We start from the raw sequence: 207,229 nt of genomic DNA on the forward strand, positions 1-207,229 counted from the left end.
CCATACAGCCTTTTCTCATGTGCTTGCACCTTGAAATCACATAGAGTCGGATAATGTTGAAAAATTCATGATCGGAGTGAAGCTGTACAGCCCTTAATCACTTTTAATGCTGGTTTGCATACCTGTTATTCTAGGAGTGTTAGATGATCGCCAGCATTCTGCAGTGTGGATATATTGATTAGAATAACAAGGAAAAACACTGTATGGTATTTGGAGCTTTAGATTACTATATGGGTATTCTACACTAAAATAAGAAGCACATCTTCAATTAACATTTCCCTAAGTAACTTTGTGAAATATTGCAAAAATGCAGAACTTCTGCACACTTGCCTCAAACTCATTCTCCTAATCCCAAATGACAATAACAGCATCATATCCAGGAAGAAAGGAATCCTTCTTATTGCCGAGGCAACAGAGCCCTGCAGGTTTCTGGCACAGACATTTCACCACCTCCGGTATGGAGAAGCCCCTCTTTCGGGAAGAGGTCCAGAACAAAGGGAGTCCTGAAAACAAATCCAGTTGTGAATCACAGCATGGAAAGGTGGAGAAGAAAAGGAATGCCCTTGGAACATACAGACACTCTAACTAACCTACTCATTGGATTAAGAGAAACAGAGAAAAAGTGTGTTTTTCTTCTTGACCAATAGGAATAATAGAATCAGCATAACGACTTCAGCTTACAAAGTACATTTATAACAGCGTAGATGAGTGGGTTTGAATTCTACTTCTGAAAGCAAAGGAATGGGTTATGAAGATTAAAACAAAGAAAGATTTGGGGAGACATGATTAAAATTAAAATCTTAAAAACTGTTGGTCTGTATAACTTAAGTGAATCCTGCCCCTTATGTCATGAAACTTAAAGGTAAAATATTCCAACTGTAATTGAGTTAATACATTTGGAATGGATGAATTGATCAGTCAAAGCGTTTATATTGCAAGAGTAGTTTTCTGCATTTTAAAACCTGAATTGATACAATGGGTGTAGTATCAGAAGATGCCATGGGCAGGATTTTCAAAAGCTTGTAAATGATAACTCCAATGTTAATCAACAAATCATTTATGTAGCATTGATTTTGGCATTTTGAAGAGGCTGTTATGCCTATCTCATTATTAAATAGTCACGCTAACGTGATTTCTGAAATTATGTTGATTTACTGAATAATGTTAATATATTAACAAGCAGTGCTTCTTGTGACTATTTATTTTGTTTGCGTGGGAATTTAAAAGAAAATCTGTGTTAATTGTCATAATTTATCAATTGTTAATTTGCACTTAGAAAAGGAGGGTTTTAATTAATGAAAGATTATAACTCACAATTTAACAGACAGCGTCTGTGATGCCGACGATACAGAGTGAGTGTTCAGAACCAGGGTTAATTTCTTACATACTACCTAGATAATTCAATATTTGTTATACACTTGTCTTAACCGTTTGCAACCTTAAGATCAGAACACACTGCCCATCACAGGAAGGGGTGCATGAAGTACGGTGGTAATGGGCGAATCAATAGATGAAAAGTTAAGACTATGCAAAATATCTAAAATTTTGGCTAGAACTTAAGGCGACATGATCGTGAAAACCACAAATGACTGGATACATGCATGTATTCTCTCTATTAAACACATGCACACACACACGCACCTACCTACATACATACACACATGGTATTCCACTGGTTTTAATCTATTCAGTCTTGAACAAAGAAGACTTCTAAAAGGTATTATTGGTTGACTCAGGGGACTTTTTTGACCTGAAAAAAGAAACAAGGACCAGGGGTCACAGATGGAGATTAGATATAGGCACATTCAAAAGAGAAAATAGGAGGCACTTTTTTACATAGAGAATTGCAGGAGTTTGGAACCAACACTCCAGTAATGTCAAAGCTGACACCCTGGGATCCTTCAAGAAGCTGCTTGATGAGATTCTGGGATAGTTACTAACAACCAAACGAGCATGCTCTTATGCCATGCCTATATTTTTTTAAAACAATACCTGACAGACCCACATTGTTCTTTTTAACTATTAGATTAAATATGTACAGAATACTTAAAAACTGCTGCTACAAACATTATTCATTTATTATTAATAATGTTATCATTAAATTATACCAAATCATGTTTTTTATTTACAATAAAGATAACCTATACTGTGTCGCCCAAATGCTTATAAAGTCAGAAAAAACATATTTTCCCTTCGTCGTAAATAAAAACATGATTTAGTATAGTTTAATTATAACACTATTAATAGTAAACAAATCATGCAGCATGGTCCTAATAGCAGCTGTTAAGTATTCTGTAAATATTTTGTCTAATAGTTAAAAAGTGCAATATGGGGCTTGCTTTTGAAAGATATTGCTACGACATGAATGGAATATCTAATGTTGACATGGATTTTGCCGAACATATTTGTAATATTGTCAGACTCCCCCCACACTGTATGTACAGTGTACACTGTCACCTTCACACATCTGCATGTACATATTATAATATCTTCTTATAATACTGTAAGTGTTTGATGGCTGCTTTGAGTTTATTTATCTCAAAGGCAAGCAAACACTACAGAGAAAAAGCTTGATTAGAGGAATTCACCGAGCAATTAACTATAAACAAATTGTTTATTTGGTTGGGGAGTTCTATCGTAATTTTAAAAGCTTAATAAATGTATAATGAAGAGTTACATACATGGTATACATGTATAATAACATTAGATTAGGGATGTAACCCTGGTTCCCTAAAAGAGAAGACAACCACCGACGATACTTTTGGGATATGCCTACCACAGGTCAGGCATTTACTGAGCATTTTATGTCAGAGCTGCCGATAGGCCCCTTCAGGGAGTAATTTCCTCGGTCCCGCCTCCGGAAGGAACAAACAGTCACTCCATGGAGCTCACTTCCTCTTTTGCATCGAACCCGTGAAGGTGACAGATGTGACCTCGCAGGTTGGTGGTTGTCTTCTTTTTCAGGGAACCAAGGTTACATTTGTAACCAAACGTTTCCCTTCAATTCAAAGACAACAATAAAAAATACTTCTGGGAAAAGTATACCAAAGCTGTCATGAGCCGGCAGATGACGGACATCTGGAGACCGCAAAACCACAGTTAGCAGTGCGAGCGTGCAACCTCAAGGACCCTTGTGCCTAATGAAGGCATAGAGGGATCTACCACATTAATTCGGTAGAACCTAGTGAAAGTATGCAGAGTAGCCCAGCTAGCAGCAGTACATATGTCAGTCAATGAGGCACCTCTAAAGGAGACCCATGATTTAGCCACTCCTCTGGTAGAGTGAGCAACCACCTGCCAAGGTGGGGGTGGGCCGACATTAGTATATGCACCCAAAACCGTGTCCACAATCCGGTGAGACAGCCGCTGCTTTCAGGACCTGACCCAGCGTCCTTACACCATGACAGATGAAGAGCCGGTCAGATTGATGCAGAGCTCTCGTTCTGCCAACATAACAACTCAATGCCAAAACTGGGCAGAGGGAGTTTAGTCTCCGATCCTCCTCCAAAGAAAAAGGAGGGAGATGGAAAGCCTTTAGTTCCACTGACTGGTTTAAGTGGAAAGCCGAACCCAACTTACGGAGGAAAGTGGGGTTCTGATGTAATGATATTCCATATATTTCCATTGTCCCAAATGCGCATACAGGAACTGTGCACTGACAGAGCCTGTAGCTCACTGACCCACTTAGGAGAGGTGATGGCTACAAAAAGGCTGTCTTCAGAAAACAGGCCACCAGGAAATGAGAGCCTGAGGGCACCAGGTCAATGTAGCCGGAAGGCTCTGAGCCACACCTGAAGTGGCCGCATATGGAGTAATCCCAGCTGGTGGGCTGATGAAGCAGCGGCCATCAGACCCAGCAACTATTGACACGATACCCGAGGTACTATCGATCCTGCCTAGAACTCTGTTTTCGGAGACTCAGAGCAAGTGAGACTGAGGCCTCAGAGCCTGAGCGCAGGGAATACTCTGCGAGGGGCTCAAGTCAGATTGAGGAGGGGGAAGGCCAGGGCTCCCAGTGCCGTGGACAGCTCAACCGCTAGTTGGGTACGCTGCGTCTGTAAACTTGACGAGTCTCCTCTGTAAAAACCTGTGGATGGAACGCTGTATAAATCTCGCAGAACGTCTCATCTCCTAAGACAGAGGAGGCATTCTGCACGCCCAAGCACTGAATGCAGCGGAGGTGCTTGTCCTCTGAAGGAAGCTTTGCTTTGCAGGATGTGCAATCATGGAACTTAGACATGATTGTTGTCTCTAAGGACCCATGGGCACTGAAAACAGTGGAGGGTGTTAACCAGTGGAGCACTGGGGTACAAGGCACTGAAGCAACGAGGGCACCGAAGCGCTGAGGCACCAAAGCATCAAGGGTGACTAAACACTAGAGCACTCAGGTAGCAAGAGTACAGAGGCACCGAGGACACTAAGTGCAGGTAAGCTGTGAGGCACCAAGGCGCCAAATCACAGAGGGAGAGAGGGAACTGAGTGCACCAAGGCTTTGAGGATCCAGAAGGTGCCAAAGTACAGAGGAACGTCTGTAATTAAAGCACTGATGCACTGAAGTATCGGGAGCACCGAGTGCACCGAGGCTCTGAGGCCCTGAGGGCATTGAAGCACCAAAGGTCGACGAGAGCCAAGGACATCTCAGTCTTGAGTGCCGAGGCACAAGGGTGCTGAAGCACCAGAGGCACTGAGTGCACCAAGGATCTGAGGCTCCAAGGGCACCGAAGCACTGAGCGGCGGCAAGAATCAAGAGCATCTGGAGCACTGAGTGTGACACCGGGGCACCAGGGGTGACGAAGCACCGAGGGCACAGAGGGTCTGAAGTCCCGAGGGCGCTGAAGCACCGAGTGAAACCTAGCCTGAGTACTGGAGTACTGGGGTGCTGAAGCACAGAGGCACAGAGCATCTAAGCATTGACCCACCGAGGACACCAAGCACCAAGAGTGCAAGCACCGGGGGTACTGAGGACAGGTGTCTAACCAAGTGTAGTCAACACCATCTGGTGTAGTGCGTAGCATATGCCGGGGTGCATACACAGGCTTGAGTGGTTGTGGTCATCTTTGAATTGAAGTGGAACCAACAACTACAAATGCAAATGAAATATATTTATTTACAGCCTACAATTGTACACAGTAAAATACATACAAACATAGATGTCAACATAAGATAAGAAATTCCAACCAATATATATATTTCCATTTGGCTGCTGCTCGCAGGTGAGACAGCCGTCTTGCTGTAAGTTGTTTGAAAATCATTTGCTACTAAAGCTCTCGTTTGATACAATAACACTACAAGCTCGTGAGTTTGATACAATAACACCGTTTTTTAAAAATCCTGCCCCATTTCTTTCTCCCACTGCTACAGAATGATTCAGCGGAAGCAAAATTCAGGCAGACTACCAAGAAAGCGACATATGAACATAGAAAATGGATTGTCTTCATGATTTCCTGCTTCAGTGCATTTACCCATATAAAAAATAACACATTCCAATTTTTTTTCATCAAAATAATTTGATAAAGATGGCTTTATTACAATAGACAGTACAAAGCTGCATTCATTGCTGAAATTGAGCTATGAATGCACCAGGATAACCTGGAACTGTGTACAGGGCTGTATCTTCAGGTCTAGTTAATTATTGTACTGGTTTGTCAATGAGAATCAGAATGTTCTCCACAGCTGGCCTTTACCCTGTGTTCTTTACTGTCCTGCACTCAGGATCACTAAGTCTTTATATTAATTATTGCTTTACATTCAAGGGTTCACATAACTGGTACGCAGGTATGCATGTGATCTAAAAAAAAAAGCATACTTCCATGTTGCTTGTGAGACGCGAAGACCTATCACCACAAGATATAATTTGTTTTGGTAGCTGGATCATCTTCACTTACTGTAGGTATGTATCCTTCCCTGATAATAATAGACTGACTTATTTACTTCAATGCCAAAATCGGAAAATGTACAGAATCGTTGCCTTTCAGACTTAACAATAATAGTAAATGTTGTGAATTATTTAGGCCTACTTAAATACGCCACTGTTTTAGTTAGATAATTAAATGGCCTTTGCCTTTATATAAATTGTTACAGGAGACCTGCCAGATACCCATTAATATAATTCATTTTTCTCTGATTTTATGTTTGTGCCTCAAATCAAAATGTCCAAAAAAAAAAAAAAACGTGAATTGTGTGATTTCTTTAACGTTCTTCCTCTAAAGAAAGTTCAAACTGAAAAAAAAACTTGGGTTCAAAGAAACAAGCATTTTCTGAAACATGACTTAATCCTCAATCCAGGTCCGACATTACAATTTACATTACAATTTTCCATTTCTGGTTCATCAAAAAGACTTCAAGCACAGGTCTCCAATCGTTTTTTCTCTGGAAAAAGCAGAGAAAACCTTTCAATGGCCTAGTGAGACTGAAAAGGGATGGATCTGAACAATACACATAGTCCCTGCATGACAGACAAATCTTGCTGATAAAACAAGAGTTTACTACACAGGTACAAAAAACTTCAGTCATCCAGTATTAGAAAAACACAAAAGTGTGCTGAACATGTAAAAGTTGTTAAAGCTATGTAGGCTATAAATCTCAATCTGGAGAAAAAATCAAGTTGTCCACTCTTTCGATGGCAACAAGAAGCAAATGAAGATCAGTATGTAGCGCTTAAGAATATTTTTACTTGCATTTCATGAAGCCAAACATGCACATCCTAGTCGCAACTATGAAGAAGATATTGTACTTTTAAAGCTACTGGGTGTAAAAGTTGGAAGTGCTTATCACAGTGATATAAGGAGTGCACAGATTATTAATAACATTGCAGACTTTATTGTGAAGGAGCTGTGGCAGTCGGAGCGAGGAAAGGTGGAGTAAGGACTTTTTTCCAAATCCCTCCCAATGGCTACTAGATGCCTCATTCCTACTTTGGCACGTCTGGATCCCCTGGACAAAGCAGGCTCACTCTTTCTTCACTCCCAGAATGAACACTGGTAAGTACCTGCTGCAGATACCGTTACTAACTCCTTCTTCCTCTCCACTGCCTGCTACAAACTTGAAAATCTCCTTTTTCAGTTGTCTCTCTCTGACTAACAAATCTGTGCTTCTCAACGAACTTATAACTGATGCCATTCTTGATCTTCTCTGTCTAGCTGAAACCTAGCATTCTGTAAATGACATGCACTTGCTGCATCTAGCCACCCCAAAGGGCTATTCCCTCTTTAACAAACCTTGCCTCACTGTGCTCACTTTCTCAGTTCTTTCTTTGCTACGCCTTTTCTTTTGATCATCATGCCATCAATCTTCCCTTTCCCTCTTCCCTTCCCTCTTTACCGTCCACCGAAGAATAACTCTGCTTTTATTGCAGAGTTTTCAGAATTTCTCTCTCTCGTCTGCACTTCTAGTGACCCCCAGTGACCGACTTCAACATGCTTCTGAACTGTCTTGGGCTCTCTCAGTCTGTCAACGTCCCCATTTACACCAGAGGACACACCCTGGATCTGCTCATCATCAAGGGTCTTGACCCCTCAAATCTCTCAATCTCAGATATCTCTCTCACTATTTCTTAATCACTGCTAATATTAATCTTCCTACTCCTTCCTCTGCTACTGATACTGTTGTCTCCTTCAATCCCAAGAATCTGCTGAATCCTCTGAAACTCAGAATGAGTCTCTTCATCCCTTCTAACTGGTACTCTCTCGTCCTCAGTTGACAACGCGTGACCCTCTACAATGCCACTCATATAATCGACACTGTTGCCCCGCTTACAACCAGAACTGTCAAGAAAGATTGAAACTGAAACTTTGATTGCTTAAGTCTGTCTGCCGCAAGCTTGAGTGCCAGTGGAAGCCGTCTGGACTAACGGTTCACAGAGAGATCTGGACTGACCATCTCGGCAGCTACAAGCGTGTGCTCACCATTGCCAGAGTGAAGTACTTCTCTGAAGCCATAACTATGGGATACGGTAAACCCAATGTTCTCTTTAACCCTGTTCCATTTACCAAATCCTACATCCAGCCACAGACAGATCCATCTCCCGTTCATCCTCATCTCTTACCTGTCATGATTTCTCCTCTTTCTATTGAGGCAAAAACCCAGTTTACTACTTGACCACCTTGACTCTCCTCCGGTTGCCCTTTCTGCCCTCTCCTCTTTCTTTCCTCTCTCCATTGCTGATGTCTCTGGCTTACTCTTGAAATCAACTACTGCCACGTGCCCCCTGGACTCCTAGCCGACTAATCTTGTCCGTCTCTGTGCTTCTGATCTTGCTCCTTTCATTATGCACACTCTCAACCTGTCCCTGGACTCTGGCTCTGTTCCTGCTTCCCTTAAGCTTGCCCGAGTTATGCCAGTACTTAAAAAACCCTCACTCGACCCAGCTGACTTATTTAATTTCCATTCCATCTCCAATCTCCTTTTTCTCTCCAAAACTCTCGAAAGGGCTGTAGCCAGTCAGCTGATGAAACATCTCACGGATAACAATCTGCTTGAATCTCTACATTCTGGCTTCAGGCCATATCACAGTACTAAAACTGCTATGCTCCGGATTGTGAATGAGCTCCTGCTTAATGCAGATTTTGGTGCTCCCTCTGTGCTAGTCCTCCTTGACCTAACAGCCACTTTTAACACTATAGATCATGGCATTCTTCTTCACCACCTTTAGAAGTATGCTGGGATCTCTGGAACCTGTCTCTTCTGGATGTCCTCTTACTTATCCGGATGCATGCAGTCTGTTTTCTATAATGGATGCAGTGGTGTCCCCCAAGGATCTATTGTTGAGTCCATTCTCTTCAATATCTACAAGTTTTCCTTGGGCCAACTCATCCACCAACACAGACTCTTGTTTCACTCCTATGCTGTCGATACCCAGCTCTACTTAAAACTCAACCCTGGAAGCCCACCTGCCATGGTCCGGCTCTCAACTTGTATTCAAGGCATCAAGGCCTGGATGTCTGCCAATTTTCTTCAGCTAAACACTAGCAAATCTGAACTCCTTCAAGTAGGACCTAAAACTCAGCTTAAGAATCTCAATATAGCTGCCCTTAACCTCGGAAACTGTCTGCTGCTGCCTTCCCCCACAGTACAAAGCCTTTGTGTACTTCTTGACAGCAAACTCTCCTTTGATGCCCACATCTCCTCCATGGTCAAATCTACCTTCTACCATCTTTGAAACATCTCCAAAGTCTGTCCCTACCTTTTCCTTCCAGATGGGGGGGGACACTTTGTCATGCATTTGTCTCCTCTTGACATGACTACTGCAACTTTCTTTATGGTGGTCTCCCGGCACACACCATAAACCGACTGCAGCTAATTCAGAATGCCGCCGCCAAGATCCATACCAAATGTAAAAAACGTGAACACATTACCCCTCATCTTGCCCAGATGCACTGACTACCTGTAAAGTTCAGGATTAATTTCAAAACTCTCCTGCTCACCTACAATGCCCTTCATCACATAGGTCCTGAGTACCTCCTCAACCTACTGACCCGCTATGTCCCTGACTGCAAGCTGAGGTCCTCCGACTGTGGCCTGCTTGTTATCTCCAAACAAAAGTGCACCACACTGGGAGAACACTTTGACTTCATGGCTCTGACTGTTTGGAATTCTCCCCAGCTTTGGTGTGGGATGCTCCTACCATCACTCTCTTTAAATCAACTCTCAAGACACACTTGTTCTCTTTTGCTTTCTATGCTCTTTAAGCCTGATACAATGCCTATAGAAAATCTACACCCCCTTAAACTTTTTTCACATTTTGTTGTGTCAGTGCCTCAGACTTTCATGCATTTAAATGAGGATTTTTGTTCTACTTCTCTACACACCATACTCCACACTGTTAAGAGGGAAAAAGTTTTTATTGAGAAAAAAATATATATATTAAAATTACAAAACTGAAAAATCATAATTGGATAAGTCTCCATCCCCTCTGAGTTAATACTTGGTGGAAGCACCTTTGGCAGCAATTACAGCTATGAGTCTGTTGGGATAGGTCTCTACCAACTTTGCACACCTAGATTTGGCAATATTTGACCATTATTCTTTACAAAACTGTTCAAGCTCTGTCAAGTTTCTTGGACAGCAATCTTCAAGTCATGCCACAAATTTTTGATTGGATTTAGGTCGGGGCTCTGACTGGGCCACTCAAGGACATTTAACTTTTTGTTCCTTAGCCACTCCAGTGTAGCTCTGGCTGTGTGCTTTGGGTTGTTGTCATGCTGAAAGGTGAACTTCTGTCCCAGTTTCAGTTTTCTTGCAGAGGGCAGCAGGTTTTCCTCAAGGACTTCTCTGTACTTTGCTCCATTATTTTTCTCTTCTATCCTGACAAGTGCCCCAGTCCCTGCCGATGAGAAACATCCCCATAACATGATGCTGCCACCACCATGCTTCATAGTAAGGATGGTGTTCTTTGGGTGTTGCGCTGTGTTGGGTTTGAGTCCAACATAAAGCTTTGTATTTAGGCCAAAAAGTTCAATTTTAGTTTCGTCAGCTTTAACGTCCATTCTTCATGCCGATCTGAGCCCCATATAGATAGTTTATGGTAAATGTGCAGTTATTATTATTATTTTTTTGCATCTATACCTTATGAAATCTGTTGAATGCCCCTTGATTATAGGTGCAATAGTAAGTGTGTGTTTAGAAGCTTAACTCAGTATTAATAATTGATTTCAATTGGTGTGAAGTGATGGAAATTGTGTTCGAAATTTGTGTATGTACTGCAGGACTGCAGAACAGGTTAACGGATTTCAAGGTTTTTAGAAACAGTGCAGCTTGTTATCCTTACTGTTTTTCTAATTTGCTTAAATAGGCGTAACATGTTTTTTTTTTCTAATGTTTGCTCATCACGACACAATTTAAAGTAAGTAAATAAACGGATACACCCTTTTTTTTTTGTTTTGTTAACAGTGTAGCTTATACTATATATATATATATATATATAGTATATATATTAATATATATATATATATATATATACATCGTAGGGACATCACCAAAGCTCCCAGATAAAACACGACAATATGTTCAAGAGTCTTTTCTGCGTCCTCTTATTTTAAGCCAAATGTCGAGAATAGACACAGGCAGTTCTGGTTTACAAAAGTTTGTGTCCGTACCAACTATTTTTTCAACACAATGAATGAAACTAGGTACCAGACAGAGTAATGAAATCTATAATAATATATATATATATATATATATATATATATATATATATATATATATATATATTCAGGGATATGAAGCCACTGTGTCAGTTGCTATTTTGAGGGAATGGTTGTGTTTAAAGCAAGTAGGAAAACATCTGGCAACTTCTTCAGTGTATGATTTGGTAAATATTGTTATAACCAGGAATCCAGATTCCTACTTAAACATTCATCAACTATTGTTGTCTCTTACACTGCCATTAAACAGTGCTTCTTGTGAGCGGGGTTTTTCACATGTCAATATTTTAAAAAACAAACATAGATCCTGCCCACCAGCCTCACACATTTCTGCCCTGATGCACATTCATATGTGTAAGATGACCACTGAAACATTTGAACTCAAGCCTGCAATTGAATTACGAATGCAGTCAGAACCAAGCAGGCTCAATCAGAGCTCCAAGAAGAAGATCAGAGCAAAGCAAGCTTGGCATCTCAACTGTTCGAACTGACAGAGGAGGAGGTGAAGTTAGACAGCAACTTGGATGAAGATGTCTAATTTCAGTGAGTCCAAAACCATTTCTGTTGGTACTCATGTGAGAACCTAAAGAAAATAAATACATATGAACCCCTTTTTATATATTAATTAATCTCTATTGAAAATGGAAAGACAAATGTCAAAACCTTGAAATGGGACTAAAGCTAGATATCTCTGATATATGACAAATCAGCATTGTCTTTCTTTCAATTTTCAAGTAGTTTCATATATTATTTTTCAATAACTCTTTCAAACTGAACTAGTTTTCAAAACCATTAGCAGCCTGGAAATGAAAAGATGGGTTCGTTTAAAAAAAAAAAAAAGTAATGGATGATTGCACTTCTTCAGGTCTGTAGTGCAGGGTGAATGGTCCGAGACCACCGTATTGGTTTGGCCATCTTTTAGTGCAGACCAGAGCTTCTCCTGAAGGAGTCAGAAAAACACTCATTTAAACTTTAACCTCTGCAAGTCAATCCAAAGCCAACCCCAAGAAGATCAAGGAGCTGTTCTTGACCCCATCTTAACCCTGGAGGGAGGTGTAGGGATAATAATGAAAAAAACAAACAATGTTGGGTCACATCATGAACTAAGAGTACCCTGATCAAGTAAGAGTGCCCTGATCAATTAATTATTTTGCTAACTGATTAAAGTATTTTTTTAATCATTGTTTGTTCCTGGGAAGACTAAACTAATTTCTGGAGCGTTCTGTGAGAATACTGTAATACAACACTGAAGTGAAACTGATTTGATTATTGATGATGTAATGTCCAAAGACATTTTTTGTTGGCAGTGTGATGGGGGCCTAAAGAGAAACACTCTGAACCTACAAAAATAATAATAGTATCGAAACAAAATGTGAGACATTCTCTAGGCATAGTCTATTGTAATTTCCACTTAAGTGCAAGTTTAGGACTAGTTTGTTAATGTTTTTTAGTGAATCAGAGATGATTTGTTATCCTCTATTCAATTCTACATTTATGATAGAAGAATCGATTGCATACGTACAACATTTACAAGAAGATTACAGTATGTATCAGCCTTGCATTCCTATTTACTGGCTTGCATTGGTTCCTGTCCTCATTATACCTGACCTGATGCAGATTGTAAACATAGGAACACAGTTATGAATGAGAGGAGGCCAGTCAGCCGATAATGCTCATCCAATTCCTGATAGCTAATAGCTGATCTCAGAACTGCATCCAGACAGCTCTTTAGGGACTCAACAGCACAGCATTGGCAACTGCATTGAGCACACCCACCACTCTGAGAAACAGTGCCTTCTACACTGTGCTGAATCAACTTTTACGCAACTTCCAGATGTGGCCTCTGGCCTTGCTCTCTGGGCTGATGTCGAAATAGTGACTGAGGCTGACTTTGTTGACCCCTTATAGGATTTTGAAAACTTCTCAAATCACCCGCAATCCGTCTATTTTCTAGGCTAAACTGGTTCATCGCCCTTTACTGTACCTGTCCACTTAATTGATGCTTAAACCCCAGGATTATTTTGCTCCTCTTCTCTTTTTGTTATGAAGGCATTCTTGCTAGAGTTATTTTTGGATGTGACAAAAGCACTATTGGGTTCATGATTAGATTTATCATTTTGAACAGTGTTTATTTTGTTTTGGTTTTAAATTCTGAGGATGGCAATTATGTTACTGTTGTCTAAAAGACTACCTGGCAATGTGTGGAAATGTGAGAAGTGTTACCAGATTGTGCTGTGTGCGGATAGGGGGCCAGCACTTGAAGAGCGTGGCCCCTGGGGGGATGTGTTCAGCAGACAGGGTAAGATAGTGGTGAGTGGTTTCCACTGTCAGCGGGGCCCCAGCCTTGCATGCAGCTTTCAGGATATCAAGAGCTTTGGCAGAGGACAGGGGGACAATGTGGCACAGGACCGTAGAAGCTAGATTTGTAATGGCTCGCATCAATGACTCTACTCAAGTTGCAATTTTTCGTGACTCGACTTGACTCGAGTCACTGCCATCAAATGACTCGACTTGATTCGACTCCCTGCTCAAAAGACATGACTCTCTCAAGTAATGCAAAAAAGTCTCCATCTGACTCGAGTCATTGTCCTTAGGATAAAATCAATAACAAACTTATTTCATTTTCAATACATGCAGCCCCTCTCCAACACATGCAGTCATGATAATAACGTCACAAGCAGCAGGGATTCTGGCAATCTAAATGTGTAGGTGGGAAGCAAAGACAGATTTCTGATCATTTTCTGATCATAGACACGAAAAAACAAACATAGCACCGGTAACTGCCACTAATTTATACCAGTAGGCTTTTAGTTTTTTTCAACGGCTAACATGAGAATCTGAATTAATTAAAAACTCAGGCACAATGCAGCATCTTTATTATTTTCAAAATGTGTAGGGTGTCAATATTCAATATTTTAAAAAAAATCATTAAATAATGCCAGGGAAAATTAAACAACATGACAGAAAAGACAGCCTAGAGAAAGAAGACCATAGAAAATAAATTGTTACGTATCCGAGGGAATATGAAAAGTAGAAGAGGAACCTTGGCCACCCCAGTGCATAGTGCATAACAACGCAAGACGGAGACCCGAGCTGACTGGCTTAGCGGCAGTGGGGGCACTGCGTAAATTTCCTTTCATTTAGTTAATGTATCTGAAACAAAACTATAAGGGCGTGTCAGTGTTGAGAAGTGAGAAAATATTTAGCTATGTTCTTTGTTTTGTGGTATCATTCATTACTAAACACCCAACCCAACTGAGCACAGAGAAAGGGGTCTTTATACAGTGGCAAAATGTGTTCATAAATAGATCAAGGAATCAAATTCTAAAATGGAAAGATGAAAACAAAGCCATGGACTTTTAATGGTGAACATAAGTGGGGCAAGTATGACCACATTATGCGCATTCTAATTTTGCATTTTTAAGAGATTTTTTTTTATGTATAAGATTGATAATCTCTTATAAAACTAATCTGATTAAATCAAGATATCTTGAACTGTCAGAACTAATGACCCTAAGTGTCTCGAGCCAGATTGGTGATTCCATTCGAGCAGTTTCGTGACTCGAGCTTGGCATGTCAAAGACTCGACTCGACTCGAGTCTTTACTCCCCAGTGACTCGACTCGACTCGAGTCCCAATTTTGGTGACTTGTTACAACTCTGCTAGAAGCAGAACAAAAAAGTTATATTGCAAATATATGATACTTTGGACATAGAACAATGTTTATTAGAACTAAAAGTTAGTACATTGATTTAGCTTGTCTGGAATGTTAATCTAAAATTAATGGTTTATTAACGGAATAATCTTTTTAATGTATGTGGCAAAGTGATTTACAGTGTGCAGGTGGCCAGGCTCAAACAGATGACAAACAACCAAGTTCTCTGTCCAACAATCCTTTATTATTTTGTAATCCAGGTCATTTGGTGACTGTAAATAATAGTAACTGGCAATACATAACAATGTGTAGTGCACAGTTGAAACCATGGGGTTCAGTACTGAAATAATAAACAGAGTATTAATACACATAGAACACAAACATGATCACAAGTCCAGAGTGAGTGCTAATGTGCAAGTGGTGAAATACAGTTTATTAGTGAACAGTGGTACAGTGCTGTCCGGGTTGGTACTGGCCTTTAGCAACAGCTCCCGGTACGTGTTAGCTATCTAACAAGAACAAGCAAATACAATTAGAAACAACAAAACAAACAAACACAAAACACTCACGGTTATATCACAGTTCTTCAGTGGTTGAACAGTTTGCTTTGCCACATCCCCTTTTGTACCTTCAGCCACGCCCCCTTGGTTAGCAAGTGCAATTGCTTTTCCTCCAATCCGCATTTGCCACATCGCTGCCCGTCTGGGGCGATGACTTGGTGTATTGTGGCTCCACCCACTTTCTAGATGGCCAACTTCCACCTTTCCCTGGAATTAATTGCCAAACCATCCAGTCTGGGGCAGACTGTTTCCTTTACACAGCACCCTCACAGGTCAGAAGGGAGATTTATAACAAAGATTCATTCTTTCTGTTACAATGTACCTGTAATAATTTCAGCTATTTATAGTAACACAGGTATATATATATATATATATATATATATATATATATATATATATATATATATATATATATATATATATATATATATATAGCAGTGTTTAATATGTTTCCACGTATTTGCTCATAAATTCCTGGTTACTGGAATCACAGGTCACATCACCCACAGCAGACACAACCATTGTTTGTTGCTTGCAAAGGCTGTTTAGAGTTCCCTAAATCTTTTATTTTAGCTTCTTTGGAAATCTTTTCCATTCATGTTTGTTTTTGAGTCAAGTGATTTTAAACAACGCTGATTTCAACAGCCAGGAAATTAGAAGCAAAGCACAAAACAGTACTGATGATTTTTTTTTTTTGAGAAGCTTCTTTCTCAAAAATGAAAGTCTGATATTGTCTTAATGATTAAATTACATTTTGTAGTGTAAATACAGCTGTGTTTTAGGTACCATGCTAGTTGTAAAACAAACCTCAAGGGGGTCCCCATCATGAGGAAGGTTCGCAATAAGAGGTTTGTGTGTGGACAATGTAGTACTGGTGGGGATTGGGGGGTTTAGTCTTACTGGTACTGCAGTCACAGCTGGGAGACTCTTTGAATGACCTCCACCTCCATGCTGTCGGGTCAAGAATTCAGAAAGGCTGAGTATTCGCAGGGATCTGCAAGACAGACACATGGTGGTAATCCTTTGAGCACTGTATGGCAACTGATATTCAGGGCAGCTGGCAACACTTTACATTAAATGTCTCTAATTACTGTGTATTTACATAGTAGTTACTAATACTTACACATAATTACAATGTTATTATGCACAGTTACAATGTATTTAATATGTAATTATTTTGCATGATATAACCATGCACATGTATTTGGGCATTTCCACACTAGCAGGGAACACGTGTGTAATACCAAGTTTAAAAAATAAAGCTCATTATGTGATGTTCATCCCCCTCTTATCATATGCTCTAGAGTCTCAATGATATAGAATTATTAAAGGGAAGGTAACTTTCACGTTGCACAAATGATGCAGGCACTTGAAGTGCATGCTCCGTGCATGGTAATGCAGCAAATGAGGACGGACACAAGGCATGAAAAGAACCCAAAAAATTACAATTGTGTTACAATGTTGTGCATGACTTGTTATTTATTACCATTTTATTATAAAAAGTAAAATATGGGAGTCCCAGGTATTCCTTATGATGCTTTAATAAAAAATGTTGTTGCTTGCTCACCATTATCAGACACCTTTATCCAAGATGACTTTGTTAGGGTGTGCCAAGTGGCTGATGTTAATCATGGAGGATACACAAGCAAAAATTCAGTTAAAAGAAACAAATACTTTATTTGTGAACAAAAGTGAGCTTGTTCTTTCAACAAATAACTATTTGCATTGATTCTGGATCTGAAAAAACATTGGCAAATAACACAATCCTTCTATACCTAGGCTACCACAGAGGTCAGATACTAACCTCCAGCCCACCCAGAGCTCCTCATACTGACCTCTCATATACCTTATCTCAGGTATGTCCCTCCCCCAGCAAAGCCATTACTGGGCAAATACCCATAACACCGTGTAACAATTTTTTTTTTTTGTTCCTGGGTAGTAAGTGTTATTTCCTAATTGCTTATGCCTCAAAAGTATAGAAAATGGCTATTATTCTCCACAAACTTTGCTTTTGTCATCGGGACAGGTAAATTTCAAAATGTCACTATTTCCAATGAGAAAACGGGAGCTTTTGTGTCTTTTCGTTCACATAAAGTCAGAAAAAAACAACATATGAATCCAAATTAACATGTATTTATACTAAAGTAATACAAAAATGACTACAAAAGATTTAGAAGTGAGTAGTTTTTTGAGATTTACGATTATACTGTAAATTTCCTTCCAGTTTTCACACTGCCTCCCTTACGCATTTGTCGCGTGAATCTACTAATGTCATTTCCAGTCGGACTTTGGCACACTTAAACTCCTCGGTTAGAGCAGAGATTGGTAGCTGCAGTATTCATTTACTATAAAGTACCACTCTGCTGAGGCAGTGTGAAACTCCCAACCATTCCCTGACATATGAACTGATTAAAGCTTCCAGGAAACCTCTTACAGCAGTCTTGGCAGTAGACCAAACTGAAAGCACTAGAGTTTCAGTTTGCCTGGTAAAGGCCTGCTGTCTATGCTCTTCAACCCTTCCACTGCTTGTTGTCTAACTTCTCCCACACGAACTGTCCTTTAGATCCCCGTCGTACCATCTCCCTAGACTTTTCATTGGCTTGGGCACTGTTGGTATTGCCTCACCATTAATGTAGAACCTTTTATCTGCTACTTTGCCTTTAATTATAGAGATGCTCCTTGATTTAGTGGGCTTGAATTGCATTCGTGCCCATTCAGTGTTATAGGTTAATTTGTCCATTAACCGATTAGTGGAGGCTATGGTTGTCATGTCATCCATGTATGCTCAAATTGGCGGTAGTCACATTCCAGAAGCCAAGCGCTCTCCTCCCACTACCCATTTTGATGCCCTAATAATTGCTTCCATTGCCATGGTAAAAGCCAGTGGAGAAATGGTACATCCTGCAGATCTCTTAAGTAGACTTTCACTAAATCTATTATTGTCATCGTTACACTGAAAAAATCAAATACTGCCCAAAGAAGTTCATGTGGCGCTGAACCATATGCATTATCCAAATCCAGGAATGTCACATGGAGCTCCTTCCTCTCCTTTTTAGCTGATTGAATTTGTTGCCAGATTACAGTGATGTGTTCTAAGCATCCTGAGAAACCTGGAATGCTTGTTTTTTGTACTGAAGTGTCAATGAACCAGTTCTTTAATAGGTAGGTTGACAATCTCTGTGCAATAATGCTGAAGAATATCTTGCCTTCTACGTTTAATAGGGAAATAGAACGAAACTGATTGATGCTTGTTGAATCCTTTTCTTTTGGTATAAAGACTGCACACCTGCTCAGCCCCATGCTTTTGGTACAACCTTTTTTTCCTTGCCACTTTCATCAATTTCCACAGGATTCGTAGAACTCCAGAAGCACTCTTTTACACTCTGTATGGAACTCCAATAGGCCCTGGAGATGATGATGCCATTGCTTTTTTCACAGCTTGCTCTACTTCTTTCCACTTAGGTGCACAGTCCTCCATTTGGTATTTGGGTGGAATGATAGGTGGGAAGTCTGAAGGAATTGACATAGGTTCCTGCCTTTTTGAATCTGTATGTGTTTCCTCCAAATAGCTCTCTAGCTTAAACTTAGATGATTTTAGTGTGCCATTTTTCTCACTGGTGACTATCTTCTTTAGAAATTTGAATGGATCTTTAAAAGTCAGTTCTCGCACACTCTTTCTTTTTGTAGTGTTTCCGTAGGCGCTCAGCTCTGCGCAATGTTGCAAGCTTATCTTTTATGACACTTTGTAACAGATGGAGTTCCTCCAAAAAACACACTTACGATAATATTTTAAGTTTTCTAGATTAGAATAATCAATTGAATTAGACATAAATGTGACAATATTATTTTATAAACACCCTGTGCCATAATTTTTTGCCACGTTATGTTTGGATCACGTTTGAAAGGGATAGTATACACTTCCATGTCCAGATAACATTTCTTCAACTTCGTTTTCTCAGACAAAGTTATCTACACTAAAGCTCCAGTGTGTGTTTTATCTAATTGTGATATTTAATCTCAGAGAAATCAAGCTGCAACTCAAACATTTACAATAGTTTCCATTAGCATGGAAATGCCCATTTGCTATGTAACTGCTATGTAAATACATAGTAATTACATGGAACTCAATGTAAAGTGTTACCAGACAGACTTCCAAGTCAGCTCTGTTCTGCTGAAACACATGAGGTTGTTAGCAGTTTGTAAAGTAACCACATGCTGCCTTTTGCAATTACAATGTATATCTTATACAGGCAGTATAAATACAGGTACAGTGCTCCATTATTATAACTCTATAGTCCAGGGCCAGCCACAGTTATAAGACTGTGGTAGTTGTGTTCTGCCTTATAAGGAGAATGAAAGTGATAGTAGAATGGCATTATGAGACAAACTGGAGCCATGACAACACCATGACTATATAATAGTTGCTGTTCCTGGGATACAGATTCTCTCACTAGTGCTATGCTGGTAGTAAAATAAAAAGATGGAATCTTGTCAATCACTGTTGTTGCCTTGGGCTGCAATGCCTCTCTAAAGCTAGAGTAAAGTAACATTATATAAACAGAGGCTTATACATACATCTGTAAATATTAATTATAATATAATACATTTCCTAAATCAGATTTTTGCTCACCTTCATTCTCAATTCTCTGCTCCTCAAACTCTGTCTCAGTGTAAAACTGCAAGGAGGAGGTGAGGTTTTATATTTATACCAGCACTCGGTGTTTGCCCAACAAACCCATATAAACACACTATATATATATATATCAACTTTTAATATGGTGTGACAGGACTGACAATGGTCAGGCAAGCAACTAGTCACAAAACCAGATTCACAATATGTAGCAATAGGTTTTTATGTTGATTTTTAATTGGAAACTGAGGTTTTCTTAAGAACACACCAGCAATAAAGAATTCTAAGTAAAGGTGAAAAAATTTTATGAAAGAAAAGACTCATTAGTGCTTGCTAAATTGGTGAGTCACCCTTCCTTGAAGAAATATGCTATTCTCTGAAGATATCCATTGAATACAATTAACTGCTGTATCACTGTACTGACCATAAGAGGGAGCTCAAAGCACACTAAACTTCCTTCCGGGGCAGACATTCAAAAACAAACTTACCTTAACAGAGAAATAAATATTTATACCGGTAACACAAAATAAATCATGCTGCTGCACTGTACACATTGGTGTACAATGCGAATAAAAAATTATTTTAAATTGAAACTAATTATTTTAGGGTTTTTAAAATTGTATATTAATTATTATAATTTTTAACTTGGCCTACTTTGTAGCCTAGACAATTAACATACAATAGATCATGGTCCTATACAGATGCTCAGAATGAGCTGGAGGGGTTAGTGGCTCGTGTGTGCAATCTATTGCTCCCAACATGCTGGGAAAACCAGAAATGTCATAGAAATTAGTTTTCAAGGCTTGAAAGTACACCCTAACTTTAGTGAAAATGAGATACTTTGGTGTTCATCTCAAAAATGCGCTGAGCACAATTGGCAACGCACGAGAAAAAGCGGACTGGGAAATGCCAGCAGCAATTGCAACTGCAAATTGATGCAATTGTAAGTGTTACAATTGTTGGCAGCTTTAGTTCATCTCATTACAATATTTGTGGACTCTTATTTGTACTATCTCTTCCCCCTTTTTGGGAATTTATGCAGGAATGCCCTTAATTACATATTCATCTAAGGCTGAACCGCAAAGAAAAACTGCTGCCTCAAAGCATTCCCTAAAAAGTCACTAACAGCATTACGTATGTTTAGAACATTTCACCCTAGACCTCTGACTCGTTTGCAACTGGTTTGTGACTATTGCGACAGGTGCAACACTTTAATACATCTACCCCCAAGTGTTTAGTTAGAGCTCCTTGAGGGAGTTTTGGCTTTTGTTTTGTTTTTGCTGTTTGTTTATTTTGTTTGTTTTGGTTTCTCTGTGCACTATAAATAAAATGCACCATTGTTTTGGAAAACTAACTGAAGTCTCCAAGTACTTACTGGTGAAAAACCTGCACAACATACTGCAACTTTGTCACAAGGACATACAACAAATTGATGTTGGTATCTCTGATCATCTTGCTGTTTTGTCAAACATAGCCTTTTCCACAACCACCTTCTAAATCCAAATGACTAATCAAATTTCACTCTCTCAAAAATCTTGACCCAGATAGGCTCCCAGCTGCAATTCTTTCTACACCTTGTAGATAGTTGCAATGCGTCTGTGTCTTTCATCTTTGAGGACCTTGTAAATGTGTGCAATGAATCTGTGTCTTGCATCTCTGAGGATCTGGTTGATGTATGCAATGCGTCTATATTTTGCATCTCTGACTCTCAAGTTCATGTTAGTACCAGGGAGGTGTCTTTGTTTCTTTGGTTTACTAATGAACTTGGGCCTTTGAAAACAGTGGGTAGAAAACTGGCATATAAATCTACTGGGCTTCAAGCCAATTTTCATTCAGAAGGACATCAGAATAATAAGTAAAAAAACAACTCTAAATCTTGCAAGAGCTTCTTATTGGTCAAAAATGATTGTGGAGAGGAAAAATAATCCTCGACATCGTTTTTACCACTGATTTGGTAACTGCAGATACATTTGGCGACTGTAGATTATCTAAAGCTTTAACTAGCCTCTGTCTCTGGGATACTACCGAATTGTACTGGAGTCATGATATAATACTCCTTCCAATTAATTCAGTTTCACATTAATATGACCTATACCACATCTGATTGAGCAAATAATTCTAAAACATATATTTTAAGCTTATGAGTGACAGCCGGATGTGAACTTGCAACCTTCAGACGAGTGCACTGCCAGCTAGCTTAGGGGGGGGCAGGATTCCCTGTATGCTCCTCCATAAACTGACCCAGAGATGCTGTAACCAGAGTGGCACCTGTGCAGAGTGGATGTTCCTGGTTGTCTTGAATGGTCTTGAATGCCAAGGCTAGCAGAGTTGAAAGGTCATATTCTCACATGAGTTGAATGGATTGACAAACACAACAATAGAGCCAACACCGTACATAGAAAGTGAAATAGAAAAGGGAAATTAAAATGATTTTTAAATCTATTCTTTAAAATCATTCTTAGTAAGTTTTACATTTTTTAACTTGTGGAAGGGTAGCGGGACGGTCAAGGCTAGCAGACTCAGGAGGCAGAAGATTGCAGTTCAGCCCTTTCTCTGCGCACTTTTAAGCAAACAAAATAAATCAAACAAACTAAAATACTAAATAAAGTAGACAAGATAAAGCTATGCAGGTGCAGAGATAAAGAGCACACCCTGTCGCTCGCAGTTCTTTCTGAAATGTACTCACCCCAGAACAAAGGAACTTTCCAGGTCTAATTGACAATCAATCATGTCTTCCTCTCCCCTCTAATCAGGTCAGACTACCCAGTCCAGCCATATTCTCACATGGTTGGTTTGTCTGCCTGTTGGAGGGGAACCCGAACACCATGCAGGTATTCAAACCAAAATCCCTGCTTTTAAATTATACAAATATTTACAATAATTACAAATGCACAGACACAATATATTTACATTGTTATATGCAGCCTGCCTCTGATCTGCCACAGTATTTACTGTGAAGTAGTCCATCGCGTATCCGACCATTGCGTATCCCGTATTGGGACCACAGTAAGGGTGGATATGTAAAAAGGCGGATGAATGAATCCTGTTTTAAATACCATTATACACAGCTGTAACAACTATCATATTCAAATAATGATTGTTTTGATATTCAGCTTTTATTAGGGAGTTCCCCTAAATCCCTTGTTTAGAAAGATACAATGTGTTAGTGCTGTATACACTTGCATTGGTGTGTGGTAATTTATGCAGTAGATTAAATGCATATGTTTATGAAAAAATTAAAACTGCAAGTAGTGTCCATTTGCTCAAACAATATAAAAAAAATGAAAAGTAGAAAAGTACTTACATTACTGTGTTGGAGCAAAAAAGTCTTGAATGTAGGTTTGTTTGAAGGTTCATCTTTTAGCTGCCATTGCTATCAAAAACTTTTTAATACCAGTCACAGTACTCTTTCCAATTCCAAAATCTTGTGTTATTTTATCTCTTAACTCCCTTTTCCAGTAGCGAAAGTATTTCCAACTTTTTTCAATTGTAAGTTCACGGGCGGGAGCTAGGTCTGTGTGAAGAATATGGGTTAGTATTTAGAGGCTTATCCCAGAAGGAGTGATGATGGCCTGCGGGCCAGGAGTGCTTGTGATGATGGCCTGAGGGCCAGGATTGCTTGTTTTTAACTGTTAGTGACCTACGGGCCAGGGCAAAGGACGGGATCTGGACTTTATACCGCAAGAACCTCTTTCTGCAGAGGTTGGCCCCATGGGCCCCCGCAACCCCCTGAAAACATAAAAATCCTCTGACCCTGGGAGAATTCTTGGAGGTGCTGCCTCGTGGACCAGGCCATGCCCTCAGAGGACAGAAAGGTTCATAGCCTGGAAAGAAGGAAGGAAAGAGAATCTGTCTCCAGGAGCCGCCCTCAAAGAGGTGAGGCAAGTCCTCCAAGGCCAGGCACTGCAGTGAGCCTGCAGGGGTATCTGAAAGATAGAGAGTTTTGTTAGTATTTGGTTTTAGTATTTAAGAATTGTAGAAGACCATCGCTCTTACTGGTACAGTGAGAGAGAAGTGAGTCTCTGGGTGAGACAAGAGATAGCATATGAGCTGCAAAAGAACAGTGTGGCGGGTGGTCCCCTTTGACTTGTTGCAGTGAGGACCCGCTTTTTAACAAAGGCATGAGTAGCTGCGGCTGACTCGAGGCCAGGGAAGTGAGACTCACTATCCCCCCAAAAGGATGGACCACCGTCTCCCCGCAAGGACTACACCTGTGAAGACAAACAAAAGACAGCGTACCAATGCACAACAAAAAACAAAGAAGGACAAACAAGGACAAAGGGCTATGTGCAACCCTCCACTTGGTAGAGAGGAAAAAACCCCTTTGTTAGAAGGAAACCTCTGGTAGTCCTAACAGGAAGGGTGCCCCCACTCCAGGCATACTAGCTATTGATTGGTGAGCTGCTGAGATGTCTGTAGGAAGAGAATGAATGTAGGAGTAAACTGCTCATGACCGCGACCCATAGTTTTTATAAGGTGATGACTAACATTGGCTTTTGCTGCTGATGAGGCTGTGTCGAACCTGAACGATTGTAGGGTATAGAACTGGGGAGAGAGACCTGCTTTAGTTTCGGAGGACCTGGTAGATGGAGAGAGGGCTGATGACATATATTCTCTTGCAGATGAGAGTGGATTGGAGAGCGATGCATTTAGTTGAATATGAGATGATGGAACTGGGGAACCTCGAGAGGGATTGGAGCTGCTGAAGGGAACAGACTACCAAACATAGTGATCTTCATTATTTGACAGTGAAATTGAGGGGAAGCAATGTGGTGACGAGTAGCTGCTACAGACTGAGAAGCTGAAGCAAGGTTGAATTTTGGGATGTTGATAGTTGGAATTGAAGTTGAAGCAGGGGCTGGCTGGGTTGCTATGGCTATGGGGGGGGGGGGGGGGGGGGGGGGGCTGAAATGTTTGAGAGGAGCAGCAGCAGTTGATGTTCCTGCTGAAGTGACTTGGTGATCTGTATTGAAGATGAGCTGCTAGAACTTCATTCATCGATTGTTCCAGTGTTGCAGCAAGGTGTACCACAATCTGATGCCTAGAGAGATGAAATGCCGACCATCCTATGTGTTCCCGGGTGATTCTGCGAAATTCTAGTCAGGCCGATGGGAGTGGTATGCCTACTGAAGAGAACAGAGATCGTAGATTAAAGATTGCTTGAGCGAGGGGATCCGAAGGTGGGGATATAAGGAGAAAATTGTCTCCCCGCAGATCCCGAACAGGTGGTGGAGGGAGGGATAAATTTGCATGATTTAAAAGCATTTAAATTATCCACTTTTGAAAGCCAGATGCCGTGGCCTGCTGCTTTGATAGATTTAATAGTGTCAGAAGCTGCAATGTAATGAGCGAGAATTGATCATGGGGAATTAGGGCATTGAGACTGGAGTGGAACTACCTCTCGGGTGGAAATATCAATCATTAGACGCTTTCCCTGATATTTTGCGGGTCACTAATCCGATGGGCAATACTGATTAGGAACCAGAGTGGCCTAAATTACATTACTGTACATTGTATTTGCATACAAAGTTCCCGGCTGTCTGTATGTTAGAGTCTTGCACAATTTTAACTCAAACTTGAAATTCTTTTTATTTTTCATTTTATTTTTCACAAATTTATTTTTATTTAGTTTTATTACAGATACACATTAATAAAACAATTCAAACAGATTTGTCTATCAATAGTAGTATAGTATACATCGTGTAATACATACATATTTTTTATTAAACATTTTCCGATTTTTTATATTTTTACATAAAAAGACCTTGCACAGAAAGATAATATAGTTAAAATAACTTCTCATTAGCAGCAGTAATTGTAATGTACAGGCCACCACTCTTTAATTAACTGCTTATATACTGTAAATGGTGCCCGTGCCCTCTATAAAAATACAATAAGATAAAATAAAAAATATCTATTTACACTGTCCTACATTGTGATGCTGTCATAATAATTGCACATACAGCAATCTACCCTTTGAAAAAATTTATAGAAACTGTATTTCAATCCCATTGCACTGAAGCAGAGCTCCAGTATACAAAACAAGCTTGGGGTTTCTCAGTATCTAAACACTAAGCAAAGCAGATTCATTCAAAAGCCAAAACAGCATTTGCTCCAGTGCAAAGTTTATACCACTTGAAATAAAGAAATTAGTATACTAACACAAAATAAAGTAAACAATTCATATTTCCCGAAAAAGAATAAACAGCTAATGCTTAACGACAGGATCTTTCGACTCCCATTCCAGCCGACAGTTGCAAAATCTGCACATCATTTTGAATTCCCAAATGATTCTCTCCAAATTATTTATTTGCGCAAGTGCCATTTAGAGCTTCCGATTCCCTTCAGACCTTGTCTATTGTAACGGCTCAGCCTTTGTGCAAACCTCCCAATTTAGGATATAACATTGCACGTTAATGTATGGTTTTTTAAGAAACATTTTAAACTTCCAATACAATATACAAGTTTACAATGGTAGTTTTGCACAGCAATTTTCACATTACCAATGCCAACACTATGCACTTACAATCTACCCTTTGAGATCAAAGTTCCTTTTTTCAAGGGTGTCCTTTGGGAGTAAAGAGTCGTTACATGTTACACAAACAATCATATATCTTAATTAAAAACAGACATAAACTCTCTTAAGAATCAACTTCCTCTGCAAGAAGTATCAGGTAGTATTAGGTAATATAGAACATTGGATAATTAGCAACAATGTCATTTAGAATATACATGTTATAATGAATTTGGATAAAATTAAACAAAAGTGAATAATGAGCTCCTCACCGTTGATTTCAGCTCCCCACAGAACCAGGTATTTTATACTTGAGTAGTGGAATATCGGCTGTGAGAAAAGTTATCATACTGAACCATGCAGTAGCAGATACACCACGCTTCAGAATGTTAAGCAAGTTTAAACAGTATTTATTATGGGGGAGTAACGGTGAAGTGGTACAATTCAGGCCAATAGAAAGATAACAAAACAAAAAAGTCATAGCAACATCAAGGCAAGAAGATAAAAGAAGACAAAAGAAGATAAATGTATGAACAGGAAAACACGTTATCTTACACAAGCCCTGTAGGTCTGGCACATAAAGAGTAATTCTCATTTATTTCCTTTTCTATTTCCCTTACTATGTGAAGGTGTTTGCAATCATTCTGAGTGGTTCTGTGTTCTGTTACTCCAATATTTTTTCTCTAGATGTGCCTAAACCTGGCTTTGAACTTGAGCTATAGTTCCTAAACGCCAGCCCTGAACTGCCTTCCTCATTCCATTCAAATCATGTGACAGTGTGACCTTTCAGCCCCATCTAGTCTTCATGTATCTAGACAGACGGTAGTTTGGCCTGGTAGTTAAAAGTGCACAATTTGAAGGAGGTGTGGAAGGCAGTTCTGGTGCTGGCACTTAGGAGCAGAAGTTCAAAAGCAAATAAAGGCAGATTTAGAGAAACATGATAACTCAATTATTGAGCAAAAGAGCATTGTAAAAACAGAGGGACATTTAAAAAATACACTCATTTACATATGAAGGTAATTACTCTTTGATATTACAAAACCAGGAAGACACTTCTCGTTAGGTAATTTAATGACTCTTATTGTTTGTTACAGTACTACAGGTAGTTGTTTCTTTCACAAAAGAGTGTGCAATGTGCAGATTGGATACATCTGGCACAATATTATCACTTGTTTCATTTTGCAGTTGCCAATATGTAATGCCTGTAGTTTACAAAAGAACAGAACGGCACATTGCTGGCAGGAAGTGAGTGTACGGGGAAGCTGGTGCTGCAACTGGATGTGTTGTTGCCAGTCTATCCGATATGTATGTATGTCCATACACCTATCATAAATTAATGATAACCTAAACTAGATTCCGTAAGTCTGAGGATCTGGTGATGCTGCTGTGCTTCTTCGTATACAAAGTTTTTGTTCATCTTGACAGTAGGAATATCCGGCAATCTTGTATAATTGTCAACGATCTTGATAAGCCAAGTCGGAGTTTACACACCATAACCTTAGGCATATTGTAAACTATGACCGCATATGAGAATATCCCGCAGGCGCAGCCCGTACGGGACCCCTGTAATCTACAGCTATAAGTCGAAAGAAGTAATCAGGAAATGTTTGCTTAGCATACTTTCGAGGCTAGCTAATTTGATACGAATATACACGTGGCCATTCCCTGCTCGTTTTCCCATACGGTGACCCTGTATGTCGTGTGGTGGAGCTGCACTATGTAAAGAACTTACCTGAAAGAAACAACAAAGTGCGGGCCTCGAGTCACTGGGTGATGCAGGTCGAACGTGCACTTTTTTTCCGGCAAACTTTCTTTTTTAAGAGTTCGACCACGAATGATAGCCACTTGTCCCACTGATTCCATATTGATATGACCCCTGTTGCCCCATGTATATCTCAGGAATTGTTTGTAACTATGTACAAGCATCTAGTATTCTGATCGTACAATCGTCTGAACACCTTTTTTTTCCTTAACGGGACTCGTGTTTCCCCGAAAAGCCTACACTGTCCCAGAGAAAAAGGGTCCCTTCTCTTCAGGTGTTAAATTCGCTGTCAGTGTATGGGTGCTTACAGAGTCTCTTTTCGGTTTTAAATCTTCAGACTTTCTTTTCAAGTCTTCAAGAATTTGTCTATCTGAACTATAACAGTACATCATAGTCAAGTAAGTTTGTATGTATCTGGAATGATATTTTGTATATCAAGCAGCACCCTCATAAAAATGATAGTATATCGTGGGAGATATTTTGTAACTATGGATCGCATTTCTAGTAATTATTTATAATAGCTAAAGGGGCCTAATATCTGAAGTTGGGCCGATTTGCCTTCTAACGGCAATTTAGTTAAATCCACCCCCGAAACTCAACTGAGTGAGATTCAATGGTCTATTAATGGTAATTACCAATAATTTTTAGACACTTAGCCCTCAATAGAACTGTTTTCTGCATGACCAAAATAGTAGTACCGTCCCCCATCAGTGGGATCTTGAAAGACGGAATGTTACTTTCTGCCTCACACTGAATGGTACGGGTGATGGACATATATACTACCTGTAACTCGGTGGTTTAAGTACCCAAATTATGGGAATTAATTTTTTATTATAAACATAAATTTGTATTTTTATCTACAATTTCATGAAGTCCAAAGGTATTTACCAAAGCCCCTGAATTTTTTAAATACTTCATTGCTGTAACAGCTTTAAAATCGAATTAGCTAAATCGTTATTTCCCAATCTATGGTGCTTATACCACGATCTGGGTCGAATCATGGGGTGTTTTACATGTGAGGGACTCCCCGCCCGGTATAGAATTGAACTTTTAAAATACATTTTGTTTCAGTCACCAATGTATCTCGGTACATTATTTAAAGCATGGTAATTTCGTACCAATTGAAAATTACTTTAATGTTCCTACTGAATCCAGGGATTCGGCCCGAATACCTACTTTTTGAGCAGGGCTCAGATTCGGATGAATCTAGGATTCGGTACTTATGAATCCTAAGCCACTTGATTTATCTGAACTGAGGAATATTGGTGTCCACTGTGTGTAGAGTAACACATCCATTGGTTAGTAACCCTCCTAATGGTGTGAATTTTTTTTTTGTATTAATGTAAAAAAACAACAATACTCATTATGTGATGAGTAACGTTTTCTACTTTAGCATGCGGCCAGTTTTGAGGAAAGTAATGACGACTGCGTTATTCTGTCCTTACAAAAGTACTGGTCGACGACTTCACTTTGGATTTGAATTTTGGACGTTGCAGAAGGTTGATTGCTAAACTAAACCGTGTTAATCTCAAAACTCTCGTCCATTTGGCAAAGTCAAAATCCTGACCTACCGTTTTTGGACAGATCATGTAAAAAGTTTCAGTTTTGGTGAACCTTAGGCAAAAGGTTTTTTCCACCTACGCAAATACCTTTTTACAATGGAAATGCAAAAAAAAAAAAAAAAAAAAAAAAAAAAAAAAACACAAAACCAAAAACAGCAAGCACAAACACCAGCTTGCTTCCTCAGCTCCTTCCTCTCCCTAGTGGGAAGTTGAGGCCTCCTTTTATGTCAGGTGGCTGGGTGCTGATTGATCGTTTATTACTCTAATCAACCCCAGCCACCTGAACACAATAAACCCAGGCAGGTAGGGGAATTTAACCCCATAACTGCCAATTTATCAAGGGCAGAGCTCTGCTCTGCCACATGAACCTTATATAAACATGAACCAATATAAGGTTCTTCACAAAACACATTTTTCCAGTAGAAGGTTGTTTCTGATGGGTCTTTCGGACACCCAAACATGCCAATGCTGCTCAGGAGATGAGCTAGACAGCTATGTCCAAGCACTGCGGTACTGTCCAATAATAGAAACATTTTGCAAGAAGGTACTGCGTACTCTATCTTGTATCCTTGGCTGTGACATTCCTGCTTCACCTGCATGTTTACAATGTGACCTTTCAAGCTTTGATCTTCTTAAAAAAAAAAAAATCATCATCATCATCATATTCAGCCTTTTTCAATCCATTGCTAGATGAAGGCCTCCCCAAGATTGTTCCACAAAAGCCTGTCTGCTGCATCCCTCATCCATGTTGCTCCATGTGTTTCCTAATTTCATCTTGCCATCTTCCTGGAGGTCTTCTTCTTGGTCTCTTCATATCTCTTGGGATCCAGTCTAGTATCTTCTTGGTCCAGCGGTTGTCTGTTCTTCTTGCTGCATGTTCGGCCCACTGCTATTTTATTTTTTTTATTCTTATAATAACATTGCATACTTTTGTTTGTGATAGTTTTTATTTATTTATGTTAAAAATGATTTGTCTCTATTTCCTCAGTATTCATTACAAAGATATAGCTTTCAGCTAGTTTGTACGCTGTACTCAAGTGCATGCAGTAGACAGAAAAAAAATCACTCACGTAGGACCGGCAGTGCACTTTAGAAGTCACTACTCAAAGGGTTAAGATGATCCATTGTGCTAAATCCACCCCTGAATCCTGCTTGCTCGATTCAGGAGTCATCTTGAAGTCTGTTGGTGTATCTTGGTAAAAATGTTGTAGATTATAGAAAGTAAGCCAATAGATCTGTAGTTCTTGAGGTCTTCTTTATCTCCTTTCTCATGTAAAGCATCACCAATTGTTCCAGTCGTTTGGCACTTTCCTTTGCTTAATAGAATCTGTAAAAATATGCGACAGTATTTTTGTCTGTTCTTTACCTCCTTCTTTCATGATGTCAATTGTTATGATGTCTTCTCCCAGTGTCTTTCCTGTCTTCATATGTTTTGGTAGAACTTTTTCCGTGGGTTGCGTTTTTTCCATCTTGTCTTCATCATCTGCTACGTTGCTCTTTTCATCTTGACATAATTTTCTGTAAAAGTCTTCGACACTCTTCAAAATCTATTTGCGGTTCTTGATGACTGTCACCTCCTCTTGTTTGATTGCTAAAATCTTTTTCTTTCCATATGATTAGTCTTTGTTTTGCTTTCTTCATGTTTCGATTCTTTTCAATAGTTTTCTCTACCAACCTACAGTGTAACAAATCTATATCCTCAGTAATGTGTTTTCTTACTGCCTTGCAGAGCTCAATGTATTCAATCTTTGACTTCAGAGCTGCTGTTTGTTTAATGTCCCTTCTTTTTTCATGAGGTCTTTTGTCTCTTGCGTGATCTTCTGGCTGCATTTTGTACTCTGTGTTCTAGCAATGTTTTTTGTTGTTTCTGCAATTACTTGCGTCACTTCCTCATAGATTTTGTTTGCCTTGATTGCTTAATCTTTTTTGCAGACCTTGAAGAGCGCTGAATCTATTCTTCAGTTCCAGTTGAAACACCAGGCTTTGCTTCTGGAGCATTTCTACGTTGCTTGTGGTGAATTTCGTCATCAAGAGTTTTGCTCTCTCCAGTGCTATGTTTAGCTGTATTTTGCATCTTACAAGTCTGTCTTCACTTCCTGTTTTAAAATTGTTCAGTACTGAGAAATCTTGTACAGTGTGCTTCTTATTGGTGAGTATGTAGTCAATTTCATTCTTCACTCCTTTGGGTCCGAAGTTTGTTGTTGGTGCATATATTTGGATGACCTGAAGTTCATACTTCCTTAAAAGTTTTCTCTATCAGTCTTGCGGACCTCTGTGATGTGCTGTCAATCACTACTACATTATTCTTGATTCTCTTGTGGACAATGAATCATGTTCATCCATCTGTAGTGCCTCGGTAGAAGATGTCTAGTAGTCCTTCGTCTTTTCGCCATACTTCGCTTAGTCCTACGATGTCCCACTTGATTCTTCCAAGTTCTTATACTAACTCTTGAAGTCTTGCTTCACCTGAAAAAAATCTGCAGTTGTACGTGGTCAGGGTCAGTAAAATCGTAACCCGGTGATTCATAGCACCCTCTGCCTTCATGTCTAACCGGCCACTGCCTTGGTGAGCAGCAATCCAGCCTTCGGGGAATGAGGGACATGTTTTTGTGTGTGCTTTCATCATGGGGGGGTTGGACATAACTCACCACGTTAGCCAGCTAAGTGCGCCTTCCACTTTGTCTGAGTATGTTACTCAAGCTTTCACAGCATGGTTGAACCTACCAAAGTCAGGGGACCCCCCGCTATACTTTGTCTTGAGTACCCGTTTTCACCCTCCTGTCACTTTGAGGCAGTGGTAGTTGGACTTTAGGAGGGATATATATATATATATATATATATATATATATATATATATATATATATATATATATATATATATATATATAGTTCTTTGAAAAAGTATTCACACCCTTGAACATTTTTCACATTCTGCTGCCTAAAAAATAAAATTCAAAATGCATTAAAGTAAGAGTTTGTTTAATTGATCTACACAACATCATCTACACTTTCAACACGTGAAAGAACAACTATAGAAATATTCAAAATGTAATTAAAAATAAAAAAACAAAAATTCTTGATTGCATAAGTCTTCACACCCTTTGTCATAGAAAACGCAAATTAACTCAGGTACAAAAAATTGCCTTAGCAAGGCACATAATAAGTTAAATTGAGCCCATATGTGTCCAATCACAGTAGTTCAACTGATCTGAATACTCTTGGCTGAAGAATCAAGCTGTTTCTGTTGTATGAAGTGAATCTGAAGCAAATGGCAAAACATGCGAAACAAGGAGCTGCCAAAAGAACTCCGGGATAAAATGATTGAAAGGTACAGATTGGGGGAAGCCTATAAGAAACTTTCAATGTCTTTGAATATCCCTTGGGGCACTGTCAGGTCCATCATTGTAAAGTGGAAACAGTTTGGCACCACCAAGACACTGCCTCGATCAGGCCATCCCTCCAAAGTCAGTAGCCGTGGCTTAAGGAAACTGCTGAGGGAGGTCACTGTGAGGCGTAAGATTACTTTAAAAGAACTACAGAGGTCTCTGGCTGGGATTGGAGAAAATGTTGATTGTTCAACAAGAGTACTCCACAAACATGGCTGTATGGGAGGGTGGCAAGAAGGAAGCCACTGCTGAAAAAAAAGCCATATGATGTGATGCATAGCATTTGCAAAGAAACACTTAGGGGACATTACACGCATGTGGGAGAAGGTTTTGTGGTCTGATGAGACCAAAGTAGAACCTTTTGGTCTCAATGCTAAGCGATATCTATGGCGTAAACCAAACACGGCACATCACCCTGCTAACACCATCCCTACAGTAAAGCATTGTGGTGGCAGCATTATGTTTTGGGGATGCTTTGCAGCAGCAGGGACAGGGAGGCTTATGAAAATCGAAGGAAAGATGGATGGTGCAAAGTACAGGCAGCAGATCCTGGTGGAAAACCTGTTCCAGTCTACCAGAGACCTGGGACTGGGGAGAAGATTCACCTTGCAACAGAACAATGATCCTAAGCACAAAGCAAAAGCAACAATGGTACATCCCAGCATGTTTAGGGTCATGTATAAAAATGCTAGACAGGCCTGGTTGCCTATAATTATGGCTAGCATGGCTGCAAGAGGAGACCTCAGTTACTTTGAAAGAGGGGTGATTGTTGGGGAACGCTTGGCAGGAGCTTCCGTGACCAAGACAGCTTAACTTGTTGATGTTTCACAAGCAACAGTATCTAAGGTGATGTCAGCACGGAACTCCGAGGGAAAGACATCATCAGCAAAGGGCAACAGTGAGCGGAAAGCGCATACTCTAGGATTGTGATATCCGTGCATTAATTCGAAGTGCAAGGCAAAACAGGCGAGCAACTGCAGATCAATTGACTGCAAATTTCATCCTGGGGCGCAAGCAGCCAGTTTCATCAAAAACGGTCCACCGAGAACTCCACAGAGCGGGATACCATAGTCGGGTTGCAGTGCACAAACCGCTCATCACACCTGGCAATTAGTCCAGTGGTGCAAAGGGCACAGGCAATGGAATGGATTTGATATGGTCAGATGAATCATCCTTCACCATGTTCTCGACAAATGGATGAGTGCACGTGTTGTGCCAACATAAAGAACTCTACAGCCGAGTGTTTGGTTCCAACAGTGAAGGGTTCTGGTGGTTCCGTAATGTTGTGGGATGCATCTTCTTGCCATGGTTTGGGTGCACTCATTCCCTTAGAAGAGAAGGTCAATGCTAATCGCTACTTAATGGTGTTTAGTGATCATCTTCACCCAATGTTGCAGCATTCCTTTCCTGCCGGGGGGGGGGGTGTCTTCCAGGATGACAATGCCCCCATCCACAGAGGAGGTGTGGTCGCCCAATGGTTTGACGAGCATGACACTGATGTTATCCATATGTCATGGCCTTCTCAGTCACCAGATCTGAACCCAATCGAGCATTTATGGGATATTCTGGAACGACACCTGAGACAGCATTTTCCACCTCCATCAACCAGGCGTAAGTTGATTGAGTTTCTCATGGAAGATTGGTGCAGCATCCCTCCTACAGAATTCCAGAGGCTGGTAGACTCTATGCCACGGCGCATACAGGCCGTACTGGCTGCACATGGTGGCCCAACACCCTATTAAGTGGCTTTACATATATACTGTATATACGACTGTAAGAAAATCATGGGCCGTGCAATTGTTGCGGAAACCACAACTTTTAACACAAACCACAAACTTTTTATAGTTGTTGCAACTTTTAATGTGACTACAATTATTAATAATTTCTATTATTTATTAATAATTGTTACAAAAATCAACAAAGAAGTTTGAAATGTTTCGACAAGTTCTATTTCGAAGGTAGCAAAGTGCAGTATTAAAAATTTTGTTACAGAACCCACCAGATTAGTCAGCCAATGTTCTTTTAACAGTTTGACACCTTCGTGAAAAGTTATGCTTATTATGGGTGCATTCGTAAACTCAATCTCAGGGTGCCAGAGAGTACTTTGACCGTTTGTAAACTCCTGGAGTTCTCTGTGGTGTCGTTTGAAAACTTTTGTCTGCTGGGCTATCGGTTGTCTCAGGTAACAATGCAGTAAAGTTCATAATTCAATTATAATATAAACACACTAAAAGTACTTATTTAAAATTACCCCAGTGTACAAAAATTTTAAAATCCTAAAAAAAACAAGGACGATGATCGGTACTTCCAACCAAACACTGGAAGGGGTTTTAAATGTTGTTAGGCTTTGTCCTACATTTGAGTAATGTTTTATATATATATATAAAACAACAGAAAAAAGCTAGATGATGAAGGACTTAGTCTGAAATGTTCTGATAATTGATTTTATATTAATTATTCACATTTTTATGTACCTATAGTACTTTTTTATTCTTTATTTTGATTATTTTGGTACACAGCAGTTGTCCTTTTTTTTTTTTAAAGATCATTTATTCCAAAAACAAAGAATGCAACACAATTAAAATATCAAATCAATATGATGGTTATACAATCTGTGGCACATTGTTATTTTAGTTGTAATCTTCAATGAGACACAATTGTGCTGGTGACACTATTAGGCAGGGAGATCGGATTTGGCACTAATAGTGCCAAATATTACCAAGTGACATTATTTGGCAGCAACACCAGCAGAGGGGTAGAAGTCAAAAGTTTATCTAAAATGTGAGGAAAAACAATTTATTTTTAGTGTCCTTGGTATTTTTCATCAATAAACCCTTCAATGTTTACACAATCTCCTGGATTCTTAATACCTCAATGGTGGGCATTTGTATGCCAGATATTTGCATCTCCTGTCATATTTGCAAATATTTTATGTACTGACTCTTCACAGTTTTTGATAGTTTATCGACTTTTAATTTAGCATTGTTATGGTCTTAAAAGTCTATTTTATGCACATCAGCTTTCCACTATACAGTAATTCAGCACTTCTGCTACATCTGCTTTGATATACGATCATGACACCAGTAAATTAGAAGACAACTATTTTAATAATGGGCCCTAAACTTACATTTGTATATACATCTAGAGTACTACTTGTCCTTTTAAGATGATCAGGTGTATATGGAGGCACTCAGTCTCTCCATCACTATCTGACAGTGATTATTAAAAAGTGTCTTAAAAAGTGATTATTTAATTGTGGACTTATGTTAGCACAAGCTATTGAGATCAGAATCTGGCAGAATATGAAGGAATCTGTCTGTCTGTATGTCAGAATTTACATGTGATCAGCTATTTTTTCTTTGTGTTTTGTTGGCAATAAACAGCTGAGCACTAGATGGTGCTGACACTATTATGAAGACACTTAGGCTGATCTAGTCTACATTACAAATGTCTATGACAGGCAACTTTATATAATCTTTATTTTTTTTATATAGCGCTATTTATAGTGGACCACCATCACAAAGTGCTTTACAAGATATATAAACGTAATCGAGAAATCGCACTCAGAAAACAATTGCAACCATCATCAAAAGACGTGAGTACAAAAACCTAATTAAAAATGCAATGAGTAGCTTTATTTTATTGATTAGTTTTATTTTTTTACTGTCCACTTCTATTTTTTAAGTTGTTTGCAATCAATCAAAAAGTGGTCCTTCTTACAATCAATCAGTGTGTTGATTTTGTGTGCAAGGTGTTTTAGCTACGACTTCAATGTTGCTTTCTACAGACGTATGTTGTGTAGGCTACATCAGCCAAAGTGTCTTTATATTAGTAAGCACCAGCACCCTCCTACTACAGTGTATCTATCTAAGACAGGCAACTAGACCTAAAAATAGCTTCTCTACTCAGGTGAAGGTACCTTATCAGAATATATATATATATATATATATATATATATATATTATATATATATATATATATATATATATATATATAATTTAATTTTATATAATAAGACATCATAGAAAGTATAGGGACAGTAAAAAAAAATTTGAAGCTACTGTCCTACTTTCTATTTAATCAAAATCGTGTACATGAATTCCTGCTGAGATTGAAGCTCTCACAATGAACATATGTAAAAAAAAAAAAAAAAAAAAAAGCGTGTCACTTCATATAGGCAACAAACATGCATTTAACAGCACTTACGTATGTCCCCTCCCCCTTCACCCCACCCCCCCCCACCCCCCCCCCCCCGCGCCCCCCCCCCCCCCCCGCCCCCCCCCCCCCCCCCCCCCCCCCCCGCACCCCACCCCTCCCCCACCCCCCCCAACCCCCCCCCCCCCCACCCCCCCGCCCAACCCCCCCCACCCCACCCCCCCCCCCCACCCCCCCCCCCCCCCCCCCCACCACCCCCCCCCCCCCCCACCCCCCCACCCCCCCCCCCCCCCCCCCCCCCACACCCCCACCCCCCCCCCCCCCCCCCCCGACCCCCCCCCCCCCCCCACCCCCCCCACCCCCCCCCCCCCACCTCCCCCACCCCCCCCCCCCCCCCCCCCCCCCCCCCCGCCCCACGCACCCCCCCCCCCCCCCGCCCCCCCCCCCCCCCCCACCCCACCCCCCCCCCCCCCCCCACCACACAACACCCCCACAACCCCCCCCCCCCCCCCCAAACACACACCAGTAGTGTGTGCATCCCAGTCTCCCTTGATGCCCCCCCCCCCCCCCCCCCCCGCTGCATTGATGCTGCTGCTTCTCCCAGTGATGATGTCACTGCCTCGCTATAGCTCAGCATCCCTGCCTGAGTCAACCACCAGAGCCATTTTGCCTTTGGATTGGAGAACATAAAGGCAACTACGGAAGATCTCATCCCCCCAGCAATTCATTCTCAGCCAGACCAGAGAACACACCCAGTTACAAAAACTCAGCAAGGTACATTGTGGGTGTGCTGTCTGTCTGTCTGTGGGGGTTGCTGTCATTCCTGGCTTCTAATTCAGGAGCTCTCAATTACTCAGAAACTGTCAACCAAGAACAAGCAACAACATAGAGAGCAACATACAGGAGCTAAAGCAAAAAGCTGTTTGGTCATTATTTCACAGGCACAAAAAGGTAAGTATTTTGATCCTCATTTCAGAGGAGGTTTTTTGTTTGGGATGCGCAAGGGTGTTGCAGTTGTCTTGGGGTGTGTTTATGCATAAAAGGCAGTAAAACCTAAGGTAATGTATGTAAAATGATAAACAATGGGCAGAATGCATAAGTAACCTTTATCTTAACCCTGAGTTAACAAGCATTCATTGCAAAGTGCACTGTCATTGAGAATCAGGGAAAAACAACACTTGGCAAATTCAATTGTTTTGCTGTCAGTCTCTGGTTTAAAAATGTATATGTTAAGATACACTGTGTGTATAGCTATCTATCTATCTGTCTATACATGATTATTATTATTATTATTATTATTATTATTATTATTATTATTATTATCAGAAACCATACACATGTATCAGTTTTAATTACCTGAATATATACAGTGCTGTATTTTAAAAAATAATGTCATTACATTATTATAGAAATAATGTCATTACTATTTATGTATGTATTTTTTTAAACCCAGCATCTCTGATAAACAGAAGCATTGTTTGGTGCCTGAGTGAGTGTTGAATGATGCGGTTGCTATATTTAATTAAGCCCAATTCAAAATGGTGGTGGCATTTACATGACTAGAATGAGAGACCGGTGAAGGGGCGTCGTGATGTAAAACCACAGACTAGGGTTATTTTCTTAAATACAAACCGGGGTTATTTATTGTATTTATTTTTTGTTTCCGTGTAATTGTTTTAGATTAAAACGCAATCGCCACTTTAATTTTCTATTAGCAGTTGTTTTGTTACATTTACATTTGAGGTTTCAGTGTCCCCCACCCCCCTCAAAACAACTGGGTTTTACAAAGACTAGAAATACCCAGCCCTTTGGGGTTAATGCTCGAACTGGAAGTCAAACGCGAAATCCAATTTTAAAACGACGTCAGGTCATGCGACTTCACTGTAGCTGAATCAGTTGTTCATGTAGGAAACATATAGTGATCTACAATTTAAATACATAACTAGAAAATAAAATCGGAAGACAGGAAGGGTAACAAATACGAATAACCCATCAGAAATAATCACATACAGCTATGTCGTAATTTGACTGATGAAACTGGCCAGACGATTAAATTAGAACAAATTTAACCGCAGTGCAAATGTGGTCAGTTTACAAGTGGATTAAAATAAAGAAAGAAATAACACGAATGATTTTTGTAAGCCACTTTTTTTTTTTCTTTATTAGCTGTATTTTCTTACGCCCGTGTCAGATTAAATTCAACGTTACCTAATTTACCTGTTTCAATTCGACACCATCCCGTGCGTGCATTTGTTTTCTACACCAGGTGCCTCGCATAATAAGCCTCAACTGCGCGTGCTGCAGGAAGACCCACCCGTGAAACCAGACACCAAGTCAATAGGGAGTTAGAACTGGGAGGTGGGGAAGAATCCATTTGCATGCAGACAACACAAAATAAATTATTCTAAAAACACTGAACAAAATACACAAAACACATGGCTAGGCAGAGAAGAGAATGGATATGTATGAAGACCCACTTATTAAGACAGATGTACAAAGAGGAAGAGATGAATAATAATTTTAAAAAATAAATAAATAATACAGTGAAAGTCTGATACAACGTATTGCCTTGGGACCGTAAAAACAGATGTTATAACCGAGGTATGTAATAACCAGGTACATACACATACCTGTCAAATCAGCACAAAAATCAAAACCTAGTACAGTACTAATTGAAAAATGTACATATAAAGGTATATAGTATAAAGGGTTATTACAGAAGAAACAATATAAAACAATGTAACATGTAACCAGTACTGTACATTACTACTATACAGTATGTAACATTCTGTATTTTAATTATTTAATACAGTAATTCATTTTGCCTTGGATAAAGTTGGTCAGCTAAATGAATTATAAAAAATAACAAAAAATATGTAACTAACATATTGAATAATACGGTACTGTAATTAGTAAAATAATATAATACAGTACAGTAATAATAATAATAATAGTAATAATAATAAACATTACCATACAAACTGACAGTTCAGGTACAGTACAGCAGTAATCATTGCCTGTACGCTATTTTTGTCTTTTAGACCCTGGCCACATTAACGTTTTAGAACCGAGTTAAGGGTTCAAAACGTATTTAACAGTGCTTAAATCGATTTGCATCAACACTAAACATTGTTCATAACTGAGTTCAACAACCGAGTTTGAACTCGGTTGTCGGCACAACTGGGTTAGATAAACTGGTTTAACTGTAATCTGGACGTGAACCGTGTTCGAGTCTGGTTACACAGTATCCTCTGATATCCCCTTGTGCTTTGCTTTAGTAGGATTCCATAAGCCCTACTGCTTCTTTTTAAACTTGAGCTCTTTGACAACATAATTCTGACTGCTTTCGTCCCTTTAAGATTTCTCCAATAATGTACAGTTTGTCCTTAAGTGAAATTGACAATTGTTTTGTGCTGGCAATGATAATACTGCATAAATTACAGAGAGCAAGGTCAAGTTCAAACAGCAAGAGGTAGGCCTATGAATATGCAATATGTGCAGCACAGAGCACTGCGTGCCATCACCTTGAGTCATAATAACAAGATGTATGCATTATCTGAGTACGTACTAAAAGGAGAATTTAAACAGGATTTAATAACATGATTTTATTCAGTTCCATGATACTGGTTCTTTATATCAGTGTGTACATTATAGCCCAGGTACGTTGTAAATGGGTTTGTTTGTAATAAAAAAGGCATGAAAGGCATGACACACCCAGTTCAGCTAAACACACATATAAATTAAGATACAGTTTAAAATGTTCATTTTTCTATATTCCTTTTAAGTAAATAAATGACATAACTGTGCTATGCAGTATAAATTCTGATTCCAAGTGGATAGAGCATTTGAAAAATCAGGCTGAGCTGTTATTAATTACTTGTATTGTAAACGGTGCAATAAAATGGAAAATTATTCAGCAGAAATGATATACCTAATATTTACTAATATGTCACAGTTTTACAGAAAGAGTGCACATTCATGCCATGTATTTATTTGAGAGTACAGTATAAGTGAAATGGAGCAGAGAAAGAACAGGAGGGAGAGAGAAACCCTCACTTTCCCTCAGTGAATATGAAGTTGGTTTATTTGAAGGATATAGCACCACCACAACCCTGCACACAGTACTTAAATGTAAATAGCAGTGTTCTGGTGCCAAGCAGTATGATAGTGCTGTATTGTGCACAACCGTAACCTTTCCACTGGTGTGGGGGAAAGTTCAAGGTCTTGAGAAAAGGGAAATTAAAGTACACTGAATGAATCAAAATAGCTTTTATGTTATAGATACATTAAGTGGAGAGAAATCTATATCTGGTTTGAATTGCATTCCTCTGGTTCACCTGCACTTAGTTTCCTGACTGTCTCCAGCAGACATGTTTAAGTGTTAACATCGCTGGTCTGTAGCAAGTCTCCCGCACTAAAGGTATCAATATCAACAATCCAGGTGGGGCTCCTCAGTGCCTAATGTCATGGGGGACCTTGAGCCAAGAAAGTTTGGGAACCCCAGTCCCAGCTTAAAATATATAATGGGCTTGTGAAACAGCCATGCTGTCTTTTACAAATGTATGCTTACCAATTTCAAATAACTTTTCACTATTGTTCTATACCATAGTTATAGTACTGTATGCCATGCACAATTTGTGTATCACATGATAATTATTTTATTTTTATTTTTGTTTTCAGCACAAACGATACGATGTTCTAGATTTAAGAAATTACACCAAGTCTTGCAGAAGATAAGATGAAGCATCTAGATTACAGTGGTGGTAGTTTCTTCCACTACGTTTTTTCAGCTGTTTTTGACAGGAGCTAATATCAGTGACTTGACCTCAAGATCAGGCAGTGAATCCTCCTACCTGCTGTCACATAATCCAGGAATCATTCAATGACTGCCCACTTTGACTACCAGCTCCACTGCTGTCACTGAGTGTTAAAGCTTACTACCATGCGTGTGATGCACAGGGTCTTCAGAACCACACTCAAGAACTCCATTGAGAAATGGGCTCATCAGATATTTTGAAATCAACAGGACCACATACAGAGTTCACCAAATGGTGTTTGAATGAATAATACATGTTTTATAGCTGGTGTTTAAAAAAATAAATAATTTTTTTGACCTTATTATGCAAGCAGTCCATCAGGACCATCATATGTCTTGTGACATATACTGAATTGCAACCGGAATATCTCAGTATGTCTTGCATTGTGACATTAATCATCATTATACCCCCAGTTGTTTTCAATTTCAAAGTACCTCATAGCCATTATGTAATTGAAGAGACTGGGTATATCATTATTACTTTTATCAGAGATTTTGGATTTCTTTCCTCAGAACACCTGCATGTCTCTTTGTCACTAATCAGACTGCCCTCCTCCTCTTTGCTCCAGGTACTCGAAGGTTGCCCGGGCCATCGCTGGTCGTGAGCTCCCAGCGCGATGGCAGCAGCGTCGGTGAAGGTGGCAGTGAGGGTCCGCCCCTTCAATTCCAGGGAGATCAGCAAAGATTCCAAATGCATTATACAGATGACAGGCAACACTACCAGTGAGTACCTCTCCAGGGGCCTTCGTCTATCCCAGCACTGAGGGGACTTCTGCTGTTTTAACTAATTTATTGTGCTGTTAGTACATTTATTTGCATATTATATTTTCACTTGTTTATGAGCTTGGTAGACTTTCAATTCTCAAAAATCTATATCATATTTGTTATAACTATGTGTAGTTCCATTTGTTCAATATATTGCATTTGTTTTTATCTAATATCGAATTGTCAGCGCCTTTAATATTGTATGCTGACTGCAGTAGACTTATTTATTTTCTTTTATGGTATTGGTTTTTTGTTGGTCAGTGGCTCTGCACGCTTTTAGTAATTTGGTCTTTAATGTGACTTTTCTGTAAGTATTCTAGCTGTTCTACTTTTTATTTATTAATAGGTTGGATTCAAACAGAGCGGATTATATAATACAGTATATCTGGACTTTTAAATAGCCTTTGACAAAGTCCAGAAGGGATTTAGACCACCCACAGAACAGGGCAGAAACATTACAGAAAAAGCATTGTGTCGTTAGAGAGAGTCCTGTGAAGAGCAACTAGGCTAATCCCATGGCTGTAAGATGTGAGTTATGAAGACACTTTGAGTGAATGAAATCTGGAACAAAGAAGGGTTAGGGGGGAACCCAGAGACCACAGCTGGAAACGAATAATGACTTATTAGCTGATATGATTATCAGTGTTTTCACAAATGGTTCTTGTACAGACAACAATCACCAATAGGCTCCAATTATGTTGCATTACACTACCTGTCATTTTAAGGGGCATGTCTTTGGTTTATGCACTTTGTGATTTTATGTGCAATGTGTGTCACATCACCGAAGAGCACATACTCTCCTAATAGACACACACACTGCAATCTATCTGGCTTCTTTGCATGAGATTCTGAGGATAGTTGGGATTGCATGAAGGATGTGCTGACCCCACGTCAGCTTTGGTGGCCATTTCGACGTACATTTTAAAAGGTTTAGGTGGCAAAGTGGTTAATATTGTGCAGGTGCAGGTGGTCTAAGAACAAACAGACAATTGTAATCCAGGTGCAAAGGTTTGTTTTTATTTCTTTTATGTCCAGTGCCTGACTGCAAAACAAACAGTAAATAATAATGCTGGTAAGTAATGCAGTGGTGCATATTACTTACGTTGTAATCCCCAGGTTGGTTCCGAAATAGTATTCCCGTTATTGTATCCCCACATTAAACACAAAACACATACGCAAGTCTGTTAAGTGCGTGAATTAGTGACTGTGGTACTAATACAGTTTATTGTGATACGAGTGAAGTGCTGTTCCGGGTTTGTGCTGGCCTCTGACGACAGCTCCGGAATGTGTTAGCTGCCTAGTGATTACAAGCAACAAATAGAACAAAACAAACACTCATGATTGATTCACAAAAACACAGTTCCTTCCGGGTCACTTTACATTAACCAAAATGAAGGAACAGATTACGTCGCTTTGACCCCTGTTTATACCGTCACTCATGACCCCTTGGTAAACGATTAAAGCCACTCCTCCAATCCGCGGCTGCCACATCATTTCCCATCTTGGTCACTGATTTAGTGTACCAAAGCGCTGCCACTTTTCTAAATGACCGACTTCCTTTTAACCCTCGGAACTAAGTGTCAGGCCAAGTAGGCCAGAGTACTCTGTTCCCATTACATAGGGCCCTCACAGGTCAGGAGGGAGATTTACCACCAAGAATCATTGTCTTTCTGTCACACTTTATTAAACAGAGAAACCGATTGTGCTTGCTTTATAATTTAAAAATGAGCATTGTTAGATACTGTAGTGTACAAGAATCCTACAAAGCTAATTTGTATTTATATTAAACAGGGCTCCCCCTCTTTCCTGTTTAATCAGTGTTCTGCGTAAAGTAACAGCTCTCATTTGTGACATACTGTAATACTGAGTAGTCTCAGCTGTGTTTGTTATATTTGACTGATCCTCTCTGGCTGTGAGGAAATGATAAATGACTTTGTTGGGGTAGGATTGCAACCCTGTGGCTCCTTAGCTGTGTAAGGAGAAATATTTTCAATTATAAATGAAGCTTGTTAAATATTCACTATTTGGCCTAATTTAGATGTATTCTTTATCCACCCACCCCCTACACATCTCCTGCTTCTCAAGACTTAAGAGGAAATAATTATTTTAAATATTTTGTTTCTGCTGTTGTGTTCTTAATGTGTTGTGGTCTCTGAGTAAGTTAATGTGTTTGTACTGAAATGTACATTTATTCCCCAGACACTGCTGTTGTAAGTTTATTTAAAGTTCCTAATAGATAAGGCTCTATTTCTTGGTTATCACAGATTTCACGATTCCATCAAATGTAACAGTTGCTGTGGAATATGAAGTGTAATATGAAAGAATAATGTAAATATACATATTTTGGATCACTTAAAATGAAATACAGCAAAAGTTGCCTTATTGACACACTTCCTGTTACATAGTATTTAGGAACCTGGCAGCCTTGAACACACTTCATAAAGCGACTTGATTACATTAAGAATGTCTTCAATGAAAAAGACACCAGCTGTATCAAAGATTGGAAATATTTCTGCTAAAGATGTCCAGTACAAGAAGGGGACATTAAAACATGTCTGTTGTTATTTGTACATGTGTTTATGTTTTTATTTTGTTTGATAATTCACAGATGGTGCTGTAACAAATGTTTAATCGATAACATGTTGAAATACCTGAAATATTTTTAGACTGTCAAATGCTGTGAAATTAGCATTTTTTTACTGTGAAAAAAATACAGCCCTACTCATAGTTTATTGAGCAAACACAAGACACATAATTGACAGAAAGTGATTGTTTTGGATTGGAAAATATAATCTGTTATAATCATGTCTATCTTTAGGATTTATTTTTAACATAAGCATACATAAAAACAGTATTTTTTTGTCGTAATGTTTCTTTCTTACAACAGCGCATTCTAATCTTTTTCTTCTAAGTATTATTTACATAGAATAAATAGGCATTTGTTACTACTGACAATTACAGCAATATGCTCATTATATACTACAGCCCACCAATGGAGAACACTAGTATTAACATGTGTCTACTTCTAAGTTTTACCTTTACTTTTCTGCAGAAAAGTATTTTCTGTAAGGGCCAGGCCAACCAAGGCTGTTCTTTGCAAAGCATCAGTGAGTTTTGCAGTAGACGTATCACCTACCAAGCTAAGTCCTTGCATACTGACAAAGTCAAATCTGTTGTAAATTCTGAGAGGTGGTTGCATCAATAGGAAGACCAATTAGGATTTGTTGCCAAATCCATGATGATGTTGTCTAACCTTCCTTATTAGTTCTGAGGTTGTCCTTTGCTGGAAGGTCTTGGTGAAATCAATGCCCCCTCCCCCCTGCCCAAGTAGCTCTTGGAGAAACAGCAGGTCTGGTTTCCACCTTCTCAACCTCCTGGCAGCTGGGTATCTGGCTTGAAACCTGAGTCTCTAACATTTTTTTTTCTTCTTTAAAGATGCCATAACTCTTTAAAGTTGCTACAAATAACAATTTAACAGTTTTTCTTTTATTCTGTTACAATTTTTTTTAAATTTGCAATCAGTTTATTTATTTATATTAAATTTTAATTTTTTTTTAAATTTTTTATTTATATTAGTACTTTCAATGTTTTAAACATCCCACAGTAGCTGATGTTACTTCCAGAATGTCTTCCAGAGTTTCCTAGTCCTGTTACAGATGTACATGGCTACCACTAGCGTCCCAGTACTCAACTAAAAACATTTTTGGCTAGTAATTACAAGCAAGTAATTTGTATTGTAGATACAATAAAAAAACTCTGTTATTATTTGTAATATTATTTTGAAAAACTTGAACCTAATTTGAATACGTTTGAACTAATTTTGTCTTATACAGACACACCAATAGTTGTTTTGACGCATATTAATAACGTTTGTTAATACAGGCTAACTTCACTATAACCAACCCCCATGGGACCTGGAGAAATGTTCACTATATCAGGGTGTTCACTATAATAGGGTTTGGCATTTTTCTGTATCAGAATAATGACAAAATGGACATCAATATATTGTACTTTTATGAAGATTCCTTCACATTGCTCAACATTTAAATGGCAACCGCATTGCAAGACAGAGAGACATGGGAGTCGGAGTTGAAATGCCAGCACAGGCCCACAGGATTTATTAAACACAATAATAATAATAATAATAATAATAATAATAATAATAATAATATAAATTTATTTTTATATAGCACCTTTCATAATGGACCACCATCACAAAGAGCTTTACAGAGGTAGGCTGTGAACTGTGCATTATATGCAGAATCACTTACAATAGGACATTGATTTAACATCTCATCCACAGGATGGAGCACAAGGAGGTTAAGTGACTTGCTCAGGGTCACACAGTGAGTCAGTCAGTGGCAGAGGTGGGATTTGAACCAGTGACCTTCTGGTTACAAGCCCTGGACTTTAACCACTGGACCACACTGCCTCCTACACCCCCCCCCTCCAAACACAAAGTAAAAAAAAAAGTAATGTGATGTGTGACACTACCACTGTGATGGTGGCTACCACTTGCTCGAGCAAAAGGCAAAATAAATTTTGTGTACAAAAACTACAAATAAAACATTTTGTACGGTGTGGGTGAGCACTAGCGTTACGCAACGAGGCTTGCCACTCCAGGGTGAGGTCCTGCTACACCTGATTGAGGACCACTCACTGCTGCTGCCTTCCCCTCAAACAAGCCTAGCAGGAAGCAAGTCTCAATCGAGCGCCCGTCTGTAAACAATCATTTGATCAAACATAACAACTCCAAAAAGCACACAAAACAAACCTGTTTCCACATATAAATTACACCAACACTAATTTCCCCCTTTTCAGGGCAATCGTCCTGCTACAGGTATGTTTAAAAGAAAACAGTAAAAAAATGTACACTTACATGCTGAATGCACTACATGTTATTTCTTGAAAAAACTATCCAGTGTAGATTGCTCCTCACGCCCGTTGCTTGGTTGCAGTTTGTGTGAAGATGACAGACAGGCAACAATTATATTTGTCATGCATGATTCATACTACAATAGGTAATCTTTGAATTAAATTATTTTGAATTGATCAACCATGGTCTTTGTTTTCACTGAGAGAATAACACACTTGACATTGGAGAAATTTCATTGTCAGCTAATTTGCATTTAAAAAATCGGTTTTTGCTGTTGGGATCATTAAAAACTAGTGTTCGTTATAAGAAGGGTTCATTATAGTGAAGTTAGCCTGTATATTTTTATGGGGGGAGGTATGATTTGCCATGACATTGCCACTGGTTTGAAAGGTATTGTGAAATCGCATTGCGTCCGGTGTGTGGAGACCTTTACTCAAGTCATTTATAGAACATAAAGGGAAAACTATATACACATACTGGCATAATGATGATGATGATGATGATGATGATGATGATGATGGTGATGATGATGACACCTGTCAAAACGTTTCTACGTATAAGTTTTGTAATTACAACATTAGCACATCATGAGAATAAAGTGCTATAAGAACAGCTTGTTAGATTGATTGGGTTGGTAGAGGAGAGACCTCTAGAGAAAACATATAAAAGGGTTGTCTGACTCGATGAGGTGAGACGTGGCCTCCAAGACTGTGCACAGCATCCGAGGGTGGAATAGGTAGCGGATGCAAACCTGAAATGAAAGGACAGGAGAGTAGTTACCTTGGCTATTGGAGAGCTGCTGGCAGTGGGAGCAGAGAGCCTCCCTCAGGGAATCTGAAAAGAGGCAGAAAATAGAATGGTTAGTTAGGACATTGAGCACTGAACACATAGCAGGCCAAGTCCCAAGCAGATAATAGGAAGAACTGAGCTTCTGTTTGAGGTAAGGAATAGCGCATGAGCTGTGAAAGGATAGGTATGGCTGTGGGTCCCACAGACTTGTATGATGAGCACACCCCCTTATCAGAAGGCAGAGGTGGCATAGCCTGACCTGAAGTCAGAGCAGTGAGATCAGTTGCACCCCAAAAGAAGGACCCCCGGCTCCATAGAAGTTCCCCAAAACTGTGCGTCAAGCAAGAAGACCATGTACCAGCGCATAGGAAAAACACACAAAAAGGGGGTAGATAGATGTATGGATTATGTATATGTATAACTATACCTATATCTCTTGCAAAGAGATAGCCCCCACTCCAGGCAAGCTAGCAATACTTTGTTGAGCTATGGAAATGTCAGAAATGGAAGAGTTAATGTATAAGTCAACTGCTGAAGACCAGTGCCCCAATCTCTTAATGAGATGCTTGTTGATTCTCATCTTGGCTGCCGATGTTGCTGCCCCGATCCTAAAGTAGTGAGGGTTGTAGAACTGGGGCGGGAGGCATGCCTCGGAGATCAGGTAGGCCAGTTGGGAAGAGAAGCAATGTCTCGATACGACTGAATGGGAAGAATCCATGAACAGTGGGTCTGATGGGAGGAGGGGTTTTAGGAAGAAACTGCCAATCAGCGATAGTGACACTGGATCCCACTGATGTATGACTTCATTGTGCCTGGAGCCAGAAGGAGAGAGTCCCTTGCGTGTGTGATGAAAGCGAGGATCCAGTCTTGATTGAACAGAGTAGGAAGAATTTGGTTTTGAGCACAGAAGACTGAATGGCAGTTCCAGCCTGTGGTGTAAGTGCTCTTGTGGATGGACTGAGAGCTGAAGCCATGTAGTTTCTGGCAGATTGAAGGAGCTTGGATATAGTTTAGTTGAACTGAACACCAGGTGCTGGAATAACGGGACCTGCAATGTGACTGGAGCTGCTGTTTAGATCAGCTGGTGGAATCTGGTGATCTGGAAGTGAGATAAAGCATCAGCAGCATTATTATGAATGCCTGCGATGTGGTGTGCTTGAATAACGAAATTATAAGGTATTGAAATCCATATAAAGCAGCGGAGTAAGCTCATGATGAAAGGGGAGGATGAATGACCTTTGATGATAATATGCACTGTGGGTAGACACTGTGTAACAAAAAATATATATTTTTTTGTTCCTGGGTAGTAAGTGTTATTTCCTAATTGCTTATGTCTCAAAAGTATAGAAAATGGCTATTATTCCCCACAAACTTTGCTTTTGTGACCAGGACAGTGATATTTCAAAATATCACTATTTCCAATGGTAAAATGGGCAAATGTGTGTCTTTTCTTTCACATAAAGTCAGAAAAAAACAACATGAATCCAAATTAACATGTATTTATACTAAAGTAATACAAAGATGACTACAAAAGATTTAGAAGTGAGTAGTTTTTCGAGATTTACAATTATACTGTAAATACAGTATAATCCGTTTTTTTTTCTGACTTTATGTGAACGAAAAGACACACATTTGCCCATTTTCCCATTGGAAATAGTGATATTTTGAAATTGGTGCTGCACTGTTGAAATTATTTAATATTTTAATACGTTGATGTAAACTTCTATGCAAGATTGCTTTTTCTTCATATGAACAGCATCCCAGCATCACACCCCTCTATCCCCCACAGCTCAGCCCAGCTTACTTGCCCTATACATCAGCATTGATTTATTTCTATTGTGCTTGAGATCCCCATCCTCTTTCTTTCCGTCTCAGCCACAGCCAGTTTCTGCTCCCTTTTGCTGCTTCAGATAAGTTCTTCACTGTGCGACGCAACTCTTGGCCACTGAACCCGACATCTCTGAGAAACCGGGTTTTAGAGTGTGCCACAGATCTTCGACAACCCACCTCCACTGGGTAAACTCGGACTCTCCATCCTCGCTGTTCCGCTTCAGCAGCTAGTTGATCATACCGAAGTTTCTTCCTCTCATATGCCTCATCCACAGCATCCTCCCATGGCACTGTTAACTCTACCAGATGAACAAGGCGTGCTGATCCAGACCACAAGACAGTGTCTGGTTGAAGGTTAGTGGTGGCAATCTCAGGTGGAAAAATAAGCTGTTGACCAACATCTGCCAGCATCCTCCAGTCTCTAGCAGCTTCCAGTTGTCCTGGGCGAGGCTTGGTTTTAACACCTTTTCTTGGTGGTTGCTCTCCTGAATGGAGGAATGTGTATTTTGTGTGTAATGCTTTGATGGAACTGGTGGCAACTTATTGGTCAGGTTACGCTTGTCTTCCAGTACTAAGGCCAAGTACTACATTACCTGGTCATGGCCCCAAGTAAACTGTCCTTGGCTAAGACCCACCTTACATCCAGTCAAAATGTGCCTTAATATTGCAGGTGATGTGCCTTAATATTGCAGGTGATGAACACAAAGGACATGAGGGATCCTCACCCACCCAGAGGTTTAGGTTCTGTGCTGATGGGAGAACATCATATGTTGATCTGATGAGGAAACTGATCCTGCTCTGTTCCATTGTCCATAGGTCTTGCCAGCCGGTCTTGCGTTGTTCCACACTCTTCCGTTTCATCTATTCTCCCTGCTTGGCCTGGTAAACAGCTTTTACACACCTGATCCTCTCCTCCTGCTTTTGCACCTCGTTGATTACCAGCTTCCAACGTTGAGCTGGGGTTGCCTTGTGCCATGTAGAAGGAGCTGAACTGATACCAAGACCTCCTTCCATGCCGAACTTGCCCCATAATATCTCCAGTTTGAATGGCAGCCTTAGCATCTTCCACAGCTTTCTTTGCTGCGCATTTTCTTCCAGTTTTCAACACAGGTGCGGCCTCCCTTACACATTTGTCATGTGAATCTACTAATGTCATTTCCAGTCAGACTTTGGCGCATTTAAACTCCTCGGTTAGAGCAGAGATTGGTATTCCTTTACCATAAAGTCCCACTCCGCTGAGGCAGTGTGGAACTCCCAACCATTTCCTGATGTATGAACTGATTAAAGCTTCCATCTTCTCAACTGTTGTAAAGGAAACCTTGTATACAGCCAGTGGCCACAGCAGTCTTGGCAGCAGACCAAACTGAGCACCACAGTTTCAGTTTGCCCGGGAAAGCGCTGCTGTCTATGCTCTTCAACCCTTCCACTGCTTGTTGTCTAACTTCTCCCACACAAACTGTGTCCTTTAGATCCCTGTCGTACCAACTCCCTAGACTTTTCACTGGATTCTTGGACACTGCTGGTATTGCCTCACGGTTAATGTAGAACCTTCTATCTACTACTTTACCTTTAATTATAGAGATGCTCCTTGATTTAGTGGGCTTGAATTGCATTCGTGCCCATTCAATGTTAAATTAGCTATATAATAAGCTAACCAAGAGTGACTGTGTGTTTATGTTGAATGTAAAAAACGCAACAGCCATTTAAAGTGGTGATTTCAAACACAAAAGCCCAAGTTAGGAGAAGCAATTGGGGCAACCTTGTCAAGCTTCAAGCAAATCGGCACAGTTGGAAAGGTGCTGGGGCCCAACAGTCAAACAATTGTTGCTTCTAACTTGGCTTCCTTTTTTCATTGCTCCACTTTATCGTGCCACTTTACATTGAAATGCTCATTTCCTTATCAGCTGGGTTTAACCAGAATAAAGATGGTAAGACACATGTGCCAAAGAAAGTGCTCAACACAGACTGGAGTGTACAAGCACTACTACAGAGAAAAAGACAGACAGGAAATGGGAGAGACATCATCACAGGCGCAGACAAGTATGCTTTGGGAAGACACACGGACAACATGCAGGTAAGGCACAGGTTGATGAGGGCACACATGGACAGACATTTAGCCTGTGCATGCAAGAATACATGAAAGAGCATGAAGCCATATATATCCAACAATGAAGATGATGAGCAAGACCAATAATGGCAACAAGTGCAAGGGATAATGAGAATGCAAGGTAAGTGTATGGGATGTGACAGTTGATGGGGCAGGCATTATAGATCCAGGGCTGGGGTGTTGGAGCATTTTTTTCGTTGTGCATTGTCAATGTTTTTTGTTGCAGATGTGACTTTTTAGCTTATAAGGGAATGGTCACAATCCCTTTGAAGTTGTATAAAGAGCATTTCAATGTAAAGTGGAGTGATGAAAAAAAGAAGCCAAGTTAGAAGCAACAATTATGTGAATGTTGGGCCCCAGCACCATTCCAATTGTGCATATTTGCTTGTTGCTTGACAAGGTTGCCCCAATTGCTTCTCCTAACTTGGGCTTTTTTGTTTGATATCACCACTTTAACAGCTGTTGTGTTTTTCGAACCTGTTTTTTTTACATTGCCAAGTTTTGTTATAGATATCACTTCTTTTTTTTACTTCATCAAATAATGAATAAAGCGAGGGAAAGCTATTCGAGAATGTCTATGGTAAATAGACAGACAAGACAAGAGACTAATAAGTAGAGTAATATAAGAGAAATGAGAAAAGATTTGAAAGTAAAATAATGGTACTTTTGGACAGTATTGAAAGTGTACACATTTTATTATTTTAGTTGCAAATGTACATCCACGAGTGGTGAAAACAATATATCTATTTTGGTAGGTATTAATATATTGATGTTTATGAAAACTACAATGTTATGAATGGTTAAAAAGGTACATATGCATGTCAGTGCTAAAGGGCAGTATACTAACACATTTTTATACTGAAAAAAAAAACATTATTCTCCTTGTTCTAGAGGTGTTCTGAACTTAGGCCAATGTAAAGCATTTGTAAAGCATTAGATTTCTTCAAAAAGGCCATATCCATGTCCTTTGCCTTTCTTGGCCATGGTTTGACTTCAGTGAGTGCATAATTTGCATGCACCCATTTTCCAGTAGCACCTACAGCAAGAAGAGACACACACACAAAGAACACGCTGTCCAGTGGCCACGCCTCCATGCTCGAGCCACATTTCTGACTGAGGTCTCAGCTGTCAGTCTCACACGCGGGAACACCCAGAGTGTGAGCGTAGCTGAGCAAGCCAATTGTTTATGGAGTGGAGGAGCAGAATGTTGTAGTTCCTTGAGCGGACCTTTCCGGCCTTCTCTTTTACAGCACTGAGAAGAACTGAGCATGGTTTTATTTTTCTTAAATATATGTTCAGTCATGGATTTTGGACAAAATAGTTACTAAAAAAAGGTGACAAAGACAGATGCAGTCACTTTACAGTATTTTCCATCATGCCTGCGCGTGGTAACCATTCATTTTTCAGTTTCAAACCACAATTAGGCACTTATGTTTTGCTGACTTGAGAATTGCATTTTTTTGTAAAAAAAAAGCTTTTATTTTTCTTTGCTAGTCAATGTGATCGACGTGGCAGTTTATTAATTATGATTGATGTATCTACTATAGATACTAATGAGAACAAAACAAATACAAAAGAAAAACAAGGGAACTGCAGATTTTTTCAAGAAAGCTGGGAGTCTATAAATGGATTTTATATTTTTAAACACTGCAATAACAGTTCTGCTTGTGAAGCATCCACACTAAATTGACAGAACAGGTGATTTATTTGCACTGTGCAGAAACTTATTTTCCCATTGGTGCTTGAGCTCCACAACACTCTCGGAATCATAATAAAAGTGTGTTTTTAAAAAAGTAATTTCAGCTTTCAATCAGTTAAAATATGCTGACAATATTGTAAACAACATCTACAGACAGCGAGTCCCAAGCTTTAAATGTGTTACTGTTTTTTAGATAAGAACTTTATTATGAATATTGTTTTATTGTGTTTTAAGCAACATACTACGATAGTGTTCATTATGGTAATTGTTTGTTTATTAGTTTTAAAATATTTAGTAAAATGTGACCTATTGTTTGACCTTCGATCTTGCTATGGACATATTGTTTGATGTCCTGGACTTACCGGGGGGAAACCGGAAATATATTAATGTAGAAATCCATCCCAGTATTGGTTCATATTTAAGACATTTTTACTAAAAATGTGAATGAAGATTTCTAAAGTTGCGCAAAGTCATTTTTAATTTTAGAAGTAAATTAAAATGATATGTGGATATGTCGGATTTTGCCAATTTAGAAGCCTGGCATATAGTGCGTTATGGAGGGAAATGATCATTTCAGTTGTATTTAACTTGGTGTATATCGTGTTTTGAGGACAAAGGACATTGAACATCAGAAAGTAGGCACTGTGACGAATTAACCTGCTTTTAGCTCAGTTATGGTGTGAATGGCGTATATCGCGTGTTTGCATCATCTACACACACATACACACACACACACACACACACACACACACACACACACACAGCTCTGGAAAAAATTAAGAGACCACTGCAAATTTTTCTTAAATCAGCATCTCTACATGTATGGCAGCCATTCCATTCCAGTGTCTGTTGAATTCCAACACAGGCACACCTCATTCTACTGAATGAGGTACTGATTAGGGGATCACCTGAACCAAATCTTATTTAACAAGGAAAAGTATAAAAACCACTCCTGTGGTCATCACTATCCTCTTGCAATAGGACCAGCTGGATGGCAGTGCTAGTAGTACCCTCAAAAGTAATTGATTCATATGTTGTTTTTTTTCTGACTTTATGTGAACGAAAAGACACACATTTGCCCGTTTTCTCATTGGAAATAGTGATATTTTAAAATATCACTGTCCTGGTCACAAAAGCAAAGTTTGTGGGGAATAATAGCCATTTTCTATACTTTTGAGGCATAAGCAATTAGGAAATAACACTAACTACCCAGGAACCAAAAAAAAAAAAAAAACATTGTTACATGGTGAAATCAGGGTTATTCCACCAAATATTGATTTCTGAACTCTTCCTAAGTTAAAACATTAGTATTGTGTTGTTTAAAAATGAATATGAACTTATTTTCTTTGCATTATTCGAGGTCTGACAACACTGCATCTTTTTTGTTATTTTGACCAGTTGTCATTTTCTGCAAATAAATGCTCTAAATGACAATATTTTTATTTGGAATTTGGGAGAAATGTTGTCAGTAGTTTATAGAATAAAACAAAAATGTTCATTTTACCCAAACACATACCTATAAATAGTAAAACCAGAGAAACTGATAATTTTGCAGTGGTCTCTTAATTTTTTCCAGAGCTCTGTATATATATATTATATATATATATATATATATATATATATATATATATATATATATTCCTTTCGTGGAGCTGCATTTGTGCCATATAATAAAATGTGAGAAACGTCATCCATGTGTGTGTGTCCATCTGTCTGCAGTTATTGTTCTTATACAGTTCTACGGTTATGCACCATACAGCGCTGTGAACATGGTTTATATTTTCTGCACTCTTAAGGATAGTTCATACATTAGTACAGGGTGGTCCGTCAGCCCTGCCGACTCACTCATATGTGTTCATGGGTTGCTTTGAGCTCCCTATGAGATATTCGGATACAAATAAGCCCTGTATAAAGCTAATTTGATACGAATCATATGCAAAGTTTGAAATGTATGCATTTTTTCAGTACCAAACAATAATAATGAGAAAGCATCTTCAAATTCAATTAGATAACTTCTCTGAGCACTTTATGTCAGCTTTTTTCTTTGCTGGTCATAGCTGGGTATTTATTTATTTATTGATTTATATTTTACTTGGGTCAAGGTATGCGATTAATAAGGACAATTAAATGGTATTCCTTTCTGAATGTACAATACATCTTTTCATCTGCAATCGGCAACACAATATCAGGAGGTGCTAGTTTATTTACACACACACACACACACACACACACACATATATATATATATATATATATATATATATATATATTATATATATATATATAATCATATATATATAGACCTCTTATTAGTACCTTTCGTCTGGAGAAGGGAGAAAAGCAGAGATACTATGCCGGTGAACGGAATTGTCAAGAGCGGAGGATATTATTATGAGCGGTGAGCGGAATTGTCACCGCTTCGCTCCGCTCACATTCTCTGAACACAACACAGCTTGCGTTAAAATATATTGTCTTTAACACAGGATTTGCACATCACAGGAGAGTAGAAGTGAGTAAACTCTGTATCCCTTATATGAGAAGTGGGTAAATGATATATTGCCCAAATTCAAAGTGGGTAAACGCAGTTTACCTGCATATACCCTCGACTACACCACTGAGTAAAACTCCAAAGAAAAGTTTAAAGTACCTGGTATTGCCAGGCAGTCTCCCATCCTATACCAACCAGGTCCGGAGATGTACTTTGATTATAAAATAAAGATTTCGTAGCTGTGACACCCTTCCGATTAAATGTTTACAATTGTGAATTATAATATATCTTTTTTTGTTTTTTTGTATGTTACAACTACTCATTCATACAGTTTTTACTGGACCAATCTAGGTAAACAGCAGGTGTGTCCCCCACCTTGAGGGTGGAACTCACAACCTGCACGTGTCACGTGCACTGGTGCTAGGTGACCACTAATGTCCACACTTCTTACGAGTACAGAAGTGCTAATGTCTTTTTGTTGTATAACATAAATATCTTTATTTATTTATTTACTTTTACATAAAAACATATTTTTTGTATATACCAGACGTTGGTCTGCAGCACGTTTTCTTTTGCCAACAACAACAAAAAAGAATTATGGGATGCCCTATGGGGAGAAGATTTGCCTTAAATTTAAATTTGTTTAATTATTGAAACTTTTAAAATATTTTCAAAAAATGCTTACAGTATACATATTAAATGCTGAAGAAAGGTAAAAACGTGCATGCACCAATCAGCAGCTGCACTGAATAAATAAATAAATAAACAAATAAACAAATAAATAATAAATAAACACTTGAGGAGGAGGGGTGACGACTCAGGATGTCCTACATGGACAACGTACACCGAGATGTTTGTGTTTCTACAATCGTGACTAAAGGGCTGGCTTTGTTTTTTTGGCTAATTGATTAATTCCTTCAATCTACTTTTTCACTGAATTTCACGGTCTAAAAAAAGGTACCAGTATTTCCAGACATTTTACGATTAAACATATGTAATAAAGCACAAAAAATGGCATTGTCGTTGATCAATTTTCTCTAGAGTTGTTATACATCAATTTGTTCTTGAATATGTAAATGCTTACCTGATAACAGTAAATGCTAAGTTGTAGGTTATGTAGTTTTTTATGTCAATCTTTTAAGACATTCTATTTTCACCATCAGTGAATTCAACATCAAATAACAATAAAAAGAAAATACATCAGTACAATTACTGATGCAGCTGTGTGGTCTTTTTCATTAGACATTTTAAAGAAATTGTGCAGCTCGCTCAAATAGCAGAAGCATACTAAATTGTCTGCCAGTTCCCAAATGCAATGCAACAGCTAGAGCATCAATACCACAAACATTTGCTATATTAATGTGAGCCAGCTGCCAAATGAGGCTGTGCTTCACCAACACATATAATTTATCTATTTATACAAACCGAACTATACTATGTAGTCGTGACCTATGCTAGATTAAAGTTTTAAAGAGATACATCAGCACTCGGTTACGATCTAATCTCAAATTTCTTTAATCGTTGGTGGGCAGCATTTCAAATACCAACAGCAGTTAGAAACACTCCGTCGCGAGTTTATGGTTGTCGCAATGGAGCGACACTCGGACTGCATAATACAGCAATGGGCTGACATTCATACTGCATAATACAGCAATGAGCGACATATGCGTTAATAGCTGTCAAACGTGTTTTTTTATTTATTTCCAAAATAAATGAAAACAGCAATAGAAGTTACCAATAAAAAACATACTAAAACAGAAGATTATTTAAAATGCATACATAAAAAAATCACCATAAGTAAGAAATAACCCACAACAGGGTGTGTGGTAAGGCAATTCTTACTGCACGCCCTGGGTGCGTTGTGAGATTATTTGTATGCCTTTAACCACCTAGGAAATGCTTAAGAATTGTCTTACCACACACCCTGGAGTGGCCTATTTTGCTTATAAAATGTCTACACTTTTTTCTTGAAAATAATTACACAAAATAGTTTTAAGGAAAAAAAAGAAATATTATGTATCCTGTCCACTGAGTGGAAAAATAGTTACGGAAGACTGTTTGATTGTAACATATATTTTGTACTTTTTTTTTTATTTGCCATAAACATTACATTGAACATTGCCAATTATAGTAACATTTGAGATCAAATGGCATTTGTGAATTGAAAGCAGACTGATTTCCCACATCTGAGGGAGGATTCATGGAATAGCCAAACACTGCCCTTGACATGTTTTTATTTTATTGTGTAGGAATGATCCTACTCAGGCTTTGCGGTCTTCAAGAGAAGCTGACCAATAATTTATGAAGCTGTTTTCACACCAATGGCCGGTAACTGGCATAATTTCCCTAGATTGTAAACCAGCATTAGATGGTCGGTGGACTAAACGACTTCCGTGTCAGTTTGCACAGTGCTGCAGTCCTTCCCCTCCGCGGAGAGCACAATAGAATTCTATACTGAACCCGACCATGTTTAAAAGCCCAATGGTTGTGTCAGCATAGAGCAGGAGAGATTTTAATGTTGTTTAAAATATGTTTCTGAAATCAGAGGTTAGTGGTCAGATGTATCTGTTGTGTCTGGTTTAAACATTGCATATTCACGAGTCAATTTTATAAGGTGATATTTAATTTAATAAGTAAATGCCGCTGCTGTATATACTTGACTTGCGTGGTGATTTCGCAGATGGCTTTTGAATAGTGTTACTGCGACCGCTTGCCTCTGAGTTTTCTTTGTTCTGTTCTCTGACTAAATAAATACCACAATATATTTGCCAATTTTTGTGTAATTCTTAGTAACAGAGATGAAAAAACAGATTGTTTAGTGATTTAAATGCTGTTTCAGTTGTACGTTGACATTTTTACCTACAGAAACACTGTTTTGATCATTGTTACTATTAAGGTGTAGTAATATTAATAGATCAGGTAAGTAAGTTGGTCTATGATGTCATAGCCATGTGGTAAGACAATTATTACATAACGGTCATGTGATCTTGTTCAGCCAATCACAGTACATAATTTATCCATGCTATTTTATAAGCATACATATATGATAGGTGACCTCACCAGTGATACCTTGAGGTCATAGAAGAGAAATGAAAATACAAAAAACAGGGATACCAGCATAAAACAAACTTAGAAAATTAGGATATCCAGAGAGGTCCTTGCTTCTTGTAACAAATCAAACCTCACAGCTGGATCCAACAGCATCACCACACTGGCATATGTCCCTCCCCCTCTGGTAGTTCAAACTCTAAAAATTTAAATAACAATGTACTTAGCTTTTGGCAGGGAATCGAATCGCAGTCGCTTCCCCTGCTAGCAGTCAGCAGTCATCCTGGGACACTCTCTCTGCGGCTGTGGCGGTATGCTTGATTTCTTTGGCTTAATCCACTCACGCTCACTGCAAAGTCTCATCTGCTCTCTGTGGTTGCATTTCCCTTTCCTGCGCTCTCCTTTTTATAATTTTCTCTCTGTCTCACTTTCCTCTCTTTTCCTTACTTTTTCTCACTCTCGTCTGGTAAGCCAAAACACACAAATTATACATAAAAAACACCACAAATAATTCAAAATGAAACGTATAACCAAATCAATTGTGAAATAAACATGTGCAGATATTTTAAAGTGCAATAATATACAATTAAATAAATAATACAAGTGTGCCTAAAAATAAACAATTCACTACTAAAAGTGCACCCTGCAAATTTAAAAATTTTAAGCGATAAAAAAAGTATGTTTATACTATTCTTTCAGAAATTGAAATTCTCACGGTTTAAACTACATATTACACAGCAATGGGTGCATTTCGTGGAAATTATGAAATCTGTGATAACCATGATAAAATCCAGCCTTATTCATAACTAGGTTTGCTATTATTTGAGTTTAATTTTTTGCCAAATCGACGACTAATATCAATGTTTATTTAAGAAAGAATTTGATGGGGTTTTTTCAATCTTTATTTTTAATTTAAGCAGAGAATTAAAGACTTTATATCATTGAGAAACGTCTCATTTAGCGAAACCCCTTTATCACATTCAACATGCAACAAAACCATGGTTACCAACGTTCTAATTGAAATAACATTTGATCACAGTGGAGCTACCTTGTATCGATAAAGATCTTACACAAATAAAAAAAATGTCTCAAATAAACTGTAGAAAACATAGCATATAAAAGTGTATTACACAGACTTTTATAGCAGAAATTTACAAGTAAAAATAATATAATATGCACAGAACAAAACATTAGATAGTTGAACAGAACTAACTGGCAATTATTATTCGGAGTCTGAGCTCCCCCCTGCTTTAGTACAGCTGGACTCAGAGTCACTGGAGGCAAGGCAGACAGGCCCACTTCATCCTGCTTCGGTCAGGGTATTGTGCACAATATTCATTAAGTGTTTTCCTCTTACACCCCATTTTCAAATCAAACTAGTAACTGTCATCAAATACCTATAGCAACAGCTTACCTACACTGTAACCCACTAATCTCAAAGTAGGCACTTTGAATGACAGGTGCTGTAGTTGGCAAATGAAAGTGTATAGTCGGTGCGGGATTTGATGATTGACAGTCATTTAAACGAGTGAGGGCATTGTAGAACTGCTTCAGTCAATGAGATCTGTCAGAATAGGGTGAATGACAGTGACAGTGAAACATTCAGAGCGGAAAGGAGACAATTACACCGTGTAACAAATTATTATTATTTTTTTGGGTTCCTGGGTAACATTTCACCAATTTGTTTGGCACATACACAGGTTGACTTTGCTGATGCCACCTTTGGCTTTTGCGACCTTACCTCTGTTATCTCTGTGTCTTTTATACCCCAGTTCTCAAGGGCACCTGGTCTTGATTTCAGACCTCTGCTGCTAGGTGACCATAGATTCTTGCAGGAAGTGCTCATCATTTATTTAAGCCCGAAAGGGTAACAAAAGCCATTTCACACAGACAGAAGGATCTCATTGCAGGAGATTTACATGCATGCGTGCGTGCTTGTGTGTGTGTGTGTGTGTATGTTTGTGTTTGCGTGCCAATATCAAGATAATGGCAATATAATCCAGAGGGTTGAGTTTTGGTGGGAGAGAAACACATTTGCCGTAAATATTCTGCTCAAAACGAAACAAACTGATGAACATTGATTTTTTTTTTTTTATATTCTATGAAAAATGTAGCAACTTTGCATATTTCAAGCCATTTCTACTGATCAGATCTAATTGTGGTTAAATGTTTGGTTCTAAGCAAGTGAAACTCATAGATTCTATAGAGGAAGGGCATGAAGAAAGCAGAACTCCAGAAACAAAACAGGGCAGAGTGGCCTTCGGTTTTAGCACTAATATATTGTGTTGTTCTGTGTGTCGCTTATTGTGGAGAGACTGGCTTGAAAGATACTCCCTACAAGTGTGACTCTATAAGCTGGTTTCCCTGGGGTTTGTGGTGGGGACTAGAAGAGGGTGAGTCTGACAAGGCTCTGAAAGGCTCAACTTTGTAATGAATTTCACAGCCAAACCCCTGGGCCATTGTTTCTTTCAAAACCCAAAAGACAGCTAGATAAATAACATGACTGGCTGACTCTGCCAAGTTCTGAGTTGGACACCAAAGTCCTTTGCTGCCCACATAAAACATTTCCCTATTTTATTTTTTAATTACAATGCATACGGACACATTGAAAATGTTAAGTTACTTACCGTAACCCTCATTCCCTTAAAGAGAAAACCACCACCAACATACTTGTGGGATATGCCTGCCACAGGTTGGTATTCACTTAGCATTTCATATCAGAGCTGCTGATAGGCCCCTCTGTGAGGTGACATCCTTGGTTCCGCCTACTGAGGGATTAAACAGTCAACCCGCGGAGACCATTTTCTCTTTTGCATCGAACCTGTGAGGGCGACCGATGCGACCTCGCTGGTTGGTGGTCGTCTTCTCTTTCAGCGAACCAGGGTTATGGTAAGTAACCTAACGTTCCCTTTCAATTTGAAGACGAGCACCATCATACTTATGGGAATGTATATCAGAGCAGTCACGAGGCAGAAGTAACAGCAGCATATGAAGGACGCATCAGAACCGCATAACGCATGTGTTAGTGATGTGAGCTTGCAACCTCAAGGACCCGCATGCCTAATGAAGGCAGGGAAGGATCTCCCACATTAACCATTTGCGGTCCTATGTCGGACCAGGTCCTTTTTTTTCAATTTTCCTTTTCCAGTTCAATGCCGGACCCTGTCCGACATCATCAAAAAGAAGTAAAGAACAGGTCTCTAGACCTTTTTTCTCTGGAAAAAATAGAGAAAACCTTTCAATGGCCGAGTGAGACTGATAGGAGCCGAATGAAGCCAAAAAAAGGGGCATATCTGATAGCCCCATGCTCCACAGAGATAACATGGACATAAACAAAGGAAATAGCTGCTTCTGCATCCAGCACTCAAAGAATATCATAGACATTTGCAGAGCTTTTTGAGATGTTATAATAATAAAATAATGTCTTGGATCACATTATTGAGGAGTTTGGTGATAAAATGAGTGATAAGGAGAGGATTTCTCAATATGCATGTCTATAAAGAGGTATGTGAAAAATACAGCGAACAAGGTATGGGGCTTGGCTGGAGGTGCAGTAATAATGTAGTTTTGCCATACAATGCCTTTTAAACCTGTTTTACTCTGAAAAAATATATTTTAAACAGCTTGTGTAAAACAAACAACGCGTGTGAAAATAAATTGGACCTGACGCACCTGACAAGCGCTGAATAAATGGACTGCAAAGGGTTAAGGCGGTAGAACCTGGAGAAAGTATGCAGCATAGCCCAACTAGCTGCAGTACAAATTTTGGACAGCGAGACCCCTCTAAAGAGGGCCCAAGATGTAGCCAACCCTCTGCTACCCGCCAAGGGGGGTTCAAGCCGGCATTGTCATATGCAGTCGAGACAATCCAGTGTGACAGTCACCATGTGAAGCGGGATCTCCCCACGCTGACCTTATAGGAGCTGCCACAGGATCAAAAAACAGATTCTCCTGGGCCACCAGGGGGCCACTAGGAGAACTGTCGCCTTCTCCAACCAGACTTTCTCTAGGAAGGCCAGAAGTAGCGATATTGGCGGGAACGCGTAAAGGAGCGCCTTGGGCCACTCGTGGGCTAGGGCGTCAATGCTGAATGAACTGCCTAAACGGTGGAGGGAGTACCACAGGTGGCAGTGTGTCATCTCCACTGAGACAAAGAGATCAACCTGCACCTTCCCGAATCATTCCCAAATGCGCTCCACCACTTGAGCGTCCGACAGGTATACGTGCATTGCACTGGTGTCCAGCTAGAGCTCCAAGTACATTGTGTACTGTACCGGTGTAAGCCGACTCTTTGCATCGTTGATGGTGAGACCCAGCCTCACCAGATGCTGTCACAATCGCTGTGTGGGCCACTGCTCTCTCTCGTGACTGGGAACAAATCAACCAAACAATTGTCAAGGTAGTTCAAGTGCAAGGGAGCCAGGATAGCATCCACACACTTTGAAAATATATGAGGCGCTAAGGAGAGGCCAAACAACAGCACGGAAAACTTGTAAATGCTCCCCAGAAAGGCAAAGCTGAGGTACTTCCTGTGCGCGGGAAGAATGGGAATGTGGAAGTACGTGACCCATAAGTCCGCAGTGGTAGAATATCCTCCACTGCTGGCTCAAAGGTATGCCTCGGGGATATTGGCACATCTAACAGTGCCGCCTTATCCGCAATGGGGACCTTCGCCTATGACAGCCACAGCTGTCTACGAGCCACCACCAGGCTTGTCAGGCTCTAGCCTAGGGCTTGCTCTTGAAGGCTGGAGATCTGGAGCAGTGTGTCTGAAAGGAGGCGTAACTCGGAAACCAATGGTTCAGGGAGCAAGGCTTCCAGTAGTATGCCATCCATATAAGCAGTCAGGATACCCGCCATGTTCACAAGGCAGATCACCTGTGTTACCGCTGTATAAGCCCGGTTCAGGTCTCTGTGACCCTGCACTGCGGGTTTGAGCTGGTACTGGGGCAGTCAATGGCAGGGCTGAAGCTGCAGCCGGAGCAGCAGGTGCTTGCTGCTGCATCAATAACTGCAGGACCTGGGCCATTTGTGCCTTGCGGTCCATTATGTCCCTCACCTGCCTCAAGTGCTTAACCCGCTTCACTTGTGGGGATGGGGAGCGGCAACGAGAGGTTGACAACCGAGCCTATGCGCAGGCAATATCCTGCGAGTGGCTCCGGGACAATTGGGGGAGCAGGGTACCGGGGGCCCCCAGGGCCTCTGATGGCTTGTCCACAGGGGAGCACCCAGGGCTGAAAAGAGGCATGCATGACACCAAAGCACTGCGCACACATCCTCCTGGGGCATGTTTGCCCTGCAGGATGTGCAAGCATAGAACTATGACATGCTTGCCGTTACTTTTCAGTACCGCCGGGTGTTTAATACTTAGGCACCGCACAATGCGCCTGTACAGAGTGCAAGGCATGAGAGCGCTTAAGCACCACCTGCACTGAGGTACTGAAGCACCGAGGACATCGCTTGCACTAGGCTATCCGTACACGGGGAACAAAGCAGGAGTGTTCACCTAGCACTGCGGGCGCTATGCACACCGAGCACTGCGGGCGCTACGAGCACCGAGCTTACAGAGTGCATCGAGTATCACGTGCATCGAGTGCACCGAGTACCAAGGGCGCCATGCGCACCGAGGTACTAGATACTGTGTGTACTGAGCACCGTGTGCACCGAGTGTACCGAGTACCTTGCACACTGAGTATCGAGTTCACTGAGTGCCCCAAATACTGTGCTCACCTTGTGCACCGAGGCACCAAACTACCAAGGGAAGAGTGTGCACCAAGTTACTGAAGCTAAGGTAGCTGTGCCTACCCTAACCGCGTGTAGTCACACACCTGGTCAGCACGCAGTATACACCTGGGAGACACACATGCTGAAGGAAGAGTGAAAAAACAAACGGGGGAGAACACACTCTTTTTTTTTTTTTGAGGGCCCAACACCCCGGGGTGAATGGGCTGAGGCAGCCGGCTAGGTCTATTCAACAGTGGGGCACGTAGAACACAGCCCCAGTGGAGGAATTACACAGCTGACTGGCTGTTGGGTTTTTTTGTTGTTTTTTTTTAAAAGCACACAGCCAAAATTTAGAGCACAAACAAAGGTAAAGCGAGGTTGTGCGACAGGGTCAGCACACAGGTGGACACGCAACAACAACAGTTCCACAATAATATTTATTTTTATTTTTATTTCACCAAAACAACACAAACGCCAGCCGGCGAAATCACTCATCGGCAGGGATACAACAAAACCTAGCCCCGGCGGAGGAACGGTGTTCTCCATAAGATTGTAGGCTGAAAAGACACACACATGCACTTCTTAATCAGTACTGCACAGACAGTGCTTCACAAGCAACAGAGAGCATATACAGACAGCCTGCAGTAACACAAGTGAGGCAGCCTGTGAGGAAAGGAGAAGAAAAAAGCTAAGAGAGACGCAGATTCCACGAAAGCTGCAAGCCAGCTTTCAGCATGAATGCAAGGGAACTGCAGTTGACTCGGAAAAAACTCTTTTAAAAACACACTCAGTAGAAATACAGAAGCTTACTTTACCTTATGGTGCGATGTCAAAAGAGAAAATGGTCTCTGCGGGTTAACTGTTTAATACCTCAGTATGTGGGACTGAGGACGTCACTCCACCGAGGAGCCTATCGGCAGCTCTGATATAAAATGCAAAGTGAATACCTACCTATGGCAGGCATATCCCACAAGTATGTTGGTGGTCATCTTCGAATTGAAAGGAAACTTTATTTTCTTGTAATGCATGTCTTTGGAAGGGAGAATTTAGCTTACTTGAGGCAATAACACAATTTACAGATTAACTTTGAGTTGCAGATTTAAAGCATGTCATTGTGTTAACAACTTTAATAATATAATAACAAATTTGTATAACACCTTTCAAAGTGGCCCACCATCACAAAGCACTTTACAGAGGTAGGCATTATATGCAGAGTCACTTACAATAAGACATTGATTTAACATCTCAGCCGCAGGATGGAGCACATGGAAGTTAAGTGACTTACTCAGGGTCACACAGTGAATCAGTCAGTAGCACAGGTGAGATTTGAACTGGTGACCTTCTGCTTACAAACCCTAGACTTTAACCACTGGACCACACTGCCTCCTTGAAATGACTTCAAAAAAGCTGACGGGAGCTAATTTGCTGGAAATGGTACTTAAAAAGAAGAGAATTATGCTGCATATATAATATATACCTTATGCAACTTTGAATGTTTGAAAACTCTATAGTAATGTAAAGGCTGGTTAGTGGTTTATGAGACCCAGCCAGCAATTGTGCCAAACATCATACTGAACAATAACCTGTATGTAAATTAGCTTAAATTATAATTTCCTGTTTGTGTCATTAAAGTTTAGGTGCTTATTTTCTTAAATGTATTGTTGTGCATAATGGTTTACTATTAAAATAACACTGACATTAATCCATTGGAATAGGATATTGAAAACCTCCATTTTACTGTTAACCTCTCTGTGTAAAGCTTTAAATATATCTCTTGATTAGCTAAAGTGGTCAGGGCCCTTAGTGTTTGCATTGTATTTGAATGTTTCTTGATAGATTTTTAACCCAGTCCTGTCTTTGTTTTTCTTCCAGCCATTCTCAACCCCAAACAGCCTAAAGAGAACAAGAGCTTCAACTTTGATTATTCCTACTGGTCTCACACCTCTGTGAGTAACCTTTCATTTAATACTGCTTATTTACTACTGTGAACATTGCCTTTTATGTGTACTAGAAAGCCATTTTGATTCAACATCATTATTTATATATACTGAGCTTCAAAAGAAACTTATCACTTATATTTGGATAGCATTCACTAGATGTGATTTTAGAGCAGGTGCAGTGACTTTTTATTGTGCTGATTAACAGTTGGCATCACAAAGATGTTGCAATATGATTTGTCGATCTTGGGCAGGTGTTGTGACTCTTCATCTCCCAGTTCATGGCCTGTCATTGACAGAGTTTGTCTGGTTATACCATCTCGCCAGGTTTGAAATTACTGGCAATCCTCGTGCCTAAATACAAATATACATTTTAAACACTTGTGTTACATAGACCAGTTTATATCCCGTGTACCAATGACTATACACCAACATTTAACACACCACACGCAACATATAACAGATAATATACACAGGGGCGGGCACTTTGTCACATATACCCCCCACCTGTGCAAAGCACACATGGCCTCAATGGCCACCTTCCCCCTTAAAAGCCCAAAAGTCCAGCACAAAGTCCTGGGCCAGGACCGGAGGCTTCAAGGGGCCCACAGGTCGTAAGGCTGTCAGCAGCAATGCTGACAGCGGGGTGGCATACTCCTGCCAGGGTAGTCCTGGCAACGGAAAGGCTGCTTGGGGGGTGGTCCCCAGGCGATGCTGAGCGACTGGAAACCCCAGGCGATGCGGAGGCATCCTTGGGTGAAGCATGGCAGGCATCCTTAGGTGAAGCGTGGCAGGCATCCTTTTTTTTTCCCCCACAAAAACACCTCTCCTGGTCTGACGCTTTGAGGCGCTGTTATCCCACACAGGACACCACGTGTCACAAAGACGGCCGAATGGGTGACGTCAGAACCAGAAAGGAATGAACACAAAGACAGGTGATGTGAAACGATGATGGCGCTTGCTTGCACCGGTTTATTGCAAAATAAAAGGTTTAAACAAACAGAAAACAGGACACAGCACTTTACGCCAAAATAAATAGACACACAAAACGGACAATACTAGACAAACATGGTGAGCTGATAGACAGACTAACAAGCATCGTGCTGGTCCCACCAGCATGCAGTAGCAATTGATAATAAGCTCCTCCTCCTCTCTCTCCCGTTCCCTACTCACCGAACACCCATCCCCTAGTGGGTGAAAACATGCTGTTTTTATGCAGCTGTACCAAGACTCGATTGCTAATCAATCATTCAGTTGGAGTCTCGGTACAATTGCACTTGAATTAAGAAAGTGCAATTCCCCGTGCTCACATATTATTACTTTTTACTTGCACGTGAAGTGCTGTGAAATCCTCGTGCCTAAATACAAATATACATTTTAAACACTCGTGTTACACAGACCCGTTTATATCCTGTGTACCAATGACTGTACACCAACATTTAACACACAACACGCAACATTTAACAGATAATATACACAGTATGCTTACGGCATTGTTTATTTAGCTCTCCAGAAAGCTTTTGACAAAGTCCCGCATAAAAGATTAATTCTCAAACTGAATGCAGTAGGGATTCAAGGAAATACATGGATTAGGGAGTGGTTAATATGTAGAAAACAGAAAGTACTGATAGGAGAAACCTCAAAATGGAGTGAAGTAACCAGTGGAGTACCACAGGGATCAGAATTAGGTCCTGTGCTATTCCTAAGCTACATTAATGATTTAGATCCTGGTATAGTAAGCAAACTTGTTAAATTTGCAGACGACACAACAATAGGAGGAGTGGCATACACTGTTGCAGCAGCAAATGTCATTCAAAATGATCTAGACAAGATTCAGAACTGGGCAGACACATGGCAAATGACATTTAATAGAGAAAAGTGTAAGGTACTGCACGCAGGCAATACAAATGTGCATTATAAATGTCATATGGGAGATACTGAAATTGAAGAAGGAACCTATGAAAAAGACCTAGGAGTTTTTGTTGACTCAGAAATGTCTTCATCTAGACAATGTGGGGAAGCTATAAAAAAGGCCAACAAGATGCTCGGATACATTGTGAAAAGTGTTGAAATTAAATCAAGGGACGTAATGTTAAAACTGTACAATGCATTAGTAAGACCTCTTCTTGAATACTGTGTTCAGTTCTGATCACCTCGCTACAAAAAGGATATTGCTGCTCTAGAAAGAGTGCAAAGAAGAGTGACCAGAATTATTCTGGGTTTAAAAGGCATGTCATATATAGACAGACAAAAATAATTTCATCTATTCAGTCTTGAACAAAGAAGACTACGCAGTGACCTGATTCAAGCATTCAGAATTCTAAAAGGTATTGACAATGTCGACCCAAGGGACTTTTTTCGATCTGAAAAAAGAAACAAGGGCCAGGGGTCACAAATGGAGAATAGACAAGGGGCATTCAGAACAGAAAATAGAAGGCCCTTTTTTACACAGATAATTGTGAGGGTCTGGAACCAACTCCCCAGTAATGTTGATGAAACAGACACCCTGGGATCCTTCAAGAAGCTGCATGATGAGATTTTGGGATCAATAAGCTACTAACAACCAAACGAGCAAGATAGGCCTCCTCTCATTTGTAAACTTTCTTGTGTTCTTATGTTCTAAATAATTCAGGCAACCTTGACCCCCACTGCCTTTACAGTTCTGCCTATTTCCTTAGTGCTGGCCAAGGTTGCCCCAATTGTTTTTCCACTTTAAATGGCTGGGCACTTTTGGTAACCTGGCATTTTTTCACATTTTCAGTGTGTTTTTGTTTCAGATCGACACTGCGCTAAGCACGCATGACCAAAGTAAAATTTTATAGTTATTTAAAATTAATAATATAAAATAAAATGTTATTTAATTTTTACTTCTTTTATGTATACCTGTTTTGAGGGAGAATACAAGTTGAAAAGAAAAAAAAACCTCCTGGAGAGAAATATGCATGGATAAAACTTCCTGGGGTCTTCAATTTTTTTTTTTTTTGTGAGCGATTCGTGCGACTAGTTCATTTTAAAATATCAATAAATTTTTAATATAAATGATAATATACATATGCAGGGATGTCTGGTGTCTGCAAAAATCTGCAAAAAAATGGGAGAAAAAGAAGGTTACCGTACTTTGGTGACTTATTTCTCTTACTGTATGACAGGTATTAAAAATATGCACACAATTTTGAGCAACCTGTCCCGCAAGTGCTGGGCAATCCAAATATGACCCACTTACTATCGAAGCAGAATGACTGGGTATGACATTTTCTCTTCATTTTACCCAGTCATTTTTGTTTGGGACCCACGCGGTACCTCTGTATTGGATGTGAGGGTTGAAAATGGGACTACTGTTTTATGTATCACGAATTAAAAAGAAGCAGAGGAGAAAATAAAATACAGTGATAAAAGGTGAAGGGTACTGCAGCAGCTAAGCTCATGAGGTTACTTCCTTCCTACTTCCTCATCACAAAAAAGTTGCTGATATTAACTGATTTAATTGCAAACTTGACTTTTCTAAGCTTTATTTCTTGTTGCTGTTTCCCACACACAACAAAAAAACCAGAACTGGTTATTTTCTAAGGAAATCTCCTCTATACCCCAGTTTCATCACATGCTGTTTCCAATTTTTTGCTGCCATCTTGTGTTAGTTCAAAGTAAATATGGCTATATATTGTTTCCAAATGTTATTGTACACAAAGAAGTACAAGTAAAACACAATGGTTAATTTTTTTCAAAGTGTTACTCCAGTCTTTTATTAACTCCTATTTTTTTTTTTTATAAGGTAAAACACTTTTTTTTTTTTTTTTTTTTTTTTTACAAAACTAAGTTACATATTTCAAGTTTTATAAAGAAATCTCAATGTGTTTTATATCTCATTTTGACACATTAACATGATTTTCTTCTCCTTTAAAAAATTGATTTAATTAAAGAATTAAGGGGACGCTTTGAAAATAATGCCCATTATTGGGTAATGTTTTAAGATCTGTGTAACTGTGGTTCAGGGGGTGATGAGTGATAACTTGCTCTATTGTGTGTTTTACAGCCGGCAGATATAAACTATGCATCGCAGCAGCAGGTTTACAGAGACATTGGGGAGGAGATGTTGCAGCACGCCTTTGAGGGATACAATGTCTGCATCTTCGCCTACGGACAGACTGGAGCTGGCAAATCCTACACCATGATGGGCAGACAGGAAAAGGACCAACTGGGCATCATTCCATTGGTACTGCTTTGGAGATCTGGGGTTGGAAGGGAGGTCTAGGATTTGTACTGGGTAGTTGGACAGCACAAAGGAAGGACAGTGGTAAAGCTGTGGTCTCGGAGGCAGGGTGGCATTGGGAATTGTAGCAGAGGACTGATAGGAGGGCAGGGTTTGAGCTGAAGGGCAATGTGAGTACAGTACAGTGTCTAGAATAAAGACAGTGAAAGAGATGCCTACATGGTATTAGTTTGGCCTTGTGCATGTATAGAGTTAAAGCTCATGTCTCCAAATAATTCTAGTAAATCTTATCTAATATGTATTACTGCCGCTTCATAGATCTTACATTCTCCTATAAGAAAGAGGCACACATTGGCTTAAATGTGCATTTGATTTTTAGTGGGTTTTTTTGTTGCATTTGTACTGGTTTCCATGTTGTACTTCCTGTTGCAGGAATGCAGCTGACACACGTAAGTTGATTCTGCAAGCTTGAGTCCTGAGTTGGAAACTCTGAATGTATTGTTTGGTTAGACTCTTCCTGAGTGCATTTTTAAAAAATCTATATTTCTCCAGAAAAAAGAAACTTAAAAAAATGTTTGCCATATATTATCTTTAAAAGAGCTTACATGTGAGTACCAATCACTGCTTTTCATATCACTGTTTTCAATGGTAACTTTAGGAAGTTGACCAGAAGTACAGGATTGAAGTACCTGCAAGGAGTCAATAAATATTCTTCTCTAACACAGCTTCAAATAAATTACCATTAAAAAATTGAATTCACCTTTACCATAATATGTGCATTTTTCATATAGGTTTCATATAGGCCAACAAAAGTATAGCAATATATATAAGGTAAGATTTAGTGGAATTGTGTTACTAGCACCATGTGCTGTAGTTGACTTAGTATAGTACTTGGTTAAGAGACCGGGAAGCTTTGTGGTCAGTATTAAGAACTAAGAAGGGCTGTCAGAATGGTCTTGTACAGCAGATCACACTGATGACTGGTGATCTGATTTTTATACTGACGCTTGTTGAGCAGGCTGACACACTGTGGTAATATGAAATACAACAGAGGTGACGCTTGAAGTTCTGGGCTGGTCACTGCAAGAATTGAAGATGGAGAGACAGGAAACATCCCTGATGTCATCAGTAGAATCAGTAGAGTGCTGTAAAAGACAGGACTTTCTGTGTGTGGCAAGTGCCAGTCTTGCAGTGCCTTGGAGAGCCCGGATAATATCTTTATAAAAGGCATCATTGTTTGTCAGAGAAGTACATTATTTAGAAGTCACCTTGCTATAAAAAAGATATTGCTGCTGTAGAAAGAGTGCAAAGAAGAGCGACCAGAATTATTCCGGGCTTAAAAGGCATGTCATATGCAGACAGGCTAAAATAATTGAATCTGTTCAGTCTTGAACAAAGAAGACTACGTGGTGACCTAATTCAAGCATTCAAAATTCTAAAAGGTATTGACAGTATCGACCCAAGGGACTTTTTCAGCCTGAAAAAAGAAACAAGGACCAGGGGTCACAAATGGAGATTAGACAAAGGGGCATTCAGAACAGAAAATAGGAGGCACTTTTTTACACAGAGAATTGTGAGGGTCTGGAATCAACTCCCCAGTAATGTTGTTGAAGCTGACTCCCTGGGATCCTTCAAGAAGCTGCTTGATGAGATTTGGGGATCAATAAGCTACTAACAACCAAACGAGCAAGATGGGCCGAATGGCCTCCTCTCGTTTGTAAACTTTCTTATGTTCTTATGTTCTTAAGACGTCGCCATCTACTGTCCAATTGACAAAATGGCACTCGACATCTCAGTCTAGATTATTATTGTTTTTATATTTTTTGCAAACTACAAAATAAAACTGTTCATCCATTTTACCCCACCAAAAGCACAGAAGACTCAATTGAGAAACTCTGGTCAGTTCGTCAGCACATTGCTGCTAATGAAAACATATTAATACACCCAGAGTGACATGGGAGTTGCAGAACCTGAGCTTGGCCTCTCTACTCTGGAAACTCAAAAATACCAACAACAACTAACACAATATATTGTCTTTTTCCTAGATGTGTGAAGACCTATTCTCCAGAATCAATGATAGCAATATTGACAATAGCTTGTCCTATTCTGTGGAGGTGAGTTGAATGCCATTTGTTTTAATTCACAATGAGGAGCCATCAATGAGTTACATTAATGTAATATTTCCTGTTTATAACCTGTTTATAGCATTCATTACCAAACACAACTTTGAGACAACTCAAGTTCTTCAACGGGAGGGAAGAGGAGGAGGGCTGCCATGATAATATCCCCGTTTTTATTTAAATTAAAAAAAGAAAGGTTTGTGTGAACTCTGTGGAGTTCAAGAAGTTGCCCTGCCATAACGTAAAAAAAAAAAAAAAAAAAACATATATGCATTATAAAATAGATACACAGATAGAAAACTTAGCATGGTACAATTGTGCACACAGTGACTGCAGGGGATATATGTGGATTTGCTGGGTACACCCTATAAGTATGCACGGGGTTCCAATGTCTAATTCGACTGGCCTTAACCGCAATTAAAAAAGCTCCACTACTGAATTCAACCAGACCCGAACTCTCTGTAGAACCCTGAAACTGAGTTGTACTGTAATGTGTATCTAGGTGGGATGAGCTCTGTGTGAGTGTGCAGCTATGATGAGTATCTGTGTCGACTCCCAGGTGAGCTACATGGAGATCTACTGTGAGCGAGTACGTGACCTGCTGAATCCCAAGAACAAGGGCAACCTGCGAGTGCGAGAGCACCCCCTCATGGGCCCCTACGTGGAGGACCTGTCCAAACTGGCTGTGACCTCCTACAACGACATCCAGGACCTCATGGACTCTGGAAACAAGGCCAGGTAATGAGGGAGCTTTTACTAAATTCTTGACTATCTACACCATGGTCTTTGTTCCAACCCGGTTATAAATTGTTTAATTGAACCAATTAAACCTCCATCTAGACCCTGAAGTAGTTAATTATCTCATTTTCCCTGTTAAACCTGCAGTGGAATTGCCCTCCAGGACCGTGATTGGACACCGCTGATCTATATGGATTTCATTAATCAACCTCTTGTTTGGCTTCTCATTATGATACACTTTTCTAAAATTGGATTCTCTTTTCCCAGGACCGTGGCAGCCACCAACATGAACGAGACAAGCAGTCGCTCCCATGCTGTTTTCAACATAATTTTCACACAGAAAACACAGGATGCGGAATCTGACAACACCTCTGAGAAGGTACGGCTGATCTATGATACTGGAAAAAAAAATCCCAGAGTGCAGGTTGTTTTCCTTAAGGTGTATAACAGATGGAAGTTATGCCTTCCATGAAAGTTTTTATTGTACGTGTCCACAGCACTTGGACATTATACCCATTATAAAAGTTAATACAGTGAATTTAAATGGTAATTTTGCAGTTTTTCCATGCTTTTCTCATTGTTATACAACACATTTACTTGAGTTTACCATGGTTTACCATTGTCTATCATACGCTATACCTCTCTGTGCTTTACAGTTCATGCCTTACCATGCGTTCACAATGCTTTAGAACACTTTGCTGTGCTTTTACTATAAGAAACTTTTATAAGGGACCATAACAGTAGAGAAAGAAACCTCCAATTTGTTAGCTTGCCAAAAAATGGAAATGTAGGACTAAACACTGCACTGAACGGGAGAAATTAATTCTCATTGTTAAAGGGCTGTAACATTTCTTTGTTTATTGTTAGGTGAGCAAAATCAGCTTGGTTGATCTGGCGGGCAGCGAAAGGGCAGATTCCACAGGGGCCAAAGGGACCAGGTTAAAGGTATGTGTGAAATCACCTTTGCATTGTGGAGTCTTTCGGAGTATACAGTCTCTTACAAATGTGTGCATTCTTGTAACTTCTCCCGTCTCTGACCCAAACAGGAAGGTGCAAATATCAACAAATCTCTGACAACTCTGGGGAAGGTTATCTCAGCCTTGGCGGAAGTGAGTTTTATAAAGGTTTTATATTGAAGATATAGCTTATTTTTAAAATTTTGTAATGAATTCCAGTTGTATTAATGTTTTGTATTAAATAATTTTAATTGTTCTATTTTTACCATCTGGCTTTTTATGTTAGTTTTTCGAATTTTACAATCAAAACCAAATTTGTTGTCTCATGTTTTATTTCAATTTTATTACATTTTGTTTTAATATTCTTTTTTTCGTGATGCTCTTTGGGATCCGTGGGGTGAAAGGCGCTGTAGACATATGAACTGTAGTATATTATAGTACTGCCCTTTTATAAGGCAGCACTTTATACTGCGGTACAGATTATAAGGCAGTACGGTCATGGCTCCAATTGCCCCATAATGCCATTACACTAACACTAGTAGTCTCATTATAAGGTGAAACATAAATAGTACAGTCTTTTAACTATGGCTCCCGGCTACAGCGTTATAAAGGGGAAGCACTGTATGTGTGTGTGTGTGTGTGTTGTGTGTGTGTGTATATATATATATATATATATATATATATATATATATATATATATATATATATATATATATATATTGATATATATATATATATATACTTACGGGACACCTTTGTAAACTAACTATTTGCAGATCAGATGGCTTTTCCAGTGAATACAGTTCTTAAATAAAATAAATAAATAAAGTGAGTCCGCTTCAGTTTGGATATAGAGTAGGGAACTGTGATGATTTGTGTATAGTTATCTCATTTCTGTTAACCAGAAGATATGTTTCCTTTTCAAACACAGGTAGGGTAATGCTAGCTTCCTACTGCTCCTGTCAGAAGGTGGAGGAGATGTTTTACATACGTTAGAAAAGGAAGGGCTGCAGCAGATCACATTGCTTTGCTTATATAAGAGTAGTACAGCAGTTGGAAATGTCTTGTTGGAAATTGCTCTGTTATGAGCTTCGAACTCTTATCAGATGTGCAGGCAAACTAACTGCATTTCATGCTTCAATTAAGACCTCTGGTTTAATGTTGTGGAAGCAATGAAGATCTCCCCTTTAGAAACAGCTTTACAGTGTAATTGCAATAACTGATATAAGTTCAGTGCACACATTTAGAATAGTGTGATCTGCAACTTAAAACTGAGAACATTTACAAATGAGAGAAGCAATTCATTCCATCTGTGCTCGTTGGATTTCTACTGTAGTAACTTATTGACCTCGACTTTGTGAAGTAGGATCAACTGATTCTGCATCCGCAACATAACTAGGTTGCCCATTCCATGCATGGTTTATGATTTATTTAAAAACAATAGCATACACAATGTTTTGTGTGTAGTTTATGCATTAAGTTATTTTTAAAGAGATTGTTAGAGAAATGATTGTATTTGTATGTGTGTTTAGAGCATATCCATCCTCATGTTTGCTACAAATTAATATCTTAAAATATTGTTTCCTGTTTTCTTCTTTTTTGTAGGACTCAGGATCAAATAAGGTACTGCACAATTCAAATACCATTTCTATTGTTAATACAATCCATCAGAGAAGTCTTGTCCATGCTCTGCTTGTTTCTGTGAATTTTAGACAATACTAATGAGAAATGGATCTCGAAAGGTCTTGAAAACTCTTAGAATTGCTTGCTATTTGTTTTAACAAAAAGTTCTTAAAACTATGTAATCTTCCTATGGGACTTTTAAGTGCAGAGTTTTTAATAAACTTATCATGTTTAAAATGAATATCTAAATACATGTTTATTTAACAGAACAAGAAAAAGAAAAAGGCAGAAAACTTCGTCCCCTACAGAGACTCGGTATTGACTTGGCTACTGAGGGAAAACCTGGGTAAGAAATCTTTTTTTTTAATCTCCTTGCAAACAAAATTGCCATTGCGTCCTATGGGATATATTTGTCAAGGTCTACTCCAAAGTGCAATTACTATACATTTTGTTTGTGAAATTACAAAAAAAACCAGTTCATTTTACAAAACTAGCAACACAAACCCAAAAGATTAAACACAGAAGATGAATTCCCTACTAAAAATATAGGCCAAAGTGGTGGATTAAATCAAAAATTATTTTGTAACATTCAGACCAATCATGTGAGACTATGAACTTTCAACTATGTTCACTGTATTATTGAACAGTAGAGGCCAGCAGTTAAAAGATCAAAGACTCACAAGATTTATTCTCGAAAGTATAAGCAATCTGGATGCATCTCCAAGCAAGCTCAGAGCCAGGTACTAGAACAAATAAGAATAATAATCAAATCTCCATGTTGGACAGAACTCAAAATCACTCATAAAAAAGGTTATGGGAATATAAAAAGACATTTAAAATTGCTTTAACTTGCCTTTTAACTTTATTTTTGCCTTCCACTGTCAGGTGGAAACTCTCGTACTGCTATGGTGGCTGCGCTCAGCCCTGCTGATATCAACTACGATGAGACTCTCAGTACTCTCAGGTAGGGAGTCCAGTACAGCGCCAGGGCACCAGCCTCTGGTCGACCCTCACACATACATACAACAAACCAATCAGAGCAAAGAGACGCTGGTAACCCTCACACATACATACAGCAAACCAATCAGAACAGAGAGACGCTGGTCAACCCTCACACATACATACAGCAAACCAATCAGAACAGAGAGACGCTGGTCAACCCTCACACATACATACAGCAAACCTATCAGAGTTGAAAGACTCCCACAGAAACAATGAAATGTATACAGTACTTTCTGTTATTTTATTGTATATTTACTGTGGATTGGCCTCATCTCAGAGACAGAGGCAGATTATTGTCTTTATTGCCTTGTTGAGATTCTTTACTCCAAAACCCTACATATAAACTGCATGATACATGAAGGGTAACCTGCATGAAACCTGGATGTTCAATGGGCTTCAAGTGACTTGAAATAAGAATATTGATTATTTTGAATCACTTGCATCTGGCATGTAGCCATCTTTCAGACCGAGTTAGTTTCCTAGTAAATCATCTTTAAGTTGTTTTGGTTAAATCCCCTGAGCTGTTTGTCTATTGACATGTAAACTTATTTGAATTACACACCAATAAAGAGTGTAGGGAAGGGTTCTTATATAGTAAAGTGTAAAACACAACCTACTGTCAACATGGCCTAACCTTGAATTAACTGAATTTGTCAATTATCAAATCATGAAATGAAGAGGAAGCATTGCATTTCAGATATGAATAGCTTTGAAACTGACTTGAGTTCTTAGGGGTGTGCCGACTAACAAGTACAAATTAAAATTTGTAACAAGTATGGATATTTTTCTGAGTACAGGTAATCTTGCTATTATTCGTTATTTGGTGGAAAGGGGGATTTAAATGCATTGAATGAGCTCCTGGCTCCAATAGGGCAGTGATGAATATAATTTATCAAAACATACTTTTTTGAGTTGGTTTTGGATAACTTTTTCAAGGCTAATCCTTCAGTTTCTGCATGTGCTGAAGCGTATTTTTTTTTCAAAGATAAAAACTACTCGTGTATAGTTTATTTAAAGGTGTTTTTGTGTTGGATTGCAGGCATTCTTTGCTTTTTGGATCATTGTCTTTCAAGAACAGCCCTCGTGTGTGTCTACAAGCTTTATCCTGCTATATTTTCTTGCACACAAAGATTTTACTATACATCTGTTTTATCATACATCTTGAAATGCAAAGTATTCGTACATCATCTTGTAAGAAGACAGGTTTTCTTTATCTTAACACATTAAGGTTTCTTGTGCTGTTAATTTTATTTTCGTTTGCAACGTCTGCAAAGACCTCCTTTCCTTATTTTAGTTCAACTAAAATAATACAGTTGCATTAGAGAGACCACCTGGTGGTCTGAAGTTCTTGTAAGTAGTTCAATAATTCAAAACAATTGAACAACCTTTAAAAGAAACAAACCGAAAAATTATTTCACTTGTCTTGTGGACAGAAAAATATTCCCCCTCACCCCCTCATACTTAAAACTCATCATATTATTTATCTTTAAAAAAAATCATTTGAAACGTCCAAAAGTATAAGTAATGGGTCCTCTGCACACCCCTAATGGTATAATTTTTTTATTTTATTTTAGTTAGTCTACATATTTGTTTATTTCGTGTTTCCAGTTGTAAGTATGTTAAAATGCTATCATCCCTTGACTCACAGGTATGCAGATCGGGCCAAGCAGATCCGCTGTAACGCAGTGATTAACGAGGACCCCAACAACCGTCTGGTTCGAGAGCTAAAGGAGGAAGTGTCCAGACTGAAGGACCTGCTGTTATCACAAGGACTGGGAGACATTATAGCAAGTAAGGGACTGGCGGAGGGAGGGGGAGAGAGGACTTCTTGTTTTGCACACTGTTTTACATGCACTTCATTGTGCACATCTAATCCCTATACACACACACACACACAGATCAGCCACAATTATTGTTAACTTTATTATTATTAACTACAAACACCTGTTGTTAAAACACAATTATTCTACTGAAAATTAATATAAGCAAATCGTAGTCTGAAATTATGTTAGCAGTTTAATTGTCATCTTTTCTTTGAACTGTAATATACACACTGACAGTGACACACAAATGCACACAGGCAGTGCTCCACACATGTATACGATAGACACACATTCAGTGATTGTCTTTCCTTCCATGTTGATTATTCATCACAGTGTGCTTCCTATCAATTGTATTTCATAGTATGGTCCAAGCATAAGTTCATAAATGAGACTTATCACAACAGAAATAGTATCCTAGACACACAGCTTGACTGCATTACTCTGTCAACACAGACACATACATGCACAAAAATACTTGCTTGATGCACTTGTATCTGTTTACAAGTCATCTGGGGCAGGGGTGCATGTAAATGTGTTTGATTGTTTTTTTTCTCTGTCTCTTTCCCTCCCAGCGTTTCCAGGGAAGAGCAGCGAGACTGCCGGTTTGAAATGTGTGTATCTCAATAGCTCAATGCTTTACAGCTTCACTGGACATCGCAGGGCCCTACAGCATGAGGGGAGGGTGGGGATGGGTTGGGGAAATATAAAATAACATTAAGAAAGATATATTATAGATTGATATAGGTATCCTGTGGGGTTAGTTTACAAGGTGCATTAAATAATAGTCTGGTTTTATGAACTAATTTCCATTTATTATTTTGGAGATAATTAGGGCCCAGAGAAATTCACAGAAGCATTGTTCATCTGTAATTCACAGACTCAATCTAGGCTCTGGAATTAGCAACAAGCATTTCAGTGACATTCATAACAACCCACAGCTGTAAGATCAAAATTCCAGCTATGAGTAATATTAAAGAGTAGATCACCATGACTAGCATCCACTGTATACACATCTAAAACAAATGGACATACAGGTGCTATGTAACACTAGAATCAGATTTTAGCTCAAATATTTATTTGATACTGTTGGAAAACCGCTATTCTGCAGTCATATTTTGGACCCTGTAATGGAATCCATCTCTTCTTTCAATGTACAATCTTGTGGGCAAAATAAGTGTAAAAACGTCACCATTGTAAAATTTAAATAAGTGTTCCACAGGTCTGCAATGAAGTGGCAACCAAAATGTAGAAATGCAGATTTAGTTTGTATAAAATCCCCTAACTACAATCATAACCTCTCAGGCCACATCTCAGCACTCTTCTTGTTTACCCCTTGTCACATGGCCCTTGTTTCCTTAACCAGTCAAAAATGTGTGCAAGGGATCGATTACCATATGCTTATCAATTGATACATTTTAATTGCTGTCTCATAGTCTCACCAAAAATGCTTCTGTGTACCTGGGGGTTTACATCACTGGATCTGAAAATGTAGCCACTGAAATGAACTGGTGGTCGCACACATTTTTTTTCTAAATTAATTCCTGTACAATACATATCCTGTATTTCTTAACATACCGACTAATTAGTTAAGCACTGGAAAGCTGGATATCTAATGGAGGACATTACTTTAGCTCTAAAAGGCTTTCATAAAACCAGACAATGTACAGCAGTCTCATTATTGCACTGGGCCAACTTTAAAAGCTGTCAGAAACCTGCTACTCTCTGTCATGCTGTAGAGATACTCTGGTTGTGTTCTCAGAGATAGTGTGCCTTTGCTGGTGCTTGCTTTAGCTGGCTTCCACACTAACATGAAAGCAGGCTTTGAATGGCAGAAAAGTGCCACCATTTTTTTTGCAGATCATGTAAGATCAATTGCGAACAGAATATTCTTGCACCATATGTTTTAAAACACTGCTATTTTAATATTTAAAAAAAACAGTGAATTTAGGACAGAGGAATGGGAGGAACTGTAGTGAAAGGTTAGAACTGGGAGGCAGCTTGTAAAAACTGAAGACGCTGACAACCTTTAGGCAGGTTAAACTGGAAGGTAGAGTGGCCTAGTGGTTTAAACTGAACATCAGACTGGGCAGGTACAGTGAGCGGAAGGGTAATTGCTAGTTTCTTGCTGGATTCCAAGGTTTTGATAAACTCTGCACATATTTATTACAACTGGATGCATTTGATTACCAGTTTTGACTAGCTTAACACTTTACAGAGCATAGCATGTGGAGCCTTCTAGCTGCTGTTTTGTTTGTGTCTTGGCTTTTTAAATGACCTTTTTTTTGCAGGTAGAATTTGATTACAAAATAGTTTGTTGTTGAGGAGTTAACAAGCAGGCTTACCCCCTCTCGCAACCTAACCTCGAGACATCTGTCTAATTTCACTCTTGTGTTTCTGTTTTTAAGACTATAAAGAATAGACTCCTTTAAACTCTAAACGGGTACTTAATTTAATTTCCTTTTTTTTGCGAACATCTCTCTATCGCCTTGTTTTTTGGATTCATTTCGAACCACCTGTGTTTTTTTTCTTCTTTTTTTCTTCTCCTTCCTCCTCCTCCTCTACTCTGGTTTCTTCTGCTTCTCCCCTTCTTTCTCTTCTTCCCCCTCCTGCCCATCCTTCCTTCCTGGTTCCCTCCTTCTTATGACAGACATATCCGATTTCAAGATTAACAAAAATCACCAATCTGTCAATCAAAGGGGTGATCTTTCCACAGTGGCCAATGTGACGACAGGGATGAGCCCCTCTCCCTCTCTCTCCACCCTCTCCAGTCGGGCGGGATCCATCAATAGCCTCCATGACCGGATCATGTTCAGTCCTGGCAGCGAGGAGGCCATTGAGAGGCTCAAGGTGAGTCAAAGACAGGTCTTACTACAGTATAGGCTGGACAAAAAAACATAGCAACAGGATCCTATATGAAAAATGTACATTGACAAATGTTTAACTTCCACTGTGGGCCAGAGCCAGCCATGGCCAAAAGAAATGCGTTTCAATGTTTTTTTCAAATGTGTAGGCTCTTGTCCTTCATCAAAAGGTCACTGTGGAGTAGGCTCCCGAGTAGCGCATCCAGTAAACGCGCTCCATGTGGCATGCAGCATGTGCTGTATAGTCTGGGGATTGCAGGTTCAAGTCTAGGCTATGTCACAGCCAAACTGTGATGTGACCGTGGCCAGGAGTTCCTAGGGGATGGTGCACAATTCTCTGTGGATCCGCAGTGCAAAAAATGACAGATTGGCAGGAGCACAGTTCAGAGGGTTTGTGCTCTAGCCTCCGTTCCCCGAGTCGGCAGAGTGGTGAGCTGAGAATACAGATAATAATTGGGCAAGCTAAATTGGGGAGAAAGCCAGGGTTAAAAATTGGAGATGTCTAAATTTTTTATATATATATAAAGGTCATTGTGGGATAGTATTGTGCTTTGTTTAAAAAAAAAAGCCAGGATTGACAAGCAATTGACAGAACGTTCATCGCTATTTATATTTTCGCTGTACATACAAGTTTATTTTTTTTATTTGTCCTGGCACTGATGTGATGTTCGACTGAATTCATATTCGCCAAGGACTTGTATTTTCTCGAACATGCTCATATTCTGCACAGCGCCCATTTACTGTTTCTAGATTTCAAAGTCCAGCTTGTTAAAATAATTTTTGTTTCTTCATTGTTTTTTGGTCAAACCCTTCTTGACAGCCATTGCAGTAGTGAAAAAATCTTGAAATGGGGTAAATAAAAAATAAAACGTCTAGAAAAAAAATGTTAAAAAAAACTACATTAAAAAAAAAATCATGTCATAACTGGGATAGACTGCAGGTACGTTTTGGATGCAGTTTCGCTTTTTATTGCTCATTGACAGTGCAGATGGATGTATTAAACTGCCAACAAAGTGTTTAGCAGGGACTACGCATAGTAAGTTCCTGCTACAAACCACAATAGAATGCCCTGAGTGCTTAAAGTTAATGATGAATTCATTTTATAAGAAATAATTCTGGAATATGATTATGTATTAGAAAATTAACAATGAAAAAACCCAGCAAATTATATCAATGTATGTATTGGTAGCTGTGAGCATGTTGCATAAGGTATTCAGTGGGGTTAGTGTACAAAGGCATTCATAAATAAAGCAGTATGAAGTGCATAGTCTGCTGTTATGAAATAATTCCTGACTATTATTTTGGATATCATTTAGTCCTAGAGTCACATAGTCAACCTAGGGTTGGATGATATTGACATTTTCAGCTATTGATTATTGTCTGTAAATGATCATGATAATCGTGATTATTGGCCGAATAAATGAAATATTTTAAATTCTTGTAATTTTATCAAATTTATACTTGCGCAGCATGATAACTGCCAGTCTAAGTCACTGAGTTTAGGAGAAAAAAAAAATGTTTTTAAATTTCTAGTGGGTGCTCAGAACAAACGTGAGTATAAAACTACACCTATTGTAGGTGAATCTGCCATTAAGAGAATCAGAGTAGATTTTTTAAAAAGTTTTTCACATCACTACTTGTATGCAGACAATGTGTGCAAGGGATCGATTACCATATGCTTATCAATTGATACATTTGAATTGCCGTCTCACAGTCTCACCAAAAATGCTTCTGTGTACCAGGGTTTTACGAAACTAGATCTGAAAATGTAGCCACTGAAATGAACTGGTGGTCAACACACCTGTTCAGCACATATCCTGTATTTCTTAACATACTGACTAATTAGTTAAGCACTGGGAAGCTGGATATGTAATGGAGGTCATTACTTCAGTTCCAAAAGGCTTTCATAAAACCAGACAATGTGCGACAGTCTAGGTATTGATACAAACTTTTTTTTTTTTTTTTTTAAGATGAGACAGATTTCATGATGTAATCCTACAATTCAACAAACATTAAAGCATAACAATTCAGTGTTTGCTTAAATTAACTGTAGCAAACAAAATAATCCCATAAACATTAACTTCTTTCTTCTTCCATTAGCTACATATTTCTCAGATGTGCAGTTTTGAATACATTATATATTTTCACTGTAAGTCATGATTTCTGATAGGTTGAAGAAAGTTCTCTGTTTGTATACTTTATTCTTAGAATATCTATTACACATGCACTTCCTGGGTCATTTCATCTCAGCAGTGTCTTCTGGGTCATGTTACTCACTGAAAGCACAGTCAATAGGGGAAGCAGCTAGCTGGTTAATGATAGACAGAAGCAATTGAAGGGGACAATTTCATCCATCAAGGGAAATGACCAACGAAGTGCAACCTTAACATGTCTGAGCACCTCAAACATAGACGCAGGTTCCAAAAAGATCTGGGAAAAAAAATGGTTATCATTAAGAACTTTGGCTGCACAGAATGTAGGTATGACACAGGCAGAGGCAGTAGCAAAAGCCCATTTAAATTCACCATGGCACACGAATAGACACATAGATAAGCACTGTAGCTCAGTTGATGTATAAAGAAGTCATTTCTCCAAAACCAGACTGGCACCAATTGGGGTTCAGCTGTATTTTCTCTCTTTGATGTCAGTAGGATTCAATTAAGATATTCTTCTTTAATGACAGGAAACTGAGAAAATCATCGCTGAGCTCAACGAGACGTGGGAGGAGAAACTCCGCCGGACAGAAGCCATCAGGATGGAGAGGTAGTGATCACATCAACACAGACCTGTGTGCTTCCTATGTGGAGGAACGAAGAACACTGCTTTATTCAGCACAAACAAACCTGGAGGAAAAAAATAATTTACTTCTAGACTTGAAGAAAACTGTATAGTCAAAATCTTGTTATTCATTATAGATTTTGAATGTTGTTCCTTTTAATGCAAAAGAAATGACAGACTTTCCCCTGTCCAGTGAGTCTTGAATGATCAGAGAAGATGCAGTTTAAAGATGAGCTGTTGTTGTGATGTTTCCATATACCAATACACTGAGGCTTTAATCAGTTTCTCAAACATTTTTTAGCATCAGCAACATTGCTGCTTTTCACCTTTTTTCTGGTCTTTGTGGCTTCCTTTAATTAGGCATATGCAGCATATACTTTCTCAACAGTGCTTTCTGGAGCCTCTTTACGCATGTCATACTTACATGTTTACATGTCCACACAGTGGATGGGTTAGATCACGATGATCAACCATATGTTTATAGGACATTATTCACTCTGATGGTTGATTGACAGTTATTGGGGGGATGGGGGGGGGTATGTTGCTGACACAGTTATTAAGTTTTAACTGTGAAGAAAGCAATGCTAGAAAGTGTCTGCATATTTGGTCTCTTATTTTATTTCCCCAGAGAGGCTCTGCTTGCAGAGATGGGCGTGGCCATGCGTGAGGACGGAGGCACAGTGGGCGTGTTCTCACCAAAGAAGGTTAGGAATCAAACATTGAGAATGTAGCGTGTATAATGCCTGCACTTAATAATCAGGCACAACAGATGTGTAATAAGGAAAAAGAAGCTCCATCCCAGGGGCATGTTTACAGGTGGTAATCATTCAATTTGAAGCATTGTGTGGTTTGTATGCAAGTATATATGTGTCTATGTATGTACAAGTACATACTTTTATGTAAAAATGTTTTCTATATTGTGACGGATTGTCCCCTTGTCACTGGAGTCACCAGCCCCATCCTGTAGGAAAATAAAGCACTCACACAATTGCTTTCCATGAAACAGGACAGGGCCTGTGTGTTTATTTATTTCCAAACAAAATAAACCTAAAAAAAAGCTTAACTCCTCTCCGGAGCTCTAACTAAACTTTTCCCACTGACCTAACTAACCACCAGACAGCTAATCCATTTACCGGTCTCCAACCAAAGAACTCTTAATTTTAGCTTACAGCGTTTCCTTTGTTCAAACACCACACCCACACCCACGACCACACCCACACCCATACCAGCACCCACACCCACACCCACACCCACACCCACACCCATACCCATACCCATACCCACACCCACGACCACACCCATACCCACGACCACACCTACACCCATGACCCCATCCACACCCATGACCACACCCACACCCACGACCACACCCAAACTCTGTCTGCGACCCCCAACTACCAGAGCACACAAACTGTGGCCTTTTTATTCACCACCATGGTCATTCACAGCTGATTAGTGTTTTCTTAATTATCATTCATTAGCCCATAAATTATGCAATTTAGGAGGCCTTTACCAAGATGGCCTTCTGGTAACTTCAACTTTCCCAATATGAAGTGTTCTCTCCTAACTCCCCAGGTTCTAAAGCCCCAAGATATTATTCCTGCCCCATAATATTTACTTTAAAACAAACTTGATTAATTTTGGTTTCCCTTATCTAACACGGTTGTTGTTTATAACCCAACTTTTAGTTTTAATCCCAAACACGTTACGTTATTTAATTTCTTTGTTTACCATCCAGTTGATTTACGTTGTCTTTTCACATTTTGTTTGTTTTCTTTAACCAATCCCTCACAGTATATTTGACCTTATTTTCATTTTGTTTGTTTTTGTGTTGGAGCAAGTTAAAATCACTTTTGTTTATTTTTAAGCCAGCAGCAAGAAAACCTCAGCCAGTTTTTATCGATACAGTTGGGTTGTTTTCACCAAATGAGGTTGGTTGGTTTTGAACGGGTCTGAAATATGGCTTTTGTGTTAATCAGACTGCAGTGAGCTTCCATAGAGTTCCTATCTCTGCCCTCTTCTGTCTGAGACATAGGAACATGTTTTAATGTATTACCCAGTTACTGGCAGTATTACCAGATTGGTCATTTACTTAATCCACCAATTGGACCCTGGGCCTGGTATTGCTTAGGAAACTGCTAAGGAAACAACATGCTTCAGTAAATTTAGGTGATGTTGACTCAATAGGAACTACTCTTACATGGTGTTAGATGGCGTGCTAAACCATGTGTGTGTTTGTGTGTGTGTGTGTGTCTATATATATATATATATATATATATATATATATATATATATATATATATATATATATATATATATAATATATATATATATACACATACATTTTTAGAATGTCATTTTTCACAAACATTAACGTGACGAGGTGCTTACCACAAAGGAATAGATCATTAAATCTAATTGTCTCTGATACAGCTGGTAGAACTACACTTTTTAAAACAAATGGATACCAATAAAGATTTTAATGAGATGCTGAGTAGTTCACCTTATTGAACTGTTCAGAATGTAAAGGATCTGCAGGAGTGTGCTGCCAGACCGGTTTCTATATTGGGGACAAGTGGACACTACACCCAGCTGTATCAGAGACATACATATTTATACATACAGTGCCTATAGAAAGTCTACACCCCCTTTCAAAAGTTTCACATTTTGCTGCCTTATAGCCTGGAATTAAAATGCTTTAAGTATATATATTTTTTTTTCCATTTATCTACACATCCTACCCCACAACTTCCAAGTGAAAAGAATATTCTAGAAATTTATAGAAAATTAATAAAAAATAAAAACTGAAATAGCTTCGTGTCCACCCCCCTTGTAATAACAATCTGAAATTAGCTCAGGTGTAACCAATCACCTTCAAAATCACACGCCAAGTTAATTGGCCTCCACCTATGTTAAATTGTAGTGATTCACGTGATTTCAGGATAAATTCAGCAGTTCCTGTAGGTTCCCTCTGCTGGGTAGTGCATTTCTAAGCAAAGACTCAACCATGAGCACCAAGGAGCTTTCAAAAGAACTCCGGGACAAAGTTGTTGAAAGGCACAGATCAGGGGATGGGTATAAAAAAAAATATCAAAGGCCTTGAATATCCTTTGGAGCATGGTCAAAACGATTATTAAGAAGTGGAAGGTTATGGCACCACCAACAGAGACGTGGGAACAAATTTCAAACTGGGGGTGCTGAAAATGAAAGGGGGAGGGGAGGAGTTAAGCTTTTTTTTAGGTTTATTTTGAAAATGAAAGGGGGAACACCGCAATATTTAAATATAAACAAAATCGTAATTTTGTGTGCATTTCACCATCAAAATATGCACAGACCAAGTGAGTTTCATAAGAAACAGCGGCACAAAGTCTATAAGACAATAAGATAACGTATTAACTATGTTGCAAATCACATGTACTGTCCTTAGATGTCTTTAAAAAAAAAAACAAACAAATAAAATACATTAATCTTCGGCACTAAAATGCTTTCATTCAATTTGACACGTTTAATAGGTCTATTCACACATTATAAATTGTGCTGGTCTCTAACGTACCAGTGCTAATCGGGAAAGTTCCGCCTTTTGTACATTCTTTGTGTAGACGCTCTGGGAAACAAAGTTACAATTTTAATGGCAGTGCATGACTGCTTGGCATTTGGTAGCAACTGTTACTTATTAATATAGGGTTGGTAAATTTTTATATTTATTTATGTTCTCTGTAATCACCTTTTAAAGCTGTAGTTATCATTGTTTACCATGGGCTGGATTAAATCGAGCTCAAATACTTTGTAGCTCTACATTCCTTAATAAAAACTGGTGGCTTTCCTCTCACTGTGAGGAAGATGTAGTCACTACACTACACACCGCAGATTTCGTAAAATACTTAACAAATAGCAACATGTAGAATTAAGAAAGAAAAGACTTGAAGTATTAATTATCTTATGTATTAATTATCTTATTATTTTCTCCGCAGTCCGGATTCAAACCATTGACTCTCAGCACTAAAGGCAGACACGCTACAGTATCGCTAAGTCATTCATTGCACAGTAATTCTTTAGAGTGAAAGAAAGATTGAAGTAAATATCAGTGTAAATTGATTTATTTCGATTTAGTTTTTATTTGAATTGTTTTATCTCTTAGTAGTTTTGTCCCTCCCTGCTTTCCTTTTATATACATATTGCATTTCATTTTTACATTTTGGAACTCCCCCATTACATTCCAGTCAATTGCACAGTATTCAACTCAAAATGTAACAATGGTCATGGAAAAACTATTTTCTACTGGAAGCTAAAAATGAAAATGGCAGTTTGTCACGTCTGGCGAGAAACACAGTTATACATCCATTAAACAGTTGTAAGCTTGCCTTGTTAATATACCTTCCTTAATGATTGAACGTCTCTTCTGAGTTCTTACCGAAAACATAAAATGTCACTTTCTACTTGAATTCATACTAAAAAAATTCTCAAATTCCAAATACAGTACTAGTATGAGCCTACTAATGGAAATGATCGTGCCTCGCTGGTCATGGGCTGCTGCAGTCAGTTATAAAAGGGAACACGACAGAGAAGACAGCACCACTACAAATACAGTTTAGAGTATGATTTATTTGGTTTAATTTAATTTAAATAAGTGGCATACACAACGTGGACTGGTTCTTATAACTAAAAAGAAACGCAGGAAGGTTATGATTTGTTTATTGAGATATATATTGCCACACGTTAACAGTTAAATATCCTTTATTCTCGACTGTTTACATGTGGTTCTGGGAGTTACAGAGATTCATTTTCAATGTTTTGCCATCCCACATTGTTAAACACACAGTTATCGTAGCGAAACCAGCTGCTAGGTCAGGACACATTTGTAAGTAAACGCTGTCTTCGAATGACAGTGCTCGGTGCTGATAGGTTGTAACAGTGAATGTTGCCCTCGAATAGTGATGCTTGGTGCAAACTGGTTGAAACACTAAATGACGACACGCACACGGCAGTACTAATTGGTCTAAACGTTGATTCACGACTTTGCAGGCTGTGCAAATGCTCATTCATAAACTAAAGTTAACGAGAAAAGTTGCCGGTGCGGCCGCACCGCCACCGCACCCCTCCCTCGGCATGTGGGGTGCAGCCAAACCCCCACTTCCCACGAACCTGACCACCAATACCCTGCCGTCCCTCCAGACTGAATGACCGAGCAAAAGGAGACTGAGCAGAGAGGCTAACAAGAGGCCAATTGTAACTTTGCAAGAGCTACAGACTTTTATGGCCAAGACTGGCCAAAGTGTGCACGTGACAAAAATATCCCAATCCCGTTTGAAGTATACAAAAAGTTTTGTGGCCTGATGAAATAAAAATTGAACTTTTTTGGCCTAAATGCAAAGCGTTATGTTTGGTGCAAACCCAACACAGCGCATCACCCAAAGAACACCATCCCTAACGTGAAGCATGGTGGTGGCAACATCATGTTATGGGGATGTTTCTCTTCGGCAGGGACTGGGGCACTTGTCAGGATAGAAGGGAAAATAAATGGAGCAAAGTACAGAGAAGCCCTTGAGGAAAACCTGCTGCCCTCTGCAAGAAAGCTGAAACTGGGACAGAAGTTCACCTTTCAGCATGATAACAACTCAAAGCACACAGCCAAAGCTACACAGGAGTGGCTAAGGAACAAAAAGGTAAATGTCCTTTAGTGGCCCAGTCAGAGTGCTGACCTAAATCCAACCGAAAATTTATGGCATGACTTGAAGATCGCTGTCCATCAACGCTCCCCAAGGAACTTGACAGAGCTTGAACAGTTTTGTAAAGATGAATGGTCAAATATTGCCACTTCTAGGTGTGCAATGTCGGTAGAAACCTATCCCAACAGACTCACAGCTATCATTGCTGCCAGAGGTGCTTCCACCAAGTATTAACTCAGGGGGGTGGAGACTTATCCAATTATGATCTTACAGTTTTGTATTTTTAATATAACATTTTTTCTCAATAAAAACTTTTTTCCCCTTAACAGTGTGGAGTATGGTGTGTAGATAAGCAGAAAAAAATCCTCATTTAAATGCATGAAACTCTGAGGCACTGATACAACAAAATGTGAAAAAAGTTCAAGGGGGTGTAGACTTTCTACAGGTACTGTATATATTGCATTTAGCTTATAAAAAGTTCTTGATCATTATGAAGTATCATACATTCCTGGGGCAGACCCTTTTCAGAGAACACTTTGCTGTCTTCACTCAAGGTCTTCTTATGCATGCTGTTTTGAAATGCATGTTTTTTTTTTGTTTTTTTTTTTTTTTTTTTTTGCTGTGATGCTATATTCTTTAACTCATCATCTTGAGTTTCAGGTTACAGAACTACAGATACTTACAAGAATATATGAGAATAAGAAAAGTGACAAACAAGAGATTCCCAAAACGGAATCTGGAGGGCTCAAGCCCTGACCGTGCTCCCGTTGAGGATTGAGATCAGTGCCAATGCATCAGTTTTATGTGGTAGCAGCTCTGTTCTTTGCTGCTCCCATACCAGTCTGAATCAGAAGATCAGAATCAGTTTAAATGCACACATCTTTTTCAGACCCCTCACCTTGTGAACCTGAATGAAGATCCTTTGATGTCAGAATGTCTTTTGTACTACATTAAAGATGGAATCACCAGGTAAGGAGATATCTTGTCACTGAAACTGGGCCAAAGCTAACTATGTATTCCTTTAATAGTGTATTGGTTAATCTAATGTAACAGTATGGTGACTAAAATGGGTTTTGTTTTCTTATAAACACAGGGAGTTTTACCCACTTTTTACTTCTTTGACAAGAATTATTATTTAAAAAATATTGCAGCATGCCACATTTTCTGAGGGATAATATCAGGCCATTATTGTAATTAGGCTTCCTGTTCTGTTAAGCAGCTTCTTGTATTGTTAATCATACCTGTATCTCTCTTCGGACAGGGTGGGCCGTGAGGATGCTGCCAGCAGACAGGATATTGTGCTGAGTGGACACTTCATCAAGGATGAGCACGGCACGTTCACCAGCACAACCTGCCCACTGGGAGAGGGTAAGGCTCTGATCAGTATCTCCATATAAACACAGAAATCTAACAACAGTATACAGCTTTCCACAGAACCCACTGTACTTTTAAATCTATTCTTAGTCAGGAATACTTAAATGTTATTACAGTGGCATTATTTTTATATCTAAGGTTTATTTTAATCTTTTGATTTTTTTAAAGTTTATTTTATTAGCAGACGCCTTTATCTAAGTCAACTAACAGAGTCTAGGATGTGTGAATTATACATCAGCTGCAGAGTGACTTACAACAAATTCTCACTTGAAAGACAGCACAAGGAGGTTTTACACAGTGAGCGAGCTAGGATTTGAACCAGGGACCACGTGGTTACAAGCCCTTTTTCTTTAACCACTGGACCACACAGCCTCCTCTTTGAGTGTTGAAAGTAATGAATGATTTAAAACTACAGTGGGTTCCATGCAAAGCTTCCCCTGTACCACGGTAAACTTGCGGTACCTCGGGCACATCACAGTATACAACAGTTATCGTGTGGTACAGCTTTAGGTGTAAAACAAATATGTTATTTTTCCATCAGAGCATGAGAGAGCTTTTAGGAGCTTTTGGGCTGAATACTGTTCCTTAATAAAATATTGCTGCTTTAGATTTGTTTCTCTCTCTGTAAGAGTATCCTGTGAGTACTGTATTAACAAACATATTGCATTTTTAAATGAATTTGTTTATTTGTGAAAATCCCTATGTATGTAAGGGAAACAAATTAATAAATGTCGGTATATGTTACCTAGCCACCTCTGACTTAATATGGCACTCATATTGTGGTCATGTGACTTTTTCATTTCTGGATGTGATAAAGACAGACTATTTAAGATGTTTTAGCTTTTGCTGGGGACTCCAAAGGGGGCAGCACATTGGCTCCAACGCTCAAGGGGTAGGCATGGGAAACCGGCAGGGACTTATTCTCCTCATCGCATAACAGCGAACCCTACTGGCCAGACACCAAGGATATTCAGAGTGGATAAAAAGCAGGGCTGATTTCTGACTTCAGAGATCGGTAGCCTGGCCACCTCTGTTCTGGATTGCTCGGCGTAAAAGTGATTCTGGTTTTAGGCTTGTGAGATCAGAGGATACTCATACACCCTCAAAACGTCCATGCTGTGTGGGGACTCGCTGCGGTGAGGAGAAAAAACACAATTGGACATTTTAAATTGTGGAAAAATAAACAAAAATAATAATTAGTCACTCTTAATTAATTAACAAAAACAAGATGTCGTAGTATTTGATTCACAACTGTACACAACTATATTTCTCTCGCCTATTGTGTGTACTGTAAATATGATTTCTTCTGCTGATAGAGACAGAATACTCTGAAGTAAACAGCTGCAGAAGAAACATTAATAAGCTTAACTAAGCTTGAACCAAACCACAATACATAGAACTACAGATTTTGAAATGTACAGTAACTGAATAATGTTTAGTGCCAATGTATTTTGCACTGAAGTTTTTACATATACACTATATAGAAAACCACTACTATAATTAGGATGAAGTAAAGTATAATGGATTGTTTTAACGCAGTATTTTTTTTTGTCTAATGAAGTTCACAGTACTATTCTTTTGAGGGTGGTTTTGATGGAATAACAACAGAACATACAGTAGAGGCTTCCTCATTAATATCTGAAATACACAGTTCTGCACTGTTATAAAGGTGTATGGCTTGTAAACTGAATCAACAACTGCTTTGTATCAGTATATTCTGATAACTATAAGGATATGCTGCCGAAAATGTTCTTTTATCAAACAGGTTGTATCTGCTCATTTATTCTTTGAAGCATTCAAGTTTACCTTTCATCTGTCTTGGTGTAGTTTCAGTTATCTTGGAGCCATGTGAAGGAGCAGAGACCTATGTTAACGGGAAGAAAGTTTCTGAGCCTACTATCCTCCGATCAGGTGAGTCTGTCTTCTGTGGATATGTGCAATGGCTGCTTTAATAAGTGATTCAGAGGATAGTTTTCTCTTTAAGTTTTCCATCGTTATTACAGTATATATGGTAAATAGATAGATAGATAGATAGATAGATAGATAGATAGATAGATAGATACTTTTTTTTACTTTTTGAAAAAACTTTATTTAACAATTAAATAGAATACACACAATCAATATTTATAAAACAGATATTATCATGAAATCAATTCAGATAGATAGATAGATAGATAGATAGATAGATAGATAGATAGATAGATAGATAGATAGAGTAGAATGTTTTCTCCTTCAATTACAAGGGGTGTTGGGAACTCATTCTTTGTCTTTTGACTCCCCAGGAAACCGCATCATCCTGGGGAAGAGCCACGTGTTCCGGTTCAACCATCCAGAGCAGGCGAGACAGGAGCGGGAACGCACCCCCTGTGCCGAGACCCCTGTTGAGCCTGTCGATTGGGCCTTTGCACAGCGCGAGCTGCTCGACAAACAGGGCATTGACATGAAGCAGGAGATGGAACAGCGGTAGGCACAGAGCAGGGGCAGCAATGCTAACATGGGGATGGTGCAGTAGACACAGAGCAGGGGCAGCAATGCTCACATGGGGATGGTGCACTTCAGACATGAGCATGAAAGCTTGTAAACCTGATCAGATATTTTTATGAATACCTGCCAGTCAACAAGCTTGGATGCTTTGTATTAACTTATTTTACTGAGATTTTACCATACCATGGGATATGTGTGTCCTTTTCATTATGTTAAATGCCCTAACATTTAACTGTGCAAGGCAGGCATTACCAGATGGTAAAGCCCTCTTCTTCGGGTTCTGTTGCTTTAGAATATTGCATAAATTGTGTGGTCTGATGTGGCGTAAGGGAAACTTCAAACTAGAAATCCATGCAATTGTTGCAGCTTCTCAGAACGCATTCACCTTATTTTTTGATTTCATCTACCTCCTGGATCGGCTAGATATCAAGAGAGGGAGCATTTCAGTGACTTCCTATCTGATACAGCTACAGTATATTCTAAGATACCATTACAGCTGGAGTCCTGCAAAAAAAAAAAAGTTTCTATTTACACATTTGTTCTGAACTCAGTGTCAATGATATAAACCACATGTCTGGTACACAGCTGTATTTTATGATTCTCTTGATTTGGGTTTCATAATGGTCATTGTCAAATACATTTTCTCTAACATACAGCCTAGATACATTCAAATATATATTCTCCACTGGCATTCACTTTTTCTGTAGCGAGTTCTTTGTTACTCACGTACTGATTGTTCTCTAGGCTACAGGAGTTGGAGGATCAGTACCGACGGGAGCGAGAGGAAGCAAACAACCTCCTGGAGCAGCAGAGGCTGGTGGGTAGCTGAGAATGCTCTTCTAGTCTGTGATGTAAAAATAGTGTATCATCTCTGCTTCTTCATTCCTTGGCTAGCTACTATAGGATGCTGTAAGCAAACTAAAACAACACAAACATGTTGGAGGAGGGTGGTTCATCTCATTTTTGTTAATTAAGGAGGGTAGGAGGCTCCCTGATGTAATACCAATGCTTTGAAACAGAGACACATAATACCAATATAGCTGCGATTATGTCATATTCTGTGACTGAAACCAGACATGCCCAAGGTACATAGGTAAATATAGAGCCAGTGGAAATAATAGACCCATCTTAGAAACATAGGGTGGTATTTCCTCAGTACATTTGAATTTCTTAATTTACTTTTGTTTTGCAAACCAGATGTGTGTTCAATGGTGTGTTTGATGACTGTTGATGTTTTTATATGAATTAAAAAAGTATAACCTTAGAAGATCCCTCCCTCCTAGCCTACATACCTCTGCAGTGTTCCACCTTAGAAGCCCCACTGCTTTGCACAACCTTCAGCAGTAGAAGTTCGTTTAATTAGTCTCCCCTAATTATATTCTGCTTTTCATGTGTATAACCCAAAGAATATTTGGTCATTTATTATATATATATATATATATATATATATATATATATATATATATATATATATATATATATATATATATATATACAGCTCTGGAAAAAATTAAGAGACCACTGCAAAATTATCAGTTTCTCTGGTTTTACTATTTAAAGGTATGTGTTTGGGTAAAATGAACATTTTTGTTTTATTCTATAAACTACTGACAGCATTTCTCCCAAATTCCAAATAAAAATATTGTCATTTAGAGCATTTATTTGCAGAAAATGACAACTGGTCACAATAACAAAAAAGATGCAGTGTTGTCAGACCTCGAATAATGCAAAGAAAATAAGTTCATATTCATTTTTAAACAACACAATACTAATGTTTTAACTTAGGAAGAGTTCAGAAATCAATATTTGGTGGAATAACCCTGATTTTCAAGCACAGCTTTCATGCGTCTTGGCATGCTCTTCACCAGTCTTTCACATTGATGTTGGGTGACTTTATGCCACTCCTGGCGCAAAAATTCAAGCAGCTCGGATTTGTTTGATGGCTTGTGACTATCCATCTTCCTCTTGATCACATTCCAGAGGTTTTCAGTGGGGTTCATGTCTGGAGATTGGGCTGGCCATGACAGGGTCTTGATCTGGTGGTCCTCCATCCACACCTTGATTGACCTGGATGTGTGGCATGAAGCATTGTCCTGCTGGAAAAACCAATCCTCAGAGTTGGGGAACATTGTCACAGCAGAAGGAAGCAAGTTTTCTTCCAGAACAACCTTGTACTTGGCTTGATTTATGCGTCCTTCACAAAGACAAATCTGCCCGATTCCAGCCTTACTGAAGCACCCCCAGATGAGTCCAGTTTTAAATCTAAAGGTTAGACGGAGACCTGGAGAGGCCTACAAGCCACAGTGTCTCGCACCCACTGTGAAATGTGGTGGAGGATCGGTGATGATCTGGCGGTGCTTCAGCAAGGCTGGAATCGGGCAGATTTGTCTTTGTGAAGGACGCATGAATCAAGCCAAGTACAAGGTTGTTCTGGAAGAAAACTTGCTTCCTTCTGCTCTGACAACTCTGAGGAATGGTTTTTCCAGCAGGACAATGCTCCGTGCCACACAGCCAGGTCAATCAAGGTGTGGATGGAGGACCACCAGATCAAGACCCTGTCATCGCCAGCCCAATCTCCAGACCTGAACCCCATTGAAAACCTCTGGAATGTGATCAAGAGGAAGATGGATGGTTACAAGCCATCAAACAAAGCCGAGCTGCTTGAATTTTTGCACCAGGAGTGGCATAAAGTCACCCAACATCAATGTGAAAGACTGGTGGAGAGCATGCCAAGACGCATGAAAGCTGTGCTTGAAAATCAGGGTTATTCCACCAAATATTGATTTCTGAACTCTTCCTAAGTTAAAACATTAGTATTGTGTTGTTTAAAAATGAATATGAACTTATTTTCTTTGCATTATTTGAGGTCTGACAACACTGCATCTTTTTTGTTATTTTGACCAATTGTCATTTTCTGGGTATTTTTCACAGCTGGTACCTGGGTCTAGATTTTCTACCCCTGTCAACCGCTAATATATATTAGCTTTCACCTGGATTCACCTCGTCAGTCTATTTCATGGAAAGAGCAGGTGTTCCTAATGTTTTGTACACTCAGTATATATATATATATATATATATATATATATATATATATATATATATATATGGTATAATACCGCGGAGGCCGTCGGACATGGAAACGAGCAGTGATATATATATATATTATATAAGCACCATTCTGTGCTTTGCTGTGATTACCTCTTTTTAAACATGTTTTCACTATTGATGAGATGGGTCCTTTAATTTAACAAGCAGCTCTGAGCGCACTTGCTTTGATAGGACCACCTTTTGCCTTGTGACACAGTGACACAGCCCTGTTATTTTATTGCCTAGGAATATGAGAGTAAGTTGGAGGCTCTGCAGAAGCAGGTGGACTCCCGCTATTACCCAGAAACCACAGAGGAGGAGGAGGAGCTGGAGGAAGAAGGTGAGCGTGCAGCAGCTGTCTTGATTTAACAGTGAGCCACATAAATGTGTTTTTAAAAGGGTTTGTAATAGGGTGTGTGTATTTTCTAGTAGTTCAGCCTTAATTCTATCATATTACACATGATACAAAGTATCCCATCAAGACCATCGTATGCATCATAATAAGTAAAATACCATGACTGTAGTGTATATTTACATTGCTATTGCGTGGTCACTCACAACCATGCTTTAGGCTGGGGAAAATTAAGTGTATTCTACTGTTGACAGATGGAGTCACCTGGATGTCTGCTTCTCCGTATGCCACACAGAACTTCTCTGCTTCTCAGAATTAGAAAGTGTTAAATGCAGCATTGCACTTCTATTGTGTACTGTTGTGCAGTGCCATTCACTCTGCATCCTCAGTACAATGGACTGAGCAAGAGCTGGAGCAGAGACTGTGTACTGTCGTGTGCTCAGTGCAGTGTGCTTCAGTCTCCTGTGCTTCCCCAGTGCAATGGACTGAGCAAGAGCTGGATCAGGCTCTGTGTACTGTCGTGTGCACAGTGCAGTGTGCTACAGTCTCCTGTGCTTCCCCAGTGCAATGGACTGAGTGAGAGCTGGATCAGGCTCTGTGTACTGTTGTGTGCTCAGTGCAGTGTGCTTCAGTCTCCTGTGCTTCCCCAGTGCAATGGACTGAGCGAGAGCTGGACCAGGCTCTGGTGTGCTCAGTGCAGTGTGCTTCAGTCTCCTGTGCTTCCCCAGTGCAATGGACTGAGCAAGAGCTGGATCAGGCTCTGTGTACTGTCGTGTGCACAGTGCAGTGTGCTACAGTCTCCTGTGCTTCCCCAGTGCAATGGACTGAGTGAGAGCTGGATCAGGCTCTGTGTACTGTTGTGTGCTCAGTGCAGTGTGCTTCAGTCTCCTGTGCTTCCCCAGTGCAATGGACTGAGCGAGAGCTGGACCAGGCTCTGTGGGCCTTCCGGAAGTGGAAATGCTACCAGTTCACGTCGCTGAGAGACCTGCTGTGGGGGAATGCCATCTTCCTGAAAGAGGCCAACGCCATCAGTGTGGAGCTCAAGAAGAAGGTGAGGAAAGGTTCAGCCAAGCCATCCCTGACTACCGTGGAGCAAACCCTCCCTAATAGACTTATTCTAATGGTAACCATAAAACTATCAATGGTAAGCCATGGTTATCAATTGTGGGAAGCAAGTGATATTCTAATGGAATAGAATTAAAAAAAAATATTCATGAGGATATTGGCCTCGTTGTCACTTTTAATGCACTGTCAAACTGCTATTGTTTTGGATCTATCCAACTTTGGAGTCTGTTTCAAAGATCTGACCTTCTTAATCATGCCAACATAAAATGTATAGACAAGGTATTTTCTGTCTTTAGTGATGTAATAAGGTGGTGAATAAATCAGTGGGATTTACATGGATTTAAAAAGTTTAGATAATTAAAATAGACTTCTTACGTCAAAGGGGACCAAACGTTAGAATGCTCCTGTCACGTTTGTGGGTAACCGCTGATGTGCATTACACATCAGCGGTTATTTGAGATTTGGTGTTGAAACGCCGCTCAGGCGTGCAAGATTTATTAACACAAAAGAACAGAAAGTAAACAAATGGGTCATGTGATGCTACCAACGATGGTAGCGCACAGAAGACACATACAGCGGGTTGTACAAAAGGCAAAATAACACAGTACAAAAACTACAAATAAAAGGTGCCACACAGAGTGAGCGCTAGCTTTACTAAATGAGGCGTCCTGTTCCAGGAACCTGCTCCACTACCCTCTATACATTACTTGGGATCACTATCCCCTAAACTAACCTACTTATGAGCTGGTATTCATACAACGACTCCTGCTGCTTCATACGGCCTTGGCTGGACATTGCCTTCACAAGTACCATGTTGCAGTTTCAGGGTTGCGTAGCTGTCGTTCCTGCAGGGCGGAGGCTCTCCTCCTGAGTATATGCATCTCCCCTCTGTAGCATGGCGGTGCTGTCTCCCAGAGCGATCCCGGTCTAGGACTGCCCTCCTGCTGATTGAGGACCAGCACAGCCAATCACTCGCTGCCCTTCCCCTCAACTAAGCCTGGCAGGCAACAAGTCTCAATCGAGTGACTGTCTGTAAACAATAATTTAATCACACACAACTCCAAAAAGCGCACAAAATAAACCTCTTTCCCCATATTAATTACCAGCACTAATTTCCCCATGTGCAAGGCAATCGCCTTGCCACAGAAGGACTGACTCCCTTCTATTACCAATAGAGTAGTCTTACCGTCTCCCAGGGTGATAATCTGTTGAGGACAAGGTTGCAATGACAGGTCCGTTTACCTTTATTGGTAGCGTTTACCTTTATTGGTAGCATTAGTGAAATTAGTTTTCTAATGAAATCTGGTCTAAGACCGTAAGATACCTTCAGAATGAATTCAGTCATTATGACACTACATTGTTACTTCAATCAACAAAGACCTGCCATCCATGCTTCCTGCATGTCAAGATGCCAAGCTGTGTGCCCTCCCTGTCCTGCAGGTTCAATTCCAGTTCGTTCTGCTGACGGACACCCTGTACTCCCCTCTATCCACTGATCTACTGCCCCCTGATGCTGCCAAGGACCGGGAAAAGCGTCCCTTCCCACGCACCATTGTGGCTGTGGAGGTGCAGGACCAGAAGAATGGGGCCACCCACTACTGGACGCTTGAGAAACTCAGGTATCCTCAGTCTGGAATAGGGAATCTGTCCATTGTCTATCTATCTTTCCAAGCCTGCTTGTTTGTCTCATCTTGTATGATGCTTCTACCTTTTTACCCTTAAAATTATAGAGCATTGCATTAAAAAACTGTGCAAAAAAAAAATGGTTGTCTGATATCACTCATTTGTAGAAAAAATCATCCAGTCTATGTGTATTACATATGCAGGTCTATTTAACTAGACTGCTTATACCCAGGACTATTGTTGAAGAATATAACATTTCACTTTGACACCAAGGGATATTTAGAAAATGCACCCGTTTCAGAGCTGTTTCCAAAGGACTGAAAAAAGTAAATCTGGCACATTAAAATTAACTGGTAGCCCTTGCCTCCATGGTAAGATCCACTGCTGAGGTTCAACGGGTGAAAAAACTAAATGACAGAAAGAATGGAGGCCATCCTTTAGGCAGGAATTCAGGGTTTTTTTGTTTTATTTTTTATTGGAGAGGCTGACAGAAATACTTGAAATGTCTTTGTACTTAGCTGTGCATGTTTCCCTGTGCAGACAGAGGGTGGATCTGATGCGGGAGATGTACGATCGCGCAGCAGAGGTGCCCAGCAGTGCTATTGACGACTGTGACAGTGTCATGACTGGCGGAGACCCTTTTTACGATCGCTTCCCATGGTTCCGCCTGGTGGGCAGGTGAGTCACAGCATCCCTGCAAAGCAAGCTGACCCAGAGTGAGAAAGACAAGACAGGATAGAGACACACCGACAGACAGACAGAAAGGAACAGTGCAGTATAGAGACAGACAGACACACAGTGTGATAAATAAAAGCAGAGGCTGAGGGGATGAGTCACATTGTAGCGAGACACAGTGCCGATGTTTCAATAGTTTATGCAGACATGATACACAAATACATTCATACTTACAATTACAAGACTCCTCAAAGTTTATCACATTTGAACTCAAGAACCTTATTGGTAAGAACACTACAAAACCAATAGTAATATAATGTGTATCACTTTTAGGAATCAGGTAATTCAGTCTATTTTCTTGACACTTGGCAGAAAGCTTTGGATGAATTAAGTAAGCTAAAGATTCTCAAAGATGAGAGCTGTACAAATCCAAAGATAAAATGCTGGAATTGTACTTGTCTGATTTCCTACTGGTCAGGTTCTGCTGTGTTCACCTATTAACTGACACTTTTATCACATTTAGTGTGCTCTAATTATTTAGTTTCACTATCTGCTTGTTTTTTCACATTTGATAGGTAACACTTTATGCTTTCTCTTATTACAAATTTCCATCTAGAATTGTCCACAGCACCGACCTTGTTGCACTTTGAGCAGATTTACTATCTGACCTGCTTCTTAGCATATAGATGCACTAGCAGTCGTGCATTAGCCCTGCCTGTGCCTGAATTCCTACAGTTTCACTAGTCTAATATCAGATCCTAGGCTGATTTTTAGCTAACTTAGGTAGCAAATCCAGATTTCAGTAGTTGTGTTGGCAGAACTCAAGTACCTTTAGCGTCTCCAGTTCCAGCCCAGTCTGAGTATGTGATTGCTGTCAGTGTACTGTTGCAGATCGCTGGCTCCGAAGTCCAGGCTTGTGTTGAAACAGTGGTGTTGCCAGAGTTGAATTAGTCCAGGCCAGTTTAAACAACCTTCTTAAGAGTAATTAGGAATATCCCATTGGTATGGTATAACTGAGGGAGGAAGCTGATTATATAAATAACACACATGAGGACAAAAAATGTACAGTGCAATTTAGAACCTGTAAAAAATAAGAAAAAATCAGATTGATAGACTAATGGTGTGTATCTTCTTCAAATTGTCACTTTCCCAAATTTGAAATGGCAGCAAACTTTCTAAACTAGAGGTCGGCACAGGTACCTGAAAACCTGGATACACGTCAGGTTTTAAATGACCTGATGCTACCGCCTCTCTTTTTACTAAGAAATTGTAGAAAATATGACAAAACAGTTGTAAGCGTGGTTCTCTGGCCTGCGTAATAAAGACAATGTTAAAACATGCTTTGCATTAAGCCTTTTCTTAAATGACAGGATATCAGTGTTTTACAGAAAACCGTAACACACAGGCAAGTATGCCTCAATAATAATAATAATAATAATAATAATAATAATAATAATAATAATAATAACTCTGCCGACTATTCTTCTCAGAAACTAAATCAGAAGAAAACAACATAACAATATCCTGTTGGTTTATGTCGGTGATAACACTGATCCATTTATAATAATAACCGTGTGGCTTCCAATACAGATTGCTTTATCTACAGTTATTGAACAGATGTAGTTTCTTACCAAAAAGATCAAATAAGTAGCCTTTATTTAAAAATAAATAAGCAAATAAATAAAATAAAAATAAAATAATGTGATGCAAATTAAGTAAGTGTGCTTCCTCCTTTGAATGAAACTTTGTTTTCTCCTGCTTGGTTAAGAAACTCCACTCAATGCTTTGCTTGGATGCCATCGTTATGCATTCACAAGACAGAATTTAGTGATCAGGAACGACACTTCCAAACAGCCAAACAACCAAACAGACACATATGTCTCTTTTGTGACTGCCATTAAAACTAGCTCAATTTTATTTTTCTATTACGACAGTCCATAACATAATAGCAGTGCTGTATTACTGCATTAGTTAAAAAACTGAACAGAACAGCCATGTCAACAATAACAACAATAACAACAGCAGCGGAGTATAGCCAGTATATATCGCAAAGAATCCTGCAGCATGATGCACATGTTACATTAACTGTTAAACAGAGATTATTATTATTATTATTATTATTATTATTATTATTATTATTATTATTTATTATTATTATTTCAATGTTTCCAGTACACAAGTCTACAAGGTTACATAAGTCTACAGATCTGAAGTAACTAAATGTGTGTGTACTATATACTATTTTAATGTCTGTCATGCACTTAAAACATTAATATATGTGATATTTAATTTTTTTATTTTTTTTATTTTTATTATTACCGGAAAAAGATCCAGGTACCTGGGTATTTTTCACGGCGGGCACCCAGTTCCTGATTTTCTACCTGTGCCAACCTCTAGTCGAAAACGATAGACTGGCAGATAGGAACATTTAAAATAAATAAACAGTATGTGTGTGGATTTTGTATTTCTGCTTGAGAGTGTCACGTTTAACACTGGCCTTTAGTAGTCACTATGGCGATCAGTAGTCGCACATTCTGAGGAGAGTCAGCGTTGACATGCTGATTGAAATCTCCGGATATAGCTTGTGAAGGATACAGCAGTGATACTGCAGCTGTCTGTACATACCGTATATACATGTGCATGACACTTTCATTTATACATTGTTTAAGACTGAGTCTGTCTGCACAGCAAGTGTATATAATTCATCCCCCACAGTGGATACATGTCATTCCGACAGGGAAACAGTGGAAGCGCCTGGATGTTTACAGCTATTAGTCTATCATCAGTATTAAAAAAGAGTTTTACATTATGGCTGGGTACATTATTGGCAATGTGGTGAAATACAGTAGGGGTGGTGGTAAAACCACTTTTGTGTTAGTTCAATGTGTAAAATTGTCATTTGTTTTACTCCCACCCTTAACCTTTATTTTAAATTTCAGGTAAGTAACATGATTTTACCACATTGCCAGTGATATACCCACCCTAGAAGGATGTATTAGGGCTGTCCCCAAACCACTGTGACAGTTCTCTATCAGGGGTTCAGGTTCATCACCAGAGTTGGTCTCAGATGATAGTCTATATGTAGAGATCCTCTTATGCAGTTGAGATAAAGCTTAGAAGTATCAGAGCCTGGGGATGTATCAGTCTGATATGGGATGACATTTTAGAGAACTATTTATTGGTGTGAAATAAGGAGAGAAGAGAGCAGAGTGGCAGAGTGACAGGAGCCAGCATTTTAGAGAACTATTTATTGGTGTGAAATAAGGAGAGAAGAGAGCAGAGTGGCAGAGTGACAGGAGCCAGCATTTTAGAGAACTATTTATTGGTGTGAAATAAGGAGAGAAGAGAGCAGAGTGGCAGAGTGACAGGAGCCAGCATTTTAGAGAACTATTTATTGGTGTGAAATAAGGAGAGAAGAGAGCAGAGTGGCAGAGTGACAGGAGCCAGCATTTTAGAGAACTATTTATTGGTGTGAAATAAGGAGAGCAGAGAGCAGAGTGGCAGAGTGACAGGAGCCAGCATTTTAGAGAACTATTTATTGGTGTGAAATAAGGAGAGCAGAGAGCAGAGTGGCAGAGTGACAGGAGCCAGCATTTTAGAGAACTATTTATTGGTGTGAAATAAGGAGAGCAGAGAGCAGAGTGGCAGAGTGACAGGAGCCAGCATTTTAGAGAACTATTTATTGGTGTGAAATAAGGAGAGCAGAGAGCAGAGTGGCAGAGTGACAGGAGCCAGCATTTTAGAGAACTATTTATTGGTGTGAAATAAGGAGAGCAGAGAGCAGAGTGGCAGAGTGACAGGAGCCAGCATTTTAGAGAACTATTTATTGGTGTGAAATAAGGAGAGCAGAGAGCAGAGTGGCAGAGTGACAGGAGCCAGCATTTTAGAGAACTATTTATTGGTGTGAAATAAGGAGAGCAGAGAGCAGAGTGGCAGAGTGACAGGAGCCAGCATTTTAGAGAACTATTTATTGGTGTGAAATAAGGAGAGCAGAGAGCAGAGTGGCAGAGTGACAGGAGCCAGCATTTTAGAGAACTATTTATTGGTGTGAAATAAGGAGAGCAGAGAGCAGAGTGGCAGAGTGACAGGAGCCAGCATTTTAGAGAACTATTTATTGGTGTGAAATAAGGAGAGCAGAGAGCAGAGTGGCAGAGTGACAGGAGCCAGCATTTTAGAGAACTATTTATTGGTGTGAAATAAGGAGAGCAGAGAGCAGAGTGGCAGAGTGACAGGAGCCAGCATTTTAGAGAACTATTTATTGGTGTGAAATAAGGAGAGCAGAGAGCAGAGTGGCAGAGTGACAGGAGCCAGCATTTTAGAGAACTATTTATTGGTGTGAAATAAGGAGAGCAGAGAGCAGAGTGGCAGAGTGACAGGAGCCAGCATTTTAGAGAACTATTTATTGGTGTGAAATAAGGAGAGCAGAGAGCAGAGTGGCAGAGTGACAGGAGCCAGCATTTTAGAGAACTATTTATTGGTGTGAAATAAGGAGAGCAGAGAGCAGAGTGGCAGAGTGACAGGAGCCAGCATTTTAGAGAACTATTTATTGGTGTGAAATAAGGAGAGCAGAGAGCAGAGTGGCAGAGTGACAGGAGCCAGCATTTTAGAGAACTATTTATTGGTGTGAAATAAGGAGAGCAGAGAGCAGAGTGGCAGAGTGACAGGAGCCAGCATTTTAGAGAACTATTTATTGGTGTGAAATAAGGAGAGCAGAGAGCAGAGTGGCAGAGTGACAGGAGCCAGCATTTTAGAGAACTATTTATTGGTGTGAAATAAGGAGAGCAGAGAGCAGAGTGGCAGAGTGACAGGAGCCAGCATTTTAGAGAACTATTTATTGGTGTGAAATAAGGAGAGCAGAGAGCAGAGTGGCAGAGTGACAGGAGCCAGCATTTTAGAGAACTATTTATTGGTGTGAAATAAGGAGAGCAGAGAGCAGAGTGGCAGAGTGACAGGAGCCAGCATTTTAGAGAACTATTTATTGGTGTGAAATAAGGAGAGCAGAGAGCAGAGTGGCAGAGTGACAGGAGCCAGCATTTTAGAGAACTATTTATTGGTGTGAAATAAGGAGAGCAGAGAGCAGAGTGGCAGAGTGACAGGAGCCAGCATTTTAGAGAACTATTTATTGGTGTGAAATAAGGAGAGCAGAGAGCAGAGTGGCAGAGTGACAGGAGCCAGCATTTTAGAGAACTATTTATTGGTGTGAAATAAGGAGAGCAGAGAGCAGAGTGGCAGAGTGACAGGAGCCAGCATTTTAGAGAACTATTTATTGGTGTGAAATAAGGAGAGCAGAGAGCAGAGTGGCAGAGTGACAGGAGCCAGCATTTTAGAGAACTATTTATTGGTGTGAAATAAGGAGAGCAGAGAGCAGAGTGGCAGAGTGACAGGAGCCAGCATTTTAGAGAACTATTTATTGGTGTGAAATAAGGAGAGCAGAGAGCAGAGTGGCAGAGTGACAGGAGCCAGCATTTTAGAGAACTATTTATTGGTGTGAAATAAGGAGAGCAGAGAGCAGAGTGGCAGAGTGACAGGAGCCAGCATTTTAGAGAACTATTTATTGGTGTGAAATAAGGAGAGCAGCAGAGAGCAGAGTGGCAGAGTGACAGGAGCCAGCATTTTAGAGAACTATTTATTGGTGTGAAATAAGGAGAGCAGAGAGCAGAGTGGCAGAGTGACAGGAGCCAGCATTTTAGAGAACTATTTATTGGTGTGAAATAAGGAGAGCAGAGAGCAGAGTGGCAGAGTGACAGGAGCCAGCATTTTAGAGAACTATTTATTGGTGTGAAATAAGGAGAGCAGAGAGCAGAGTGGCAGAGTGACAGGAGCCAGCATTTTAGAGAACTATTTATTGGTGTGAAATAAGGAGAGCAGAGAGCAGAGTGGCAGAGTGACAGGAGCCAGCATTTTAGAGAACTATTTATTGGTGTGAAATAAGGAGAGAAGAGAGCAGAGTGGCAGAGTGACAGGAGCCAGCATTCTAGAGAACTATTTATTGGTGTGAAATAAGGAGAGCAGAGAGCAGAGTGGCAGAGTGACAGGAGCCAGCATTTTAGAGAACTATTTATTGGTGTGAAATAAGGAGAGCAGAGAGCAGAGTGGCAGAGTGACAGGAGCCAGCATTTTAGAGAACTATTTATTGGTGTGAAATAAGGAGAGCAGAGAGCAGAGTGGCAGAGTGACAGGAGCCAGCATTTTAGAGAACTATTTATTGGTGTGAAATAAGGAGAGCAGAGAGCAGAGTGGCAGAGTGACAGGAGCCAGCATTTTAGAGAACTATTTATTGGTGTGAAAGTTGTTTACTTTGTTTTTTTCCAGTGCTCGTCTCCGTCTACAACCGTCATTCCCCATCAGGGCAGTCCTTTGTCCGCGGTCCGTAAAATCTCTTGAGAATCGAAGAACCACACTGTCTTCCTCTCGTCTTCTCCCGTCCCACGCGTCGCTCCACTGTCCTCGGGCGCGTTAAGCATCGCTTGATAACCACACTTACTCCTTGTCTCGTCTGCTACCCCTCAGTGCCTCGACCGTCTTCCACTTCCGTCCTCAGTGCGTAGTCGAGTCTGGTAACATCTCTTTCATAAAATACCCCACCTTTATTCCTCTCGTCTTGAGGAAAGCATAGGGCGGCCGTAGTGATCGACGGCTCACACAATATAGTGACAAGCAACTCACAATAGATCACTGTGCACTACGAGCCTCAGGCGAGGTGAGTGCGCCAAGAATATATAGGCCCAACTTTGCATGTACTCCGCGCCGGGCGAAAATACTTTGATAAATAACCACACTTTAGTCCTCTCGGCTCTCGGCGGGCTCACCTGCCACCGTCGCGCGGGCGTAAAATCTCTGGTAATACACACACTGTTATTCCTCTTCGTCTCTCGGCTCACGTCCGTCACGTCCGTCGTAAAATCTCTTGATAAAGAACCCACTTGATCCTCTCGCGCTCTCGTCCACCGTCCCTCACTTCCGCGGTCGGAAAAATCTCTTGAGAAAGAACCACACGTTTATTCCGCTCGTCGCTCGTCACGGCTCAGCTTGTTCGCCTGTCTAATCGCTGTCTGGCGTAAACAACGTACGGGAGGACTGGGTCGCCCGTCTCACCGTCCTCATGTCCCTCGGCCGTAAAATCTCTTGATAAATACCACCTTTATTCCTCTCGTCTCATCGTCTCACGTGCGCGCCGGCGTCACCGGCCTCCGGTGGATCGTGTATAACAATGTCTACGTTGTATTAATGGAACCACACTGTTAGAGTCCTCTCGCGCGGGGCGTGAAGCGCGAGGTCCGGGCAGTGGAAGGGCGGGTAGTGGCAGAAGCCAGTCATTTTAAGAGAAATGAGTGACAGGAGCCAGCATTTTAGAGAACTATTTATTGGTGTGAAATAAGGAGAGCAGAGAGCAGAGTGGCAGAGTGACAGGAGCCAGCATTTTAGAGAACTATTTATTGGTGTGAAATAAGGAGAGCAGAGAGCAGAGTGGCAGAGTGACAGGAGCCAGCATTTTAGAGAACTATTTATTGGTGTGAAATAAGGAGAGCAGAGAGCAGAGTGGCAGAGTGACAGGAGCCAGCATTTTAGAGAACTATTTATTGGTGTGAAATAAGGAGAGCAGAGAGCAGAGTGGCAGAGTGACAGGAGCCAGCATTTTAGAGAACTATTTATTGGTGTGAAATAAGGAGAGCAGAGAGCAGAGTGGCAGAGTGACAGGAGCCAGCATTTTAGAGAACTATTTATTGGTGTGAAATAAGGAGAGCAGAGAGCAGAGTGGCAGAGTGACAGGAGCCAGCATTTTAGAGAACTATTTATTGGTGTGAAATAAGGAGAGAAGAGAGCAGAGTGGCAGAGTGACAGGAGCCAGCATTTTAGAGAACTATTTATTGGTGTGAAATAAGGAGAGCAGAGAGCAGAGTGGCAGAGTGACAGGAGCCAGCATTTTAGAGAACTATTTATTGGTGTGAAATAAGGAGAGCAGAGAGCAGAGTGGCAGAGTGACAGGAGCCAGCATTTTAGAGAACTATTTATTGGTGTGAAATAAGGAGAGCAGAGAGCAGAGTGGCAGAGTGACAGGAGCCAGCATTTTAGAGAACTATTTATTGGTGTGAAATAAGGAGAGCAGAGAGCAGAGTGGCAGAGTGACAGGAGCCAGCATTTTAGAGAACTATTTATTGGTGTGAAATAAGGAGAGCAGAGAGCAGAGTGGCAGAGTGACAGGAGCCAGCATTTTAGAGAACTATTTATTGGTGTGAAATAAGGAGAGCAGAGAGCAGAGTGGCAGAGTGACAGGAGCCAGCATTTTAGAGAACTATTTATTGGTGTGAAATAAGGAGAGCAGAGAGCAGAGTGGCAGAGTGACAGGAGCCAGCATTTTAGAGAACTATTTATTGGTGTGAAATAAGGAGAGCAGAGAGCAGAGTGGCAGAGTGACAGGAGCCAGCATTTTAGAGAACTATTTATTGGTGTGAAATAAGGAGAGCAGAGAGCAGAGTGGCAGAGTGACAGGAGCCAGCATTTTAGAGAACTATTTATTGGTGTGAAATAAGGAGAGCAGAGAGCAGAGTGGCAGAGTGACAGGAGCCAGCATTTTAGAGAACTATTTATTGGTGTGAAATAAGGAGAGCAGAGAGCAGAGTGGCAGAGTGACAGGAGCCAGCATTTTAGAGAACTATTTATTGGTGTGAAATAAGGAGAGCAGAGAGCAGAGTGGCAGAGTGACAGGAGCCAGCATTTTAGAGAACTATTTATTGGTGTGAAATAAGGAGAGCAGAGAGCAGAGTGGCAGAGTGACAGGAGCCAGCATTTTAGAGAACTATTTATTGGTGTGAAATAAGGAGAGCAGAGAGCAGAGTGGCAGAGTGACAGGAGCCAGCATTTTAGAGAACTATTTATTGGTGTGAAATAAGGAGAGCAGAGAGCAGAGTGGCAGAGTGACAGGAGCCAGCATTTTAGAGAACTATTTATTGGTGTGAAATAAGGAGAGCAGAGAGCAGAGTGGCAGAGTGACAGGAGCCAGCATTTTAGAGAACTATTTATTGGTGTGAAATAAGGAGAGCAGAGAGCAGAGTGGCAGAGTGGCAGGAGCCAGCATTTTAGAGAACTATTTATTGGTGTGAAATAAGGAGAGCAGAGAGCAGAGTGGCAGAGTGGCAGGAGCCAGCATTTTAGAGAACTATTTATTGGTGTGAAATAAGGAGAGCAGAGAGCAGAGTGGCAGAGTGACAGGAGCCAGCATTTTAGAGAACTATTTATTGGTGTGAAATAAGGAGAGCAGAGAGCAGAGTGGCAGAGTGACAGGAGCCAGCATTTTAGAGAACTATTTATTGGTGTGAAATAAGGAGAGCAGAGAGCAGAGAGCAGAGTGACAGGAGCCAGCATTTTAGAGAACTATTTATTGGTGTGAAATAAGGAGAGCAGAGAGCAGAGAGCAGAGTGACAGGAGCCAGCATTTTGAAAATGCATGATGTTGCTGTTATTAGGAATCTTTGACTTTGATAAACAACACACTGAAATGCATTTTACATGAAAAACCTTCAGTCACACATAGAGTATCTGTGAGGTTAGATTAAGGTTCTGTCTCAGATGTGAATTTATTTAAGGTCTGGGACCTGAACTGGAATATTGAAGTAGTAGATCACCATGTGACAAACATTGAAGACCTGCCCATGCTTGTGAGGTAAAAGGAACAATACGTTTTCTGCAGTTTTGTTATTATCTTCAGTGCCAGTGTATGAAATTATTTTAAAATATTTGTATTGCCCATTTCTAGACACTATCCTTACAAATAATCACAAAAAAATGAAAGAACGATAAATAAAAAATAACACTAAAGCTGCCAACTTGTCAGTGCAGTTCCACAAGGATATTGTTAACCACTCCAATGAGAAAATTCAAAGTGTCTGAGTAAGAAACGTAGTAACTGGGGTATGGAGAAATTCACACAGATTTCACGCAAACTGACTCACCTGCCATGCGGTCCTATACCTCCAGATGCCCATAAACCCAAATAAAAGCTTCAGTTAAACTGATCTGGAGAATTGTTGAGTCATGAACACATTAACTAATGGCTGATTTAAAAACTTTACCTAAAAACGAGGGACAATTATGGCCATAAATACCTTAATCAGCGTCTGTGAATCATAAGGATTGTTTTTAATAAATATGTGCTTAAAATATCATTTCAAACTATATAAAGTTATATTTTCTTATATTTTATTTATTTTTCTGATTAAATGATAATTTTTTAAAAAGCTACCTTCATGAAACCCATCTATATATTTTCAGAGGGATGTAAATTTAAAGCAACGGTTACATGGTTAATGTCCAGGTTTTAATGTTGATTTTAAGCCTAACAAAATGTGATGATGTTAGAATTATAAATCACCACCTGCAGATACTATACAGGCAATCTCACAACTAAAACATGGAATCAAATCTGTCAGAACAAGAGAACATTAATAAAAAATGTCATCCAAAACATATTCTAGTCCATAGTCTACTTAGATCTGCTACTTATTAATAGCTGTTGTTTAATACAGTCTTTGTTCAGTGTTTCTGCATTACAGCCACTCTACTGCAGCATTTTTATTTACAAACTTGTTGTGGGTATTTAATCCATAACTATAAAACACTCAGTGCTGGTGTCTGTATTAATACTAACATAACAAACTGTATGACAAATACTTTTTCCTATAGAACTTTCTTTAAGTATTACTAAATCAACTTACTCCATAAAACATCTGCAGGGTTTGAATTCGCATCTAGAAGGGCTTTCTGGTGTCGACAGATTTTCAGCAACTTCAGTTTTACAATTCTCGCTTCAGAGTTGTGCATCCCTGGTGACAGTGCTTGGTACAGTACTTCTATTTCAGCAGCTTTATTATTTGATGTTTATATGAGATCAGGAAGTCCCTTCACATGCATTGCAGACAGTTATCCCTTTAAGTTGTTGTTGGTTTTGTATTATAGAAAAGCATACATTTAGAAAATGTTGTCTAACATTAACTGCTGTCAAAAAAGGATGTCAGATCTCCGCCGCTATATTCTAAGTGCGGTCTCATGAGTGCATTATACAACCTTATCATGATCTCAGCATACAGTAGGTGTAGAAAGACTTTTCAGTGACAGGCCAGCTGATAGAATACCAACACTGAGCTTAAGATTTAAATCAGTTCTTAACGCTAACCTTAATCCTAACCCTAACCCTAACCCTAACCCTAACCTTAACCGTAAAAGCAACAGCTCAAAGAGAACATTTCATATCGTTTTAAAGAATGTACATTACATTGGCCAGTCTTTCTGCACCAGGTAAAGTACATGGCCAGTGTTTCTGTAGTTCTGATGTAATAGGCAATAATAATTACCTTTTTAGTTGCTTCCCCACACTGTCTACTACAACAGCAAGGTCACAACATTGTTGTGACTAACTGTGCAACAGCACTTTACATTAATAGCATTAACAGCCTCACTCACTAAATGTATATTTGGATAAAAGGTAAAAAGTGATTTATTCCCTTGTTTCCCACTGTAGGTAATTGTATAATTCATAATTTTCACTGTGTGAGAGCTATTTACAGTGCATGAGGTGAATTGTTCAGTACACCTTCATTTCAGTGAGGTACAGCACTGTTCTGTTGCAGATCCAAAAGCAGGCATCTCTGGTTCTGGTTTTGAGCATCGCTGGCCTGAAAGGAATCAGCTTAGCATTAGTTCAGGCCCTGATAAGAAAGCCCTGCTACTCCGTAGCTGAAGTCTGACCCTCAGCAAGAAAGCAGACCAATGGATTTAGAAAGAACTTTGAAAAATTTGGTCTTAAAATAAGTTCCTGGAGGGGGGGGGGGGGGGGGGGGGGTTAGAAGTAATTTGGATGAAGACTATTTATGGAAGTATTTGGGTAGATAAGACTAACATTTATTATAAAGACTATTAGAAAAAAGGTCCATGTGTTTAGACTGTCATTGCAGAACAAAGTTTCCAGGGTGCTTACACTAGAGTTTTAGATCCTTCTACCCTCTCAAACAACAAAAAACAAACCAGGACAAGGTCTGTGCTGTGGGCATGTGCCACTGGCTAATATAATTAACCTGTGTGTGTTTATCTTGTCGTACTAATCCAGTTCCCATGTCTCTGGCTGCACTAGCACCCCCATTTTCAACACATGCATGAGCGAGCGCATGGCAGATCTCACCCCCTCCCCCACCCTCTCCAACCCTGACTCTGACATTACCGAGCTCGCAGATGAGCGGCATGATGGGAAGGTGGAGGAGGAGGAGGAGGAGTTGGAGGACCTGGAAGATGAGATCTTTTTGGACGACCCGTGTTCCGAGCTGGGGGGAGATGAGGGAGAGCACTGCCCATTCTCCGGCGAAGGCCAGGACCCCTTTTATGACCGCTCACCTCTATTCAGTGTAGTGGGAAGGTTGGTGAGGTTTCAGGAGCATGCTGAGAGAGGAACTAGTTCTTTCACACTGAGAAGTGGACCATTCATGACCAATATTTTATAACAATGATAGGAAGGTCAATTTTAGCCCTAATTACACTGCTCCACTGATATGCAGTCCCTGGGAGCCAGAGACTGCGATATAACTCATCTACTATATCAGAGCTTTCAGTTACAGTAGTTAGAATGTGGAATATCTTATCATGGAACAATTCTCAAGATAATTGCGGACAATAACAACAGCGTTGTGTAAGAAATGATTCAGCATCATTTTTAATAATTTAAAATATTTTACAGAGATAAATATAGGATAGGTCTGGATATTATTAAAATGGTCAGATAACTTTCAATAAGGAATAGAGGTTTGAAGAAAAAAACTTTTCAGGCAGTAATTTCCAGGCAGTCTATAATAATGGTGATAGCTTGTACAGGAGATTAAATCCTAGCTTGGTTTTCCATATACTGAAAAGGAAGTGCATTATTAACAGTTCCTGTCAACATAATCACAATCATTTTTTATATTTATTTATTCACATAACCTGGGGCTAAATCAACTGAGGAATAAAACACATTTCACTAGGACAAAATACATAAGGTTGTACAGAAGAGTTATCTTGGTAACACTTTAAATAATGGCCAAAAATTCATAATAACTTCTGACTGAATACAGTACCACAAGAATAACACCTGAATATCTTCTGCGCTTCCTCTGAGTTCCAAAGGATTTCATTTTGAATGCAACTCCTGTTAATTCATGTGGATTTAATTACCCATATTCAATCCATGTTCCTTTGTAACAAATTATGTTATCACATGTAAAACACATGCATTAATTTCCCACAATCCCCCTGGGGGTGAGTAAGAGGGTATGGATTGAATACAGGTAATCCACATGAATTAACAGGAGCTGAATTCAAAATGAAATCCTTCAGAAATGCAGAAGATATTCAGGTGGTATTGAGTCAGAATTCATTATAATTTTGTGGCCATTATTTTAAAGTGTTACCATTATCTCTTCTACAAAAACATATTGTGAAATCTGTTCGCTTTTATTCCCCATCTGATTTTAGACCCAAGCTGTGTAAAAAAAGAGATAAAACACAGTCATAATTATGTTAAAGATATTTACATGATACTTACATGGCAGAATAATAAAAATCAGTAAACACTGCAGGGTGTAAAGTATCACCAGCTTTGAGAACAGCCACTGCAGAAAAGCTACATATGCAAATATGCAAATATATGCAAATATGCTTGAATGCTATATATATATATATATATATATATATATATATATATATATATATATATATATATATATTTGAATTACTAAAATGTCAAGGATTCTGGACTTTGAAGGTTTCTGGACTCAGTAGAAAAAAGAGTTGGCATAGATTGTGTAGTGTTATCTTAAATCTATATAACGTCTTTTGAGCAATGAGTCCAAATATTCTGGATTCCATTTCTTGATTTGAGAGTTTGAAACACTCACTGGTGGTTAGACAGATAGTTTTAACGAACAGATTGTGTTAGACTGTTGCTTGGAATAAGGAAAGATGATGTCATGGCTAAAGAACCCCTGGGGTGTCTGCCCTCCTTTGACTGGGTTAAATGGCATGGATTGAATCCTGTATATTTACTTACGGTGCTTTCAAACAATCGTACAGGTTTCCTTTGTGATACCAAACAGCGATTGTGAGACTAATTAACGTAAAGCTAACCCTGTTTAATATGTGCTGCAAAATCAGGATCTCAAGATGAAAGAGCTGGTTTCTCCTGCAGCAGTCTCTACCAGGCATGCCAGAGCACATACTTTTCTTTTTTTTATTCTATATTTATATATCATTCTAATGAATTGGCTACACACATACAGCAGCTGTGACTATATAAGTCTATTGTGAAGTGTGCTTTTAATTATTTAAATACTTTTTTGTAATTTGTTTTTCTAAACACATGTGTAAAAACGACGACCGAGAATGACCACCCAATCTTATATAATATATATATATATATATATATATATATATATATATATATATATATATATATATATATATATATATATATATGTCAATTCACTTTATTATGTTTTGTCAACAAACAGAAAAGCTTTTGCGTTGACGTTATATTCTGAGCATGCCATCTTTGCACCTCACCAATCTTGTCGTAAACTCCTACCCTTTGCATCCCTTCCACTCGCCATCCACCTCCACACCCCACACCCACCTAGTCTCTCCAGAGAAGGCATTCTCCTTGTTTGCATTGCTACTCAGACACAGCATGGCGCAGTGCCTCACACACTGGTCTTTCACCTTCGGGGTTCTGGGTTTCAGTCCAACTCAGGTCTCAAGGTAATCGGTCCATGGGTCTCTGATTAGTCAGCGTTGCTTTTTAATGGACAAGTCTCCTACAGTCTTGGTTCTTTGTTTCAGTTTGGTGCTTGGTTACAAGGGATTTTGAGGTTATGATCACTTTAGATCTCTGGACTTTTATTTTTCTAATTCAGAATGAAATAGATAGATAAAGGCATCACAATTGAGTCTCCTAGTGAATATCAGTGATTTGTCTTTCTAACTGTACTCGGCACAAAACATGTGAAACAGGTTTATAGTCCCTGCTCAGTTATTTAGGACCAATAGGATGCCCACAAAACTGTCTAGGTAAAGTAAAATACCCGTATTCCCTTTACTACCCTTCTTTATCCAGAAGTAATGTTTGATTTAAGGTATGTAATATACACCCTTATTTCCCTGGCCATTGCTTGGATTTGAGTATTGGCAGGGTATATAAGGCACAGTTATTGGATACTTATTATTTATATTTTTGAGTGTTTTGAAGTTATAATGTTGTCTGTACTGTAGTTAAATGTTGACTTTATATAGAATGTACTGAAACAAGATGCAGATTAGCGCTGCTAGTTTTAATTTAATTATGACTAGCGGTCTGTTGTGTAATGAGTGTAAATTGGAAATCCGTAATGAAAATGACGATTTTTCTGAACAAAGTTTATTACACATAATGTTCATTTTGTTAATTTTTTAAAGGGCATTTCTGGTTTTGGCCTAGCCCATGCAAGATGATAAAAATACATATTAGAACTTCAAAACTATTAACATTTCTGTAAATAACATTAAGTGCCCTTTACATCTGAGTGCCAGAAATGACTGTTTAAGGTCCTGGCCAATAACACTTGGTGCTTTTTTTAATGGCTGTAGCACTGAGTAGGGCCACTAAAGTTGTATCCATCAGGGTTTGATATCCTGCTTGTCACTAAATACCTGTTAAGCATATAGGTCCTTGAGGCACAGTAAAATGCATTTCCTCTAACCATAGTTCAGCTTGCTGTATAAGTTATATTAATGTCTATTTGCTAGTGAAACCCTGAGTGTACTGTAAATGTGGTTCCCTTTCAATTTGAAGACGACCAACACTACATTAGGTATGGGATATTCCTGATATTCCTACAGTAGGTATTGCTGAGCTCTCTATACCAGAGCTGCTGAAAGGCCCCTTCCTGGGATGACACACTCGGTCGCCTATCAAGGGAATAAAACCGTCACGCACAGGAAGATCCTCCTCTTTTTCCCGCTCATGACGGTATGGTAAGACCTCTGTGTTGAGCTGAGTGTGTTGATAGAAAAGAGCTTCTCAAGTTGATTCGAGTCAGTTGTATTTCCCTTCCATTCGTGCTGAAATCCGGCTTGCCGCTTTCCTGTAATCAATGATTTAAAAGACTGAGTCCTTTTTTGCCTTCTCCCCACATGCGTGGTAAGGTGCTCTTTATATCTGTCTGTCATATGCGAGCGACTGCCTGTGCAGTCATCTGCGAATGAATGTCTATTCTTCCTGAAAGTACACGTGTCCTCCTCAGGGCTAGGCTTTACTGTATCCCCGTTGTCCAGTGACCCCTCCCAGCCGCGCTCTCTTCCATGGAGCTAGGCCTTGCCACATCCATGCTGTCGAGTAGACTATGCCAGCCGCACAGGCCTGCCCACCTTGGTGAGTCAGGCCTTGTAAACAAACGGTGTACTCTCTCTCCCGTGTTTTATTGCCTACTTAAACACGCCCACCGTGGCTTCGGCTCTGTGTCCCTCCCTGGTACACACTACGCGCTGACCAGGTGTGTGTGCTGACCACGCAGTTAGGGTAGGCACATAGTGTAGCAGCCTCCCCGGTGCTGCGGTACCACAGCACACGCATAGCCCGTGATATATATTACCTCAGGTCACAGGTGCTTAGTATAAGCGGCACACGGTGCCCAGCGCCTCAGCGGTAGTACACAACAACGCTATACGGTACTCGTTGTACTTAGTGCCCTCAGTACTCGGTGTGCGTGGTGCTCGGTAAGCACAGTGCATGTGTGCACACGTGCTGGTACCTCTACCACTCTAGTGCAGTAACGCACAGTGCTGCATGCGGTACGCAGTGCGCTTGGGATGCAAGGTACAAGCAGTGCACGTGGTGCACGTTGCGCTCGTTACATAAGCACTGCTCAACCTAGCGTATAGCTTATAGTGCTGCACGGTACCCAGTGAAAAACAAGATACTGAGTGTGCAAGGGACTCAGTATACAAGGTGCATGCAGTGTACATAGTGCACGGTGAACACGTAAACTGGTACTACACTAGTGCTCATAAGGTGCTGCACAGTATGCGGTGCACAAGGTGCCCACAGTATTCAGCGCATGGTGCGCAGTGTTAATACCCTTGCTGCAAAGCTAGTGGGCGTACACACTACGTTAACACTTACCAGTGTTCAACATAGTTCAAACAGTGCCTCAGTACTAATGCACAAAGCCAAGCCCATTTCGGGGTCCCATCCCTGTACGGCCTGCAATGCCAGCATCCCGCAGGAGGACAAGCACGTGCAGTGCTTGGGCGTCCCACATGCCAGCATGGCCCTCGACGGGGGACAGGGCATGTAGTGTCTTTGAGGCCTTTCAGCTCTGACTGAAAGAGGCCCATTTAGAGAGAACCATGATGGCAAGCTCCGCTTCCTCCATGACCGGACCGTCAGCGGCTCTGGGTGCCCCAGACGACCTGTCACAGGACTCCCTGCTGGACATTTCCGCAAGCGAGATGGGTGAAGCATTCTAAGCAGGCGAGGGACATTATGGACCTTAAGGTGCAGATGGCTCAGGTCCTGGAACTCTTGGCTAGATAGATGCCGATGGGAGTGCAGGGGGGGTGGGAAGGGTCGTCTCAGCTGGTGCAGGAGGATATGCTATCTATAGTGGCCTCGGGGGATAGAGCTTCTTTCTCCTCTGAAATGTAAGTGGGTGAGACCCTTGCTGAGGAAGAGCCAGGCTGTGAGAGTGCCTCAGAAGCCAGTACCACCCAGTTGTCCAGCTCAGTCTCGGCACTTATGGGACATGCTCAAGCTTTCCTGCAGGTCCCCTGGACGCCAGCGGCAGAACCACGCCAGTCCGTTTTCCGGACACAGGCGCTGGCTTACAGACAGCTGTGGCTGACACAAGCCAGAGTCCTAGATGCTGATAAGGCCGCACTGCTTGACGCGCCCAAATCCCCAGGTCATACTTTTGCGCCAGCTGTGGAGGAGAACCAGGAACGTGATGCATTCCATCAGGTGGCTGCATTGCTCACTCCCCATCCCCCCCTCAAAGTCCGGTTAGAGAAAGTGTCAGTTCTCCTAATGGCTCCCAAGTGGCCCAGGAGAATATGGTTCTCGACCCTGTGCCAGCTGTTGCACGGCCAGCCCCGAGAGATTCCACTTTGTTTGGATCTCCAGCTATGGGTCTGGCCCCTAAAAGGGACCACTGGCTAGCCCTAGGGCTATCAGACGCAGTTGTCAGTATGATGCAGAGTGCTAGGGTGGACTCCACTAGGTCTTTGTATACCTATACAGTAAGTGGAAGTATTTTCAAGCTTGGTGTCTGGCTGAGAACCATGACCCCATCACTTGCCCTATGCCAGTCATTTTTCAGTTTCTGCAAGAACTGCTCGATGCACCTTGTTGATGTCTTTACCGGCTATCTCTGCTTGCCATGCCCCCGTAGATTCTATGTCTCCAAATGTGCATTTTTTGGCTAACCATTTCTTTAAAGGCTCACAGTGATTACACCCTCCTAGGTGGACTGTTCTCCCCAAATGAAGCCTTAATATTGTACTAGAGGCTCTCACGAAGGCCCAGTTTGAGCCCTTACACTCCATTGAGTTGAAGTTTCTGTCTGTAAAGACAGCCTTCCTCTTGGCTATCACCTCTGGTAAGAGGATAGGTGAGCTGCAAGCGCTGTCTGTACACAGCTTCTGCATGCGTGTTTGGGAGAATGGCAGCAGGATGTCGCTGTGCACCAACCCCGCTTTCCTCCCCAAGGTGATTACAGCCTTCCACATTAACCAGTCTGTGGAACTGAAGTCTTTTCATCTACCTCCATTTGCTTCAATGGAGGATGAGAGATTGAACTTCCTCTGCTCAGCACGGGCATTGAGATGCTACGTGCATAGAACAAGAGCTCTGCGTCAATCTGACCAGCTCTTCGTCTGTCACGGGACACGGACCCTAGGACAGCCCCTCTCTAAGCAGCGTCTATCACACTGGATTGTGGACACAGTCAACTGCGTATAATGGTGCTGGCTTGCCCCCACCTGGTAGGGTAGCCACACACTCCACTAGAGGGTTGGATACATCTTTGGCCCTTTTCAAAGGTGCCTCGATGTCTGACATTTGTACTGGCCCTATCGACCCTGACACGACGTATCTCCAGGTCCAAGATGGTATAGTGGTAACACCATCTGGGCGGAACGGAAGACACACAAATGTGTTGAGGAACTCTCACAAGAGTGACGTTTGTTAGACCGCAATCTGTCGTAACACGTATGGAGCATACGACGGCAAGGAAGACGGACTGCTGCCGAAACCATATGTAATAGGATATGGATTACGTCCACCAACCGCAGAACGTTTCCCTTTTTCAAATTGAAAGGGAACGTTAAGATGCTTACTGTAACCCTGGTTACCTGAAAGAGAAGACGACCACCACCCGCAAGGCGGCTTCGGTCACCCTCACAGGTTCGATGGAAAAAGAGGAGGATCTTCCTGTGAGTGACGCTTTTATTCCCTCAGTAGGCGGAACCGAGTGCGTCATCCCAGGAAGGGGCCTTTCGGCAGCTCTGGTATAGAGAGCTCAGCAATACCTACCCGAAGGGCAGGAATATCCCATACCAATGTAAGTGGTGGTCGTCTTCTCTTTCTGGGGACCAGGGCTACGTTAAGTAAACTAACGTTTCTTTTTTTTTTCTTGGGGGAAGTGTAGTTGATAAATGCAGTTCCTAGATGCTGCAATGTCATACCAGCTATGGACCTTAGAATATTGTACCATTAGCATCCAGGCCTTAATTCGCTATTTTTAGATATGCAGGATACTTGAGCCCAGGTAGTACGGAAGAACTGAAAAACAGTTCTGGTTCTGGACCTTTTCTGGTCCCTACTTCAGTTTAACGAGAGGAAAACTAGTGCAATTTGAATAATATAATAACACACATACACACACACACACACACACACACACACACACACACACACACACACACACACACACACACACACACACATTTGAACCAGTGACCACCTGGTTACAAGCACTGGACTTTAACCACTGGACCAAATAATAATGAACTTCTTTTTCTAACACTGTCTCAAAAATAAGGTTACTGTCCAACTCCCTGTTGGAGGGCTGTATGTGAAATAATCCTCCCCACTCCACCTTCCCTCTCCCTGTTGGAGGGCTGTATGTGAAATAATCCTCCCCACTCCAACTTCTGTCTCCCTGTTGGAGGGCTGTATGTGAAATAATCCTCCCCACTCCACCTTCTCTCTCCCTGTTGGAGGGCTGTATGTGAAATAATCCTTCCCACTCCACCGTCTCTCTCCCTGTTGGAGGGCTGTATGTGAAGTAATCCTCCCCACTCCACCTTCCCTCTCTTGCTTTAGCTGTCTGTTCTAGAGCTATTAATGATACAACAGTCCTCACCCCTCCCTGTGATTCTCTTTGCGGTTATAGTCTGTGATTCAGAGCTGCTATGTGCTCCATCCTTATTGTAAGACTCAGCTTTGTGTCTTATGTATAGTTTGTGTATAGCTGCTGAGGATTCTGCTTGTTACTATCACTCTCAGGGTTGTTGATTTACTGCGGATCTCATTTTGGTGCCTTAGCTGCCGATATCGATTTACTGTAAGTCTTTATGGACTGCACCATTAATCTGTAGCTGCATGGTAGAGGAACAGTGTTAGAGGAAGTCTGTGTAAAACTGACCAGATTTCCAGATTAGCCTTGCTGATCACCTTGGCTTTCCACTGAATTCTTCACTGTAGTCTAAGGGCCCTATTGACAATGCTTTACAGATTGTTTTAATCATGTAGGGCATTATCCAGAGCTTCAGCTCAGGAGTTATTTAAATAATGTTTTGCTGGATGAAATAAAGTGGTTTTATATACAAAACTATTCTAGACTGCTATTAAAGATCCCATGTCTAAACCTGTTTATGTGAATATGAAATGTTATTTAACCAATTAAAATAGTCGGTGAAAAAACTTGCAAGGTAAAAATAACTGGGTAGGAAATTACCACCTTGGGATTAATGTACAGGGTGAAAAAAAGCCTTTTATCATGCAGCAAAATCTTTGAGGAACAGGTTTAATGTATTATAATGATGACAATACCAGTCTGTGTAATGTGGTTGTTAACCAGGTGACATGACATTACCCCCAGAAAGCATGTTAAAGGCAGACTGGACATGAGCATTTGCTTACATAAAAATAATATATTATTTAAGCTGGTCAAAATACCTTAGATCATGAGACCATATATATTATATATATATATATATATATATATATATATATATATATATATATATATATATATATATATATATATATATATATATATCAATGTTATTAATATAAGTTCTAATTTGCACTATTTTACTCAGAAGCGTGTTCACTGATATATTGGGTTGAGGACTGTAAATCAGAAAACTCTAAATTAAGAGGAATGGAAGCATATGTGATCTAGTGGTAAGCTGTGAGGATAGGGAGACTGTTATATTCATGTATTTAAAATATTAGAGTTTATGTGACAAGCTGGGTAGAGCTGACAGGCTGGGCAGCAGTGTAAAAGATTTATTTGAGCACTTCCATGGTTAGAGCTGACGACTGTGAGGTGTATAAAAAGAAAACCTCATGGTTTTTGAGAAGTTGAGAGCCAGTGTAACCTACTGGTTAGAGCTGCGGAATAGGTGGTAAGAGATCATGGATTTTAATATACGATTTTTGGGGACAAGTCACAACATAGCATGTTCCTCAGCAAGAACCCACTGGGAAAATAAAAACACGACATGGGGAGACAATTACAAAGGAGCAATAAACAATAGTAGTTGGCACCTTTGGCTGTTGCTGGATCAGATGCAGCTTGTGTTTCCTTTCGTTGCTTTGCAGCTCAATGTTGTTGTGAGGTGTCCAGTGCAGTGTGGCTCTGTGTTTGAAGGTGCTGACTCCCCTCTGCTTTCCCCTGTCCTCTCCCCTCTTCTCTCCCTGCAGGGCCTTCGTGTACCTCAGTAACCTGCTGTACCCAGTCCCACTGGTTCACCGCGTCGCCATCGTCAGTGAGAAGGGAGAAGTGAAGGGATTCCTCAGGGTGGCTGTTCAGGCCATTTCTGGTAGGTCCCATCGAATATGCTTTTGTTTAACAATTCCTTTGATAAGCCAGCTTAAAGTCATGTAGGTCATTGGACAATATATACATCAACTGGACTATGTTACATTTTTATTTAGAACTGTACTGTAAGTTGTTTAGTAGCTGCAGTATCCCACAATAATCAGTTATATACACATATACAAACTATTTGCTATAGTTCTTCATAGATCAACCTCTTGATCATTGTACTTAATTGTTGTATATACGTTCCCTTAAAGACCATTTTAAATCCAGACTTCTTGTCACTCTGTCCCTTTGTGAATTGGAAAGACAGGCTTCCATTACAGGTGTTTCACTGCAAAATCAATGACACAGATCACACAGTTTGAGTGTCCTTCAATTTGGTACACATCCATATTCTGTTACTCTGTCATCAAGTTTCATTACAGGCATTGGCCTGTAAACATTAATGAATTGTAAACCATTCAAACATAGATTTATGTTGTTACATTACGCTTCCAGGGATGAATTTCTAGTTTAATTTGTTGGCTATTTCTGTTCCTTTGAAGCTGATGAGGAGGCCCCAGATTATGGTTCTGGTGTGCGACAGTCTGGGACAGCCAAGATCTCCTTTGAAGACCAGCAGTTTGAGAAGGTGAGCAATAGGGATTACTGATTTGTTAATGCCTTTTTGTCATGGTGTAGAGGGAATTACTCTACTGAAATATCACTGTAGAGTACAGATATGTTCAAAGCACTATCAAACAAAATGATGGCATGCTAAGGGTCTAAATGCCAGTGGCCAGTTGCATAAAACACCTTTAATTAAATATCCCCTTTAGTTTTCTTTAAAGGGGACAAGTGTTCCTTGAGTCTAAGGGTATTGCAGAAAGTAGCTTAGCACGTGCAAGTCCTTGTTAGGGGACAATGTATCCTTAAGTGTTATACAGTACTTAGTTAAGTTAATACTTAAGGTGTTTTATGCAACAAGCCCTTAGCGTTCCAGCTCTGCCCTGGCCCTGTGAACTCTGTTTGCCTCCTAGCATGCCATAAAACAAAATGATTCCCAATGCCAGCTGGTATTGTTGCTTTTGTTACAGTCATTTAAAAAAATTACAGTCTGAAAAGTTTTCTTAAGATGCTTAAAAGCGAGTAAGTTGCATTAGAGTTTCCTGATTAGACCTTGCTGACCTTGGGATAGGCGAGATGTGTTCAAATGAATAACACAGTCTGTTACTTGTCAGTACCAGACAGCGTCGTGTACAGTGGGAATGTCTCATTCAGAAACCTCACAGGAAGAGCTGAGGATCGTGGAAGGGGAGGGGCAGTCCTCAGACCTGGGGCTGTCCGCTGATGAGGTCAACAACAACACCTGTGAAGGTGAGGGGAGCAGGGATCGGGGGGCAGTTACATACTACACACATAAGCAATGCAAGGTGCCAGGATGATCTGCAGCATACTAAAATGCTTTGCCTATGTTTTTCAAATTCTCCCAATATGTATAATTAGGCTTGCTACTATTTGATGTTTATTTTTTTGCCAGATCGACGATTAATATCAATGTTTATTTTAGAAAGAATTTACCCAGTTTTTTTCATTTTTATTTTTCATCTTTATTTTTCAATTCAAGCAGAGGAAGCAGAGTCCTTGTAGGGTGAATAGCTTCTAGTTAGGACCATATTTGTTTGTTTTTTGCATGTACTACCATGGGCTAAACAATTAGTCTTTATTCCAGCACTTTGCAAAAGCATTTTGAAAATCTAGATGAATGGTATCATCCTTGCAGTTACTTCTTCAAAAAAGTTCTGAATCCAACAATAACTAAGTACTCAACAACTGTTTTATATCATGTCAACCTCAGTACCTACTTTTTTTGTCATGTAGGTCTACTGTTCCTCAATAGTCACAATAACAGCCACACGTTTTGGAACTTTGCAGTTTTGCCAAAAAACCTACACTGCCTTTTTACCTACGTTCAGGCTTTGCCAATCAATCGTGTCTTTCTGCTTTTGCATGGAATATGTAACAGCGATGAAGTCAGACACAATCACTCCTCAGTTGATCTCAGACTTAGTTTGACCCCCTATTCTTCCTTGTCTCCACAGCTAGTCCAGAGGAACCTGACAGTCTGCTGAAGCTGAGCACAGAGACACAAGCAGAGGAATCACTGGAGCATCTCAAGATCGGCAGCATCTTCACCTTCCGTGTGACAGTGCTGCAGGCCTCCAGCATCTCTGCTGAGTATGCAGACATATTCTGCCAGTTCAAGTAAGTATGTGTGGATTTATTAGCAGACCAGCTGTTCTTCCCTTTACATTTAATATGCCCCCACTGATGCCTTAATTTTGTTAACAAAAACATCCCATTGTAGTTAGTCTGCATGAGAATTCAACAAGCTGCAGTGTCAAAATAATTACTACAATGAATGTATATGAAGAGAACGTTATTATTTAAATATGAATTTGCACTAACAGCATGTTTATAGGTACTATTGTAGGTTTAATTAAACTACAGTTATTTAGATTGAAAGTTGTTATTGGAAAAAAAAACAGAAGCTTAATCCAAAACCGAATTTAATAGCGCCTATTTTAGTGGAGCGAATAAAAATGACGTTCATGATGAATGCTGTTGTAAGGAAACTCATTTGATGTCTGTAAATGAGTGTGCACAACACCAATTGCTATGTTAGTAAGTCTCCATTTATTGATTCCAGTATTCAAACGTTACACACAGATCATCTTTAGACACAACAATGTAGCACCTAGTTGTAAACAACAATCAGATATTGATCAATTACCTAGTGTTCTGGGAGAAAGCTCAGGTATGGAGATGGTCTGTCGTCAGGAGAGGATTCAGGTAGTTTTTCTCACTAGCACTCTCAAGTGCCTGTCTATATCTTACCTAACTGTGTGTGTGTGTGTGGAGCTGAACTCTGAACTCTGCTTAAACTCCTAACTGTATCTAAACACTTTCAATTTCTTGGCGTGAGTTACAGTGTTGTTCCAGACAGAACTTTCTTCTCTTCTACAAAAGGCCAAATGTGCCTCACTTTATCAGTTCCTTGTTCCTCTGTCTCCTGGGTAGGTTGAGTTGGAAAACATCCTCCCACCTCAGCTGCACGTGAGCACAGTGCTCTCCAAGTGTGCTCACAATATTTGTTTAACCTTCGTTGACCCCTATATTGTTGTGTTATTCACCACAGCTTTATTCACCGGCATGATGAGGCCTTCTCAACTGAACCACTGAAGAACACAGGCCGCGGCCCTCCACTGGGATTCTATCATGTTCAAAATGTGAGTGTGGCGCATGGGAACGGAGAGGTCTTGAGGTTGGGTGGAGCTAATAACCAGCTACAGTAACAGTTATTTAGATGCTAGATAGCAGAAGATTGCAGCCTGTTCTAAATAGACCTCCATTCTTTGTTTTTTTGTGGTTTTTTTTAAATTGCACTCTAATCTCAACTCTGTTTCCATATATTAGCTGCCTTATTACCTGTTTCCCTTGATTAAAGCACATTTTAATGGACATACTGTAAAATAGTAAATAATTATATTTTACTTTATTTTCCATCAGAATAGATACATGAGATGGCACTTGTGTTTTTATTTAATTTCTCTTACAAATTCACACTAATAGTTTGGTGTTTTCTCTTACCATATTCACATATTACTCCCATAGTCTGTAAGTTTGCTCACTGGAAAATGCAGTTACTGGTTCTATTACTAGTTTACTGCTATGACAGTTTTTTTTCACTTGACCAACTATTTCTATATCTATACAGGCCACATGTTTTATTGATTTGTTTTTAACGGATTTGTTCCCCCAGATCGCGGTCGAGGTTACCAAATCCTTTGTGGAGTACATCAAGACCCAGCCTATTGTGTTTGAAGTTTTTGGGCACTACCAGAGACAGCCCTTCCCACCTCTCTGCAAGGACCTCATCAGGTAGGACCACCCATGCTTAGTGTCTGTACTTGTTACCCCCACTAGGGGCATTTTGAGCATCATTGCACTCAGGTTTTTACATTTTGAATGCCCTGTATGGGTTTGCTTTTACTATTACTACTTTTATTAGTACTGTATTATTTTTTTAATATTTTTTATAATTTTGTTAAGTTATTTCATTGTAATTGTAACTCCTACACTGGAGGATCGACAATTATATATATATATATATATATATATATATATATATATATATATATATATATATATATATATATATATATATATATATATATATATATATATATATATATATATATGTGTGTGTGTGTGTGTGTGTGTGTGTGTGTGTGTGTGTGTGTGTGTGTGTGTGTGTATGCACAATATATAATATATATATTATATATATAATATATATACATGTGCTACCAGTGCTCTTTCAGGATATAGCCTATAGAAAGTCTATACCCCCTTGAACTTTTTTTCACATTTTGTTTGTCAGTGCCTCAGAGTTTCATACATTTAAATGAAGATTTTTTTCCACTTATTTACACAACATACTCCACACTGGATTTAGGTCGGGGCTCTGACTGGGCCACTTAAGGACATTTACCTTTTTGTTCCTTAACCCCTCCAGTGTAGCTTTGGCTGTGTGCTTTGAATCATTGTCATGCTGAAAGGTGAACTTCTGTCCCATTTTCAGCTTTTTTTTAGAGGGCAGCAGGTTTTCTTCAAGGACTTTTCTGTACTTTGCTCCGTTCATTTTCCCTTCTATCCTGACAAGTGTCCCAGTCCCTGCTGATGAGAAACATCCCCATAACATGATGCTGCCACCACCATGCTTCACAGTAAGGATGGTGTTCTTTGGATGATGCGCTGTGTTGGGTTTGCGCCAAACATAACGCTTTGCATTTAGGCCAAAAAGTTGCATTTTAGTTTCGTCAGACCACAAAACTTTTTGCCACATGGCTACAGAATCTTTTTGCATACTTCAAACTGGATTCAAGGTGGGTTTTCTTGAGTAAAATACAGGCCAGATTTGTGGAGTGCTTAGGATGTTGTTGTCACACTTTGACCAGTCTTGGCCATAAAAGTCTGTAGCTGTTGCAAAGTTGTCATTGAACTCTTGGTAGCCTCTGTGATCAGTCTCCTTCTTGCTCGGTCATCCAGTTTGGAGGGACGGCCTGATCTAGGCAGTCTTGCCATACACCTTCCACATCTTAATAATCACCTTGACCATGCTCCAATGGATATTCAAGGCCTTTGATATTTTTTTATACCCATCCCCTGATCTGTGCCTTTCAACAACTTTGTCCCGGAGTTCTTTTGAATGCTTCTTGGTGCTCATGGTTGAGTCTTTGCTTTGAAGTGCACTACCCAGCAGAGGGAACCTACAGGAACTGCTGAATTTAACCATGAAATCATGTGAATCACTGCAATTTAACACCGGTGGAGGCCACTTAACTTGGTGTGTGATTTTGAAGGCGATTAGTTGCACCTGAGCTAATTTAGGATTGCTATTACAATGCGGATGGGGGTTGGTGGACTCTTATCCAACCAAGCTATTTCAGTTTTTATTTTTAATTAATTTTCTATAACTTTCTAGAATATTTATTTCACCTGGAAGATGTGGGGTAAGATGTGGAGATAAATGAAAAAAAAGACTATTTTAATGCATTTTAATTCCAGGCTATAAGGCAACAAAAGGTGAAAATTTTGAAAGGGGGTGTAGGCTTTCTATAGGCACTGTATATATACTTTTTCCAGAACATTTCTCTAAAGATTGTCAAAGAATAACATTCATCACATGTAGACAGTCATCAATGTAAAGGCAAAAGAAAAATGCATACATGTATATTTAAGGCCACATCTGTAATTAGTCCTACAGCCACAAGCTGCCAGTTTAGACTCAGTCTGGTTATTAGCAATAATTAAATAGCACAATCTGCAACAATCAGATGAATTGCATTCAAGATAATAGAAATGTATTTCTTCCCCTAGTTCACTGAGACCTTCAAGAAGGCAATTCCCCAGAGTCATGCCATTATCCAAACCAGGTAACAACTGAAAGGCATTGGTTGCTTTTTATAAAATGCCTTTATAAAATGTAGTGTGTAACTGATCCTGTGTGCACCTATGCATCTTACAGATACAGAATGTAGGCTTATCCAACTGGAATTTATCTGTTCAATGGATGAAGTGAAATTCTCTAAAAAACAATGGCTCACGAACAACATTATACCATACACTAGGCATTAAAATATAGATGTTTGGCACAATATTATTCCATGTTTTACCATCTCTGAGGCTGTAGTATATCACATGTCTTGTTGAGTTTAATGTTATTTTTGTTGTTATTTTTTTTTTTAATTAGTTTTGTGACTCATTAATTTTCTTTGTATATGCACCCATGACCGTTTGCATCTTTTGTAAAACCCTTTGTTTCCCTGACGCAATTCTGCCTGTGACAGATCGAGAGAAAACCATTGAGCTGATTAAGTTCCTGGTGCCAGACGTGCTAAACTGCCACCTCATGGACTCGCTGTCTGAGCATGCTCTATCTGCAGCCGGCCTGGCTGCCTCTTTATTGTCAGAGGGGGAGGAGCTTAGCGTGCTCCCACCTCCTTCTGGCATGAACTGTGCTGTCCTCAAAGCACAGAAACCGGGTTGGTAGCACCTGAGAACAGAGGAGGGAAAATCCCATAAACTGTGATGGCAAATAGCATGAATATTTTAATTTGAAATAATCGTTTAAGCTTCTGTTGATAGTGGCATTGGTATTTCTGGGGTTTTCTAGTCAGCTTGCTGACAACGGGTGCATACAGCTCTCCCTGTGTACAAGGTGTAGATCCTGAAGTCTGCCATACCTAGATGTATTGATAACATCCACAAGGCTGCAGGAGAAAACAAACAGTAGTAAACCAGTATTGCTAAAGAATCTCATTATCTACATATACATCCAAACAGGTTTAACTTAAAACTTCTCAAACAAACCCATTGCAGGCTTTTAAGTCTACAAATATTGCCTCCAACTCAGAAACAGTTTAATGGATTTTCCACTTGCCATTGTTTGTTTGTGTTTTTTTTAAATTCTGTTTAGATCTTTTCTTTATTCCTTTTAATGCACCCCCTCCAGCCTTTTTGACTGGGAGAACCTGGAGCTGCTGCAAGCTTTCACATGGGCAGTGCTTGTTTGTGCATTGCATTCTTCTGAATCCCTTTAGGAAGATTCTACTGGCCAATAATTAGATTTAGTTTCTCCTACCTATGTGCTGCTATATGTAATGTCACTAAAAATGCACTAAAAATAAACCCAGCTAGAATTTGTATAGCCTTATCAATAATCATTGGTACAGTGGGAATTACTTTTACAAAAATTAATCTTAGGTGTGCAGTAAGACCTCTTATATTTAGTGGAACCGGAATGACATTAAGGAAACCTGTTTTATCTCAAGGCAAAACCTTTCATTAGCTTTAGTACTTTCTTCACAGAAGTTCTATGTGTGTCAGCCTGTATGTACAGTACATCACAGAACATTATGAACATTATAAATGTATCTAGCCCAACCTTGCCTGGTATACTTAATCTGTAGCTGTTTGTTGAGTCTCTTTGTCCTCAGTTTCACAGCAGTGTGTCTGCACAAAACAGCACCAAACCGTGCAGGTCTCTCAGACTCAGACTGATCCATTACAGCTGAAATGACTTATTTTCAATCTAAGAATCTGGTCATTTTCTTCTGAATAGTTCTAGAGCAGATGCAATTTTTAAACTTGACTCCATTGTGAATTTGAATTATAAGGTTGCTTGGCCGAGAGTGCTTGAGTGCTTGGTCATGTGACCAGAGTGAGGCCGAGCACTCCATGAGCATTGCCAGAGAAAACATTCGCCCGCTTTGAGTGCCTGGTCATGTGACCAGAGTGAAGCTGAGCACTCCGTGAGCATTGCCAGAGAAAATATTCACCCACAGAGCAAATCGATCCCTGGGTTTTTCTGTCATTGATCTGTTTGAAATTCCCTTTCAAGGCAACATTTTTTTAAATTGTGATTCAATCATGAAAACTGGTCAACTTATTTAACTTCGATGCTATCAAGGATGGCACAGTATTTCTATGCACGTTGATACATTTTCTCAATGATCTGAAAAGACCTGAACAAGCAATCTTAAAAGCACGTTTTTGGTAATCTAATAATATGACATCAACTGCATACATATTGTATCAGCTCTTCAAATTAATTCTAATGATTACCTTGATTAATAAGACAAACAAATCTCTTAAATATATCCAGGAAGTACTAAAGCTAATGAAAGTGTGGAAAATATTAGCTGCTTTGGACAATGACTCCTGTTTAACAAGCCCTTGAAATATAGATTGCTGATGCAACAAGGAGGGACTATTCAATGCTCATGGAGTTGTTTGAACTGAAAAACAATTAATACTCTGTGTACAGAGGGCGCTGATTGTGTCTATTAGTAGTATGCAGAAAGTACACCCGAGCAGCCCGCTTTCTCTCCAGCAACAATGACTTTTCTCTGAATGTTAACACCTGAAATTCTGGAAGCCTCATGGCCAGAAAGCCGGGACAAGTGGGTGGCATGCTGGTGTGTTATACTTTACAGCTAAAACCCCAGAGTGTGCATGTGGTGGTGATCTGAATGAGTTTCGTAGTCCTTAGCTTTGAAACAGGGATCTGTCTGGTCTCTTCTTTGTGACTCTGCTAGTGCTGGTCCCCTCTCACATGGTAGGTGTAGTTTGGCCTTGCTCTGTTTATGTTTTTTATTTATAGGATTACAGTAAGTGTCTGCGCTGACATTTATTGCACTGTGCCTATTGTGTCTCCCAAAAAACGAATTCTAACTGTAACTGCCCTTTCTCTTTCTCTAATATATCATAAATAGCTTTCTTCAGCCCAGATGATAATCAGTTAAACACATTTCAGTGCAAACACAAAAAACCAACTAGAAAACCCCTATAATTACACAGGGCATGACCCTGCGGTGAGAGTGAAAAAAGGAAATGGGTTTTGAATGAATTCATGTGCATGTATTCACCCCCTCACCCATTCCGCTTTTATGTCAATTTCAGCAAGTAGCCACAAAATGTTTAGAATCTCCTAATGATTGTGTAAAAAATAGTAATAGTAATAGTAATAATAATAATAATAATAATAATAATAATAATAATAACCTCTGATTATAATAATGGTTATTACGGTTTTACTTATTTTTAATAAAGTGCAATTATTTAAATAAATAGCCTACTTGCTACAAAATAATTGATTAACTAATAACTATAGAACACTCTATGTGAGAACAACCTTAACTATAAAAAGCTTATTCTGCACCTCTGCACTATACTACCTAACAAGTAAGATAGGCTGGTGCATTCAGCTACAGCAACACAGTGAATTTACAGGATGTATACAGCAGGTTCTGGCACTATATAAGCTTCCAAAATACAATATGGTGCATATTTACAATGCCTTGCTTTTTGGAAATATTGCATTTTAATGGTATCTGTACATTAATCTTTGAGTTGTGTATTATTTTTTTCAAATAATAAAATTAAGTTTTCTATTTCAATTATTGAAGCATTGTGTAGGCTATTACAGTATATCTCTGTTCTGTTTGCAATCCTGAATCGGGCTGGGAAAGACTCAATTTGTTCAAGCTAGTCAAAACTCAAGAATACTTTATTTTTCCACATTTTAGTGCCAAAACTGAACAACCATTATACCCAAAAGTTACACTGACCTGAGTCAACACAAAATAATAACAACAGTCGAACTCCACACACGAAAAAAAGTTACAGGACTTGCAGCCCCTGTATCTTGTGTAAGAACCCAACACCCTAACTCTAACCCTAACCCTTATTCAGAGCTACATACACTGCTAATGCTCACCCTTTGTTCGTGTGCTCTGGTTTACTACACCTGCAGTGCAGGTGGGCTTTCTGAAGAGGTGTGGTGTTGAGCCTCTCAAGCTGTCTTCTCTCATTGTCTCTGCTGTTGCTTTATAATAATTTTTATCCTCAGTACCTGCAACCAAGCTGACCACCCTGAGACGCCCGACTGCGGGGCCATGCTACTGCAAGTATGACCTGATGGTATTCTTTGAGATCTGCGAGTTGGAAGCAAACGGAGAGTAAGTGTCACTAGCTTGTTTAAGGTGATTATGGGTATAACTTTGTTAAAGGGCACATTATCACTAGGTGAAATGATGTTATTTTGTAAGGCTATAAATCAGCTTTCACCATTCTGGTATCCCTGAATAGATAATTGTCCTCCCTTCGAAAACTGACAAAATGTTTTAAAAACAAGTTGTCCCCAAGTGCAGTAGTACCCCCAAATGTTTTACTACCAATGCAGAATGATTCGTTCGGATATTTGCTGTTCATTTTAACCCCAGAAATGGGTTTCTGCAGTGGTGACTGCAAAGACGGGTGTGACATTCAGAAAGATAGTTTTGTCATTAGTCCTTTACATTTATTTACATTTTGTACAATTATCTGACCCTTATGCTTTACACATTTGAATTACTTCATCCTTCATTTCTTAACACTGGGGTAGAGTTCCCAGCCACACTACTGGATGCAGCTATTAAAATACACCTATTCTTTGTTATAAAACAGTTGCCTACACCAAATGTAGACAGAATACTGTATACAACGTTCTCTTCTTGTGCATGTATCATTATACAACTTTCTCTTCTTGTGCCTGTATCATTATAGAACTTTCTTTTCTTGTGCATGTATCATTATAGAACTTTCTTTTCTTGTGCATATATTATACAACTTTCTTTTCTTGTGCATGTATCATTATAGAACTTTCTTGTGCATGTATCTTTATAGAACTTTCTCTTCTTGTGCATGTATCATTATAGAACTTTCTCTTCTTGTGCATGTATCATTATACAACTTTCTTTTCTTGTGCATGTATCATTATACAACTTTCTTTTCTTGTGCATGTATCATTATAGAACTTTCTCTTCTTGTGCATGTATCATTATAGAACTTTCTTTTCTTGTGCATATATTATACAACTTTCTTTTCTTTTGCATGTATCATTATACTTTATTTTCTTGTGCATGTATCATTATAGAACTTTCTCTTCTTGTGCATGTATCATTATACAACTTTCTTTTCTTGTGCATATATTATACAACTTTCTTTTCTTTTGCATGTATCATTATAGAACTTTATTTTCTTGTGCATGTATCATTATAGAACTTTCTCTTCTTGTGCATGTATCATTATACAACTTTCTTTTCTTGTGCATGTATCATTATAGAACTTTCTCTTCTTGTGCATGTATCATTATACAACTTTCTTTTCTTGTGCATATATTATACAACTTTCTTTTCTTGTGCATGTATCATTATACAACTTTCTCTTCTTGTGCATGTATCATTATACAACTTTCTTTTCTTGTGCATGTATCATTATACAACTTTCTTGTGCATGTATCATTATACAACTTCCTCTTCTTGTGCATGTATCATTATACTTAAGGGTACGATTTTGTCACAGAGGCCATGGAGGTCACAGAAATCGTGGAAGTCGTGAATTTGAACAAAAGTGTGAAATCTTGGAAATGGATGTAAAACCACATTTGGTTAGACACTTCCTTTAAACATGCAGCATGTCATGATGTGGAAATACAAATCTCCGAGTATCTGTAAATTGTTTGGTTATGTATACACACAGCATTTACATGTAGTTATATAGGTCAGCGAATGAGATCGGTACTTTGTAGCAGAGCGAGCATGTAAATGAACACAGATAGTATGTTACTGTAAACTCTCGATAGTAAGTTACTGTAAACATGATTTGACTTTTCCACTCTGTTTTTATTTTTAGAGGGGCAGTGCTTTATAGGCTACTAAGAAACAAACATTTTAAACATCTCATTGTTATTATTGAAGAGGTTTAATTTTGAACACTGTAATAAAAATAATTCTTTGACATGTTGATTTCATATACATATAGGCCAGACCCGCACAGAGAAATATGAACACAGTTTATTTTAGACACCGTCTGTTACGCTACGCAGCCGGTGAGAAAGCCTGCATCATATAGTACTCTAAAAAAGAAATGGATGTTATGTTGGTGTGAAAGGACCTTTTAAGTTGTATACTCTAAAGTAACATTTAAACTTGCCAGCAGTCAAAAGCAATAGTCTTAATATTGGTTTTGGTGTACTATTTAAAAGCTGTTGTGTATGTTGTTGTAACTAAAATTACATTATTTGGTGGCCTTTCTGTGACCTTATGTGAATTCTTGTTTTTTTTCCTGCAACTCGTCAGTGAAAAGTACTAAAAATCACCGTGCCAAAATCGCATCCTTAATTATACTCATTTATTCAGCCTAGTTGGGAGGACGATTGCTTGCTCTGAGAATCGCATTTACTTTCAGTTGTCTAAATCCGATTATAACACTGACAGAATTTAGATTTCCATGTGTAACTCCCATGAAGAAGCATTAACCTACAGAGACATCTTCCAGCAGAAAGTTATTAATTTCAAATAACAGCATCAATGCAGACTTTAAATATCAAGTAGTGTAGTATTGACTATTCTGTTTCATGTAATGTCCTTTACAAGATGACACGGAATCTTTGTTGTGTGCCTTGAAATACTTGTAATAATATGTGATCAAATGTGCTTAAACTTTCTGCTTTCTCTCTGCAGCTACATCCCAGCAGTGGTGGACCACAGGGGTGGGATGCCGTGCCATGGGACCTTTTTGCTGCACCAGGTAAAGTTCCCATTCCATTGACAATTCCTAGATAGTTCCACTGGATATAGAATAATACTTTGCAAAGAAGTTTTTCTTTGGGGGTTTTCATTTTACATAACAGACAAGCAAGAGAGTGATTAATTCTAGAACCTCCTTCACACTTTAACTGGACACTGGGGTGGTCTAGCACCTGGTATGTCCGGTGAAATATGTCTGATAAAAGACTCTTGACGGTAGATAACCACAGAGAAAGTTCTGCAGTTTTATTCAGAAAGAAACAAGCTTTACAATGGGTTTCAGGTCCTTTAAGGACAACAAGACAAAAACATATCCCCCCTCTGGGAGAAATAAACAGAACTTCCAAGGAAGCGTGTTCTCCTCAACCCGGGGGGAAGGCTCACTCCTTTTACCCCCACCAAGTACTTAGATTTTTTTAAGACCTTGTTCTGCTCACTGTACAATGATTTCTGCAGCTTGTATTCCCTGCTGTCTCGCAAGTGTTACCAGCAGCTCCTTTCATAGCGCTTGCCTAATCAATTTGTAGAGAACAGGCTGAAACGTTTGGCAGAGCTTGCAATCATACCTGAAACTAGTTATCTAATTAGCTCTGCCAAACATTCCAACTGCCCTCAACCAAGATATCCCTGAAGCTGGAATTTTCCACAGGGTCCTAAAGCCCTTAAACTAGTGAATGGTCAGTACACTCCATACCACCTGTACTGAGTTGTTCTGGGGTAGATCTGTCAACAGTGAAGCACTGTTAAAAGACAACTGAAACAAAACTGAAAAGTACATTGTTTCAATTAAATTTGTGAAATTGCAATCAGTTCATTTTTTTAAAAAAATATACTTACTTCTTCCCCACTCTGTCATGTTTCCTATTTAGTTTTTTAAACAAGCTGTTTATTTAAGAAGCTATTATAGGGTCCAGATTTTAATTGTTGTATCAAATGGTAAAAGTGGCACATTAGATGCTACACATTGAAGAAAAATAGCACAGATACAAGCATTGCCTCTTGTGGTCTGGCTCTGTGTCACATACTCCACTGAATATTATCTGCTTTAAGTTACTTAAATAGTTATTACAACAGAAGTGCACTGTCAAGCTGACAACTCTTAAATGCAAGCAAAAGGGAGGAAAGAACTAAAAGTTGCCATCACAGACATTTAAAATGATCTGCTTTTAGCATCAGTCTCATATGTACAGTTTATATATATATATATATATAGCTCTGGAAAAAATTAAGAGACCACTGAAAAATTATCAGTTTCTCTGATTTTACTATTTATAGGTATGTGTTTGGGTAAAATGAACATTTTTATTTTATTCTATAAACTACTGACAACATTTCTCCCAAATTCCATATAAAAATATTGTCATTTAGAGCATTTATTTGCAGAAAATGACAACTGGTCAGAATAACAAAAAAAGATGCAGTGTTGTCAGACCTCGAATAATGCAAAGAAAATAAATTCATATTTATTTTTAAACAACACAATACTAATGTTTTAATTTAGGAAGATTTCAGAAATCAATATTTGGTGGAATAACCCTGATTTTTGATCACAGCTTTCATGCGTCTTGACATGCTCTCCACCAGTCTTTCACATTGATGTTGGGTGACTTTATGCCACTCCTGGCGCAAAAATTCAAGCAGCTCGGCTTTGTTTGATGGCTTGTGACCATTCGTCTTTCTCTTGATCACATTCCAGAGGTTTTCAATGGGGTTCATGTCTGGAGATTGGGCTGGCCATGACAGGGTCTTGATCTGGTGGTCCTCCATCCACACCTTGATTGACCTGGCTGTGTGGCATGGAGCATTGTCCTGCTGGAAAAACCAATCCTCAGAGTTGGGGAACATTGTCAGAGCAGAAGGAAGCAAGTTTTCTTCCAGGACAACCTTGTACTTGGCTTGATTCATGCCAAAGCTGCCCAATTCCAGCCTTGCTGAAGCACCCCCAGATCATCACCGATCCTCCACCACATTTCACAGTGGGTGCGAGAGACTGTGGCTTGTAGGCCTCTCCAGGTCTCCATCTAACCATTAGACGACCAGGTGTTGGGCAAAGCTGAAAATTGGACTCATCTGGGGGTGCTTCAGCAAGGCTGGAATCGGGCAGATTTGTCTTTGTGAAGGACGCATGAATCAAGCCAAGTACAAGGTTGTCCTGGAAGAAAACTTGTTTCCTTCTGCTCTGACAGTGTTTCCCAACTCTGAGGATTGGTTTTTCCAGCAGGACAATGCTCCATGCCACACAGCCAGGCCAATTAAGGTTTGTGGATGGAGGACCACCAGATCAAGACCCTGTCATGGCCAGCCCAATCTCCAGACATGAACCCCATTGAAAACCTCTGGAATGTGATCAAGAGGAAGATGGATGGTCACAAGCCATCAAACAAAGCTGAGCTGCTTGAATTTTTGCGCCAGGAGTGGCATAAAGTCACCCAACATCAATGTGAAAGACTGGTGGAGAGCATGCCAAGACGCATGAAAGCTGTGCTTGAAAATCAGGGTTATTCCACCAAATATTGATTTCTGAACTCTTCCTAAGTAAAAACGTTAGTATTGTGTTGTTTAAAAATGAATATGAACTTATTTTCTTTGCATTATTTGAGGTCTGACGACACTGCATCTTTTTTGTTATTTTGACCAGTTGTCATTTTCTGCAAATAAATGCTCTAAATGACAATATTTTTATTTGGAATTTGGGAGAAATGTTGTCAGTAGTTTATAGAATAAAACAAAATGTTCATTTTACCATGTTCATGTTCTGTTCAACACATACCTATAAATAGTAAAACCAGAGAAACTGATAATTTTGCAGTGGTCTCTTAATTTTTTCCATAGCTGTATATGTTTGAGTGTATCGTGGTTTTAAAAGCTTTGTGCTGAATGTCTCTCACAATGTCTTGAAAGGAAGAGGATCTTATGGACAATTCCTGTCTGATTACCAAAAAGAGCTAAATTGAGCAAATGACAACAAACAAATATTTAAATGTAATAGTTTCACCATCTGGGAAATATCCAATTTATTTTGGATTACATTTTTTTAAAGAAGATCATCATTTTAATGTGATAAACCAAGACTGCTTCCTCCTTTCTTTAATATCCAACAGGGTATCCAAAGAAGAATCACTGTTACCATTGTGCATGAGACAGGCGGTGACATTGAGTGGAAGGAAGTGAGGGAGCTGGTTGTTGGTGAGTACATTGAGATTCAGGATTCTGTATCTTAAACTGTCTTTCAGAGAAACATTGGATCTCTAACACCTCTAAAGGAAGGCTCTTGTGTGTACCCATGTGACAACCTGAGACTTTTCAAAATAAAACTTAAAAATGAAAAAGACCAGGTGAGTTCATTAATCACTAATGCTACCAAGTGATAACCCTTACTGCTCTCTCGTCTTTCATTCAAGGTCGTCTCCGTAACACACCAGAGGCCGATGAGACAATCATTGACCCCAACATCCTGTCTCTGAACATCCTCTCGGTCGGATACATCCAGCCCTGCCAGGACGACAGGTAAGTCTCCTGGCCCCCCAGCCCTGTGTCTGCTGATGTAACTAGCTAATCACTTGGAGAGACTAGCTTCTGTGATGGACTGGCAGGTAGAATTCAATGAGAAATATACTAAACAGTGAAGTGGGATAGTGTCCACAAGGAGAGCAAGACAGAAAACAGGAGATAATAATACAAGATGAAAACTGAGAAGCCAAGAGGTTGAAATTCATTTTTTCACATTCTTTATTAAAGTTTGTTTTTGTCAGTGAGTTAAATATTAAGTGCTTATCTTTTAAAGCAGATATGCTTGTGCAAAGGAAAGCCTTGGCTATTAACAGCAAACCATACTGATGTGTAATAAAATGAGCCCCTTTCAAAATGCATGTTTGTTTCTCTTTAGGTAAGAGATACAGGACATGCTAGTGAATAAGATCAGACTTAGATACTTATATTGCCCAAAGAAGTCAGTTTTTTATTCTTTGTGTCTCATTTCAGCATGTATTATTATCTTGTGTCTTTCAATAAGAGACAGCAGGTATTGCTGTAAGACTGACCAGATTATCAAGACCAAGCTGTTTTGCATTAGTTGCAAAAAGCTGAAATGACACACACTGTCTGTGTCTGTGACAGCAAGTACACACAAAGCACATTAAAGTTAATTAAAAATCAGGATATTTTGGCTAAATTAATTCTCCTTCAAAAACCTTAGGGGCAGTTTGGTAAATATAACTATTTTTCTGAAACAGAATGCAAAATTAATTCAATTCTGACAAACAAAATGGCAGTTTTACTCTGGCCACAGTGCCACAGTGTGATACAGTTGGGAACATTTTAGCATATGTAAGAATTTACAGCATAAAACAGTGATTTTATAAAAGGAATAATTGATGCAGACATTGCATGAAAACAAATAGAGAATGGTACTGCAGTCAAATATCTGAGTGAGATCGCCATGGCTTCTTAAAAGCACCCAAATCTGAACAGCATATTTTTCATTTGTTTTTTCATACTTTATCCGGGAAATCAATTATAAAAAAATATTTCTATGCCTTACACTATCAATAGTATCAATATTAGATCATTGTTTTTTACTGTTGTGACAATGTTGCAACAGGACTGGCCTAGTACTCCACAATGACCTGCGTGATTTGAATTGTGAGATACAGAGTTCGCTGCCCAGAAAGCACTTTCTAGTATACCATGCTCCTCTTTGCATGATTGCACATTAAACCCTTATGAAATTCACTCCATTTATATCTGACTCAATCATTGTATATTCTTAGATAATAAGGGAAAGCGAATTTAGCCACATTATAATCTGTATTTTCACTGCATGTATATGATTACACGATAGACACAGACTTTGCTCTGATAAGTCTATTCTACACCCCTTCAGCACAACTGTTTCTGATTTGTCTTCTTCTTTGCTATGGTACATTAAACCATGTAAGATATGTCAGAAGGAGGTGGTGTTGATGATAAAAATGCAGCCTTTCTGAGCTATGTATTAAATGAAGTTACTAAGATTAGGTTCTTTCTGAATGATCTGCAGAGAAACATGATACGTATTTAACTTAAGTCACTATTATATTACATGCATTATACCCCAATGGCCACAGAATGGGAAGTTAAATACCATCATGATTCTCTCCTGACAGAATCTGGAAAGGTGTTAATATTGCAATGTTAGGCTACATTTTTAACATAAGGCTGCATTTTTAGCATGTACCCTACCTCTTCACCTCTAAAGAAAAAGGACATCTTGAGAATGGTTGCTTAATGCTCAATGTTGCACATGACAAAATGTCATCGAAATTAAAGATGGCACTAGCATGGGATGGCTGCCTAAATCACCTTGCTTCAACTTGATCAGAGGTAACAAACTGGGCTGTGTAAAGTTTTAAGTAGAGATATATTAGAGATTTGATTTATTAGTGATGTACTGATATTTTTTTTATAAAGTTATACTTGAACTTTATTATTTTATTAAAATGAGGCTTAAGCATACCTTGTCAGAGTTGAATGGTGTAGGTCAATAATAAATAGAGCTTCTGATTTTCGGTTTTAACTGATAAAACCTGATGAAACATCCCTGATACAAAAAAATGAAATCGGTGGATAGCCAATAAACACAGAAAAACTGTGGAAGTGGTTCATCAATTCAGGTTGACTTTACCCTTTTCCAATTAAAAAATAAAACCTACTACAAAAATAATAATAAATGTATTTACCAGTACTGCTGGGCAATGTGCTGCCTTCCTGACTTGTATCCATCGTTTTGAATACTTTAAACCCGCCCCAAGTACTGAGTGACAGCACATTCCTACATTTCTGTTTGAGACTCTGCTTGTGAGATTTAAAACAAGATTACAATCAGGATGGAGGCCTGTTAGCAGGATTTAAAGCTGTATTACAGTTAAGATACTGAGGATTTAAAACAGAATTGTGGTGAAATTTACAAAAATGCCTCCACACAAAAACCTCAGAAGAATGTGCCCGTGACCATAGAGATTTTGTTGTGGAAGACAGCAAAAGAACGAAGGTACAACTTAAGTGTGTGAGTACTGTCAAGTTACTATACATATTTTAAAAGAAAGAAAAACACTAAAGCATTTTGGAAAGTAACCAAAAACACTATATTCATACAGTATATCAAAAACGAAAGCCCTGAAAAAAAAAAATTACATAAAACTTGAAACTAGCTAAAAATAATCACTGAAAAATACAATTAATAAAAACTGGAAAACAAGCCCTAATTATAAATAATCAGTGTTTGTTTAAATTACTCTCCAAGACTGTGATTCATTGTTGCTTTCTAATAATGTGCCAAAGCTTTTGCCAGTAGCCATACAGGGTGAACTCATACCCTAATTGCGATAAATGCTAAACTGTAAATGCTGTGTTTTTCTGATTATAGGTTAACGTATACTTTTATTAGGTGCATTGGCTTGAGCTGGGCACTATAACCACTGAGCTACTCAAACCCCATTACAATCCATATTGCAGCCCAGCATTCTAACCACTGAACTACTCACACCCCATTACAATCCATACTGCAGCCCAACATTCTAACCACTGAACTACTCAAACCCCATTACAATCCATACTGCAGCCCAACATTCTAACCACTGAGCTACTCACCCATTACAATCCATACTGCAGCCCAACATTCTAACCACTGAGCTACTCAAACCCCATTACAATCCATACTGCAGCCAAACATTCTAATCACTGAGCTACTAAACCCATTACAATGCATACTGCCGCTCAACATTCTAACCACTGAGCTACTCACCCATTACAATCCATACTGCAGCTGAACATTCTAACCACTGAGCTTCTCACACCCCATTACAATCCATACTGCAGCCCAACATTCTAACTACTGAGCTAATCAAACCCCATTACAATCCATACTGCAGCCCAACATTCTAACCACTGAGCTACTCAGAACCCATTACAATCCATACTGCAGCCCAACATTCTAACCACTGAGCTACTCACCCATTACAATCCATACTGCAGCCCAACATTCTAACCACTGAGCTACTCACCCATTACAATCCATACTGCAGCCCAACATTCTAACCACTGAGCTACTCACCCATTACAATCCATACTGCAGCCCAACATTCTAACCACTGAGCTACTCAAACCCCATTACAATCCATACGGCAGCCCAACATTCTAACCACTGAGCTACTCAAACCCATTACAATCCATACGGCAGCCCAACATTCTAACCACTGAGCTACTCACCCTATTACAATCCATACTGCAGCCCAACATTCTAACTACTGAGCTACTCATCCATTACAATCCATACTGCAGCCCAACATTCTAACCACTGAGCTACTCACCCATTACAATCCATACTGCAGCCCAACATTCTAACCACTGAGCTACTCACCCATTACAACCCATACTGCAGCTGAACATTCTAACCACTGAGCTACTCACCCCATTACAATCCATACTGCAGCCCAACATTCTAACCACTGAGCTACTCAAACCCCATTACAATCCATACTGCAGCCCAACATTCTAACTACTGAGCTACTTCAATCCATTAACTAGGAATTGCAGCTCAACTCACTAATGACTGACCTACTCAAACCCACTGCCTTCTTTACTGCAGCCCAGCAGTCTAACTACTAAGCTACTCAAACCCACAATCTTCCACACTGCAGACCAACACGCTAAACACTGATCTACCCAGTCCTACTCAAAGCCACACTCAAAACCTAACAACCCCTTGTTCTAGCTATTAAATTCCTTAATAAAAATATATAGCAAACCAGTACTTTTATATGGTTCAAAAACCCGTAGTAGGAATCCAGGCCTGTTTTTGTCCATGGTTAACATGTCCAGAATTTGATTTGGATGCACGTGGCTTGTACCTGAATTTCTTCCCATTAAAGGTTAATTCTGTTTTTGGATTTTGATTTCTAGGTATATAACTTATATAACTTATAAACAGGAAAATACAGTAGAATTTGCATTCTGTTACAGATTACATGACATTTTACCATCCGTGTGAAAAAAATCATCGAAATGCTGCTGGAATGAAGTGGATCATATAGTTGTGCAGCTGGAATGCAACTTTTTTTCAATCCTTGTCCCTCCTACCCCCATTCCCCCAGCAGCTCCTGCTTTGCAAAATAAAATGTGGTTTTACCTGTCATAATCAAGGAGGTCACTGAGAAATGGCTAAAGTACAAGAGTATCCCGTCTAAAAAATGTGTTTTTATTATTCGATTGAACTGAACATTATAAAGGAATGACAAAAAAATAAAAAAAATAATTCTGTATCTAAATTTTGCCAGACTAGAAAACAGATGCATATATTGAGGTGAGGAATTCTCTTCTCTGTGTCTCTTCCTTCATTTTGCCACCCCTGTGCAATTGCCTTGCTCTGCCCTTTTCATCCACAGAGCAATGTTCTTGTCATTTGTAAACTTTTGGTTTTCATCCCCCGACTCTCTAAGCTCTAACTATTATAGGGGTGATTCAAAAAGGTAATGTTTGAGCAACAAAAGAGAGTAGCAATCTACTATTACTACTGATTCTTGAGGATTACCTTATACCAGAATTCCCCTCTTTGCACTCTATTTCTCAGCTACTCTCCTACATCTGTAGTTGGTTCCAGCTGTTCTTCAGTGTTGTTAACATAAAGCTCATTTCTGTAATTCATTACAAATGCATTGAGGTTATGCTGAAGTTGTATAATGCACTGGTGAGACTGCACTTAAAGTACTGTGTCCAATTCTGGTGACCACAGCACCAAAGTGACCTGGGAAAGTCCAACAAAAGAAACCAAATTAATCCCAGGACTTGAAAGAATGAGCTATGAAAATAGTCTGAAATAACTGAATCTGCCTAGCTTAAACAAAGTAGAATTAGGGGGATATGATACAAGTGTTTAAAATCTTAAAAGGAGATGACATAGTTAACCCAAACCATTACTTTAAGCATAATACTGAAACCAAGACCAGAGGAAATTCTGTGAAGATAGTCTAATGACAGAGGGAAGGAGACACTTCTTCACACAGCATGGTGAGGGTTTAGAATGGGCTACCTAGTCAAATTGTTGAGGCAGAATCACTGGGTCCTTTAAACCCAACTTGACAAAGTTTTGAGGACAGTCAGCTACTATGAACTGGACAAGCATTGATTGCCCGAATGGTCTCCTCTCGTTCATAATTGTACTTACGTTGACCTTGGCAGTTTATTTTGTCCACAAGCACATTACTAAACAGATGATATGTATCCTGGTTAAATAAAAAAAAGACATCTAATGAGCCGACGGTGCAGTGCTACTTTACAGAGAGCTGAAACCATTGACTTAATTAGAATCAAAAAGCTTATTTCCAAGTGACCTCTTTTCTGACCACTTCAACCATGCAGCTTTGCAGTGAGTGTTTAATCCCCTGCCTGGGACATACTCCAAGCTTCAGGCATGGGTTTGTTTGTTTTTCTTTTACAACAAAAAGCAAAGAAAGGCCTTAAAGGAGCAGTACACCTGCCTTATCATCATGGCACTTTTTCATTCCCTGCAGTCTGGCTGAGTGAAAGGAACCTTATTTCTGAAGGAGTCTGGCTCAGCCCAGCTCCTTACCTGCATGTTGAAACGGTGTCTTCCTTTCAGTCAGGTGGATGGGTAAACAACAAAGTGCTACTGCACTATATACCTTCTCCCTGTTGAGGTGGGCTGCCCCTTAGTTATGTGATGGACTGCTCCTGTAGAAATTGCTGTTGCAGACATTTTTCTTCCAATCCACTAACAGAATGTTGTTTTGTGTTTTTGCAGACAGTTTCTTGATTCGGATATGCCTAGGTATTATTTTCAAATCCCTCTCCTCATTAATTTAGTTTACTTCTCAACATCCAATTTATCCCCCCAATCTTTTTATTTTGTGTATTTGTTCATTCAATTTATTTTACCTTTCTTTTCTTTTGGGTTTATTTTGAATGCAAGGGCATTTTCTGCAAAGACCCATTAGAAATGTTTTAAGCTGGACTAACTCATAGAGGCTGCATGATATGCTTTGCTTTTCTGGGCTGTGATTTGGCTGCATTTTTTGTGGAGGGTAGTAGCTATTGGTCAAGCTTCTTTCTATCTTTGTTTCATATGTAGTGCCAGTGTGAAATCCTATCTTAAGATAAAGCAGCACTATCTATGTCAGACTTTACAAACATTTCTGGATACCAGCTTTCCCCTTTTCACAGCACTGGGCTCCCGCCTTCTGGTAATCATTTTGACTTGTTTTTAAGCTGGCCAAAGTCTCTGGGAAGTGGAGCTGAGGAAGGTTGTTAAGCAAGAACAAGAGTCTCACTCCATTCCACTATCACAGAAGTGATGGGCACAGTTTAACTCCTAAACCATTCATGCTTGTGGGTGTTGGAAGACCCAACCTGACAGCTTTTGACATTCATAACATCCTTTTGGCAAGATTACATTAATGCTGATACATGTAATATGATATCTACAAATGAACCCCCTCCCCTCTCTTATTATTCAAACTGCTGAGTCTGTGGTTCACGAGATCCGAGTGATAATGCTGTGTTATTCCTAACCAAAATTTCTAAGAAAAACATGTAGTACATGAATGTATGCAAAAATTAATATATGTGCTGATATGGGCAACTTCAGAAATATTCAAACACTAAACCACATGTCAAGTGGTATCCCAAATGGGTCCAGTTACTTCCCATACTGAATGAATTGGTGGAATATATACTTCAAAAGTAGTGACTGCCAAGGATGATATCCAGTGAAATATCATATTGCTCTTGTCAGTCAACACTGACGACACATTTTGGGGGGAAAAATAGAAAACAGATGGTAGTAAATTGATGATATATGATGTGCGACCGATGTGTTCAGAGATGTCAAGGTACTGTGCCCGATTTTCAAAAGGGGTTTCCTTTTTTGGTGGATATGGCAAAATCCATAGAATTTTTCCTCCGTTAATCCAGTAAATAAATATCTGCCAATTTTCTAATGTGATTCTCCGTTTTATCCTTTATATTTCATGCATAATTTTATGTGGTTCTAAATGAATAAGTAATTATCATTTTAAGTGGTTTTATCTGCCAAAATAATACTTCTGGTTCAATTGTGTTTGCAAATGCTATATAAACACAATCGAAAATTGTACCAAACCAGCAGACAAATGAGTCAAAACGCAAATGCAAACACGAGGGCAAATTCTTGTTTCCATTCAGTCTTACCAATTGCTTGTTTAATTAGGACAACATAAAACAAACATGATCTGAACAAATTATGAGAGTTGTAGGTTTGAAGGTGGTATAACTGCAGTCTACAAAAATGAAAACGTATTTCTTGGATGTACACAAAAGATTTAAACTAATCATGTGTTTCAGGACGCTTAATTGTTTCTCTGTACACAGGCTTTAGTCTAATATGCCCTGAAATAGATTTTCTTTTAATCATGTAAACCTTTTGTGTACATCCAAAAAAGTTTTCATTTTTATACACTGCAGCTATACCTCCTTTCAAAACATAACATAAACCTTTTTATGTTATGATCCGAAGCCGAAATATGACCCCATTGGGATCGTGTCAACCCCTTCGCCTTGAGGACTGTTCATTGACATTTTTAGAAAGCCGAAACCATATTCATCTTAGGCAGACAATTTACTTTACCAAAGCTGATCCGAATAAGAACAAGAATAGACTATATATACAGTGCCTATAGAAAGTCTACACCCCCTTTCAAAATTTTCAGCTTTTGTTGCCTTATAACCTGGAATTAAAATGCATTAAACCACAACTTCCAAGTGAAAACAATGTTCTAGAAATTTGTAGAAAATTAATTGAAAATATAAAAAAAATTGAAATAGCTTGGTTGGATAAGTGTCGACCCCCTTGTAATAGCAATCTTAAATTAGCTCAGGTGTAACCAATCGCCTTCAAAATCACACATTAAGTTAAGTGGCCTCCACTGGTGTTAAATTGTAGTGATTCACATGATTTCAGGATAAATTCAGCAGTTCCTGTAGGTTCCCTCTGCTGGGTAGTTATCACAGAGACAGCTGTAGTGGGTGACGTCAGACCAGAGACAGGAACCAACACAAAATAAACAGATTGAGGTGGAGTTTGGTGAAGCTGAGCACTTGGTTGCGATCAGCATTTAATAGGTAAACAGACAGCAAATTAAAAGGTTGTAACAAAACACTGACACCAAAACGGGATACGGCCCTTGCGGCCAAAATAACTAGACAAACAAAACGAGTAGACACTAACAAAACAGGGTGGACGAACACTACACAAAACAAGTACGGTGCAGGTTCTTCAGGCACAGGGGCGGGGCAGTTTGCCACAGTAGTGCATTTCAAAGCAAAGACTCAATCATGAGCACCAAGGTGCTTTTAAAAGAACTCCGTGACAAAGTTTCTGAAAGGCACAGATCAGGGGATGGGTATAAAAAAAAAATCAAAGGCCCTGAATATCCTTTGGAGCATGGTCAAGACAATTATTAAGAAGTGGAAGGTGTATGGCACCACCAAGACCCTGCATAGATTAGGCCGTCCCTCCAAACTGGATGACCGAGCAAGAAGGAAACTAATCAGAGAGGCAACCAAGAGGCCAATGGCAGCTTTTCAAGAGCTACAGACTTTTATGGCCAAGACTGGTCAAAGTGTGCATGTGAAAACAATATCCCAAGCCTCCACAAATCTGGCCTGTATGGTAGAGTGACAAGAAGGAAGCCATTACTCAAGAAAGCCAACCTTGAATCCTGTTTGAAGTATGCAAAAAAAGGCACCATGAAAGAGAGCCCACAAAGTCGCTTGGCCCATCGTAGAATGGGCCGTAATGTCCCCCGGAATGGGGGAATCCATCTGTTCATACGCCAAGCTTATGGCATCTGCCATCCAGTGTGCTATAAGTTGCTTCAATAGGGCCTGACCTCTAGAGCGGAACCTATAGCAGACAAAGCTGGTCGGGCTGTCTCCAGGATGCTGTCTTATCCAGGTAACAGCGCAGAGCCTGGACCAGGCAAAGCATGTGCTGTCTACGGTCCTCCTCTGACTCATGTGGGGGAGTTCTGAAAGCTTCCAAAACCACTGGTTGGTTAATATGGAATGATGAGACCACCTTTGGCAAAAAGGCTGGGTTTGTTCTTAATGTTACCCGCGAGTCAATTCCAGTGAAAGCCATACATGTGTCATCGATGGACAGCGCATGAAGTTTACTTATTCTTCTGGCAGACGTAATGGCTAATAAAATCGTCATTTTGAGGGAAACAGGATGCAGCTCTGCTGAGGCCATGGGCTCAAATGGGGGACCCGTAAAGACCCACTGTACCAGTTCCAGATCCCACTTAGGGACCGTGCTTTTCATTGGAGGATGGACCCTCTGAGCCCATTTAAGAAATTGCACTGCCAGGAATTGTGCCCCAGGGGACACATGGTCATTTTTATCGTGGAACACTGATATCGCTGCCAGGTAGACCTTCAGAATGGGTGCAGATTTTCCCACATCAAACAAGTGTTGTAAGAAGGTTAGGATCATCTCATTAGGGCAGGTCACAGGATCGTGACCCTCAGCAATGCACCAGTCTTGGAAAACTTTCCATTTATATGAATACTGGGCTCTAGTGCTCGGCACCCTAGCAGATTGTGGTGTCTCTACCACTGCATCTGGCAAACCTCGTCTGGATAGACTACTCAGTTCAATGACCAGGCGCAGAGTTGGAGCTGGGCTGGGTTCGGGTGCCATAATAACCCCTCCGCTTGGCTCAGGAGGTCCTTGCGGAGCGGGAGCTGCCACGGTTGGCCCAACAACATGTTGGAGAGGTGAGCAAACCAGGGGCGCCTCGGTCAGCTGGGTGCAACCAGTAAAACCTGGGCTCTCTCCACCCTGATCCTCTCTAGTGTCAGGGGTAATAGCGATAGTGGAGGGAGTGCATACAAGAGCCTCTGTGGCCAGGGGTGAGCTAGGGCGTCTACTCCCAGGGGGCCCCCCGTCTCTCTCAATAGAGAACCATAGGGGGCAATGAGTGGACTCGGCTGTGGTGAAGAGGTCGACTTGTGCCTTACGAAACCTCTCCCAAATCTGTTTCACAACCTGAGGGTGCAGTCTCCACTCTGAGCTGTTCTGGAGCTCCTCTGGACAGGAGGTCTGCCGCTCTGTTGTCCACACCGTGGAGGTCAACCGCCCTGATGGAATGCAAGTTTCTGTGCGTCCAAGACAGGAGTCTGTGCGCTGCATGGTGAAGCCTTGCTGGTTTATGTAGGCTACCACTGTCGTGTTGTCCGTCCGGACCAGCACGTGTTTGTGCACTAACTGCTGGCGAAAATGAGATAACGCCAGGGCTACTGCTTGCAATTCTTGGGCATTTGTATGAGCTTGCTGCCAATGTCCCTTCCACTGACCTCTTATTCCCCTCCCATTCCAGACCGCTCCCCAGCCCAGGCTGGAGGCGTCCATAGTGACAACTTCCCTTCTGTGAGGGGAGCTGAGGGGAGATCCGAGGCGCAGCTTGCCGGGACGGAGCCACCGCTCCAATGTTTTCCGGCATTGTCTGGACAATCGCACCAGCCCGTATCAATCACGGACCGGGTGCAACTTGAGCATATTGACCCAGGCTTGAAGCGGGCGCATTCACAGCAGCTCTAGGGAAAGGATTCTCAAGGTGCCTGCCATCAGCCCTAACACCCTTTGAAATACTGTGATCTGTAGAAGAGAATTCTCTCTGAATTGGGAGAGTGTGACTTCCAGCGACCGAATCCTGTCTTCCAACAGTGAGGCAAGCATGCTCACAGAGTTCAGTTTGATCCCCAGGAACACTGTGGACTGAGATGGTACGAAGTTGCTCTTCTGTTGATGTATGGAGAGCCTTAACTTCGCCACATGATCTGTCACCTGTCTGGTGTGCGCCTCAGCACGTGCTTTGGAATGCGCACATACTAGCCAATCGTCCAGGTAGTTGAGGAGTCTAATACCCTGCCGCCTGAATGGAGCCAGTGCTGTATCCATTCACTTGGAAAATGTACGGGGCACAAGCGAGAGGGCAAACGGCAGCACGCAGAATTCGTATGCGTTGCCATGAAAGGCAAAGAGTAGATATTTTCTGTGTGCAGGACGGATCGGGACATGGAAGTAGGCGTCTTGTAGGTCAATCGATGTGAACCAGTCGCCTGGCTGGACGGACTGGAGGATATGCTGTGCTGTCAACATGTTGAATTTCCTTTGTTTGAGGAACATGTTGAGGACCCTGAGGTCCAGAATAGGTCTGAAACTGATGTCCCTCTTGGGCACCAGGAACTACCTGGAGTAGAAGCCGCGAGGGCATCGCTTGGTTTTACCAAGTACACAGCTTTCTTATGTTGAAGATTGGCAATCTCTTGTTGAAGGAGAATCACGCACACTGGTTTGATGGTGGTAAAGAGCACACCATTGAAGGGTGGCGGGCCTAAGCGGAATTGCAGAGCGTAACTGTGTCTCATAGTCGATAGCACCCAGGAGTCTTGGGTGCAGCCTTGCCATGGGTCATGTCCAGTGGTCAGTCTGGCTGTGAGGGGGGAAGGTGGCAGCCGGATACCCTCAGGGGCGGTCTCCCTTGGGCTTGGTAGGGGGCACGTACTTTTTACGCCCCAGCCTCGGTCTCCAGCCGGAGAACTGATTACCCCTGGCAGGTGGTGGTCCCTTGCCGCCGGCTCTTCCTCTGCCTGCTTGCTTGGTCTGGGGTGGAGAGCGGTCTTCAGGCCCCGTTGCCCCAACAGGCTGGGAAGGCCACCTAGGGTGCTGGCGATATGAGGGAAGGAGAATTTGGAAGCGACCTCCATGGCCTTGTGGGACCTCTCAAGGCTCACATCAATGGTCGCTCCGAATGTCTGCCCCAGTCTTATGGGGGCATTCAGCAACACAACCTTCTCCATGTCTATCACCTTGGCTTGGGTTAGCCAAATATGTCAGCGAGCGTCCACCGGCGCTGCTAGAGACCTCCCTGATGCCTGGCCTAACTCCCCCATCAGATCAGTCATCACTCCCTTCACCGCCTGAAGCTCCCCTGCGTCCATCTCCGTAGCCCGTTCCTGCAACCTCGTCGCTAGGTGTGATTGGTAGAGCACCAATATGGACATTGCAGTCCAAATCACCCGCCAGCACCCTGGCCGCGTGGTCTGGCCCTAGACACCTCGCACAATAAGTGTGCCCAACCTGTTCGGGGAGTTTGGCCGCACACTGGTCGCACTGGTGGACCCTGCAGAGCGCACTGACATGGCCCGGGGTGTCGGTGCCCAGCAATATACGTCGGTGCTGAGCTGTGTGCGTCGGTATCCGTAGTCAGCGGCGAGTAATCGGCGTCAGTGTCGGCGTCGAGGTGGACACACCGATCAGTGTTGGTGCCGAAATGAGCGCTGACGGTGCCGGGCTGTTGATCAGTGCCGAGTCAATTGGCATCGGTACCGAGCTGTTGCAGTTGGAAGAGCGCGGTCAGTGCTGAGCTGTTCTAAGTTAACCGGCGTCGGGGTTGGCGCCGAAGATGTTCAAATCGGTACCGAGTTAAATCGACGTCAGGGTCAGCGACTGAAGAAGAGCGCGGTCGATGCCTACAAGCAGTTTTCCTAGAATACTAACAAAAAAACTCAGTATCACAAATGTAATATAATGGAGGAAATAGAAGAGAATTTTACTTTCAATAGAAATCTCAAACAGTAAAAAAAAAAAAAAAGTCAGAGTATATAATGCTAAGCCTCAGTATTTAACTTATATTCCAAAATGTTTTTAACAGCACTGAAAAAAAAATACACTAACAAGCTGTGAAAATGCGAAATAGTAAACAGTACCACTATGCAATGTACCTTTTTATGACTTCCATCAGGACACTTGACTTCTTTTCTTGCACACTTGATAACAATTCTCATTACATGTTCTAATTCTGCAACTTTTCCACATATAGCCCATTGATGCAGAATCCAGCACTGCTACTAGCCAGTCCACTTTTTTGTCCAGTCATATGCTGTAATCCCAGCTAGTTTCTTCCAAGGTATTTCTGCACTTTCCATAGCTTCTCATGGAATCCACAGCACTTTCATTTTTTCTTCTCGTTTTAGTTGAGACTCCAAAGCTTCTAATTTCGTAAGCAGGCCATCTGAATATGGTCTGCTTTGTCTGTGCCCATCCCGACTGTAATTTCCTCAGACAAGTCTACAAGGTTTGTGCTACGGGTTTAAGTGGTCCCTTAGTTTCGGATTATTCATTTTTTCCAAAGGTATATTGGCAGCAGTGAAGGCCTCCACTAGCTCGAACGTTGCTTCTCTTCTTGCTGAACTGCTTTCAGTTGCTCTTTAAAACATCAATGTAACTGTCGCTTGCTTTTTATTTTGGGCAGTAGCTTCTGCAGTAGATTTATGTTTAATATGTGATTCTGAAGCAATATGGCTATCGATTGTACTTTTTCTTGAAAAATCAAGTCACATTGCAAGATGAACAAAATAATTTACCACCATCTGCATGTAAAGTTGGGAACTGCTTCACACACTCCTGAGCTGAAACATTTCGATTTTTTGGATTTGTCCGTCATATTTGGGATATTTTAAGTAATGCCGCTTTCAATATGTTTTAAGTAAAGTGTTGTTATGTCACACTGACCTGCTTTTGCATCGCAGAGACCGCAGAGAGGTTTTAAAACAAACTATTTTATTAGTAATTCACATTTAATTTTGAATAATTAATTCCGCGAATTGAGTAGACCGCTAACCACAAATCTTGTACTTCTTGATAATATTAACAATAGTTGAAATTGGGATACTCAAATGCTTGGAAATCTTCTTGTATCCTTCTCCAGCTTTTATGAAATAAACAATTTTCTGCCTAAGGTCTTCAGATACCTCTTTACTTTTTCTTATTTTGACTTATTGGTAATGAGAGTTCTCATTCTATGCCTAACCCTTTTATGCTCTCTAAGAATGTTCACCTAAAATCCAGTATTTTCTAGACTTCTAGAATTGGCTTCTGCGTTATCATATTGATATTTCTAGCACTTTGTAGACAATACTATCATTGCATCAAAGGATATGATACTTTTGAATGAGCATTCTTGGAGTTTTGCAAAAGAAAATGCTGAAATAATTGTAGAAATCTATTTCTTGTAACTTTGTTTTCCTCATCCACAAAAGCAAAACTTTTGCTACAAAAGATTTTTCCTAAAATTGTTTGTTTTCGAGAAATTTCTAGAAGTTTTCCACTGGGGTATGTAAACTTTTGACTACAAGTGTATGTGTGTGTGTGTGTGTGAGGCGAGAGTGTATTAAATGGAATGTCCAGACAGTAATTTATGTGTACAGAAATAAAATAATTTATTTTTATTTTCTATACACAACAAAAAGGATTAAATAACAAACGAAAAACAAAATGGTGTGAGGGAAGGAGTGCAGGGGTGAAATCCAAAACAAACTGATGACTCGTCTTTAATTTGTCTTCGTGGTGACCATAAACAAAAAAAGACAAAAGAAATGTTAGTATTTCAAAAAAACCCGCTGCACAAAACCAGTCTCTCCCTTCACCCGTGACTCCTCCTACTTTTTCTTTCGGACCAACCCCGAACACAGTAGTACGTTCCCTTTAGTATGTAATGTCCCGCCTCTGTAGTCAGTGGAACACCAATCCCCAACTGACACGTGTCCTTATCCTTCACTTGACTCCAGTGGCTGGAATTTACATACTCGTACTTCCGCCCCTCACCAAGGTGCCGCCCCTCAAAAAGATGACTTTTGCCATGGTCACGAGATCTTGGTAAGGGAAGTCCCGAGTTGGTTTGATGCCACCTACTGTCGGGAGGCTGAATCACAGACCGAAACCCCTTTGACTCATCACAGTGTGTAGTATTATAATATTTATATATTATGGACCGGTTGCTGAAATCCAGCATTTCTGACCCGCCCAACCGTTTTGGTCAAAGTACCCCGCTGCAGCGGGCATATATATATATATATATATATATATATATATATATATATATATATATATATATATATATATATATATATACATATATATACATATATATACCTACATACATACATAATTTAATCTAAATTTTTTACTCAAAGTAGCCACCTTTTGCAGATATAACAGCCGAACACACTCATGGCATTCTTTCTACAATGGAAATCAAATATTGTCCGGAAAGTTCTTCCCAACACTGTTGCAGAAGTTCCCACAAATGTGTTGCACTTGTAGGTTGCTTTGCTTTCACCCTTCTGTCCAATTCATCCCAAACCAGCTCGATGGGGTTGAAGTCTGGAGACTGTGCTGGCCATTCCATGATTTGAAGCCTACCATCTTGTTCTTTTCTTCTAAGGTAGTTCTGACATAGCCTGGAGGTATGTTTTGGGTCATTATCTTGTTGTAGGATGAACCCTTGAACAACTAGGCATATACCAGAGGGTATTGCATGGCGCTGCAAAATGCTGTGGTAGCCGTTTTGGTTCAGGGTGCCACTCACTCTGTGCAAGTCGCCGACTCTGGATCCAGCAAAAGAGCCCCAGACCATCACGCTTCCTCCTCCATGTTTGACAGTTGGTGTCACACACCAAGGAACCATCCTTTCACCTATTCGACGGCGTACAAAAACCCTGCGTGATGAACCGAAGATTTCAAATTTTGATTCTTCGGTCCACAAGACCTTCTTCCAGTCTTCAGTAGTCCACTGGCGGTGCTTCATGGCCCAGGCAAGCCTCTTTTTCTTATTTTGCCATCTTAGCAATGGCTTTCTTACTGCTACTAGACCTGTCAAACCTGCAGCTCAAAGTCTTCTCACAGTTGAAACTGAGACTTGCTTACTTCAACCAGTGTTAAGCTGTGCTTGAAGCTGTTGTCCTGTGAGCCGCCTACCACGCAAGCTGTTGACTCTCAGAAACTTGTCTTCTGATTCCTTTGTGGCTTTGGGTCTGCCAGACCTCTTCAGAGTTTCCTCCAGTTTCCCAGTGCCTTTTGATGGTGTAGGAAACTGTACTCACTGACACCTTGGCTTTCTTTGCAATTTCTCTAAAGGAAAGACCTACACTTTTAAGGGTTATAATGGTCTGTCTGTTTTCCTTTGTTAATTGCCTTTTTCTCACCATTATGATAGCAATATACTACTTCCTGCAGTACAATACTGTCCAAATAATGCTTAAGAGGGTGTTGTAACACAGTCTGTTCCAATACTGCTTTTATACAGACAGAGGGTTTGTAAGTAATCAACAAAAGTTGGGACACCTGTAGGAATTGTTAACATCAACTTTCAAGGCTTAATTTACTTCCATTGCTGCAGAACAGCTGTAAGTTGTTAACCCATTACTTGTTCCCTGAAAAAGGCCTTTTTGTATAACTCTGAAATGTTTTACCTGTTTACCGCTTACCTTTGTACCATTTCAGGTTATTCACTGGAGTTGAACTGCTTAAATTTCAATAAAAACTGGAAAAATGGGGGTGTTCTAAAACTTTTGACTGGTAATGTGTGTGTGTGTGTGTGTGCGGGCTATATATTATATTATATAGATATATATATATTATATATTATTATATATATGAATACTATGACTTATTATGTCAGCTTTAGAACACCAACTCCAACCCAGGTTAATTAGAGGGCTGAGAAGCTGTTCCCCTGTAAAAATTATTCTAAACAGTTTTCTTACAAACAACCAAACTGTGAGTGAAAATGTAACAGCAACTCCATTGATGTTTACATCTGTGACAGAAGACACTGGAGCAAGCGGTGTAGTGTAGCCAGTCAGGTTTAGTATTGGGTGACTAAAGGGATGTTTAGCTTATGTGTCTGTCAATAATCTGCATGGTACCTGAGTTTTGTGCACACCCACCTAATTGCTAAGGGTTAATTTTCATGTGGCCACCATAGCTTGGGGTCAAAACAGCATTCAGAGTAAGAAACATCCACAGTCATAGCAGTTTTCATGTTCAAATTGTATTTTCCAGCCTAAACAAATTATTTAAAGTAATGGAAATATTAAACAAAACAAAGGTAAGCTTTGTTTTGTTAAACTTCTACTATAAATATTGTCTTTAAAGTATATTCTATAGCATGTTACATTGGTAGGTGCCAACCAGTTACATCTGTTACTGACTTCCTCTTTAAAGGTTGAATTGAAAACCTCACATAATAATATATTGCCAAAACACACTATTAGAAATGTATAGCATTTGAATTTCATAATACCAGTAACTTGCTTCCTGCGTCACCATTTAACAAAACAGAAATAATGAATTCCATTATGTTCCAACATGACTTTTTTAAACATTTTGTTTCCAAAGTGAGCTCTCAACAGAAATACAGTTCAATTTTTACCCAGATCCCTATCATAACAAGAATGAAACACAAATAGTCACTTGCTGGAACTGGGAGTTCAAAAAAGCCAGCAATTCATTATTCAAACGTTATGTGCCAAGTCTCTTTGCCTTATAGTATCTCAGCTGGGTTTCATGATAAGCAAATAATTTTTTATTGATTTTTTTATTTTCTACAACAGAGGTACAGATGTGTTTTAAACACGGTTACAGCCTTGTAAATACAGTTTTCCACTGACGGGGAGGGGGGTGTCACTGGATTCCACCTGAGGTCTTTGCAAAATGCTGTCTCTCGTTATTTTCCATTATTTGCTTGGAAACATTACAGAACAAACCCTCCAACAGCCGGCACTGTGGGGATTGGGACTGGCTAAAACCATCGCTCATTACAGTTACCTGGCAGATTTTTGGAGAGTATGAGGCTCACCCTTTCCTTTGAACTATGATTATTTGGGCTACATTACACTGTCCCTCTACTATTTTCTGTCATGTGAAGCTCTTTATTACCACGGCACTTTTCCTTGTGGGTACAGCACCCAGAAGGAAAAATAACTGCTCCAATCATGAAGCCACTCCATTATAAAATGTCTGAATTCTCACATTATATTCTTGTTTCTTATCTTTTCTTTTCGATTGCCTTTTTCTTCCTCTTAAAGCATTTCGTTGGGAAGTGACCATAGGTATCTCACACCTCTCCTATCTCTCGTTCCTTTTCTCCTTCCCCCTCTATTCTGTACTGGTTCATTGTTTTGTAGAAATAAAGAAAACTACCTCTCAGATGTTCAGATTTTTTGTTGCATGCAAATTCTGTCTCTTCCCCAAGTCTTGTGAATGTTTTCCAGGAGCTGTGTTTTAGATATTATGCCACCTTTTATAAAGTCCTATTTTCTCTGCTATGATTCATGATGTGGTCCTGTGCTGAGGTGTCCAATATGTGCATTTTGTACATGGGATGTAGATATTCTACAGGGCTTTCTAGACTTGCCACAATGATCCTTTTTAACCCTGCAAGATTACCAGTATATAATGTATACTGACCCCAGATTTCCTGTTTCCTAGTCATAATTTCTTTATTTCCATTTTAATGTACATTGTGAAAATTATAAATCAATTATAAGTCATTCTCAAAGTACCTAATCTTATTATCAGAGGTTACATGTTTTGTGAACCTGTAAATATCTTTATTACAAGCCTCCTTAAACAACATTATAACTGACTATCATCGTTACATTTTATGTTAAATTAACCCACTATCCAATGAAATAGACGACTTTTTTAACTGGGTCCAAAAAAATGCATGTAAAGACCCAGTAGGCTTGAGCGTTTTCTGGTATTTATGTTAGGATGTATTCAAATAATTAGTAAAACGTTGGAATATACAGGTAGTGGACAAAAAAATGGAAACACCTGGGTAAATGAGGGACACCAAGTATATTGAAAGCAAGGACTTCTACACAGGTGTGGCTCATGCGTTAATTAAGCAAATAATATCCCTGTTTCACGAGCAATGGTGTCTAAGGTGATGTTGGCATGGAACTCCGAGAGAAAGACATCATCAGCAAAGGACAACAGTGCGGAAGCGCATACTCCAGGATCGTGATATCCGTGCATTAATTCAAAGTGCAAGGCAAAACAGGCAAGTTGACTGCAAATTTCAACCTGGGGCGTGAGCAGCCAATTTCATCAAAAATGGTCCGCCTTCAAACTCCAAAGAGCGGGATACCATAGTCAGGTTGCAGTGCACAAACTGCTCATCACACCTGGCAATGCACGTTTGCGAATCCAGTGGTGCAAAGAGCACAGGCAATGGACTACCGAGCAGTGGAAAAATGTGATATGGTCAGATGAATCATCCTTCACCATGTTCTCGACAAATCGACGAGTGCACATGTGGCGCCAACCTAAAGAACTCTACAGCCCTGAGTCCTTGGTTCCAACAGTGAAGGGTTCTGGTGGTTCCGTAATGTTGTGGGGTGCATTTTCCTGGCATGGTTTGGGTGCACTCATTCCCTTTGAAGGCTAGGTCAATGCTAATTGCTACTTAATGATACTGACTGATTATCTTCACCCCATGCTGAAGCATTTCTTTCCTGCGGGGGGGGGGGGGGGGGGGGGGGGGGTCGGTCTTCCAGGATCCCCCCATCCACAGAGCACGTGTGGTAGCCCAATGGTTTGATAAGCATGACACTGATGTTATCCAAATGTCATGGCTTTCTCAGTCACCAGATTTGAACCCAATTGAGCATTTATGGGATATTCTGGAACGATGCCTGAGACTGTGTTTTCCACCTCCATCAACCAGGCATTAGTTGATTGACTTTCTCATGGAAGAATGGTGCTGCATCCCTCCTGCAGAATGCTAGAGACTGGTAGACTCTATGCCATGGCGCACACAAGCCGTACTGGCCGCACATGGTGGGCCAACGCCCTATTATGTGACTTTACATTGGTGTTTCCATTTTTTTGTCCACTACCTGTACATCAATAATATTTATGAGTTATGCAACCTGGCCATGAAAGTCATTCAGACTCTTTTCTTGGGTCATTTCTGATAAGGCTTTGTACTGATCACATTACCACATACAGCAGTTCTAATGTCTGCATGTTGCTGTGGTCTCCATTTCCAACTCAAGTCTTATTAGAACCATCTTACATAAAAACCATGGAGTTTGATGGGAATGAGGTTACAGGGGGGTCTGATTTGCAAATCATTTCATTGAAATACAAACACAACATTGACATTAACTACCCCCATCCTAATGAATGAAAAACAGAGATATTTTTCAGGATTCACATAGCCATACATGTCACTATAATCTGAGCTCTCAATGCATAGAAGCTGCTAAACTGGAAGACATGAATAATAATATATTTGTAAAGCTTTTTCTCTGTGTGTTTTTTCACAGAACCTTCTACCGTTTTGAGGCTGCCTGGGACAGCTCGATGCACAACTCCCTGCTTCTGAACCGTGTTACACCATATGGGGAGAAAATATACATGACCCTGTCAGCTTACCTAGAGGTGATTTCAAATTCAGAATACAAAACCAGACCTAATCTAAACGGAGGACCCTCAAAGGAGGCCTGGAAACATTCTAGGCCATCATCCTTATCCAGCAATGTGTCTGAAATATTAGTACTGAGGGCAAGGGCTTTCTAGGGGTGTAAACACTGCCCCTTGATGCATGTGATGTCAACTAAGATTTAAAAATAAATTTGGCAGTGCAGTGCTTCCTCACAGACCTGGTTGTAAGGCGTTTTGGTCATGGCTGCCATATGTTACTTATATGTTTGTAAATCCTTTGCGGGGACCCCGGCCCCATCGCTTTAGAAATGGCTAAGATCTCTTGCTCCATCTATAGTAATCCTACATAGCAGCTTACCTGGTATCCAGACCCTAGGTTGAAGAATGCTTTCAGTAGTTTGTTTTGATCTGACTTTGGTCCAATGTCCCATCTGTACTACCTGTACCTGCAATGATTCTGCAGTCAAATATCTAAAAAAGGACTCTCCTAAAACATGAAAATCTTTTTTAATTCAAGGGGTCAAATAGAAGTTAAAGATTTCAGAATTCTCTATCTTTCATGGCAGTTCTTGGCTGGACTGTTTGTTGAAGGTGATTCTTCATTGTATCTATCCTATTTCAAATGCCACCCACTGAAGATCCATTACACTGATGAAGGCACTATCCAAAGCGCTGGTCAACTTAAGTTTTGCATTAGTACAGTAACAGTGCTGCATCAGATAATGCATAACTTTCATTCCCACTATCAAGCCAATCTTGTTACCAACCACAGAGCTGGTGGGAAGTGCCCAGCGTTTGTGAACCAGTGGGGATTGAGCCTGATGAGGTGGACTACTCTCATCTGCTACTCCTAAACCCACAGGAGCTCAAAGCTCAATGCAGCACCATTACTGTAAGATTCACTGGGAACCATTTAAGACCCTTTTGTTTATTTAAGAAACAGAGAAAAAAAAGAAAATGTGTGCATTACTATCCAAAACCAATTTGAATGAAAGATAAATAATTTTATAGCATTAGCTAATTTCACCAGCTAAATGCTGTTCTATGAGTTATGCAAGACGATGCAGCATGGTCCCATGGAAATGTATAAAGAAGCAATGGTCAAGTTGGATTTCTCCAGTGAATGTGTAATAATTGGACTCTTTGTGTCCTTAGATGGAGAACTGTACTCAACCAACAGTGATTACCAAAGATTTCTGCATGGTGTTTTACTCCAGAGATGCCAAATTACCTGCCTCTAGATCCATCCGTAACCTCTTCGGCAGTGGAGGACTCAAGGCATTGGAGAGGTGAGTTTATCAAACAGCTCTAAACATCTTTGTTGTTACAGTTTGACATATTTGTGTGTGTGTGTGTGTGTGTGTGTATGTGTGTGTGTATGTGGGGGGGGGGTTCTGGAAAGATCATGATCTTCCACTCTAAACTAAAGTGTGATTTCCTGTCCACAGTAACCGTGTTACTGGTGTTTACGAGGTCAGCTTGTGTCATCTGGCAGATGCTGGAAGCCCAGGTACTTACTTACTTTACTGATGTTATTATCCGCTACAGGTCATGCACCTCACGGGCAGCAGAGAGAGACAGGTGACACCCCTACAGACATGTCACATTTTTACATATACTTTAAGAACCACTTCTAATGATATTTATAGACGCCTCAATATTTGTATGTATGTAATTGTGTACTGTGAATTGAGACAATCTGAGTCTGGGTGGAGGCTGTCTGTCTGTCTGATTGTCTTTATCTCACACTTACATGTCTTTATATATCTATAGGATCACGTGTCCTTTTTGTATTTAGAGCCGTGTCAGGAGTTGATAGCTTTGACATGGTTGTTCTCTCGTAGTCCTAGAATTCCCTTCATTTAGTACCATGCCCACAGCAGCATTTAAAAGTGGCTTACTGACTTTACATATAGTCTAGATGACAAAAAATGTCAGTTTATTTAACTATTTTTTTCTCAGAAATACATATTTTGTAGGTTTATGTGAAAATTATGTATTAGTTGTTGTTTAATTATTATTAGCTGCCTCGTCACTTTTGTCTTTTTCTATCAGGCATGCAGAGGAGGCGCAGAAGGGTCCTAGATACATCAGTGGCCTATGTACGAGGAGAAGAGAATCTGGCTGGATGGAGGCCTCGCAGTGACAGCCTCATTCTGGACCACCAATGGGAACTGGAGAAACTCAGCCTACTACAGGAAGTATGTGGCCTACTGTACAGCTTTCATAAAGTTTGAGCTTCACTCGGCAAAGCATTACTTAGTGCTTGAAACTTTAAACGCCAGTGTTAATTTCAATCGACCTAAAGCAATTCAGTCCAAAATATAACCTACAAATGCATGTAAGACACAACAAAAAACATTTATTCAGTTTATTATAACATGACTATCTCCTGCAGCACTCATTACATGTAAATAACTGACTTTGGGCTTGATTCAAGGACGAGTGGTAAAACTGGTGTTAAGACAGAAGAGGCAGAATTTTCAGAAGTTCGTAAATGAGAACGCCAGTGTTAATCAAGAAGTCGGTAGGCTGTGTTGCGTTGGTTTTGGCATTTTCAAGCAGTCTTTGTGCTTATTTCATTGTTAAATAACTGTTCTAATGTGATTTCCGAAATTTTGTTGATTTACCAAATAATGTTAATATCTTAACGAGCCGGGCTTCTTGTGACTATTTCTTTTGTTTACATGGGAATTTAAAAGCAAATCCGTGTTAATTGTCATAATTTGTGAGGAGTTAATTTGCACTTGGAAAAAGTGGGTTATAATTAATGAAAGAGTATACAACTCACCTTGAAACAGACATTTAACAGACCGTGTCTGTGACACTGATGATACAGAGAAATAGTGTACAGGACCAGATTTAATTTCTTACAGACTACCTAAATAATTCAATCAACAAAGACACATTGGAAATGTGGAAAAATGCGAAGTTATCAAATGTGCCCAGCCATTTAAAGTGGAGAGAAACAATTGGGGTGACCTTGACCCCCCACTGCTTCAACGGTTGTGCCTATTTGCTTGGTGCTGGCCAAGGTTGCCCAGATTGTTTCTTCTAACTTGTATCAAAAACACAAGCTAAGTTAGAAACAATTGGGTCAGCCTTGTCCAGCACCATGCAAATAGGCACAACCATCGAAGCAATGGGGGTCAAGGTTGCCCCAATTGTTTCTACTAAATTGGCTTGTGTTTTTGATGCAAGTTCGATGTCACTTATTTTTTTCACTTAATGGTTATGTACAGTGCCTATAGAAAGTCTACACCCCTTTGAACCTTTTTCACATTTTGTTGCATCAGTGCCTCAGAGTTTCATATATTTAAATGAGGATTTTTTTTTCCACTTATCTACACATCATACTCCACACTGATAAGGAGAAAAAACTTTTTATTGAGAAAAATATTATATATTAAAAATACAAAACTGAAAAATCATAATTGGATAAGTCTCCACCCCCTTGAGTTAATACTTTTTGGAAGCACCTTTGGCAGCAATTGCAGCTGTGAATCTCTTGGGATAGGTCTCTACCAACTTTGCACACCTAGATTTGGCAATATTTGACCACTCTTCTTTACAAAACTGTTTAAGCTCTGTCAAGTTCCTTGGGAAGTGTTGATGGACAGCAATCTTCAAGTCATGCTACAAATTTTCGATTGGATTTAGGTCGGGGCTCTGACTGGGCCAATCAAGGACATTTACCATTTTGTTACTTAGCCACTCCAGTGTAGCTTTGGCTGTGTGCTTTGGGTCGTTGTCATGCTGCAAGGTGAACTTCTGTCCCAGTTTCAGCTTTCTTGCAGAGGGCAGCAGGTTTTCCTCAAGGACTTCTCTGTACTTTGCTCCATTATTTTTCCCTTCTATCCTGACAAGTGCCCCAGTCCCTGCCGATGAGAAACATCCCCATAACATGATGCTGCCACCACCATGCTTCACAGTAGGGATGGTGTTCTTTGGGTGATGCTTTGTGTTGGGTTTGCGCCAAACATAACGCTTTGCATTTAGGCCAAAAAATTCCATTTCAAACCACAAAACTTTTTGCCACATGACTACAGAATCTCCTTAGTGTTTTTCTGCATACTTTGAATGGGATTCAAGGTGGGCTTTCTTGAGTAATGGCTTCCTTCTTGCCACCCTACCATACAGGCCAGATTTGTGGAGTACTTGGGATATTGTTGTCACATGCACACTTTGACCAGTCTTGGTCATAAAAGCCTATAGCTCTTGTAAAGTTGCCATTGGCCTCTTGGTAGCCTCTCTGATCAGTCTCTTTCTTGCTCGCTCACCCAGTTTGGAGGGGCAGCCTGCTGGTGCCACACACCTTCCATTTCTTAACAATTGTCTTGATCTTGCTCCAAGGGATATTTAAGGCCTTTGATATTTTTTTTATACCCATCCCCTGATCTGTGCCTTTCAACAACTTTGTCCCGGAGTTCTTTCGAAAGCACATTGGTGCTTATGGTTGAGTCTTTGCTTTGAAATGCACTACCCAGCAGAGGGAACCTACAACAACTGCTGAATTTATCCTGAAATCATGTGAATCACTACAATTTAACATCGGTGGAGGCCACTTAACTTGGCATGTGATTTTGAAGGCGATTGGTTACACCTGAGCTAATTTTGGATTGTTATTACAAAGGGGGTGGAAACAAAGCTATTTCATTTTTTATTTTTAATTAATTTTCTACAAATTTCTAGAATATTTTTTTTGCTTGGAAGTTGTGGGGGTAGGATGTGTAGATTAAAAAAAAACTATTTTAATGCATTTTAATTCCAGGTTATAAGGCAACAAAAGGTAAAAATTTTGAAAGGGGGTGTAGACTTTCTATAGGCACTGTATGTGTATGTATGTTGTTATATATATATATATATTATATATATATATATATATATATATATATATAATATATCATTATAATGGCTATATATTACCGACTTCATTTGAATGCAAAGTTATAGTCTTAGACTATTTTCATAGCATTCAAAGTTTCAAGATGCGATTTGTTAGTTAGTTTTTTAATATGTTTCAAACTTACCTATGCAAATGTGTGGTAAAACAAAGCATTGAAATGTCCAAGTCTTTATTGCTAGTTACTGATTTTTACTTTGGTACAAAAGTGTAAAAGCATAGCAATGGTCAGAAAGAAAATGTACATTTCCAAAATTTTTGAACATTCTCCTAATTTGTACTTGGTTACAAACTTACATATGCATATGAAATTGAATTACATGAGCATATTAATTGTAGAAATTATTCAGTTTTTTTGCCTCCTCATCTTGTGATTTGATCAACTTAGTCCAATGTAGTCCAATCTTAAAGCATTAAATCTGCTGATAAAAATGTACATGTCTTTTGCATTTATTAGCAGAGATGGAGTCTCTAGAGCCGGTATTGGTCTCAAGGCCAATCTCGAGGCCACATTTTAAGGTTTTGGTCTTGGTCTCGGTCTCTGGTCGTCTGGCCTTGGTCTGGGTCTCTGTCTCGGCACGTCAGGTTTGGGTCTGGATCTCGGTCTCGGCACGTCGGGTCTTGGTCTTGGTAGCAGGCAGCACGCAAATTGGTCTCATTCATAAACATTCTCCAGATTATTTTATTTCCTCGATTATCATATATCCCTTTTTAGCCTTCAAAATGCACTCACTTCTATATATTGACAGCTATTAAATACAAAATAATGTAGCCATTATACTTGAGTCTAGAGAGCAGCATTCAAAATTGCTAAATTTAACACATCAGACTTTGTGCTGCTACAACGTCTCTCAGCCTCTCCCATGAAGCAAACTTTCCTCCTGCCACCAAATAAATTTCCTGCAATATATTAGTTACTGTGAAAGGGGTGTGGGAAAACACAAGGCAGACACAAAGGTTAACGATGAAATGCCAGCACAGGCGCCCAGATTTATTAACCTACACTCAGCTGGCAGGGGCTTCTATGATAGTTCGGAGCACTCTACCAGCAATGGTATTGTGCCCCGTCTCCAGACAACACACACACACACAGGTGTGACAACAAAAACGAATAAGGAGAAGACGAAAGGAAAAAGGAAAAAAAAAGACTAAGGAAAAACTACAAATTAAAGGGTGCAGGTTTTTATTTTCAACCGCGGCTCATTGCTCCCTCTAGCGGTGGAAGCCCCGAGAATCAGGCACTGCTCTATACCCTCTCCTGTGTAATGTGAGACGGCTCAGTCCCGCTACGCTAACTATCTAAAATAGTTGAACTGAAAGAATCATTAGTGCGTGGCTTACTTGCACAATCAGTCCTGGATCTCACGCTGGAGCTGCCGCGCTGTCTCTCGACTCGCTGCTCTAGAGTTTCTCGTTTTCCCCTTTTTTAGGTCAGAATTCCGCCGGGAAGTCACGCTCGACCGTACTACCTGCATGAGCCAGAGAGGATACAAAACAGTGCCTTTTTTTTCAGTCATACACCCCGTATAGTCCCACCTCCCAGCCAATGAAAGAACATCAGCCAAATTCCTCACAGCTGATTCCTGTCAACCAAGCATTGCCTGACAGTGTGGGAACATATGGGTATCTGAACTCCCCACACTCAAGTATGCGCCCAACGGCCATTCCAGATCCCTCCCCCCTCACAGTTACTTTAACAAAATTGTGTCAGCAACACAAATGCAAGCATTGTAACAAAGGTGACAGCAGTGCAGGGAACTTCTTTTTCAAGGTAAGCCAATTTTTTTACATGTGTATAACTGTTCTATTGTAGCGAAACCATTTCCCTTTCAATTCGAATGACAACGATTACCAAATGGGAAGAGCCTCTCTGACAGTCAATCTCTGAGCAAATATACAAAAGCTGCCGATTTAATCAGCTACAGTGACCAAAAAAAAAAAAAAAAACAGCTCGGGCCTAGCACCCCTCTCAATCCTCAGGCTTTCCTAGCGCGGCTGCGCTTGCCCTCGGCGACCACGCTGGTTGAATCGGCTGCATACCTGCATACTCCTTCAACAGGAGGTCGCCAATCTTCAAAGGAAGAACACTGTATGCCTGGTAAGCCTAAGCGATGCCCTCAGTGGCTTTTACTCCAGGTATTTCCTGGTGCCCAAAAGGGACGGTGGTTTCAGACCAATTCTGGACCTCAGGGTCCTCAACTTGTTCCTCAAGCAGAGGAAGTTCAACATGTTGACAGCACAGCGTATCCTCCAGTCCGTCCAACCGGGTGACTGGTTCACATCGATCAACCTGCAAGACACGTATTTTCACATCCCGATCCGTCCCGCGCACAGAAAATATCTGCGCTTCGCCTTTCAAGGCAACGCGTAGGAATTCTGCTTGCTGCCATTTGGCCTCTCGCTGGCGCCACGCGCAGAGGAGCACATCAAACAGATCATAGATTATGTGGTGAAAGTGGGGCTCTCAATACATCAACAGAAGAGCAACTTCGTACGGTCTCAGTCCACAGTGTTCCTGGGAATCAAACTGAGCTCTGTGAGCATGCTTGCCTCACTGTCGGAAGACAGGATTCGGTCGTTGGAGACCACAGTCTCCCTATTCAGAGAGGACGCTCTCTTACAGGCCAAACTATATCAAAGGTTGTTGGGGCTGATGGCAGCCACCTCAAGAATCCTTCCACTAGGGCTGCTGAGAATGCGCCCGCTTCAAGCCTGGGTGAATACGCTCAAGGTGCACCCGGTCCGAGATCGGTACCGGCTGGTGCGAGTGTCCAGACAATGCCGGAAGACACTGGAGTGGTGGCTCCATCCCGGCAATCTGCGCCTCAGATCTCCCCTCAGCTCCCCTCACAGAAGGGAAGTGATCACTACAGACGCCTCCAGTCTGGGCTGGGGAGCGGTCTGGAATGGGAGAGAAATAAGAGGTCAGTGGAAGGGACATTGGCAGCAAGCGCACATAAATGCGCAAGAGCTGCAAGCAGTGAGTCTGGCGTTACTACGTTTTCACAAGCAATTAGTGCACAAGCATGTGCTGGTCCGGACAGACAACACCATAGTGGTAGCCTACATAAATCACCAAGGCGGCCTGCTCTCATCGGGCCTTCACCACGCAGTGCACAGACTCCTGTCCTGGATGCACAGAAACTTGCGTTCCATCAGGGCAGTTCACCTCCCTGGTGTGGAAAACAAGGCAGCAGACCTCCTGTCCAGGGGAGATCCAGACAGCTCGGAGTGAAGGCTGCATCCTCAGGTGGTGGAACAGATTTGGGAGAGGTTTCGACCGGCATGAGTCGACCTCTTCGCCACAGCCAAGTCCACTCATTGACCCCTATGGTTCTCTATGGAGAGAGACGGGGACCCCCTGGGAGTAGACGTGCTAGCTCACCCCTGGTCACAGAGGCTCTTGTATGCATTCCCTCTGCTACCATTACTACCCCTGACACTAGAGAGGATCAGGGTGGAGAGAGCACAGGTTCTGCTGGTTGCACCCAGATGACGGGACTCTGGTCTGGCCGTTGAACAGAGCCGTCTATTCAGACGAGGTTTGCCAGATGCAGTTGTAGAAACACTACAGTCTGCTAGGGCGCCGAGCACTAGAGCCCAGTACTCATATGAATAGAAAGTTTTCCAAGACTGGTACCTTGCCGAAGGTCACGTTCCGGTGACTTGCCCGATTGAGACGCTATTAACCTTCTTACAACACCTCTTTGACGCAGGAAAATCAGCGTCCACTTTGAAGGTATACCTGGCAGCAATATCATTGTGATATGACAAAATTGACTCTGTGTCCCCAGGGGCACATTTCCTGGCAGTGCAATTTCTTAAAGGGACTTGGAGGCTTTGTCCTCCCATGAAAAGTATGGTCCCCAAGTAGGATCTAGAACTGGTACTGCGGGCCCTTTTATGGGTCCCCTATTTGAGCCCATGGTGTTAGCAGAACTGCGCCCTGTTTCATTGAAAGTGCCATTTTTAATAGCCATTACATCTGCCAGACGAGTAAGTGAGCTTCATGCGCTGCCCATCAATGACACATGTATGGCTTTCACTGGAAGTGACTCGCAGGTAACATTAAGAACAAATCCGTCCTTTTTGCCAAAGGTGGTATCCTCATTCTATATTAACCAGTCAGTGGTTTTGGAAACTTTCAGACCACCCTTGCACGAGTCAGAGGAGGAACGTAGACAACGCACGCTATGCCCAGTTCGGGCTCTGTGCTGTTATTTGGATAGGACGGCGTCCTGGAGACAGTCCAACCAGCTGTTTGTCTGCTGTGGGTCCCGTTCTAGAGGTCAGGCTCTATTGAAGCAATGTCTAGTGCACTGGGTGACAGATATGATACGCTTGGCTTATGAACAGACAGACTCCCCGTTACCGGGGGACATTACGGCCCATTCTATCAGGGGTCAGGCAACTTCGTGGGCTTTCCTTCGTGGCGCTTCCTTAGATGAGTTATGCAATGCTGCTGCATGGACAGGTAGTCAGACATTTGTGCGTTTTTACTGCCTTGATGTGACAAACCGAACCAGACCCTCTCTGGGCTCTACAGTTTTGCAGGCGGCATTCCCTTAGGCGTCATGTGGCTCTGTTGCTATCGCCATGGGGCTGTACTGTCGGTAATCTGGAGCCACAACAGCTTTGATACAGCTTTCCCATTCGGTAATGGTTGTCATTCGTATTGAAAGGGAACGTTAGGTTATTACCATAACCCTGGTTCCCTTAAAGAGAATGACAACCATTACTCTTCGAGGTCATGTCCTCAGCTGACCTCGATTTCGAAAGAAAATGGCGATGTGCTATTGTGAGGACGTCCCTCTTCAGCAGGAGGTGGGCAGGACTTCCCCCTCACAGTAGGGCCCTGTTAGGGCAGCTTTTGTATATTTGCTCAGAGATTGACGGTCAGAGTGGCTCTTCCCATTCGGTAATAGTTGTCATTCTCTTTCAGGGAACCAGGGTTATGGTAATAACCTAACGTTACAGTTAGTGACAGGCTTGTGGTTTTTTGAATAAACGTCAGTTATTATTACAACCAAGGTCAGTGTGTTATGTTATATAAATCAAAGATCAATTTACACAAGGTGTAAAAAAAAAAAAGAAACGTGTAAAAATGTTGTACTATTACAAAGGAGCTACCATCACACTTTACATATGGAGCCCTGGAGATTCGGCCAACTTTTTTCTTTTTTTTTTAACACGTCTCCTGGACTCCATAACTTTACATCTCAATGGCAGCTTATACTTAATTCTATATCAGGCATTTTGCTTATAATAATAATAATCCGAAGATTTGCTGAGTTAATTTTATTTATTTCTAAAAGTTCGGAACATAATTTTAAGTTTGTTGCCAAAACAATTGATTGTTGTAATAAAATGTTAATTGTGAAGGTCATTAATGTTAATGCTCCAAATGGTTTTACTGACATGAGAATTATCAGTAAATACAGGACCACATTTGTTAAGATAATTCCATATTATTATTTTTTTTGTTTTCTAGGCATTTAAAGCAAAAACTTCCTTCTATTAATGCTGAGTTTGTGAAGTTCCTGACGCTAATTGCAGCTTCCGCTTCTAGTTCTCAGCCATCTGTTGCAGTAAATGTTTTTAATCACCTTTTGAGGGTGTGTATTCCTAAGTGAACTGATTGGAAAGTCAATAGAACAAAATTTTCAGTTGTTACATTTGTGTGTTTATTTTGTTTATTAAAAGAAAAATAACTTAAAAAATACATAGTTATCATCATTGTTGTTGTTCTTCTAGCAAAAATTAATTTAGTTTATAAGGTTGGTCACAACAAAAATATATTGGTCTTGGTCTCGGTCTCGGTACGTTTGGTCTTGGTCTTGGTCTCGGTGCGTTTGGTCTTGGTCTCGGTCTCGGTGCGTTTGGTCTTGGTCTCGGTCTCGGTACGTTTGGTCTTGGTCTCGGTCTCGGTACGTTTGGTCTTGGTCTCGGTCTCGGTACGTTTGGTCTTGGTCTCGGTCTCGGTCTCGGTATGCTTGGTCTTGGTCTTGGTCTCGGTCTTGGTCTCGGTCTTGGTCTCGGTCTTGGTCTTGGTCTTGGTCTCGGTACGTTTGGTCTCGGTCATTTGGTCTCGGTCTCGGTTTGGTCTTGGTCTTGGTCTCGGTCTTGGTTTGGTCTTGGTCTTGGTCTTGTTTGGTCTCGGTCTCGGTCTTGGTTTGGTCTTGGTCTCGGTGTTTGGTCTTGGTCTCGGTCTTGGTTTGGTCTTGGTCTTGGTCTGGGTGCGTTTGGTCTTGGTCTCGGTCTTGGTATGTTTGGTCTTGGTCTCGGTCTCGGTATGTTTGGTCTTGGTCTTGGTGGTCTTTGGTCTTCTCGGTCTCGGTACGTTTGGTCTTGGTCTCGGTTGGTCGTGGTCTTGGTCTCGGTCTTGGTTGGTCTTGGTCTTGGTCTCGGTCTCGGTTTGGTCTTGGTCTTGGTCTTGGTTTGGTTGGGTCTCGGTCTCGGTACGTTTGGTCTTGGTCTTGGTCTCGGTATGTTTGGTCTTGGTCTTGGTCTTGGTACGTTTGGTCTCGGTGGTCTTGGTCTTGGTCTCGGTCTCGGTTTGGTCTTGGTCTTGGTCTCGGTGGTTTGGTCTTGGTCTTGGTCTCGGTCTTGGTCTCGGTTTCGGGTCTTGGTCTTGGTCTCGTTTGGTCTTGGTCTCGGTCTTGGTCTCGGTATGTTTGGTCTTGGTCTTGGTCTTGGTCTCGGTACGTTTGGTCTTGGTCTCGGTATGTTTGGTCTTGGTCTTGGTCTTGGTCTTGGTCTCGGTCTCGGTATGTTGGTCTTGGTCTCGGTGTTTGGTCTTGGTCTTGGTCTTGGTCTTGGTATGTTTGGTCTTGGTCTTGGTCTCGGTCTCGGTACGTTTGGTCTTGGTTGGTCTCTCGGTCTCGGTACGTTTGGTCTTGGTCTCGGTCTCGGTCGTTTGGTCTTGGTCTTGGTCTCGGTACGTTTGGTCTTGGTCTTGGTCTCGGTCTCGGTACGTTTGGTCTTGGTCTCGGTCTTGGTCTTGGTCTTGGTCTTGGTCTCGGTTCGTTTGGTCTCGGTCGGTTGGTCTCGGTCTCGGTCTCGGTCTTGGTCTTGGTCTTGGTCTCGGTCTCGGTCTCGGTCTCGGTACGTTTGGTCTTGGTCTCGGTCTCGGTACGTTTGGTCTTGGTCTCGGTCTCGGTCGTTTGGTCTTGGTGGTCTTGGTCTTGGTTTGGTCTTGGTCTCGGTCTCGGTACGTTTGGTCTCGGTCTTGGGTCTTGGTCTTGGTCTCGGTCTCGGTCTTGGTCTCGGTCTCGGTACGTTTGGTCTTGGTCTCGGTCTCGGTCTCGGTCTTGGTCTCGGTCTCGGTCTTGGTTTGGTCTTGGTCTCGGTCTCGGTCTCGGTCTCGGTACGTTTGGTCTCGGTCTCGGTACGTTTGGTCTTGGTCTCGGTCTCGGTCTCTGTATGTTTGGTCTTGGTCTTGGTCTCGGTCTCGGTATGTTTTGGTCTTGGTCTTGGTCGGTACGTTTGGTCTCGGTACGTTTGGTCTTGGTCTCGGTATGTTTGGTCTTGGTCTCGGTCTCGGTCTCGGTACGTTTGGTCTTGGTCTCGGTCTCGGTCTCGGTCTCAGTCTCGGTCTCGATACGTTTGGTCTCGGTCTCGGTACGTTTGGTCTAGGTCTTGGTCTTGGTACATTTGGTCTTGACTACATCACTGTTTATTGGTCATTGTTTGATTTCAATAAGTGTGTAATTTGCCCTTTGTAGTGCCAGGAACTGAGAGGACACACACGTAGTGTCCTGAAGCAACATCTCCTAGAATCCTGCATCAGGTCGGGTCAAAAAAAAAGGAATCACCTAAAATGTTTTCTGTCCTTTTAGCGTACTCGTCTGTAACCCTTTCCCAAATAACCTATTAGAAGGTAAATGTACCGGTTTTTCCTGCACTAAAGTAGGTGGCGATTAGGAAGGAGTCAGCTGACTAAGCAATGTTGTTATTGCTTGTTTGCTACGTAGCAAGATCTTTTTTATCATGTCTTCTCAGTGATATTAAAAATGCCTGTGAACAAGGTGAAACAAAAGATAGCGCCAGGTTTATATCATGTAGTGGATAATAGTTTGAGAGGTAAATCAGAAGTGTGTAATTATTTTAGAATCACAGCAAATGAAAATAATGTTTTTGTGAACGACAGCCACAAGTGTAGCTCCCTTTCAACCGGTGGCATGAAAGGAATGTACAAGTATTTTATAGTAAAATAAGTAGAGATAGTTAACATGTTACAATGTTAAAATAGATGGAGACCACTAGAGAAAGCTACTATGCTGTATAATAGCCTGTATAAACTCAATCTGTGGAGAATGGTAGAGATGTCTATATGTGAATGTGAGAGTGTGAGAGAGTCAGTCGGTGCAGGCAGTAGGTAAAGGACAAACACTTGTGGCTTTGTGTCGGATTGCAGGTCATATTAAAGTGGGTCGGGTCGCGGGTACGAAGATGTTGTTGCAGCGGGTTGCGGGTTTGGGTCGGGTCCTGTAATAGTGGGTCGTAAAAAATTGGACTCACGCAGGACTCTAATATCTCCTTCTTGTGTATAATAATGGAAGATGATTTGTAATTGCAGTTGTCCACATTAATTCTACTTTTTGCACAGCAGTAAACTTCACATCTTGTCACTTTGTAATATTCCTGTTTGGTGTGGTTTGCCATAGCATATGTTGAACTGCAGTAATTCTTCCTGCTGACTGAAGGGCATTGCATTTTAAGTAGTGTAGATTTGTGCTCCATATTAATTAGTTGTTCCAGACACATGGAATGTGTACCATCAGGTACATGCAGAGAGTGCACATACCCCACCTCTTGATTTGATGTGCGGCACCACATAAATATAAAAATAAAATTTATTTATTTTTATTTATTTATTTATTTATTTATTTTAAGTTTACAATTTCACAGGGCACCTACGAGAGCTTGAGAGTAAAGAAAGGCATTGAGGGGCAGTGAGCTTGAACCATGTGTGCTTGAGTGACAATAATGTTAGAACATAGGACAGGCTAGACAGATCCCTGTACTCAAAGAACCAGTTCAGGCAGTATCCTCTGGCTGCTGGGTGGCATGGAGAGTTAGGGAAAGTGTCTTGGATCTGTGTAAGAGAGACGAAGTGAAAACCCCACCCCCGCCTGCGTGGGGCCCAACTCGATGGGTGGGGGACTCGGTCTGCCTTAGAGGGGCAAGAAAGGTGCTCGGACCTAGAAGAGAAATTAGGGAATGTGAAAGCAAGTTGTGGTATCATGAGGCTAGCGCATAATCTACGAAAGTATAAATGTGGCTGGGGTCCCCTCTGACCAGCGAGTCTCAATACCCCCCAGAGGGATCCCTGTGCAGACAGAGCAGTATTAGAAAAGGAGCTGAGGAGGAGGACAAAAAACAAACACAAGTCAAAGAGAGGAAGTAGTGCTTGGTTAATATAGGAAAAAGGGGGAGATTGACAGCCAGAACTCCCGGTGCTGCCCTGGCCACACCCCTTGACTGACATATCAAGCACTGCGCGAGTCTATTTAGAGATGACTGGAAATGAGCTATTAATTGTCATTAAACTCGGATGTCCTGTAATATACATATAAAAGTATAAATGTGCCTGGGGTCTGCAAAAGTCTTCAAAAATACAGAAGAGAAAGGAGGAGGACATTTCTACCTTACTTTTGTGACTTATTTCTCTTACTGTATGACAGGTTGTGGCAAAGTGGTTGATTGTGTACAGGTGCAGAAATGATGCAGTGCGCGAAAGAAGCAGACAGAGATAATTATAATCCGGTTTGGAAGTGTTTTTTATTTTATGATTCCAAACCAAACAATAATTCCCGGCAGTACACACCAATATGTACAGCACGGGGTCTATAACAAGAACATACAGTCCCAAATAATAAACGATATCCATTCCACAATAATGCAGACACGGTCACCAGTCCTGGGTGCGGGCAGTAGTGCTCAAACAATATATATAGATGGCTTACAGTATTTTATTTCTTTTTAACCAAAAAAAGATTTCAGAATGCACTAATAGAGTTGCATATAGAATGTTGTGGCAAAATATCCCCCCGAATGAGGGTAAATGACTAGTGGGGTTTAATTTGTTTTGTTTTTTTAATCCGTGCCATCCCATTTTTGCCAACCTGCCAGATAATAAGTCAGCATTATATACGTGAAGTGTTCTAAATAAATGTACATTCTGCATGACAAAATGCACAATTTTAAATGAAGTTTAGATATTATACACAAAATAGATATTCCCATTATTTTTTATTTCCATTTGGCTGCTGCTCGCTAGTGTGAGAGTTGCCTCCCCGTACGCTAGTAGATTCCATAACAGCAAAGTATGCTTCTGTTCATCTTTCTTGATCTCATTAACATGCATTTTGATTAATGAGTTTCCCTTATCAAGCCGTTGAGACAGGAAGTGATATATGTGACCTGCGACAGTTAGCTTTTTAACGAGAAATGCGTTAATTAATGACTTCATACCCTCAATTTCAAAGCATTAACGGATTGATTTAATTAACACATTTCATTTGAAAATCACTTGCTACTAAAGCTCTCATTACTATACTACGAGTTTGATACAATAACACTGTTTTGAAAACCCTGCCCAAGGTGTGTTATTTTCACTCCTCCAGACACTGCGCCTTGCTTCTAATGTAATTCATGAATGTTCTCATGGAGTTTTTCCATGGTGTTCGATCAGCTCTCATCAATAATCTACATTAATACCACCCTTTTTACCATGATAGTGTGATGCTTACCTTATTATCTCCTTCAAATAAATTGCCATGCGTAATACCTCCAGTACAGCTGGCTGTAGGCACATTGGGATAACATAGCTTGTATTTAAAAAGCCTTTGCTTCAACTAAAATGGCTCAACAAGGGAGCACATTTTAAAATTAATATTCTAATGTAAATGTTTTTGTTACATGAGTTAGTTAGAGTCCTTTCAATTTGTATTTCTGTTACATTTAAGCAACAGTAATATGAAATGTATTACTGCTGTGCATGATTTTCTGTGAATAATCATTTTAGTGAGATTAAAAATGTTTGGGTTTTTTTGCCTTACGGGTTGAAGCATGGAGGAAATGTACATCTGAGATATCAGCATTCAAGCAATCCCTGGTTTAATTTCACACTACAATTAATATTTTTTAGTCATACTACCTGTATATTAAAACAGAGACATTTTTATATAACTATTTCCATGCCTTCCTGCAGAAGTATTGTCATTGATGTCATTTTTGTCACGGTTCATGCTATTTAACTTTTGGTTGTGAAAAAGGATCCTTTTCTGTTGTAATTCCTCCATAAAACACAACTAATCAATTCTCCATAAAACATCTTATTTTAGCAAAGTAAAATCAAGTCAAAAATACAATAAGTGCACATTTTGTTGCTTAACCAACCACAATGTATGGTTTTCTACAACAAAAAAAAATAACAATGCTGCCTCTGTGTGCTCCTCCTGAACAGGTTGAGAAGACCCGGCACTACCTGCTGCTGCGGGAGAAGCTGGAGACGCTGCTGCTGTGCAGCCAGGACTCCCTCCTGGCCTGCGAGTATGCCACCGAGCCTCACAGCATCTCCTTCCTCACAGACACTAGCCCCCAGGGCCCAAGTGGTGCTCCTGACAGCCCCAGTGAGAGACAGAAAGAGCTGGCCATCAAGGTAGGGAGTGCAACATTTAACCTCTGTTAAAACTGCAATCACTGCTAAAGATATAATAGCCCTCTTTTAATTTCTAGAGTTATAATGAAAGCGAAATTTAATGTCACAAAATCAGCAATTTATGGTGGCTTCCTATGTCTTTACAGTGCCTATAGGAAGTATTCACCCCCCTTGGACGTTTTCACAGTTTGTGAAACCTTGATGCATTTAAATGGGATTTTTTTCCTTTGATTTACACAACCTACTTAACACTTTCAATATGTGAAAAAATTGGGGGGGGGGTGAAAAAACAAATCAATTAAAAATAAACCTGAAGTGTCTTCATTACATAAGTCTTCAAAGGTCCCAGAGTTGGGTAGTGCATTCAAGCAAAGATATTACCATGAAGACCAAGGAGCTTTCAAAACAACTCAGGGATAAAGTTGTGGAAAGGCACAGATCAGGGGAGGGGTATAAAAAGATTTCAGAGGCATTGAATATCCCTTGGAGCACAGTCAAGTCAATCATTAAGAAGTGGAAGGTATAGGGCACCACCCAGAATCTGCTTAGAGCAGGCCGTCCTCCCAAATTGAGCAGCAAGAAGGGCATTGAAGGGCATTGCTCAGAGAAGCCACCAAGAGGCCAATGACAACTCTGAAAGACCTACAACGTTCCATGGCTGAGCTGGATGAAACTGTCCATGTGTCATCAATGTCTGTGGTACTCCACAAATTGGGCCTGTATGGAAGAGGCCATTTCTGACAAAAGCCCATGTAAAATCCTGCTTGGAATTTGCAAAAAAGGCATGTGGGAGAGAAAAAATGTGGCAAAATATTCTGTGGTCCGATGAAATAAAAATTGAACTATTTGGCCTAAATGCAAAGCGTTATGTCTGGCGCAAACCCAACAACACATCACCCAGGTAACACCATCCCTACTCTGAAGCATGGTAGGGGCAGCATTATGCTATGCAGATGCTTTTCATCGGCAGGGTCTGGGAAGCTTGTCAGGACAGAGGAAAAATGGATGGAGCTAAATACAGGCAAATCCTTGAGGAAAACCTGCTTCATTCTGCAAAAGACCTAAGACTGGGACAGAGATTCACCTTTCAGCAGGACAATGACCCCAAGCTCACACATAAATCGACATTGCATGGTCCAGATGTGCAAACCTGGTAGAGACTTACCCCAAAAGACTCACAGCAGTAATTGCTGCCAAAGGTGGTTCTACCAAGTATTGACTCAGGGGGTGAATACTTATCTAACCAAGACATTTCAGTTTTTTTTTTTTCATTAACTCTTCTTTCACAATAAAAATTCTCTTGCCTCTTCAAAGTGTTGAGTAGGTTGTGTAAATCAAAGGAAAAAAAATCCCATTTAAATGCATCAAAATTTCAGGTTGTAACACAACAAACTGTGAAAACATCCAAGGGGGGTGAATACTTACTATAGGCACTGTATATACTAAAAACTGTAGCATGTTACTTCCCTACATATGATTCTAGTGATTAGATTGTGTGAAGCTGTAGACTGGGTCTGGTAGACAAAAAATGTGCTGCACAGTTAGATTAGTTTGCTAGTGACTGGAATAATACTTACACCAACACTACAGCAAGGTTTTACTGGTACACTGTTGCATATTAGAAGTATGCGCCATGTAGAGAAGGTAACGTAAAGTAATGAAAGATCATTTTGAGAATGAGTGTGAGTGTTTGCTGATCAGTTTTGTATTTGTTTCCCCAGTGCCTGCGGCTCCTCACTCACACATTCAACAGGGAATACAGTCACGTGTGTGTCAGCGCCAGTGAGAGCAAGGTAGGAGAGTCCCTGATATGGCATATTGTCTTTTTCTACAACCTCAACATAAGTGCAGGCAGCATGCTCAGCGAATGTATTCATTAGTGATTCATTTAAATCTCAGGTAAGACTTTCAGTTATGAATAAATCAGTAACAAGGGAAAATTAAAAAGCAAGTACAGGCATGTGTTCATCGAATATAAAAATGATTAGAAGCTCTTTATCATTGTCTTCTTGTGGTATAATGTCAGGATTCTATTTATGTGGAGGTTTTATTTAGCCTGAATGGCAGGTGTCAAATGTTGAAGGTTTCTGTGTTTTATTTGTCACAATATGTAGCATATGTCTGTGGGCTTGATCACTCTTTCAATTTCAGGAACACCTGGGGGACTGTCTTGTAGTGGATCACACAACATTGTCACATCAATACATATTCTTTCATATACTGCAAACTATGGGGTATACTTGCATTCTCATTCTTTTGGCCCAGTCATACACTTTCAGATGTCAGATTGGAAACCCATATGGGGAATGTAGATGTCTGAGAGCACATATAGCTAACTTACACATCTAAGAACACTGCACTCAATGGCACCTTGCTCAATCAGAAGTATAGAGGCCTTGTATAAATGTAGACACCTTTTGAAAATCTGGCCAGTGCTACATGGTGTTTGTGGCTCTTCCTCCCAGCTGTCTGAGATGTCGGTCACCCTGATGAGGGATTCGTCGGCCTCGATGCTGAGCAGCACGCTGACCCCCTCCTCGACCTGCCCTTCACTGGTGGAGGGGCGCTACGACAACTCTGAGCTCAGGTCAGTGACAGTATGGAACTGCATTGTACACTCTAAGGTGCAGGGCCATAATAATAGATCAAATTTCCATTTTTTATGATTTATTATTTAAAAGGATAAATAATTCCATCTATTTCCATCAGTTGTTATCAATGTTAGGATATTTAGGAAAGTGATCCCGGATGTAGCACCCAGTAATGGAAATAATTGTATTGTAAAATAGTTGGTGTGCAATATTAGCCACATGGTCTATCTGGTCATCTTTACTAATAAGTTAAAAAGGCCCACTGGAGTTTATGAAACATTTAGGAATCTATTAGGGAAAAAAACATGTAAGCATCTCATCTTGATGTCTGCTACAGCTCCCCATAAGAGAGACAAGCTGTGAAAGTAATCAGACCAAGTATACATCCAACTAGAAAGAACCAATACAACAAAACCTCTTCATCTGTCTCTGTCTTCCTGAGTAGATGTCATGATCTTCACTGGCACCCGGGCAGTTTGGTGTATAAGTTGCAGCTCTTGGTGTACGTCACAACTGAGCACAACTCAACTCATATTCATTTGAGGCTCGTAAACAAGATAGCACTCGTATAGGGTCTGGATATGATCCTGGGCCACCTCTAGTTATTGGGTTACAAAACCAGTTGTAGATTTACAAAGGTGTAGCACATTACTCCTTGTGTAACACAAGCAGTGTGAATTATCTAAAGGACCATCAGATTGTCCTGATTGTGCCTACTGAAGGTCGTTTTGTTTTACAGAACCCCAGAGCCATGCTCCAGAGCTGTCAGTCCAGATCCCGACACTGTTCCAGATGGAGAGATGAAGTCTCCTAGTGGAGCGCAGGAGCTCAAGAGGAGAGTGCGAGCCTTTGTTCCTGATATCCAGGAGATCCGTGTCAGGTGAGTGGGTGGGCCCTTCCTGAAACAGACCTCAGTATGCGTCAGCATCATTGCTACTTTTTATGAGAAAGTAGATTCAGATTTTCATTCGGTTGGGCAGGCATGAAACCTTTAAAAATAATAATTTTGAATAAAAATTCACACCAAACAAGGGGAGTAGGTTTACTTGACATAGTGGTCTCCTCTTGATTGAATGGGTATTCTACTTTTTTTTTTACCCCCAAAAAATGCAGTGTTAAAGCCAAGCAAACTTGAATTTAATTGCAGGGGAACTCCTCTTGCAAGGACATTGTTAAAAACTACACAAGACCACCTGAACAAGCCCACACACCCAACAGCAAATCATCTCAAAGACATGGACATACAGTGCCTATAGAAAGTCTACACCCCCTTGAACTTTTTTCCCATTTTGTTGTGTCAGTGCCTCAGAGTTTAGTGCATTTAAATGAGGATTTTTTCGACTTATCTACACACCATACTCCACACTGTTAAGGGGAAAAAAGTTTTTTTTGAGAAAAAAATTATATTTTACAAATACAAAACTGAAAGATAATAAGTCTGGATAAGTCTCCACCCCCCTGAGTTAATACTTGATGGAAGCACCTTTGGCAGAAATTACAGCTGTGGGTCTGTTGGGATAGGTCTCTACCAGCTTTGCACACCTAGATTTGGCAATATTTGACCATTCTTCTTTACAAAACTGTGAAAGCTCTGGCAAGTTCCTTGGGGAGCTTTGATGGACAGCAATCTTCAAGTCATTACACAAATTTTTGATTGGATTCAGGTCGGGGCTCTGACTGGACCACTCAAGGACATTTACCTTTTTGTTCCTTAGCCACTCCAATGTAGCTTTGGCTGTGTGCTTTGGGTCGTTGTCATGCTGGAAGGTGAACTTCAGTTCCAGTTTCAGCTTTCTTGCAGAGGGCAGCAATTTGTCTTCAAGGACTTCTCTGTACTTTGCTCCACTCATTTTCCCTTCTATCCTGACAAGTGCCCCAGTCCCTGCCGATGAGAAACATCCCCATAACATGATGCTGCCACCACCATGCTTCACAGTAGGGATGGCGTTCTTTGGGTGATGCGCTGTGTTGGGTTTGCGGCAAACATAATGCTTTGCATTTAGGCCACAAAGTTCCATTTTAGTTTCGTCAGACCACAAAACTTTTTGCCACATGGCTACAGAATTTTTTGCATACTTCAAACGGGATTCAAGGTGGGCTTTCTTGAGTAATGGCTTCCTTCTTGCCACACTACCATACAGGCCAGATTTGTGGAGTACTTGGGATATTGTTGTCGCATGCACACTTTGACCAGTCTTGGCCATAAAAGCCTGGAGCTCTTGCAAAGTTGCCATTGGCCTCTTGGTAGCCTGTCTGATCAGCCTCCTTCTTGCTCGGTCATCCAGTTTGGAGGGACGGCCTGATCTAGGCAGGGTCTTGGTGATGCCATACACCTTCCACTTCTTAATAATCGTCTTGACCATGCTCCAAGGGATATTCAAGGCCTTTGATATTTTTATACCCATCCCCTGATCTGTGCCTTTCAACAACAAGTTCTTTTGAAAGTGCCTTGGTGCTTAAGGTTGAGTCTTTGCTTTGAAATGCACTACCCAGCAGAGGGAACCTACAGGTTGCTGCTGAATTTATCCTGAAATCACGTGAATCACTGCAATTTAACACAGCTGGAGGCCACTTAACTTGGTATGTGATTTTAAAGGCTATTGGTTACACGTGAGCTAATTTAGGATTGCTATTACAAGGGGGGTGGACACTTATCCAACCAAGATATTTCAGTTTTTATTTTTTATTAATTTTCTACAAATTTCTAGATTTTTTTTTTCACTTGGAAGTTGTGGGGTAGGACGTGTAGATAAATGAAAAAAATATATATTTTAATGCTTTTTAATTCCAGGCTATAAGGCAGCAAAAGGTGAACATTTTGGGGGTGTAGACTTTCTATAGGCACTCACACACACACAAACACACATCTATAATAATATATTCTATATATTATATATATATTATATATATATATATATATATATATATATATATATATATATATATATATATATACCGTTATATCCTATATCTATATATATATAGACAATATGCCTGTCACTATTCTCTATTCCGTTGAAGCCAGCTATCTAACCTACGCCCTTGATGTCGTAAGTCCTTGAAATAAATTCAAATCAGTTTTCTGGGAGGTAGTAGTGAGGAACAGTTTACCTAACGGACGTTGACTGATATCCCTCAGGAAAAATGCACAAATAATACAAAATAAATATATATTAAAAAAAAACTTGATTTATTTTTGCTAGCTAGATTATTTTATTTGCATGCTTTTTTCAACTGCCACTATCTTATTTTCTTTTGGAATTGGAATTGGAATACCTGAAGTTTATAGATAAGCTTTAAGTTCAAGTTTGAGGATGTTGTTTTTTGTTCTTAGAAATTGTGATATGGACCATAGAGCCAGTGTAGTGTTAAAATGGTACATCGACAGATTTTGGTACAGGTGCAATCAATTGCGATCTGATGGGTGTTTTCCTATTGTCAAACAACAGGTACATTTACCATTAATTATACGTTATTTTTTTGCAGATTTAAACTGTAAGCAGACAATCAATTTCTCTAAAATGAAAAAAACAAGTCACAAGAAGTCCACCGCAAAGTTGCGCAAGTAAAAAAAAAATGTGCAAGACCCAATGTATTGCATATAATAAATATTTGCATACTATTTTCTTATTGGTGGAACAATGTGATAAATTACATTATAAACTATGTAAAAGACTAGAAAATCTAGTCTAGATAAATTCAATTAAAAGAAATATGTAAAAGATAGAAAACAGCATTACATACCAGATTTCAATGGCCACTTTCTTAGTGGGAGCACAGTGCGCTGAGTACCACTTTTTAATGCATACCTGAAAATAACACGACACAGGTAAGAAATGAAAGTTACTTTTATCTCTGACTATCTACTTTTACTTCAATTCGGGTAAAATCTGCCAATCTGATTTAGACATTGCCAGAGCTCTGTCTGTCTGTGTGTGTGTGTGTGTGTGTGTGTGTGTGTAGTGTTCTTAACAAGTAAATTTAGTATTTTGTTTTTCATAACAGAAACAGTATGTTTCACTTTCATTGCATTTGCACTTTTATTAAGTCTGTAATACAATGATGCATTTATGAGGTTGTGATTCATTCATTTTGATTTCAGATAATGTGTTTTTTATGTTTTCTCGTTTACACAAAAACATATTTATGTATTTCCCCTTTGTGTAGGTTCATGATGGACTAAAAACAAGTTCACACAGACAGATTTCTAGGTTGGTGCTGACAGCGTATTGTTATTGTGTTTCACACAGACAGATTTCTAGGTTGGTGCTGACAGCGTATTGTTATTGTGTTATTTTCATTTTGGTAAATGAAGTGGTTATAGGTTATTCTTTTTTTGCTATCAGTCAGTTCTTCTATCATATCAGTCTGATATATCTGCCTATTTGATGGTAGGCAATTTTTGATTTGAGACTTTCTTTAGTGCTTAGATTTACACTGAATTTTCCAGGCAAATTCATTGACGTTACTTGCAAACAGTGATGGAGTCAAAAAGTGGAGATTAGAAGCAAAGCACAGAATATTTAATCACACAGCGACTTTCAAATATAAAAACATAAGCAAGGTTACAAACGAGAGGAGGCCATTCGGCCCATCTTGCTGGTTTGGTTGTTAGTAGCTTATTGATCCCACAATCTCATCAAGCAGCTTCTTGAAGGATCCCAGGGTGTCAGCTTCAACAACATTACTGTCCCCTGGGTCGACATTGTCGATACCTTTCAGAATTTTGAATGTTTGAATCAGATTGCTGCATAGTCTTCTTAGTTCAAGACTGAATAGATTAAATTCTTTTAGCCTGTCTGCATATGACATGCCTCTTAAACCAGGAATAATTCTGTTCGCTCTTCTTTGTACTTTCTAGAACATCGATAACGTTTTTGTGGCAAGGTGACCTGATCTGAACACAATATTCTAGATGAGGTCTTACTAATGCATTGTAAAGTTTTAGCTGTACAGTACTTCCCTTGATTTAAATTCAACATTTTTCACTATATATCCAAGCATTTTGCTGGCCTTTTTTATAGCTTTCCCACATTGTCTAGATGAAGACATTTCTGTGTCAACATAAACGTCTAGGCGTCAGACCTAATATTTATACCTGTGGTACTCCACTGGTTACCTCGCTGCATTTTGAGGTTTCTCCTTTAATCAGTGCTTTCTGTTTTCTACATGTTAACCACTCCCTTATCCATGTGCATGCATTTTCTTCAATCCCTACTGCATTCAGTTTGAGAATTAACCTTTTATATGGGACTTTGTCAAAAGCTTTCTGGAAATCTAAATAAACTATGTCATATGCTTTGCAATTATCCATTATCGATGTTACATCCTCACAAAAATCAAGCAGGGTAGTTAGACATGATCGCCCTTTCCTAAGACCCTGCTGTCTCCCAGAATACCATATAGATAATTTTCTATTTTAAGAAGCTCTAAAAGTATGTTACTTATATGATTATGGGGTTCATGATTACGTGGGGGTGTATTTACTCTACAACCTAACTCACTTCCACCCAGCAAACATGCCCAATGGGCCCAGCAATGGCCCAACACGGGCAAAGATATTGGCCCATAACTGGCAGCCATTGTGGGGCCCATGTAGATTTGCACATTGTGGCCATTCTGGCCCCAAGTAACTGGCCCAGTGTGGGCTTCTACTATTGTGGCCCATGTTGGGCCACTGTGGGTTTCATGTGGGCAGTTACTTTTGACAGTAATTATATGAACATGTATTTGTGTGTGTGTGTGTGTGTGTGTGTGTGTGTGTGTGTGTGTGTGTGTGTGTGTGTGTGTGTGTGTGCCTGTATTTCAAGTATATAGTAATGTGATTTCTAAACTGTTTTACTATAATCCATGTATACTTTAAAATAGTAAGAATACAGTATGGGCTAGTATCTGTATTTGAAGCATTTGAAGTGCTGTTTTTCCAAAGTTGGCTTCACACATACCATTTAGGAGAACGTCAGCACTACACTTTTCATCATCTCCACCATAGATACTTGAGCAGGAGGATGTTGGGGGGTGAAATGTAGTTCTGAAGTTCGCTCAACTTAAACGATGAGCGCCAGTTTCGCGGTAGAATGTTCAGTTAGAGGTAAACTGAAAAGGCCTTTTTATTCACACCGGGTAAACTTGTGGGTAAGTGCGATATGTTTTTATTTTCACTAATTATTCTAAGTGTTAACAGATCAAACAGATACTGTGAAACAATTCACAAATTGTCTAGCTACAGCATTGAAGCATTTCAAGCCCTTTCTGTTACCCCAGGAAGCCTTTTCAGTTTACTTCAGAGACTGAACATTCTACTGTGAAACTGGCGCTCATCTTTTAAGTCAGAGCAACTCATAAATCACCTGCTCAAGTATCTGTGGTAGGGATGATGGGGAATGTAGTGCGTTTCAAACTATTTTAATTCATGCCAGATATGCGTTTAAGTCCACAGTAACGAATATCGAACATCAAGCTAACTCCACCAGTCCTCCCCTCCTGTACTTAAAAAAGACTGCTAAATATGCTACACTGACACATTTGACAAAAAGGCACTTGAACAGCTGCCGTTATTTAACACTGCACACAAATTACGATATCATAATTTACAGTTTTCAAGTTATAGTGCTTTACATTTACTAATTAAATTATTCAGTATCCTACCTTGAAAAACGTTGGCTCTTTTTTTAATAATAAAAAAATCTAACTATCTAAATGCCTCTCTAAATCTAAGCATCTTAAACTACATATATCTTATCTATATTCTATTAAATCTATCTATCTATTCTAGTAAGACATTCTCAATCCCTTGATCTGTCCTCCTCTCTCCAACTGTCGCCAATGTCTGCGAATTCGCTCGAACTTCAACTTGATTTAAGCAACTGGAGACGAACTCGCACGTGCGCCGCGTGCACGCGCCCCTCCCTCTTTCATACTCACATTTATAATAACTATTCATGTCCTGTCAGTTCTGTGAATTACCTTATAGTTGTTATTTTTCTTTTGAAATTATATATATAATATATTAATTGAAATCTTAAAGAATACACAAAAATACACTTACATTAAATTAAGTTAACGTTACACTTATTTAACAAGCTTAGCCTGTTTAATAATGCTTGTGATCACAACACATTTGCAATGTTGAGTCAGCGAGGGCCAATTATTTTTTTTTAAATGGGAAAAGCGGAGCTCAATGAACAAGGCCTAGGAAAAAGCCTTTAAAATAGAAAGTAACATATATAATGTATGTATCATTGTAATTTAGTCTTATTTGAAGTACATTTGTTGCCGTTATCTTGTAGTGTTATTTTATAGTGTTAGTGCTTTTGCACATTTTTTTTCTACCGTAGCTTCGGTTTTAGTGTGTACTGGCCCAGCATTGGCCCAACATTGTCTTAGCTATGGTGGCTGTATTCTGCTGAACCCGAATTGGGCCAGTGCAGGTTTTTTATGGGCTGAACGTGCCCACAATGCCCATGTTTTGCCCTCATGGGCCCAATACCTACATGTTTGCTGGGGCAATTTCTTATTCTTACTATGACTGGCAGCAAAGACAGAGTTTCAGTTTTGGTTGTATTTCTGTCAGCATGCTTCAGCAAGCACACAGTATCTAACAGAGACATTTTATTTACACAGAGAATTTTCGTGCTGATGGTCATAGCTTTTTTCTTTACAGTGTTGCTTGCTGTTGCAGTCAGTGCTGTTTTTTTCAAACTATCGCTCAGTAACGAGGTGCAAACAGCAGATTGGTTGGTTAGTGAGAGCGATTTGTTATTTCAGTCTATGTGAATGGCACATAATGAGATCGAAACAGCTGAGTTTGCCCAAAATATACGGTGTATAAACAATGCCTTTGTTATTGAAATCAATAGGAGTGGAAAACGGCAAACTCGAAATAACCCTGCACGGTGTAAATTCTGGATACTGTAACTGTAATATTACTTGAGAACACCAGGGAGCGGGGAATAAAGAGACGTGCTGTGTGAAAAAAGAAACTGTAAGTTTTGTACTTGTAAACTGTGTGTGTGTGTGATATAAGTGTTGTGTTGGACTGGTAAGCAGCTTAGCTGTCCAGTGTGTTCAGTAAAGTTTAGTTAGTGCTCTGAGGGGAGTTGTTTTTTTGTTTTTCATTTTCTTTTATTTTCTGTACATAATAAAAGTGTTTTAGTGTTATAAACAGGGGAGGGGGTGGGGGCTTCGTGGAACACATAGCAACACACATCCGACTAAAATACAAAATAAAATATCTCTCTCTATAGTGCTCATATAGTGAAGCAAAAATGTAACTTTCCGTGAATTAACCATGCATAAAGCACCATGTAATCACACAAAAAAAAAAAAAATAATAATTTGCAGTTTTTAAACTATAAATAGCCTGGCTAAATGGCGGTCGGGAGTTCAGATCGAACTGACAGACAAGCAAACCAAGTGCGAGCAGGTTGGGAGAGGGGAAGAGGGAATGGGCTCCCCCCAGGTTCGGCGGCCGAGCGGGGCTGAAGCAAAGCTGAAGCGTCTCTTCTCATGGAGAAAGCTGCGTCTCCTCTCACAGCAAACAAAGTAAATACATTAGGAAAGATAACCATGTAATAGGCCTTTCAGATTTGTCCTTTTTGTTTTTCATTTTTTAAATGGTGTTTAGGGTGTTATTCATGCTTGAAAGGGGCTTTCTAAATTGCTTTTTTTGTTGCTCTAGCCCGATCGTGTCAAAGAAGGGCTATCTGCACTTCTTGGAGCCACACACCAACGGCTGGGTAAAGCGTTTTGTGGTGGTGCGCCGCCCATATGTCTACATCTACAACACTGACAAGGACAGCGTTGAGCGTGCCATCCTGAACCTGTCTTCTGCGCAGGTTGAGTACAGCGAGGACCAGCAGGCTATGTTGAAGGTGACAGGACATACTTGCTAGACAGTAGTTAATGTGTATGCAGTCCCCATTATATGTCAGGTTCTTGCAGGGTTATTTAATATGTGTATATAAGTCCCAATTGTCCATCAGTGCAAATTTTAACCCAGCAATTGTATTAATTTAAACTAGACATAAACAAGTCTATTGTGCCTGTACCTTGCTGGAGAGTTCTTAACTCATTATTTTATGCTTTGACAAATGTTGGAAAAATTTAATTGAAATTCTAGTAACATATTATTGACTAATAGAGGTGCCGCATTCAAGTTTTTAAGAAAGTGGTGCTTGCTGTTTGGAACTCTCTGCCATTGGTCCCAGTAACACCAAAATGATGCAGATTTAAAGAAGCTACTCTGCCACAAATAAACACTAAATATATCAATTAAAAGGAACAGTATACTTGAAAAGCAGACACTGGAAATCGTGCCAGCGCTCTTGGCTTGGGTTTCTTCTGTTAAACAAAATAATTATATTTAAGCTAGTGAGACAGGTGGTTTTAGACAGTACTATTATGATTTCATTTAAGCTAGTGAGATAGGTGGTTTTAGACAGTACTATTATGTTTTCATTTAAGCAAGTGAGCCAGGTGGTTTTAGACAGTACTATTATGTTTCATCTTTGAAAGCCATCCTGAAATAATATTATGTACAGCTTTCCTGTACTGCCCCTCTGAATCATGCTTTCATGTGAATTGTGAACTGGTATCTCATTAAATAAATATATCTGCACTCTGATAAAAAAAATAATATGTTAAGCCAGCATACAGTACTGTATATTATTTTTCCAATAGGGGTAACATTAGTAGTGTAAACATCTATGCACTTAAAATATATTGATGCTTGAAAAACTGTTCCTGCTGAAAACACTGTGTAACAAAAAAAAAAATGTTTTTTGTTCCTGGGTAGTAAGTGTTATTTCCTAATTGCTTATGCCTCAAAAGTATAGAACATGGCTATTATTCCCCACAAACTTTGCTTTTGTGACCAGGACAGTGATATTTCAAAATATCACTATTTCCAATGGGAAAATGGGCAAATGTGTGTCTTCTTGTTCACATAAAGTCAGAAAAAAACAACATATGAATCCAAATTAACATGTATTTATACTAAAGTAATACGAAAATGACTACAAAAGATTCAGAAGTGAGTAGTTTTTCGAGATTGTATTTGTACTGTATTTACAGTATAATCGTAAATCTCGAAAAACTACTCACTTCTGAATCTTTTGTAGTCATTTTCGTATTACTTTAGTATAAATACATGTTAATTTGGATTCATATGTTGTTTTTTTTCTGACTTTATGTGAACAAGAAGACACACATTTGCCCATTTTCCCATTGGAAATAGTGATATTTTGAAATATCACTGTCCTGGTCACAAAAGCAAAGTTTGTGGGGAATAATAGCCATGTTCTATACTTTTGAGGCATAAGCAATTAGGAAATAACACTTACTACCAAGGAACAAAAATTGTGTTACGTAGTGAAATGATATGAAATAATGTTACTGTATTACGCTTTGTCATTCACAAATCTGTAAATATCTGTAAATGTGTATCTATCTACAGTGCTTAATAGTAACTTAAAATCAAACAACAAAATGCTACACCAGTTAAGATATTTCTTTTGAATGTTACCTTGATCCGTTCTTTGGAATTGCAGACCCCAAACACGTTTGCAGTGTGCACTGAGCATCGTGGGATACTGCTCCAAGCAAACAACGAAAAAGACATGCATGACTGGCTGTACGCATTCAACCCCCTTCTGGCCGGATCTATCAGGTAATGACACAAATCTGTACCTGTGCTGCATGTGGAAAAGGTAATGGAGGTAACGTTTTGTATAAGACATGCAATATTAAAAAATGAGACACCTTGCCATTTCATTGTTCCAAGAGTGGATTTCTAACAGCGGATTGAAGGTATCAGAGTCCTTCAACTGATTTAAACAGTGGTGAATCTACCGCTGTTATTTAAATCATTCAAATAAGGGGTCAGTATTTATAACACTGTGTGAAATTACATGATTTCAGGATTGTCCCTCATGTTATATTTAAAAGGACATTGTTTTTAGATCTGCTACTACTTAGATTAATTGAATAGTCCAGTAGATATTGCTTAACCTGCTAAAATAGTGTTGAACAGGGGTCTCCAACCTTTTTACTATGAAGAGCTGCATCTGATTTGCGAGCCACTCCTCAAAGAACTCCAAGCAAAAAATTAAGAAAAATTGCATTATTTTTTATTTATTTATTTATTTATTTATTTTAATTTAGTAATTGACGATTATTTTATTATTTTTTCCCAATTTGGCATAGCCAATTAGCCGATTGCTTTTTTTCACACTGCAGACCCACTTCAGAGCTACAGCATCAGAGGACATCGCAGCTCTGGGCAGCTTACAGACAAGCCCTCAGGTGCATAGCCAGACTACAGGGGTCACTGGTGTGTGGTGAGCCGAGGACACCCTGGCTGACCTAAGCCCCACCCCCTGGGCAGTGCTCGGCCAATTGTGCGCCGACCCCTGGGAGTTCCTGTCTACGGTTGGCAATAGAATGGCCTGGATTCGAACCGCCGACTCCAGGCTATAGGGCTCGTCCTGCACTCCACTCGGAGTGCCTTTACCAGATGCTCCACTAGGGAACCCTGAAAAATGTTATTCTTACCTAGATTTCACTGTGAGACTTGACACTGCATGCTGTCTACCAGCATCAGACACTGGATATCTTGCTTTCAACTGAATATCACTTGGAGGTTAAGAATCTCCATTTCCAGTTCAACACAATCCAAATTAAACAATGACCCCACTTGTTCAGAAATGTCACTTACATCCACATGCATAAAGGTATTCGAAGCAAACATTACACAAGGTTCCAGATGCTGAAAATCATGAAATCTGTCATTGAATTCTTGCCTCAGTCTGGTCAAGAGATTGGAGTATTTACTGGTTCTGGTCAAGAGATCACAGTATTTTCTGGGTCTGGTCAAGAGATCACAGTATTTATTGGTACAATTTATATGGTACAGTACAATTTTAGTTCTCCTTTAGCGGTTCGCTTGCAACCATAACAAAGGAACAGATCGCTTAGCCACATCCCCTTGCTTAGCGAGTGCAACCATTTCTCCAATCTGTCGTTGCCACATCATTTCCCTTCTGGGGCAATGACTTGGTGTACCATAGCTCCGCCCCCTTTCTAAATGGCTAACTTCCACCTTTCCATGGAATGAATTATCAGACCATCCAGTCCGGGGCGCTCTGTTCCCTTTACACTGCGCCCTCACAGATTGGGAGGGAGATTTATAACCAAGATTCAATCTTTCTCTGTCACACTGACACAAGAGAAAGAGATCGACGCAGTACTCTCCTTCTGCTAAGCCACCATATTTCAGAGTGAAGCAAAACATCACCATACTCAGCGGAAACTTCACTGAGTAATGTTTTGAAGGTGTTGTAGGGCTTTAGCTCAAATTGAGTTAACTATTTTTACAACAGGAGTCATAACGTGGTCAAATCCCATTATTGCCGCAAAGTGCCTGTTGATATAAAATACAATAGTATTTGAGGAAAACGTAGGAAATCGGGGTCTGTCATGCAGCATACTATGAAGCCCACGTGACATCGAGTGATTTGTGGGACCTCCATCCGTTGTTACTGATACAAATTTTTCGAGTGGTATGTTCTTTCTAACAAAATAACTTTTAATTGCAATAATATCAAAAACTCTTTAACGCTAAAGTCCTCAAACACCATTTGAACAAATACAACCAGCTGAGCAGTGCCGCTCGAGCTAACAGATTCATCACAGTATTGAAAACCACTGACAACAACATAAATCCCAGTCTAACTGTTCACAGACATCTTCGGATAATACAGATACTCTCTTTGCTACAGTGTTAGCTCACAGTTGCACGTCAGTATAGCAGACATTATTTCTGACTTTGAATAACAATTCATCCATGATATTCATTGGACCCTTTACCAATCAGTAAATGCTGTCTTGTTTTTTGCTAGAAAGAAAGCAACTTGGAAAGAGGCTTCTGTTACAGCATTTGCTTTTAAGTTCTGTTGTGTAGTGCCTCTCAACATTGCTGTTTTTACCAACAGCAACTCCCGCACCACAAATCAGGCAAATGTATTTATATTTTGAATACTTGATTTTCAACAAAGGAGTCAATCGCCTTAGCCGCTTCTCCCTGGGTCTCACATTCCACTGAAGGAAAAGAAGACAGTACTTTGCTTGTTGTAAGCATTGTATTGTATCATTTCCAAGTGGAAGTAGGACATGAGACCAGGTCATGATTTTAGCTATTTTCGTATCTGATTCTATTCCCACTGATTTCAGAACAGATTTGAGACACTTTTAGAACCACATTCCCAGAATCACTTTTAGACCCACTTCTCTCTCATTTTCTTACCATTTTATGAACTCTTTTAGAATATTTATTTTTCAGTCAGCATTCTTCAGACCTTGTTCCAGTCTTTTGAATTAAACCTCAACACATTTTGATTGGATCATTGAATTCATGTGTGGTGTTTAATGTCACGCAACGTGCTTAAACGCTGGCCACTCCTTGGTCTTGCCCACAGCTCGTGATTGACAGTTCACTCCAATGCCTGTTTGCAGAGATCTCAGTTCATGATTGCGCAAAACATTAACTTGCAACTTTCTTAAACAAGTTTAAACAGTGTATATTACATCCAGCAATAACCTGATTTTACTGCACTGTCCGCTACACCCCAGTGGTTGCTGGGTTTTGTTCACAAAAAAAAATCTAGTTTGGTATTATCTGCAACTCTTTCTGTAGCAGTGTACTTAAAATTTGAAGGTTTGAAGATAGATAACACACAATTGAGCCTGATCTTCACTAAACAGTACATGCCTCAGTGTTAGGGTGGACACAATTGTAGTCTAAGTCAGTCATAGATAGGGACAACCACTCGAACCATATTAAAAAAAATATATATATAAAGTATAAAATATATCAGAGCTGATAGCAGCCAGAAGATTCTAAAACGTTGTAATCTTCTAAAAATTTAAAAATCCAAAAAATCTTTTTTTTAATTTTTTTTTTGCAGATCAAAGCTCTCGAGGAGAAGAACTGGACAGATGAGGATCTGAATAGCCAATCACTTTTCTCTCCCTCTCCACCTTTCAGAAAAAAATGACTAACTTTATATATAGATCACCTGATTGAACACACCAGTCCTATGATGTTCAGTCTGTTCTGTAACCTGCTTGCTCTTGCACATGCTCAGTTTACCACTGTCAAACCAAGAAGAAAAAACCCAGGGCTTTTATATTTGTTGTCTGCCAGAGGCGGTCTCTGACTCGGTTTTTTGCGGGATTTTTTTTTTTTTTTTTGGGGGGGGGGGGGGGTCTGAATGAGTTAGGTAGGTTGTATACAGTTTCAGCACCCACCCCAGCCAGTTTTCCTCTGGTCTCTAGTCCGGAAGAGCTGCTTTGGTTCCTCCCTGTTGAAAAAGGGGTGTTCAGGAGTGTCAGCCCCCCTCCTTCACTGTACATGCAGGTAAGGGACTTTAGGCTCACCCTGTCATTCCCCCATCCCAAGAATTACTCCTTCTTAATACTTACAATTTTGAAAGAAAAATATTTTTGAAGAAATGTATCAAGCTTGATGAATGATACACTGAAAGTGGCTGACACACAGAAGAGGTATACCACCTACATCTTGGAACCAGTGTTCTATCGTCTATAACCTACAGAATGTTACACTTCTCTGGTTTCATCACAGCACCTGTGTCAGTGTTATACTAAACAACAAGTATTTTATCCAAAATTTAGCCAGTCCTGCTAGCAGTGTGTCTGTGCATGATGGTTATTTTTATTTTTTTGTTTGTTTTGTTGTTTTAAATGTAACTTTCAACTAATACTGCGCTCTCTAATCATTTAGCCAATCACAAGCCATGTATCTTCTGTAGACCTGTGCTGGCATTCTGTAAAAAAAAAAAAACCCTGGCTTTCATCCCTCGTAGGGTATGAGCCAAGATAACTTCCCTGTGTACAACATTTTGTGAAAGAGCGAGGTAACTGAAGATGCAGTAATACTAAGAAAGTCTTTGTCATGTCTTTTGTGTGAAAATAATTGAAAGTAGAACATTCATAATGAACTTGTTGCAGATTATTTAAAAATATATTTATTTATTGATCTCTATACTTGAGTATTTAATGGCATTTTGCACTTTTTTTTAATTAAGTATCTCATTACAGAACAAAACACATATATCGCCCAATGTGCTTGCAGTTTGCCCTAGAGCCAACGCTGAAGTGTCCTTGTTGTACAGTTTACAGTTGTTGACCAAAAAAAACAAACTTGAGCAGGATCTGGTGCAACACCTTATGTTTTAATAACTTTGCTTACAATACAGAAATTGTGAAAGAACAACAAAAAACTTAATTTGGAAATTATCGTTTCCAAATTTCCAATGGCCTAACAAGAAAGTGCTATCAGAAGAGGTAAGAGTTAAAAAGCTGTGAAGTTGTCACAGGATTCGTTTCTTGGTTATCGAAGGATATTTCTGAGAGGCATGTAAAATCAGTTGGGGAAATAAACATGGATGTATAATGATAGCTACACATATAAGGAATATGTGTGAATTCCTTAGTCTGTAACTAAGCCGATCCAATTGCAAAATAAACCAAGCACTAATATGGCTGTTGTAAAGATTTGAAAGGGATATGTTTTATTGTCTATAAATGCTTCCATTAAATTAAACCGATCAGTTGCGGAGCATTTAAGGTGTTACATTTTCGGTCCAAATTGTTTGTTGTTCTTGCATAAAGTGGAGACTTGAGTCATACATTCAGGTACAGTATAACACCTTTAAACCACTCTGGGAACAAAGTATGTTTAAAACTACTATATTATATATAACAACAGAGCTTATGCTAATGTAGAAGTTGCAACATAGTTCTCCAAAAGAGAAGAATACCTTCTAATTCCCTTGTTTGAAGCCTAGCTCCTTATCTGAATCTTCTTGTTCTGAGCTAGGCCTGCCACACGTTTGCCTTTAGCTTTGCATTATTTTGGTGTTCAACTATGGGACAACTATGCATGAAGTACAGCTCCTATTGTATCAGTGAGCGACAGCATTAAACTTTCACATCTAAACTAGGTCCACCTTCTAATGAATTTGATTTCCCCTGGCTCTCCTTTTTCGTTTTATTTTCTTATGTTTGTATCTTTTTACTGTGGGTGGGAGGGGGGCTATAAACCATTATAAAAAAGCTGTAGCTTGGCTATCAAGTCATCCAGGGGCTATTAAAGACACTTTATCTGCAACAGGGAATAGTAGTATTGAGTAGCAGGTGCTGCCAATCCCAATCCTACAATAGTGGACAGTGCTTCAGTCACACAGCTGCAAGCGCACAGATGACATCACTTTTTTTTGCGGCCTGGATGTTTTTGTTTTTTTCTGAATCCTTCATAAAGTTTAGAAGCAGCTGCGGAAAGGTGTTTCTTTGAGTTTTCAAATTGTTCCTATGAACAGTGCAAGAATGAGTGTGCCTGAGGCTAGCCAACCTACAGAGCATGCTCAATTGTAAGCAATAACACCGTGAGCTCAGAGTAACAGCTATATCATCCAAGAGAATAAACTAATGGGATTTCAAGGAACACTTCTGACAGCTTGGAAGTTTTAATTAGAAGTTTAAGTTTTCACTGGCCTGGCAGATCGATCCTTTTTCTCTGAATTAGTAATACCAGACCACATCTAGTTTTTTTAATCCCTGCCTTCCCAGTTTAAAATTCAAAGATCAAGCCACAAGCTTGTAAGAGATGCCTGTAACCTGCAGTGCCTCCTAGTCAGGATTGAAAGAGAAAAGCAGGACACAATTCTACAGATTATTTAGGGCAGTGCTGATTACTGTGATACAGGGCTCTTCCTATCTTAATGCCTTTTTTGTTCATGTCAACTGAAAAATCCTAATTACATCAATTAAACCTCACAATAAATCAATCTGTTTGCCTTCACTACATATTTTGCTAAATTACTGTATTAATAGACCTTTGATCTATTTGAACACTTCGCAAAAATGCAAGGATATTCAATTCAAACTAGTGATGAACATATGGCCATTATTGGAGACAATAATATGATCCGCAACCATTTATATCAATTGAAAATGTCCCAAAAATATTTCATTCATCTTAAAAGTGGGTACAAGATTTCAGTTCATATATATATATATATATATATGTGGATAATCTTTGAACAGCCTTCATAGGAATAATCTGTCTCAACCACTTCCCCCCCTCCTCTCTCTCTGTGTTTGTGATGCTGATCTCCTAAGATTATCTCTGGCTATTGTTCTCATCCTAACGCCAGGTAGGAAACAAATGCAGTCAATATTGTGAGACCATTATGATTTCAGATGGGGCTATTTAAAGTGAACTTCAGTCTCTCAAACCTGCAACAAAGAAAATGGTTTACTTTTTTTTTAATTTGCTTTAAACTATCTTACAAAAACGTGTTACTGCTAACCTGTTGCATGCTATCTCAATAGATAACAATTTGCGTTTCTTATTGCAGTAACTTTTTAATGTAAGAAAGGACTAGTTTTAGTTACAAAGCTGCAAATTGTGAGACCTGTACAGCTTGTCACTGTTCACAGTGTGTCTGGCTTTAAGGTATTGGTTTGTAAAGAATGCATGGCAGTTTGTTTTTTTCTGTCTGGATCAGCACCAACAGCAGTCCCTGCAAGTAACACTGACTGAATAGCTTGTGTGGCCCCTGCTTCTGCTGCTGTTGTGACAGACAGCATTGCCTAGAAAACATGTTTACAAATGGCTGCTAGTTCTGAAATGTTTTACCATTTTCTTTTGCAAATAATAAAGCAGCCCATTCTTGAGTTTCCAGTGTAGGCATTACATGAAATAAATTACATACAGTGCTCCCAAAAATTAGCTAAAGTTCAATTCCTGTGCAAGGTCTGGCAGTTTATAAAATGCTAAAGAGTGAAAGCAGTCAGGTCCAGGCCTTTTCTCTGTGCGAGAAATGTAGGTTAAAAGAGGAAATGAAAGAAGGAATTCAGTATCAGAGAACACACTGCTGTTAGCTCCCATACCACAGCATCATGCACGTCCTTCTGTGATCACTGTCAACAGAGCTGACTGGAATCTGCACAGCAAAAGAGGCACATTTTTAATCCATTGAATTTCTGTGCTTCCATCTAATGTTAGTACCCAAGGATTCTTCCTAAACTCTGTACAACTAAAGACACTTTTTTTTTTGCTCTGTAAAAACATGATTGCTGTGAACAATGTATTATACAACTGTAACGCGTCTGTATCATCCCAAATGGGCTGTAGTTTAATCAATGTCTCAACATATTTGAGTGTTGGAGTCTTCAAATGTTTATGTATAATTAACTCCTTGTGGGATATTAAATAAATGTGGAACTTACACAACACTGGCTGTGCATGTCATTTTTCACCTGTTGAAATGTTACATTTTAAGAGTCCAGAATAAAAATCTGTACAACTATATGTAATTATTAGTGATGGGCAGCAATATCAATATTTTGATATGATATCGTTATTGTAATAACTTTTTAACATCACACACTAAAGTATTATTCAACCATTTTAATCCATTAATTGTTAAACTAATGTATTTTTAAAATGGGAACTTGCAGTATTATAAATGAGATGTACTTTTAAAACATCAAAACACATCTCAAAATAATGCAAAATTCGGCATGACACCGTACGTAATACTTTTAGAGGTGTTGTGAGCCAACATTTATACACAGAGCAGCTGAAGATTCAGTTACTTCCAAATTGGCTAGAAAATTATAACTTCGAAGTCTGTGTGCAGTATAGAAACATTTCGGTTTTGAGGTATCCACAACTAAGTGGGACAGTCACTGTTTTGAGAGGAGCTTTCCTAGGGTCCGTAGCCCGTGACAAACTGGGCAGTTCCACAGACTGATTTATGGGGAAGGCTGTGATCACCCTGGGGAGGAAAGCAAGGCTTGTACGCAATGATGCCCTGCTGCTATCGTCCCAAATCCACATACAGGAGCTGGGCACAAACAGTGCCTGTAGCTCAATGACCCGTTTTGAGGAGGTGATAGCCAAGAGAAAGGCTGTCTTCATAGACAGATGCTTCAACTATGTGGAGTGTATGGCCTCAAATGCGGCCTTCTTGAGAGCTTCCAGTACAACATCAAGGCTCCATTTGGGGAGAATGGCCGAGCGCCTTGAAGAAACCGGGTAGCCAAAAAATGCGTATCCTGAGACACTGAATCTACAGGGGCATGGCATGCAGACATAGCCACTAAATACACCTTCAATGTGGAAGGTGACTGTGACAGGGAGCGTGAGGATCTGAGCTGCAAATCTCCCTCCCGACCCAAGAGGGCACTAAGCAGAGGTACTTGCATGCCTGTTCAGAGATGGGCCGGCTTGGAGAGAGGGGCGGAAAAGGAAGTCGGCTATCTTGGTGCAGGGCGGAATGACCATATTAGGGGACAAAATCACTGTGATCAGCTGTGTTGCATTAGACAACTGGCAGGTGTGCTGAGTCGTGCTGATCATGGGGTGGAGTCCTCTGGTATATAAGGGCTGTCATTTTGTAAGTGCAAGGCTTTTGTTGAGGTAATGCGGGAGCTAGGTTCCTGAGCAGTGTGTTTGTTTATTTGGGTATTTTTTGTGCTACATGTTTGTGTTTATTGTCAGAGTGATCCCTGACGCCAAGGAGCTGCCGCACCACTGCCAGCACTTTTCACCTTGGACACCACACACCCTGGACAACAGAACTGAACACTTAAGCACCTGAGCACCTGTACTTTACACCACCCCAGAAGTGCACCCAAGGAGCTGAGAGGGACTCGCTCTGTTGGAACTTATGATTTATATTTTTGTTGCTTTGAACTGTGGTTTTTTTGTTAATAAAGTTCACCCTACCATTGTGGTAGGGTATTGGCAAATTCCGAAGTGACTCTGTGACGTCTGCTCCACACCCACACCCACTGCACCATCACAGTGACCTATCAGCATCAAGAAGTTCTTGCAGAAACTGCAAGATAACTGGCATGGGGTAAGAAACTGGCTCATAACTTCTAGTCAGACACCAATTTTGAAAATACTTCCACTTATAATAATAATAATAATAATAAATAATAATAATAATAATAATAATAATAATAATAATCTTTATTTTTATATAACGCCTTTCATAGTGGCCCACCATCACAAAGTGCTTTACACGATACGAGATTACAGGCGTACAGCGACCTAGTGGAGTCTGCCCTAGTGTTTTCCAGAGTACCCACAACCACGTCTGATAGCCCTAGGGCTGTCTAGCTGTCCCGTTCAGGGGCCAGTTCCATAATTAGAACCTGCCCAGTTCCGGATGCCAGAGAGTGCCTCTCATCTGACTGAGGAGATCCAGGTGAAGTCTGAGACGATCCAGGTGTTGTCAGAAGGTTAATATCGTCTCAATCGGGCAAGTCACCGGATCGCGACCTCCGGCAAGGCACCAGTCTTGGAAAACTTTCCATTTATATGAATATTGGGCTCTAGTGCTCGGTGCCCTAACAGACTGTTGTGTTTCTACTACTGCATCTGGAAAACCTCATCTGAATAGATGGCTCCGTTCAATGGCCAGACTGGAGCTGGGTTGGGTTCAGGTGCCATAATAGCCCCTCTGCTTGGCTCAGGAGGTCCTTGTGCAGCGGGAGCTGCCACGGCTGATCCAACAACATGTCAGAGAGTAGAGCAAACCAGGGGTGTATCAGCCATCTGGGTGCAACCAGCAAAACCGGTGCTCTTTCCACCCTGATCCTCTCTAGTGTCAGGGGTATTAATGGTAATGGAGGGAACGCATACAAGAGCCCCTGGGGCCTAGGGTGAGCTAGCGTGTCTACTCCCAGGAGACCCCCATCTATCTCCATAGGGGAGATATGAGAACCATAGGGGGGCAATGCCAGGCGGACCTGTTTTGTGTGCGCCTCTGCATGTATTTTTGACTGCGCACAAACCAACCAATCGTCCAGATAGTTTAGGATCCGAATACCCCGTAGCCTGAGTAGAGCTAGCGCTGCATCCATGCACTTTGAAAATGTGAGAGGCCAAATGGCAGCATGCAAAATTCGTACATGTTGCCTTGAAAGGCGAAGCGTAGATATTTTTAGGTTGCGGGACGGATCGGGACGTGAAAATAGGCGTCTTGCAGGTCGATCGATGTGAACCAGTTGCCCAGTTAAATGGACTGGAGGATACGCTGTGCTGTCAACATGTTGAATTTTCTCTGCTTGAGGAACAAGTTGAGGACCCTGAGGTCCAGAATTGGTCTGAAACCCCCATCCCTTTTGGGCACCAGAAAGTACCTGGAATAAAAATCACGAGGTCATTGTTTGAACTTACCAAGCATACAGCGTTCTTCCTTTGAAGATAGGCAATCTCTTGTTGAAGGAGAATCATCCTTGCTGGTTTGGTGGTGGTGAGGAACAGACCCTTGAAGGGTGGCGGACCTATGTGGAATTGTAGAGCGTACCCGTGTCTCATAGTCGATAGCACCCAGGAGTCCTGTAGTACAGTATGGGTCGCTTCTGTGGCAACGGCCAGCCCTACCTGTTCAATGAGCGCCATGTAGCGCTCCTCCCTCAGTCTCTCCTCTGCATCCCGTCTGATCTCCAGTGCCTGCAGCAGCTCCGCCAGTGCGTCACGGTCCATCCCGGATCTGACACCACGTGTGGCAAAGTGGTTGGTAAGGGGAACAGGTGTAGCGGTGATACGGTGCAGGAGTGATGAAGAGACAATGGTAATTCAGTGAACAAGTGTTTATTGTGCTGTTTCAGGTCTGGCGACTGTCAAATAATAAATCTCCAGCAGTACACTACAATGTTTAAAGCGCGGGGAGGGTGAATAACACAGTATAGTCCTGAACAGAAAACAAAGACATGGTCACCAGTCCTGGGTGAAATTCAAGTGCAGGTGCTCTGTGCAGTGATGCTCCGGATAGTGCTTTTCGTGGCGACAGCTCCGGAGGTGTGCTTTAACTGCCTAGTGGTGCGACAAAGACAGACAATTACAGACAGACAAATAACACACAATATGTATACACTTTTTGTTCTTTTACTCCTCCAGCTCTTCTCTCCTAACGTTACCCAAACGAAGAAAAAGATCAGCGTTACCCTGGCCCCTATTTGTACTCCCTCTGCAGCTGCCTTATTACTTGCAGCTGCCCCTCGTTTACCTTTCAGGTCAATACGGTCTCACAACAGAGTCTCGCTTCTTTCCAGGCTGACCGACTTCCCGGTCCCGGAAACGAACTGTCAGGCCAGCACTTCCAGATACTTCTCCTCTCATTCTTTAGCGCCCTCACAGGTCAGGAGGGAGATTTATCACCAGAACTCATTGTATTTCTGTCACACTGACCTAATAGGGGAATTAGGTCAGGCATCAGGGAGGTCGCTGGCAGCGATGGTGGCCACTTGCCAGCATTTGTGGCTGACGCAAGCTAAAGTCATAGAGACCGAGAAGGTTGCGCTGCTGGATGCCCCCATTACACCGGGACAGACTTTTGGGGCGACCATTGATGTGAGCCTTGAGAGGTCCCACAAGGCCACCGAGGTCGCTTCAAAGTTCTCACGTCTTCAAGCTTGCAGTCAGCGTCCAAGGTGGCATGCACAGCCTGCTGCGGTAAAAGGGTCTGAAGATCGCCCTCCTCCCCAGAGTAAACAATCAGGCAGAGGCAGAGGCATGGTCAGTGGCAGGGGACCACCACAGGCCAGGGGTAACCGGTTCTCTGGCTAGTCCGTTTATCATCCACAAACGGACGGATCTGGTTGAACATTTTAATCAGACCTTAAAGTCGATGCTGAGGCGATTCGTAACACAGGAGCAGAAACATTGGGCATTGCTTCTTCCCTACCTCCTTTTTGCAGTGAGAGAAGTGCTAAAGAGTTCAACGGGGTTCTCCCCCTTTGAGCTCCTGTACGGCCGGCAGCCTCGCGGTATTCTCGTCCTGCTGAGAGAGGGGTGGGAGGAGCACAAAGGCTCGTCCAAAACTGAAGTGACGTATGTGCTCCTACTAAGAGATCGCCTGGATTTGGTCGGTCGTTTGGCCCAAGACAACCTCAGATCGGCTCAGCACCAACATTACAACAAAAATGCACAGATTCGAACCTTTCGACCAGGAAACAAGGTAATGCTGCTACTTCCCTCATCAGAGTCAAAACTGTGTGCTTAATGGCAGGGGTCGTATAAGGTGATTCAGGCTATAGGGAAAGTAAATTATGAAATTAGACAGCCCGATCGCAGGAATGAACGTGAAATTTATCATGTTAATTTGTTAAAGCCCTGGCAGGCAAGGGAGGTTTTATTTATAGCCCCATGCAATATGGAGGATGATTTAGGCCCCTGTCCAGAGACCCCGAGCACAAGAGCGATTTCAATGGGGGAACAATTGGTTCCGGATCAGCAAAGAGAGCTGCATAAGCTTATTGAGGAGTTCAGCAACGTTTTTTCTGACGTGCCCGGCAGAACAAACTTAGTTAAATATGACATTATCTCTCCACCAGGTGTCACAATGCGAGAGAGACCGTACCGGATCCCGGAAAGTCGACGAAGTGGCGTTAGTAAAGAGGCATGGGATATGCTCGAGCTTGGGGTGATTGAACCTTCCAGGAGCGAGTGGTGCAGTCCAATTGTCATAGTGGCCAAGAAAGATGGCACCAACCGCTTCTGCGTGGATTTCAGAAAGGTAAACGCTATTGCTAAGTTCGATGCATATCCCATGCTTCGGGTTGGCGAACTTTTAGACAGACAGGGAAAAGCGAGGTTTACCTCCACTCTGGACCTGACAAAGGGATACTGGCAAATCGCTTTAACCCGCAGCTCCAGAGAGAAAACCGCATTTTCAACACCAGAAGGGCTGTTTCACTTTAAAACCATGCCATTTGGGCTACATGGTGCACCCGCTGCATTTCAGAAACCCATGGACCAGAGTTTAATGCCCACATCATGAATGTGCAGCAGCGTATATTGATGACGTGGTGATTTACAGCTCCTCCTGGCGAGATCATTTGGCTAGGGTTACAGCCGTTCTTCAGTTTTAATGGGGAATGGAAGGGTGAGACCTGTGGTCACCAAAATCCAGGCTTTGGTTGATGCAATGATCCCCAAAACCAAGACTCAGGTGAGGTCACTACTAGGCTTAGCTGGTTATTACCACCGCTTCATCCCCGAGTACGCCCCCATGGTTAACCCATTAGTCAACCTCACCAAAAACAGTGCTCCATATTTAATTAAATGGTCAGCTGAGTATCAGGGGGGGTTTGATACTATTAAGCGTAAACTTTACCAGGCCCCCACTCTTATTACTCCAGATTTCACCAAGAGATTCATCCTCCACACCGACGCATCGGTTGTAGGTTTGGGTGCAGTCTTGTCCCAAAAAGTAGCTGGAGTAGAACACCTGATATTATACCTAAGCAAAAAGATGTTACCTCGGGAACATAACTACACCTGCATGTTTGAATTTCACCCAGGACTATACTGTGTTATTCACCCTCCCCGCGCTTTACACATTGTTGTGTACTGCCGGGGATTTATTATATCACTTTGCCATAGTCAGTCATCACCCTAGCCACTGCCTGGAGCTCCCCTGCATCTGCCTCCGTGGCTCTGTCCTGCAGCCATGGCGTTTGGTGCTCGCACAGACAGCGCTGCCGATGCGTATGCCTTTTTTAGCATTGCATCCGTTGTTCTGCAGGGCTTTGATGGGCATGTTGGGTCCTTATCCCCTTTGGTGAAGGTGGAACCTTGTACCAGCACTGTGACCGTGTTCCCGATGGTGGGAAATGAGCCTAGGCCCGCTTCTTGGGCTCCTGCAGTTTGCAGCAGAGAATCCGCTGTTCTGGAGGTTGAGGGTGCAGATGCTGGATTGTCCGAGGAGGAGTGCACCAAATCCAGGAAGTCCTGGCATAAGGGGAGGGCATGCTGTGGATGCCCTCTCTACTGGAGGAAGCGGTTCCCTTTTCCCTCCTGTTCCACCAGCCATGGGACGTCCGTGGCTGCAGCTGCCCACTGCATTACTGCCCGGAACTCCTCACACTGGGACACATGTGGCAAGGGCGGCAGGGTACTCCCCAGTGTGGCCTACCCGACAGAGGTGGCTGGGTGCTCGGTGGTAGGGGGTAACCTGCCCTGGGATTTTAATAGGGTCTTCAGCATAGTTTGCTGAGCCCTCACAGTCTCATGTGCCATCTTGGGTGATGGAGAATATCTGCGCCTGCGTGGTGAAGGGGAGCGGTGCCTGCGTGGCGACATCCTGTCCCCTGGGGAAGGGGAGCGGTACCTGCGCGGCGACCGTCTGTCCCCTGGTGAGCATCCTCTTGAGTGGTACTGCCTCGGCGGTGACCATCTCACCTCCCCTGAGAGGTGCCTGCGCCTCTGTACTGGTGGTGGAGACTGGGCAGTCAGTCAATCAGTCGGTGCCGGGATCGGTGTCGAGGTCGGCGTCGTGATTCGCGATGTCAGTGTCAAGTCGATCGGCGCCGAGGTAGATGCTGATGTGTAGCGCAGTCGGTGTCGGGCTGTAGACGGCCTCGAAGCTATTCCCAGGTGCTGAAATCACTCTGTGCCGGGATCTGCGCCGAGAAAAGGGCTGTTAGTGCCGAGTGGGTGGAGCCAAGTCAATCGGCGCCGAGGTCCGTGCTGCTGTATAGCACGGTCAATGCCGGGATGTAGACGGCTCCGAAGATGGTCCCAGGTGCAGAGTTGATCGGTGTCGGGATCGGTGTTGAGAGAATGCGCTATCGGTGCCGTACAGTCGGTGCCGGGTGGACCGTTACAAGGCCGGTACCGATAGTAGGCACGGTCGGGGCCAAGCTGTAGGCGGTGCCGAAGATGTTCATGCCGGCTCTGGGTCAACCTGTTTCTCTCAGCCTCACATTCAGCGGGAAAACCGTGGTCAGTGCCGATGTAAGCAGCCGATTCAATTGCTTGGTCGCCGAGGGCAAGCGCAGCAGTGCTAGGATAGCCCAAGGCTGAGAGGGGGCCGAGCTGTTTTTTTTTTCTTCGGATCACTGACCAATTAAATCGGCGCAGAGGACGACGCTGCGAGCCCGCGGGGTCTACTACAGCAACACAACAGCTCTCACACGGTGTATCAACTATACAAAGCCTTGTGTAGTGAGAGTAATGGCCGCTCGTTAATCCCTGAAGAGAGGTCAAAACCAGCTCTAGCCAGAAACTGATGTGAGACTATTAGCGAGAGCAGTGTTACTGATGCTCGAAAGCATGATACCATGTTTTATTTATTTTAATTTATTTGGAGAACCAAATAAACAGCCAAATTCGGAATGCAAACACAGAAGCAATTTACGACCTGTCTCAGAGATATAAGAGAGAAAATGGCAATGTGCTACTGTGAGAACATCCCTCTTCAGCAGGAGGCAGGCAGGACTTCCCCCTCACAGCAGGGCCCTGATAGGGCAGATTTTGTATATTTGCTCAGATATTGACAGTCAGAGAGGCTCTTTCCCATTCGGTAATGGTTGTCACACAAATTGAAAGGGAATTGGATTTTTGCTGTCCTGTTTTTTTTTGGGGGGGGGGGGGGGGGTTGGTGAAGAAAAACTAAGCTCTTCAATTAAATACTATGTTATGTTAACAGTTCATAAATTCAGTGTTTGTGTGTGTGTGTGTGTGACAGGCTGGTGAGTTGATAGAGGCCCAGAGACAGACTGCAGTTCAAAAAAATATACTTTTATTATAAATAAACACAAAAATAAAAGGGCACAAGGGCCAAAACAAAGGGATTTAAACACAAAACACAAAACTTACAAAAATAAAGATTTCCAGGCAATGCCTTCACTGGATTTAGAAAATTAAAAAAACCCTAACCCTAACCTGCTTCCTCAGCTCCCTCCTCCTAATGGGAAGCAGAGGCCTCCTTTTATGTCAGGTGGCTAGGCGCTGATTGATCGTTAATTAATCATCTAATCAACTAATCAACCCCAACAACCTGAACATAATAAACCCAGGCAGGTAGGGGAAATTAACCCCATCCCTGCCAATTTAAGAAGGCCAGAGCTTTGCTCTGCCACAGTGTGTGAACGGGTTTCTCTTTTTAATTGTTCCACTTGTTGTTTAATTGTTGTATGGTTGCTCTTAATTTAATGTAAACGTCTCTCGTCAGCCCCACACCCTCTTTGTGTTATCCA

General features: G+C 40.4%; 1 protein-coding gene across 28 annotated transcripts; it reads left to right on the forward strand.

The window, feature by feature from the left end:
* The first annotated feature begins 38,004 nt into the window (after positions 1-38,004).
* Positions 38,005-198,458, forward strand: LOC121326822 (kinesin-like protein KIF1A). Of its 28 annotated transcripts, none has more exons than XM_041270347.1 (51): positions 38,005-38,316; positions 42,751-42,904; positions 67,380-67,453; positions 71,475-71,654; positions 73,697-73,765; positions 74,331-74,509; positions 74,777-74,888; positions 75,377-75,454; positions 75,556-75,618; positions 77,071-77,088; positions 77,356-77,434; positions 77,974-78,052; positions 79,739-79,881; positions 80,486-80,524; positions 82,561-82,760; positions 85,458-85,537; positions 86,181-86,256; positions 92,108-92,187; positions 92,480-92,586; positions 94,420-94,503; positions 94,875-95,055; positions 95,821-95,893; positions 98,410-98,503; positions 99,418-99,566; positions 101,021-101,199; positions 101,744-101,881; positions 113,979-114,281; positions 123,861-123,979; positions 124,527-124,612; positions 125,202-125,337; positions 126,063-126,225; positions 127,160-127,250; positions 127,784-127,902; positions 129,904-129,959; positions 133,937-134,045; positions 136,590-136,656; positions 139,757-139,841; positions 140,057-140,162; positions 146,452-146,478; positions 158,619-158,642; positions 160,869-160,983; positions 162,142-162,275; positions 162,435-162,496; positions 163,042-163,187; positions 177,360-177,554; positions 179,276-179,347; positions 180,020-180,141; positions 180,885-181,025; positions 188,826-189,018; positions 190,696-190,814; positions 194,110-198,458. In XM_041270347.1, exons 2-51 carry the CDS (start codon positions 42,799-42,801, stop codon positions 194,150-194,152), a joined length of 5,493 nt encoding a protein of 1,830 aa, XP_041126281.1. In that variant the 5' UTR covers positions 38,005-38,316; positions 42,751-42,798; the 3' UTR covers positions 194,153-198,458. The 28 variants fall into 28 exon arrangements, with proteins under 28 accessions (XP_041126281.1, XP_041126284.1, XP_041126286.1 ...); XM_041270350.1 differs by having other exon boundaries at positions 125,208-125,337; XM_041270352.1 differs by having other exon boundaries at positions 114,003-114,281.
* The last annotated feature ends 8,771 nt before the right edge of the window (positions 198,459-207,229 follow it).

This window comes from Polyodon spathula, chromosome 14 (genome assembly GCF_017654505.1).
Source record: "Polyodon spathula isolate WHYD16114869_AA chromosome 14, ASM1765450v1, whole genome shotgun sequence".
NCBI classification, from domain to species: Eukaryota; Metazoa; Chordata; class Actinopteri; order Acipenseriformes; family Polyodontidae; genus Polyodon; species Polyodon spathula.

Excerpts from the sequence above, each read along its gene's own strand:
- LOC121326822 (XM_041270347.1), top strand. The coding sequence starts at position 42,799 with ATGGCAGCAGCGTCGGTGAAGGTGGCAGTGAGGGTCCGCCCCTTCAAT. Across the intron at positions 99,567-101,020 it reads GTGTGGAGCTCAAGAAGAAG|GTTCAATTCCAGTTCGTTCT; the intron begins GTGAGGAAAGGT and ends CCTGTCCTGCAG. Across the intron at positions 189,019-190,695 it reads ACCAGCAGGCTATGTTGAAG|ACCCCAAACACGTTTGCAGT; the intron begins GTGACAGGACAT and ends TTGGAATTGCAG.